We start from the raw sequence: 284131 nt of genomic DNA, 5'->3' as shown, positions 1-284131 counted from the left end.
CACTCTTTCCTCTTCTTTTTCCCTGTGGAAGACATTGTAATGGAATTCGTGTTATTTCCTCTTCAGATGTGCAGTAGAATTAGTAGTAGAACCATCTGAGCCTGGAGATTTATGTTTTGTAAGACTTTACAAATTGGATTTATTTCTTAGTTACACAACTAATCAGTTTATCTTTTTCATCTTTGAAGAGATTTGGTAGTTTGTGGTTTTTAAGGAAACATTTTTTCCTGCCTTTTGGGATATATGAACATTTTTTAGTCTTCCATTTTAATTTATTCTGATTTTGACTATATATCTTTGCATAGTTTTTTCATTGGTTGCTTTATGGATTACATTAAACATTCATAACTTTTTACAGCCTACTTAAAATCAATATTTTACTACCTCAACTGGAATGTAGAAACCTTAACACCTATAAGGTCACTTCTTTTCCTTTATGTCCTACTTTTCTTTTTTTTTTTTTTTTTTTTTTTTGAGAGAGAGAGAGAGCGAGCACATGCGCAGGCTGTGGGGGCTGGGGGCAGAGGAAGAGGGAGAGAATCTCAAGCAGACTCTGAGCCGAGCAGGGGGGAGCCTGACGGAGGGCTCGATCGCACCGCTCTGAGATCATGACCTGAGCTGAAACTAAGAGTCCGCCACTTAGCCAACTGGGCCACCCCGGCATCCCTGCTTGTCTTATTATATTACATCTGTATAACATTGAACACCCCATCAAACACTGCTAGAATTTTTACATTCAACCAAAAACCATATTTTAAAAAACTCAAGAGGGAGGAGAATAATTATATTTGCTCAGATATTTGCAGTTTTTTTGCTCTCCCTTCATTCGTGATGTTCCAAGTTTCCTTCTAGATTCTTTTCCCTTGAAGGACTTCCTTTAGTGGTTCTGTTAGAGTTGTCTACTAGAGACACATTCTTTTAGTTTTTCTTCATCGTTTTTATTCATCTGAGAATGTCTATTTCACCTTCATTCGTGGAGGGTGATTTTTGCTGAATATACATTGTTTTCTTTCACTGCTTAAAAAACGATGTACAACTCCCTTTTGATCTCCGTGGTGTCTGGTGAACACTCTGCAGCTATTTGAATCATCATTCCCCTGTTGATAATGTATTTTTCTCCGGCTGCTTTCAAGATTTTTTTTCTATCTTTAGTCTTCAGCAGTCTGATTATACATGACAGGCATGTATTTCTTTGGGTTTATCCTGTTTGGGGTTCACTGAACGTTTCTGAACGTTTAGGTGTATGTATTTAACCAAATTTAAGTAGTTGTCAGACACTATGTTTTCAAATACTTTTTTAGCACCATACTCGTAGTCCTCTCCTTCTGGGACTCCAGTGACACAAATCATAGAACTTCTGTTACTGTCTCACAAGTCCTTTAGACTTTATGCCTTTTTTTTTTTCCCCAACCTTTTTTCTCTTTGTTGTTCAGATTGGATTTTTTTTTTTTTTTCAGATTGGATAATTTCTGCTTGTCCACCTTCAATTTCACTGACTCTTTCCTCTGGTATTTGCATGCTGCTATTGAGTTTATTTCTGTGTTTTCAGTTATTTTTCACTTCCAAAATTTCCATTTTATTCTTCCTTATGCCTTCTGTTTCTTTGAGACTTTGTTTTTCAGTTTGTTTCAGGAACATTTATAATTGTTCATTGTAACAATTTGTATAATAGCTACTTTAAACTATCAGGTAATTTCAGCATTTATGTCATTTTAGTACTAGGTATCATCTGTTTGTTGTCTTTTCTCCTATGAATTGAGATTTTCCTGCAATTTTGTATGCTGAGGAATTTTGAGTTGCATCCTGGATATTTTGAATAGTATGTTACGAGACCCTGGGTCTTGTTTAAATCTTATGAGGAATGCTGATTTTTTTAATTTTTAAAATTTTTTTAGCAGGCAGTTGACCTGGTTAGGTTTGGGCTCTAAGTTCCAACCCACTTTCTGTAGGCTGTGGTTCTATTTTCAGTTCGGTTTTCAAATCCTATTGTGGTGCCGTTGGGATCCGTGGTGTGTGTATGCAACAGGCTGTGGTCAGTCTGCAGCCTGGGTAGTAAATAGTCTGTGAACCCAGTTCTCAGGGTCTTGCTACACTGACTAGGAGCAGATCTGTATATGCAAAGCCCGGGAGTGAGCCCTCGAGTTTATAAACAACTTTATTGTGTGGCTTTCTGAATCTCTCTCCCAAGTATTTTCTGGCTCCTTGAGGCTTTTCTTTCAATCTTCTGGCCCAAAGCTGGAGTTGTAGCTCCCCCATTCTGTCAGCACATCCCTGACCACGCCTGCGTCCCGGGCCAGCAGACCGCAGGATAACGCAAAAGGAAACAAGGGTTCACTGCATGGTCTTGGGACCAGAACGCCTCGAATCTAAAAATAAGCTTCTGCTGTGAGTGTGGGATCTTACCAGCGGCTGCTGTGCCCCTGCCAGCACAGCCCCGGGCTGCGTAGGAGCTCCCGTTCCCGCTCCTTGCGCCCGGAACGGGCTTCTCCGGGCGTGCGTGCTCGCTCTGTCGGTCTTCGTGCTTCGTTTACGGCTTCAGGCAGCGTTGCAGTCAGGCTAGAGGTTACCAGTGGGGACAAGATGGTGACTTGTGTCGTTCAGTGCCGCCCGCCGTGCGCCGGGTTTTACACGAGTTCTGTGGGTGAGACGGGGTAGAGTGAGCTGCTTGCCTGCCCTAGAACTAGAACCCCAGGGAAGGATTTGAAGCAGGGAATTACATGGTCTGAGTTGCTACTTACGTTTTTGTCTTTAAAGCATATTTTTCAATGTGTAATATCTTAAATGCAAAAGTATTACGTGCTTAGTGTAACAGATCACAGTCCAGAAGTGCGTCAAGTTCGAAGTGAAAGTCACTTACCAGTCGACACCACCCCCACCAAGCTGCCCAGAACGACGTCTTTTCCTCGCTTGGTGCGCACTGTTCTCTCTGTGTGCGTTTACACACGTACATGCGCACAGGCACCCCGTTTAGTTTTTACAAAAATAAAGTTACATCATTGTTCTACATTTTTTCCTGTCAGTACACATATATTGACCTCATTCTTTTTAATGGCTGCAGAGTATTCTGTACAGATGGACTATTTAATGCTGTATTGATACACACTTAAATTATAATTGTACTTAAATTAAAATCTTATTCTGTAACAGTATTTTATTGATACATAAATTCTTCAGTTTTGTTTCTCTTATTAGGAACAGTGTGATCTAAATACTCTTTTCTACTTTTTTTTTTCCTGGTAGAAACCCTTTCTCAAATTAAGACCATCTTCTTCTATTTACAGATAAGAGCTTTTTCGTTTCATTTTTAAAATCAGGAATGGATTTTAATTTTTTTTTACCATGCCTTTCAGGCCTCTCTCCAGACGAGCCTTGGTTTTTGTGATTTGCATTTCGGAAAGATTCTCCTGAGTCTGTGGGAGATTGGTGTGGGGGAGAGGGGAGGCCGGCGGCGGGAGCCTCTCCGATGTAGGGTCATGAACACTGTCACGAAGGCCGTGACCGGGGACATGTTTTGGAGACACAGTCAGCTAGACCTGGCGACTTATGTGATGTGAAAGGAAAGGGGGAGGGCGCGTGGAAGAGTTCAGCAGACATCTTTGGTTGATGGCCTAGAGTGTTTGTGAGGCCTTTGAAGTATCCTAGGCTGGGATTTCCTGGAAGATGGCAATGAAATAAGTTTAAGTGGGCTGTGGGCCCAGTCAGAAGTGGTCCCAGACCCAGGGGGAGTCATGGGGGTGCAATGGAGGAAGCCGTGAGCAGAAAGGTAGTGTCATAGGGGGCTGGGGAGAGGCCTTTACTTGCCAGCTTAAAGTCCCCCTCAGACCTGTGTCTGTTTCCAGCTTCAAGTTTGGATAGTCAGTCATTTGTGATGCTGCCCCCCAGTGATGAAGTGGTGACTAATCTGGAAACTCTGACGAGCAGATGCCTTCATGGGAAGAACTACTGCCGACAGGTCCTGTGTCTGTATGAACTTGCCAAGGTATGTGCCCAAGGGTGAGGCTCCCAGGGGAAGCTGGGGCAGGGCGCGGGAAGCAGGAAGTTGGAGGTAGATTTTGGATACTGCCAGGTTGGCCCTTCACATGATAATCATGATGTGGGAGCAGATCACTCACCAGGACGGTGGCCCCTGTAAATGCATCCCTAGGAATACTGGGGAGGGTGCCAGGCCAAGTGCCGGGCCTTTTGAGTCCTGGCTGTGGCCCAGCCAACCAGAAGCGAGGGCAGGACTTTCACACCTCTGGGTTCCTGGTTCTCTGTACATGACATAACCCTGAAGGTCCCTTCTGGCCCTAATATCTTAGTTAGCTTCAGGATTGTTGGGGGATTTCCATGGGGCAGAGCCCAAAGTAAGTTGTAAAATAAAATAAAATGGAATGTGATGACTGTAAAGACAGAAACCAGAGCAGCCAGGAATCATTTGTGACTTTGTGCTGATTGAGGGGCAAAAATAATAGACTCTAAGAAGCAGAGGAGCACAGGAGAAATCACGCCGAGCACTAAAGCCCTTTGGAAGGGCTTCTCTGGAGATGGAGGGTTTGCTACTGCCATGGCAACAGGAGAGGAGGGGCTCTCGCGTTTTTATTCAACTTTCTTACATTTCATAACATTTAAAAAGCTCAGTGTTCAACAAGATGTAAGTCACCTGATGGCTTCTGAAGACAAACCTTTCTCTTGCTTGGATTCAGCTCATTGGTGAAGTGAAAGAAAGGACTAGAAAGAGGTGCTTTCTGTTTCTAAGGTTCCTGCTCGGGGTGAGGGATCTTTCAGCTCAGCGAACAGTGGAGTCCGTGCACATGGGCTTTCAGAAAGGACTGCCTTTCCCTAGCTTTTTCCTGGCTCCTCCCAGGAGCTTTGACCAACTTCACCTTCCTCCCAGGAGTTGGGCTGTTCCTACACAGACGTGGCTGCTCAGGATGGTGAGGCCATGCTCCGGGCAATCTTGGCCTCTCAGCAGCCCGATCGATGCAAGCGCGCCCAGGCTTTCATCAGCACCCAGGGCCTCGAGCCAGACACGGTGGCTGAACTTGTGGCTGAAGAGGTGACCCGGGAGCTGCTGACCCCATCAGAGGGAACAGGTGCCGTACCCTGCAGGGGTCCCCAGCCTCTCAGACCACATTCTCAAGTTCCCAGCAGTAAGGATTGGGGTGTCATGCTCCTGTTGCATCCGGCATGCTGCCCTGTGGCGTTGCCAGGTTGCACTTGCCGGGAGAACACGTGGCATTTATGTTGTTACTGCGTTTCATTTATTCTACGATTATGCTTAGAGTAGCCATGCCTTTCTCTGAGCTGCTGACCAGTGAGATGACCACTAGGCCAAGGAATGTGAGCTTAGCAGAGCTGAGAGCTGCCCCGGGGGCTCCTTTGGCACCCCCTTCCGGTGCCCGGGCCTGGGCAAAGTGGGCCTCCTCGCCGGGGACTCTGACCTTGCTCTCAGCTCACAAGGGTAAAGCCTCACCCTTCTCCCATCTTTCTCTACATACAGGACAGAAGCAGATGTTCACCCCAGCAGAGGAAAGCCAGACATTTCTTCAGTTGACTACTCTGTGTCAAGACCGCACGTTGGTAGGCATGAAGTTGTTGGACAAGATTTCCTCCGTTCCCCACGGGGAACTGTCTTGCAGTAAGTTCTTGGCCATTTTCTTACGTGTTTTGGGCCCAAGGTCTCCAAGAACTCTCCTGGCCTTAGCCTTTCCCAAACTGTGTTTGGATCCTTGTTCCTGCCCTGGATCCCTACCCCTCCAGCATGGTTTATAAGTTCTTGGTAGAGAGCCATCAGTTCGTTCAAGAAAATGTAGAAAACATATATGGAAAAGCAGCCCCACCTGTAAAATCGTGCAAGAAGCCAACCTGGTAACATTTGTCAGGTAGCTTCCTCTTCCTCTTCCATTACCCCGCAAAGTGGAGATCACTGTCCCCATTTTAGAAGGAAACTGAAGCTCAGAGAAGTTGATTAACTTGGAGCCGTTATGTGGCGGAGGTGTTACTGGAACCCAGACGGTGTGACTTCAAAGCCTCTGGCTTCCCACAATACCTAGTTCATTTTAGGCATTCAGTAGTATGCGTCCCTCTCATCTTCTTCTGTGTAAGTCTGTAGTCTTCTGTTTTTCCAAAATGGCATTATCCTGTGTATACTGTTTATAATTACGTTACAAACATGCTGTCATTAACATCTTTCCATGGCAGTTTTCTTCTATATCGTTCTTACTGGGTGCACAGTATTTCTCACAGAATTAAAAATTTTTATACCCTAATTTGAGACCTTTAGATGGCTTCGTTTTCTGCTGTTTCAAACACTGTGACAGACATCCTTACAGGCAAGTTTATATGCTCATCCATGATTATTTCCCTAAGATAAATTCCTGACTCAAGAGTATACCCATTTTCAAAGTTTTATATGTATATTGCCAAATTCTACTCCAAGGCCGTTGAGGTCAAGGATCTCAGAGGACTGGTGGGGAGCCTTCTGCAGACAGGCTGGCTTGTATAGGCCTCTTCACCCTCCTGCCCGGGTTCACAGTCCTGTCTTACCACTGCCTCACCTACCCAGCCACGGAGCTGCTGATCCTGGCCCATCACTGCTTCACGCTGACATGCCACATGGAGGGCATCATCCGAGTCCTGCAAGCTGCCCGACTGCTCACGGACAAACACTTGGCCCCCAGTGAGGAGTACGGGCTGATGGTATGTAACCCCCTGATCCCCTACTCTCCATTCTGAGGAAAGTTTGGAGAGAACAGATAGGCTGGCAGCCAGTTCAGAGCCGAGGAGGTCTTCGGGAATTTGCCCATCTGGATACCACTCCCTACAGCTCAGCCCTCTGCTCCAGCTTATGACTGCTGTCGAAATCAGAGACTGCTCCAAAGGAGCAGACCTCAGGAGGACCCCTTCCTTGCTCCAGGGCTGGCCCACCTCCTTGCCAGGGCAGTTGGTTTTTCTGGAGGGCTAAGTCAGCTGTATTTCCCCCCAAACAAGGTTCAGTGTTATCTCTAAATTGAAATGAGCTGACGACTTGCCCCTGGTGGCTGAGCAAGCCACTGGGCAGTGGAATGAGGAGCGGTGGGAAGAGGAAGAGCGCCTGCCCACGATGGCACGTCGGCACTTAGTCACGTTTACACCCAGCAGAGGAGGCCACAGCCCCGGGGTCCCAGTGACCAGCCTTTCTGAATCCTCCGGATGATGCCCCCTGTTGGGTCCATGGGAGGGCGGGGGTCCATGGGGGAGAATGGCAGCCTGGCATTAGCCCTTCTGCCCCCTGGAGCTTGGCATCTGGAAGCCACCAGACAGAAGGGTGGTGGTGGGCTGGCTCAGGGAACTCCAGCTGACGCTGACGCGGGCGGCCCTTGCCCTTTCCAGGTGCGCCTCCTGACCGGCATCGGAAGGTACAACGAGATGACCTACATATTTGACTTGCTGCATAAGAAGCACTACTTTGAAGTGCTGATGAGGAAGAAGCTGGATCCGGTAGGTGTACGGCATCTCGAGCTCCAGGATGGCATATACTATTGACATTTAGGAGTCTCAGACTCTCAGGAATAATCCTCATCGGGGGGAGCCCTCGGATATGGAGGGAGGGAATTAAAGAACCCCCTAGAACGCGTAGCTTAAGGTTAGCTTCAGACCAGGTGGCGGTGATGCCAACAGATGTTAAATAACGAACAAAATGAGTTCGTGCACTTGCACCTCGGCCTGTGTCACCGGTCTGAATGCCGGCTCTGGCAGGGCAGGAACCCCTTCTGTGAGCTCGGTGGAAGTGAACTCAGCAGCTCAGAAGTGGAGAGGTTTCAGGGGACCACGAGAAAGCCTTAGGAAGTGAATGCCGCGGCCTGGGCCTGGAAGGCTGTGGAGTGATATACGGTGATGACCCGAAGGAGGCTTGAAGGCAAAGGCCGGACTTGCCCGGCTTTCAGGTTGGCTGTCTGTCCTCAGCATGCTATGTGACACCAGGCAGTCACTTACAGAGCCTCTGTTTCTGAGTCATTCATTTGCCTGATTCATTGCTTCAGCCTCTTGTACCTCTGAAGATTTAAAAACGAAGGCATTTTTGGCTTCTGGGAACTTGGGCTCAGCCCAGCAGGACTAAAAGGACAAAGCAGAAAAACTCTCCCCGGTGCTGGGCTAGTTTCAGGACCAGCCAGTCCCACTGTCAGGAGACGAGCAAGTTCTGGACCTAGGTACACCCTCAGGATACCCCAGAGGGTTCTTAAGATTGTTTTTGAGGCATTTTTGTTTCTGCACGTAAATATTCTTTTAATAACTTTTCTGATTACAAAAGTAATGCATATTCAGCATAAAGACACTTGGAAAACAGCACGCCACAGAAAAAAGCCCTCTGTTGTCGACTGTCTGGAGGCAGCCACTGCTAACAGTTTGGTATAGGCCCTTTCTCTGCACAGGTACCCACGTACATACATACATATTTACATAGTTTTAGCAAAACTTTTATCACATATGTAGATATGAAAGAGCCAGCTTTTCTCACTTAATAAGCATGTCATGAATATCTTCCAAATCAACACTGGTTTTAACGGCTACATGGTATTCTCTTAGCCCTTGTTTTGGACATCTGGATTCTTTTTGTTTGCTATTAAATATCTTTGTTTCATGCATCTCAGCACTTCTGCTTGCTTCTTAAGGGATCGAGTCCTGGACGTGGGATTGCTGGAGTAACGCACTTGTGCACATCTTTTAGGTTCTCCCTTCTGACTGGTTTTACCTTTCACATTCCCACCAAGCAGAGAGGATGTGCCTTTTTTCTTATACTCAGGGTAGCATCAACTTCTGTATTCATTTTTGGTTATCTTTTTTGGGCAAGTTTCTAAGGAACTTTCAGAACCAAGGGACTCAGCCTGTCACGCGTGCCTTGCAGTCACTGGTTGACCTCGGTACTGCCTTTTTTTCTTGGGCAGAGCGGCACCCTGAAGACGGCCCTCCTGGACTACATCAAACGCTGCCGCCCCGGGGACAGCGAGAAGCACAACATGATTGCTCTGTGCTTCAGCATGTGTCGGGAGATCGGGGAGAACCACGAGGCAGCTGCCTGCATCCAGCTGAAACTGATCGAGTCTCAGCCCTGGGGTGAGCACAAGTCCCAGCGGCGCCCCCGGACCGGGGCTGCCAGCCAGCAAAGGTTCTTAGGGCCAAGAAAGGCAAGAGCCCAAGAGGCCAGTATCCACAGCCACTCCGTGGGGCCCTAGCTGAGCAGACGGGAGCTGGAAGGCGATGTGGGAGGCATCTGCCCCGTTTGCGGTCCGTGCACCTGGGGTGTCATCCGTCGGGAAGCCGTGTGTATGCCGAGGCCGTGCAAGCCTGCCTTGATGTTTCTGAGAACTAGAGGTGGCCTACCAGTGTGTGCACCCTTTAGGCCCAGTAGCCTTTAACCGAGTGAGACGTACCTGCCTCCCTGTGTGAGCAGGGATGTTTCTAGTCCAGCCCACCATCACTGAGTGGGATGGGAGCAGCCTTGGAAAACACATCCAACAGGTTTCCTTTTCTCTCCTACAGAGGACAGTCTCAAGGACGGGCACCATCTGAAGCAGCTGCTGCTGAAAGCCCTGACTCTCATGCTGGATGCAGCGGAGAGTTATGCCAAGGTAACAGCAGAGCCTTGTTTCAGCCTGGCCATAGGGCTTAGTGTCAGCAGGATTTGATCTTGTCCCTGGGCTCTTCCAAGTGAAGGGGCCAACTGGGGGGCAAGAGGGAGGCGTTCAGTTGCTGGCAGGTTCACAGGGAAGATGGCAATAGTCTCCCTGTGCCTCCTCTCCCTTGTCCCTCAGGACTCGTGTGTGAGACAGGCCCTGCACTGTCACCGGCTCACCAAGTTGATAACACTGCAGATTCACTTTCTGAACACGGGCCAGAACACGATGATCATCAACCTGGGCCGCCACCGGCTCATGGACTGTCTCATCGCTCTACCTCGGTTCTACCAGGTAATCCAGGAAGGAAAATCTAGCCAGCATCTTCTCTCCTGCTGTCCCTCTCAAGGGGCCCATAGGTTGAGTGACTTGCTTGAGGTGTCAAGGCTAGTGACAGAATCAGGACAATTCTAAGCTTTTAACATTAGCTGTCTGATAAACCAAACTGCCTTTCCGTGGCAGTATTTAGTAGCATATTGTTTGGACAGAGGTTGGAGAATGGTGAGGCAGGTGCAGTCTCCTTGCCTCGTGCTGTGAGGCCAGCAGAGACACAACCTTGCCCCTTAGACAGCTGAGGTCTGGAGAAGACCTGCTGGTGGAGCGAGCATCTCCTAGCCCCAGTGTTTCTAGGATGGCGCACCCGGGTTAGCAGAGGGAGTCAGGGCTGGGGAGGCTGGCTTTTAGCCCTTGAACGAGAAATGGTAACCAGGGAATCAGCCCTTTCCCTATTCCTTACACAGTTGAGTTAGTGGGAAAATTTTGTATTTCAGCAGGTTTTATTAACGCATTGTGAAGATTAAAAACACTGCAAGACGTTTGGGGTTTAAGGGCAGAGGAATGTCAAACACCAAACTTTTCCCCAACCCTAATATATAGATACAGCCTTTCAACATAATTGGTGATGCTCACACTCGTTGTGAACGTACAGTATCAAGTCGTCTTCTAGAACAGCTTGCTTCAATTTTACACGAAATGGTGCCTAATGGTATCTTCCCCTCTATCCTTTTAAGGCTTCTATTGTGGCCGAGGCCTATGACTTTGTTCCTGATTGGGCGGAAATCCTCTACCAACAAGTGATTCTTAAAGGAGACTTTAATTACCTGGAAGAATTTAAGCAGCAAAGGTTATTAAGATCTAGTATATTTGAAGAGATTTCCAAAAAGTAAGTATTAAAATGCTTCTGCTTTGAGATAAGGCATGGGTAAGAATTCTATGGCTAAATACAACATGCCTGTAGCTACCTGTCTGCTTGAGATGGCAAACAGATGTCAAGAATCCCCAGAAGCAGGAGATCTTTTAACAAATTTATGCAAACAGATGAATGAGAACAGTGTCCTCACAGTGTTTTGTATTTAAAATGGGAGGACAGCTACTCAGCCTGCCTGAAAAAACCCTAAACCTCAGGGGCCCCCTTGGGAGTAGTGCGCTGACTACAAATAAGGCAAGCATTAAGGTAATATTTTTAATGAAATAATTTCAGTATTATCTAGTACCCCCTAATACTTGTTTTAGGTAATTTCTCAAATCCCAGGATCCTCTTCTAAGTAGCTGTGTCAGAGTGACCGTCCTCACTCCAGATACAGCACCTTAACCTGTACGTTATGTCTGTCTAGATATAAACAACACCAGCCGGCTGACACAGTTGTGAAAAACCTGAAGAAGTTACTCACATACTGTGAAGATGTCTACTTGTATTACAAGCTCGCGTATGAACACAAATTTTATGACATTGTAAACGTGCTGCTGAAGGACCCTCAGACTGGCTGCTGTCTGAAGGACATGCTAGCAGGTTAGGTGGATTCAAATGAGAGGAGGGTGGTTATTGCCGAGATGGCCTCGGTGCCTGTTTTCTTGTACTGAGACGAGGTGCTGACAGGTGTTTGTGATCAGAGTAATGCGTTGGGGATATTTGTTTTCGAGTCGTAAAACCCCATGACTGACCATAACCAGTCCTCTGTGAATAGTGGGTAAAGGAGGAGAGAATTTTCACAAGGGAAATTATTATTTAAAAGTGTTCATCTGTACCACTTTATATAGGTATTGGTATGAAGACAGAAAGCTCCATCTTCCTGAAGGCTGCTTCTAGTTAGAGATACAATATTGATTAAAGAATTATCTGTGCCTACAGATTCCAGTTTCAAAGGAATTTAATATTATTTACACAGTTAAGGAACAGATACATTTCCATTTGTTAGAAACTGATCTCTATAATAAAATAGATTTTAAATTCATTGTATGTCATTATTACTGCCAAGGAAATCTTAGCCCTTGTCTGCCTTAAACAATCTTTATTTGCTGTAATTATTGCTGTGTAGTCACTGCTTCTGTTAATTCCTCAAATCATTTAGGTGGTCCTGTCTTAGTAGTCTAACAGAACTCTGAGGTTCCTAATTCCTATTTAAGAGAAATTTAAAACATTTTTTGTTCTGTCCCTGCTTTTGATTCTCTGATGGTTTCAAAAAAGACTCCAGCCACAAATGTGGTTAAATTGCTGAAAAGAAAATAGATAAGAAAGATCACCCAATCTATGCTTACAGCCATAACCTGAGTAACAAGCTCAATTACTCCAAATAAATAAGCTCTTCTAGTTACTTAATTAGGCCTGAGTATCTAAACAAACAAATAATTTGCTCAAATAAATAAGAGGAGGGCAGCCCTATACCGTTGTTGCTCTGGGGTGATACTATTCAGGGCCTGGCACATCACTTTCGTCTTAAAGCTGTAACTGCTCGTCAGGCATTAATTAAGCTTTTTAAGTATACAGAGAACTCTAATCCCAAGAGCTGTGTTCTGTACGCTCCAAAAACATCTCTTGGGAGTTAACACAAAATTTAAGTCCTCACAATAGTGATTTTATTAAATTAGTTGCTTTATAAAACATTGCAGATGTCATAATTGTTAACATAACAATTTACCAAACTGTAGTCAACTGGTGCAGTTTGCTGAGCATGTTTTATAAAGGAAAGAAAATGCCAAAACCCTGTTAAAGTTGTTCCATTGCAGCCTAGGAGTACAAAGGAGAATTGTTTCTCACTTAAATCAGGGAAATAAAACAGGTGAGCTTCCCTCCCCCATCTGAAGCACTCCATCAGCAGAACAGTCTGATAAACAGAAACTAGACAGTCTATGCATTCGAGAGATTCCACAAGTTGTAATGCAATGCAGTAATGGAGAGGTTTACCTTCTTCAGCTTCAAAGTTGGAGGGTTTTGGTCATTTAACTTTTAAATATCAAGCTAGTGCTTTTCAGCCGTTGTATCTTCACTCTGAGATAAGCAGTCTTCTTCACAATGTATTTTTTTAATATCCTCACGCTCAATTTTAAGACAAAGCAATTTTAATACTAGGTGCACACCACATGCCCTTGCCGCAAACTGCTTTTCTTGACAAGTTATGAAGTAGTTCAAGGAGGTATGGTTAAGGCTGTATTACTGAATGGTGCTGGTAAATACTACACAATTTTTGTCATGTTGCAACCTTTGTTTCCAATTCAGTGACTGCTGCTATGGAATCAGCAACAATGACAACATTATTAGGTTTGTTTTTTTTTAAACTATGATTTAGTAGCAACTGAGGTTCCCAATTTTAACCCCTTGGCAACAAGATCCAAGTTCCCTCATTCGCACATTAGCACCTAAGTGTCAAGGGGTTAAATAACCAGCACAAAAGATACTGCACTTCTGATTGTAGCATTTGGCAGAACTGAAAGAAAAGGAAGTTGTGCTACATGTTGAAGGGATTGTGGGCAACAGAAAGAAGACACCAGGAGAAGAGAAAATGTCACATGAAGTCTTCATAGTCTTGTACGTATCCTCCGTCATAGCCACCATAATCTGCCAGATCGTCTTTCATGGTAGCCTTTAATCCCCCTCCAGGGACCACACCTTTCTTCTTCTTTTTGGCTTTGCTTTGCTAAAGATAAAAGAGAGTTAATTCATGAGACTACTATATTATGGGCACCTTTTCTGGTACAGAAACCCTCAGACGCCAAAGCCTCTGGTACCAAAAAAACCTTTAGTTCTCAAAAAGGGAAATCCCATACCCTAACCCTGGGCAATTTCTATTAATTCCAAAAAGAAAACTATGACCATGTCTGTAAACAAAAGGATGGTAACGGCACTCACACTCCTGCTCTGTTCCAATTTAAAGTTTTAGTTCAGGCTCTTACTACACCTGTTTAGAATATTATGCCTACACCCATGTCCTCATGTAATATGCATTTCCCCCACACGCTTGCTCTTACCTTTTCTTGCTTTTGTTTTTCACTGCAAAGCACAGTCAATGAATTGGTAATCTTTTTCAAGTCATCAATTTCCACTAAGGAAGAAAAAAAAAAAGGAATACCATATCTAATTTGACCATCATTAACTTCAGTAACTTTGAAAAGACTCTGAATTTGTCCTGTTAAACATAAGATGGTGAGGAATCATTCAGTCTGTGGTTAGGCTCACGAATCAGAACTATTTAAATTTCTTTATAATGAATGACCTGTAATAACCAAGACACCACTGTTTAACCAAAGAGAAACGAGAAGTAAGTATCTTCAGAGCTCACAGTGCTCCCTACCATACTTCCTTAATCCACACCCGTGAATGGGCGGTGGGGGGCGGGGGGCACGGAGGATAACCATGCCTTTCCACAACACATCCTCACTGACCAGTGAGGAGTGGCTGAATGAAGGTGGAACAACAATTCTTAAAACTACAAATGACAACTCTCCACACCTTGGGGTCTCCATTTTCTACCACAGGAACTAGAATAAAACTAGTAGTGTCTCAGAAATCTCAGTGTCCCATTGGAGACAAGCCTGTTTATGGGACAATACATCCTTCCATCCTTAAGAGAAATATCAAGCTGGAAACAGACACCAATTTACAGCTACCAGAAAAGTGTCTCAGTTCTGGTTAGAGTGCACCTTCAAACATGGGGAAAAAAGTATGTGCAAATAAAATACCAGCTATGGGTATATCACTAATCAAATTCAGAACCTCCAGCTTAGTAAAGATTTCTCAAGGAAAACCCAATTTAAAGTTGTGTAGAATTCCTTTTTCTTAATCTTAACAGCAAATACTAGCAAAAACAGTCCCTTCCACATTAGTCCACTCCACCCCTGGTTTTTAACTCCCACACACTCTGCCTCTGAAATGAATGACTCCTCTCAGGGCATGGCACCACACCCACGGACTCAGAGAATAGGGACCAGCTCTGTTGAGCGACTTAAACCGAATCACAGGCATCCTTGTTTGTAAAATGAACAGACACGTGCTGTGGTCTCAGGTCTAAAATTCCATATGCTCAGGGGTCATTTTCCCCAAAAAATACTTCCTAGTCTCTTTAAGATACAATTAGATGAAAGAATAAGCTAGTGTTTTATTAGCTGCTGGGTCAGCAAAGCCCAGATGTCCCTTTTGGGAAGCTATTTTAAAAACATTAAGAAGGCAGCCTCAAAAAACAAAACCACTCACACCATCTATTTGCAGAATATTCCCAAGGTAACTTCTAAAAAGCAAATTCTACATTTATTACAGAAAGCAAAAAAATAAACCTCTATCCTCCTGAGTATGATGTGCCCTTCCTAAAATCTACCCACCAAGATAGAAATTAGAATTACTTACATGAAATACACACATCTCGAACTAAGGCTTCCAAAAAACTGGCATAATATAGTGACTTTTCATATTGTGTAATTTTATCTTTTAGTAACTTTCCAAACTCTGTGAAGTCATCTCTTGAAGATGGGTTCATAGCATCTATTCCATAAACTGTATTATTAACACCTGCAGGAGAAGAGGGAGCACTAAAAATATCAAAGATTGTTTTCAAGTTTATAAACCAACTAGCTGAACAACCCTGTTATTTCATGCTAAAGCACAGGTTCTTAACCTGGTCCATTGGAGTCCTTGGACAGCATTCAAGAGAGCTGTGAAGTTGGATCAGAAAATTTACAGCTTTATTTTCACTAACCTCTAATGTTTCCTTTCATTTTGATTACAGGCAACATATCACAGTGATATTAGCAAAACCTGTTACCAGTAAAAGATCAGGTATTTTCATATCACATTAGTTGTAGTTGTCTTGAAATACTGTTTTCAAATTACATTACTTACTAGACCTGCCACTAGATCTTATTTAATGCATTAATAAAGAAGCACATTATTACTGTATCTCAAGTTAATATTTTGATACCTATTTCAATATAATAGGCTTCCTTACTAAGTAAAATCCTGTGTATTTTATACTTTTAAAAACACTGTATTAAGGGACCCATAGTCTTCAGCAGACCACCAAAAGTATGCTCTTAAAACACAGGTCTAAGAATAGCCCACAGCAAAGTGCAGAGAGAAGGAAAAAGCAAAAACAAAAACAAAAAACAAAACATGGTTCCTGTGAAAGTATCCAGCTAAGTGATTCCAGAGGCTAAGCAGGGGTAAACCATGTGTTAAATCCCAACAGAAAAATAAATCTGGCCTAAAAGGATTCTAAGCTAAGAAGACAGTACACTCTGTCTCATCCTCAATAGTAAAGTAAATTAGTTGTTAACAATATCACTGATTCAGTATTTTGGCATGAGAAACACATCATTAAAATCCTATTAACCAAATGATGCCTGTATGAATGCATGTTTTTGCCTTTGAATCTATAATTGTGGTCCCATATTAGAATTTATAGGTACCATGTAAACTCTTCTCTTTAATAAACACATGGGTGGCTTTTACCATCCTCTGGAGACACTGGATAATGGCTGCGTGCCTTCTGTGAATGCAAAGCCAAGCACACACCAGAACCCAGGAGCACCACAGCAACTCCTCTCAGACTGCTCGCAACTCCGGGACAGAGAAGATCAAACGTCCCGCAGAAAGGAGAATGATCGTTATAGCCTGCTTGATCCATTTTAAAAACGAGGAAGGATGGGGGTAAAAAGCAAGATAACTAGGATCCTTCTTAGCTCTAGGTTTCAAAGTTATTTAACTGCTTCAACATGATCTTCTACTCTGAAAAGTACTCAATAGGTAATGACAACAATGAGCTTAATTAAACAAAGTGAGAGCTTTTATCTATTTCTTTGGCCATGTTTCTTACTTTACCCTTTACCCCTGGAACACTCTGAACTCACCTACGTACAGGACCCTGAACATGTCTTTCATCTCATGTACCAACCAGAGCTGCAGGGATGGCACACGGCAAATGGAAGCCCTCCGAGGGCCAAGAAGGGTCACAGAAAGAAATGACCCTGAGCAAAGGCACAGCCTTATAGTCAGTTTAACATTTAAACCTCAAAGCTGTAGGCCTCACACATTTCATCCAAATTTCATCCACCTGATAAAGGTATTTAAAGCAGCAGTATACTTTATTTGGGTCCAATGGCTTATCTTAATATTTTACTGGATACTCAAGACAATTATTAAAAAACGTGAACATGTATCTCACTCCAACTTAAGCAATGAAATCTCAAATATAAACATTAAAAACTACTTTCTAATACCTAAGTTTCAGCCAGTATTATATTATTTCAAAAAAGAGGTTTTCTAAACTTTCATAACTAGTAACATTTCCACTGTATTCACCTGGAACGTCACTACTTCACTGCAATCACCACCACCAGCCCCTCCCCCCCCTTACCAAACGTTTCTTTTGCTAATTCAAGGTCTGATTCTTCCTGTAATTTCTTTAGCCGCAGTTTATCTGCTAATTGTTCTTCTGGTGTTAGCACTTTAGGTTCTTCAGGTTCTTCTAACTAAAATGAGACAGACAGGAAGTTTTAAAACAGCTGGCATTATGATGGACCGTACATTTTTGTGTCGTGTGAATTTTTTTTATAAACACATACGAAGTGTTTATTATATTTCAGGCATCTTTCTAAACACTAGGATTTATTTATTAGAGAGAGAGAGAATGAGCACGAGGGATAGAGGGAGAGAGAAATCTCAAGCAGACTCCACACTGAGCGAGTGCAGAGCCTGACATAGGGTTCACTCCCATGAACTGAGATCACGACCGGAGCTGAAACCAAGAGTCGGATGCTCAAGCAAATGTGCCACCCAGGCGCCCCAACACTTTAGATACTCTTATCCTGATTTTACGTTAAAAAAAAAGTCTGGGGGCACCTGGGTGGCACAGTGGTTGGGCGTCTGCCTTCGGCTCAGGGCGTGATCCCAGCGTTCTGGGATCGAGCCCCACATCAGGCTCCTCAGCTATGAGCCTGCTTCTTCTCCCACTCCCCCTGCTTGTGTTCCCTCTCTCGCTGGCTGTCTCTATCTCTGTCGAATAAATAAATAAAATCTTAAAAAAAAAAAAAAAGTCTGAGGTACAAAGAGGTTAAGCAACTGGCCCATGGTAACAGAAGGTTAACAGCTGGTAATGTGAGAGAACGGAGACTGGAACCCAGGAGACTGGGTTTATTTCCAAAACAGCCTTTTTAAAAAATATGGAATTGAGACTACAGAAAAGGGAAAGATTGCACTCTCATGTTCTGCTGCTAAAGACCGTATTTTGAAACAACCTTTCTAGGGCAACTTGGATATTTCCAAACCAAAAACTAAAGAAAATGGTTTCTTTATAGGGGGTGACAGGGAACAGGATGGAGAGGATAGAACAGGAATGGATGTCTGAGACTTTTCGGAGTGCACCATTTCTGTATAGTTTTGACTTCTGAAAACATTTCATGTTTAAAAAATAAAGTTAGATAAAGAAGAAAAGAAAATCTTAAAATGGAAACAAATGACTCTAAAATGTATATCAAAATACACAGGGAAAATAATACAAATGACTTCAGAACCCAGAACGTAATTCTACATCCTTAGTAGGATATAGTCTAAACCCAAAAGAACTGCAAGGAAATCCTAAACTTGATTCAGTAGCTTCACATTATTAGTATTACTACTATACATTATTAGTATTTCTCTTTTTTTTTTTTTAAAGATTTTATTTATATATTTGACAGGACAGAGACAGCCAGCGAGAGAGGGAACACAAGCAGGGGCAGTGGGAGAGGAAGAAGCAGGCTCATAGCAGAGGAGCCCGATGTGGGGCTCGATCCCATAACGCCGGGATCACGCCCTGAGCCGAAGGCAGACGCTTAACCGCTGTGCCACCCAGGCGCCCCACATTATTAGTATTTCTACTGTTATTGTAGAAAAGCTAATAAAAATTATGTTAACGTTATTAGAAACCAGAATTTTCAGAATAAGAGAAAACATCAATATGAACACAACACATATACTCATGTACATTTATTTATTTCCTAGCTTCACCCATAAAAAGGGTCTAGAAGGCAAGGCCACCTCAGTAACAGTGAGTACTACTAGCAACTAGATTTGGCCTCTAAATATCATTTCCAACTAAAAAAGAACCATAAAGTAGTAGCTGATTCCAGGCCTAAAGAAGAGAGTTTACCAGGTGAGCCCAACATTTCTTACCGTCAGAAATCAAGGAAGTTTTCAAAGATTCTGTCAAAAAGATGAAGACTGGAACTTAAGGGGTTTCCTACAGGCTAAACCTGGGACAATTTGAGCATCAAAAAAGTAATTACCGTATCTGAGTAAAACACAATAAATTTATAAAAACCTCTAAATCCACAAATATACTCAGAAAGAAACCCACAAAAATCTCTTTTTTCACCATTTGAAGTTATTATTACACTCCCTCCTTACTCTGAAAAATTGGTAATTAAAAGAAAACAATTAAGCTTTTCCTCTTCCAGCACAAACCATATCCAAAGTAACCAAACAGCAAAGTTTCTTACTTTTTTCTTACTTTTTCCTCCCTGGAAAAAAAAGCCAGCCAGTAACAAATGGAAGAGAAATCACAGGAGGAGAAAAATCACCAGTCTGCAATCCCTAATAAAACTAGGCAACAATCATCACTATACTTAAATGGGTGAGAGGCTAACGTCAAACTGGATTACTTGCAAGGATATGTAATTTTATAACAGAAGGATCAGGCTGTTACCACCTTAACTGAGTGATCAATTTTAGCATCACTAATAATAGGACAGACATTATGTGACTCCTGGTGTGATGTGATGCAATACAAGCACACAGCATGACCTCTCAAGGATTTCAATTAAAAATGTTTAATCTGAGGGGCGCCTGGGTGGCACAGCAGTTGGGCGTCTGCCTTCGGCTCAGGGCGTGATCCCGGCGTTATGGGATCGAGCCCCACATCGGGCTCCTCCACTATGAGCCTGCTTCTTCCTCTCCCACTCTCCCTGCTTATGTTTCCTCTCTCACTGGCTGTCTCTATCTCTGTCAAATAAATAAATAAAATCTTTAAAAAAAAAAAAATGTTTAATCTGAATCCAATCAAACGTTTAGACTTATCTGCCAAGTTACAGGAAATTGCAACTCCAAGCAATCAGACAAATCAAGAAGGTGGGATGTTTATAAAGACAACGGGGCCCCTCTCTTCAATAAGTCAATGTCATTTTAAAAAGAGACACTCCAGAGACTTAGGACATGTTAACAACCTAATGTAATACAAGTTCTTTGTCTGAACAAACCATACATAAAAGACAATTTGGGACAATCAGAAAAATGCATATAAACTGAATACTAGAGAATGTTAAGAAATTACAGTTCATTCTATTAGGTATGTGATCATGTGAGAAATAGTCTTGCTCTTTCAGAGATGCATACTCAAGTATTTAAAGATTAAATACATAATTCTGTTATGTACTTGATTATATTTTAACAATAACAAAAAAAGAGATGAAGCAGATATGGCAAAATATTAGCAACTGTTAAATTTAGGTGACATATATGATTATTCACTTTCTCTATTTTTATGTTTGAAATTTTTCTGAATGAAAAGTCAAGAAAAAAATTAAAAGCTATGATCTGATATGAAGATCTGATATGAAGAGATTAAATGATACATTAAAGGTGAAAACTATAAAAATTTTAAAAAGTTAAGAAAAGCAAGGAATAAGAATATATAGGAGTATCCAAATCCATAAAGATACCTCAGTGATGTAAGAAACTGATATTCTCTTAAGGGATAGAGGGAGAAAAACAGGATATATAAATGAAGAGTTGGGAGTTCTTCTTAATATTGATTTTTTAATCATGTAAATGTATTTTCTATTAAAAAAAATTAATACAGTATTCCTGATCTTCCTCTAAATAATCAGGAACAAAAACACCTATATAGTACATGGCAGAGAGGTGGATACTTTTTCTATTTCACTCAATATGTAACTGCAAATAAAGACTCATCACAACTAGAAAGAACTGCAGCCACTAGCAAAAATCACTGACTGTGGTACTGCACAATCATGACTGTTCCCAAATGTTTGTGGAAACTTAAAAGGCATTCTAATACATAAGCTTCTGAGTTAACTTTTTGAAAAAACCACAAATTCAGTTTGGGGATTCGCTTATTTGATAGTGTCCATTAACAGTCTTTACAAAGTCCTTCAGATTGCTAGGTAATACTTGCGGTATGTCAAGACACTGTACCACTACTGATGTGAGAATTCTGTATTGCAGGAAATGAATGGTACTTACCCTCTTTTTAATTTCTTCTTGCCTTTTCTTCTGTTGCCGTTCTTTCTCTTTTATTTTCTCTGCTATTTTTTTCTTTTCTGAAACTTTTACTTCTGAAAGAAATGTTTTAATCAGTTACCTTGAATATTTTGAAGTTTATGGATGAGACAGACACGTAACACTTGTATACTTCAAGAGACCAACTTCTCCCAGCTCCAGTTTCATATGGTGATTTATAGGCAAATAAGAATGGGAAAGTTCTGGGACTCTTCCTTTCTCCTCTCTGATCTGACCCCTAAGACCCAAACACCTCCCTCATATTTCCCAGCACTTTCAGCANGATTTAGAGCATTAAAATATGAGGCCACACCCTCTACTCTCTCCTAACACCAGCACCCAAACAGAAAGCAGCAGGCAGTATCCAATTTGATGATGATTTGAGGAGAAAAGATACGGGAGAAAAGAATAAAGGGAGAATAGAAGGATGTTTGGGTTTCTAAACACCAGAATTTTCAATTTTGTGAGCATTCTATCATGTGTCTTAACATCAGCACTACATGCTCACCAAAACAGAAAACCAAAAATGAAGGAACCCCAGTGGCTCACCTGGCTTTACTTCTGCTTCCTCTTTTTTTTCATCATCATCATCATCCCAGTTATCCTAAAGAAAAGGACCTCTATTAATAATTCTTGCATGTTTACTTTTCCATATGCACCTTATTATCAACTTTTCTAACTCCACAGATACAAGTTTATTAGAATTTTTTTGGTATTGCATTAAAATTATAAATTAATGTTGGGGGAACAGCAATCTAATTTATGATGTTGAGCTACCCTAGCCAAGGAAAAGGTCTTTCCATTTGTTGAAGTTTACTTTCATATTTTTCAAGGAGTGTTTTAAAGTTTCTTCTTAGGGGTGCCTGGGTGGCTCAGTCCATTGAATGTCTGCCTTCGGCTTTGGTCATAACCCCAGGGTTGAACCCCCAGTCAGGCTTCTCCCTCTCCCCACCCCCACTCCCACTTAAACTCTCTTATGAGTGCTCTCAAGTAAATAAAATCTTTTAAAAAAAATAAAGTTTCTCTCTTAGAAGTTTTGTGAATTTCTCTTTAGGTTCATTCCTAAGAATTTCTGTGTTCCTACTGTAAATAGGGTTTTTTTCCTGTTATGTCCTCTGACTGGTTATTATTTGTGTATATAATTGGCTTTTATGTTAATTTTATATCCTGCTACCTTGTTAAAGACGTTTGTTTATTTATTTATTCATTCATTCATTTATTTATTTAGAGAAAGAGCAGGGGGAATGGGGGAGAGAGAATCTCAAGCAGACTCCCCACTGAGCGCGGAGCCTGAAGCCGCAGATCCCATGACCCGGAGATCATGAACTGTAACCAAGAGTCTGACGCTCAACTGATTGGGACACCCAGGTGCCCTACTTCTGTACCAATTCTTATGCCTCCACAACTGATTTATCCAACTGCACTGCTAAACCTCTAGTACACTGTGAATGGTAGCAGCGGTAATGATCATTATCTTCTTCTCTCAATGGAAATGCCCCTGGTATTTCCCCATGAAGTAGATGCACCCCACCACATTTCTGCAGTAAAAGTTATCAGTCTTTTCTTCTCTTGCCTGTGGATTTCAAGTCAGCTTCTTCTAGAACATATACACTTTCATTGTTTTTTCATTTAGATCTCTGGTCCATGTGGAGTTTTTTCCCTTGTGTGGTATGGAGTATGGATCTAATTCTCTTTCCAAATGGTTATCCAGTTGTCATAGCATCAGTTATTAAAAAGTCCACCTGAGTCCAGTGATTTACCATATAATAAATTTTCACAGGTACTTGGTCTATTTCTGCTTTCTATTCTATCCCACTGTCTATTTTCTCTTCATGCACCAATACCACACTGCTTTCCTTACTTTTAGCATGTTTTTATATGGGCCAAGGCTAGTCCCTCCCTTATAGGTTTTTCAGGATTTTTAGTGCCTGGCCATTCTTGTATGTTTGTTTTTCCATATTAACTTTTATATCAACGTGTCTAATTCTGTAAAAAAGCCTCTCTGCTAACAAAATACAAGATAACCAAGCTAAAACTACTTCTCTTAGAGTAATTTGCAGCTGTTTTAAATAAAAAACTGAAAAGACTTTATACTTCTTACTTTCCCAAATGCAATGGCTCAATTATTTCAAGTAATATTCCATTCAACACAACCCTGATTAATGAATTAAATCCATATAATATTTAAACCCAGTATTTAAGAGCAGTCAGAGCTGATCAACAGCTGCTTGAATCCACTCCCTTACTTGGGTGGGGCACTTTAAGGTGGATCTATGCTCTTGTCTTCTCTATACCTAACAGTCACTAAATATAAACTGATTATCAAACAATTTCCCAAAGGCTCCACAGATTTAGAATGTTTGAGTTTAATAGGGACAGACACAGCCTTGTATTTAGATAGGGCTTTAATCTATAGGTAGCCTGGCCATTGTCTCAGCAACTACCAGGCACACTATCACATGCCATTTGAAGCTGAACCACAGAATTGCAGATGCAAAGCAGGAGGCCCTGATGCCACTGGAAGATGTAGAGGGTGACTAATGTGCCTAACGATGACATCAAGCTTCTGTTTTATAACAAGACAAGTCATAATCTGAATCAGTCTAGGTATTTAAACTAATCAAGCCTTGATTTTAATAAAAATCTCTAAGTCCACCAAAGAACTAAAAAATCCTGATTAAGGCTGCCATACAGTCTACAAGCAGAGTAGAAAGAAGTATGTATAAAAGTAAAATATTTTGGGGCACCTGGGTGGCCCAGTCGGGTAAGTGTCTGCCTTCGTCTCATGTCATGATCCCAGAGCCCTGGGATCGAGTCCTACATGGGGCTCCTTGCTCAGCGGGGAGCCTGCTTCTCCCCCTGCTTGTGTTCTCTCTCTCTGACAAATAAATAAATAAAATCTTAAAAAAAAAAAGGTAAAATATTTTTATAATCACCTTATTTTGGCAATTTAACTCACGTTTCAAGGTTAACAGACTAAAAGCAAACCTGCTGGTCACTGTTGGGACATCTAAGAAATTAGAGAGCAAATGTCTGTATAATCTCACTGGTTTGCTTAAGTGCTTGTTATCAATATACCGTAGTACAAAAGGAACTCTAGAGCTAAAAATAAAAATTAACCACCAGGAGTTTTTTGTTGTTGTTTTAATCTTTACAGAACACAAAAAGTTGGGTCTATGAGTGATATACTGCTTAGGCGGTGCTTCAGACAGGAAGACCATTTGCTTACTTCAAAGGGGTACATATTCACCACTCTCTACTAATAATAGTGATGATGATGATGATGATAAAGCATTTACCAAGTGCTTACTTTGCACCAGGCACTGTGCAAAGGGCCTTACGTGTAGTAACACAGTTAACCCTCACAAAAGGTCTGTAAGTAAGGTGGTTATCCCCATTTTACAGATGAGAACATTAAGGCCCTGAGACAGCCATCCCAAAACCTCAGTGAAATATAATGAAGGAACCAAAAAACAAAACAAAACAAAACAAAACCACCAACCAAAAAAAATGAAGGAACCAGTTCTAAATGGACCAAAATTCCTTTAAAGTGTCATAGTAAACATAACTTCTTACTTGAGCCCTGAAGTATACAATAACTATCTGAGAATTAGGTCTCTCCCCACCAAAATGTGTTCTTTCAATCAGTTCTGGAATGAGTTCCCCTGGAATTGCAGGAAAGCTCATCAAAGAGAAGGCTATGGCACATAGTATTATGCCAAGCTACAACTCTATCAGTTACCTACCTCAAATTGCCTGTCATCACAGGTTTTCTACTAATTTTACAAAACTACTCTAGCAGCCTCTGGTATTAGGAGGCCAAGAGAGGAGAAGTATGGCTAAAAATGAGCAGCTCCATCACAGTACATCCAAAATGGAGAAAGAGATACATCAGAGGAGCATTTCTCAGATCCCTTTCCCAGTAAAACATCAACCCCACTCATATCACTGCTCCCTCAGTATCTCATTTATACCAACTCTATGTACCACCCCTATCCCTATTCCTGGTTTCCCCATCAAAGCATAAACCTTATTCTCAAGTTAAACTGTCCCATCGGTGCAGACATAATGAGGCTACCTAGAATTCCACCGCAGAATGGATTTCAGAAGCAAAAGCAGTGGCTTCTGTCAACAAGTCCTGGGAACAGCTATGGCACCTGCTCCTGCGTTCATAAAAGAACCATGAAAGGCAAGCCTTGCCAGTCACCCTCACCCCTGAGTGCTCAAAACAAATCTGCCCTGGGGATGCCTAGGTGGGTCAGTTGGTTAAGCATCTGCCTTCGCCCAGGTCATGATCCCAGGGTCCGGGGATCGAGTCCCACATCGGGCTCCTTCCTCAGCGAGGAGCCTGTTTCTCCCTCTGCCTGCATCTGTTGCTCCCCCTGCTTGTGCTCTCTCTCTCTCTCACTCTCTCTGTCTCTCTGAAAAATAATATTTTTAAAAACAAAACAAAACAAAAAACCAAATCTGCCCTGAAGCTTCTACCACATCGGGGACAAGTCCCTAAAGAAGGGACCATATGATGTTAACAAAGAGACTAGTCACCCTTCCAAACAGACGTAACCCCAAAAGCAGGTAAGGTAGTTTTCCCCAAGAACTTAAAAGTTTTTGTTTCCTTAGTTATAAAATTTGCAAGTGCCTAAAAAGTACACGTAAGGTAGAATGTCGAAATCTGCCCAATTTTCTATAAACACTAGGACTTTGTAAATGTTGACAAAAACTTCAGATAAAATTCAAAAAAGGTTCTTCAAGAAACAACTAAAATTAACACATTTAAATAGTGAGTAAATCTGTAATTTAGTAAGCTCTAAATGGTTATTTGGTTTCAGACAATACCTATCAATAACCAAGTAAATTCCTTACCCAATTATTTTTGGTAGGTAATAAATCTGCCAACTATAACATTCAATTTATCTTCAAAAGAATCACCCGGGTTGCTCTTGTAAAATGGCTAGCTTCCTTAAAACAGAGGCAATTCATAAACTACTTGCTTACCTATACTCTTCTATGGATACACAACTCAACATCATTTGAGCCATTTCTCTGAAAGAGATGGCTGCTTTTCAAGTTTAAAACCTGCTTCGCGATTGAACATGACTGAGAAGTGAAAACAAAACAATTTTAAATCCTGCTTTTTAAAAATTTCTAATAACATAGTCAGTAGTTGGCTAATCTGTCATTTTTATCATGTACAACTACAGAATGTCACATGCAATAACAGAACACATTTAGGGCTGAAAATGCTTTCCAACTTAAGCAAGATATATTTATAGATCGTCAAATAGAAGTAGCTTCAAAGGAGGGTAAAATTCTTCTGCTCCATAGCAAGAGTCCATTAATTAACAGATACTCCTTTACTTTTCTTTAAGCAGTTTGGTTTAGATAAAGAATAACTTTTTGCAGGATAAGAGCCTTTTACTGATGTTCCATAAGCTGTACTGACCTGCTCTGAGAGGCCTCAGAACTCTGTAACAGGCTTCTGGGAAGGCTGAATTTCCCAGTAAAGTTCAGTCTTTTAGAAGAAGCCCAAATGTTCTTCCATCATCTCAGAACCGTGCTGTCTTCTGGAAGCCAAGGTACCTTCCTCAATAAATTCTACTTCATTTAATTCAATTCATTAAGTTTTTAGCATCCTACTATGTGTTACAGCTCAGCACTCAGTTGAATTCCATCTCAATGCCTACCTGTCTCATATGTGGTACTGTCATTAATCAATTCTATTTTAAATGCTTAGGCTAAAGCAAGATAGAGATACTGAACACTAAACAAATGGCTTATTTATTTTCAGTCATCCAGCATGACAAACACATTAGGTAAATATTTTTCAGTAACAAACATGCTTTCTAACTAAAAACTTACTAGTTTATAAAAACTATCAGGGAACTGAAATGATACAATTGAGACTTTCCTCAAAATAATCTGGTTAGGGGAGGAGAACGGTAAGTGGAGATACAGGAAAAAATAAGATTGTTCATGGGTTTATTAAACTTTACCTCTGTTTATATTTGGATTTTTCTTAAGTTACACACACACTTCAAAATACCCATTTCTTGGCAAAATGCCCACCTTATGAGTATTTCCCAATAATCTTCCATTTGTCTGAAGTAGAGATCCCCTTCTTCAGAAGTGCTATTTCCAATGTTTGAAAAATGTCCTTACTCTGGTAGATTTAAACTATTAAGCCGGATAGGAGCCTAACAGATGACTGGATGGGTAGGATGAGACAGGCAGTTTTCAACTAAGTTCATTCTCAGATCTTTTTAAAAAATTCTATAATCCAACATTACAGGAGCAAATGCCAGAGATGTTTGAACACAGCCAGGAGAAGTTTCCTCAAAACAATTCTACACACCTTGAATAAATCCAGCTTTTAATCTATTCTACACTGAAAGGCTAGGAGACTAGTAAAATGGAGGAAAAGTTGTATTGTCCCTGCTTGCAGGGGAGAGGTACTCACTGCCTTCTCAGTCAACACAACCTGCACATCACTCCAGCAACAGGCAAGGAGTCCAGTGATAATACGCTAAGTGAACAATTACTCCCACTACCTCTGCATAACATCAGGATAGCAAGAAAGGCAAAATAAAGCAAGTGTGACAGGAGAGTATGCTTCCTAGTTCTCATCATTTTTTTTTAAGGACTTTATTTTTAAGTAATCTCTACACCAAACATGGGGGTAAAGCTTACAACCCTGAGATAAAGAGTCCCATGTTCTGCCAACTAAGCCAGCCAGAGGCCCCTAGTTCTCATCTTTTTAACTGGGAAGAAGCATAGGCTTCTCTCCTCATGAATATTAACAATTCTATGGTTTCACCTAAGTCCATTTCTGTCACTACCAGACAGTTATTTGAAAAGTCAAGGACAGCAGAATGTTTTAATGTCTACTGAAAGACAGTAAACTACTGAAGCAAATTACTGTAACAAAGACCTCAGTTTTCATTTCTCAGGACATTACAAATAACATTAAATCTATATTCTTAATGGTTAAACACTAGATGATGACATAAACTGAAGAACTTATTCTGTTTCTGCAATATCTTACCTTTGAAGACTTTATTTTTTATTTATTTACTTTTTAAAGATTTTATTTATTTATTTGACAGAGAGAGAGACAGCCAGCGAGAGAGGGAACACAGGCAGGGGGAGTGGGAGAGGAAGAAGCAGGCTCCCAGTGGAGGAGCCTGCTGTGGGGCTCGATCCCAGGACTCTGGGATCACGCCCTGAGCCAAAGGCAGACGCTGAACCACTAAGCCACCCAGGCGCTCTGACCTTTGAAGACTTTTAAAAAATTCATATGTTGTACTATTTAAAAGTTATTATTTGATGTCATGAAAACTAAGCCTTGTTTTTGTATCCTTACTAAAGAATTAAGTACATAACATGAGAATTCAGAAATTCGGTATCACTCACTACCATCCAAAGTGACAAAATTCAACTAATTGGTAAACTCTGAGCGAGCCAAAACTTGCTTGATAACCAAGGTCATCCCGTTCAAAACACAAAATTCACAGTAAATTGCCACTGTGGAGAGAACTTACTCTGGAGCTCAGGAAATCAAAAAATGTGGCACAAAATAAACCCCAGATACTAGATCTAACCAGTATATTTTCCTTTAGCCAGAAAAATTTAGACTACATCTTGAAGTAATAGAGTATTAACATTTATTGAGTGCCTCCCAAGTGCTAGGTAACTCTGCTTAATGCTGGACATATTAAATAATTTAAGGTGCAAAACAGGGGCGCCTGAGTAACTGAGTTGGGGTTGGACTCGATTTCGGCTCAGGTCATGATCTCGGGCTCGTGAGATGAAGCCCCGCCTCGGGCTCCGCACTAGGCATGAAGCCCGCTTAAGATTTTCTCTCTCCCTTTCCCCTGACAATAAATAAATAAATAAATAAATAAATAAGTAAGTAAGTAAATAAGTAAAATGCAAAAGAACCCACTGAAGTTATCTCCTATAATGAAAATTTAGATTGGGAAACTAAAAGGAAAGATTAAAAAACTTGTTTATAACCACAAATAGAGAAAATGTCAAGGCAATAATACACACCCAGGTCTGTCTGATTCCAAAGCCCAGGAATCAAACTATTCCTTGAATACCATAACTTGGGAATCTTGAAGAAATTCAAAAGAAATAAACCAACATTTCAACTCAGAAACAAAACGGACAAGTTCAGTTTTTCTCCAAGATCAACTTCAATATTTATGTAAAAGAATTAAGATTTGCATAAAAGAAAGAATCTGCGCTGAAAGAGTGGACAAGATGACCTTTATGATCTCTTACAACCTGCAAATCTCTTAGATCCAAGTGCTCAGAATTATATTTATTAGGACTGACACCCTTTAGATCCAATAATCTCAGGAAGGCTACTTCACGGTATCACTTCAGACTACTCCATTTGGACTTCATTTTCTGGTACTTCTTTCCCGATTTCTCTAATCTTTTCTTCTCATTTGCTAAATTATTCCCAATTTTCAAAACTGATGTTCTAACAGCTGCATCCAGTAAGCACAGAAAAAGTGAAAGGACAAATCTGAACTGAAGGCTCAAAACAGAAAGTCCACTACAATGTAGGGAGGTAACTAAAGTCTCAATGAGACTGATATACAATCCATTCCCATCCCTTATAACATATAAATGGAGCATCTAAGTATCTTCACAAGAGTACTACTCATTTATTAATCCCAATGTGTGCAAAGCTCACATTATTCCTGAACCTCAAGCTGTTCCATAAATTGGTCATCCACATCATCCGACTCAGGAGAAAAAGGTAAAATCCAAAGAAAAGTAGTATTAAGTTCATAGTAATTATCCAGCTTAAATTTTCTCAACCCAAGCAGAGGACTTAATAGGGTTCCCAATATGTGTTGAAGGGTAGAAGTTAGGAAAGTAAAACATCCACTAAGCGAATCAAACCAAGAGAAACCATTTTCTCAATTTATACAAAACTTTATCTGCACAAATATAAAAAGATCTTGAGAGTTCTGTTAATAAGAATCTTAACATTCTGGGCTTGAAAGGTTTGTTAGCTACTTAAAACAAAAACAACAAAAAAATAACGCACTAGTCATACTGTCCTCTGAAGCCATTTGATGAGTCCCCAGGAGTCTTCAAAAACAAACGACAAAGGTACATCTGGTTCAGAGCAAGAAGGCATAGAAGAAAAACAATGGTCCCCTCGTCTATTCCAACCATTATTTCCCTAGGTGCTGTTCGTATGTAGATAAATAACTTACTCTGTCAACTGTCCGTTTTCCAGCTCCCTGTGTGGACTACCTGTTTCTGACCACTAGCCGCTGGCTATCTCAGTACTTGGTTCATCCTTTTACCACAGGGTGGGGGAGGGAAGCCTAAAGTTATTTTACTTTATTGTTTCTTTTAATCTTGTGTAAAAAAACAAAAACAAAAACAAAAAAACAAACAAAAAAAGACAAATTAAACCACAGTATTTCATTCATCTAACTGCTCGAACAAACTTTACAAATGGGCCTTCGGAGACATTTATAAATGAGTTACTGCCCCTAGGGAGACCTGAGCTCAAAAAGGCAGGTGGGCTGCAAGACCTTCCATATGGGAAAAACCATGGGGCTCAATCCCCAACTTCCCAGATCCTTCTGGCGAGCGTTTCCAGACCGCGAAGTTTGCACGTGGGCCGGGCCCTGCCGCTGCTGTCACCTCCCGTCGCCAGTTGGCGGGTGGGATCCAGGCCTGGGCTCAGACCCTTAAAGTAGGGTTGGGGTAGGGGCCGCCACCAACCTCGCCAAGAAAGTCTAAAAGGCCCCGCTGCTCGACTCCGGCCCATATGGCCAGCGAGCAGAGGAGAGAAGGGCACCGGGGAGCCCTACGCTCGCGTCTGGACCCACAGCCCGCAGGCCCGGGCGGCGCCCCTGGGCCCAGAGTCCACCCGCCCGCCCCTTGGCGGGCATCCTCACCCGCGACAGCGCCAGTACACTCCCGCGCTGCCGGGAGCCCCGGCCCGCACCCACCTTGACGTCCTCGTCCTCGTCCTCGCCTTCCCAGCGGTCCCCGCCGGCGGTGCCGCCGCCCCCCACCTTCCGCACCGGGTCTTCCACGGAGAACGTGTCCGCGTCTACGGAAGAGAGCGAGCCGCGTTAGTGCCTGCTTCGGCTTCAGGTTAGCGTCGGCCCAGGCCCTGCCCCCGTAACTTCTCCTCACCCCAGGAATCAGAGTCCCCCGCCGCCGCCGCCGCCGCCATCTCGAACCGGGTGTGAGCGTGTGTGAGGGGAGAGCTAGCGCGGAGTTAGCGCGGCGGAGGTGAGTCACTGGCTTTGCTCTCGTTGGCCGGCGCGGGGCAGGCTGGGACCGTGGCTGACTGTGCGCCGCGACCCAAGCCCCGCCCTCTCTGGCGGCGGCGGCAGGGCGACGCGCGCGCAGGCGAGAAGGGGGCGTGGAATGCGGCCGCCGGCGCGGTTGTGGGGCAGGAGGGTGAGACTGAGTGTAAAATACTACACGGTGTGGAGGTAGTGGTCTTGGAGGTAGTGGGCGGGAAGAGAGGAAGCTGCCGGGACACGGCTGCCCCAGTCTGGGCTCCGGGAGGAATCGTTACGTGCGAGGAATTTAGAAGGGCGGCCCCTTGCCTGGCGCTTGGCCCTCGCCTGTCCTCGCCAGCCCTCCCCAGCCAACCCAAGCCCCGCCCCGACGGGTCGGGTGCGCCCTCCCTCTGTTCATTTAGGTCGCCGCTCGGGGCTGTTGGCGGATACCAAGGAGACCCCCAAACTTTCCAAGCTGCGCTCTGAAGCGGGCTGTGAACGCCAGGCCCGCCAGTGGGGGCGGTGGGCCGGCGGCCCCGACCTTCGGACGGGGGCGTCGCGCGCTGGCCGCGGGGAGCTCTCTCTGGAAGCCAGCGTGGGCCCGGCGCCCGAGAAGGAGCGAGTGGACAGGGCCGCATTCTTGGCCGCCTTCCCAGCCAGGGTGCTCAAATTCAGCTCTTGGCACGTTTGCCTCGAGTTAGTCACGAAGGGATCGAAGAGAGCCCCAAAACTCGAGGATTTTCCCTTCCTGTGGGCCCCTTGAGGCTAGTACATGCTTCCTTCTCAGAATAATTTCGGAACTCAGGCTGCGGTAGGCCTAATGTCTAGCCTTGTCCTCAAGGAGCGCACAATCAAGTAGCAAAGATAGACATGTAAACAAAATTTGGACAGTGTGATGACCCCAACAAAAAGAAGCATTATGAGGTTAAATGTAAAAAGGCAACTTTAACGGCAGGGGGAGTGGGAGGATGCATGAAAGGCTTCCTGGGGTAAGTGCTGCGGTATCTGGAGTTTGAAAGACCACGTGAAATTTGCTCAAGTGCATTTCCGGTGGAAGGGATGCTTGTGGTGCCAGACCTGACTGGCACAATTAGAGATGAGCTGAATAGGTAAATTGATCATAATAATGCGTTTAAGATGGGCTAAACTGCACTCTGCCCTTGGGGCACTGGGTTCCATTGCAGGGTATTAAGAGGGGAGCAGTTTCAGATATTTTTACTTTGCTTTTGTTGTTAATTTATTTTCGAATATGTACTACACGTACTTGGTATAAAATCCAAGTTTTAAAAGAGTATATACAATGATCAGCCAGTCGATTCTTTCTACGAGCAACGGTTCTGTTCTTGTGTATCCTTTCTGGGAGTCTACAAATACACATTTTTTTTTTTAAGTTTATATTTACTTAAGCAATCTCTGCACCCAGGGTGGGGCTCGAACTCAGGACCCCGAAACTAAGAGTCGCAGGCTCTTCTGACTGAGCCAGCCCGGTGTTCCTACAAAAACACCTTTTATAATCATGGTCTTACAAGAGATTTTCTATAGCCCGGTTACTCATAGTTTATTCTTGACCTACAGCAGTACTTGGGGAGCTTGTTGGCAATATGGATTCTCAGGCCCCATCCCAGAACTACTGAATCAGAATCTGCCTTTTAACAAGATTCTCAGGTGACTCTGCACTTCAAAGTGTGAGAGGCAATGATATACAGTCATCCATTATAAAGATAGATTAGAAGTAGGCAAGCAGAAGGCAGGGAAAGGCTGGAAGCAAGTTCCCTAGTACACAATCTTTTATTCACATTTTTTTATCTCTGGCATTTGGCACAGTATCTAATACCATAAAGCAAATATTTTATGAATTAGAGGAGAACACAAGCCTAAAGTAAAGGAATGGTAACAGGAAAGAACTAATCTGAGAAATACTTAAGGGTCAAAACAATTCATTGACTGTGATGGTTAATTTTATGTGTCAACTTGGCTAGGCCATGATAACCAGTTTTTGGCCAAACGCTAGTTGTTGCTGTGAATATACTTGTTGTATGTGATCAACATTTAAATCAGTAAGCTCTGAGTAAAGCAGAGTAGTCTCCAAAATTTGGATGGGTCTTATCCAATCAGGTGAAGGCCTTAAGAAAACCACACTGAGGAAAAAGGAATTCTGCCTCCAGACTGCCTTTGAACTCTGCAGCAGCAGCAGCCCTTGCCTGGGTCTCCAGCCTGCTGGCCTGCTCTGCAGATTTCAGAATTGCCAGCTTCTACAATCTGTGAATTGATTCCTTAAAAGAAGTCTCTCTGTGTCTCTTTCTCTTTCTCCACACACACATGCTATTGGTTCTGTTTCTCTGGATAACCCCAACTAATAACAGTGACTGATTGGATGTGGAAGAGAAGGAGATGGCAGAAGCAGAGGGTAATGCTTTTGGAGATTGAATGAGTGGTGACACCAATATATGGGTGCTGAAATAAAAAATCTGAGAGCTATCCTTGCTTCCTCTCACCCCCTAAATTCAGTCACTAAGTTCTGTGATTTACTTTCACTATTAATCTTGAATCCATTTACCCGGTATCTCTTGTTACCACCTTCGTCCAAGCTTTCTCTAGGCTCTTCTATGATGACCTCCCGATTGGTTTTCCTTCTCCCCCACTTGCCCCACCACAATCCATTCACTACACACCAGGCAGTTTGCTTACATTTAAAAATGTAAATCAGAGGCCCCTGAATGGCTCAGTCGGTTGAGCGGTTGAGCATCTGCCTTTGGCTCAGGTTGTGATCCCATGGTCCTGGAATTGAGCCCAGGGAGCCCACTTCTTCCTCCCTCCTGCTCCTGCTCTCTTTCTCTCAAATAAAATCTTTAAAAAATAATAAATAAAAATGTAAATCAGATCGTGACACCCCTTTCTTCCAGTTGAAAACCATTTAGTGGCTTATTTTTAAATTCCAACTCCTTACTATGACGTACAAGGTCCTACATGGTCTGACTCCTACCTCCCATCAATCCCCTATGTCATTCCCGCTCATTAACTTCATTGCTACTAGCCCTCTAAGGCTACTAAGCCCTTTCCTATTTTTGGACTTTGTACTTGCTATTTTTTTGCCCACAATGTTCTTTCCACACCTCTTTCCATGGTTGTTTTTTCTTTCAAATCAAAGTTCAAATGTTACCTTTGCAGAAAGCTCTTCCCTGATCTACCTCCTACAAGAGGCCTCCCCCAGTTACTCTATCTCATCACTCTGTTTTTGTCATAACATTTTTCACAATCTTTAATGACCCTGTTTACATATTTATGTCTCTTTGGAGTACAGGGACTTTGTGTTCTTTACTACTGTACTCCCAGTGCCTGGCATATAGTAAATGGTCAATAAATGTTTTTGAAAATGACTGAATGGTGCCTCTCATCATAATAAGGAATAAGGATAAATTAACTTTTGGCCACACAGATCTTGACATTCTTGTGGGATATCCAAATAGAAATGTGTAGTACATATTTGGAACCAGAGAAGTCTGGGCTGTAGATAGAGGATTAGGAGTCATCTGATTACGGTGGTGGATGGAATCATGTGAAACTAGAGACTCTGATGATAGGACAGAAGGAGAAGAATCTTTGAAGCCATCAACATTTAAGGAGCATCCAGAGAAAAAAGGTATAGAAAGGATAGTAAGTTAAAAAAAAAAATCCTTCCAGTTCTATCAGGTTTTTTGTTCTTTCGTTTGTAAAAGATTTAATTTTAAATTTTTTTAAAGATTTTATTTTTATTTATTTGACAGAGAGACAGCCAGAGAGAGAGGGAGCACAAGCAGGGGGAGTAGGAGAGGAAGAAGCAGGCTCCCAGCGGAGGAGCCTGATGTGGGGCTCGATCCCATAACGCCGGGATCACGCCCTGAGCCGAAGGCAGACGCTTAACGACTGAGCCACCCAGGCGCCCTGTAAAAGATTTAATTTTAAAACACTGGAATATACTTGAAAATTCATTTTTGGAAGTCAGGAGACCTGGGTTTTAGTCATTCAGATACCAGATTATATTGAACTGAACACTGGACACTTCCAGTGAGGACTGGAAAAAGCTCACAATGATTCCTCCTTTTCTGGATATTGTCCTAGTACACAGAGTAGGTAGGCTTCCAAAAGCTGTGTTTGCTTTCTTACCATAGCTGGTTTGGGAAGGTCAAAAGCAAATTAACTGTGAAGCTAATGAAGCTTTAGCTTCAGGGCCCCTAGTTGCATGGATGGACCCCGTCCACTCTTCAAAGAAAGCCCTCCAAATTGTATATGCTTCAAACTCTATAAATCTGGAACTACCTCTAGGTGGGATGTAAGTAACCCAGTGGAACTATCAATTCTCTTTGTAGCTAGTCTCCAAAGATGGCCCTTCAATGAATAGTATTCAAGCCCTTATGCAGTCTATTCCCCTTGAGTCTGGGCTAGCCCTATGGTTAATTTTTAACCAGTAGGATAGGGCAGATGTGACATGGAATGCTAGGCCATAACAAGCCTTGTAGCTTCCACCTGCGCCTTTCGGAATGCTCACTCTGGTGGAAGCCAGCAGCCACGTAAGAAGTCTTACTACTCTAAGATCTCCGTGCTGTTTCAAGCTAACTATATGGAGAGGCTGTTTAGGGAAAGAGCCAGACATGGGAGAGAAGCCATCTAGGACATCCAGCCTAGTTGAGCCTTCAGGCGATTCCATCCCAAACATTTGAATGCAGCTGCAGAAGACCGAAAGCAAGAGTTGCTCAACTGAGCCCCATCAACCCACAGATGAGTGAGGGAGAAGTTATCTTAAGCCTTTTAACTTTTGAGGTGAATTGTATGCAGTGATAACAGAAAGATTCTTTCTCAAGACTTTATAATTTGGTGACTGATGACAGCACCCTGAAAGGAAGACCACAAACTCCTGATGAAGTGATGATTTTCCAGGCCACCTTACTTCCTTCTGTTACCCTTGAGGTCCAGTTGTCCAGCTCTTCTTTAAATGTCATGAGGTACCCCAGCATCTTTCCAGTACATTTCATTCTTGGCCTCAGCAGAAAGTTTAACAAATACATCCTAGTAATCTAATTAGAGATAACAAATCTTTAGAGGCTAAGCTCTGCTATAAAATCTGTTTTTGGCACATAGTAGGCACTTAGTAACTGTTGAATGACTGCGTGAATAAATTTCTATGCAGAACTGGGTTTTCTTTTAAGATTTTATTTATTTGAGAGAGAGAACGAGCAGAGAGGAGGTGCAGAGGGTGGGGGAGAGAGAGAGACGCAGACTCCCTGCTGAGCAGGAAGCCCACCATGGGGCTCAGTCTCAGGACCTGGAGATCATGACCAGAGCTGAAAGCAGATGCTAAACCGGCTGAGCCACCCAGGGGCCGCCAGAACTGGGTTTTCTTTACCAAGAAAAACCTACCCATTAGGTCATTGTTTGTCCTCATGAAAGGTGGTCTGAAAATTAAATTGGGTCCTAAAGACACTTTTTTATTATATTACTAGTACACCCATTGCATTATAGCAGTAACCTGAACTAGGAAATAGTAAATAAGTGGTTAAGGAGGTGCCAGATCCAATCAACTACCCCAAGGTGGAGTTACAGGAAAGCAAGACTGTATATTTCTCTAATGATAGTTGTAATTAATCATCTGTCGTTAGTAATGTAGTCATCTGTATTAACTTGCCTGAAGATGTTCTAAGACAATGTATCTTAAGATGAACAAAAAAATGTTAACAGAAAGAAGGTGAAACATAGGGAAGGTAATACCAAAAAACAAGATTTTGAGTCTCTAGAGAAAAGGGTAAGCTGAGGGGCACCTGGGGTGGGCAGCGGCTCAGTCGGTTAAGCGTCTGCCTTTGGCTCAGGTCATGATCTCAGGGTCCTGGGACTGAGCACCACATCACATTGGGCTCCCTGCTCAGCGGGAAGTCTGCTTCCTTCTCTTCCCTCTGCAGCTCCCCCTGCCTGTGCTCACTCTCTCAAATAAATAACATCTTAAAAAAAAAAAAAAAAAAGGTAAGCTGACCTACAGACTTTTGATAGATGGATACCTAGTAGAGATGAGAGGTGTCCTGTTGAATTGATATTACCCATTATGATTCATTTTCAGATTTTCTCTCTTGTTCCACCCGTACCAAGCAGACATCTGATTGTTATTTAGCTTCATAGGGAGAAAACTTGCTGCCAGTGAATGAAGGAAACTGAAATCTGGCTTAAAAACTAGTGTGTTGTGAGTTTAATTGGTATGAAGCAATTCCCCTGAATCTCATCAACTGGGTTGAACTGAATAAATCAATTTTCTGGACATAAATAGAAGTCCAAACTATGAAGTGTGAGCTCATTCATTGATTTATTCAACAAATAATTATTGAGTGCCTACCTTGTACCAAGTACTGTTCTAGGTTCTGAGGATATTAACTTGAAGGTATTAATCTATATGCAACTGAAAATGGGTTTTGGGGGTTGGAGATGCTATGGAAAAATACATGGGCTATATGTATGTAGCACTGAATTTAAAAATTTTAAAAATTTTTAAGCAGAAATTGAGAATTTATTCAGTGTTGTGCATGCTGCTTTTTGAAATGAGGAAGCAGGGAAATAATTGTCTAGAATTATGTGCTAGAAAATTCATTTAGTCCTTACAAAGAATCTGTGATTCACGTTAGTCTCAAGGGGAGCCCTGTAATCACACATAACAGTATTATTTTACAGATGACTAGAGTAATTGATCAATGTTGGTTTAACAAATTAATATTAAAACCTCTGTAAGAACTTCATCATTAAAACCATAAGGTAGTAAATGACAGCAGAAATGAAGCAGAGCTGCCAATGGCTTCTTTTTAAGTGAAGTCCCTTAAGTACCAGACTCAAAATCTCAGAGTTTAAATAAATTAAGACTGAAGAAGTTTTAATTGCAAATAGGACCAAGTTAAGACATTTATAAAGTACCAAAATCACTGAGTCAGTACATATTTAAAAAGATTGGATTTATATTTGATATAGAAACAACTAGGGGCGCCTGGGTGGCTCAGTCATTAAGCGTCTGCCTTCGGCTTGGGTCATGATCCCTGGGTCCTGGGATTGAGCCCCGCATTGGGCTCCCTGCCCAGCGGGAAGCCTGCTTCTCTCCCCCTATTTGTGCTCCCTCTCTTTCTGTGTCTCTGTCAAATAAATAAATAAATAAAATCTTAAAAAAACAAAACAAAGAAAACCCCAACTAATTGGTGGCACCTGGGTGGCTCAGTTGGTTAAGTGTCTGACTCTTGATCTCAGCTAAGGTCTTGATTTCAGGGTGGTGAGTTGAAGCCTCACACTGGGCTCCATGCTGGGCATGGAGCCTACATTAAAAACAACAACAAAAAAATGAACTAATTGAAAGACTTTTTCCTTTTAGCCTCCCACCCCTCCCAAAAAAGCCTACCCAAGAATTTTATAAGACATGAAATGACAGCATCTGTCTCTGTTCAACTATTATACATTTTCCCTTACTTACTTTTATATGGTACCATAAAATCCTGGAGTATCTTCCTGTCAGTAAACTGGACAAGCCATACTCTTCCTAGGACTTTACCAATCTCCTGGCCTCACATTGTCCATTACAAGTGTAGCACCCAATGCATTAACCATTTGTTGTCTTAGAGGAAGAGAATACACTGTGTGGTCAATTAGGTCAGCTTCTACGTAACTCTTAACTGGTTTTCCACCCACCCACCCACTCTATTCCCTATGTCAGCCAAAGTGATCTTTTCAAGACAAATCTGATCATATACTGCCTTGCTTGATTTTACGTCCCCTCCTCCCACAACCAAGCCTGGCTTTACATACATTCAATAAATGTTTTACACATCTCCACTTAATAAGCTTCTCAAAGCCATTCCATTGTCAGTCTTCCCTACTAGGCTGTAAGCTTGAGGGCAGTGTCAGGTTTGCTTTCTTCTGCCATTTGTAGAGCCTGAAATAGTGACTAACACATAGGCAGTGTTTTAAAATGACTTCCTGTCATTAGGAAGACTGCTTGTAATTACTTTCAACAAATATTACCTTATATTGAATATAACATTAAAGCTCATTATGTGGTAGCTACTAAAAGCTCTATCTAGTTTATTTGGTTCATCCACTAAGAAACTTCTAACTTGGCAAATCATTTATATCACCCCACTACCCCAACTACTTACCAGATCTCTCAAGCCATTCAGTACTGTTAACTCATCACCCACTTTTTCCTTAATACTCAGCATATTTCATCAAATGCGTTAACATAGGTGACCTCTCCATTATTCCTTCCAGTCTTCATTTGAACGTACCCTACTGCCCATGTTTTCCTTAGGGGGGAAAAAGAAAGACATGTGGTATTACAATACTGTGATTTTGCACTGCCCTTTCCTGCCGCTTCTAGCTTCAGACATCTCCCCAGTGTGCATATGTATGTCCTGCGTATCCTCGAGAAAATTAGCCACTTTAACATTTCCATTGTGGTAGTTATTTGTATATTGCCTTACAGTTTGTAACGTCTTGACATGTTTCATCTTTGTAATTATGAAAGGTAGATCTTGATGTACCTTTTGCACAGAGAACAGGCCAAGGCTCAGAAAACTTTGGTAAGTTAATGAGTACTTATGGACTTGGATTCAGGTCCTTTGACTCTGAATGACCCTTTCATTAACCAAACTCCCAAGTCAACTATTCACCTGAAGTCCAGTCATTTATTTCTAAAGGTGGTAGGGATACTGCAGTGACTCTCACACGTGTATGTGCATTAAACTCCATTGGAGGTTAGGGAAAATAGTTATCAAATATCCCATCACAGCCAGGGGCTGAGGAAAATGAAGAGATGCTGGTCAAAAGACATATATCCAGTTGTATGAGGATCTATGTTTTGGGGACCTGGTTTATAGCACAGTGACTGTAGTTAGCAGTGCGGTAAATGTGTACTTGAAAGTTGCTATCTGAGTAGACTTTAAATGTTCTCATCTCACCTTAACAAAAATGGTAATTAGGTGAAGGATGTGTCAACTAACTTTGTGGTAAACATCTCACAATGTATGTATCAAGTCATCACACTGTACACCTTAAACTTACACAATGTCCATTTTACTCAAGATGGAAAAAAAGTCTAACCACAGAGATTGGGGTGGAACCAGAGTGCTATTTTGTATTTATGTTGGTTCATGTTATTTTGCCCATTACATCAAGTATGAATTCCTCATCTTAGGCTCACCATAATCTGGTTCTTTGCCATTGTATCTCCTTTTCAGAATTCGCCCCTTTATTCAGATTTTATTCTACTTCCTCAAACAGTAGTTCCAGAAATTGTGATTCCTCCCATCTGAAACCTACTGTGTACCTTACCCATAAGTCCTGAAGATATTGAGGAAAGTAATGTGAAAAAAATCGTGTAATTGTTAACAAAAAAACCACTATACAGATATAAGCTGTTAGATACTGTTTCTAATGGCTGATAAAATATCATCAAAGAAAAGTGCTTCCATAAAAGTTTTATTTATCCCCACAACAACCCTGTGAGGTAGGGTGATCAGGGCATTTAAAGATGAGAAAACTAAGTCTACATTACTTGTTCACGGCTATACTGCATAGTAAATATGTAGAAATTAAACTGAGATTTTTAAATATCCATGACTTTTATATTGATTCACATGGAAAAAGGCAGAGAGAATATTAACTTCTCCCTACCTTAATGCCAAAAGGACACTGCCTTGAAAAATCCCATTTCAAAAGATGAAATTAGTATTTCATTGCTTATTTCTACAAAGATTTATAAAATAAAAAAATAGTGAAATATTTTACAGTTAATATATATAATGGTCTCATTCAGGGATGTCCTTCAGCTGTATATATGATCAACTATTCCAAGTGCTAGAAATGCAAACTCTTAAAAAGTATGAGACAAGAATGATAATGAGCAGTAGCCTGAATCTTCTTTATTATTCCTCCATGTATCTTGAATAAGTTCTGTGAAATCTGGTCCCAGTTTAAAAAAACAAACAAACCCAACAAAAAACTACCACAGAGACATCTGGTAAACTTTTATTTAGTTGCCTACTCTCAAACCACTGTCACATTATTTAAAACAGTGACTTCCCAAAGCTTGCTATTAGAATCACTTGGAGAGCTTTTAGAAAATTACAGAACGCTCAGGCCCCACTCTAGATCCATTGAGACAATTCTGTAGGGCCTAGGCCTTGGGAATCTATTTCATAAGCTCTTCAGAGTAATTCTAATGGTGAGGTTTGGGAACTGCTGATATATTTTAAAATACTAACTAATAGCAAGACCAAAAAGTAACTAAGTATAAACTTGCTGCTCTCTTATCCCCTTTCTAAAAATGTCTCAAAACACATTATATCCCCAGAACTCTTGCCTCTGGGCAAGTAATTTTAATTCAAGATAAAGAGAAACATTTTATAAAAATGTATCCTAGTTGAGTGAGACTTGGATTCCAATAAGAATTTAAGTGGCATTTAAATATAAGATACTGAGTTTTGTGGTTCTTAATCTGAAATTTTAAAATGTGTTTTATACAGGTTCCTAGCAGGCTTTCACCTTGGGAAGATATGAAAAGTAATGACATAATCAAGCATATCAGCACTGAAAAAATACTATACTCAAATATAGCTCATGAGAGGAATAAGAAAGTGAATGAATGACAACCTAAGGCCTTTTGGCCCATACATTTTTGTTCCCAGTCCACTCTTCCCCTATAAGGGGAAATAAAATAAACATTCTTTCCTAGTTGCTTGGCATAGTTATTCAGTGGGTAACTATTAACTAAGTTAATTTAGATACACAAGATTAAAAGAGATAACAAATAAATACCTAGGAAGACAAAGAGAAGTCAGTTCAGAAAACCTTAACTAGCTAAGGATGTGGTATATAACACCATCATGTTAGTACAATTAAATGAAGGCTTCAGTGTCCTTTACATTTCAGCTTTATGTGATTGACACAAGATGTGGAAGAGATCTGGTCCTTAATGAAGAATTCTGTGCTCGCTGTAACGATTTGTAGGAATAATGAAATGCTTTCTTCATTGATGAGATGAAATCTCTCTGTTTTTCAGGCAAGTTGACTGAACAAAACAATGAAAACGAACTTCTTTAAAAGGTTGAATGAAAGTAATATCTAGCTGAAAAAGTCATTGGCCAAAGATAACTTTTTTTAAACCATTCTATGTTTAACACTAAAAACAAAAACAAAAAAAACCAACAATAACAACAACCAAACAAACCAGAAAACCCAGAGAAATATAAAAAAACAATGTACACATCCATTTCACTGACAGGTACAAGAAAATAGCCATTTATAGAAGTTACAATGCTTTCAACAACCCCCCCTCCCAATTTTGGGAAACAAGATAAAGCCATCGGGTAAATAAATATACATACTAGCTAATATAAAACAATTATGGTTTCAAATCGTTATCAACTTTTAAGACTCAAAGAGAAATATGGTGATATAAATCTGATTAGGGCTACATATATTACACAGACTTAAAAAACACAACTGATTTAAACATCCTAACAATAATACAAATATTTAAAAGAATGTCTTAAAAGCCAGACATTTATCACTGGAAATATCACAATTATAATATGTACTTCAGATATGTAATGTGTATATAGGTCACTTTTGCTGTGTCTTATCAGGTATCCATCTCTCCTGCATTTCCTATAGTTAGTTTTTAAAGAGTTCATGTTTCCTGCGTGAACTAAAGCAGTTGGGCACATCTCAATTCACAAAATAGACACCTCCACTTAACTAAATGGAAGTGTTTAAGATAACATTTACCAACAGCTAAAGAAAAGAAGGGGTAATGAGAAGGTAAAACGTATTAAAGTGGAAGGAAACTGGCTAACTGTCTCTTCATACATTATTTTAAATTTTGTATTAACAACAAATTTGAAATGACTCAAATCAAGTAATGAAGAAAAATAAATTGGTCTCAAGAAATTTTCTCAGGCCATATAAAATTTCTCTTTATTTCTTTACAGAATCTTGTTATGCTAGATTCCTTTGTCAGCTGACTTAAAGAACTCTCTTAGCATGGAACTGAAAACAGCTTTACCATTAATAAAAGATGATTAAACGTTGTTTATTTTAAAGTGCCCACAGGCACAACAGTACAGGTGCTTACATTTCCCTTTCAGTTATGGGAAAGCCCTTTGAGACTGTGTTTACTTAATCAGAAAAGCTTTTAGCAATTATAATGCATGCTGAAAGCTCAGATCTTGTATAGGTTTTGGGTTTTACTGTTTGAGCATAAAAGGGGAGTAGGGAGAAATGTAACTAGGTTCAGAATTTTGAGCAAGAGCGTATGTAAAGGTAACGTATGTACATTTTATTTCAAGAAAGACAGAAGACAAACAGCGTAAAGATGCCCAGATGCCCTAAAGATAAATACATTTCAAAGATTCTCATTAAAATGAATCTGTGGAGTATTTTTTCCTGCAAGCAAAATACCTTTCTTTAAATTAAAACAAAAACAACCAAAACAAATAAAAAAAAAAAAACCAGTATTCTGAATTGCAAATGCTTTTGCTTTTTTTTTTTTTTGCAGAAAATCTGCCATGATTATTTTTTTAATGAATAAGGATTTTCCACAAAACAGGCTTGCTCTACATGCTAGATTTTTTAAACAGTTCAGTGACACAATATGCTAACTACATACACAACAGATAATATAGTAAGAAAACACTCAACCTGATGAAAAGTTAAAATCTTCATTAATACACTGAAAATTGACATAACTCATGCCTTTAAAATCAAAAATACAAAAATTAAATGTTTTCCTAAAAAGATTTCCTTATTTTAAGGATTCATTTGAAAATGAAGCTGCATGTAATTTGTACAATAAGTTGTACAAGTAAACAGGTAATATACATAAAAAATTAAGTGACATACTCCTCAATTATCAGTTGTCCACCTTTAATTTCCAATACTGTACTTTCTTAACAAGCATACAAAATATCAAACTTCTCTTTAGAAAAAGTGCCGTTCTTTGACATCCTTTACACAAAAACAGTCTGAGCCTGTGGCATGTTAATGCAGTCGAGAGGCAAAGCATACTAACTTTTACAAATTCTACCTTCCATAAAAAGCCTCCCGAAAAGGAGATTACACGCCACTATAAAAATATCAACCTCTTGTGGTAGCTGCATTAGAGAACCAAGGCTTGAAGACTATTTTCATATAGCATAGAAAACCACTATGAGAGCATATTAACTGCATTGGTGGCTTGGGAGTTTACTGTGCCACAGGATTATGCATAGCTACTGTAAGGTACCAAGACTGTTACACAGAGTTTTAAATTGATTGTAACCAAGAGCATAACAGAGGTACTACCAGCCCATGCAAAATAACTAAAAATACTGAGTCACTGTGCTGAATACTTCATTCCTGGAGAAAACCAAAGGCAGCAGTAACCAAATCAAGCCCAACAGGTGACCAAACTCATTCTCCTCAAAGATTGGTGAGCACAGTGAAGTCTGAGGTATACCTTTATCCATTAAATCTGTGTGCCATTGCAAGATATTACCATCTGGGAACACATGCCATCACAATGGTTTAAATCTTTTGAATATTAGTCATTCATATATTCTTATCTACCCAGTCCTCTGATTTTTTTTTAAAGATTTCACCTACAGTAGAATATTACAGAAACAAAATATAAATGCATGTCTTTCTAAATGAAACTTACATGGACTAAAAGTAGAGAATATTTTTAAACAAATATACAATATGCAGGCAGACAAAGCAGGAAAACGGCCATTCAAATGTATAATAAAAAACTAAAAATTGACTATTTCCAGAAAACTATGAAGCGCCTCAACTAAAAGGAATGCATAATGAAAATCTAATCTAATACAGGTCAAAAATGTAAAAAGGTTATAAACCTTAACAGGAAAAATAAAACAACTTTTACTGGCCATTCCTGTTGAAATGAGAATCTTAAAGTAACAGAAAAGTGGCTACAAACCCACTTAGAGCACCGAACAGAGAGAAAATAAAAGTCCATTTTCATCTCTGTTATTATCATAAAATCCTGTGTGACTACAGGTCAAACTGCTGGTGGCAGAAACAGAATTCTTTATAAACTGCAGATGTCCTGTACATAAAAAAATTTCACTGGAGTTGCACTAGTTCTAAAGACTCTTCTGTTTTAGCCTACCTACTGTATGTATTCAATCTGAGATAAAGTCTCTTTCTGTAACCCTTGATTATTATTGGGCACCAAAGATAAGAAAAGCAAGACGGGGTACAAAAATGCAAAATTTCAACAGTAATGGCAATGTTTTTGTCTTAGTCCAAAAGGGTCCTGCATTCTCTCCCCCTTCAGTGATTTGACAAGTCTTTGAACTTAATCTGGGGGCAGCAAATCATGCAAGCGAAATCTGTCTCTGATGTGAGGTCGAACATCTTCATTCTGTGTGGAGAAAAAGACATTTTAAAAGCCATGTAATTTCAAAAATATGATGCTCATAGTATGTGAACATTTTTCCTTTGCAGTGAAAATATACCACATGTATTTTACAACTTATATTGTTTGCCGAATATAAAGAAAGATACTATGCAGAAGCAGTTAACTAAGAGATAAATTTAGATTAAAACAACAACCACCACCACCTGTCATTCAAGTTTTAATTCTGTAAAGAACCATTATGCACTAAGAGGCAAGACCAAAAAACAGGCAGAAGTGTTAAGCCACTGAACTCTACTTTATATATTAGGAAAAAATAACCCCAGAATAAAGTTTCAGTAGCATAAGCATGAATTCTAGACCTGAACTATGAAAGCAAAGTGAAATCAACTTACTACTACTAGTTAGTAACTTGCAAGAAGAATCCCAGTGAAATAAAAACACCCAACTACAAATTTTTAAATACTGATAAGCATGTTTTTAATATAAGAAGATGCCTGTAATCCTTTTCAACTATTGCCCTAATTTCACACCAAGTTGACTTCAAATGTTAGTACACATCAAGCATTTAAAAAGGTTTATTTCAATAGAGTTGAGGCAACAAAAGCAAAACAGAAAAAGAAAATTAAGATATACTTACCAGTTCTACAAGCTTCTCCAGAAATGGAATCAATTTTAGAAGTTCATTGTCATTTTTATCCATAAACCAGCTTTCTATAGGGATTCCATTAGATAGCTAAAATGATAAATAAGTAATTAAATCCTCTTTTTATTTACATTTTACCTACTTTGTAAAAGCTTGAAAGAGAAATAACAGATACTTAAGAAACACTGATCTATATAAGTTCCTCTGAAAAGGAATGCCATCAGTTTATGCTTGTCATATTCCAACAACTCAACAGTGCAAGAGACAGATGTTAAGGAATACATCAAAGCCTAATTGGTTTTCTGCATAATGTCTTCCTAGTGTATATGAAACTAAACAAGAAAGATCCATTGAAACAAGTTTTGCATTAACATAACTAAAAATATTACTTGACTGATTCAAGAAATAGCTACTATTAGTCAATGCAAGGTACTGTGAATGAAGGGATACTGCCAATGTAAACAGAACACTACCAGAAAGTCTAAACTTTTACACACGGATTGTGTCACATTCATTGTTTTATTCCCAACAAGTATCAGGATAACCTGAAATAGCAGGAATGTAACAAACATACGCAATGGTATTTCACTGAAAAGGAGTCTAGAAACAAGAATGCAAACCATATTTGTTTTATAGTAAATCATCTCTAGGTTGTCTTTAACATTTATGCAGAATACTGTGTTTAAGATGGAGGACAACTGAAATGATTTTATGCAGGAACCAGTAGGAAATTCTTAAAAACACATTTCAAAATGTGAGCAATGACCTAAATTGAACATATTTCAATACACATGCAGCTTTTCCCCTTTCTCCCTTTTCATCTTTTTACTTTTTTACTTGTTCTAGCTACACCCAACCCAATTTCCACCATCCCTATTCTGCACAGATTTATTGTGAAGGAAATCTCAGAACTATCACACGAACATATTCATAATGTAAAACATGATCTTGCAAGGATGCCTCATTTCTAGTCCAAATTCTATTTCTTTTAAAGGCCTTTTTATTTTTTTAAAGACTTTACTTTATTTGACAGAGAGAGAGAGAGAGAGACAGACAGCACAAGCAGGGGGAGCATCAGGCTGAGGGAGAGGGAGAAGCAGGCTCCCCGCAGAGCAGGGAGCTGGATGGATGCAGGGCTCAATCCCAGGACCCTGAGATCATGACCTAAGCTGAAGGCAGATGCTTAACTGACTGAGCCACCCAGGTGCCCCCAAGTTATATTTCAAAGAAACACTGACACAGGGTATAAATATACTGACAGAATAGTCTAAGAAATTATTTCAGAATGTCAAAGCAAACATACCAGAATATGGTTAAGCTATTTATAATTCTCAAACATGTTTACAATTATTTAACAACTGCTAAGAATACTATTAACTGATGTATACTTTATAGTCCCTTCTTATTTAGACTTATTACCCAGATTTTTATCTGTTGTACTTCATTTAAAAGAAAAATTTCCACAAGGAATACAGCAGTTTGGCATTTCTAATTCTAACAGATAACACCAAACAGGGAAATTGCACCAGTGAAAATTCTGTTCTCCCGTCATTTTCTGTTTGGCAGCATTTGTTCTCATTATATATATTTTTTCCCAATCTGAATTTGTTTAGCAACCCTCCCTTCCTACCTGATATGCAAAGGCTTGTGGTGAGTTGTCAATTATTATAGTCTTTGAAAGATCTCTTCCAAGGATATTTAAGTCCTTTATATAGTTTCCTTGTACACAAACACAATGTTCACGGAAAAGCCGATGCCTAAACATAAAAATAAAAACAAATTAACTAAAAAAAAAACCAAAAAACAAAAAACACCTCTAAAAATTACAACATATACTGAAACACATACACATACCACAGGCTTTACAGTTTAAGCCTTATTATTTTCTCTCACAAAGGAAATTCAAATACAAATGTGAGCCTAAGCTTTGGGCTACAGTTTTACTTTTAAAAATGTTAGCAATTACTGAAACCTTACAACCAAATATTACCATGCCTTTAAGAACTTCGGCTTATCCCAAAATGTTATATTAAATTATAAAGAGGGATTAAAAACTCTGTAAATTGTTTTTGTAATTTATTTACCCAGGAAAGCTCAGTTCAGATGCAGCATCTGGTTGTCAGCGAGGTCCTGCTTTTTAACCAATTTTCCAGATGGTTGACTGAGGCACAAGGAGGTCAAGTGACTTGCCCAAGGTCACACAGTAAGTCAGTGGTTAGCCCCGCATTGGAACCCAGGATCCTCCTGGCTCCCAGTCCTTTGCTCTAACCAGAAGACCACACAGCCTCCCTATCCCTGTACATGCCAGAATAGAAAATATAAGAAGGAATGTTTCTGTGTTGGCATTTTAAAAAATGTTTTTAGTTTCCCTTATAGTTTTTGAGAAAAGGTGTGGAGGCCAAAACATTCCATCATTTCAACTTTTCCCAAACACCCATCTTTCTTTTAATTTAGTGTGAGTGTGTGTATGATCATTTGAAAAAACAAGGGTTGAATGAAATGATGAATTCAGAATTAAGTATTACAAATGTAAACTGATGTTTCACCAATGATACTTAACTGAACAATGCTGTTATCATTTTAAAAAGCTTTTTAAAGGCTTTATAATAATACTTATAAACTGTTATATCATCTCATTTAGCACTCAAAATGTTAGTCTCTGAATATTACTAATAATTAATACAAATCACCTTGAAATGCTCCATTTGCATACATTAATAATTTGGTAGTTTGGCTTCCTTGTGTCTTAATCCCACTAAACAATTTCTCAGCAGCTAGGGCCAACTCATACCTATATTTTTAATTATGGAATTTCAAGAAAGGGGCACTTTCTACCAACAAAATCTGCTACAGCTCTAACAACAAAAAAATTCAACCTTAAAAACACCAGTGCCAGTGATGAGTTTTCCAACCAGACAAAATGTAGTAAAAATAGTTCTCTTCCTCCCTTTTTATAAAGAATACTTTTAATTAAATGATCATCTACCTCATATGGTTTAAAGACCATCCTACTTTGAAAAGGTTAAGACCAGACAAAAGAATTTAAGTCCTGGTTGGGCCTATAAAAGATTCCATTTTTATCTGCATAAACATTTATGTTACGTATGAGGAAACTGGAGAGGCAGGTGCAGCACAAAATGCAAGTTACTACTACTGTTTCTTCCCCAATAGCAGCAAACTCATCCAAGACAGGAAACAAATGAATATGTATGTGGATACTAATGATTACTTCAATTAAATTACACTAAAACCCCTCAGGTTATTCAGGAGTCTGAGGGTCAGTTTTATTTGCAGTTTTAGAAAGAAACCACTTTTGCCAGTCATCAGATTTGCATTTGGACTCATGAGATTCAGAAATCATAGGAATTTCTGAGTCTACCTTGTCTTCCACATAATTCCCTTTAGCACTCTATAATGAATTCAATATACTGTTCAAAAAGTTCTTCCTGTTTTAAATTATTCAAATACCACTACATAAAACAAATTTAAACTCCCAAATGTGTAGATTGTATAAAACTGGTTTAAAAGAGGGGTGTTAATCTGTAACATCATAATTCTATGACTATGACTTGCCCCCCAGTAAAATGAAAGCTCTAAGAGGGAAAGGCTTGTATTGCTCACCACTGTTCCATGGAACACTGGAGGTGCTGAATAGAAATCTTCAGAATGAATGAAGTCATCAAAGCAAAATCATTTGTGTACTTTTGTTAAAGTTAGGTAAAATGAGCATGTATTATACTTTCATGAATAGAATACACACCATTTTCATTTTTGTGTCTGATGCTTATACGGAAGATAAAATGGAAAGTGAAAAGGACAAATTTGACCCTTTAGATAAAAAAAAAATCACAGCTCTATTTACAAGAAAGAAAATCTAAGTGTGGACATCAGAAAATGTCTTTTAGCATAGCTGCACCACTCAATAACAAAGGTACTATTAACAGCAGAAATTAGGATTTTCCACTAAAAAAATATGGAAGAAAGTATTCAAGAAAATGAATTCCCAGATATTAAAGCTTTTATGAGCCTTTTCTGGCATCTTTCACAGCTCTCGGTCAAAAAAATCAAAGATTAACTCTGGCATCTTAAAGGATGCAGTAAGACTGCTGACAGTCTTAATATCTCACTTCAGTTGACAAAAATAATGGAACTGATTTTCAAACTATTTTAAAATTACCCAAAGCACTTCCACCTAACCAGGAACACACTGCATCTGCTGGCTCAGGACATACACAAGGAACTGAGTCCAGATCAGGATAACTTGAGTGACTAAACCAACTGCAATTTCCCATTAGAGTCATGTAATGTTTTCTTTCCATGGAGAACAAATTTGCTCTTGAAAAAAGCAAGAGAGTTTAATTTATCCTTTCTGTTAAAAATAACCTTTATTTTTCTATGCCATTAAAAAGATGACATAACATGCATTATCTCAGAGACATAAGGAAGTGAAAATATCATGCACACAGTGAAAAATTCCATATACCCCCAATCTCCCCCAGTCCCAAAAGAAGTGAGGATACAGATGGAACCGTGAATGAATAAACACATTTGATCTTTGTATCCTGTAAAGAACGTCTGTCTGGAGTTATATCATTAGGAACTCTTAAAGAGTTTGGGGGCTTAAAAAAATTCATTTCACCATTCAACACAACCAATCTCTATATATGCAGCCACCTGAAAATGGCCATCGAAATTAAATAGAATCATAGTAATTTCATAGATCAGTGTGACAGACATTTCCACTATTTCTTAATTAAATTTACCTGACCAGTTGCTTTTTAGGGTCTAGTATGTTCAGTAACTTGTCTGCATACACCTTCTTAGAAGCAGTAAAAAGAATGATCTACAAATTCAGGGGAAAAGAAGTAATCATTATACATGATCTAAATATGGGTACTATATTGAATAAAATAAAAATACTTATGTAATTAGCTTAAGCATGTTTACCTCATACATCTGAGACATTCGTTCCAGGAATTCCCTGAAGAACGGTCTTAATCTCACGTAAACCTGAAGAAATAACAAAGACAGGCTTTAGTAAATAAACATATAGAATAGAAACAACTTATTTATGAAATGTTGTGTTCTAACTTTGAATATATTATAATTAAGAAGTTCATATTTTAAAGTAATAGAGAAGTACACTAAGTACCACTCAACCAAATATATTTCATAAACCAAAAATCACTTAAAACAATCTTTTGGTAGGGTATTAATAATCATTGGTGATGTCACTTTTAATATTTAAATGGCAGCATACGATATAATAGAACTTTGTGGAATATATTTTAGTAAACATTTAAACTAAAAATGGGAAGTTTCCCTTTGAGATTTTGATCCACCAACCAGCTCCATCTTCCAGCCAGGTAGCATCCATCCAATTATTAGGCAGGCTGTGTGTCCACCTCTAGCTGGCCTGTCTCAATGACCTTCCTCTAGACTCAGAATTTCTTCTCAACAATCACCTGCTAAGAATACCTTTATTTTAAATCTCTATTAAGATAAATAATGTTCAAGAAAGATATGTCTGGATTGGTGGGTTTTAATAACTGGAATTTTTCAGAATTCAATACTGATTCAGACGTGGCATCTAAATTAGCACTACTGGGCTACTTGAGATTGAAAATGTAACAAATACCAGTTATGAAAACCTACTGGCAATATCAGGAAAAACTACAGTACTCAAAAAACTGCCTTATCTACATTGTTTCCTTATTTCTGTGTGTCTTCTTGTCTACTTTTAATGTAGCTCTTGTAATACACTCTAGAATTCAAAAAGCACAGAATTATAAGCCATGAGCAACCACTAAAATAGATTTCCGAAAGATTTTAAATTATATTCGTTTTGTGACACAATTTTATAAAAGGAAAACTTTATACTTTGCACTCAATGGTGATTATTAACTTCGAACACCATGAACAACAAATATTTATAGAAGACCTATGCACCAGATTCACTGGATGCAGATAAAAAAAAAAAAAAAACCCTAATGACAACAAATTCAAAAATCTAGCCTTCATGAAATTCAATTCTGTCAGCAATACACATCCACACAAAAATGATAAAAATCCTGTTCTGGGAATGTTTTAGGGAAGAACAGGGAAATCATGCAAAGGATTCTAAGAAGTAGTGACCACTGTACTACCAATCTTTATAGTTTCCAGAGCCCTTTGGGCATAAGACAATGCCAAATATACAGTAAATACTTGATTTAAAAAAAAACAACTGTTGAGTAAATGAAATAGAATTACCCAAAGTTAAGCAATACAGACAAAACAGAGAAAGAGAAGCAAGCCTGTATGATTACACAAGGACAACTACTGAGTCTCCTTAAAAATGAATCATTTGTAGAAGACAAATTCTCAACAACTGTAAATACCCTAATAATATCACTATCCCTACCTCCAGGCTAGAATGATAAAGTATACTTGTTTTGAATCCTATTAGTCAGGCATTTTATTTCAATTTCTTGACTAATCAAAAACAAAGTAAAGCCCTAGAGCAAATAAAAATAACCAAATCCTCAGTATCCAATCACTATCATTTAGGATGAGGCACAAGAAATTTAACTAGAGCTGCTCTTCTAATTAATTTTAACATTTTTCATCCTAAAAACATTTGGTATACTTTGTGGCCAACCCAAGTAACTGACAGATTTCAGATATTTTACTGCCTTAACTGGAAATAACATTTTTTATTAACTATGGGTCTTTTCAAAAATAGATTTGTGATGATGAAGAAAAAAAAAAACCCATCAATTTAGTCAATACTTTTTTCCAATGACCTCATCTCAAGGATGATAAATTATGAACCATCAGAACCTTTTGTTTGTTCCTAAGAAAGGTTACCATTTACATGCATTTAATAACCAAAATACTTTATCTTTGCATTTGTATAAATTCTTTCATTTGTTCTCAGTATCTCTGTTATCACTTGCTCCATACTATAAACTAAGCTAAGTAAGGTCTCTGTAATTTGGGATATGTTTCCTCTGAACCCTAACATACTTCCATTTTAGAAAATACTTCTATGTAAAAATGTTATCCAAGCATAGGAAGTGGAACGCCATACAAAGGTAACATTTCCAACTTCTTATACATGACTTCCAGATTAAGTCAAAACTATAACTCATTATACATTCTACTACTTTGACCATTCTTAATACAAAAATACATCTTAAAATTTGACATTACTTTCAAAATGTACTTGTTTAGAGGGGATGAAAGGTGGCACTAAAGATGGGGGAATAATATATTGCTAGACTGTTCCCTTACCATGAGAATAGAATTAATTGTTAGCTACAGAAGTTCCTATCCTCAAAACAGATTCACCATTTGAACAGGAAGGTGTTTCAGTATTAAAATATATACACAGGAACGACGGTGGTTAATGAAAAAAAAAAATATAGAAAGGTACAAGGTAACAGTGAGCAGGGGTGGAAGTTTTGCTATGTGCTGCAAAGGCAAAATCTCAGAAAGAAAAATAGAAATTGAGACACAAGGCCAGCAGGGTCTAAGTCATTTGGATGGATATATGAAAGCAGAAATATATAAATGTCAAACACTAAGTACTGTCTAGTAGAAAACAGAAAACAACTGTAAGATATGTATAATACAAAGAGACAACAATCACTTATTTTGTGAGGTCACAGAGATACAGAAATATACAAATGCACAGAGGCATTCCAGAATGCTTCCAAATCTATTCCACAGTGCTCTTAACTACATTTATCTTCTAACTTTCTCATCACAAAGATTCCTGTCCTGAGCTGCCTATTTCCTATATTCCACATTCTTTCTCCACTTGCTATTTCACTAACCATCCTTCTTCAAAACTTGTAACTCTTTACAAAGTTTTTATCTTCCATCACTGAACATACCTTTTGAAAAAGCCAAAAGTTTAAAAGTAATACAGAATGCTATAAAGAAACAATTATATAAAAATACCATACCCAAAGATACATCTTAAATAGGACTGAGTACTATGCAAAGATAGGGATTTATGAAAATGTTCAAAATACAAAACTTTAAAAATAAAATCTACTAGAATAATAACTGCAAAATAGTGATAATGGAACTAATCTTGTATAATCTGTAGTGGACTGATTTTACTAAAATTTAAATTTTATATAGAAAAGTAATGAATATATGTAACAAAACATTACATTAACAGTACATCAACATCCCTTCATATGAACAATACCTGACAGCCTGTACGGTGGTATTAAGACAATAAGAACATCCTATAATTGTGTATATATATAGTCCAACCAGGCCATAAATGGTAAACAAAACTAGATTTAATAAAAATAGTCACCAAAATAACAATCTAGTTATAAACTGATTATAAATATTTCATGATAGTCTAAGTTCAAATTCATGACTAAGTATGCAATGTCAATTTATATAAACTGAATAATTTCTATTAGTTTACCAAACCTTATCTAATTTCATAGATAACTTTAACACCATGACCAAAAAAAGAAGAAAAAGGAGGAGGAGGCGAGGGAGAAGAAGAAGAAAACACCCAAAGCGGCCATCACTCTGTGGGCAAGTGAAGAAGAAAAAAAATTTCTTACATGTAAATCTTTTAAGGGAAAATCTGTCTTACTAAAAAAAAAATTTTTTTAAATTTTATTTTAAAGAGAGAACTTGAGCAAGAGAAGGAGCAGAGAGAGAGAGAGGGAGAGAATCTCAAGCAGACTCTGTGCTCAGCATGGAGCCTGATGCGTGGCTCCATCCCAGGACCCTGAGATCATGACCTGAGCCGAAACCAAGAGTTGGATGCTTAAGCAGACAGTTAACAACTGAGCCACCCAGGTGCAGGTGCCCTAAGGGAAAATCTTTCTAAATGGTTGTAAGCACAGATAATATAACTGTAACATATTCAAAAAGAAATGTCTTATTAAAAGTTTTTCCATGATATCCTTTGAATTTATTGCTATACTAATAAAGTTTTTTTAATTGTTTTAATTTTTAATTTTTTTAAAGTAATCTCTATGCCGAACATGGGACTCAAATTCATGACCCCAAGATCAAGAGTGGCATGCTCCACCAACTGAGCCAGCCAGGTGCCCCACACTTAGGTTTAAAACAAAACAAAAAACCAGTCAATTCAGTGGGACTCACCTACTTAAGAATATGGCACCTTTAAATAAAAAGATGATTGGTAAATGCTATTTATTTAATCAACAGAAAGACTTTAAAGCAGTAGAAAACCAACAAAGCTGGGGAATCTGAAGAATGAGATGCTACAAATAACTGAAAAATCTAACCATTAGTAGACACCATAGGTGTACAAGTGACTGCCAATTTGTTAACCCTTCTATATATCTCTGTCTCTTCGTTTATGTGTAAATAACAGTACCTACCTCATAGGGTTGTTGTGAGTATTAAATAAGTTAATACATGTAAAGCACCCTAGAAGAGTGCCTGGCACACTGAGACTGACAACAACTATTATTACTATCCACCTTATTATTTAAAAGTAATCAGTCTAAGGAGAACAGCTGGAATCAGTATGATTCTATGGGGCAGAACTGGGTAACCTCAACTCAAAGAGAAAGCTGTATAGAAGCAATCTATACTTTTAAATCATGACTTGCATCTGTTGACAGCTTAACTATTTAACTTAGTTAACATTTTCTTAGCATCAATACTAGAGCACAGAGATAGAATCTAAATCTTCTTCATAGAAGAGGGTTGCTCAGGTAGGCCCTGTAGAGACCTTAACTTCATAACCCACTGGGTGACATTATAGTCATCCTTTGCTTAACATAGTTCCAACAAGAAGTAGATGGCTGCTGGGGACAGTATTTGTAGGCAGATCAATCTGGAAATGAATAGGTAAACACCGAAACACCAAAATAAAAATAATAAAAACAAAAACCCCCAAACTAAAAGATTCTGCAAAACATTATACTAAATAGAAATAAATTCGAGGGGCGCCTGGGTGGCACAGTGGTTAAGCATCTGCCTTCGGCTCAGGGCGTGATCCCGGCGTTATGGGATCGAGCCCCACATCAGGCTCCTCCGCTAGGAGCCTGCTTCTTCCTCTCCCACTCCCCCTGCTTGTGTTCCCTCTCTCGCTGGCTGTCTCTATCTCTGTCAAATAAATAAATAAAATCTTTAAAAAAAAAAAAAAAAGAAATTTGAGAAGAGATTTATGGATAAGTTGGCAACGAAGCAAAGTTTTCAAGTAAAAACTGACCATTATATATATATTTATTTAAATATGTGTGCATATACACTTGTGTATATATAAATATAAATTACTGCTGTCTATATTTACATAAAATTTAGTCATTTTAAAAGCAAAAAAAGGTCATTTTAGTAAAACAAAAAATGCTGCCTTTAAAAACAAATTCTAAACTGTCTAAACAATTTAATATGCTTAGTAATCAACTGTCACCTCTCCAAAATTTGCAGAACGTTTTTAGCTGCTGAACAAGAATTTTCCATGCATTTTTAAAATGAACTGCCTCTAATTTTAAGATACATTTACAAAGAATAGAAAGAATTCCTCATGAAATAAATTTTATCATCTTTGAGAAGGAGGTAACTATAGGTTTCATCACTTTCTTTTTTTAACTTTAAAAATCAATAATGAATAATTACAATGAAAAAATTAGTACCAGTGACTGACTATACTTACTAATATGGATAGGAAAGTCCCTTTAAAATTACTTTTTAATATTAACCTAAAACTAATTATAAAAGTATTGTTCTCTACCAGTTAAAATGTTACTTTAATCCTCAAAACTAAGTGTCCACAATCCCAAATGTTTTATTTAAAGCACAATTATACATACTACTTTTGTACAACAAAAATTATGCTTTATGAGGTTCAAAACAAAATGCCTCTTGGTTAGTATCAATTTAAGTCAGAGCCTGAGAGAAGGAAAAACTTGATTAGATATTTACTATAAAACTCTTCCTTTACATGATTGCTTTTTCTTCATAAAGCAAAAATAATGCTGACTTTTCTAAGAAAGCCTATAGAGAGGAGAAAGAAGCCACTGACCCTCTATTCCTCTTGTTCTGTAGTACAAAAAATTTGCAATCCTTGTGAAAATTATCCTAGGCTATAAGGTTCCCAGAAAACAAACAAACTATAGTAATGGGGAAGAGGTGGAGCTTTGCTAAACATGGGATTTCCCACCCACCTCTCCCCCCAGCTTTTCCCATAAAAGCAACCTCTACTAATAAAACAAAGCATCCTTTAGCAAGTAGCTCCCTACGGAACCTATCTCTCCTTGAGTGCTTACCACAATCTGATTTCTGGACAGCTGACCCAAAGTTTGATGATTTTACTGATCTTCAGAAAGCCACTGACTGGCTAAAGTCTTATTGGTGAACAGAGTCAAAAATCAGATGCCCCTGCCATACTTTACAGAATGAGGAGTTGGACAGCACAGTTACGTTTGGCTGTACTGTGGTGAAACATATGAGGCATCTTCTTTTTGTCTTCAATTAGCCACGTTTGGGCTGAGTAGCTCTATTACATCTTCAAAAAACTGAGCTCCAGTTCTTGATGGAGATAGAGGAAGGTCATTGAGGAGGTGGTTCAGCTCAAGAGCTAAGTGAAAAATCTGTCTTTTGATTCAGTCCTGCTTGTGGATAGAAGTCATCTTCTGGATGGAAGAGGGAGTGAGATGACCTAGAGTCTTGAATTGGTGGATCTGCAGGAACAGAAACTAAATACAGTGGAGACCTCTTAACTGAGAAACACCACGAGATGGATTTCCTGACAATGTGTCAATATAAGCTAAATATAAAGATCAAATATGTGCATTGGAACTGATCATGCACTTGTTTTTCCAGATATCAAACGCATTTGCACCATTCTATGCATAAATAAGTTTTCCCAATAACTAATTGTAAAATAATTTATGGAAAAATAACCAATTTAAAGGGGAAAAAAAGACCCATTCAAACAAAAATCCATATACTTTTGTCTTTGTGAGTGCATACCCTCACTTCAAAAACTCAGTTCTTTCGAATGACTTTTTCTCTCCATCTACACAAACTACAATCTCTCTATCCATATAATGTCAGTAGTAACATGTATCAAATTTTTAATTTGAGTTGTATCTTTTAGGATTTCTTATCCCCCAGAGAAATGGAATTCAAATACACTCAATGTACTAAACTAAGGCTTGAATAATCAACCTGCTCAAAAATTCTGAGACCTGCATTAAATAAGTTGAGTCCTACTTATCAATCAAAAGGAGAGTATATACCATTAAGTCAGGCAATCTTTAAATATGAGTAGTGGTCACCTTAAATTTTCCTTAAACTTTCATCTGAAAAAACTAAGAAAGCCCACAACCAGATTATAGTGGATCTAGTTTTAAATTTCTCTACATATTAGTAAGAATTTTGATGAACATTTGATTACTTACTTCCACTTACAATTTGACTATGTAAATTTACTGTATATACTCTCATAGTTATTAGACCAAGGGTCAGCAAACTATGGCTTGTGGGCCAAATACAAACCGTCACTTATTTTTGTAAATAAAGTTTTACTGGGACACAGCCACGCTTATTTGATTATGTACTTCCTGTCTATGACTACTTTCATGCTACAATGGCAGAAAAAGTATTTGGAACAGAGACTACAGAACCTAAAACACTAAAAACTGGCCCGTTTCAGGAAAAAGTTTGCCATCCTCTAACACAGATGATTATTAAAACATACGTAAAACAATTTACACTTTAAATTGTTTTGAAAGAAAGAAAAATAACAAGTAGAATTAAAATTAGATATAGGTCAACCATAACAAACTTACCACAAAAAGAAATCAAAAGTAAAATAAGTCCCAAGAGGACACTTTATTTGGTGTTGATTCAGATGAAGAATTTGATCCTACCTTAACATTACCAGTTTATTTTTAAGAGTATATACTTGCTATGTAAATGCTATGGAACTGACATATTCAAGAGTATATAGATAAATGCCATGGAACTGTTCACTTAAAAATGGTTTATTTTATGTTGTGAATTTCACCTCAATAAATTATTTTTTAAGAGTATATACAGTATTTTACAGGTTTCTACCTTTAAGTGGGCCACATTATATTGCAGTGGTTAAATATGTAAGTTACATCTTACCTAATAATGTGGTTTCTCCAAAATCTCTTAGATCATCTCAGACCCTTGTGTATATTTCTTCTTTGCCAGTAGATGGAGACAACACCACTGAAAGTTTAAAAGACATCATTCCCTGTTTAAAGGGAGCTTGCTGGTCTGAAAACTAGGGGAACCCTAACCCAAGATTTCTTCAAGGTTATTTTTAAAAAAGCAGACAGAATGGCTATGCTGAAACCAGAAATCCAAGGGATTATACCCAATATTAACTATGGACATCCTCAAAAATTTACTGAAGGGGGACTAAACTGTACATGATGTAGTAACTAATAAATCATAATAATAAAATGCAATCATCTCTGTAACTTATAAGATTCAAACTTCCTGCTCACTGCTCCTAATTTAGGCTAGATCATTTATTTTTCAGTTTCAGAAAGTATAACTCAGAATATATAAGAAAAAGAGTTGTTTGAATTTCACAGAGATAGATGCAGTACATATATGGTTTTTATAAGTATTAGTTGTATGCACCGCTAGAAGACTTTTATTCAAAATAAGACAACTATCCAGATCCACATAAAAATAATAAGAACTTTATTTAAAAAAAGAGAGAATTAAGGTAGAAATGGTGGAAGCAGCAAGAAAAAATTCAATTTTATGGTCACAATAAAAAGAAATACTTATGAAAGGGAAGAATCAAACTCATCTACTTTCCAAGTTTCTTTCTTCACTATTAAAAATTACATAAACAAACCAAAACTATCTGCAAGAAATAAATTTCAAATCTGAAAGCTTAAGAAGTCATCCCCAAATAATCATTTAATACTTTTCAAATCACGACTTTCCTTTCCAAATTCAAAGCCTGAATGCAATTTTGAACAAAAAACAAGGTTATCAAGCTAAAAAGAAAGAACTAAGATATTGCTATACTATTTATATTTGCCACAAGACTCCGGTCCTTATGTGAACTAAACAAGAACGACCCATTTGGCAGAAAATGTCCTATTAAGAAAAAAGATTACCTTAAGCCAAATAATATCCAGTAAAAAGAAATACAAAAATCTTAAAATCCTTTATTTTTATGTATATTTTGCTCATTCTCTAATCAAAAGCCAGAACTAAAATAAGCTTCCATAGAAGAGAAATGAATATAGTACTCAAATATTAACATGCCTACAACGCCTACCTAGGCTAAACCAGAACTGACAATAATTGCTAAAATAAATTCTCTTACGACTCATTACAAGATAGAGTAGGTAAAGCAGATCCTGAACCACAAACTTCTATTTAACTCTGAAGTTTTATGATCATATCCCAAGAAAACTATACCCATATTCTAACTGCCTATTAAGAGCACAAACTACCATGAACACCTTTCCATCATTCACATAGTAAATGTTCTGTGGCTTTATTTAATCCTTGGGTTGGCTTTCTCTTGACAAAGAACAAACTTTTTGACCCTTTCCCAACCCTCCAACAACAGGTATGTATGAAGATAATGCTAATTATGTAACAACCACCACCATAGAAAGGCACTTTGCAATTTTCAAAGTGTATTCATATATATGAATTAACTGAAATTTTATGACAGGAAAATCTCAAACATAAAGAAAAAACTATGGCCAACACACAAAATTCACAGTGAAATGTAAATGATATTTGCATTTTGCATGGTTACCTGTCCATCAACACAGATGAGGGAGAAACGCTTTTACCCAGATTTTTAAAGCAGTAACTGGAAGAGTGTCCTGGAATTCTGTGGTTAATATAAAGTAGATATACCAAACTGCAATCTACAGACCATATTACTACAAAAGGAAATAAAAATGACCAACAAGGAATGAGTTTTCTTTATACTAACTGGATTTTTTTTGGGGAAAAAAAACACACAAAAACAAAACACCAGGTGTTAACCTGGCAAATTCTTCTTGGGGATCTATGATGTCAGTGCTCCTGCCTCCACCTGCTGGCAAACAGATTATGAAACTAGCAGAGATCACTGGGTTAAAAAAGTCGACATTTTTGGGTAACATTTAATGTTTTATGTAATTATTTAGCATGATGCTACTTTGTGTTAATAAATCAGTAATATATTGATGAAATCAATTAGAAAAAAATACATTAAACTTTACACACACAAATAAAATTACAAAAGATTTCTTGGTTCAGAACATTATCTAACAGGCCAAAAATCAAGTTAAAAATTGTTTTTAATTACCTGATAAATGACATCTTGGAAAAGGACTGGAAAAGTAAGTGCTGCATCTTCTAGCTCATTTAGACTACAGTGTACTAGTGTTTCATCCTTAAAATAAAAAGCACATACCGAATGAACCAAGATATTAAAAGAAATTTCAAATGATAATTTTATGTACCCATGACCACCAAAAACATTTATGAAAGCACTCATTCATATGTGGAATTTTATATTTATCATACATTCCTGTGTGTGGCATAGCAATTTGGGATAGAATTTTCTAAGACACTGGTTCTCGGTATGGTCCCTGGACCAGCAAGTAGTATCAGCATCATCTGGGTTAGAAATGCAAATAAGTAACTACTTAGAAATACAAAATTCTAACTAGTTAGAAATGCAAATTCTCCAGCTCCACTTGTGATAATTCAAAAACTCAGAAGGGGATAAAGAAAAGAGGGGCTCAGGAATTTGTATTTTAATAAGCCCTTTAGGTAATCCTGATGCATGCTCAAGTTTGAGAACCAGTGTTCTGAGTTCTGCAGTTGCCAAGTTTCTGGTAAGTAAAATAAATATATACTCCTTTTATTTAACAATTAGCAAATGGAAGTTTAGAATCTAACTATTTTTAAAAATACATGTATTCTATTTACACAGCTCCTTATCCTTTAACCTTTTATAAAGATTTTTATTTTATAAAATGGATGCCTTAGTATCTGTTGAATATGTTTCAGACATAAACATTATTTAACTAAATTAGCAGTCAATGAAGACTTGTCATTTTTGATTACCAAACCCTGTTTTCTATTAAAAGGATAAGAAGGTGAGCATCATTCCATCTAATATATGTGCAAATATTTATATTTCTTAAATACTGAATGATTAAAAAACAGTTCTATTTGTAGTGACAAAACACTTAAAAAAAAAAAAAAAGCTGCCAATGACTACCCCCCAATTTTTCCAATGTATTTACAATGAATTAAAATGAAACACAAATGTTCATACCTTGTGATTCCACATTTTATTAGCTGGAGTGTTTCTTTTAACCTAAAGTTAACTCTGGGGAGGCAAAGAGCAAAAAATACTCTAGATATGCCTCATTTTCTTTGAATAGCGTATCAGTCTACACATTTCAAGGTACTGTCTTAGCATCTTAAAAAAAGGTATCCTCTTTCCTTCAACTGAATCATAAGTAATTCAACTACTTCATCTATAGACTATCTAAATTTTGCTCATTCTTCATTTACTTCTATAAAATTACTCATTTATGCTCAGCCAAGACCTACCTTTTCTATCTGGATTAAAAATTATATGGTCAAGCTTGCTATCATGACCACATCAACTCCTAACACAAAAATCGAGAAAAATCTTTTTTCAGTTTCTCCACTAACTTGCACATCAAATCTACACTATTCATAATCATTTTCAAAATTTTTCTCTTGCTACTTATCCTCTAATAAATACCTAATACTTAGGACTTCTGGAGACCTCTCTTACATCTCTTTGGCTAGACAAAGGCTAAGGTGCTGAACTCTCAAAAAAGAACTATACTTGCTAGTTAAGATTTAAAATAATAAACTTTTCCTCAAGAAAAAAATTTTATGAGAAATAAACCACATTTCCAATTATAGGCTAAAGAATAAAATCCTCCAACAAAGGCTAAATAATAGAATGCTTTCCAATATTATATAATAGGTAGGCGGTGTTGAGTTCTTAAAGCTCTTCTGGTACCCTAAAACATAAATTTTTAACACACCAAGAGAGCATATTGAAGGTTTTATTAGCATTAAGAGATCATGTTTTTGGGAGTCTATTAATAAAGTTATTGGTATCAGATACTGCACAAAAATAAGAAGAGGAAAAGGGTTATAATCTTGCATGAGGTTAATTCATTGGGACCCAGATAATATTTGGTTCTTCAAGGAAACATAATCCTGACACCCCACTCCCAAAAGGTGAAATCTAAGCATGAAATGAAACAGAATTTATTAGGAAATGAAAAAAAAAAAATCACAAGGATCTCAGAAACATTGGGGGAAGAACTAATTTAAAACAAAAATGAAAGCCTAATTTATTTTCAAAGAGTACCTGATACCAACCAAACTGAGGACTTTAGCATTAGACTCTGCTTCAAATAAAAACACATGAGAACATCCAAGACATGTTTAGTAAATATGTGTAAGACTATTCACATTCACTTTTATCCTTTTAGGTATTTTGGGCTAGTGTTTTAAAAAAGAAATTTAATTCCTTTATTTTCTCTTATATATATAATATACATATAATATACATATAATATACTTACCAGATCTAAAACTAGGGAGAATTCTGGTGTGCTTCTTGTTTTCAAAGGAAGAGCAGGTTTCCTATTTAGTTGTTCTTCTGTCAGTGGTGGAACATGTTTGATGAAATAATACCTGTAAACCGAATTTTAAGAAAATCTCAACATTTGTACATTTTATAAGTATAAAATATATTACTAAATTCAGCTCAAATTTAAATATTTAATTAAATAATACACCTTTAATCTAGTAAACCAAACCTATGAAATGTAAATAAAACCAAAAATATATTAGTATTTCAGTAACTCCAATAAGAGTATTAATACCTACAAGTTATATGTTCTTTGCAATATATATTCAGCCACCCCTTCACACATGTCTTTCATTCTGCTCCAAGAGAGAAAGGAAAACAAAAAACAAAAAACAAAAAAACTCACGGGTCAAATACTTCCCAGTCTTCTTCATAGGTGGCCTCTGCGTGAGTCGATGAATAACCACTATCTGGAGTTACTGGTGCTATTTAATAAAATGAAAAACAAAATGTTACTTTTACTCACTATGAAGTATACATTTTTACTGTTTTTATATAAGATTTTCCTGAAGCTCTGTGTATTTAAGGTTCAAGAAATGACAGAAATAACTTACGAACAGCATTGCAAAGCAAATTTATTAACACAAAGACCTAACTTCAGATCCAAAGGAAAAAATTGCCATTACAGATAAAATGGCAAGCTAGATCATGGCTAGTGGAATTAAAATACCTCAACAGCAAAGAGAAAATTTACTACTCATCACCAGAAAAATACACTCCATGAAATTTCAATTTCTAACTGTATGATGTTACAGGTATAGCCATAAAAATTTCACGGGGCTCTTATAAGCAGTGACACGCTTTGCAAAGTACCTTGTACATACACAAAAGCAGTCAATATATATTTGTGCTGACGTTAGACCCAGAGGTAGTTTTTAACATGAGATCTATGAACACTCTTTAAGAGGTTCATGAAACCCCTTGAAGACTTATGAGAAAATGTTGTATGTACATTTTTTTTTAAAGATTTTATTTATTTGAAAAAGAGAGCAAGAGCACAAGCAGGGAGTGGGGCAGAAGGAGGGAAAAGCGCTCCCCCACTGAGCATGTACATTTTTACAGGAATCTCAAGGCTGTCTAAAATCTTTTAAAAAGTTAAAAAATGCTGCTCTATATAGAAACCATTGCTTTAGAAGAAGCTTTATTTTACTTCTAATTTACAAGCAACCTAAAAATAATCATGAAGTAATTCTATATTCCATGACAAATGGTCCATTCTACATTTAAGCTAAAATTCTATCAAATGATAGAGCATTAGAAATTATATTGGGAGGGGAGCCTGACTGGCTCAGTCAGAAGAGCATGTGACTCTGGATCTCAGTGTCAGGAGTTCAAGCCTCACAGTGGGTGCAGAGATTACTTAAATAAACAAAAAACTTAAAAAAAATTATGCCGGGAATTTTCTAAGACAATATACCTTAAATTCAGGGAGAGGACAAAAGATAGATTTAAAGTTAGAGGTTATGTCTCAGAGATAAAAGTTCAAGATGGATGCTAGAGACTGAATGTTTGTGTCCCCACGAAATGGTATTTGGAGGTGGAGACTTTAGTATGTCATGAGGTCATTAGGTCATGAGGGCCCTTATAAAAGAGACTCCAGAGAGTTCACATAGCTTCTGCCATGTAAGGATGCATGAGACGACAACTGTTTATGATCCAGAAAGCAAGCCCTCACCAAGTAATGAATCTGCTTGGTGCTTTGATCTTGGATTACCCAGCCTCCTAAATTGTGAGGAATAAGTTTCTGCTGTGTTTACGCCACCCAGTCTGTGGTAATTTGTTATTGCAGTCCAAAAGGACTAAGACAGTGGAACTCAATAAAAACTGCTATAATCTGTCTACAGGACTGGAATATTGATGGATAATAGAAGGACAAAAACAAATCTTTTTTGCTATTACCATGGATTAATCTTTTTTAATGATTTTATTTCTTTGAGAAAAAGAGAGAGAGAGAGACTGCATGCACGAGTGGGGGGAGAGGTAGAGGGGGAGGGAGAAGAAAAGGGAGAGAATCTCAAGCAGACTCCTCGATGAGTGTAGAGCCTGACAAGGGGCTCCATCTCAAGACCCTGAGATCATGACCTGAGCTGAAACCAAGAGTGGGACACTTAACTGACTGAGCCACACATGCGCCCCATTATGTATTAATTATTTGTTTATGTATTACCTTGTAACACAGTATGTCTGTTCAGTGAATGACAACAGACATAAAGCATAATTTTGTCTATCTGTAACAACTTTATGCCAATTAACAGTTCATTAGCACAAGGGGTAATGGAAAAATATATCTTCTAACCACTTCTGTTTCAAATTCCTATTAACTTCAGAGAAAGGGGGAAAGGAAGCAATATTTGAGCACCTTCATGCTAAGCATTTTTCTTATTTCATCCCATTTAGCTTTCAAAACCCTGATGTATTTCCCTTTTAAAGGTCAGAAAACTATCTCAGAGAGCTTAAGTAAGTTGTCTAAAGTCACAAAGCTAAGTAAATGACAGAGCCAGCTTCCTTCCTTCTTATTCTCTTCGGCTAGGTTCTTGAAGTTAAGGAAAATAACCTTTGTCACTCATGCTCATCTTTTAAGATCAGCAAAAATTTTACTTCTATCCTGTCATGATCCAGAGTAAATGCAATGTGCCACGTCATCATTTTGTGCATTTATTTCTACTGGCACTCAGCACACTGTACAGTAATTTTTGTGATTACCTAGCTCATCAATTAGATTATGTACTCTTCAGAGTCAAGGAGCATTTATCTTATTCATCTTTATAAATAACGCCCATCACAGAAAATAGGTGTTCAATAAATGTTAGGGGAATAAATGAATGAATGAGATAACTGGAGTAAATTTTACTCCCTTTCCCCCTCCACCCCTGGAACCTCTAATGTTATAGAAATCCCTTCTCCATCTTCACAGTTGTCAGAAAAAAATAAATACACAGGATTATGCAGCAGCACAAAAATACACAACAATCGAACAAGGGGCCTAAATCCTTGGACTTAGTCTGTATTCAGTCTATACGCCCAAATACTGGCAAAGGAATGAGCATAAAATGACAGGTGAACAGTAGTACGTTCCTTTGTAAATCTTATCCACCCAAGAATGACCTATGTACATAATCCATATTGATTTGATAGATTCAGTATTATTCTTAAAATATAACATTATAGGGAGCCTGGGTGGCTCAGCCGGTTAAGCCTCTGCCTTTGGCTCAGGTCATGATCCCAGGGTCCTGGGACTGAGTCCCTGCTCAGCGTGGAATCTGCTTCTCCCTCTGCCTGCTGCTCCCCCTGCTTGTGCTCTATCAAATAAATAAATAAAATCTTAAAAAATATATATAACATTACAACATTAGAATTTATCATTATAGATAGTAACATTATAGGTATTACATTTAACATTACAGAAATTAATCTTTTATTTGACCAATTTGAAATAAATCTTTCCTGTTATGTCACTCTTCTCTTCATATTGGTATTACTGGGTTGTGCTATATAGACGTTTCATAATTGTATGCATTTTTTCTTTAAATGTTTTCTGCTGCTCCGATTACATTTTTTCAAGTTTCCCCTTTATATTCAAGGGAAGAACATCATTCTACTTCCTTACACCAAACTACATTTCTGAACGAATACATATGTGCTGGGGTCTCTCAAATGCCTGGCAGTATAGGAGATAAAAAGACAAATCTAAAAGAAAAGCCTGAGATCTTGTCCCTCTGGGAAAAGATGACCATCCTCAATTTTACTTCTGCTTTTAAGCATGAAGGAACAGTTTCATCTTTTAGCTTTATACGTCTGTATACCACAACCCTCAGAGGTAATAAATTCTGATCTCATATGTTCTACATTTCCATGACAACTGGCTCAGGGACCCAACAATTATGTTAAGCCTTTATAAGGATCCAGAATTAGGCTGCAAAGTTTGGATGTAGGGAAAGATCTAGGAAAAGAAGCTCTTTTGGAGGGATGTCATCTATATATGCAACAAATCTGAAGGTATAAGGCTGCCTTTAGGTGGGAGCTTCAGACCGAAGGGTCTTAGACTGGTGCAATTATAATAAGTGTCTTCATAAACATGAGTATATGTTTTGCTATTTGTGCTAAATTTCTCTAAGTAGTAAGATTAGTACAAATAAACTCTAAAATGACAGGGGAGAGAGTTTTATTTCCAATTTTAATTGTTTTATGTTCAAGAAAGAAAAACATATGCATTTGCCTATTAAGGAAAAAAAGGAATACTTCATTTTTATATATTATTCATGACGATGCATTAAGAAAAGGAATTTTCTTCACCTGTAAGGGGTGGGATATCACGATTAACTGTTTCTTCTGCTTCTTCTAAACCATTATTTATTGATGGCCTCACTTGAACTGCTTGATTTGAGTAAGCTGCTCCATTTGTTGACGTAGTAGTACTGGTAGTGATCTCATCCACCTGTTCCATATCAAGTTGTTTTACTATCTCTTCAGCTTCCACAGCCTGTCCTGGGGAATCGGATCCTGATGTTCCTATAATCAAGATTCAGTATGCTCACAACCATCATTTAAAAACTCAAAAGGGGGTGGGGGGGGAGAGAGGCATAGATGTTTTTAAGGATACAAACTTATAGCAAGCAAACATAAGCCCTAGAGACCTAATGCACCATAGAGTGAATATGACAAATATTGTATTATAATCACCAAATTTGCTAAGATACTAGAACTTAATTGTTCTAACCACTAAAAAGAAAATTATGTAATGCTAATTACTGTTATATGGCAATCATATTATAATATATAAATGTATCAAATCAACTTGTTTACCCTTAAATTTACATAATGTTATATGTGAAATATATTTTAATAAAAGTGAAATTCAATAATGAAAAATAAACTCATAAATATTTGGAAAAACTAAATGCAACAGAAATAGAGCTGAGGATACCACTGTTCAGTGAGTCTTTTCTAGACATTTCAAATAATCAGGAATAAAGACTATTATAAGCTAGAGTGATATTGGTGAACAAAATTTTCTTAAGAGTGTTGAAATAGTTTAGAAACACCTACTTATAGTCAAACCACAGTCATAATTTAGAACATTTAAAAATTTCTGAGCTATAACTGACAATATAACCTTGTGTAAGTTTCAGGTATATGTGTTGATTTAATACATTTATATATTGCATTATGATTACCAACCTAGCATTAGGCTAACATCCCTATCCTGCAACTCTGAAATATACAATACAGTACTACTGACTATAGAACTTCTTTTCAATAAAGCAAATATCATTTATTAAATGCCTACTATGAGCTAGGCATTATATATATATATTTTTCCATTATCATTTCCATTATTTATTTTCATTAAACAGCTCCTGATCCTTCTAGTACCAAACATCCTAGCCACTGTAGGCAGCTGTAAATTTTAAACCAGAGGTATTTATGCAAGAAGGAGCTAACTATTCCCCTAATCATCAGAACATTTTTATTCAGAGACACAAGAACAATTTCCTAACAGGATTCCATCTCAGAACAATTTCCTAACAGGATTCCATCTCAGTAACAAAGACTAGTTTCCTAATCATACTCAGCCACCACCTAGATGACCCTGTTGCCCAGTTCTTCCTCCACTATGAGATAAACCCAACTCTATTTCTTTACGGAATCCTCCAAATGTCACTTTCAACAACAAAATCAACCTCCCATACTCTCAACTTTATCACAGAATGTTCCTTCTCCATCACAGCTTTAAATGTAACCCCTTTGCAAAAAACCCTTTTACTGACATCTTTCCCATAAAGCTCTTTATTCTTCCATATTCAACATACTAACTGAATCAGAATTCATTTATCTCCATTGCTGCTACCAGATCAATGGTTTTCCACTGAATGTGCAAAAAATGCCTGTTCTTTTGAGACTGATATCACCTAGCTATATAATTCTTCTCTTGTCCCCACTGCTGACATCTACCAACTGCTGCCAGCATCCTCTCTCAATCAGAGGAATTTAACATCTCACTATCAGTTTAAAGCTGTATTAAACACCTCCTAGTTGTTATTATAGGTGACGTCAATGACTCATCGTAAGACTAATCCTCAAAGGTCTTGCCCTCTTTAGCTCCTTCTTCATTCACACTGCTTTCTTAAGCAACTACCATGACCATAACCTGGATACTCACACTAAGAAAAGGTTCATCTCTGAAAGCTAAAGCTCAAATATATCAATCCCCTATCAAAACCTCCTAATCTTTTAATTATCTATCTTATATTCCTATTACATGTGATCTTCATGTTTGATAAAAGCCAGTCTCTTTCATTCTAAACAATCCCTCAACAGCTCCTTCCCCACCCTTCTCACCTAGTTAGATTTCATGGTATATCACTTAAACCACTCTCAAACCAGCAGCTTCAGGGTCCTTGCTCCCTTGTCTTTCCACTGTCATACATCACAGAAATCCCTCTTGAATCAGTGTAACTTACAAGCTTACTAGTGTGTGTGTGTTTCTTTTAATTGTAAGAGCAAACATTCTAAACCTTCACTGTTATCTTCAATCCCCTGCCACCAGGAATCTCAGCAAATGGCACCATCGCCTCCTTCAAAGAAAAAGTTGTAACTATCAAACATCAACTTCTTCTGTCCATTTATTCCCCCAAGATCTTAGTTCACTGAACCATATAGACCATTTACTCCACTAGTTTTAACTAATACCTATAAGCTAATACAATACACTAATGCTTAAACTCAGATTTCTAAGCTCCACACCACACCAGAAGGACAAATGGCTACCAGACATTTTATTTGGTTGTCTCATGGCATCTCAAAATCAGCATGGCCCAAGTTAAACTCAATTATCTATCTCCCGAAATGTAACTTCTTGCTCTTGAAAAAAAACCTTGTATCCTCTTAATCTCTTGTCTCTTTCATCTTCAATCTGTGCCCAAAATGTGTCCACACTGTATCTCTGATCCTTCTTTTCTCTATCATCACAATTAAGGTTGCATAAAGTTTCCCAAGGACTACATGTCTGTTTTCCTCACATCCAACCTTTTTAGAATGTAGCCAACACACTACTGCCAAAGAGCTTTTTAGAAAGCACAAATCTGTTCATATTACTCACCAGTTCAAAACCTTTCAATCATCCTCCACTAAGGATAACATTAAAATTCAAATATCTTACCATGTTAGCTTTAATTTGCCAACTTCATAACTCTATCTTAACCCATCCTATACACTCCTCAAATCCAATGCTCCATCTGTAACAAACTAATTTGTTTCTCAAACATTCTATGCCTTTGCTCATGCTGTTCATTCTACCTGGAATGCCCTTTATCATCTTTCAAGATACAGCTTTTCTATAAAAACTATTGTTAGATGCCACCAAGAACACAGAATCATTCCATTCTTTGCATACCCCACTGCCCCATACCTCTATCAATGCACTTATAAAAATTTATTATACCTATTTATAGATCTCTCTCCCTCTTGTAAAAAAGCAAGCTCCTTGAGGGCAGGACCATGTGTTAATCATCCTTGAATCTCCAGGGACTAGTACAATGGCTGGGACATGGCAATTATTGAACTGAATGAACTGAAATCTTCAAATCACCCCTGTCCCATACATAAGTATAATTATTCTCTCTCACAAGTTAAGAGGCTCAATTTAAAGAACTAGACCAAGATAACACGGTTAAAGAGTGGCAGAGCTGGAATTTTAAAACAAGTTTCTCTAATTCCAATGCCCATTCTTTTTCCACCACACCAGCTATTTCCCAAGATGTTCTAAGGGGCACTAGTTTTACAAGATGTTAATAGATGTTTCATAAAAAAGGGTTCTTGGGGTCAAATATATCTAGGAAGTACAGGGTTAAACAAAGTTAAAGGTAGTTTTTTGTTTTATTTCTACTATAGGACTTCACAAGTCCTTTCATGTGCCAATATGTATTATGTATATGTATATTTCCCCAAAGCATCTAGATTTTATAGTGCACCATTCTGTCTTTTAAAAATTGTATTATCATCCAGAAACATAATTCAAACTAGAATTTAAATAATCAGTCAACAAGCATTTAATGGCTATTTTCCATATGCAAGACATGATCTCTTGCCCTCACAAAATCTAGAGACTAAATTATCATTTATGAAGAATTAAACATCAAGAAAGATAAGACACTAGCTAAATCTTTAAAAAATATATATATGTTGGGTGGGACACCTGGGTAGCTTAGTCCATTAGGAATCCAACTCTTGCTTTTGGCTTGGGTCATGATCTCAGGGTTGTAGGACTGAGCCCCACACTGGGTTCCACGGTCTGCATGGAGTCTGCCTGGGATTCTCTCCCTTTCTCTTCCTCTCCTAGCACGCACGTGCGTACACGCTCTAATAAAAGGTCTTTAAAAAAAAATATGTTGGGAAACAATCCAAGTTTGATTCTTTCGCAAAGGCATGAAAACCTTCAATTCATTTACATTAGAGTAGTTTACTAATTATCCAAATTAAATATCCCTAGGGGGTCTTTGATGATAAATGATGAATGATAAATAAAAAGTATTACAAATGATATATAAAAATGTGTTACAAAAAATGACCTAGTTTCGACTCACTTATAATATTTAATAAGTTCTACCTTATTGATCTAGAATATTGAAAATGTTTCTGGATTCTCTCCTTGTACATACTAAGGATCACAGAAGTCATTCCAACATAAAAGAAATTACTTTCCCTCCTGCCCAAAGTTTATCATTTAGCTTTTCAGATAGTGAAAGTGGAGTTCATGTACTTCAACAGAATTAAACATGACCTAAATTTATTTCAGTCACCAAAAAAAAAAAAAAAAAGTCTTTTAGGAGCTGTGTATTTTTTTTCTTTTTTTTCTTCAGGAACTGTGTGTTTTCAATGAGGTTGAAAACAAACATAAGATGCTGACAAATTATGCCAGTAAAATCAAACAGATCTTTTAAAAAACTAGGAAAACTATTAACTTTTTAAACCCAAATTATGGGTAATAGTTTATACTTACCATTTTTATTTGCTGGTGAAAAAAAGTTGAAGACAGGAGAAAATATGGTCCCCAACAACGTAGTCCTTGGAGGACTGCCAGAGGAAGGATTATCTTCTAATTTTCCATTTTGTTTTACATGTTGATTTGTCATTTCATAACTACCAGCTTCTAAGAAAGAAACAAGAAAAAAGTTGCAATCTAGAAAACATGACTTTAAGAAACGTTTTAAACAATTCACTATGAAAAAAATTTTTTGCCTCAAAATACTTCATAAAAACGGATTAACATTTAATGTTAAGAAAGCTGATTACTTAAAAATATCCTGAAGTAAATAAATTGTAAATCAAATGATTTTTATAACAAGTTTATTTAAATGTTTTATAATTACTACAAAGCACATTTACATCTAGAAGTATACAGACTGAAAGGCTTCAAAATCCACAGTGTAAAAGAAAATGAAACAAACTCTTCATAAGTAAAGCAAGTTACAACATCAAAAACATAAATGCAAGATCCTGTCCTTATTTACATTTTGGGAGGCTGTCTACTTCACAAAACCTACCCTCCAATCTATCAGTAATGAATAACAGCTAAATAAATAGAGGCAACATAGATCTACTGAAGCAGAAGACTGTGTACAGCAGTGTCAATTACTTATGTATGCCCAGGCATCATTTCAGAGTGGTTAAGAAGAACGAACAGGTTTTTTTGTCATTTGTTTTTTTAGTTTCTTATGAATAAAAAAATGGGTTTTTGGAAAATATACAATAAAAACAAATTCAAACAAATGTGTTTTGATTAATCATCCTTAACCTTCCACAACTTTACTTGGTATCTATCACATTCTTTCATTCTTTGCAATAGGTCTTTTGTTTCTTTTTCCCTAATAGTCAATTCTAACAATAGAGATACAGCAATGAATTGAGGGGAAGGGGGCAAGGAATTATTCTTGCTGTCGTGTTTAAAACAGCAACGGTTTAAAAGCAGTAATCCACGCTCTAAAGTGTTGTTTTTTATAGCTTTCTCTGCTTGTCCTTCTTGTTCTTCTTTTTGACTTTGAGGAGCTTCCCACCAATATTATACTGACCTAGAACAAGGTTTATCAACAGCAGCACTATTGATTTGGGGGCTGGATAATTCTTTATTGAGGGAGGATATACTGTACATTGTAGGATGTTTAGCAGCAGCCCTAACCTCTACCTGTTAGATGCAAGTAGTAACCCCCCAACAGGCTGTGACCAAAAAAAAAAAGGTCTCCAGATATTAACAAATGTCCCCTGGGGACAAAACCGCCCCCTGGTTAAGAACCACTGTCCCATGGGGTGCCTGGGTGCCTCAGTTGTTAAGTGTCAGGCTTCAGCTCCGATCATAATCCCAGGGTCCTGGGATCAAGCCCCGCATTGGGCTCCCTGCTCAGCGGGAGGCCTCTTTCTTCCTCTCCCACTCCCCCTGCTTGTGTTCCCTCTCTCGCTGCCTCTCTCTCTGTCAAATAAATAAAATCTTTAAGGAAAAAAAAAAAAAAAGAACCACTGTCCCAAGTGATACAAGTGCCCTCTGAGCTCTGAAATTCCATGATCCAAAAATGAATTCTTTGTACATATTTCAATAAATTAAGTCACTGCTATTACTGCCTTAAGAACTGAGTTTATTAGAGGTTGAAAATGTTCCATATACATTTTTATGATAAATAGTATAAAGCTAGTTGCTCTGCCTTTACTTATTTTAACTCATCAAAGTAGATTTATATTAGATAAATTCTTATTTTATTTCATGCTAATACTTAATACAAAGAAGATTACAAAAATAAGGGGAAAACTGCACAGAGTCAATTTTCAAAAACAGAAAATAAACATGACAAGTAAGATCTCTGTTTACACCTAATAGAACAATATCTAAATATTAACAAACCTCCATTTACTTGACTTTTCCGTCTTACTCGAGATATCTGTTTGTTAGGCTTTTCTCCTGCTCTTGGTGTTGATGTGATCAAATTATTATCTATATCACGTTCAATCCTACTCCGTTTCGAAGGATTTTCTCTCTCTTCCTTAAGATATGAGGAAAAAAACATGCATTGAGCGTAGGCATTCTGCCTTATAGATTACACTTACAAAATATAGTATGTACCCCCATGTTCACTGCAGCATTATTTATACAACAGCCAACAGAAACAAGTGTTCATCTGTTGATGAACTGATAAAGAATATATGGGGTATGTATACACACACAGACACACACACAATGGAGTATTATTCGGCCGTTAAAAAAGAATGAAATCTTGTCACTTGTGACAACATGGATGCACAACACGGATGTGCTAAGTAAAGATAGTGAAAATACCATATGACCTCACTTTTATGTGGAATCTAAATAAATGAAAGAAAGACTCCGCTTGTAGATACAGAGAACAGACTGGTGGTTGCCAGACGTGGGGGAGGAGGGCTGGCAAAATGGGTGAAGTCAAAAGGTACATATTCCAGTTCTAAGATAAATAAGTCATGGAAATGACTTGGCAACCACAGTTAATACAATACTGCATATCTGAAAGTTGCTAAGAGTAAATTAGTTCTCACCACAAAAAAGTTCTAACTATGGTGATGGATGTTAGCTAGGCTTATTGTGACGATCATTTTACAACACATATATATAGATACCAAATCATTATGTTTACACTGAAACTTATACAATGCTATGTTATCAATTATACCTCAATTTTTAAAAATAGAAACAGTATGTGTAATATATTTTCCATTTTTCACATCCGGGAGAAACAAAATAGAATAACATAATATCCAACACTGCTAAAAAACAAAGAAAAAAATCTGACAATGTTGTAAGAGGTTTATTATTAATGCACTTATAATACACAAATATAACTACAGCATTCTCACAATTCAGATCCTATCCCCAGGGTCCATTAAACGGTCTGTGCTGGGCGCCTGGGTGGCTCAGTGGGTTAAGCATCTGCCTTCGCCTCAGGTCATAATCCCAAAGTCCCAGGATCATGTCCCACATCAGGCTCCCTGCTCAGTGGGGAGTTTGCTTCTCCCTCTGACCCTCCCCCCACTTGTGCTCTCTCTCAAATAAAAAATAAAATCTTTTTTTAAAATTTTTTTAAAAATAAACTGTGCTATTGAAATATTCAATTGTACAATATCCTCTGAGTTTTCAGCAATTTTCCCCTATTCTTAGACTTGTCCAAAAGAACAGTGGTTGTTTCCTTGAGCACTCAGGGTATGAGACGGAACCCCATTGGAATTTGCTGGCGTATCACATATTACCAAAAATAACAGGGCCTGCCAATACCACACCCCAATGCCAATCTCAATTCTTTAAATGCCCAAATTAACATCAAGGAGTCTACTCCCTAATAAAGCTCTATATTCCTTTCCTTTTTATGGGGCAAATCCACATCACCAGATTATACTGTTTTTGTAGTATTGACTAAAAGACTACACGCCAAGTACACTCTTGGAGTATACTGACTTTTCTTCATTAGTACATCTATTTTTCTCATTTGTAAAATTTTTCTAGAGTCATCTACCACATGAATGATTTTCTTACATTACTGTAATACTGGCATATAATTCCTTGGTTTTTTTGTTTGTTTTTTTAGTAATCACTACACCCAACATGGGACCCTAACTCACAACCCCAACATCAAGAATTGCATGCTCTACCAACTGAGGAATCCCGGTGCCCCAACTCCTTGCTGTTTTAATGAGACTACCTGGTATCTCCTGGTAAGGATTAGATTTTTAAATCTATATTAAACATAATCTATATGTATAATCACCATTCTTATTCAACAGGAATAACTTCTTTATTTGTACTGAATATTTGTATCCAATGCTTTTATACCAGAGCAAATAAGATGCTGCTGTGCATTTTTTTTTTTTTAAAGATTTTATTTATTTATTCGACAGAGATAGAGACAGCCAGCGAGAGAGGGAACACAAGCAGGGGGAGTGGGAGAGAAAGAAGCAGGCTCATAGCGGAAGAGCCTGATGTGGGGCTCGATCCCATAACGCCGGGATCACGCCCTGAGCCGAAGGCAGACGCTTAACCGCTGTGCCACCCAGGCGCCCCGTGCTGTGCATTTTCTAAAGGTTTAATACTATTTTGTTATTTCTAAAACAAACCTTGGTATTGTAAATGGCCACAATTACAATTCCCTATCTGGATCAATTCTACTCCTGAAACCAATACTACACTATATGTTAACTAACTTGAATTTAAATAAAGTCTTGGAAGAAAAAAAAAAGATATTTAAAGGTTATTAAGAAACTAAACTTTCCAGGGCGCCTGGGTGGCTTAGTCGTTAAGTGTCTGCCTTCGGCTCAGGGCGTGATCCTGGCATTATGGGATCGAGCCCCCCCACATCAGGCTCCTCTGCTGGGAGCCTGCTTCTTCCTCTCCCTCTCCCCCTGCTTGTGTTCCCTGTCTCTCTGGCTGTCTCTCTCTCTGTCAAATAAAAAAAAAAAAAAGAAAGAAAGAAACTAAACTTTCCTAAAAAATAATTCCCTATTTGGATTAAAACAAAGATGGTATCAAAATACATCATTCCATATCATACCACACAGAATTTTACTTTTACTCAGTAGTTTCTCTAATTTTAAATACCTCTGTTAAAACAATGTCATTATACCACAAAACAACGCTTCAGTGATCCAGAACAAAATTCTTCAAATGGTTACTATTTATCATTCCCCTGCATTTTAAAATGAATAGTAAGCCTCATATCCCAAACACTGATCTCCACTGCCAGCAAACAGGACTCTCTTTATAAAGTCCTTCAAGAACAGAAATGCCACAAAGCCAACAACATTAAGCTCCAGCATCTTCTTGAAGAAATCTCTTAGTACATCTGCTATAACACAAATACTTACATTCCTAAAAATCCAGCATTCTGCAACACTAAAAATAAAAGGCTTAAGGAAAAAATAATTGGTCCAGGATGGTAGAGAGGGGTACACAAGGCAGATCAGTCAATGCCCCGTTAACCCTGTAACCATAGCACTAACAAAAACAATGATTGGGACACCTCCAGAGATAACTTGGACACCCCAGTGAGGCAGCTAACAGCAGCTGAAATGCTACCTCAGGGCTTAATAAAAGGTAATAAAAACGGAGAAAGAGAAACAAGGGCTTATGGGAACTGAGAAGTGGAGCTGTAAGACAGTAGAGCTAAAAGATGGACACAAAAGGAAATGCAGACTGCCACATGAGAAAAGTCTCTGCTAGACCAGAGTGTACTTCTCTAGGAGGGAAACCCTCCCTCCCTGCCACTGCTAATTATCACTTCTAATTAAAACCTGTGTGTGTGCGTGTGCGTGGGGGGGGGGCTTTTGTTTCTGTAGCAGCTGAATTTAAAGTTTTTTACTTTCCTGATGAAATATAAAATTCAGCTCCCTGGGGCACCTGGATGACACAGTGGGTTAAATGTCTGATTCTTGGTTTCAGCTCAGATCGTGATCTCAGGGTCACTGAGACCGTGCTGAGCCCATTCAGCATGGAGTCTGCCTAAAAGACTCTCTCTCCCTCTGCACCCCCTTCCCTCTGTGCTTGTGCTATCTCTGCTCTCTCTCAAATAAATAAGTAAATCTTAAAAAAATAAATCAACTCCCTTTATTCAGGATCCCCTTGTTTAGTTTAGGAAAAAGTCATGTATAAAGCAATGCACTACTCATGTTATACTGACACTATTCCCCATTGCAGAAGTACCACATATTTATTGTAGCAGAACAGACTGTACTGTGGTCAATTAAAAATATGTATAATATTTGGGGCACCTGTGTGGCTCAGTCACTTAAGCCTTCAACTCTTGATTTCAGTTCAGGTCATGCATGATCTCAGGGTCCTAGGATTGAGCCCTGTGGTGTCAGGCTCCGCGCTCAGAGGGAGTCTGTTCGAGGAATCACTGTCTCTTTTTGTCTGCCCCTCCCCATGCTCATGCTCTCTTTTAAAAAATACATAGTATGTAAATACACACATAAAGTAAAAATATTTTAGCTTTCATCTCTAAGTAGGAAGAGGAAGCTATTAATATCAAGGTTAAAGGTCTGCAGTCATTGACAATAAAATCCTATTCTTCAGAATAATGTATTCAGATGTCTAATGATGCTCCAATTCTGAAAGACAATTCATCACCCAATCCTAGTCTTTCTTGAACATTCAACTATATAATTTGGAGACTTTATGAATGTGGCATGATTTTTAAAAGAACTAGGAAAAACAAGATTCCTATATTACTGTACAGGATGCTTTAATAAATTTACTAACCCTGCAATGTCTTCTCTGAAATTTATATTTTTCAAAATTGTCCCTAAAATAGGCCCTATGGGAAAATCTTGGGAAGGTAGTGTTCTTATGTCTCTGAATCCCAAGGAAAACACAGAGACCTAAAGAGGCAAAAAAAAAAGAAACAAAAACAAGAACAAAATAAAACAACCCAATGGCAAATTCGCAACAAAACCAGGAGACAAGGTTTTGTCTCCCCTAAATTCCAAGCAGATGAGGACAAACCAACAGCCACCACACCTGAGTGCTCACACGCAGAAGTGCAGAAGAAAGCAAAGGGATCAACAAGGTGTGTGATACACATGAGAACAAGAGAAGCCCGAAACAGCTTAAAAGGTAGGTACTCAACAGAAAGCATGGTGGACCAATTTTATGACAGGAGAGAAAGCTGCTGTCCAATGCAACAGCAAAGGGGTCCATGGTGAGAATGAAACAATAGCTCCTATGAACTTTTGAAAATGATCAACTATGGCTCTCTTTTAGAATAAGCCTACATACTAAGGGGAAACTGCTGGGAATGGAATCAAAACTGAGTAGCAAAGGCACAACAGAAAAGAAGGAAAGAGGGTGCCTAGGTAGCTCAGTTGGTTAAGCATCTGACTCTTAATTTTGGCTCAGTCTTGATCTCAAGGTGGTGAATTCAAGCCCCACACTGGACTCCACCACACTGGGTGTGGAGCTACTTAAAAATACAAAATGGGAAAAAAAAAAAGGAAAGGAAAGTGAAGTTTCAGATAAACATCAGGTAGTAATAGAGATAGGAAAAACTCAAGACGCAATGACTGTATTTCTTAACATTACACAAAAACAACAAAAACAGAAAAGATACCTTAAACCATACAACCTTCTAAAACTCAGAAAAACTAATCTCATACAAAAATGAGCAACAAGAAAGTATAGATGTTAAATCCACACAAAAATTATTTTAATAAAATATACAAGGAGTAAAATAACCTCTACAGATAAAGAATGCATGTTAGAAAAATATGCATATAGAATAGACAAAAATTATATTTCAAAACACAAAACTTAAGAAAATGATGAGACATACATCGAGTTAGAAAAATTCAAATCATAAAGACAGAACAAAATAATTAGAAATAACAAAAAAAGTCATATCAGAAATAAAGACTGAACAGAATGGACATAAAAGTGAGTAAACAATAGATTATGCCTTTTAAAAGAAATAGAAGATAAAACGGGGAAAATTTTTAAAAGACATCAAAATATTACAAATACTAAAGATACACAAAGATCCAACAGACAGAAAATAGTAGTCCCTGAAGAAGGAAACGAGATCAAAAGCATGGCAGAAAAATGAATATTAGAAAATTTTCCTCAAGGAAAGATTTTAGGGGCATCTGTGTGGCTTAATCAGTTGAGTGTTCAACTCTTGGTTTTGACTCAGGTCAGGATCTCATGGTTTTGAGACTAAGCCCTATATCAGGCTCTGTGCTCAGCATGGCGTCTGCTTCAGATTCTCTCTCCCTCTTCCCCCTGCTCACACTCTCTGTCTCTGTGCCTCTCTTTCAAATAAACAAATCTTTAAAAGATTTTAAATTACATATCGAAAGATATGTCTAACTAAAACTATCAACCCAGAAAACAAGATATATCCTAAACTTCATTGAATTTAAAGAAAAAAAATCCTTTGGAGATCAAGGAAAAATCATTTATATAAAGTAAAAAAACCCAACATTATCATCAAACTTCAACCACAATGCTTTTTATGTCAGAAGAAATGGAGTAATGGTTAAAAAAATCAAGAAGAGAAAAGCCCAGCCAAGTATTTTATAGGCAGCAAGACTGGATTTTCAACCTTAAAGAGCACTGTCATCAACGTGCAAGAATACTGTTCCCATGAGTGCTTTCTGTGGCATCTACTAGAAAATGAGTTTCAGACAACAAAAATGACTGCAGACAATGACATGAGGACTGAGGATAAACATTAAACACAATGAACACAGGTAGACCCTGTAAAACTAAGATAAATGAGGACTGATAGTGTCTAATGACTACAGGCTCAGTATGTATAGATATAAAACTGTAAGAAAATCATTAAGAGATATATCAAGTTTTTTTTTAATTGTTCACTTTATTTAATTTTTTTTAAAGATTTTATTTATTTATTTGACAGAGAGAGATAGCCAGTGAGAGAAAATACAAGCAGGAGGGGTGGGAGAGGAAGAAGCAGGCTCCCAGCAGAGGAGCCCGATGCGGGGCTCGATCCCAGAACGCCCGCATCACGCCCTGAGCCAAACGCAGACGCTTAACGACTGAGCCACCAAGGCGCCCCTCACTGTTCACTTTAAAGTCATTCTGAGACAGAAAATTTAACAGAATTCATTCCCAGCTGATCTACACAAGAAATACTAAATGAAGTTCTTTAGGCATAGAATAAATAATACCAGATGGGATCCTAAACCTGCAGTAAGGAATGAACACCACTAAGGCAAATATGAGGAAATATAAAAGATCTTGGGGCACCTGGGTGGCTCAGTCGTTAAGCGTCTGCCTTTGGCTCAGGGCGTGATCCCGGCGTTCTGGGATCGAGCCCCACATCAGGCGCCTCTGCTGGGAGCCTGCTTCTTCCTCTCCCACTCCCCCTGCTTGTGTTCCCTCTCTCACTGGCTGTCTCTATCTCTGTCAAATAAATAAATAAAATCTTAAAAAAAAAAAAGGAAATATAAAAGATCTTGGTGTTCAGTACTACTGTGCTCTTACCAGCTATCTCCAACAGTCATACTTGTTATAATCTCTGTAGCCTAATTATGATCCAGTAAATTATTATTTTGAAGTCTTAAAGTTGTTAATATATATATTTGTGGAAATATAAGAGTACTCTTAATGTTCTGCTTTGCAATAATATCAAATTCGGTTTTTAAAACTATGTCTCAACAGCTATTTTGAAATTCAGTACTATTTTAAGATAAAAGAAAATTTATAAGTTTATAATTAAGAATGGATCATTGGATTTAAAAAGGGAGATTAGGGATGCGTGGGTGGGTAGTCAGTTTAGTGTCCACCTTTGGCTCAGCTCATGATCCCAGGGTCCTGAGACAGAATTCCGCAACAGGTAGGGGGGAGGGTCCTTGCTCAGAGGGCAGCCTGATTCTCCCTCTGCCTGCTGCTCCCCCTGCTTGTGCTCTTTCTCTGACAAATAAATAAAATCTTTTAAAAATAATAAAAATAAAATAAAAAAGGGAGATCAGACAATTTGTGGTTTCAATCCATTATCACACTGAAGAAGAAACTGACATACCCAAATTCTCTGACTCACAAAAGGGGGTAAACTACTCCAAAGAATCTGAATCAATCTGCAAATTACAAATGAGAAGATGATAAAGCTGTTTTCCCTTTAGGCTGCATAAATACCACTAAGTTGTCTTCTCATGCCTTATCTAATAGAACACATTCAAATAAAGTTATGGTGCCAATCCAGGTGCACTATCATTTGAGAACACTCATTCGGTATTTAAAAAAGTGGAAATTTAAATGCACTTTAAATGTACACATGATGAGCTCTTTAAAAGCCAAAAATCATTACAGCTTTTCAAATTAAAAATAAAAAAGCCAATGAAATATCTTAAAGAGTAAGTTATCATACTGCATTGGTTGAAGAAGTGTACATAATATCTGAAAGACTTATGAACTCTTGCACAATAGATATTGCTGGAAGCCTGCTGGGTAAAGTCAATAAAATTTAAAATTTAAAAAAAAATTTAAAAAATTTAAAAAAACCAGGCTCTTCCACTTCCCTAAGAAAATAACTCACTGAATTGAAGACTTATCTGCAAATACAGGAAATGAGTTAATATCTGGTCTATAGAATTGTACTTCTGCCTTACGGATATGGACAACTTTCTGTTTTGACCATATCTGATACTAGCATCAACTAATCATCAAAGATCTTCTTTACTGTGAATGGTAACAAACACAGGTGGTGAATAATTTTTTTGCATCTCAGTTTATCCTGAAATAACTTGTGCTGAATATTAGTGCTGACTATACAAAAGCATAGACAGATATAACTACTGTCACTTAGCACAAATTAAGGCAATGACACCCAATAGTCACTGTATTATTTACTGCCATGCCCTAGCAGGGAGGAAAAAGCCAGTTTGACTTAAGAATGTTCCTGATGAGGCTGTAAAATTAATTAAATCTCAACTCTTAAATATGTCTTAACATTCTGTATGATGGGATGGTTAGTATAATAAAACACTACTGCTGCAAACTTGTGCTTTCACAATTGTCTTGAGAAAAAGCATCTGAGTTGGAGCACCTGTGTGGCTCAGTCCATTAAGCATCCAACTCTTAACCACAGCTCAGGTCATGATCTCAGGATCATGAGATCAAGCCCCGCTCAGGGCTTGTGCTGGGCCCAGAGCCTGCTTAAGAGTCTCTCTCCTTCTCCCTCTGCCCCTCACTCCCTAAGGAAAAAAAAAAAAAAAAGGAAAAATAAAATAAAAGAAAAGAAAAGAAAAGAAAAAGAAAAAGCATCTGAGTGATTGAGTTATTATAAGCTGACTTAGACCACTTTTGCAATGGAAAACTATTTCTACTTGAAGTAGATGTTTTCTGAAAAGTGAACAAAGCAAGTTATCACTCCAAGAAAAACTTTCTGTTGCCAACAATAAAATGTCAGCGCTTTCAAGCAAAAATCGTAATTTTAGAAAAGTCAGACCCAGGAGCGCCTGGGTGGCTCAGTCGGTTGGGCGGCTGCCTTGGGCTCAGGTCATGATCTCTGGGTTCTGGGATCAAGCCCCGCATTGGGCTCCCTGCTCAGTGGGGAGTATGCATCTCCCTCCTCCTCTGCCGCTCCCCTGCTTGTGCTCTCTCTGTCAAATAAACGAAATCAAAAAAAAAAAAGAAAAAGAAAAGAAAAGTTGGACCCAGCACCATGAGCTTGACAGCTTCCCAGTACTTAAAAACTATCCTGTTGCAGGGCACCTGGGTGCGTGAGTCGGTTGAGAGCCAGACTCTTGGTTTCAGCTCAGGTCATGATCTCAGGGTTGTGACATCAAACTCCGCATTGCGCTCTGCACGCAGCAATGAGATTCTTTCCCCTCCCCCTCCCTTCCCCTGCTCAGCTCCCTCACACACTCTATCAAATAAATAAATAAATAAATAAATAAATAAATAAATACAAACTATCCTACTGAGATCAATGGGGATGTTCACAAATGTGATTTTTAAATACTAAATGACAAAATATATCAGTATGTCGAAGATCTACATAATTCAGTGAACCAGTATCTTCTAAATAACCAGTGCATAGTGTTAGAAAACCACACATACTGCAACATTTATTCCAGGTGCAAGACAAACTAACAAAAACATCACTGCAGCACTTTCAAATTCCACCTTGGAATAAGAACCTAAGAAACTACATTTGTCAAGTTTCAGTATAGCATCAATAGACTACCACAATTATTTGAAAAGGATATTAAAATAATCCTCCCTTTAACAAATACATGTGAGTATGGTTTTCTTTAAATGCTTTCGTAATAACAAACTATGTATGAAGCCATCATTAAAGACATCTGCAAAATTATAAATAATGTCATGCTTCCTACTAATTTTCTTTTTGTTTTTAGGAAATAGTTAAAATGTTATCTGTATTGACAAATGGATTAAGAAGACGTGGTCCATATATACAATAGAATATTACTCAGCCATCAGAAAGAACGATTACCCAACATTTCCAGCAACATGGACGGGACTGGAGGAGATTACGCTAAGTGAAATAAGTCAAGCAGAGAAAAACAATTATCATATGGTTTCACTCATTTATGGAACATAAGAAATAGCAGGGAGGGGGCGCCTGGGTGGCACAGCGGTTAAGCGTCTGCCTTCGGCTCAGGGCATGATCCCGGTGTTATGGGATCGAGCCCCACATCAGGCTCCTCCGCTATGAGCCTGCTTCTTCCTCTCCCACTCCCCCTGCCTGTGTTCCCTCTCTCGCTGGCTGTCTCTATCTCTGTCGAATAAATAAATAAAATCTTTAAAAAAAAAAAAAAGAAATAGCAGGGAGATCAGTAGGAGAAGGAAGGGAAGAATGAAGAGGGGGTAAACAGAAGCGGGAATGAACCACGAGAGACTATGGACTCTGGGAAACAAACAGGGCTTCAGAGGGAGGCAGGTGGGGGACTGGGATAGGCCGGTGATGTGTATTAAGGAGGGCACATATTGCATGGAGCACTGGGTGTTATATGCAAACAATGAGTCATGGAACACTACATCAAAAACTAAGGATGTACCGTATGGTGACTAACATAACATAATAAAAAATTATTATTAAAAAATAAAAAATAAATAAAAAAATAAAATGTTATCTGTATCAACATTCAGTGAGTTTATAATTACAATTATAAATATTTTCAAAATTCCTCCATTTTAATATCTAATGAGATATATTTTGATAGATATAACCCACATAAACAAATGTTCTTTAGGGTTTCCAATCATGTGTAAGAAGGTAAAGGAACCTGAAATCAAAAAGTTTAAGAATCACTTGTTCAAGAGGGATTACTAATGAAATCACAAGAAAAAAGTTAAGAAGTCACCCCCCACAAATGAGGAAAATATCTGAACTGTCAGTTCACAAAAGAAAATCCCTGTATGGTCAATAAGCACTTGAGAGGATATTCAACCTCATCAATCATCAGGGAAATGCAAAATAAAAACACAATGAGATAACCACCCCACCCCTGTAGAAAGACTAAAATTAAAGACTGACAATACCAAATATTGCTGGGGATGTGGGCAACTGAACTGCCACACATTGCTGGATAGAATGTACAATGGTACAAATATTCTGAAAAACAACTAGGCAGTTTCTTAAAAGTTAAACAGTCTTTCAACAAATGGTGCTAGGACCAAAAGATATTATTAATATGTAAAAAATACAGCTGGACGCTTACCTCACACCACCTACAAACAGTCTTTCAACAAATGATGCTAGGATCAAAAGATATTATTAATATGTAAAAAAATACAGTGAGACGCTTACCTCACACCACCTACAAAAATTATTTCAAAATGGATGAAAGAGCTGAACATAAGAACTAAAACTGTAAAACTTATAAGAAAAAAACTTAGAAGCTTATAAGAAAAAAGTTCTAGAGAAAACTCAGGGCTAAAACTTTATCAAACCTTGATTTTGGCAACAGCTTCTTGGATATGACACCAAAAATATAAGCAACAACAACCAAAAATAAGCAAACAGAACTTGGTCAAAATTTAAAACTTTTGTGCTTCAAACGGGTCTGAAAGAATGGGAGAGAATATCTACAAATCATATATCAAATAAAGGACTTGTGTCGAAAAGAGAAGTCTTAGAATTCAATTACAAAAAGCCAAAACCCAATTTAAAATGGGCAAAGGATTTAAAAGACATTTCTCTGAAGAAGTTATAATGACCAACAAGTTCATGAAAAGGTGCTCAGTGTCACTGGTCATTAGGAAAATGTATTATCAGAACCACAGTAAGATACCATTTCACACTCACCAAGATGGCTAAAACTAAAAAGACAATAAACAAGTATTGTTGAGGATGTGGAGAAACTGGAACCCTCAACTTTGTTGGTGGGACTGTAATGTGCAGCCATTTTGGAAAACAATCTATAATTCCTTAAAAAGCAAAACACAGAATTATCATATCATCCTGTAACTCTCCTCAGTATATGCTCAAGAGAAATGAAAATAGATTTCCACAAAAAACCTTGTATGTGAATTTTCACACCAGTCATTTTCACAAGAGCCAAAATGTGGAAACAACCTACATGTCCATCAACTGTTAACATGGAGTATATCCATGCAATGGAATATTACTTCACAATAAGAAGGAATGATGAAATGATATATGCTACAACACAAATGCACACTGAAAACATGCTAAATGAAAGAAGCTAGACATAAAAGACTATATGTTGTAGAATTCCATTTATATGAAATGTTCAGAATAGGCAAATCTATAGACAGAAAGTCAACTACTGGTTGCTCAGAGTGAGGGAGGAAGGGACAGTTGATGGGTGAAAGCCACTGAAGATGATTTAAGTGGTGTAAAACTCATTGTGGTAACGGCTGCAGAACTCTGTGCATATATGAAAAGCTACTGGATTTTATACCGTAAAGGGGTGAGTTTTATGGTATGCTAATTATGTCTCAATAAAGCTACCACAAAAAAATAAACATACATTATATGACCCAGCAATACCAATCTTAGTGATTTATCCGACTTTAACTTATATATATGTCCACACATGGACTCAACACAAATGTTCATAGCACCTTTATTCACGATAGCCAAAAAACATATACTATCCAAACGGATAGACAGATTATGTTATGCAGTATACTCATACAATAGAATTCTGGGCAGGGGGTGAATAAATAAATACATGCAGTAACACAAGTGATTTTAAAAGCTTTATGCTAAGTGAAAAATGCAAGAAATGCTGTATGACTACAATCATATGAAACTCTAATTTACGTGATCTATAACAATAGATTGATGGTTGTCTAGGATGATGCTGTGAAATTGTCTGCAAAGACTGAAAGGATACTTTTTGGGCATGAGTATACAAATGTGTTAAAATTCGTGACAATATACACCTTAAATAGGTGTGTTTTGTTGTGTATAATTATAACTCAAGAAGTTAATTTTTAAAGTCAATATAGGAGATAGAATGAAATTCTAAAAGGTAATTAGTTTGCCAAAAAGAAGGCAGGATAAGAAAAACCTAACTAAACATGTCAATTTAAATATAAATACACGGGGTATATTTATACATGGGAGGGAAAGAACTATGATCATGAAAATGCTAGGAAAGTTATGCAGCTATATTACTATTAAGCAAAGTAAACCTCAACGCAAACATTACGAGCGATAATGACAGACATTTCACAGTGTTAACAAGAACAATTTATACTCATCACAAATGTGTATACACCTAACAAGAGAACTTCAAAATAAAGGAAAAAACTGGCAGAACTAAAAGGCAAAGTCACAATAGTTGGAGATTTTAACATCCCTCTCTTAGTAACTGATAAACAAGTTTAAGAGATAGAAGACTGAAATCTTATCAACCAACTTGATCTAATTAATAGTTATAGAACACTGCACTAAATCTAGAATATGCACATTTTCTTCAAATACACATGGGACACTCACCAAGATACACTATATGCTAGAAAATATCAAAAAATACCAAAGAAATGAAATCATACAGAGTATATTCCTAGATCACAATGATATTAAATTATAAAACAATTTTAATATCTAAAAAATGCCCAAATATCTGGAAATTAAATAACACATTTCTAAATAATCCATGAGTCAGAGAATAAATCATACACACCCACAAAAAAGGCAATAAAAACATATTCAGATAAGCACCAGGTGATGTATGTATGGAATTGGTGAATCACTATATTGTACACTTGAAACTAATATAACAGTGTACGTTAACTAACTGAAATTAAAATAAAAACTTAAAAAATATATATCAGAATGTGTGGGAAAACAGTACTTTGAAATTCACAGCTTTAGAACTTATACTGGGGGAGGGGGAAGTGTAATATCAATGATCTAAGCAAGGGGCTGGCAAACTACAGTCCAGAAGCCAACTCCAGCGAGCTGTTTTTGTATATCCAGCAAGCTAGGAATGGGTTTTTTTTTGTTTTTGTTTTCAAAGATTTTCCTTTTTTTAAGTAAGCTCTACACCCAACACAGGGCTCAAACTCATGAACCCAGGACCAAGAGTCATGTGCTCTACTGACTACTGAGCCAGGCAGGAGCTCCAGGAATGGTTTTATATATTTGTAAACGGGGATGGAGGGGAAGGGAAGGAGGATCAAAAGAACAATGTAATTTGATGATATATGAAAACTGTATGAAATTCAAATCAGTGTCCAAAGTTATGCTCACTCATTTATGTATTATCTGAAGAGTTGAGTAGTAGCTATAACACAATATAGTCCACAAAGCCTAAAATGTTTCTTATCTGAAACAGTTACAGAAAAAGTTTACTAGGGGCGCCTGGGTGGCTCAGTCATTAAGAGTCTGCCTTTGGCTCAGGGTGTGATGGGATCGAACCCCACATCGGGCTCCCTTCTCCGCTGGGAGCCTGCTTCTTCCTTTCCCACTCCCCCTGCTTGTGTTCCCTCTCTCGCTGGCTGTCTCTCTGTCAAATAAATAAATAAGATCTTTAAAAAAAAAAAAGGAAAAGAAAAACTTTACTAACCCCTGATCTAAGCTCTCCCTTCTAGAAACTAATAAAAAAAAAATAAAGTATAAGAAAATATTACAAATAACAAGTAAAAATCAAACAGAAAATGGAAAAAGAAAATTAAAGACAGATGTTGGTTCTTTGAAAGAGTAAAGAATTTGATGAAGCTCTAACAAGACAGATTAAAACAAAGATAAATCAAAAATATCCATATCAGAAATGAAAAGAGATACATCACTATAGATCCATTAGACATTGATATTTATGTAAATATCACAAGACTTTACACCAAATAATTGAACAATTTGGATGAATGGACCAATTCCTTGAAAAACACTATGACCAAAACTGAAATAAAAAATACAAAAGCAAAACAGCCCTGTATATATATATATTACAGAAATCAAATTTATAATAAAAGCTACCTCACAAAGACTTCTACTACTTATTTAAGGATAAAATAATACACCAATATAATAATAAGCCAATATAAGTTCTTTCAGAAGTAAGAAGCAGAGGGAACAATTCTTCACTTGCCTTATGATCCAAGCATAATCTTGGTCCCAAAATCTGAAAATATGACAAATCAAGGCAACTACAGACCAAAGCCCTCATGAACACAGATGTAAAAATCCCTTAAAAAAAAAAACACACAGTAAAGCAATTCCAGCAACACAAGTTTGGTTTTCCATTAAAAAATATTTCTGCACTACCCCACATTAAAAGAATAAAAGAAAATTTGAAGAACATCTCAAGGGATGGAGGAAAGTCTTTGACAAAACTCAACATGTTAAGAATTTTTGGCAAAAGTAGGACTAAAGGGGAACTTCCTCAAACAAGTAAAAGATAATTATGAAAAACATTTAGTTAACATCATATCTAATGGTAAACAAACTCTTTTCCTCTAAGATCAGCAACAAGAGAAGGTGTTTCCTCTCACCACTTCTATGGAACATTGTACTAGAGGCCCTAACTAATGCAGTAAGTAAAGAAAAATAAATAGAAGGCCTAGAGATCAGGAAAAAATAAGTAAATTGGCAGTTATCTGGTATACGTTATGATTATGTATGTACAACCATCCAATCTGAACTTCCAATTTTTTATGCCATAATAAATGATAAAGTACTTATTAATCTAATCGTTAAAGAACACATCTAGAGAGACTGACTTATACTAACTTTGGAATGAAGGAAGAAAATTCCCAATAAAACCATGAAGCCTGGTAGTAGTACAGAGGTTAGAGTTACAACAAAGTTTTCATCTAACCATGTTTTTCAAACCAAGGGGTACAACCCATCAGTCGATCGTGAGATTAATTAAAAGTATTAAAAATCACCTTTATCTTTTTTTAAAGATTTATTTATTTGAGAGAGAGAGTGAGCGAGCACACAGTGGGAGAGGAAGAAGCAAGCCCGACCCCGGGCTCAATCCCAGGACCCTGGGTTCATGACTTGAGCCAAAGGCAGACACTTAACCAACTGAGCCACCCAGGCACCCCTAAAATCACCTTTAAAAGGAGAATAAGAAACAACAGAAAAGAAAAATCAAACACATCAAATATATTAAGGGTGAGTTTTGTTTCACATGTATAAATATAGTAGAAGATATCTTTCTAAGGGTTATACTTAAAAGATCTTAAAACACTGATTTAATATAACAGGTACGGGGGCGCCTGGAGGGCTCAGCTGGTTAAGACTCTGCCTTTGCTCAGGTCATGATCTTAGGGTCCTAGGATCAAGCCCTGCATCCGGCTCCTCACTCAGTGGGGAGTTTGCTTCTCCCTCCACACCCCCATGCTCACTCCGCTCTCACTCACTCTCTCTCAAATAAATAACAGGTAGGATTTTATTATTTCATTAGAATTATAACCATATGTAAATTGACGACTCTCAACAACAAGAGCATAACAGTATTTAGAAAAGAACTAAGGAAAAGATCATTTTGTTATGGGAAAACTCTAGTAACCACCTATTTGGAAAGGTGTAGAGAGATTTTCTGATATAAAGCAAATATATTTTAACTGTGAGGCCTTCACTTCAAATATATATCAGAAATCTCATTATGCTAGGGCGCCTGGCTGGCATAGTCAGTTAAGTGTCTGCCTCTTGGTTTCACTCAGGTGGTGATCTCAGGGTCATGAGATCCAGCACTACCCCCCCAACCCCCGCTGGGCCCGGAGCTCAACAAAGAGTCTGCTCGAGTTTCTCTCTTCCTCTCCCTCTGTCCCACTCATTCTCTCTCTCTCAAATAAATAAATACATCTTTAAAAAAAAAACAACTCATTATGCTAAAAGCAGAAAGACTGTACGTCCACAATTCCTAAGTGCTCTTGCTGACAATTTCATAATTCTGAAATCAGAGAAGTGGTAAATGTTTGAATCATAAAATCTTGATTTAAAAGAGACCAGAGATTTTATTCACCCTGTTATGGGGTGAATTTGTGTCATAACCCCCCCATTCCCAAATTCTTACGTTGAAGCCCTAACCCACAGAATATAACCATATTTAGAATATGGTTTTTAAGCAGTAATTAAGTTCAAATGGGGTCATTAGGGTAGGCCTTAATCCAATTATGAGTGGTATCTTTTCAAGAAGAGATTACAACACAGACAACACAGAGGACTGACGGGCAACTACAGGAGGACACAGCAAGAAGGCAGCCATCCAAATCAAGGAGAGAGGCTTCAGAAAAAACCAACCTGCTGTCACCCTGATCTTGGACTTCTAGATTCTGTAAAAAAATTTGTTGTTTAAGCCACACAGTCTTTGGTATTTTCTTATGGCAGTCCTAGCAAACTAATACACATCCTTATATTCATAAATTAACAAACTATCTTTGGTTTACCTAAATACTTTCATGGCTAATTTATACAAAATTAAGACCAGAATACAGATTAAAACTTGTTAGCAGTATAAAAATATAAAAATGGGTCAGTGATGGTAAAATGGCAAGCACCAAGAGCCAATGATCCTAGAAATCATAACAGTAACAGAAGAGCAAAAAAGTAGGGTGATACGAGAAGAGCAAGTTTCAAAAGTCAGACTCCTGAAACAGGCATGAAAGCAATGTCAGATACCTTAGAAAGAACCATAGCTCAAAAGAGAGAGCAAGAAGGTTTGTCTAAAAAATTCAATTCTAGCCACATAACTTTAAAAGTCCAAAAGCAGACAAAAAGGAAGGGTACCAAAGAAACAAAAAAGGCAGCACAGGGAGTTGTCTAACTGACTTGGTTTTTAAAAGGACACTTGTAGAGATAAGAAATGTAGTTCATCATCCAGTCAGACTAAAGACGATGAAGATATATGCAAAAAGTACTAGGGGGGAAATCTTCCTATAAAAAGAATAAGCTTCAGGAAGTTTGGAAATGATGATAGAATATAAATATATGACAAAGTGGGAAGGCAGTATAAGAGATGCAACTCTTACTTGCTTTCATCAAGAAGAAATTTCAATCCTTACACGAGATAGGTGATGCTATTAAGACAGTATCTAGCTACTTTGAGACAAAATGGTATAGGAAAAAGAGCACAGGTATCAGAGTCAAATGTACCTGGGTTTAAATCTCAGCATTGTCACTTACTGTAGAGGCAAAAGTGCACAGTGGGTTAGAAGTGTAGGCTCTGAAGCCAGGGTATTTGGATTTCAATTGCAGCGCTGCCACTTAAAGCTAAGTAACCCTGCACAAGTTATTTAACCTTCCTGTGTCTTAGTTTCCTTATCTGTAATATAGAGATGACAGAACCAACCTCATATGGTTCGTACAGCTTAAAGAAGTTATTACACTTAAAGCACTGAGAACAGTGTAGGACACATACTAATTGCTCAATAATGGATAGTAATTACTGTTCAATTTGTTCTTTATTGTTTGTTTCTATCCTGGACATTTATTACAATTACTGTTGTTATTGACATGTGCAAGTTACCTAAATTCACTTAGCCTAAATTTTTCTCTTCTATTAACTATCAAAAGATAGTCATATGAATTAAGGAGATACAAAATACAAGGCACCTAATAAATATACTCAATAAACATTACCTGCCAACCCCTACCCAAATTTTGAAAAAGACAACACTGTACTTAAGATACTACACATAAGCAAGCATTGTACAGATTCTCAATAAAACTTTAGAATATATTATCAAAGAGATGATTTAATGACAAAGAGATAAGAAAGAAATAACAACCAGAAGCCAGTATAAGCTTGTAGGAATAATACATGACAAGCTGATCATTTAATTTACTTCTAACATAGGGTTAGTATGGTGGGGTAAAAAACAGTATACCTTGATTTTAGCAAGACGTTACAATACTAATTTTCATAATAACCTTATAGAATACAATAAAAAAAATCTGGATGATTAATAATACAATTAAATGAATCTGAAGCTGCAGGAAAACTCTCGTCCCCCAAAATTAGTGAATAAGACGTTAGTTTGCAAACAGGTTTTTAGTAGCCCTATCTTATTTAACATATTTAAGTAGACATTAATGAAAAATGCAAGATTCTGGTTTAAAAAAAAAAAAAAGGGGGCGCCTGGATGGCTCAGTCGGTTAAGCATCTGCCTTCAGCTTGGGTCGTGATCCCGGGGTCCTGGGATGGAGCCCTGTATCGGGCTCCCTGCTCCCTCTGAGCCTACTTCTCCCTCTCCCTCTGCTTCTCCCCCTGCTTGTGCTCTGTCTCTCTCTCAAACGAATAAATAAAATCTTTAAAAATATAAATAAGTAAATAAAAAAATAAAAAGAAAATAAAAAGAAAGAAACTTGACAGACATTTCTATAGGAAAACCCTGAATGTGTAGCTGACATGGGCAAAAATCTGCTAACCAACAAAGATACATCTTACTACTAAAGGAGAAAAAAATCATGATATGCTATGCGATGGTGCCACATTAACAGAAGAATGCCCAGATCAAAAGAATATGAACAGAAGTCAGAAGACATAGGAAAAACCCATCTATTAAGTTTCTTTTTTTTTAACCAAAATCTTGTATTTTTCATTAATGTCTACATTAAATATATACACTAAATGACAATAACACTATTTATAGAGTTACATTAAAATTTCTCAAACTGCTTGTTCTGTTTGCCATCTAGTGTAAAAACAACTCTGAGACAGATAAACCAGTTAGAATTAGTCCCATTTTATTGTCTTCTTGAGGTTCAGAGGGGTAACTGAGCTTCCTGAGATCAAGCTGGTCCAAAGTATAATGTGGAGCATGTGACTCCTAGTCAGTGTCTATTTTTTCTTTAATAACTTTTTTCCCTTTTGAATAAAGTAATATATTGTCATTGTAAAGTGTTAGGATTCAGAGAGAGAAATCATCTCCCTAATCAGACACTGTATTAATAATATTAACAAGAAAATTTAACTTTTCTTTGAAATGAAAAAAAATGGAAGTGAGAGAAACAGCTCACGTAAAATAAGGAAAAATTTCTTTTACTTTTCATAATACTATGCTGAAAAAAAAGAAGGCTAAATGGATCAGTTAAAAGTAGAATGTTTTCTGGGGCGCCTGGGTGGCACAGCGGTTAAGCGTCTGCCTTCGGCTCAGGGCGTGATCCCGGCGTTACGGGATCGAGCCCCACATCAGGCTCCTCTGCTGTGAGTCTGCTTCTTCCTTTCCCACTCCCCTGCTGTGTTCCCTCTCTCGCTGGCTATCTCTGTCTCTGTCAAATAAATAAATAAAATCTTAAAAAAAAAAAAAAAGTAGAATGTTTTCTTGAATGGCCATTAAGTATTTTTCATGTTATTACTCTTAAAATAATACCAAAATGTAGACATTTCCTTAATATACTAGCAATATTAGATTTCTCATCTTTGCATGCTTAAAGAAAACAACCTAAACTTTAATTTCAATGATCTAAGTACAAGGTAAAACCATTACCTTGGGTGTGCTTCCTTTAATGAATTTTTTAATTGAAGACAATAAGCCGGTTTCATTTTTCGTTGTTTTTTCTCCCCCTGAAGGCAGGCTATCATCAACCTCTGAATATTTCCTCTTTGCTCTAGCAGTGCGTTGTGTTTGGATTTGATTTGATTGCTGAGAAGCTTTCCGTGTTCTCAGCCTCATCTTTTATGAGTGCCACATATAAAACTATGAGAGAAAAATAACAAGGGTTATTACAATTAAACCTAGCATACCAAAATGTGCCCAGCTTATACAAGAAAAATCTCTTGGTCCAAGTCTCTAGGGGATTAAAATAAGAAACCAACATTTTAAGCGAAAGGTTGCTTTGACTTTTACACATTATCCCAAGTAATCTTCCCACCAACTTCTAAAATATCATACCCTACGATCTAATAAAAATATAAGTAACACCAGGGTGCCCGGGGTGACTCAGTTTAAAGGTTAAGTGTCCAACTCTTGATTCTGGTCCAGGTCATGATCACAGGGTCGTGAGATTGAGTCCCGTGTCAGGCTCCGTGCTGGGTGTGGAGTCCGCTTAAGATTCTCTCTCTCCATATCCAAAAAAAAAAAAAAAAGTAACACCAAGAGTGTGCATACTCTTTTCAAAACACTATGCTGCCTCCACCCATGCTGACATTATCATTCATTTAATCATTCATTCAACAAGTATTTATCGAGCACTTAACCACATTCAAGGCACTGGGCTAGGTTGAGCACCCAGTAAACACTAAACAACATATGGAAGGTTTTTGACTTCTGGAGCTCACAGTGTGGTGGAAAAACCCTCAATGAACGAATTAATTACATGAGCATGATTCTAATCATCGACAATCATACAAGTGTAAGAAGAGCAGTTGGATCATTCAGTTTAATTTATAAGATCATTCAATCTTACCACAGATAATGATACTTTAAAAACTGAATTCACATTAGAAAGAAAATATAAGGCAATCTACTTAGAACTCTCTCACTTTATGGATGAGAAAATTAATGGCTGGCGAAACTGTACCAAGACACAGAAGTGGTTAAGTACATACCATAAATTAGAATCTAAAGTAGAATATAAAAATTACCAAACTAAGAATTAAGAAATGTGAATTCTAATCCTATTTCAATCATAGCTAAACTATAGTCACTTGTTTTTTCACCTGTATAAAGAATACATTCATCTTACCATCCTGAGCCTCAAAATGAAAAAGGAATGAGAAAAGGCTATGAAGTGCAGGAACAATAACGCTACTCATAACAGTGAATGCATTCATAGAAAAGTTTAACTCCCTTTAAGCATTCCAAGCTCCTAAAGATGCAGAAATTCCTGGCAAAGGATAGGGTCTTCACTGACCAGTTAAGCTTAAGACACTGTGTCTTTACTAATTCAACGTTAACAGTCACAGAAAAAAAGTTAGAAACTTTTAGAAAGTATATATATATCTATATATAATATAGATATATAGAAAGTATATATCTATATTATATATATATACAATCTACTCCCAACAAAAAACCCCAAACTCAAAGGATTCACCAGAGGAGTCCCTAAATATCTTTACAACTATTTTTTTCCTAGCAGCAAATGGTGCTCAGTTTTAAGTTGCCATCCCAAAATAAAAAATACTGCCTTTCTCCTAAAGAGTCCATGTTAACTTCTAAAGTGATTTATCATTCAAGGCATGTATTATTTACTTTAAAACCCTATTTAGAGTGCATAAATGTTGCCTTAATTCCTTAGTTATTGAACAGCATACCTTAGAAAAGGAAAATTCCCATAGAGAAAATGCAAGGGGGAATTTCTCAGAACTATTTTTAATCACTTTCTGTAATTTTTAAAGTTTTTTAAAAAATACCCAAGAATGACTCTATCTTAAGCCCAGAATCATTAAATGGAAATTATAAAACCTTATGAAATAATACACTGATGTAAAGTGGGTCTTAAAAGACTAAAGGCATATAGGTAAATCCAGTCTTATTAAGTTTGGCTGATTAAAATTTAAATACTTATTGGTTACCTGCTACTGGAACGTTAAGGATGAAAACTAAAACTTCTGTCCATGAGAATCAAAAAGTCTGGCAGGTAAGTATACATATCATAATGTATATATAAAATGCTAGATCACTCCGCATGAAAAGAGTGAAGACGGTACTGGGAAAGCTTATGAGAAAGGTCCTTTGAACTCAAAAATAACCAGGGGGCATTTACTGGAAAGAAAGACAAAAGCATTTAAAGAAGGAGCTGAAAAGTAGGTTTTTGTCCATTCCAATAATGAATTGTAAAAAGTGTACTTGATAGGTCCAAAATAGCTCCGGGAGGCAAAATGGCAGCAACAGGGACAGCCCCAGAGGTGACGCAATGCCAGAGGTGACGCGATGCCAGAGCATACGCCTTTCCCGAGGTCCTCACGGGTGCGAACAAGTGAGTTCATAGCCCAATCCAACAAATGCGTGTTGGCTTTTCTCGCCATGGCCATGGGGACATAAGGCCTTTGCCCTGATAGGCAATTCCTGCATTCCACAGGCCTGACCTGGGGCTGCCAGAGGCACGAGGCCAGTTGCGCAGGTCCCTCGGTCCTGACCGGTGCAACACTGAGCACTCCATGCCTACAGGCGCAGCCTCCCAGGGCAGCCACCTCTGCTGGTTGCTCTGCGCTTTCACCTTGAAGGTCTGCCAAGCATAGGCCCTCGTGTGGCAGAGAAGCTGTCAGTGAGCACCGTGCTGACTGGTGGAAGAGTTTGTGGCGGCACAAGAAGTGCTCCGTGTTCTAATATCCAGGCTAAAACCACCCAAATGTGGTTCCACGGTATGTGAAGAAAATCGCATGCAGCTCATCTAAGAGGAATGAATTCAAAAGGGGCCGCTCAGCTCTGACGGAACACTTATTCTGGAACTCTGAAGAGGCTGTCATGGTGTGGCCTTGGTCTTTGCTTGCCTTGTTCATCAGCGACAGCTGGACAGAAAAGTTCTGGAAAAAGTCGGGGAGCAAAATCAGTCTATATAGCTACCTTCTACTCTTTGATAGTGCTCTTAGGGACTGTACCTCAGACAGAGACAGTAGAATGAATGGATTTGTGCCCCTCGTTCTTGGGCACTTGTAGTGGCATTTCCCCCTCCATCTCTTGTCTAGATCATTAACAAGCAAAATATAGAATAGTTCCCTTCGCTGCTATAATTTGGTTTACCACAGGAAGTCATGGTGGCAGAAACAGGATAGCAACTTTATGCTCCAGTTTACCAACTACCTATCTTCCCCTTCTTCTGCTACTTATTTAAAACTTTCAGGATGTAATTTCAGCAAAGAAGTTTATTTCTCAGCCAAAATCTGTTTCCCCTCAACCCTAATGCCAAAAAATAAAAAAAAATTTTTAAATTTTTAAAAATTGCGGATGTATAAAGAAAAAGGACTATAAGGGCTAGGGCAGTCAAGGTCTCATGAACTTTCAAAACAGACTACTCACACAAGAGATGAAGAAAACATATACTTTTCAATTTCTCATGGAATACTTACCAAGTATGCAGAGATGTAAAACAAGTCTAAATAAATTTAAAGACTAAAATCTTACAAAGTATGTTCTCTGACCACAATTACAGATCAAAAACAAAAAATCTTAAAAAGTACCAAGTATTTGAAAAATTTAAAATATATTTATAAATAAATCATAAGTCAAAGGAAGGAAGGAAGGAAAGAAGGAAGGAAGGAAGGAAGGGGAAAAAGAAAGAAAAGAAAGAATGAACCACAAGGGAAATATAAAATATTTTGGACTAAAAAATAACAAAAACACAGCAGCACATCAAAGTATGTGAGATGTAATAAGCAACAGAGGGAAATTATAAACATATATGCACCTCATACCAGAGTCTCAAAATATATGAAGTAAAAACTGTCGAACAAAAGTGAAAAACAGACAATTCAACAATAATAGCTAGATATTTCAATACCCTATTTTCAATAATGAAAAAAGACAAAAGATCAATAAGGAAATCAAAGTCATGAACAATTCTCTTGACCTAAGAGACACATACGGAACATTCCACTCAACAACAGCAGAATATATAACAATGTCCAGGAAAGACTACATGTTAGGACACAAAACAAGCCTCAATAAACTTAAAAGGACTGAAATCATGTAAGTATATGGTCTCCAACCACACTGGAATGAAATGAGAAATCACAAGGAAATTAACAAATATGCAGAAATTAAACAACAAACTCTTAAAATATGTAAGCACTGTGTCAAAGAAGAAATCACAAGGGGAATTAGAAAATATTTCAGGATGAAATGAAACAAAATCACAACATACAAAAACTTATGAGATGCTCCCAAAACAGTGCTCAGAGGGCAATTTATGTAAATGCTTATATTAGAAAAAGACCTCAACTCCATAACAAAACGTTTCACCATAAGAAACTACTATAAAGAGAAAAACAAACTAAATCTAAAGAAAGCAGAAGGAAGGAAATAAAGGATAAAGCAGAAATAAGTCAAATAGATGATTTAAAATGCAAAGCAAAAAGAAATTAATGAGGCCAAAAATTTGTTCTTTGAAAAGATCAACAAATTGGTACACCTTAAATCAGACTAGCCAAGAAAAAAAAAGCCTCAACCTATCAAAGTCAGGAGTGAAAAATGGGTCATTAATACCAACACTACAAAAATAAAAACAATTTTAAGGGAATATTATGAACAACTGTACACCAACAAATTAGATAACCTAGATGAGATGGATAAATTTCTATAAAGACACAAGTAAAATGGGCTCAAGAAAAAAAAAATCCAAAAGCCTCATAATAAGTAGAGACTGAATAATAAGTAGAGACTGATAATGATTTCTTTAAAAACTTCCTGGGGGCGCCTGGCTGGCATGCAACTCAATCTCTGGGTTGTGAGTTCAAGCCCCACTTTGGGTACAGAAAATACTCAAAAATAAAATCTTGGGGTGGGGGGACTTCCCACAAAGAAAAATCCAGGACCAAATGGCTTAACTGATGAATTTTACCAGTGTTTAAAGAATTAACACCAATCCTTCTCAAACTCTTCCCCAAAACTGAGGAACACCTCCCAACTCAATCTACGAGGTCAGTATTACTCTGCTACTAAAGCCAAACACAGACACTACAAGAAAAGTAAAATTACTAATCAATATCCTTTAGACATATGGACGCAAATATCCTCAACAAAATACTAACAAACCAAATCCAGCAGCTTTATAAGAGGAATATACATCATGACCAAAGTGGGATTTATCCCAGAGATGCAAGGCTGGTTTAAGATATGAAAAAAAAAAAATCAATCAATATAGTATACCCTATTAAAAAAATAAAGGAAAAATTCCATATGATCATCTCAAAAGACACGGGGGGGGGAAGCATTTGACCAAACCCAACACCTTTTCACAATAAAAATACTAAACACACACACACACACACACACACACACACACACACACAAATGACAATAGAACAGACCTTCTTAAATATAAGAAAAGGCATCTACAAAAACCCCACAGCTAACATCATACTGCATAATGAAAAACTACATGCTTTCCTCCTAAGGTCAAGAGTAAGACAAGTTTGTCTACTCTCACCACTTTTATTCAACATTTTACTGGAGGTTCATGCCATGGAATTAGAAAGACAAATAAAAAGAAATAAAAGAAATTCACATTAGGAAAAAGTAAAACTATAACCAGAGGAGAATATGATAGAGAATATGAAGAATAACCACAAAAGCAGAAACCATAAAAGCAAAAACTGGGTAACTAGACTTCATAAAAATTAAAAAGACCTGAGAAGACACTTCATAAAATGATTGGCCACATGCATATAAAATATAATTCAGCATCAGAAGTGCAAGTTAATCAAAATAGCATACTAATCCACATCTACCTGAAAGGCAAAAATTAAAAAGACTGACAATAATGTATAGTAGCAAAGATGTGAGCAATAAGCATTCTCATCTTCTGCTGGTGGGCATGTGAGGTTTTTGGTAAATTTTTTTTTTTTAAGATTTTATTTATTTATTTGACAGAGAGAGAGACAGCCAGTGAGAGAGAGAACACAAGCAGGGGGAGTGGGAGAGGAAGAAGCAGGCTCCCAGTGAAGCAGGGAGCCCGATGCGGGGCTCGATCCCAAGACCCTGGGATCACGCCCTGAGCTGAAGGCAGACGCTTAACGACTGAGCCACCCAGGCGCCCCATGGGACAGTGGTTCTTAAGCAGGGGGCGGTTTTGTCCCCAGGTATCTGGAGACCTTTTTTTTTGGTCACAACCTGGTGGCGGGTTACTACTTGGTAAATTTCATTCAGCAGCACCTCATCCCTTGATCCAATAATTTTTTCACTTCTAAGTTTTTATCTAAGAGAGATATAAACATGTCCACAGCATACTTTTACAAAAATGTTCCTGGCAGGCTTTATTTACTGTAGCCCCAAACTGGAAACAGGGATAGAAAAATGAATACTGTGGTGTTTTCACACAGTGGAATAATAATCAAAACCAGAAAACAGGGGCGCCTGGGTGGCACAGCGGTTAAGCATCTGCCTTCGGCTCAGGGCGTGATCCCGGCGTTATGGGATCGAGCCCCACATGAGGCTCCTCCGCTATGAGCCTGCTTCTTCCTCTCCCACTCCCCCTGCTTGTGTTCCCTCTCTCGCTGGCTGTCTCTATCTCTGTCGAATAAATAAATAAAATCTTAAAAAAAAAAACAAAAAAAAACACCAGAAAACAATTATTATCATCAACAACATGAAAGAATCTCTGACATTATGCTGAGCAATGGCAGACACAAATGAATACATATTTGATGACATCATTAAAGAGAAATTCTATCAGAGGCAAAAATGATCTAAGGAGAAACAAATCAGAATAGAAGCTGTCTTGGAGAAAAGAAATGACATATATATGATGGAGCGTGGATCTGTGAAAACTTATAGCTGAAGTCTATGTATTTCAAAGTATGTAAATTTTACCAAAATAAACACGTGCAAAAAGTTCTTATGAACAATACCAACCAGGTAGCAGGAAGTTGGAAGTGGGTGCGGATCTAGATCCAAAAGACAGACAAAATGTTAATAAGTACTCAAACCAAATGATGGTCATACGGGGCTTCATAATACCATTCTGTTTATTTTGTGCATATGTTTGATATTTTCCATTAAAAAACAGCAGCAACAACAAAAACCCTCACTACCAGAGCTACCAACAGGATTCAACACTGAGAAGAAACTGAATTAAGTCAAAACAGAGTAGGACAGGGGAGCCTGGGTGGCTCAGTCATTAAGTGTCTGCCTTCGGCTCAGGTCATGATCCCAGCATTCTGGGATAGAGCCGCATCAGGCTCCCTCCTCAGCGGGAAGCCTGCTTCTCCCTCTCCCACTCCCCCTGCTTGTGTTCCCTCTCTTGCTGCCTCTCTCTCTGTCAAATTAAATTTTTAAAAAATCTTAAAAAAAAAAAAAAAGAGTAGGACAGGATCAAATGAGAAAAGCAAAGAGAACATCTGGAATAAAGGGGGCAGAGGAAAATAAACTAAGCAATCTCAAGAGAGCAATCCTCCATATTTTGGAACACAGAAAGTAACAGAAAGCTGCATTTAAGTCAAAACCTCCTCCTAAAAGTTCAGGAAAACAAATTTCACATTAAAAAGTAACAGAAATTAGGGGCGCCTGGGTGGCACAGCGGTTAAGCACCTGCCTTCAGCTCAGGGCGTGATCCCAGCGTTATGGGATCGAGCCCCACATCAGGCTCCTCTGCTGGGAGCCTGCTCTTCCTCTCCCACTCCCCCTGCTTGTGTTCCCTCTCTCGCTGGCTGTCTCTATCTCTGTCAAATAAATAAATAAAATCTTAAAAAAAAAAAAAAAGTAACAGAAATTAGATCAGAGGGGCGCCTGGGTAGCGCAGTCGTTAAGCATCTGCCTTTGGCTCAGGGCATGATCCCAGCGTTCTGGGATCAAGCCCCGTATCAGGCTCCTCCACTGGGAGCCTGCTTCTTCCTCTCCCACTCCCCCTGCTTGTGTTCCCTCTCTCACTGGCTGTGTCTCTGTCAAGTAAATAAATAAAATCCTAAAAAAAAAAAAAAAAAAAAGAAATTAGATCAGAGCCCATACAGTCATAAGAAAAAAAAGAGAAGCAAAAAGGCGGGCGGGGGAGGGGGAGGGGGAGAGAGAGCGAGTGCGCACGCAGAATAAAACCCCTAACTTTTGGGGGTGCCTGGCTGGTTCAGTCAGTAGAGTATGTGACTCTTGATCCTGGGGTGATGAGTTCAAGCCCCACACTGGGTGTGGAGCCTACTTTAAAAAAATAAAACATTCAAAAAAATTTTTTTCAACCCCTAAGTTTCTACAGACAGTAAGACTACAAAAGACAAGTCCACAAAAACAGATCATAAGCTACACACTATTTCCAAGCAAGCTTAAAGACATTAATACTAAACGATTTAACCAGGATTTGAAGACAGGGAAATGAAGTGAAAGAACAAAGAAAAACATTAAAAAAAGAAAATCATTTCAGAAACAGACTAAAAAAGAAGGAACAAAGAATTAAATGAACAAAACAAAGAAGGAATATTTTCACACATTACAAAAGATTCAAGGGATGCCTGGCTGGCTCAGTCGGTGGAGCGTGCAACTCTTGATCTTAGGGTTGTGAGCTCAAACCCCATGTGGGTGAAGAGATTACTTAAAAATAAAAATCTTAAAAAAAAAAAATTCAAGAGAAACTGGTAAATACTGAAAATAGATCAGATACTCAAAAACAAGAGAACTTCCCAGAAATAGAAAAAGTTTGAAACCATGTATTGAAAGAAACAAGACCTGAGAATAGCAAATGTGAAGAAATAGTCATATGTGAATTACTAGAATTTTACTGAACTTTAAAGGGGGAAAAATCCTTTGGGCATCTAAGACAGATGTAGGCAGACTTTTTCTCATAAAACACAATAAATATTTTAGGCTTGCAGACCACAGGGTGAAAGTTAGATGAAATTCAAATATCAGTGTCTAGACCATGCTCATCGGTTTCAATACTGTCTATGGCACTGTATAGCAAAAGCATCCAAAAATACGTAAGTGAAGGAGCATGGCTGCGTACAATAAAACTGTGTTTACAAACACAGGCAGTCAGCCCATGTGCAGCAGTCTGCAGAACCCTGATGCAGACGTGCATTAAATGACTTCATAATGGAAAAAACATTAAACTACTCTAAATTTTTCAATAGCAACACTTTATGTCAGACAAAAATTGGAGTAACATATTTAAAATAATCAAGAAAAGAACATGTAAACCAAGGGTTTTATATCCAACAAAGATAACAAGAATAATGGCCACAAACTATTATCAATGAGCAAAAACTCTAGGAATACTGTGCCTATGGAGCCCTGGCTAAAAAATCAGAGGACTTGAGAAAACCAAACTGACTACAGATACTGCACAAGAACTAATGGTGAGTATCAAACACACAACATTAGTTACTCCTACAGCAAAAATAAAATGAAGGTTGAAAGGGAGAGAGTATAGTATGTATATTCTCTGACAATGTAAATATACTTAACTATTTAAAAAAAGTGAGGGATGAATAGGAAGAACACAGCAAAAAGAGTGTATATATGGCCTCAATAATCATATATATGGTAACGGCACTGGCACTGCTATCATGAGACTGTTATGAAATAAATCTAATTAATATTTAGAATTCTAATTCTAGGTCTGTCATCTACTGGGTCCTCAGGAACCTAGACACAGTATGGAACAAGAAGACAGAGACACAGAATAAGTTAAAATAAAATCCCTGGAATTCTGACTATGGTCAATAAATCTTCCCAAAAAGCAACCACTCAGTTGGACAAAATAATAAAAACCACCATTTCAGTACTCTAGAAATCAACCAAAGGCATATAACAATCTGAGAATGCTTATAAAACTGCTCAGCTTTGAGTAAGAACATTAGGAGTCTGTGTCATTCTTATCTGGGGCTGCTCTACTCCCATATACTCCACCTGCAAGCTCAGATGGTTTGTCAGGCTGAGAGGACTGCCAACTTTGAGGTCACCATAAAAAGAGCCTCACATGATTTAAAGCAGTTGGGCAATGACCACACTCAGTGGTCATCACTGTAAGTGACAATTTTGGTATAAGTAATCATTTCTATGGCAGGCAAACTAGGAGGGCCAACAGCTCTAATAGCCTGAAGTTGCAGGGGTGTTGGGACAATCACACTCCTGGCTAAGGCAGTACACATGCACAGCAGAGCTATCCACATACTGAATCTTGCACATCAGAATTTCTTTTTAAGATGTTTGCTAATTGAAAGTAAAAAATGACATTAAATTATCATAATGAATGGTTAAGTGTTTTAACTATATTTATAGGCTACCTCTAGTTCCCATTTCGTTAAATGCCTATGTATGCCCTGTCCTCAATTTTTCCCTAAGGATCAAAATACTAAAGTTGAAAAAGACTTTAGTTCAACTTCCCCAACGAAAGCAGTAATCTTTCAGGCAGTCTTCCTGTCTAAATGTAACCTAGAATGTGCTCAAATGTTTAAGGAGACACGAAGTTTACTACTTCCCAATGCAAATATTTTAAAATGTTAAATAAGTTCTAAACAAAAACCTTTTAAAGTGAACTGAATAAAACCTGCAATATACCATTAGTTCCCTTATTTAATAAAGAAGAATTTCTAGGGGCGCCCGGATGGCTCAGTCAGTCAAGTGTCTGACTCTTGATCTCAGCTCAGGTCTTGATTTTAGGGTCATGAGTTCAAGCCCCACGTAGGGCTCCACACTGGGCACAGAGCCTACTTAAAAAACAAATAAATAAAATAAAGAAGAATTTCTAAGAAGAATTTAGCAACTTTGTCAAGCATAATTTTCCTTGTTTTAAACCCAACACTTGAAAACTTTTTTCACTTTAATACTTAAAAACAAATCTTGTATAACTTTTTTAGTCTGCCAATTATGTCTTAATTTAGAGGAAGATATTTGCATTATTTGCCCCAACTCCTCAAAATAATGGAACTATAACACTTTAAAAATACTTTGTGTATCCAAGGATCTCAATAAATATTTGCTAATTTAATCTCTTGGCATTTCTTGCAAATAACGAAAATCCTAAAATAAAGGCTCAAATATCCATGCTTACCTGAATACTGCAACATAATCTAGACAAGCACAATACCAAAGCACTGTAAAAAGTATTGTGTTTGTTTTCTAGTAGTTTCCTGTCCACTACAGAAAACCAGCCCTTAACTTACCCTTTTCAAAAATAAAGTACTTTACCTGAACATGGAAAAAGTTAAAGTGATATATTAACCAAGAGCTGTCCTTTATTAACTACTAGGTGCAAAGCACTGTCCTATTTCACTTACTCTTTCAACAATATAAAATAGCATCCATTATTCCCAAACTTATGACAGAGGAAAATGAGGTGGAAAAAATGGCAGAAGTGTTATTTTAAGTTACAATTGCCAGGTAATTTCAATAAAAATAACAGGCAATGTAAAAATGGTATATTTATTACTAATAAGAAACTAATTAAAAAGGTACCAATAATTCTAATTTCCCATTAGCCTCTAAAGTTTGTTTTTACCTCTACTCTTTTCTAAATACATAGTCATTCACAAGTGATTTTCCTGCTCTACTCCTGTCTATACAAAGCCTTAAAATAGGGTTAACTTACAAACAGCTGTGTTTACAAATTGGCAGTTGGGAGCTCAAAATAAAACTTCTCATAGAAATAGTGTTACAAATGGGGATTACAGTTCCAGGGGAGCTTCTACAGCATATTTTTACCCATAATGTAACTGAACAGAAAAACCTAGGAGTGCCTGGGTGGCTCAGTTGTTCTCTGATTCTTGGTTTTGGCTCAAGTCATAATCTCTGGGTCCTGGGATCCGGCCCCAAATAAGGATCCGTGCTCAGTGGGGAGTCTACTTGAGATTCTCTCTCCCTCTCTGTCTCTTTCTCTACTCCCCCATCTACCCCTCCCCTGCTCTCTCTAAAATAAATAAATCTTGAAAAAAAAATCTAGAATCTAAACCATTACATCAACAATGTGGAAAACTATATTCCATATTTCTACACCAAGCCTATTGATAGTAAAACTATCGATCTCTAGTGCTGAGAAAACGGAGTATCTAAATGCAAAAAATGAAACTGGATCCTTACCTTACATTATATACAAAAATTAACTCAAAATGAATCAAAGACTTTAAGAGTTAAAACTATAAAACTCTTAGAAGACAACAGGGCACAAACTCATGACACTGAATTTGGCAATGATTTCTTAGATATGACACCAAAACACAGGAAAACAAAAGAAAAAAAAAAGATAAATTGGACTACATCAAAGTTAAAAACTTTCGTGCATCAAAGGACACTATCTATCCAGAATATATTTGAAAACTCCTACGACAACAACAAATCAAACAACCCAGTTCAAAAATGGGTAAAAGACTTGAACAGATATTTCTCCAAAGAAGATATACAAATAAGCACATCAAAAAATGCTCAACATCACTAATGATCGGGGAAATGCAAACCAAAACCACAATGAGATACCTCTTCACACCCACTAGGATGGCTACAATCAAAAAACAGAAAATAAGAGGTGTCCACAAGGATGTGGAGAGATTGGAACCCTTGTGCACTGCTGATAAGAATGCAAAATGGTTCAGTCACTGTGGAAAATACTATGGCAGTTCCTCAAAAAATTAAACATAGAATTACCATATGATCTAGCAATTCTACTTCTAGGTATATACTCTATAAAGAATTGAAAGTGAACGGATATTTGTATAGCCATATTCACAGCAGCATTATTCACAACAGCCCAAAGGTGGAAGCAAAAGTGTCTATCAACAGATAAGTGGAGGGGCACCTTGGTGGCTCAGTTGTTCGAGCCTCTGCCTTTGGTTTTGGTCATGATCCCAGGGTCCTGGGATCGAGTCCTGCATTTGGCTCCCTGCTCAGCGGGGAGCCTGTTTCTCCCTCTCCAGCTCCCCCTGCTTGTGCTCTATCTCTGTCAAATAAATAAATAAAATCTTTAAAAAACAGGTAAGTGGATAAACAAAACGTGATATGACTATACAATGGAGTATTATTCAGCCCTAAAGGGGAAGGAAATTCTGCAATATGCTACAACATGGATGAGACTTGATAACATTATGCTAAGGAAAATAAATCAGTCACAAAAGGACAATATTGTATGATTTCACTTACATGAGGTACCTATTCAAATTCAATAGAGATATAAAGTAAAATAGTGGTTGCCAGAGCCTGGAGGAAGGAAGGGAAAGAGGGCTATTATTTAATAGATACGGAGTTTCCCATTAGGAAGAAAGTTCTGGAGATGGATAGTGTAATGGCTGTAGAAGATGAATGTACTTAGTACCACTGAACTGTACATTTAAAAGTGGTTTAAAAGGTGATTTTTATTGTCTGTATATTTACAATTAAAAGGGGGGAAAAAACCTATGGATCTCCATCTAATCCCTTTTTATGAGTCATTAATGATAATGTAAGGTAAAGGTTTCCAAGAGGGTGAGAGATGGGGACTCTGTAATGGGAAAACAAAATCCCTTGTTTTTTAAAAATTTTAACAAACTACACTAAAAAGGGGAAGAACAGAAGTACAGAAAAGGGGGAAAAAGTACAGAAAGGGGACTAAGTAAAATCTGCCCTCGTATTCTGTTTATATATTTACTACTTTTAAGAACTGACAAAATAACCTGTAGACCAAAAAATGGTGGCCTGTCAGACATACAAAGTGCAGAAATACCTCATCTAAATTTGGGATCAAAAATTTTTAGTATTACATGGTTTTTCTGGGCCTTTCATAACAGGAAATGGAATGGAAGAATAAGTAGAGTTGGGAGAAAGACAGGTTTGGGGGATGGCTAACAAAAACTGTAAAGGAGGGCCGACCATAAGATAGTTTGGGGGTAACCACAATGTTTAGGGAAGAGGAAAAAATTTGCTCTTCCCGGCGTATGTACCATCCGGCACCTCCACCTTCCACCCTCGCTGGCTGTCGGTGTGATGGTCACAGTGTTCCACCATCAGGTGGTCTTTGCAGCACCTGACCCCAGTGTCAGGCCCCAACAGGGCCTTAACCATGGGAAGGGCAGAGGAAGTTTATCTCAAGCAACCTGAGCACACAGAATTCATGGAATTACAAACTACAGCTCTAGAACAGACAGGAAAGCTCCTCTAATTGTGCAGTTTTGCCTAAAGATCCATTTTTATACATTAATTGGGTTCTGCCTACACAATAGAAAGTTGGGGGGGGGGGAATGCTGCTACCAGCCTAACAACAATTAAAAAAAAAACTGGATAAACTACAAAATCAAACTTTTCTTGAACTTATCTGAGAACTGAGGACATAGAACAACCAAATAAATATTCAAGAAAAGACAAGCCCCTCCTAGGAAAGACAAGATGTGAGCACTGGCTGACCTGCAGCAGAGCAAAGGAAAAGACAGCGGTGACATAAAAGCAGGTAAAAAGAATTCATCTAAAATTGTTAATAAACTCCTTAAGGCAAAGTGGGCTGGCATAGAACATAGCACTCCTGGGAGCCCTAGACACAATGGGATACTATATTTGCAGTATCTTTGCCAGAGACCTCCACCAGGTGCTCACAATATGGAAACATGCGACTAGAAAGAATCTTCCTCTGTGGTGCAAGGCTTAAAAGAAGAGCAGCTTCTACCAGGGTAAAAGTACGAAAACCCTAACCAGGTCCTTCACCCCTAAGGAAAGAAAAATTTAAAGCTAGGGTAGGGGCAGCAAGTCCAGTCACCTTCAGGGCATAAGTGAAGACATCATTAAGGATGGAGGTAGAGTCAAAGAAAAACCCTTCTAGCATTACGAGGGGGGCAGGAAACAGTTTTGGGCCCAGGAGCTTAATACCACTGCCTTTAGAGAGCTCCTAACACTGAGGCAAGGCTTGGGAAATTCTTTTCTAAACAAGACCTGAAAAGATGCAAGGCCTAATTTTGCACAGAGGGGCAATCACTGACAGAGCCTCACCCCTGAGGTCCAGTATACACAGGGCCTACCCTATATTGAGATTGGACCAGGACAAGAGAGATATTCCTGACTCCACCACCAGGTGAACACGCACAGATTAACACAGCTGTAATCCACCACTGGAAGAGAATCAGTAGCATCTACAGTCCACATAGAGGCACAAGTGCATAAGGAAAGCCAAAAACTGAGAGTCAATCACGAAAACTGAGAAACACTTTCTCATGCCTTGATTTCTAGCTAAAGAACAAAGTAAAACTGGAGAGGTTTGAAATCAATGGTGCACTTAAAATATTCTTTGCAAAGAAAAAAAAATTACTTGCAACAACAAAACCAAAACTCAACTCATCCAGACCCCCTACACTATAAATCCCGGTATGTAATTTTCCAGGTATATATACTATCTACTCAGTCTCTACTGTCCTATTCATGATACCGAGCATTTGATAAAATATTGCAAGACACACAAAAAAGAAATATACAACCTACTGTCAAGAGACAAAGCATTCAACAGAACCAAAAATCAATGAGGACAAAAAAAGAAAACTCAATGAAACCAAAAGTTGATTTTTAGAAAAGATCAATGAACTGTTAACCTCTAGCAAGACTGAGGGGAAAAAAAAGACACAAATTACAAATACCAGGAATGGAAAGGTGAAAATCACTACACATCCCACAGACATTATAAGAACAAGAATGGAATAGTACAAATAACTTTATGCCCATATACTCAACAATACAGATGAAATGGTCAAATTCCTCAAAAAACATGAATCACCAAAGCTCACACAAGAATAGGTAACATGATCAGCCCTATATCTATTTTTAAAAATTGGAATTATAGGAAAAGTGTCCAACACAGGGTGCAGATGACTTCACTGGAGAATCCTACCAAACATTTAAAACAAAAACAAAAACACCAAATCTACACAAACTCTTTTTTTAAAAGGAAGGGAACACTTCCCAACTCATTTTATGAGGTCAGCATTACCCTAATAACAAAATTAAATGATACATATTAATTGGGCCAAGTACCAGTCAGAAATTACCTACACAACATCTGCAATAAGCTAATATTATTATTTAAACTTAAAATATGAAGGGAAGTGTTTTGAACGTGCACATACTGCTTCATCTTGGTAATTCTATTTATGTTAGAATTTAACATATCCTCTAGGTTTTCTGGAGCTCTGTTTACTAGATAAGTTCTTTTCTATTATCAGTAATATAGACTAAAACAAGATTGGAAAATGAGTATACTAGGGAAATAAATCTACTACTAATGAATGAAAACGGTACAATTTAGGTAGATTACATCATAAAACAAACATAGCAATGGGGGCAATGACATGTTAAACCTAAGAACTCATGACATTGTGGGGGGGGGTAGTATATAATGTAAAATGTTTCCACTTTTTCAACATTTAAACCAGATCTCATTACAGGAATAGAAAAAGTTGACTGCTCAACAATCTAAAACTGGGCAATGAAGTTTGCTTTCTATTTACCTTCAGGCCAACTAAAAGGCTTGGGAAAGGGGGGGGGGCGGGGGGGAAGCCTCTTCCAAATGTTCACTATCAATTACAAAATTAATTCTGGTAGTTTTTCTATCCCCTCTAAATTTCAGACTCACATCCAACAGCCTTCTCAACACTTCTCAACACACTTAATACAGGGCAGCTCAAATTCAACTTACCCAAAACTGAACTCACTTTCCCACCCACATTCCCATCCCACTCCAAACCTGCTCTTCCTACTGTATATTTCCTACTATATTCCTTTTTTTTTTTTTAACCTTTATTCAAGCAATTTCTACACCCAATGTGGGACTCAAACTTATGACTCCAAGATCAAGAGCCACATGCTCTACCAACTGAGCCAGCGAGGAGCCCCTCCTATATTCTTGATCACAAGTAATGCTATCGCCATCTACCTAATCAACCAAACCAGAAATCATCCTAAACATCCTACTCATTCTTCCTCTCTCTTATACCCTATAGTCAATCACCACATTCTGATGATTTTACATCTAAAACATTTCTGTCTTGTCGCCTTTAAATCCATCCTGTACACTCCACAATCTGCCTGTTCCTTCTCATTAACTACCTTCTAAATAAAGACTAAACTCTTGGCATTATATATAAAACCCTACACAATCTACCTCTCCAAGTCTTTTATCACTGCTATTTGCTGCCCCAATCTATGTGCTCCAATAATAATAGTTTCCTGTCTACACTGTGCTGTATCCTGCTTCTGCTTTTTTCTACCTCAAATATTCTTTCAACTAATTCTTAGCTTCATCACTGAAAGCTCAGCTCAAGTAGCACTCCAGTAAGTTAAGTAACCACCTCCACATCACTAAGCCTATGGTAAACCTATGACTATCTCTACCTAAGCGCTTAACAAATCCTATGGAAATTAAATATCTTTAGCTCTACTAGACTGTAAGAGTCTTGAAGGCAAAAATCGTATCTGTTAACTCCAGTAACCTGGCACAAGAGAAAACTCAATCTCTGTTGAACTGAACCATAATTTTTCTCATTTTCCTCAGAGACCAGAGAATGGGGGAAAAAACTATGTCACTAAAACATAAACAATCCTCACTCCAGCAATCAATTCCTGCTCACAAAAAGAGGCCTATAAATAAAACTAAAAATGTTCCTTCCTCATAAGATTTCCTTCCTCTTCACAAAATCCCTGATTCCAAGCAATATTTGAAGCAAACAATTACAGTTACAAATTACTTGTGTTTAACAAGATTATAATAATGCTACAAGCATAAACTCGATTAATAATTTGCTATTGAGGTCGAGTGCACAAATTTCTATCAAAACAACAAAAGAGCACACTGCATATATAAAGGATTCTTAACAAATTATCTAGGACTAAACTGATGTACAGCCTTTAAACAAGTATTTGCTGAATAAAGCAGAGAAAAGGGAAATGAAAGTAGGTAATAAATCTAAAGAAAACTATAAAAAGATCAGAAATCAAACTTTAAAGTCTGGGTTTTCCCATAAAATTAAGGTATATATAAATTATAAGTTACCTATATAAAAAATATATGCATGTAAGGTTATGGAGTAGCCTCTTCAGGGAGATACTGAAGGGGTAACAGGTAGGAGGTACCAGTCCGGAATCCATCATTAGCTAGCTGTGACACTGATCAGATCAGGCAATGATTAAGTCATGCAATCATTCTAGCATTTCATTTCCTCAACAGCAAAAGTTATTACTGGACATCAGATCTGTGCATTTCACTACATGTAAATTAAAAAAAAAAACAAACCTGCCAAAATGCGAAATGAGTCATTAATTAATTTGAGCTGTTTTCATCGTTCTATTACATACAACTCATCCCACAGCACCCTAATTAAGACAAACATTTACTACATATTAAAAAAATCTTCAAAATGGTTCGTCATTAATAAAACAAAGGCTTTACTGGACTAGATGACCCCTTTGGTCTCCTCCAGCTCTAGATTTCCATGGATTTGTTCCATTTATACTATTACAAATGATATCACCACTAAATTTATATTAAAATTTATACTATGAAAGAAAAAGCTAAACATCACTGCCTTCATTGATACCAAATAACATTTTTAAAAGTGTCAGCATCTGTTTTCATGGTCTATATATCTAACCTAACTAAAATGAAATCAACAGCTTCAGGTATTGCAACTGTCCACTTTAATCTCCACTACTTCCCTAAACCTTCATTAAATGACTTCAGAGAAAGATTTCTCTGTCCCTCCCACTTATCACCTAATAAAAGTGAAAAGTCAGGGGCGCCTGGGTAGCGCAGTCGTTAAGCATCTGCCTTCGGCTCAGGGCATGATCCCGGCATTCCGGGATCGAGTCCCATATCAGGCTCCTCCCCTGGGAGCCTGCTTCTTCCTCTCCCACTCCCCCTGCTTGTGTTCCCTCTCTCGCTGGCTGTCTATCTCTGTCAAATAAATAAATAAAAATTCTTTAAAAAAAAAGTGAAGAGTCAACTAGAGCAGAAGGAGTAAGTAGAGAGGTATTATATAAGCATCAACTCCAATAGGAGAGTTTTCATCAAATCTTTCCCCAAAAAGTGTGTGATAAAGATAGGTGGGCTTTTTGGGTTATTACTATTTTTGATATATGACTTTGTCTTTTTTTATTAGCTAACATCATAGGATTCTCCAGAAACTACTAAATATAATAAACTTATAGTCAAAAGCATTTGTCAAAATACAGAGAATATACAAAAAATAAGAGCTGCTGAGTTAGGTCAATAAAATTATGAGGGTTTTTTTTCCTCTCGAAGTTTTCTTTGATGAACAACAACAACAAAGAATGCTTTTTTTAAATCCATGATCAATTATTTTTCACTGGAGAAACAAAATATCTGGATTGTTAAATTAGTGATGACTAAAACACTATGAGAATAGAGGGCATTATTCAGTTTGTTAATCACTGAAAATACTTATTAAGGCACAGTCTTTCAGATATATGTTTTAAAACACTACTAGCAGTACCCCAATGTAAAACTTGTATGTCCTCAGCAGAAATACCCTTAGGGCAAAATCAGTATGTTATGGACAGCAGGAGGTCCTGCTGGGGACATTTTTTATTTCTTTAATCTAATCTTTAATAGAACAGTAATTTGGAGATTGTTTTAATTTTAACTACCTCCAATAAATATAGTTTAAACATCTTGTAGAAAGCGCATTCAACTACATGGTATGAAAGAAATTCCTATCAATAACACTTTATAACACAAAGTGTTAGCAAAAATACAATTTTTGAATTCTTAAGAAATGAGTACCATAATATTCATGAGAACCTTTTCTTTTTCCTCAAAAACCAATAGGAATTTTGTCACTCCAATCTACTATTTTTCACCATATTACTATCCTTTCTAGAACACATATATATATCAACATTTTTGTTTTTTAATTTGCTGGGTCACCTGTTTACATACATATTATAATGTACTTATTAGATACATTAACAAAGAAAATTTGAAAATAAAAAAAGTGAATTTAATTTAAGCAGAATTTTCCTAAGAGTGGTTTTTATTTAAGTAGTTCTCACCTAAACTGGGCAAGAGGAGAAATACAGCTACTTATTTTTCTCTTTGATTAAAACTTCTATTTAAAGAAAATTAATTTAATATTAAACCTACTTTCTGGCTAGTAGAAATCTGAAAACTGCAAAAAACCTTAATTTATAAAGAACCAATAAGATGTTGACAAAAAAGAAAAATAGTTATTAACTAAAAACCTTTAAAATTATGTAGTAAAACACCAAGGCTTTTGCCCAAAATACATTTACAGTATCTGAAATAATCCCTACTATTGTTACACTACCTTCCACGTAAAAACTAGTCATTTTGATGGAGATAAACTGAAGACAAGAGCTATGAAAGGTGAACTTTTTTTTTTTAAGTAAACTCTACCCCCAAAATGGGAATTGAACTCACAATCCCAATATCAAGAGTCACATGGTCTATGGGCTGAGCTAGCCAGGTACCCAGAGTGAATTTCCATTTAAATCACTAGTAGGGGCACCTGGCTGGCAGTCAGTAGAGCCTGCAAGTCTTTATCTTGGGGCCATGAGTTTTGAGTCCCACGTTGGGGGCACAGATTACTTAAACATAAAATCTTTAAAAATAAATAAATAACTAGTCAAAGACAAGGTATAATCATAATTCTCTAACAGAAATACTTTTTGTTTGCTATGACCAAAAAAATAAAATAAAAAGGTATACTCCCAATAAAGAAAAAATGCATGATTGTTTGAAAGGTGACTGTGAATATTTTTCAAATAATTTTTATCAGTACCTCAAAAAATTAAAGGATTGTATAATTATCTTATTTAACAAAATATTACTAAAGCAGGTACTCATAAGGTCAATGAGAGGTTAATCATTTTCAACGCAAAAGGATAATCATACATGTTTGGGGAATACCAGGAAGAAAGCAATTATCACTAAAACAAATAATCGTAGTTTTTTCTCAACTGAAAAGATACTTATGTGTTCTGGATATTTTTAACAGGTAATATACTCAGGGAACCTGGGTGGCTCAGTTGGTTAAGTGTCTGCCTTCGGCTCAGGTCACCGAGCCCCCATCTGCTTTTCCCTCTCCCTGTGCCCTCCCCCACACCCTGCTTATTCACACTCTCTCTCTCAAATAAATAAATAAAATCTTTTAAAAAAAAGTAATATACTCTTTTTTCAATAAGGCATAATTTAAATTCCTACTTAAAGATTACTTAAACTGGTCAACATGAGAAACTTAAGATATCAGGTTATGCTGCTAACAGGGTCTTAATCTTCCCCTTCTTATTTATTCTTAGCAACATCTCTGCTTTTTTAGTTCCCAAAGAATTTTTTTTTTTAAGATTCTATTTATTTATTTGAGAGAGAGAGAGAGCATGAATAGAGGGAGGGGCAGAGGAGGAAACAGACTCCCTGCTGAGCAGGGAGCAAGGACCCTAGGATCCTGACCTGAGCCGAAGGCAGACGCTTATGAGCCACCCAGGCACCATCACCCCCCGCCAAAGAATTTCTTGATATGGAAGTATTTAGTCCAAAGAAAAGAACATTCTTCCTAAACTATATAAGCAACTATTACTAAATATTAATCTCAATTATTTCTAAAGTATTCAAGTGCCTTCTAATAGCACAGCTTTATGTTTCTCTAAAGCAGTAAACACATTTCCTTGTACTAAAACTATTATAGCTATTATGAAAACCTGATTGCTAGGACCTCAAGTCAAAGTACTGCTGATGATTCATGTTTAATCTAAACATACTTCCTTTCCTACAATCTCTCTAAATTAATACAGGAGAGTTTATGAATACCATAAAATAGGGGATCCAAAATATACTCAACTGGCCTACTGTGACCTTATAATAATGTTAAAAGACCCATTATGTAAGAATTTTACAACACTATTTTTTTCAGTGGCATATCAGTGTTTCCCTTCACTCTTCTAAAAATACCATACTAACTGGGGGACCTGCAGACGAAGGAAACAAACAAAAGGGCTGGCCAACCTATAAGCCATATCTGCCCTTACAGTTCTACCATTCTTCTTAAGACCACACTTAGTCTCACCCCTCATTACTGTCAGATTCACAAGATTTCTAAAGGACCCTAAGAAACCCAAGCTTCTCACTACAACTCAACCCCCACCATGCCTTTCTCTCTGCTAGACCGTGTTCCTATATGCCACACCTCTCCTGATCAGTGAGTGCATAAAAGCTTACTTCTACATTCCACTGCCTCTGAACCCTCACCTGTTTGTGGTATCAGCAAGTTTATTTGATAAACTAATATGGGATAATATTGCCAATAAAAGATAATAAAGTTTCTCTTCCAGAAAATTTGTGATTTTAAACAGATCATTTTAAAAAGAATTCCATAACACACAGGACAGACACAAAGCTTGGCACTGGCAATTCTCAAATTATACTACACAGTCAACCACATAATCTATCTGTAATCTGTACATCCAGTTACAATTTAATACAGTTTAAGCTAAAAATTAATGTAGTCATATACAACCATTACTGAATATATGTCTGGCTTAGATATATGCCTCATGGCAAATGTCAAATAAGTGACAACTAAAACTACAACTGTATGGTTTTATCGTGTATCTGTTAAATCTTCCCATTTTCAAAGTAGAGCAAATAACCCTCTGTAGTTAATCCAGTTAAAATAGGTAATTTTTTTTTAATTTTTAAAAAATTTTAAGTAATCTCTATATACCTCGAACGTGGGGCTTGAACTCACATCCCCAAGATCAAGAGTCGCACGCTCTACCAACTGGGTCAAGCAGGCGCCCCTAAAATGGTCAGGTAACTTTTAAACCTACCCAGAATAACTACCTTAGCACACAGCATCTGAGGCCTTCTCAGAACATTTGGTATTTATGACTTACAGTGTCTTTTCTTCTATATGCTTTTCACAACAACTTGGTAAATTACAAATATAATTACAGACTGTTTACTTCAAATTCTAACAAACCACTTTATTCTTTACTGCATTAATCCAAAGTACAGTCTCCTATCACTGAGATAATTTAATACCATTTCATTCAATCTGCAATTAATTCCATAGTTACAAGTCTAAAGCTTAGTACCTCTGCTGAACAACAGGTCCAAGTTATTTTTTTAAAACCACAACAGTATGGATTTTGTTCTATAATAATCTTGTGAAGAAACCTCTAGACCAGAAATCTCAAACATGAGAATAGCTAGATAAATTTGGGAGAGAAAAAACTTCCCCAATTCTTAATTTCTTAACAGTGGAAAAAGAATACCATTACTAGCTCAAATGAAATGCCCGAGACATTATGTAGAATACTATAAAACATACCAATCCTATTCAGTTTTTTATACAATCCTATTTGGAATTTCTATACAGTTACAAGTCCACAGAGATTAAGGACTATACCACTTAGAGCTCTTACATCTTTTCAACCCATACTGAGAAAAGTATGAAAAGAGCACAGGTACTGAATGAATGCAGAATTAAAACAATTTGGGAGAATTCTTGAAGACAAAATCTACATACAACGCTTACTCAGCTATCTGTAAACCAAATTTTATTAAAAACAATGTTTTATAAACTACCCAAAAAGGTCATTAAAATTGAGATAAAACCTACACGAGTCCAATAATTTATTTTACATTCCTTTAAGTCATATATTTAGCCCTGTTCTTTAAACAAATAGGCTCAGCAAGTATCCAATTCGCCCTCACCTCCACTTCCCACTCCCTATTCTTTTGGTCCTAGAAGACAAGTATGAGGTTCAATTCAATCCTAAAAGACTGCTTCACCAAAGAGCTACTTTTGCCTTGACTTTCTTTATGACCTTGGGGGGAATCTACCAAATAACAACTATAATGATGTTGGTGTGTTCTTGTTTATCACTTAAATTTAATCCTAATATGCTAACATAAGTGAAGTCTTCTAAACTGAACCTAGAGAACTGAAAACCTCTGAGTTATAAACATCAGCTGATGTGTAACATAAACCATATTTTAAAAAACTGAATTTTACTAAAGGGAAAAAAAACTACCAAGGTCCCAAATTGAACAAGATGGAAAAAAATTCTGACAAACACCAACAGCCTCATTACTTCTCTTTATGGACAACTGGTCCCCAATGTTTAAAAAAAAAAAAAGGGGGCGGGGGAGTTAAACTAGCTTTAACTAGCTGTTTCCTTACTTTTATAAGGATTACAGTTGGACAACAAACGAAAATTTAAAACTTGGCAAAGAATGCGGAAACTGTATATAAAGAAATCTACAATCTGAAAATTACTAAGATAAATCTATCATTTAAGTCACTAATTTGTATACCCATATTGGGCAGTAATCATGGTACCGCTTTATTAGCACTAGAAAGAGAAATCCTTGCCTTGGAGGAACATTTACTAAGTACACTGCATTTCAGGATCTTAGGGCAGTTTACGAGCAGTATCTCTTTAGGCTTCCCTAAGGTACTCTAAAGTGCTTAACATCATTCACACATCCAGCCACCACTAGGGTGAGAAGTAAATAAACGCGATTTACTTATGCAATTATTTACCACAGAATTCTAGTCAAGAATGAAAAAGTAAACATCCATATACTCATTTAACACCCAAAGAAAGCGTCGAATACTATGGCCGATAAGATTCACCCTTAATTGACCACTACAGAAACCACAGGCCTTCCACATGGGCTGTCCTTTACTACCACTCTTGATTCGAAAAAGTAACAATGTCAACCCAACATTTTAACAGTATAGAAGATAAACAGAACTTGATGAAATCTCTTATTCCAGATCCTCAAAAGATGTTTATAAAAACTGAGAAAGAGCAACGCCCCCCTAAAAGCACCCTATTAGAAGGAATGAAATATCGAAAACATTAGGTGAGCCAAGGTTAGAAAAGCTGATCTAACCCAGTTACCCGGAGGGACCATAGGGTTTGGGACTGGGAACGTGAGATCGGGGTGGGGGTGGGTAGCAAAGTGAAATCTAACCCCAGAAATCACAACACAGGCCGCAGCCTGGGAGCTGAAGCTGGCGGGAAGTGAGCTCCCTTTCTGTTTCCAGGGGAAAGTCTAGAGAAGAGCGGCTCCACACGGCACACTTACAAGGCGCCAATAGTGCATGCCTACCAAGGCACCGGAGCCGCTGGAGAACCCGGTTAAGAAGGGGAGGAGACCCCGGCAGACGGCCCTGGAAGAGGAGGAGGACTAAGGTTGGAAGCAGCGGCAGTGTCTGGACGAGGGGGATTACCTAACTGTGACGACAGAGAAGTGTCCTCAGGCTCCGGCGATGGTCCCGACTGCGCAATGTGTGTGGTGTCTTTCCCGCTTAGCCCGCAGCAGCAACAGAACCAGCTCCTTCAGCCAGTCGCCATTTCCCGCCTACCGACCTGCTGCACCGCACGGACAGAGACCCGGATGGAAAGCGGCCTCTCCGCGCAGGCGCCTTGACTTCCTCCTACCCCTCCCGCCACAATTCCGCGAGGTGGGAGGGAAGGAATGCGGGAGGCCTCAGCGGCAAAAAACAAAAAAACAAAAAACAAAAAACAAACAACTTTCACTTCCGTAAAGAGTGTTGGAGTTCCTGCCGCCAGAAGAAGCTCACAAGCCCGATTCCTGACAAAAACTGAACGCAGGCCCTTAGGACCGAATGGAGGAACAAGGACAAAACCTATCAGGATACGCCAGGGCTTGGGTGATATTTGTACTTTAGGGGCCTCCGTAGCTGGCTGTGTAGTAATTGCAGGGGGAGTAGGGAGTCAAGCGTTGGGAGTGTAGAGGCGGGGACCCGAAGGACGGTTTTTCCTCCCGCTGCTAACGGAACTGCTTAGGCAGAGCTGGGAGGGGGAGCGCGCCCTCGCCCCGGAGGCGGGGCTTAGGAACGCTTCGCTCACCCTGGCGGCTAGGGTTTAGTAACCCGGGCGCGCCAGGTGGGTGGAGCCAAGTGGGACGGGGTGGGACTAACGCCTTGGCGCGCTGGAGGAGGTAGTGTGTAGAGAGCGCTGCCCGAGGCCGTGATGAGATGAATCCTTCCATCTTTCCAGGGATTCCGGTGGCTCTTGAAGGTCCTCTTTCCAGCTCTCTGCCTAGAGAGCATTGCAGTTGCTTGTGGATCTGTCATATAAACCCACGCCATTCGACTCCAGGTGATGTAGGCGTGGTTCTGCCGAGAAGTCAGATCATTCAGACAAATGGGTTCCTACCTGCATGCCTGGGTCTAAAGACGGTCAGCCTCACGGGGTGAAAATGTTTCAGTCCAAGCGTCCAGCCCTAGTGGAATATCAGAAAACCAAGCGTAGTGGTTGGAAGAGCATCATCTGTTTACTAAAACTCCGGGCCATTCACATTATTCAATCAAGAAATATTTATTGAAAAAACACAGCGTGTGAGGACCATACTAGATGCGAGGGATACAACAAGGCAGACACGGACCCTGCCTTCCCAGAGTTCACAGTCTATGGAAGAAGACAGACAAGTAAACAATTTAAATACAATGTGCTAGAACGACCACAAGAAGGAGTTCTTGACAGGCGTACAACTGGGTGTCTGGGAAGGCTTTCATGAGATGACATGAGGAGCTGATGTTACAAAGGAAGAGTGTCTAGGTAAGGGAAACAACAGATGGAAAAATCCAAAAATGATATTGCATTGAGCAGTTAGGGAAGTAGTTCTGTGCACCAGGGATACAGGAGTTGAGGGGAAGATAGTGGAGAGAGATGAAACTGAGGTAAGCAGAGAACCCTTGTGAATGGGGCTGTTTGTTTCGAAGTGTGGAGCAGGTGGGTTGTCTCCTGAAAGCCTTATGTACTGCAGATCCTGTCAGAGCTCAGAGTTCATTTGCACCTGGTTATCTTCCTAATACAAGAATGCTCTGAATGAGACATTGATTGACAGCCCGTGGTGTAACAGCGTGCAGAACTGGTATTAGTCCAGTTATTAGTCCAAAATAATAGACGTGTAGTAGTAGTAACTTCCCAGCGTTCTCCTCTAAAACTTAAATATGCCATTTACGAAATGCTTTTATATGCATTTTAATTTTCCCAACAACCCTACAAAATAAGTGGAATAGGTGATATTAGTCCCCCAACTCTTCAGCTGAAGACACTGAAATTTTTTGAAGGTGGGGAGAGGGGAGAGTAAAAGGAAAAATAGATGCCTTATCCAAAGACAGTCAATCCGCTAGTAAGAAATACAATCAGGACTCAAGCTCTCCTTCTGCTCATTACACCACATCTACTGTCTCCTGTGACAACGTTATCATTAGGTGTTAAGTTTAGAAAGGCTGCTGGTAGCAAGTCTAAATGCCTTTGCAATTTATTTAACATTTTAACACTATTTGTTCACAAGGGATAACTGTATTATGTTCTGATTTTCACCTTAATTTACATCTAATAGTCTCTACTAGACATTTTTCTGCAATATCTATCTAAGCGGATTGTTGTGAAGATCAAATGAGATTATTCACGGAAAACACTTAACAAGGTGTTTTCCTTGCTCCTTAAATGATGGTTGCTAATGTCATTAAGCTTCAGTAAAAATCCTGTCCAAGATTTTAGAATAAAATAAACGTTTAAAAATAAGAACTTAAAAAAAAATCTGAAGTATACTAAGATGCAAAGCAGTAGCCATAGGAAAAAAATTAATGCAAAAACCTAGTGACATCCATGCTTTCTAAACTATACATAACTATTGCTATATGAAAACATTAATGAAATAGGATGTTCACTAAGCAATGTGATAAAAGTATCTTGGAGAGTCACCAGAATCCTTCAAAAAGCCCCTTATTTCACAGTATATGAACTATATTTACCATTTATCTGATACATAAGGCATATGCACTTCACAATCCACTCCTATATTAATTCTCTATAAGATATATTTTTATCACTCTTACTACAAATCATTAAGGAAGTAATACTCATAACATTGAAATATCAGAACTGCCATTTTGCTCTAATATTGCAACAACTTGATGGCAATGAACACTGAAACATAACATGGTCAAAACTAAGCTCTTAATTTTCTTTCAAGCCTGCTTCTCTCTTAGTATTTTCCACCTTATAGAATACAGTTTCTGGGGCACCTGGGTGGCTCAGTCGTTAAGCATCTGCCTTCCGCTCAGGGCGTGATCCCAGCGTTCTGAGATCGAGCCCCACATCAGGCTCCTCTGCTGGAAGCCTGCTTCTTCCTCTCCCACTCCCCGTGCTTGTGTTCCCTCTCTCACTGGCTGTCTCTATCTCTGTCAAATAAATAAATAAATAAATAATATCTTTAAAAAAAAAAAATACATTTTCTTCTACATATTTCATCCAATCCATTGTAAGTGCGATAAACTAAACCTTGAAAATATATCTTGAATCCAAACACTTATCAATCACCCCAGCTATCTTCCTAGTTCAAGTACCATCATCTCTGACCTGGAATACTGTAAGTCTTCCTTCACCATTCTTGAACCTCCTTCAATCTTTCTAACACACAGCCAAAGTGATCATTTTAAACCTCTTTATAAATTTTCCATCACCCTTAAAATCTAAAATCTTTACTATGACATGCAAGGCCCTTCATTATCTCACTCTTGGCTACCTTACTGACTACATTTCCTACCTCTTGCTATTTGTATTCCCATCATACTGTCCAACTAACCATTCTTTGAAAAAGTATATTCCTGTATCAAGGACTTTATATTTATTGTTTCTTTGCCTCTAATTCTCTTCCCCTAGAACTGTGCTATTCAACAGCCTCTAGCCACAAGCCATGTGTGCGTACTGAGTGCTTGAAAGTGGCAGTATGACTGTGGAAATCAATTTTTAATTTTATTTCATTTTTATTAGCTTAAACTTTAAAATTAATACCTGTGTGCTTAATAGAGCTTTCATTTGGGGTAATGAAACAGTTCTAGAACTAGTTAATGGTAATGGTTGCACAATATTGTTAATGTACTTAATGCCAATGAATTGTGTATTTTACATGTAAAATGTACAATGGTAACTTTTACATTATGTTTATTTTACTACAATAAAAAAATTGCTTGTTGGTATTTCCCCAAAGAAGTTGAACTTATGTCCACACAAAAATCTACACGTCTATAGCAACTTTATTCATAACTGCCAAAACTTGGAGCACCCAAGATGTCCTTCAATAGGTGAATGGGTAAACTGTGATATATCCATACAATGGAATATTAATCAGCTAAAAAGAAATGAGCTATCAAGTCATGAGAAGACATAGGGAAATCTTAAATGCATACTACTCAGTGAAAAAAGCCAATCTGAAAAGGCTATATACTGTATGATTATGATCATATGATATTCTGAAAAAGATAAAACTATGGAGACAGTAAAAAGGTCAGTGGCTGCCAGGGTAAGGGGTAAGGAAGGAGGAATAAGTGGAACCCATGGGATTTTTAGGGCAGTGAAACTATTCTGCATACTATAATAGTAGATAAATGTCATTATACATTTGTCCAAACCCACAGAGAATTTACAATACAAAATGTGAATCTTAATGTAAACTGACTTTGGTCGATAATGTGTACAGTATTGGTTTATCAATTGTAACAGATACTTTTACATTGGTGCAGGAAGCTGTGTGTGTGTGTGTATGCACGTGTGTGTGCGCACGCGCGTGTATAGGAATGGGGTATCTGGGGATTCTCTTCTTTGTACTTAATTTAGCTGTGAACCTGAAACTGCCCTAAAAAGTAAAGTCTACAGGAAAAAAATTAATACTTAGTTCAGTTATTGGAAAACTTTTAAGTATGCTTGGAACATAAGTATTTGAACATACTTACTCAAATATAAATTTTATGAATGCTAAATACCAATCAAATATTTCCAATGACAATTTAGTGTCTAAATTGAGATGCACTGTAAATGTAAAATATACACTAGATTTCAGATTTAATACAAAAGAAAATACAAAATATCTCAGTAGTAGTATTGATTACCTATTAAAATGGTAATATTTTGGGTGTATTGGTTAAATATCAAAATTTCACCAGTTTTTTAAAATGTGGTTACTAGAAAACTTAAAATTACGTAGGTAGCTTGTATTATATTTCTATTGGATAGTGTGGCACAGGATATTCACATGGCTTGTTCTTTTAGCACCTCTTCAGAAAGGCCCTCCCTGATGATCCTAATCTAAACTAGCACTCCTCTAGGGGCACTTGAGTGGCTCAGTCGGTCAAGTGTCTGACTCTTGATTTCAGCTCAGGTCATGATCTCAGGGTTGTGGGATCAAGCCCCGCGTCAGGCTCTGCACTCAGCATGGCATCTGCTGGAGATTATCTCCCTCTGCTCCTCCCCCAGCTTGCGCTCCCTCTCCTTCTCTAAAATAAATAAAATCTTTTAAAATAGCACTCCTCCATCACTATTCCTTTATTCTGATTTATTTTTCTTATAGCATTTATCAATATGAATATAGAAAATAATGATCTGTCCCTCTGGCATATAAGTTCCGTGAAGGCATAGACTTTATCACTGTTGTATCCCCAGTACTCAAAACAATTCTCCATACATATTAGGTACTTGATAACTAATTGAAAGAATTATCATTGTTCTTTCATGACAGAATCTTAAGGCTTATGTGTTAGGGGGTGGGGTGGACAACATCTTGAACATTTCAAACATTGAATGAACCCCAAATCCACATTTCTGGGTCTCTCAACATTTCAACCCTCTATTTTCAAATACCTATGGTACAACTATGTTTGTATGTCTTCAAATTCATTCTACTACCATTGCAATTTGCAATTAAACCCATCCAGTGAATTTTTCATTTCAATTATTAAACTTTGCAATACTAGAATTTCCATTAGGTTTTTTTACAATTTTCATTTCTGTGCTGAGATCCTCTATATGTTCACTCATTTAAAACATTTTCATTTGATCTTTAAACATAACGTATAATACCTGCATTAACAAATAACAATGTAACAAATAACAATAGCCATCTAATTTTCTTAACTATGGATCACATGTCAAGTCTTTGTCTAGTAATTTTTTATTGAATACTGGACATTGTGTATATGTCATAGAGGTTCTGGATTCTGTTATTTTCTGAAAAGTGATGATTCTTGTTTTAGCAGATTCCTCAGTTACTGAGTGGTCACCTTAACCTATTATAGGCTTGGTTTTATACTTTGTTATTAGTTCATATCTATGAGAAGCCCAAGGAATTTCATTAAGTTCTAACTTGGCAGGACTCAATCTCCATACTCTATCTCCCCTTACAATCTTGTCAGAGCTTGCCTAGGCCTAGGGAGGTCTTACTTTAGGGCATGGTTTTTACTCCGAAGGTACAACCTTTCTAATGTTTCAGCTGGATGCCACAACTGTTAAAGATCTCCACATCAGAAGGCCCGGAAACTTGGTGCTCCCGACTACTGCTTTTAGGCCAACACTTCTTGACCTCTGGTATCTATACTCCATTCTCAACTCTAGCAAATGCTATCTGGTAAGCATCAGGTGATCTTATTCTGATTATGTACAGCCCACCCCTCTGCCGTGGACTTGTGGGCATCCCCAAGGACTTCTCAGGTTACCTCTCTGTATACTCCCTCTTGATGCTCACCTCATTGATTCCAACCGCTTCAGCTGCTCTGCACTATGATCTCTGTCTTCTCAGCTCAGCCTCTTTACACCACAAGAACCTGGGTGATTGTGGGGCTCGATTGCTTAAGTTTCCCTTATTTTAGAAGTTTCAGTTTTGTGCTATCCCAAAACAGTCACTTCATATATATTGTCCAGTTTCATAGTTGCTACTAATTCGGGAGGGCTAGTCAAATTACTCAGTTATAGCCAGAAACACAAGTCTCTCCTCCCTCAGATTTTTTGGAGTGGAATTAAGGAAAGAGGAACAGCTGCTCTCAGGTGACCAACTAAGAAAATATGACCTGCCAGAAGTCATGGTTAGAGGTTTGAGGGGAAAGCTGGTCTAAGTGAAAGAAAGTAGCAAGTAGAGAGAAGCAGAAATGGGAGTTGGCAAAACAAAGTGAGCAGAATTTAACTGTGCCAATTGTCCACAGGTCCAGGAGATTCCTGTCCTTAATGCAGTTTGCTTACATGGACCACTAAATTTCCCCCTTTCTCTGGGATAGTTGTTTGAATTTTCATTTGGAACCCTTAGTGAGGAGGGTCTTAAAAGGAATTGGGTATGCCCAATTAGAAGTGAATGTTGATGTGAAGACTCAATAACCTAGACATTGGAAATATGTTAATGTCACACGGTTTGATTATCTTATTGAAACCAAAGGGTCAGACATGTACGTAAGGGAATAGAAGTTTCCAAGGCTAGCCATTATGGGAAGTAACTAGTCCCCTCATAACTATGCAGTTTTTGTTTTATTTTATTTTCTTGCAGATTCTCTTTCCTCATATGCTAGCAAAAATGCCTATGTTATAGGCATATACAGGACAAGTCAACAAGGCACACAATCAAGATTTTTTAAAAATAAAGGTACATATTTTAGAATGATTTTGAAGTCATATTCACATTTTCCCTGGAATCATCCCTCCGTGTATATTTTATTTTACATTTTCTGGGTCAGTAGCAAGTGACCTGAACTTACAACGTTCTCCCTACCCTACCCCATATCTCTTCAGCCTCATTTCTCTCCCCTTGCTCATTCTAGCCTCACAATTATAATGTTTCAGTTAAGTGGAACCCTAATTATTTGGAAACTTAGAGGCCTTGAAACCTCAGAACTGTTTTATTTTTAATAGTTCTTATCATTATTTAAAATTAGCTGGTTCATGTGTTTACTTATATATCGTCTGACAGCTCCAACTTGAAAGCTCCATGAGAACAAAAACCTGGTCTATCTTATCCACTACAGTATTATTACATAAGACAATGCTGAGCACATAGGAAGCATTCAGTATTTGTTAAATAAACTAGCAGTACAATAAACAACCCTAACATAAATCTTCCTGCCATTCTAGTTTAGCTGAGCCTAAAATGTATTCTAAATTTGCTCAAATCTTAGTATTAAAATGTAGCTATTTGGGGCGCCTGGGTGGCACAGCGGTTAAGCGCCTGCCTTCGGCTCAGGGCGTGATCCCGGCGTTATGGGATCGAGCCCCACATCAGGCTCCTCTGCTGGGAGCCTGCTCTTCCTCTCCCACTCCCCCTGCTTGTGTTCCCTCTCTCGCTGGCTGTCTCTATCTCTGTCAAATAAATAAATAAAATCTTTTAAAAAAAAAAATGTAGCTATTTGCATCACATGAATGTGATATGTGTATATGTATCAGAATCAGCAAAATAGTAAAACAAGTTTAATTTTAATTTATTAGAACCCAGTAAATGATGATTTTAAAAGCAGAGTTTCCATCAAATTAACACTTAATTCCGGGCAAAAATACATGTAAAAAACCTAAATCTTAAGGCAGAAGTAAACTACTATAAAAACCAGCGTGTCTATTACAGACTGTAGAATGTCAGAATTTTAAGAGATTCACATAGTATTTTATAGCACTAAAATGTTAATACAGTCAGAAATATTATCAATTGGTCCAAGATTTTCAGTTTATAAAATGTCTAGACTAATTGAAGAAATTTTGCTATAGAAGTAAAAGCTACCATATAATTAAGTGATCGTTTTTATGACAAAGGCAGGAATTTCATGGTTTTCATTTGTAAAGATTTTACAGTATTAAATATAAAGTATTACTAGAAGTATGTTTTAGATTCATCTTCCCACCCTAATGCCCAAAAAGCATACATCAATTCCCTTTAACTCCACTTTTTAAAATTCTGTGAATTATCATACCTATTCATTATAGGCCTCACTATACTCAGCATAGGCATGAATTGCTTACTTTGATTTGGTAGAAACAACAATTTTAGTAACTCAGTATATCTTTTCCTGGTCGCTAAATAATTTCAAACTGAAGTCTAAGAATTTGTGCACCTCTAATAAGTGAACAGATTTTTTACCTCTTTAAGTTTGAATTTTTTACTAAAACCTGAGCACAATGGCGGGGGGGGGAAGCATTTCATGTTTATGTGCAATTAACAGTAGTCCTTATGAAAAACAGAGTTAACAACCTTAAATTTCTCCTTATCATCAAAACCTTTTATTTTGGGGTGGGGGATAAAATTTAAAAGATTTAAATCCAAAAGCAGAGATTAACTATAACTAGCTTATGCATTCTATGGAACAGTGTCAAAAAAATGCATTTAAAATAATTTTGTAAGTCTACCAAATATGAGGTTTATGGGTTCTTAACAACATATTAATTACAAAGATTCTTCATCTTTATTACAAACTTTTAAGCTATTTTAATAAAACGGCTGTAGACCTCACTGTACTTCTACTTATCTGTGCATTAATAAAAATCTGTTAAAACTCCTTATTTAGTACTTCTGAAAAATTCTAGTCAAGTAAGATCACTATAACTACAAGAGAAGCTTTGAAATACTGATTGCAGATTCGTTTCAAAGTTGATTTAGCTTCTTTCAGAATCTGGCATTTAAACCATGAATATTTTCACCAACTTGGACTCTGAAAATATAAAAATTTTAGCCAATGATGGTTAAAGTTAAATAGTACTAGTATGATGTGAGAAAATAAAAATTGAAAATATATTGTCAATCATGCATTTCACAATTTCATGAACTAAGTAAGGTATAACTCATAAATATTGTTATGTCTTTGCAGGTTACCTCAACTTCCATCAGGCATCAGCTGAAAGCTATCTGCCAAAACACATCAGCACTCATGTAAAATAAAAGAAGTAGGGAAATGATTTTGTACACATGCTGCCCAGTGTTTGGCTTTCAGGATTCAACCCCTCTTTTATGTAAATATTCTAGGTATAACTCCATGAAGAGCATGAGATGAGGGCTAGCAAGAATATATTAGTGTATAAAAAGTTTTTCAGCTGAGTAACTATTCTCACTGGGGTTATGCTATGTGCAACATATAAACTGTACAACCAATTTTTCCTATTTGTCCATTTGTGGAAAGAATTAGGCTCAATAAAATGTAAAATATACATTAGTTCATTTTAAATGCAAAGATTACAGTTCTGCTTACTTTGTTTTTGGCTCGACTGTAATATAACTGAAAAAATCTCCGCTTTAATAATACAATATGAAAAAGTTCACCTATGTACAGGGGTACATTTCTTCATTAAAATTTTTCCTTAAATCTATCTCAATGTATCTTTACAACTGATCTTTACAACAAAAGTCAAAAACAATGAAGTAGAAATGATTCCATTTTACAGCACTTTCGGTTTTCTGAAGTTTTCCTTTAGGGCTTAAAGAACATCATTGAAACGTTGCTTTCCATAGTCCGCAGGATCCATCTGAAGTTCTCGTTCTTCATCATCTGTAAGGGAAATAGTTATGTATCAAGAACATTATTTTTTAAATCACTTGCAGAAAACCTATTAAATACCTCAGTTTTTTCCTCAGCCTTAAGGTAGTTTCTGCTTATTTTACGCCTTCTAAAATAGTGTTCTATTTCTTAGTTGCTTGCCTAAACAGTGAAAACAGTATATTGGAAGATGACTTAATTTTAACAAATCTTTTGACAGTAGTTAGATAAGTAGATAGAAAGAAGTAGAGCTAGATATAATTAGCAAAACCTTAGGAACCCACAAACATTGAGGAGTTGATCCTTATATATAAAATACATTATTTCTACTAGATGAAGTAGTCCTTTAAAGTTTTGGTAGAAACCATTCTGTATACATTTTCATGCCCTTAAAAAAAAACAGCTTTTTTTCTAATTACAAAATGAATCCACACTCATCACATAAAAATTAGAAAATAAAAGATAGGAAAACAAAAATTACTCAGAATCCCAATATTTAACATTATAGTGGATTTCTTTGCTCCTCTGCAAATAGCTTACCAGCAACTTCTTAAATGAAATGTACTAACCAAACTTAACTTTTTCTTTACCAAGAAGAAAAAAATTATTACATAATATTGTTAGTAAAATCCTCAAAGTCACTTTGAGTAACTATATTAAAAAACTCCATATAATGCTTTGGAGTTTGACTTACTTAGCCACTGACAGGTTTTTCTGGGTCCTTCTTGGCTATCACCTGTCACTTCACATTACTGTTAGTTTATCTGCCAGTAGCAATCCTTTTCTAATTTTGTTATAAACTACAGGTTTTGAAATAAGACTGCTCAGAATACAAAAATTACATTAGAACAAGAATGAAAAGTAATTTAATCAAAGCAGAGAGGCTTCTTTTTTAGCACATGGCTTTAATGACATCTTTTGGCTCCTCCACAGCCTTAAAACATGATTTTTCATACTTTCTGGTTCACAGTTACAACTACCCAACAGCTTAGTTTTTGACAGACTGAGGTGTTACTATCATAATTGTCTGGAGATACAATTTTATATAATTTAAAGAGTTATATGTTAGAATTCAAATTTATGTGTATACTATAACTTTCTGAAATCTGTTCTTTTAGATTTGATAGGTTTCTCACTCTCAGCTTCTCTAATATATCCTATCGTAAAATTTTGTTCAAGAAAGACACCATATGGTGTATGTAGTATGTATTAACTTTACATAATGATGTTATTTTTTCTTTATTCATAAAAAATGACAAATAAACCAACTTTCTTTTTTCCTTTCAATAACTTTCCTGTTAAACTTATAGAAATTCTCATTTAGAATTGCAGACAACCATTTTGCATCATAAGATAACAAAATGATGTCATATCTTCAATAGCATAATCCACTAGGTATGATAACCTCAAACCTGTTACAGGTAAAGGCTGAAATTGTATCCATAATCACACCCATATTTTGAAAATATGCTAATCAATGTCTTATCATAGAGCTCTTTATACTTTAAAAATTATCTTTGTTTTTTTTTTTTTAAGATTTTATTTATTTGACACAGAGCACAAGCAGGGGGAGCAACAGGCAAAGGGAGAGGGAGAAGCAGGCCCCCGTGGAGCAAGGAGTCCAATGTGGGATGGGATCCCAGAACTTCAGGAATCATGACCTAAGCCCAAGCCAGACGCTTAACTGAGTGAGCCACCGTGGCGCCCCAAAATTTTCTTTGGTTTTAAAAGGAAAATACGGACACCTAGGTGGCTCAGGTGGTTAAGCGCCTGCCTTCAGCTCAGGTCATGCTCCCAGGGTCCTGAGATCCAGTCCCAACTCCAGCGCCTTGCTCCACGGGGAGGCTGCTTCTCCCTCTGCCCACCGCTCCCACTGCTTGTACTCTCTCTTGACAAAAAAAATTAATAAAATCTTTTAATAAAATAAAAGGAAAGGAAAATAATCACTGGCACCTCTCCAGAAAGCTATCCTTAGGATCCATGTTACAGGATATCACCTTATGTCTATAAACACATCTTTCAGGACTTTAGTAATTATATGCAGAATTAATCACCATGGAGTAGTGGGAAAGGCAGCTATACAAAAGAAAATGCCTAGAAATTTAACAGGAAAGTTACTAAAAGGAAAAAGTAGATACATCAGAAGATTTTTAAGTGAGTAATTTTAAAGAGAAAATAAGAGCAAAGCTCTGAGAATAGAAAAACTGAATTCTAGTCCTGACCCAGGTACATAACAAACCTGAGCTAGTTTCTAACCTCTTTAGACCCCTAATTACCTTCTCAGTAGAGTACAGATAGCAGTAACTGTTTTTCCTACCTCAAAATAAAATAATGCATATGAAGGCAGTCTTTACTTCCAAAGTCTTCTATAAATATAAGGAGTTTAAAATCATAAAAATATGATTTTAATCAAATTTTAATATGGTGCCTTCACATTATTTTTCAGATTCCACAGGACTTTTGGAATATTGCATTTTTCTTACATTGAACTATTATTTATATTAACTAGAGTCCGTTTTCAGTGTAGCTATTCTAACTAGAATTGAAATTTCTACTGACAACCTTTTTGCATATATTTGTAAAGTATGTTGAAATTACCTAATCAAATCTGATACAGAACCGAGAACCACTAAATATAATTATATTTTATTTCATTTTACAAAGCAGCAAAATCTGTAAATACCTCATTAACATAAAATGACTTTTAAAGGCAACAGAAAAACATTCATAATTTATTAAATAATTTCTAGATTCCCTCTGAAGTCAAGAAAGGACCACCTTCATAAAGCAAGCTCTACCAAGCAAGAACATCTTGGGGTAATAAGGCAGTGAGGCTCCACTAAAATGTACAAATTAATCCACAGGCCAAATGCAGTTATCCTCTAAAGCAGGCAATCCAAAGAAAAAAATTCTATGTTTGCTTTTATTTCTTAAAAATTATTATTCAACAAACACTTATGTAGTGCTTGCAGTGCGGAAGACTTGTTCTAAGTGCTGAACAAATATCTGAATCATATAATCCACATAACAACAGGTGACTATATCCCTATTTTACAGATAAGGATATTGAGGTATAGAGGTTGGGTAATTCACAAAGTCATACAGCTGGTAAGTGGTGGAGCTAGGATTCAAATCCAGGCAATCTGGCTCCAGAATCCAGGCACTTAAGCATTATGTTAAGCTTCCTTCCATAAATACACCCAGTTACATGCAGGTCATATTCTATTAAGCAAACTTGGAACTTCTATGGGATTAAAGATAAGGGTAAAGAGAATGTGTAAACATCCATCTCCTTATTACAATAAAGAATGAATTAAAAGACATATCCATCAGATGTATAGTGTTTCCAGGGTTAATCTATTCATTGGGTCACTTAAAAGAATGCAGGAAAAAGAATTTTTTATACCAATGCAAATAAAATAATATTTCTTTTAGAATGCTTCAGGAAACCAGCAATTAAAAATAAAAATAAACCAGGATTGTAAACACAGGAAAAATAGGCTTCACTTAATTCTACAAGAGAACACTCTATAGGTAGTGCTGTCCCAAATGATCAATACGTATGAACAGGCATCAGAGATAAAGCTGGAATCCCTTAGCTCTCTAATAGCAGAGATGATGCCCAAATCTCCATTTCATAATCAAGAATTTGGAGCACCAAAGCCAGAATGTCCTTAACTGAATCCAGAACCTCGGTACTGCAACTGGGATCTCTAATCCTAGGGACCCAACAGATCGAGAAAAAAATACTCCTAAGCAGAGAAGAGCCCCTAATACTAGAACCTTAGTAGTATTTCTGAAGTACGTTTGTTTTTTAATTGAAGTATAGTTGATACAATGTTCCATTAGTTTTAGGTGTACAGCATAGTGATTCCACAAGTCTATTCATTATTCTATGTTCACCACAGAGTGTAGCAGCCATCTATTACCAGCATGTTTCAATTTGTGATCTCTCTCTAGATGCAGAGTCTCAACTGTGGTAGTGAAGTATCTACTTCCTTTCGTGGGTTTGGGGGAAGATGTGTTTCAGGCATGCTCAAATCTGAAACACATTTTCCCATAATACCTGTGTTAAATATAGTGCTTCCACTGTGAATGTGACCACAGAATTTTAGAACTGAGAAGGACCATCTATTGTAGTTCAAACTTACATTACAGATGAAGAATTGTGGCCCAGAGAGTTTAAGTGACTTGAAGAGCAATACACAGCTGATCTCCTAACTCAGACTGTTTTTTCCCACTCTATTCTATTGCCTGCTTTGGCTACAAGTGCAAGCTGTCCTGGAAACCCAACCATTATTTCTACATTGAAACTATGAAGAAATGTTTTTTGTTTTTTTTTTTTTAAGATTTTATTTATTTATCCGACAGAGATAGAGACAGCCAGTGAGAGAGGGAACACAAGCAGGGGGAGTGGGAGAGGAAGAAGCAGGCTCTCAGCAGAGGAGCCTGACGTGGGGCTCGATCCCAGAACGCCGGGATCACGCCCTGAGCCGAAGGCAGACGCTTAACCGCTGTGCCACCCAGGCGCCCCTATGAAGAAATGTTTTTAAATTCTAAATATTCTAACTTAATAATAAACATTTAGAATCCAAATTGTTGATAAACAACAGAACACCTAAAACGGGCCCCTTCCCACTTTTTGGACAGTTAATACTACACCTAAAGAATCCCTGAAAACACGTTTAAAATTATTTGGGTCTACAATATTCTTTTTGAGTCAGTTCACTCAAACTTATCCCTCTTCATTTACTGCAGCTGATGGTCTTGAATCTTTGTTCCCTATAATAAAGGAGTCCTCTTCGTAGCTATCCTACCTATCCTTCTGCTGCTGTCATCTAATGAACCCCAAAATGGGATTAAAAAAAAAGTTAAGTGGTAACCCCCAGATCAAGTAAGCTTCACTTGCAAATGAGGAAACTCCTAAATTTAACAATCCCCTCCCTACTTCTTTGAAGGTATCATCTTAGGTCATTTCCCCATATTGCTTAAAAGTGATACATTTATTTCCTTGTGGAAGGAAAGGCAGAGCAGCATGAGGGTACTGAAGACCTAAAGTGGCAATGAGAACTGGGGGTGAGAGAGGGAGAAGTGTACAGGAGAGACAGAGAGAGAGAGAGAGAGAGGGAAGACACTGAAGATAAATGTACTTACTATGGATAAAAGCCATACAAAATAACTGAAATTTTGTGATAAAAGTCATTAACTTTAAGATAGCCTAAAACATAAGAAACGCTTTTCAATTACAGTTAAAATTATTTGCTCTAATAAGAACCTCAAAATTAACCAATGACATGACAGATAGCAGCTCTTATGAAAGAAAACTAGGCAATGTTTAAAGTGTAAACTAAGTTTATAAGACCAGAAGGTAAAAGGTTATTATTCTAGTCACAGTGGTAAGAGTAAAAACTCAATGAGAAAGCATAAAATTATCAGTTAACAACATTTACCCAGGGCCCTATATATGCTAAGTACTATGGTGGGGTGAGGAGATGGGTGAAGATGAAGGCAGAAAAGGATACAAACAAAATATAAGGAAAAATAAATGAAAATTCATGCCCTCCAAGAGCTTACAATCTAATTGGTGATATGATATATATCCATGAAAAAGCCTGAAAACAAATGTTATATATAACTGCAAAAAAATATAATCCAAACAAATCACAAAGCAAAGAGAAAAAATGGTAAAATTTATGAAAAATGGATGAGATTATAGAAAAGGTGGATGTAATTTATTCAATAGCTCCAGTGTTTGAGAAGTTATTAATATATCCTTAAATAACTCCTAGAATTATTATTCTTTCTATTCCCAACAACCATTCTTCCAAAACTAGAATGTACTATTGAAACAATGTGTGGAAGTCAGAGTCTCTAGTTTCCCTTTTTCTATTAACTATGTAGTATTCTAGGACAACTGTATTTTCTTTTGAGTTTTATAAAAACAACCCTTGTCATGAACCTAAATAAAATATGATTACTTTAAAAAGAGTTAAGGACGAAATCAAGACAGTTTACACTGGAAAATATTTCATGCATCACATTATAAAATCTAATACATCACACATTATGTTCATAATCAACTTTTACAGAAAAGAGAAAAAGTTCCACAAATACCACAAAATGATATTAGCAGGCAAAATAAACAAGCCTAAAAACTTGCAATAATGCAACATACTCTGATATGCATGCATGGATAGGGCTGCATGCACACAGGTAAATTCTGAACTTTTAATAACTTAAAAGCTCAGAAGTTACACAGTTAGCAAGGAAAATATGTTGAATCTGTGTATTAAACATAAAATGGACAAATCTTTGTAAACCATTAAATATAAATTTTCAACTTCTCAGAAAAAATTTCAGTATATGTGCTGCCGAAGCGAGCACGAGAAAAAATTTCAAAAACAGCCTTCCTATACTGAGTCAGTAGTGAAATAATCTTATCTTCTGTGTGGAGGAGACCATTCCTTTTGGGGCTTCCCTTATAAAAAAAAAGGCTGTCTGGTCAATATTTGTACCAAGAATAATGAAATGTTTTCAGACGAGAAATTGGAAAAGAATTATTTTCTGGGAGTATTTGCCTCAGGTAAACTCTAGAGCTATTTCGAGCAATTTAAATCTAAAATTTCTGAATATTCTTGAGTTTCAAATTATATCAGTAATACATGTAAGATAACAAAAAGGAAAATACTTAAAAAAATAATTAAGATCTACAAATATGACTACAATAAAATTGTTTTCAAAATAAAATTGAAAAACTACACAAGATCTCTTTGTATTAGGATTGTAATGCCACTAATAAGCGGGGGAAATTCTACACAAATTCAACCAAAAAATTTAGAGGTGGGTTTCATGGTCACAGCATGGAGGCCAGGCCCACGCTCACCTTGGACGTCTTCCTCTCCACCATCACCATCTTCTTCCTCATTGTAAGCCAGCTCAGCCTGCTTGTCTGCCTCGTACTCACCTACGTTACCATCATCCCCATTATAATCCGCCAGTTTAGAGCCATGCTGCGGATCAACAGGGGATTCATTCTCATCAAAGAATCGGCCTGTGAAGTAGGTAGAGGATTAATTCAAGAGTAAAGAGAGAAGAAAAGAAGGGGCCTACACTGGAGGCAGACCAGAAAGTAGACAAGTGAAACCTGGCAACTTTCAGGGTACTAGTTACAAAAAAGATACATTTTGTGAAGGTATACATTTTGTGAAGGTTATCCAAGACAAAAAAGAAATAAGAATGAAGATGGAAAACAACTTTTTAAAAAAGAATTTCTCTTTTGTGTTAATTTTAGTACTTGTTACTTAAGGTTTGAATATTTTCTTAAAGAAAAGGTTACCATTTTCAGGACCATTTTCCTAATAACCAACAGCTTCTCCAATATAAGTATTTGTCTAATTTACCACTTTAGGAGAACAACAAATAATTTTATTATTAGATACAATACATATGTGGAATCTGTAGTCATTTATTGCTTGTGAAATACCACTTTCTATAAATAATTTTGATAACTTTTTTTGTAAAAATCAACAAGTACTATGCAGGCTAGTTTCTTATTGGATGCTAAGACAAACTAACACAACTGAGAGCCATCTCATTCAGAGACAGTGACTCACGATAGCCTTGGATTTCCAAGGAGGGACGGCAGAAAGAATAAACCATCAGAATTCCTAGTGGTACATGTTTTGAAAAAACATCCCAAGTAATTCTGCTTTATTCTTTCCCATTTCCTAAGCAGGACTTTTAAAACTCAGTAGTAGAGGAAGCTTAAGAAAGTTGACCTACATGAGACTGTTACACTGCACACATTCATTAAAAAAAAAGAAATAAAAAAGAGCAATAGATATAGCATCTACTGTAGAAAGGTATTCAACAACTAAGTACCGAAAATAAAAATGTTAGGCACACTAAGATCTGACTCACAAACACAAGTTAAACTCTACTTTGACATTAAATTTAAGTAGCATAAAAGTAAATTTTATTCTAATCCCTAAAACATAAATAACAGTAACTTGCTGATGAAAGAATTTAAGACTTAAAAAAATTATAAAAACTTTCTATGATAAGTCTAAAATTTTTTGAATTTTATTTTTAAGAATGACATTGCAATGAGATATTCAGGAAAAAAATTAATGACTTCTTTGCTTGGAAAGGAAGGTTAAGTACAAATGGAAAGAATTATGGAGGTATTTGGTCAATTCTACAAATAGCTCACCACATCACTAGGCCAATATATTTTATTTGCTGGGTAGAGTTAATCAAGAAAATAGTTAAAGAACAAATCACACTTACATAGGCTTTCAAGGATGGGGCATGTTTACAACAGGAGACTTAAGTAATTGGGGCCAATAAAAAGAGCATAAAGTCATCCTACATCTATTCCAGAATAAGGTTGGATATGTACACTTAACAAAAAAATGGAAAAGTTGATAAAATAGTTAAAGAAATGGATATAAAAGAGTTAAAGAGGAAAAAAACAGAAAGAAGAATATATAAGCTAATTTGAGAGAAAGACACCTTGTCTCCTAATGATAGTAATACAAAACAAAACCTCTTGGTGGCTTTTGTTATTATTTCTTTCTCTAACAATAAAATAGATGACACCATTTGTAAGCAGAAAAAGGGAGATTTATAGAGATCTACATTTTCTTTTTTAAAATGCAATATTTATTATGGTCTAAATACCTGGAGCAGTTAAATCATCCTTATGCAATAAAAAACTGTTGTTTTATATGCAAACATTTTAATATGGTAGTTATAGTTACCAGTGAATTCTCAAGGTATACCATTTTCTCTAAGAAAAATTTTTCTATTTTTTATCAGTTATGAAATATAGAAGACTAAAAAATTAGTCCAAAAAAGTTATTGTAAAATATAGTTATTATCATAAGACATGGTACATTAACCAAAAAAATTGTCCACCTATACCTATTATAATATTCCAACAGAACAATTTACAGTTTCTTTTATTTTTTTAAAGATTTTATCTACTCATTAGACAGAGAGAAAGAGAGATAGCACACAAGCAGGAGGAACAGCAGAGGGAGAGGGAGAAGTAGGCTCCCCACTGAGCAAGGAGCCCGATGCAGGGCTCGATCCCAGGACCCTGGGATCATGACCTGAGCCAAAGGCAGATGCTTAACTGACTGAGCCACCCACGCACCCCTATGGTTTCTTTCTTTTATAGGTGTTTGATGATCTGACTAGCCTGAATTCAGTCCTAAAATTATACTACTACAATTAGTGACGCTAGACAGAGATAACCAGAAAATCAATAACAAGAATGGTTGAAAAATCAACCACAGGGGCGCCTGGCTGCCTCAGTCAGTGGAGTGTGAGGCTCTTGTTCTTGAGGTTGTAAGTTCGGGTGTAGAGATTTCTTAAAAAAAAAAAAAAAAAAAAAAAGAATGGATGACCACACCCCTGTCCTTTGCTAAGTAAGTAATTTATGCTATCATATATACAGAATTGTCATCTTTGGAGAAAGAGCTAACCCTTCATATAGGGTTGTTAACACTATGCTAGCCAAAACAAGGGAGAAAAAAAGAACCAGATACACGTTGCCAGTCAAGTTGGGACATCAAAATTCAAATTAAACAGTGAATGAATACGACAGTAAAAAGAAAAACGCCTAGCAATAATAAATATAACATGCTGCTAAATTATATAATTTTCAGGCAACATATTCACAAAAAGAGTTATATAAGGGAGAAATCTGTGTGGGTTAGAGCTAGAAGGGAAGGTTTCAAAAAAGAGGCAAATACATTGAACCATGACAGAGAGAAGGAAAGAAACATTCGATGAATAGGTTAAGAAGGTACATGGAGTATTCAGGAGACAGTAGAGAGATTAATTTGACTGGATTTATATTAGACGAAAAAGAGGGAGTTTAGACAAGAAAATTAGGAATAATTATGGAAAATCTTTACAGTTAGAGACTTTAAAGGGCCTCTTATATCTACTTCACAAGGTCAGTGTTAGAATGAATGATAAAGTATATGAAATTATCTACATTGCTTTTTGATCCAACAAAGACTCATTAATGTATGTGAAAGGTATTGCACTGGGCACTGTGATGCAAAAATAAACTTACTATCTCTATTTCTGGTAACTCATTGTAGTAAAGGGAAACAAACATGTAAACAAATATTTAGAAAGTGATGCTGTATGTGCTATACCCCAATGACCTAGAAAGTGACATCTGAACATGGAGACTAGTGCTACCACTGGTTTCTATTTGATAGAGGAAGTCTGGACTTTACGTAGGAGGCAACAGGCAGTTGTCATGATTTCTTTCAAGCTGAGAACAGGAATCTATCTGGCTTATGTACCACAGCAACTCCACTGTCTATTCAAGTAAGGAGCTATGAGGACTTAGACTAGAAAGATATAATAGGAATTTAGTTAGGAACAGATGAATCAAATACATTTAAAAATGACAAATTGAATGCATGGCACAATGGAATGGAAAGACTCAAAGAATGATTTTATAATCCTAGCCTGGAAACTAAAAATAAAGATACTTGTACCCAAAATGGAACAACTGAGAAGGTATGGGAAAGCAAATGCTTTAGGTGTACTGAACTTAGGGTTATAGTAAGATATCCAAATGAAAATATTTTATAGATGCATGGAAATATGGAACTAGATTCTAGGTACAACGTGAGGGCTAGATGTATAGATTTAAGATTCATAAATATAAAGATGATAGGTTAAATTATGGGAAGATACTTTCTATGAGGAAATGAATATTTACAGAAAACAGCTATAAATCAAAGAAGTGATCTTAGGTAATAACTGTATTTGAGAAGGGGAAAAGGAAGTAATGAGGGTAAAGTTATCACATGATGGTGTAAAACTGTGATGGGTTTCAACAAGAATTAAGTATTGTACTTTATCTCTGAAGCTTTTTACCTATTTAAAGATTTTTGATTGTTATTTTTTATAATAATTTTTTATTATGTTAGTCACCATACAGTACATCCCTGGTTTCTGATGTAAAGTTCCTATTCATTACTTGCGTATAACACCCAGTGCACCATGCAATACGTGCCCTCCTTAATACCCATCACCAGCCTATCCCACTCCCCCACCCTCCTCCCCTCTGAAGCCCTCAGTTTGTTTCCCAGAGTCCATAGTCTCTTGGTTCATTCCCCCTTCTGTTTACCCCCCCTTTCTTCTTTCCTTTCTTCTCCTACCAATCTTCCTACTTCTTATGCTCCATAAATGAGTGAAACCATAGGATAATTGTCTTTCTCTGCTTGACTTATTTCACTTAGCATTATCTCCTCCAGTCCCGTCCATGTTGCAGCAAATGTTGAGAAATTGTTCTTTTTGATGGCTGAGTAATATTCCATTGTATATATGGACCACATCTTCTTAATCCAGTCATCTGTTGAAGGGCATCTCGGCTCCTTTCACGATTTAGTTATTGTGGACAATGCTGCTATGAACATTGAGGAGCATATGGCCCTTCTCTTCACTACGTCTGTATCTTTGGGGTAAATACCCAGTAGTTCAATGGCTGGATCATAGGGTAGCTCAATTTTTAACTTTTTAAGGGACCTCCACACTGTTTTCCAAAGTGGCTGTACCAACTTGCATTCCCACCAACAATGGAAGAGGGATCCCCTTTCTCCACATCCTCTCCAACATATGTTGTTTCCTGCCTTGTCAATTTTTGCCATTCTAACTGGCGTAAGGTGGTATCTCAATGTGGTTTTGATTTGAATTTCCCTTATTTTTAAATCAGTTCTATCTCTCAGTAACTACAATGCTAAAACTGTGCCCAGCTAGGTGAGTAATATGGTAATTATATTCAGTTTGGATCTCCAAATTTCCTTACATTTTTCCAAAATTCAACTGTGTACTTGAATATCATTTTCATCCTGGTGGCTGCCTGAAGATGATTAACTAACTTACAGCCTATCAGTAACAAGATACCAGGTCCATCCCAACAGTTTAAACATGAGAATACGAAGAAAGAAGCAACATACACTCTAGCTACTGAAAGTCTTTGGATGGTATCAAGTTGTAAAAAAAAAATCCTAAGAGATTGTTGACACATGTTTCAGTTCACTTTAAACAATACAACAGAACTTCATACAGAATGATAGGTATTCTGTAAAACAGTTTAAACATCAGACTCCAAACTCTGAAAACCAGTAGAAAATGAAAAGATGACAACAAATAACTATAACATTTCTCAATCACAAAAAGGTATTTCAATCAAGAGAACTAGAATGTATGTTTTAAGCCCATACTGGAAATCAAACCAAGGTAAGTTACTTTTTTGCTTCATTAGCTCAAGTTTTGCTTATAGGTTTCAATTTCTCAACTATTGTACGAAAAACAGGTTTTATGTTTTTCTAGTCATTCTTTAAATATATTATCACTATTATAAAGAAAATGAATCGATCTGAGTTGGCCATAATAACTCCAGAGAGAAGAAAAGAGAGTAGCCTTCATCTTTTCCTGGTATCCACTCTGTACCATTCATTTGGAAATCAACATATTCAAATGACTCTTACATTATTCAATTTAACACCTACAGTTTTGACTACTTCAAGTATCCCTGAGGGTCCATGGCATGTGATAACTTATAATCTGTTGAGACATGAGTTAAAGAGTTTGAATGCTGGAAGGGTGAGGTGTGCAAATTGTGACGACAATGTTACTGCAGGCTTTCCCCGCCAAGCAATGTATAGGGAAAGCTACCGACTGGCTTTTGAACGGTTTACTTTGATTTTATTATGAAGCACATTATGGGGAAAAAAGACCATACTTATTTTACATCTCAAGGTACAGGACCTGAATGTAGTAGGCACAGGAAGGAATCTGTTAACTGACTGTGGACTTATGGAAGGTAAAGAGAACCGAGGGAAATGAAAGAAGCATGGTAGCTGGAAATTATGTCTAACAGCATCTGAACAACCTGACCATCATCATTCCCCAACCCACATTCCCAATGCAAAGAGGTTCAACTGCTCTTTCCCCTTCTTTACATTATCCACAGGCTACATTTTTGTTATTTTTTAAGACTAATTCTATGAGGGGGAGGGAGAAGAAGAGAACAGGAACACACAATTTGATTTCCATCAAGGTCAAATACTGTTCTCCTTTACCTTTTGTTTTTATCTTCCACCAAACCTACTGGACTAGTCTTAGAATCAGCATAAAATAAAGGGGCCTGAGGCAGGAAGTAATCTGCTAATTTTTGAGTAAGTAATACCGGGCACATATCACATATTTATGACAAGTACATCAATCTTATGTACATTAAATAGTTGGACACTCCATTTTCAACTTCAGTATTCAAATATTCTTAATAGTTTAAGATTTTAGTAATTTGAGACAGAAAGAAAGCACAAGCAGTGGGGAGGGGCAAAGGGAGAGGGAGCTCAGCAGCCTGATGTGGGACTCGATCCCAGGACTCTGGATCATGACCTGAGCCAAAGGCAGACGCTTATCCCACTGAGCCACCCAGGTACCTCGAAAAATTGTTTTTCTTTTTTTTTAAAGTAAGCTCTCCACCCAACATAGGGCTTGAACTCATGACTCAGAGATCAAGAGTCCCATGTTCTACCGACTAAGCCAGGCAGGCGCCCCTACAAAATTTTCTTTTTTTTGTTTTATTTTAAATTTTTCTTTATAAAATAGCACTATGATGCATACTTTACAAAAGTTTGACAGATTTTTCTATTTTTTTATTACTAAATATCTTCAGATATACAGAGAAGTGTGGAGAATATAACATCCATGTTTCCATCATCCAGAATTTCAAATTCTTTTGTCATGTTTGTTTTAGAACTTTTAATAAAGAAAACATTACAGATGCATAAAGTTCCCCAGGACCTCTCCCTAGCATTCTCATCCTACCCCAAAGATAACCTCTATCTTAAACTGGGTGTTAAACATCCCCATGAAACCTTATGTACTCATTAATAAATAGTATTGATTCACAAGCCTCTAAACTTTAAATACATGGCATCTGGGCAGGAAAGAGTTAACTTGGCATGCCTGGTTTGCTCAAACCTTGTACATTCCAAAGGAAGGTTTGTCTTCAGGACTGGTAGTTGGCTGGAAGGTGGAAGATAACTTCTGAGCCTAAGGAATGTTCTGCCTGATAAGTATTTTTGTATGCCTGAGGCTTTGGGCCATGCTATACCAGTATTATTAGATATGTTTACCCTAAAAAGCAATTTATGGTGTATATTTGTTTTTGCTAGGTGGAGGGTAGGAGGGCTAGGGTGTGAGGAACTGAGCTCAGTCATGAGGGCATCACATGACATGTGGGCACCACATGACTGACCCCCAAGGAACGAGTTTCCTGAGTTGGCAACACTTCACACATATTGTCACACATGTTCACTCGGAGGATTAAACAAATCTCCATGCAATTCCACTCAGAGGGGACACCCAGAGGCTTGCATCTGCTTTCTCCTGGATCTGGCCCCATGAGCCTTTTCCATTTGCTGGTTCTAATCTCTGTCCTTTCACTGTACTAAACCATAACTGTGAGTATAACTCTTCTGTGTCCTGTGAGCCCTTCTAGTGAATCATCAAACCTGAGGGTGATCTTGGGACTTCCAACATAGCATAATGTATCTGTTTTGCAACTTGCTTTATTCTCTCATTATGCTTTTGAGATTTATCCATGTTGATAAATGGGGCTTTGTTCATTCATATGAACTCCTATATATAATTCCATTTTATTTGTATGGCACATACACAATGATTTATCCATTCTCATACTGATGAACATTCATTTCCAATTTTCAATGTAATAAACAATGAATGCTCTTGTACAGGTCTTTTAATACATCTGAAAGTGTTTGTAAGTACATATTAGGTACTAAGTTGTAGGGTATGTGCATCTTTTCACTCTTAAGATTCACTTTCTGATTAACAAAATTTCTTAATTTTAATCAAGTCCAATGTATCATTTTTTAAATTCATGGTTAGCTTTTTTGGGGAGGAGAGATTAATCTGGTTTAAGAAATATTTGTCTACTCCATGTCATGAAGATACCATTTTGTTTTCTTCTAGAGGTTTTATTAGCTTTAAATTTTAAGTCTGGAATCTATCTTTTTTCTTTTTCTCATTAAACTTTTGTTTTAATGGGTCTCAAAATTCTATGACAGATTTTTGGTCAAGTTGTTTCCATTAAAAAGTACCGATTTTAAAAACTAATAACTTAAAACTGCCACACACACAAAAAAACAAATGGTCCACAAAGCATTCTCCTTTCCTTCTGAAGGTCTTACGATGCATTATCATTAGCCAGTCTTACTATTAAACTTAAATGGCCAATTGACACAAACCGTTCTGAGACCGTTCTTCCACCACTGATAAGACTGGGATGGCAGGTATTGGGGATAATATTCATTTAGCCTTCTGAGCTTTCTGGGCAGACTTGGTGACCTTGCCAGCTCCAGCTGCCTTCTTGTCCAGTGCTTTGATGACACCCACAGCAACCATCTGTCCCATGTCATGAACAGCAAAACGGCCCAGAGGAGGATAGTCAGAGCAGCTCTCAACACACATAGGCTTGCCCGGAACCATATCAACAATGGCAGCATCACCAGATTTCAAGAACTTGGGACGATCTTCAGCTTTTTTTCCAGAATGAAGATCTATCTTCTCCTTCAGGTCAGCAAACTTGCAAGCAATGTGGAACTGTGTGACAATCCAGCACAGATGCATATCCAGCACTGATTTTGCCTGGATGGTTCAGGATAATCACCTGCGTTGTGAAGCCAGCTGATTCCACTGATGGGTCATTTTTGCTGTCACCAGCCACACTGCCATGACAAACATCTCTGACAGATAGGTTCTTGACATTGAAGTCCACACTGTCCCCAGGAAAAGCCTAACTGAAGGCTTCATGGTACATTTCAACAGACTTTACTTCAGTTGTAACACTGGCTGGAGCAAAGGTGACCACCATGCCAGGTTTAAGAACACCAGTCTTCACTCGGCCCACAGGCACAGTACCAATACCACCAATTTTGTAGACATCCTGGAGAGGCAGATGCAAGGGTTTGTCAGTTGGACGAGTTGGTGGCAGAATGCAATCCAGAGCTTCAAACAGTGTGGTTCCACTGGCGTTCCCATCTTTATGGGTGACTTCCCATCCCTTGAACCAAGGCATGTTAGCACTTGGCTCCAGCACGTCCAACCAGAAATTGGCACAAATGCTACTGTGTCAGGGTTGTAGCCAATTTTCTTAATGTAGGTGCTGACTTCCTTAACGAATTCCTCGTGTCTCTTCTGGCTGTAGGGTGGCTCAGTGGGATCCATTTTGTTAACACCAACAGTAAGTTGTTTTACACCCAGCGTGTAAGCCAGAAGGGCATGCTCACGGGTCTACCCATTCTTGGAGATAACCTGCTTCAGATTCACCAACACAGCAGCAACAATCAGGACAGCACAGTCAGCCTGAGATGTGCCTGTAATCATGTTTTTGATAAAGTCTCTGTTTCCTGGGGCATCGATGATGGTCACATAATACTTGCTGGTCTTGAATTTCCACAGGCAGATATCAATTGTGGTACCATGTTCACATTCAGCTTTCAGTTTATCCAAGACCCAGGCATACTTGAAGGAGCCCTTTCCTATCTCGGCAGCCTCCTTTACAAATTTTTTGATAGTTGTTTTGTCGATCCCACCACACTTGTAGATCAGATGACCAGTAGTGGTAGACTTGCCTGAATCTACATGTCCAATGATGGCGATGTTCATGTGAGTCTTTTCCTTTCCCATTTTGGTTTAGGTTTAGCAGTGGTTTTCACGACACCTGTGTTCTGGCGGCAAACCCGTTGCGAAAAAGCTCTGCAATCTATCTTGAATTTAATTCTGTATGTTGTGGAGGTAGGAGAGCCAAGGTTAATATTTTCCCATTTGGCTATCCAACTGACCCAGTACTATTTATTGAAAAGACTATCCTTTCCCCCATTGCATTATATTTTTTAAAACTTTTTAAAAAGATTTCATTTATTTATTTTGACAGAGAGAGAGCACAAGCAGGGGGAGGGACAGAGACAGAGGGAGAAGCAGGCTCCCTGCTGAGCAAGGAGCCTGATACAGGACTCGATCCCAGGACCCTGGGATCATGACCTGAGCCCAAGGCAGACGCTTAACTGACTGAGCCACTTGGGCGCCCCCCCCATTGCATTATATTATCAATGTTGTCATAAATCAAGTGACTATATACGTGTGGTTAATTTCTTCATTCTTCAATCTGTTCCACTGGCCCATCTGTCTATTCTTGTGCCAATACCATATTGTCTTAATTACCTCATCAATAATAGTTTTATAAATCTTGATGTCTGATCATAGAAGTCACTAAGTTTTATTCTTCCTATAGATTACCTTGGCTAGTCTTAGTCTTTTGCATTACCATACATATTTCAGAACCACTTTATTTCCATCACATTTCACCAAATTCCACCCAATTTCCACCAAAAAGAAAAAAAATGCTGCTGGAATAATGAAGGGGAATTCTAGATCTAGCACCGGAATTCTAGATCAATCACAGAAGAATTGACATCTTTAAAACACTGGGTCTTCCAATCTATCAACATGGATTTACTTATATATCATCTAATTTCCGTCGATAACGTTTTGTAGTTTATAGAAGTTCTTGTGAATATTTTGTTAGATTTTTTTTCAAGAATCTGATGTATTTTATGTGATTAAAAATAGTTTTTTGGGGGTGCCTGGCTGTGAAGCATGCAACTCTTGATCTTGGAGTTTGTGCGTTTGGACCGCATGTTGTGTATAGAGATTACCTAAAACAAAAATCTTTAAAAAAAAATAGTTTCTTTTTAAAAATTTCACTTTATATGTTTTTTGCTGACATATACAATTAATTTCTTATAATAGCCTTCTAATAACTTTGCAAATGCTTATTTAATACTTATTTACTTTAATAGTTTGTAGATTGCTTTGACTTTTTCACATATAAAATTATACCTGCAAATAATACCAATTTTATCAGTTTTATTTCTTCCTTTTCAATCTCTATACTGTTTATTTTTTTCGCACTTTATATCATTGACTAGTACCTACAGTGAAAAGTTGAAAAGAAGTGATGATAGAGGTTATCTTAGTCTTCATGATTTCAAAGGGAAAATTTTTGATAGTTCACCGTTAAGTGATGTTTGTTATAAGGTTTTTGTAGATACTCTTCATCAGATTAAGGAAATTACTAACTAGTCCTAGTTTGCTTAGAGTTTGTTGTTTATCATGAATGCATGTTGAATTTCTTCAAATGCTTTGCATGTATTGAGATGCACCTACTTGATTTGTCTCATGTATTTTGTTAATGTGGCAAATTACATAGACTGCTTTTCAAATATTAAATAGCCTTGCATTTTGAGAATAAACCCAGTATGGTCATCATGTATATCATTTTTATCTATCCCTGGATCCGATATGCTAATATTTTATTCAGTATTTTTAGATGTACTATGTTGGCAGGAATTGTCCTGTAATTTTCCTTTTTCATAAAATACTTAGTTCTGCCATCCAACTTATGCTGGGCTCATAAAATGAGTTGGGAGGTGTGATCTCATTTTCAATTCTCTGAAAAAGTTCGTGTTAGATTGGTTTTATTTCTCACTTTAAAGGTTTGGAAGAATTCACCAATGAAACCATTTGGGCATGAAAATTTCATTAAGGGATGGTTTTAAATTACAGATTCAGTATCTATTTTTTTTTTAAAGATTTTATTTATTTATTTTAGTGAGAGAGTGTGAGTGTGCAAGAACAGGGTGGGGGGGGGCAAAAGGGAGGGAGGAGAACAAGCAGATTCCCACTGAGCACAGAGCCCAATGCAGGGCGTAGAGCCCCAGGTGGATCTCACGACCCCGAGTTCATGACCTGAGCCTGAAATCAAGAGTTGGACACTTAACCAAATGAACCACCCAGGCACCCCCCAGATTCAATATCTTAAATAAACATGGAACTATTCAGATTTTCCATATCATCTTGTGTCAGTTTTATACACAGGTGTTTTTCTGGGCTACTATCCACTTCTACATTTTCCAATGTTTTGGTAGTAATTCATAATATCTCATTAATATCCTCTAATGTTATTCATACGGCTGATATGGATGCTCTTTTTCATTTCTGATATTGATAATTTGTGCCATCTCTTTCTGTCTTGATCTGTGCTAAAGGTCCTATTTTCACTAGTCTTTTCAAAGAACCAATTTTCAATTTTATTAATTTCATTATTGATTTCATATAGTGATCCTGAATTTAGTTATCTAGCTAAACTCTCTTTTTAGTTGTATTAGTGTCTCTTTTGGGGTGTGGTGAAACTTGATTACCTATTCAATTTACTTCATTGTTATTGGTTTATTCAGGTTTTCAAATTGTCTTGAGCCAATTTTGGTAACTAATTTTCAAGAATATTACCGATTTGATCTAAGTTTTCAAATTTATTGTCAAAGTTTTAAATAAAATTTTCTTGTGATTTGAAGATTTAATGTACACCCTCTGGGTTGGGTTGTTTTTTTTTTTTTTTTAAGATTTTAAGTAATTTCTACACCCAACATGGGGCTTGAACTCGCAACCCTGAGATCAAGTTGCACACTCCTCTGACCTAGCCAGCCAGGTGCCCCTACCTTCTGTTGTTCTGAATATTACTCATTTTATCTTTTCTATTTTTTTCATTGGTATTACTAGAGGTTTACCTCGTTTATTTTTGGTTTTGCTCCTAGTATTCTAGAATATTTTCCACGTCACTTATGATTCCTCTTACCTATTTTTTTCCCTCTCTTCTGTATTCTTTCCATTTTCTCTGCTGTTTTTTTTTCTCCTTTCTGTGAGGTCAGATTTTTGGGGTTCTAACCCTGACTTAGCTATTTACTGGCTAAGTAATCTTGAAAGCATTATGAAACTTCTTTTTGTCTGTTTCCAGTCTATAAAATGGGAATAATATCTACACACTGATTTGTTATGAGTTTATATATACAAATACCTCTAGAACAAAAACGGGCACATACTAACCACTCCAATGTTAGCTATTATTATATTAGTATCATCATCATTAGTAGTAGTTATAGTACAACTACTTCAAACACTACCACTACTATTACTAATTTGAATTCGACTCATTGAATTTTTTTAAAAGATTTTATTTATTTATTTGAGAGAGAGAGAGAGAGAGAAAGAGTGAGAGGGAGAAGAAGAGAGAATCTGAAGCAGACTGCACTGAGCATAGAGCCGGACTCAGGCCTTGATCCCACAACGGTGAGATCATGACCTGAGCAGAAACTAAGATTCAGAGGCTTAACCAACTGAGCCACCCAGGCACGCCTCAACTCATTTAATTTTTAGGGGCTTTTTCTTCCTACTGCTTTCAAGACCATAAATTTAGCTGTAAATATTACTTCAAATGTATTTCTCACATTTTGATATGCGTGGTACTATATTATTGTTCAGTTCTGTGAATTTTTAAATGCTGATTATTAATTCTCCCCTCAAAAAAAAGTTCTTGATGACTGACATTTTTAAGTTTATAATGTAGGGGTTTTAAGATACTATTCATGATATAAATTGCCTAAAATTTATCAAGACTCTTTGTGACCTAGGATCTAGTCAATTTCTGTAATCGTTCCACGTATATTTTAAAAAGTCTCACTACTAAACATAGGGGTCTGAGGCACCTGGGTGGCTCAGTGGATTAAGCCTCTGACTCTTGGTTTCCATTCAGATCATAATCTTGGGGTCTTGGGATCAAGCCCTGAGTAGGGAATCTGCACTCAGCGGGGAGCCTGCTTGTTCCTCTCCCTCTGCTCGACTCCCCCACTCCCTCTCTCTCTCTCTAAAATAAATAAAATCTTTTCTAAAACAGGGGTGCCTGGGTGGCTCAGTTGGTTAATCGTCCACCTTTGGCTTAGGTCATGATCCCAGGGTCCTGGGATCAAGCCCAGAGCTGGGCTCCCTGTTCAGCAAGGAGTCTGCTTCTCCCTCTCCCTTAGCTCCTCCCCTCTTCCCCATTGTTAGTGCTCTTTCTCTCTCTCAAAATAAATAAACAAATCTTTACAGTTGTTCCTCTTGTCATTATGGAGTAATCTTTCCTTTTTCCTTAAAATCTGTTTTGTCATTTGTTAATACTTTACATCAACTTTCTTTAGTTTTCACTAAGGAATATCTTTATTTAAATTATGGTAAAACATACATAAAACTTATCATCTTAACCATTTTTAAGTGTACAGCTCAATGGCATTAAATACATTAACATCGCTGTGCAAAAACCACTACCATCCATGTCCAGAACTTTTTTCATCTTCCCCAACTGAAAACTTCATATTCATTAAAGAGTTATATACCCTCCCCGACCCAGAGCCTAGCACCTACCACTCTTTCTGTTTCTATATATTTGATTACTCTAGGTACCTCAAATAAGTAGAATAGTAACAGTATTTGTCCTTTTGTAACTGTCTTATCTTACCTAACATAATGTCTTCAAGGTTCATCCATGTTGTAGCATGTGTCAGAATGTCCTTCCTTTCTTAGGTTGAGTAGTATTCCTTTGTACCTATACACCACATTTGGTTTATCCATTCATTTGGCAATGAACACTTGGGTTGCTTCACCTTTTGGCTATTGTGAATAATGCTGTTATGAATATGGGTGTACAAATATCTGCTCAAGTTCCCTTTTTTCAGTTCTTTGGGGTATATACCAAGAAGTGAGAAATATCTTTTACAGTCCTTTTCTTTTCATATTTTCTGTGTGTATGCGTTTAAGATTTAGCTGTAAACCTTTTACAGCTGGATTCTGCTTTTGTATCCTTTTATGATCTCTTTTGATAAATTTAATCTGTTTATATTTATCATGGTTTTTGTAATATTTGACCTTATTTCTTTGATTCTATTGTTTAGATTCTCTTCTCTAAATTTTCTTCTTTCTTTCAAAATTACCTCCTTTTCCTCTTCTATCCACTTAAGTTATATGGAAGTGGTACATTGTATTTCTATTTTTTAAGTGATTACCATTAATTTTTAAGTTTTTATATTTTTAGTTATTTTTTAGGTAGGCTCCATGCCCAACCTGGGGCTCGAACACATGACCCTGAGATCAAGAGTCACATGCTTTACCAACCACGCCAGCCAGGTACCCCAATCCTTACTTTTTAAACACATAATTTATACGTTTTTTAAACAAAATTACTAAGTATTCAGTATTTCTATCCTCTTTCTGAACAGCACATGGACCTTTTCACTTTACTCTTGAATACCTTCTCTTTTATTATTACTTGCTGTTTTCTTAATACAAAAATAGTTTAAGTCAATAAATTAATCAATAGGTTTGATCAATTTGAGTTCCCATTTTTTGTAGCTATTACTAGCCCTCTTCAATTTTCTTTTTACTGAAAAATAACCTTTATCCTTTACTGAGTGTGTTTATGAAATGTAAACTCAGTCTTGTGTAACTGAGTATGTCCTCATTTTATCCTCATTGTCCTCATTAGCTGGTATAACATTCTACATTGGTAGTTATTTTCCACTCATCACACTGAAGATATTATTCCATTATCTTTTGTCATTTGATTTGCTTTATGAAGTCTACTGTCAATATCATTGTCATTCCTTGGAAATAATCTATATCTTCTGGTATCATTTAAGATTTTTTCCTTGATTTTTAGATACTCTGAAGTTTTCCTACTATGCCTAAAAGCAAAGATTTTCTTCATTATCCTACTTGACACTCAGCAGGCACATTTGAGCTGAGAACCCATGCATGTCCTTATTCAACTGCAGAAAATTCTGAGCTCTTCAAATTCTTCAAAATTGTTTTCAAGTATTGATTATCTACCATTTCCTCCATTCTCTACCTAAAACTCTTATTAGACATACATGTATCTTCTGTCTTAACATCTCTGTCATATATACATATGATATATATTTGTCTCTATATCTCTTTGCCACTCTGTGTTACACTCCTAGTAAATATCTCTCGGTACAACAGCTTCCAAATCACTTACTTAAGTCAATTATTTTCATGGTCTAGATCTCATAGACTGATTTTTATTTCAGTGATTATACTTTTAACATGCACCCCAATGTTCATAGCAGCATTGTCCACAACAGCTAAATTGTGGAAGGAGCCGAGATGCCCTTCAACAGATGACTGGATTAAGAAGATGTGGTCCATGTATACAATGGAATATTACTCAGCCATCAGAAAGAACGATTACCCAACATTTGCAGCAACATGGACGGGACTGGAGGAGATTATGCTAAGAGAAATAAGTCAAGCAGAGAAAGACAATTATATGGTTTCACTCATTTATGGAACATAAGAAATAGCAGGAAGATCAGTAGGAGAAGGAAGGGAAGAATGAAGGGGGGGTAAACAGAAAGGGGAATGAACCATGAGAGACTATGAACTCTGGGAAACAAACTGAGGGCTTTAGAGGGGAGGGAGTGGGGGATTGGGATAGGCCAGTGATGGGTATTAAGGAGGGCACATATTCCATGGAGCAGTGGGTGCTATACACAAATAATGAATCATGGAACACTACATCAAAAACTAAGGATGTACTGTATGGTGACTAACATAATATAATAAAAAATTATTAAAAAAAATTTTTTAAAACTCATAAAATTGGTTTTTATATTTATCTGTTTTTGCTTTATCTCTGCCTGTTTCTTAATTTCTTCTTTTTTTTTGAGCAAGTTAACTCTTCATTTACCTCTTTCAGCATCCTTAAACGTATTTAGTTTTTAGCAGACTGTTACATAAACTTGTTCTCACATTTCAATTGTTGATATGTTGGCTATGTCCCTTAGCATTAATATTTTTCATTTTGGAGTTTTGGTTTGCTGACTGATTTTCCATGTAGGTGGGGTATTTGTTTACGTTTTCTCTCTTTTTCCCTCTCTATGTCAACCCATATTATCTAGTAATGTTAAAGATGTTTTCATCCAGTTCCCCAGCCTAGAATGAGATTTATAATCACATTTGAGTTTCTATTCCACGATGTTACTGGGGATAGCACAAATTCAGTATAAAATCAATGGCAGTGTGGTATCACCAATGCAGCATGATTATAAGATTGCATCCCCAAGTTCGTATCTCCATAAGCCTTCAGGTTGCTCAACATTGTGGTCCTTGATAGCAGCCAGCGATAGCTTTATTTTCTGCTTCCTTTGCCAAGTGAGATGGGGCAATAACCAGGTCTTGGCTTTAAGCAGTAAGTGTGGCTCCTATCTTATTCTTGTTGCTTTTAAGAGCCAAATTCCTGGAAACCTACATTTCCAGACCTGAGCATCATAGGTCCAATCATTCAGTTCCTTTCATCATCTAGTGTTTTTGTTTCTTGACCACAGAAATGTTAGCATTATTTTAGATTATCAGTAAGTTACTCATAGTTCTCTTTTTTATATTTTTGTCTATCACCATATGTGTGAGCAGAGTGGATATGTCAAAGGTGAACTCACTAAACCATTTTGATCAGAGGCTGAAAATTACTTTTAAAAATCTCTCTCGGGGCGCCTGGATAGCACAGTCGTTAAGCGTCTGCCTTCGGCTCCGGGCGTGATCCCGGTGCTCTGGGATCGAGCCCCACATCAGGCTCCTCCGCTGGGAGCCTGCTTCTTCCTCTCCCACTCCCCCTGCTTGTGTTCCCTCTCTTGCTGGCTGTCTCTCTCTGTCAAATAAATAAATAAAATCTTAAAAAAAAAAAAGATAAAAAAATAAAAAAATAAAAATCTCTCTCTATATATAAATCATATACTCTCTGGTACTCTAGCTTGTCTCTCCAGTGTTGCTCAGGAAAATCATTAACCTTGGTTAAATGAATGAACTCCTGCGGCTACCTACCCTGAAGCAAGCTATACAGAAAAAAACCCATAGAAGAGGCAGCTTGATCATTGCCTACTGTTTTGAGTAACTGTGTTTGTGACTTTCAGGATGCTGACATTTGAAAAGAATGGTTTTCTTTATTCAAGGCATCTAAATATACAGGGTATGTCCCGCCTACTGGCAAACAGGTAGGTCTTACATGAATTTTCAGTTTCAACTACTTTGGAGGATGTCTGATTCCCTCCTTGAAGTATGCCTCCAGGATACTTTGGAATATCCCCTAAACTACATTTTATCGCCTACATTCTACATTTTAAATTAAACCAACCCAAATAGATCTTCCAAATACAATAAAACAGGCCAACAAATTATCTAGCCACTTTCACATGACGTGGCAATACAAAATTAAATTTATAAAAATATAGCAATAAAAATATGACATGCTAACCTAAAAGACAAAAAAATACTAAATTTAAAACTGCCAAAAAATTTGTGGTGATTACTGTATAAAATCTAAGACTGTTCCTCCCATATCTAGTCAGGAAAAATTATAGCTATAAATGTATAAGGTTCTGCCTAACAGGCATTCAACAAAAGTTAGTTTAAATGAATATATTAGTAAGAAAAAGAAATGTAAAGATTTAAGTATCTAAAACTAAAAATTAAAAAGTCTGAAAACCTAAAAACTTAAAAAAAATAATAAAGTGGCAAGTCACAAGCAGCAAAGAATAAAATAAGTATAAGACAGATTAGAAATTAAACAGTGGCAGGGACACCTGGGTGGCTCAGTCGGTTGAGCATCTGACTCTTAGTTTTGGCTCAGGTCATGGTATCAGGGTCATGGGACTGAGCCCTGCTTCGGAGCCCTACCTCTGCACTCTGTGGGGAGTCTGCTTAAGAGTCTCTCTCTCCCTCTTCCTCTGCCCCTCACCCCGTGCTCTTGCTCTCTTTCTCTCTCTAAAATAAATAAACAAATCTTTTTAAAAAATTAAACGGTGGCAAAATTAGCAGTCGGGTTTTTGAAAAATAGAAAAACTTAAACAATTGATAAACTACAATTTAAAAAAGAGTGACTACAAAAGTTTCAGGAATAAGAATTTTAGAATAAAGAAATTACAAGTATTGGACATTCTCACAACTATATGTTGATATAATTTATGACCAGGTTTTCAATTTGATTGTGTCACTATCTACAGAAATAAAAAATTTCAAAACTGACACAGTATGTTTAACAAGTATTTAACAATTGCTTACTATGTACCTGAAGTCTGAGAAAATAAAAAAGAGTAAGACACAGTTCCTGCCCTCAAGAAGTTACACTTTAGTACAGAAGGTGGGTAAATGAACAGTTACAGAATTCAGGACACACTATCCAACATTGCTGGTTTGTTTTTCAGATTTAAGGAAACGTTTTTCTCTTTTCTCTTAAGCAATCTATAACTTAAAGCAACTTGATAAAATATACCTTTGTGAATAAAGATGAAAGAATTTCTATTTCTCCCTACGTGATCCCTAGAGATTTCAGAAACTCTGAGTCACCTTATTTTCATGCAATATAGTTATTTGGGTAAGTTCAGTAAGAATCTGTTCTCCTGGTATTAGGACACATTTCGGAAACTTTAGTTATATTACCAAGGATCTGACTAAATGTCATACTTGAGAATGATGCATAAAATCCAGTATGACCAGCTTTACAAACCTAAGGTTGACTATAAGGAGTCAATATTTATTGGGTTTTCCCTGGCTTGGCTTCTAACCTCTAGAGGCCTTTAAAATTCGAATCTGAGATTCCTTATGAAAAGTTCCAGCAAACAAACTCAAAAGACCTATGTGGGCAATCACTATTCTTGCTGCACTTATATAATCAGACCAACTTTAATGAGACTAGCCTTATTCCGCAAACAGATTAGTCTTACTTTGATTATCTTTGATAGCAATAGTGGTAACTATAGAGAGAAAAATGATGCTTCAACAAAAAACTATAGCACACCCTCGTGGGTATTAAATTCTAGTCCTATTCATTGTCTTTAAGATTTTGTTACCTACTAGGGCACCTGGGTGGCTCAGTTGATTAAACGTCTGACTTTAGCTCCGGTAATGATCCCAGAGTCCTGGGATGGAGCCCTGCGATGGGTCCCCTGCTTGGCTGGGAATCCGCTTGTCCCTATCCCTCTGACCCACCCCCTGCTCGTGCTTGTTCACACTCTCTCTCTCAAATAAATAGAATCTTAAAAAAAAAAAAAAAAAAAAAAAGGATTTTGTTACCTACTTGTTAACCAGACTGCCTCTTGAATCCTTCTAGTTTCCCCCATTGTCTAGCTACAACTCTTCAAATTAAAGTTTCCAATTTTTTCCCACCCTTTGACTTTGAATTACTAAAAATTAAAACTGTCCTTTTCCCAAAGCCCTGCAAACTGAAGCTGGACAATTTGATGCAAACTTCAGAGAAATCACCACAACAGCTCATGTATAGACAAATTTTGTGCCTTTCTATGTGAGTCACTGAGAAAACACCAGATCGGGACACCTGGGTGGCTCAGTCAGTTAAGTGTCTGCCTTCAGCTCAAGTAATGATCCTGGGGTCCTGGGATCGAGTCCCACATCAGGCTCCTTGCTAAGCTCTTTTCTCCCTCTGCCTGCTACTCTCCCTGCTTATGCGCGCTCTCTCTCTCTCTCTCACTAATAAAAATCTTTAAAAAGAAAAAAAAAATTCAGCAGCTCACCAATGACATTGCCAGAGACATTCGAAGTGTAAACCAGGAAAATCTGTCATAGTTCCAGCGCCTTGTCCTTATTTCATCTGAAGATGCTTCAAGTCCAACATCTAGACAATCTTACCTGACTGCCTTCTGGGCTAAAAACTGGTCCCAACCATTAACTGTTGTTTTTCTTTTGTTTCCCTAGAAATACTCAGGACAGAGACAGGTTCAATGGGTTATGGGACAGTCTACCAACTCAGTTTCTGGAATGATATTTCTTGAAGTTTCAGATGGGAGAATGACACGGTTCGAGACATGTTACTCCCAAATACAATACCTTGGCATATTAAATATTTTAAGCTGAAGGAATCTGAGAAATGGTATGTGGAGGAAGGACTTTCTGACCTTCGCCTAAAACAGGTGATAAAACCCTCATGTGAAAGGTACCTCCTTGTACCTAGAGGGAAGGAACATCTTTATATCCAAGACAGACCAACAACATGAAGAATCTGAACATATAGCCCTTGCTACATTTCCCCCAGCTTACTACACTTACCTCATACCCTTTGTCTTATCACATCTTTCCACAACTTTCCACTTTTTATCTGACCTAGCATAAAAACACTCAGGTTTAATCATTTCTCAGGGCTTCATTTTCTTATGAAGTGTCCTGAATCATTGAAATTTACATTAAATAAATTTGTATGCTTTCCTCCTGTTAATCTGTCTTTGTCAGTTTAAGTTTTCAAACCTGGCCAGAGACCCTAAGGTCAAGGAAAACTTTTCCTCACCTACAACAGTTTACTACAGAATAGTGTGGCATATACACTAACAAAAGTATATTCAACAGATTGAAAAAGTATGAGAAAGGAGTAACTGATACGGTCAAGATTAGTAATGATATGAAGAAGGACTTTACCAAACAGGTGACAGCAGAGCATGGTTTTAAACTATGATTAGGAACTTCTTAGAAACAGAACGAAAGGGGCGCCTGGGTGGCTCAGTCGTTAAGTGTCTGCCTTCGGCTCAGGGCGTGATCCCAAGGTTCTGGGATTGAGCCCCGCATCAGGCTCCCTGCTCCACTGGGAGCCTACTTCTTCCTCTTCCACTCTCCCTGCTTGTGTTCCCTCTCTTGCTGGCTGTCTCTCTGCCAAATAAATAAATAAAATCTTAAAAAAAAAATAGAACGAGAAAAGAAAATATTAAATTCCAAAACTTCAGAAGTGGAGGAGGTGGTGTGATACAGTGGAAAAGCAGTGAACCTGAAGATAAGGGACCTAGATGATAGTCCTGGTTGTTCCCCTAGTTACCTTAAGCAAATTAAACTTTCTGGACCTAATTTTTCTTTTCTGTGAAGTGAGGGATTCACATTAGAGAAGAGTCTCAAACTTTAATGTAAATATAAATAAGGTCTAGGGTAGGGCCTGAAATCCTAACAATCACAGGTGATATGGATGCTGCTCGTCCACTGGCCTGTACTCTGTACAGTAGGGCACTAGGTCATCTCTACAGGTTCCTTGTATCTTAAAAGTTTATTTCAAATAATTCTTCTATTATTTTGAAACTTCTTAGGCAAATATGATTTTGAGAAGAATAAAATCAAACAAGAAAGTTATAAGGTTTAAAAAAAAAAAGAAGAAGAAGAAAGAAAGAAAATATAAGGCAAAACTACGCTTAAAAAATTACTTCCCTTTATGTTAAATAGTGTTTACTCTCTGAAAAAGAAATATTTAATAAAATCACTTTCACAATTAACATGATAATGTATCTTTCAAAATCCTTACAGGAAGAATTTATTGGACATATGAATGAGCAATTTAAAGGTACAAGAAATGAGAAATACCAAAAAGTAAATTATAACCTACATAATAGTGATGTACAACTTGAAAATACAATGAAAAACAGTCACATTTTTAAATAATGAGAAAAAAACAGTTAAATATTTGGATATCAATTTAACTTGGGAAGTCAGATGTTTATTCAAAGAAAAGCTTAAGATTACAATGAAGCATGAATAAATGGAGCCTTAGATGTAAAGACTAAAGATAGTAAATAATATAATACTACCCAACTTAATCTGTAGATTTAAGTCAATATAGACTATGGTTTCTTTTTTCTTTCTTTCTTTCTTTCTTTCTTTCTTTCTTTCTTTCTTTCTTTCTTTCTTTCTTTTCAGAGAGGGAGAGGGGTGGGAGAGGCAGAGGGAGAGGGAGAGAGAAAATCCCAAGCAGACTCCATGCCCAGCACGGAGCCCCTACCTGGGGGTAGATTTCACAACCCAGAGATCATGACCTGAGCCAAAATCAAGGGTCGGATGCTTAACTGACCAAGCCACCTGTGAACCCCTACGGTAAGGTTACTGAGGACTATGTAAAGAACTTGATAAACTAATAGTGGTATTATTCTGGAAGAACAGAGAAAAATTAGATTTTTAAAAATTTCTAAGTTCAAATTAGTATAAAGCAGTTTTCAAACCCATATGTGATATTCTGATTTATGATAAAAAATATATATTTGGTCTTCATCCCTTTTCTGGCAGAGAGCTCCTAAAACATTTGGAATTTCCAAAGTGAGGAGAGCCAAACTCCACACTGTCTCCTCATACTTCCAATACATCTCTTCTGTCTGGCTACTCCAGAGTTCTATCCTTTCATAATAAGCCAGTAATCTAGAAAATAAAATATTTCTCTGAGTTCTGCGAGCCACTTTGGCAAATTAATCAAGTTCAAGGAAGGGGTCATTGGAACCTCAGATCTACCATCAGTTGGTCAGAAGCACAGACAACAATCTGGACTGAGAGAGCAAATTTATGCCCAGATAAAGAACAGATGATTAAAAGAAATGAAGGTTCTCATAAGAGTCAAGATGGATAGGAGTTAAGATGGCGGAGGAGTAGGAGACACCGTTTTCAGCCGGTCCCCTGAGTCGAGCTGGATGGGTACCAGACCAGCCTAAACAACCACGGAATCAGCCTGAGACACAAGAAGATACATCTGGATCTCTACAAATGAACATCTCCAGCACTGAGTATTGAGGTACGAAGCGGGGAGCCATGAAACCGCGCACAGATATCAGAAGATAAACGGAAGGGGTAGGGAGCTGCCGCGTTCGGGTGCCAGGAAGCGGTAGCCACTTGCACGGGGGAGCGGGCGGGCTCACGGTCAGCACCCGCAAAACAGCAGACTGAGACCGTGAGCGGGTGCGCGCACCACCAGGCATCTCGCGGAACACCGGAATCCCGGTGTGCTCACTGGATCCAGACTGAGACCGGGAGCTTCCGGAGCGCGCGCGGGGCAGCTGGCGGCGTTAGAAACACAAAGGACAGAGACGCGCCGGCCCTGGAAGTGAGGGCTGGGACGCCGGGTGTGGGGCGCACATCCCGGGACGCTGCAGGGTTGAGCAGCACCAACAGTAACAGAGTTAAAGTGGCCAGAACATTAGTAGAGAACGGGCCGCAATCCCTCTGTTCTGTGACAGAGGCTGAAATTTGGCCGCTGCTGCTCTGACTCTCAGAAGAGGCACAGCAAACCGCCAGGGAAAGCCGCCAGAGAACAAAAGCCTGGAAATACTGGCTCAGAGAGTGCCCATCCCCATCCCCCCTCGCAGGGGACACGGAGACTCTACCCAAACAGGGTTGCCTGAGTATCGGCGCGGCAGGCCCCTCCCCCAGAACACAGAAGGCAGGCTGAAAAATCAAGAAGCCCACAACCCGGGCGCCTGGGTGGCGCAGTCATTGAGCGCCTGTCTTCGGCTTAGGGCGTGATCCCGGCGTTCCGGAAAGGAGTCCCTCATCGGGCTCCTCCGCTGGGAGCCTGCTTCTTCCTCTCCCACTCCCCTGCTTCTGTTCCCTCTCTCGCTGGTTGGCTGCCACATAAATAAATAAATAAATAAATAAAATCTTTAAAGAAGAAGCCCACATCCCTAAGATCCCTATAAAACAAGGGGCACGGCCTGGGACCCAGTAAATAATTTGGGCTCTGGAAACCCCGCAACCTCTCCTCATCAGAATGACAAGAAGGAGAAGCCCCCCCCAGCAAAGAAAAGACAGTGAGACTGTGGCCTCTGCCACAGAAATAATGGATATGGATGTAACCAAATTATCAGAAATGGAATTCAGAGTAACGATGGTCAAAATGATGAGTAGAATTGAAAAAACTATTAACGAAAAGGTTACTGAGAATATAGAATCCCTAAGGACAGAAATGAGAGCGAATCTGACAGAAATTAAAAATTCTATGAGCCAAATGCAGGCAAAACTAGAGGCTCTGACGGCCAGGGTCGCAGAAGCAGAGGAACGGGTTAGTGAATTGGAGGATGGGTTAATAGAGGAAAAAATGAAAATAGAAGATGGTCTTAAAAAAATCCACGCCCACGAATGTAGGTTACGGGAGATTACTGACTCAATGAAACGATCCAATGTTAGAATCATCGGCATCCCCGAGGGGGTGGAGAAAAACAGAGGTCTAGAAGAGATATTTGAACAAATTGTAGCTGAAAACTTCCCTAATCTAGCAAGGGAAACAAACATTCGTGTCCAAGAGGCAGAGAGGACCCCTCCCAAGCTCAACCACGACAAACCTACGCCACGTCACGTCATAGTGCAATTCGCAAATATTAGATGCAAGGATACAGTATTGAAAGCGGCCAGGGCAAAGAAATTTCTCACGTACCAAGGCAAAAGCATCAGAATTACGTCAGACCTGTCTACACAGACCTGGAATGAGAGAAAGGGTTGGGGGAGCATATTTAAAGCTCTTTCAGAGAAAAACATGCAGCCAAGGATCCTTTATCCAGCAAGGCTGTCATTCAGAATTGATGGAGAAATAAAGACATTTCAGAATCGCCAGTCACTAACCAATTTTGTAACCACGAAACCAGCCCTACAGGAGATATTACGGGGGGTTCTATAAAAGTAAAAAGGCCCCAAGAGTGATACAGAACAGAAAGTCACAGCCAATACAAACAAAGACTTTACTGGCAACATGGCAACATTAAAATCATATCTCTCAGTAATCAGTCTTAATGTAAATGGTTTGAACCATCCCATAAAACGCCACAGGGTTGCAGATTGGATAAAAAGAAATGACCCATCCATTTGCTGTCTACAAGAGACTCATTTCGAACCCAAAGATGCATTCAGACTGAGAGTAAGGGGATGGAGTACCATCTTTCACGCAAATGGACCTCAAAAGAAAGCTGGGGTAGCAATTCTCATATCAGATAAATTGGATTTTAAACTACAGACTATAGTTAGAGATGCAGAAGGGCACTATATTATTCTTAAGGGAAGTATTCAACAAGTGGATATGACAATTATAAATATATATGCCCCCAACAGGGGAGCAGCAAGATACACAAGCCAACTCTTAACCAGAATAAAGAGACATATAAATAAAAATACATTAATAGTAGGGGACCTCAACACTCCACTCTCAGAAATAGACAGAACACCCTGGCAAAAACTAAGCAAAGAATCAAAGGCTTTGAATGCCATACTCGACGAGTTGGACCTCATAGATATATATAGAACACTACACCCCAGAACCAAAGAATACTCATTCTATTCTAATGCCCATGGAACATTCTCAAGAATAGACCATGTTCTGGGACACAAAACAGGTCTCAACCGATACCAAAAGATTGAAATTATCCCCTGCATATTCTCAGACCACAACGCTCTGAAATTGGAACTCAACCACAAGGAAAAATTTGGAAGAAACTCAAACACTTGGAGACTAAGAACCATCCTGCTCAGGAATGACTCGATAAACCAGGAAATCAAAAATCAAATTAAACAATTTATGGAGACCAATGAGAATGAAAATACAACAGTCCAAAACCTATGGGATACTGCAAAGGCAGTCCTAAGGGGGAAATACATAGCCATCCAAGCCTCACTCAAAAGAATAGAAAAATCTAAAATGCAGTTTTTATATTCTCACCTCAAGAAGCTGGAACAGCAACAGAGGGACAGGCCTAATCCACGCACGAGGAAGCAGTTGACCAAAATTAGAGCTGAAATCAATCAAGCAGAAACCAGAAGTACAGTAGAGCAGATCAACAGGACTAGAAGCTGGTTCTTTGAGAGAATCAATAAAATTGACAGACCACTGGCAAGACTTATCCAAAAGAAAAGAGAAAGGACCCAGATTATTAAAATTATGAATGAAAAAGGAGAGGTCACGACGAACACCATTGAAATTGGAAGGATTATTAGAAATTTTTATCAACAGCTATATGCCAATAAACTAAGCAATCTGGAAGAGATGGAATCCTTCCTGGAAACCTATAAACTACCAAGATTGAAACCGGAAGAAATTGATTCCTTAAACAGGCCAATTAATTATGAAGAAATTGAGTCAGTGATAAACAACCTTCCAAATAACAAAACTCCAGGCCCGGACGGTTTTCCTGGGGAATTCTACCAAACATTCAAAGAAGAAATAATACCTATTCTCCTAAAGCTATTTCAAAAAATAGAAACAGAAGGAAAGCTACCAAACTCATTCTATGAGGCCAATATTACCTTGATCCCCAAACCAGGCAAAGACCCCCTCAAAAAGGAGAATTACAGACCGATTTCCCTAATGAATATGGACGCCAAAATCCTCAACAAGATACTTGCTAATAGAATCCAACAGTACATTAAAAGGATTATCCATCACGATCAAGTGGGATTCATACCTGGGATGCAAGCGTGGTTCAATATTCGCAAATCAATCAGCGTGATACATCATATCAACAAGAAAAGACTCAGGAACCATATGATCCTCTCAATCGATGCCGAAAAAGCATTTGACAAAATACAGCATCCTTTCCTGATTAAAACCCTTCAGAGTGTAGGAATAGAAGGTACATTTCTCAATCTCATAAAAGCCATCTATGAAAAGCCTACTGCAAATATTATTCTCAATGGGGAAAAGCTGGAAGCCTTTCCCTTAAGATCAGGAACTCGACAAGGATGCCCACTCTCGCCACTATTATTCAACATAGTACTAGAAGTCCTTGCAACAGCAATCAGACGACAAAAAGGGATCAAAGGTATTCAAATTGGCAAAGAAGAAGTCAAAATGTCTCTCTTTGCAGATGACATGATACTCTATATGGAAAACCCAAAAGAAGCCACTCCCAAACTATTAGAAGTTATAGAGCAATTCAGTAACGTGGCGGGATACAAAATCAATGCTCAGAAATCAGTTGCATTTCTATACACGAATAACGAGACCGAAGAAAGAGAAATTAGGGAATCCATCCCATTTACAATAGCACCAAAAACCATACGTTACCTTGGAATTAACTTAACCAGAGAGGTAAAGGACCTATATTCTAGAAACTATAAATCACTCTTGAAAGACATTGAGGAAGACATAAAAAGATGGAAAGATATTCCATGCTCATGGATTGGAAGAATTAACATAGTTAAAATGTCCATGCTACCCAGAGCAATCTACACTTTCAATGCTATCCCGATCAAAATACCGAGGACATTTTTCAAAGAACTGGAACAAATAGTCCTTAAATTTGTATGGAAACAGAAAAGGCCCCGAATCTCCAAGGAACTGTTGAAAAGGAAAAACAAAGCTGGGGGCATCACAATGCCGGATTTCGAGCTGTACTACAAAGCTGTGATCACAAAGACAGCATGGTACTGGCACAAAAACAGACACATAGACCAATGGAACAGAATAGAGAGCCCAGAAATGGACCCTCGGCTCTTTGGGCAACTAATATTTGATAAAGCAGGAAAAAACATCTGGTGGAAAAAAGACAGTCTCTTCAATAAATGGTGCTGGGGAAATTGGACAGCTACATGCAAAAGAATGAAACTTGACCAATCTCTCACACCATACACAAAAATAAACTCCAAATGGATGAAAGACCTCGATGTGAGACAGGAATCCATCAAAATTCTAGAGGAGAACATAGGCAACAACCTCTACGACATCGGCCAAAACAACCTTTTTCATGACACATCCCCAAAGGCAAGAGAAACAAAAGATAAAATGAATTTATGGGACTTCATCAAGATTAAAAGTTTCTGCACAGCCAAGGAAACAGTCAGAAAAACTAAGAGGCAGCCCACGGAATGGGAGAATATATTTGCAAATGACACTACAGATAAAGGACTGGTATCCAAGATCTACAAAGAACTTCTCAAACTCAATACACGAGAAACAAATAAACAAATCAAAAAATGGGCAGAAGATATGAACAGGCACTTTTCCAATGAAGACATACAAATGGCTAACAGACACTTGAAAAAATGTTCAAAATCATTAGCCATCAAGGAAATTCAAATCAAAACCACACTGAGATACCACCTTACGCCAGTTAGAATGGCAAAAATAGACAAGGCAAGAAACAACAATTGTTGGAGAGGATGTGGAGAAAGGGGATCCCTCCTACATTGTTGGTGGGAATGCAAGTTGGTACAGCCACTCCGGAAAACAGTGTGGAGGTCCCTTAAAAAGTTAAAAATTGAGCTACCCTATGATCCAGCCATTGCACTACTGGGTATTTACCCCAAAGATACAGACGTAGTGAAGAGAAGGGCCATATGCACCCCAATGTTCATAGCAGCAATGTCCACAATAGCTAAATCGTGGAAGGAGCCGAGATGCCCTGCAACAGATGACTGGATTAAGAAGTTGTGGTCCATATATACAATGGAATATTACTCAGCTATCAGAATGAACGAGTTCTCAACATTTGCTACAACATGGATGGCACTGGAGGAGATAATGCTAAGTGAAATAAGTCAAGCAGAGAAAGACAACTATCATATGATTTCTCTCATCTATGGAACATAAGAACTAGGATGATCGGTACGGGAAGAAAGGGATAAAGAAATAGGGGGTAATCAGAAGGGGGAATGAAACATGAAAGACTATGGACTATGAGAAACAAACTGAGGACTTCAGAGGGGAGGGGGGTGGGGGAATGGGATAGGCCGGTGATGGGTAGTAAGGAGGGCACGTATTGTATGGTGCACTGGGTGTTATACACAACTAATGAATCATCGAGCCTTACATCGGAAACCGGGGATGTACTGTATGGTGACTAACATAATATAATAAAAAATCATTTAAAAAAAAAGAAAAAAAAAAGAGTCAAGATGGATATACCTGAATATATACAAATAAAAACCTAATGGATCAAATTCAGCTAAGTTGCAGGATATAAAATCAACAAACAAAAATCAGCCATAACTGGAGAAATGTGGAGAAAGGGGATCCTTTGTGCACTGTTGGTAGAAATGTAAATTGGTACAGCCACCATGGAAAACAATATGAAAGTTCCTCAAAAAATTAAAACTAGAACTATCATACGATCCAGCAATTTCACTTTGGGTATTTATCTAACGAAAACAAAAACACTAATTTAAAAAGATATATGCACCCCCATGTTCACTACAGCATTATTTACAATACTCGAGATGGAGGGGTGCCTGGGTGGCTCAGTGCGTTAGTGTCCAACTCTTGATTTCAGCTTAGGTCATGATCTCAGGGTTGTGAGATTGAGCCCCATGTTGGGCTCCATGCTCAGTGCGGAATCTGCTTGTCCCTCTGCTCCTCCCCCACCACCCACTAACGCGCATGCACACCTTCTCTCTCAAATAAATAAAATCTTTTTTAGAAAGCGAGAGAGATGGAAACAATCTAAGTGCCCATCAATGGATAAATGGATAAATAAGTTGTGTAATGTATACATATCCTATGAATATTATTCAGCCATAAAAAAGAAGGAAAGCTTGCTATTTGGGATGATATGAATGGATCCTGAGGGCACTACGTTAAGTGAAATAAGTCAGACAGAGAAAGACAAATACCATATGATTTCTCTCGTACATTTTTTAAAAAGAAAAAGCCCAAACTTATAGATACAGTGGGCATATTGGTAGTGGCCAGAGGTGGAGGTAGGGATGGGAAAAATGGGTAAAGGAGGTCAAAATGTTAAAAAAAAAAAATGCAGTTGATGTAAAATAGGCACAGAAATTTTGAATCATATTCAACGTATTGAATTTGTATACACACACACGCACACACACACACACGTTTATATATGCTGATGTATAAGACATAGATACATTACATATAATATGTATAAAAACACTGATCCATAGCTATTATTGCTACAATAATGAAACATAACACATTCTAAATTTTTAAGATGAAACCAAATATTACATATTTTTAGATTTGCATAAAAACTAAAACCTCAAAAGCCAAGAAAAAAAGTCATATTTCTGTGCATTAGCAACAAACGATTTGAAAAAGGAAATTGAGAATTAAATTTACAATAACATCAAAAAGAATAAAAATACTTAAAAATAAATTTAACCAAGGAAGCACAAGACTTGTACACTGAAAACTATAAAAACATTGCTGAAAGAAATTAAAGACACTCTGAATAAATGGAAAGACACCCATTTTGATGTACTGGAAACTTACTATTGTTCAGATGACAATATTCCTCAATGTAATCCACAGATTTAACAACTGCCTTGGGGCACCTGGCTGGCTCAGTCAGTAGAGCATGTGACTCTTGATCTAGGGTCATGAGTTCAAGTCCCACATTGGGTAGAGAACTTAATTTAAAAAAAAATGCCAACTGCCTTTTTAGTAGTAGAGGAGCAGCTCCTGAGAGTCATATGGAATTGTGACAGATCCCAAATCATCAAAATAATTTTATAAAGAACAAAGTTGGAGGACTCATACTTCCTGATTTCAAAACCTACCACGAAGTTATAAAAGTGTGGTAGTGGCATCTGGGGAACAGAACCGAGAGTCCAGAATAAACTCATACAATTAATTTTCAACAAGAATGCTACAACTGTTCAATGGAGAAAGAAGAGTCTCTTCAGCAAATAGTAAGGGACAACTAATACCTGCATATAGAAGAATGAAGCTGGATTCTTACCTCATATCATATATAAAACTTAGATAAAAATAATATAAGAAATAGATCAAAACTTGCATATAAGGGGCAAAATTATAAAGCTTTGGAAGAAAATATGGGGAAATCTTCATAAGCTTTGATTAGGCAAAGGTTTCTTAGATATGACACCAAAAGCATGAACAACAAAACAAGGGATAAATTGGACTTCATCAAAATTAAAAACTTCGTGCATCAAAAGACACTATTAAAGAGTGAAAAGACCATCCATTGAATGGGCAAAAATAATTGTAAATCATATATTTGATGAGGGTCTAATACCCAGAATAGATAAAAGAATGTTCAAAACTCAACAACAAAGACAAACAAACCGAATTTAAAAATGGGCAAAGGACTTGAATAGACATTTCTCCAAAGAGAATTATACAAATGACCAATGAGTACATGAAAAGATGCTCAATGTCCTTAGTCATTAGGATATGCAAATGAAAGTCACAGTGGAGCCTCAGACTTTTGATCTCAGTGTTGTTAAGTTTGAGCCCCATGCTGGATGTAGAGATTACTTAAAAATAAAATCTTTTTTTTTTAAGATTTTATTTATTCATTTGACAGACAGAGAGACAGTGAGGAAGGGAACACAAGCAGAGGGAGTGGGAGAGGGAGAAGCAGGCTTCCTGCTGAGCAGGGAGCCCCATGCAGGGCTTGATCCCACGACCCTGGGATCATGACTTGAGCCGAAGGCAGACACTTAACAACTGAGCCACCCAGGTGCCCCAAAAATAAAATCTTTGAATGAATGAATGAATGAATGAATAAACGAAAATCACAACAAGATACCACTCCACACCCACTAGGATGGCAACAGTGAAAAATTAAACAAAAAACGCCAGAAAGTACTTAGTGTTGACAAGGATGTGGAGAAATAACTGTCATACACTGCTGGGAGGACTGTAAAATGGTACAACCACTGTGTAGTTTGGCAGTTCCTTTATAAAGCTAAAATTGGATTACCATATAGCCCAGCAATTCCATATCTAGGTATATACTTGAAAGAATCGAAAACAAGTGTTCAACAAAAACTTGCAAATGAATGTTCATACAGCACTATTCATAACAGCCAAAAAGTGGAAACAATTCAAATTCAGATAAATGGATAAACAAAATGTATTCATACAACTGAATATAACTTAGCCATAAAAAATAAAGTACTCATACATGCTGTAACAGGCTGAACCTCAAAAGCATCATGCTAAGTAAAAGTAGCCAGACACAGAAGGTCACATATTGTGATTCCATCAAGTCAAAAAGCAGATTACTCTTTGCCAGGAACTGTGGGTAGGAGAGAACTGGGAGTGACTGCTTAATGGATACAGGGTTTTCTTTTGGGGTGATGAAAATGTTCTGGAACTAGACAGTTGTGATGATTGCCCAACATCATGAATGTACTAAATTCCACAAATTGTACACTTAGGCGAATTTCATGTGCATTTTTGCCACAGTTTAAAAATTATTTTTAATTTTAAAAATTCTTAAGTCTCATATTAGGAAAGGCAATGAAGAGTAAAACTGTGGTAAAGGTAATTTATAAAAGGTTACTATCTGAATTATTTATAAAGATTTGACACAAAGATATAGGATCAATATCCAAAGTTATCAGGCTAAGTGGTCAAAACTGATGCACAGATTATATACCAAGAAATAATTACAGTAAAATTCCTCACATAAAAATGGAGAGGCTACCAGAAAGTAAAGGCTTATTAAAACATCTTTAAGGAATCATTACATTCTAAATGCCTTATAAAAGAGTTAAAGAGCAAATTGTGGCCAGGCCATAGGGAAATAAGTTTAAAATATCCAGTGACATTGTGAAACTTTTCTAGAGAACAATCTGACAATATGCAACTGGAACTATAAAGCTTGTCAGGTACTTTGATCTAGAAATTTCAGTTTGGGGACGACTTTTAAAGGAACACACTCAAAGTAGGAGAAGCAGGAAATAATTTGAAAATAAGATATTCATAACCATGACAACTAACATAAGAAAATATGAAATAATTTAAATAATCAATAAAAGAGTTGAGCTAAATGAACTTTTATTATTGCTTAAGCACAATGGAATATATGCATGTGTCAATATATGTGTGTATATGTATATATCTATTTAATATAACAACTGTATAACTATTTGATAGGTTAAAATGTACGTAAAGATAATGCTAATGTAAATCGCAAAACAGTGCTCCCATTGATTTCAACTCTATATATACAGTGAAAAGAATTTGGAGTAAGAGTTTAAAACTCAACAGGCTCTTTTAAATAAGTTGTAGAGAATAATAATTTCCTGGCAATTATTTTCCAATCACATTCTTTACCCAAAGATCAGTAAAAAAAAAAAAAAAAATACAGATATGGCAACAATAAAAAGTTTTTCAGGATAAACTACAATTTTAGAAGAAAGTCTTAAATAAATTAAGATACTGAATTAAGATATTTTGTTTTGCCCTTACTACCTCTTTCTGTTGAGATAAAAGTTTTCAGGCCATTCCTCAACAAGACTTAGAGAAACATTTTTTCACTATATTTTTTTTAAAGATTTATTTATTTCAGAGGGAGAAGGTGAGAAGCAGACACCCGCTGGGCTGCCTCAATCCCATGACCCTGAAACCATGACCCGAGCGGAAATCAATACTCAGACACTTAACTGAGCCACCCAGGTGCCCCTCATTGTATTTAAACATTAGGGGCACCTGGCTGGCTCAGTCAGAAAAGCATGCAACTCTTGATTTTGGGGTTCTGAGTTTGAGCCCTACACTGGGTGTAGAGATCACTTACAAAAAAATTAGCCACATTTGTTTAATAAAAATGCTTTTCAGGGCGCCTGGGTGGCTCAGTCAGTTAAGCATCAGCCTTTGGCTCAGGTCATGATCCCAGGGTCTTGGGATGGAGTCCTGCATTGGGCTCCCTGCTCAGCAGGGATTCTGCTTCTTCCTCTGCCCCTCCCCCTGCACATTCTCTCTACCCGCCCCCGCCATGTGTGGAAAAATAATATAAATGAATAAATTTTTAAAAAAATGTTTTTCAGATGATACTTCAGTCAACATACATGAATACACTTTAAAATATCAAGGAAGGAAAGTTATTTAAATGTATGCAAAGTATACATTCATATAGATGAAGAAATATGAACTGTCAAAAGACCAATAAAAATACGCTGAATAGATTTAAAAACGTCACATTGTGCAGTCCTCACTGTACAAGGAACCTGTGCACCAAGAACTGCCTAAACACTGCTCTGAACAGCTGTTGCCATAGAAGCCATCATAAAAAGCAAACAAAGGCAAACTGCAGCTTTTAGACATTCTGTCTGTTCAGAAGTTGAAGGGAAAAAGCCTTGTAAAGCAGAAGTAGTGAAAAGTATCGTTTAAGGGAACTGACCTAAGAAATATGTCCTGTCCAAATTCTACTACCAGAATCTTTTCTTATACTTCCTAAGAACCTGCCAATTAAAGAGTTATGCAGATTAACAGTTATTGTCCACTTATCAAAATTGATACCTCTGAAACAATTAAGCAGTGATACTTTATTTGTTCAATTTCTTTCCCTTCTCCCCTAACACCTAAATGAAGCAAATTGCACCTGGAGGAAATAGAAAAGGAAGTAGCATTGAGCCTTCTACTATGGCAGTCTCTTCAAGTCTGTATATCAGCCAGAATCCATTTTTCAAAACTATTTATCTTCTCTTCCTAAGCAAAGTTTTCATTCATTAGCCTAACAAAACATACCTTTTCTCACTTCTCCAAAAAATTTATAGTTGTAAGAACTAACAGCATTTTTTAAAAAATCAACTCACCTGAAGTTTATTATTTAATAATGGAAAACATGAGCTTTTTAAAGTCTTCTTTAAAGTATCTCTATCCATTTAAAACTTGCTTTCCTTTTAATTTTACCACCATCATACTTTCTACATCATATAACTTCATATTCATTAGAAATTATGATAATGAAGACCTTAATTGAGCCTTGTAAACATATTATATTTAAATCTTTTCAGCATAACTATTCACAACTGATTCTTACTTTGCTTCAACTTATGGAAATCACCGACTCTATCCTTGGTGGCCTGCTTTAGTATATCTGCTTGAATTCTGGGCACAATCTCCAAGTTCGAGCCTGGAATTAAACGCTGAAGAGGATTGGAAGGGTTCTGTTTTGAAGTTCCAGGGTTTCCATTGTGATGTCCATGAGAATCTATAGCATAAAAACATCAAACTAAAGTCGTATTTCGCAGAGAAATTCCTAAGACCTGCTTTAGAAAAGGTAAGACACACTGTTGTTTGATATTGAGTAGTCAGATAGCTTTTTTTTTTTTTTTGGCTTTATTCTAATTTCTTTAATCAAATCTTATAGCCAATGTGATTTTAGCTCTGTAAAGTTTACTAATCCTTTCTAGGTAAGTATCTCTAGTACTGATTATAAACCTATCCAACAAAGAGATATATAGTAGAAACCCAAAGATTTAAATGGCATTAAGACCTGTATCTTTCTGTCCCTTCAAACTCTGTATTGCTCTCAGAAATCTCTAGTGTCGAAGTCATTTTTTTTAAAGCTTTTATTCATTGGGGGGGGGGGGCGAGCAGTGTGCACAAGCAGGGGGAGGGGGAGAAGCAGGTTCCCTGCTGAGCAAGGAGCCCAATGTGGGACTTTATCCCAGGATCCTGGGATCATGACTTGAGCTGAAGGCAGATGCTTAACCAACTGAGCCAGCCAGGCACCCCACATTAACTCTTGATTCTTTCTTACTGGTAACTCCTGGATATAACTTTTCTTTCCCCCACTCCCCTTTCTTCCTCATCAAAGCCTTGATTTAGATCCTTACTATAATTAATTTCAATCATATCAATTCCCATTTTAGGGGAACATTTCTATAAAATCAAATACATATTCAGTAGAAAACAAACATATATTTATAAGTATGGAGTAGGGACTTGAATACAGATGGATATAGTAGTTAATAGAAGGACTCTGTGAGATAAATTTAAACACATTTTGAAAAGGGTAAATACATACAGACTGGCAGAGATGAAAGGGAATATAGTCCAGAGTGGCAGAACAAATAATTCTTTTGCTCTTAATAACACTTTAGACAAAGTGCATTTTTAAATGATTATTTCTCCCTCACCTTTGATCAATCATTGGGAAACATATAACATTAACTAGAAGAATGAATGCTACTTCACCATGCTACTAAATGTTTTATTCACTATATAACAACACTTGACCAGTAAATTAGTTTTCAAATGGAATTTTAAGAATAAGACTTCATACCTGGAACCATATTTGGGGAGAGAGGTTGTCCAGTTGGAATATGGGAGATTGCTTGATGACTTTCATACTGAGAAACAGAAATAGAGGGTTTCCTTAGAGCTAAAAGAAAAAAGAGATCCATATTATTCCTGTCAATATTATGATTTCTAAAAACCAACCATTATGAATCTATTTGTACTGCACTAATCCTATGATGCTTATTTTAATTTTGTAAATTTTATAGCTGATATATTAATTAATTAACTTATGGTTACTAAGTGATACATACATTGTACTATCCATCAGAGATTTTGGTGACCAATAAATCTGATCAGGATATAAAACAGATGGAACTCCAGGTTTTATACACCACTATATCCCCAACACTTAGCATAAATGGCACATAACAAAAGCTGAGCTAAGATTTGATGAATGAATAAAGGAATCTCTTCGGATACAGCAAGATCTTTTTCTATTGATAGTATAAATAAAAACTGACAGTTACAGTTAGGTGAAACAATGAGAATATGCTACCCAAGTTGCTCAGATTTTAAAACTAAAGATGACTGATGAAACAAGTTGCATTTTATTTTTGAAGAGGGAAAATTTATATTTTGTACAAAGAGCTTCATTAAGAAAGATGTACGCATTTCTAGTGGGGACTTTATTCTCCCTTAAGAAATGAAGGCAACACGGAAAGATCATTTTCCACTCACTACCACTAACTTTACTGTTTCCTTGGGCAGCTTAACAAGATGGAAAGGCAGAGAACAAAGAAGGAAACTGGAAAAAAGGGAAACAAGAAGAAAAAAATAGAGAGCCCATCTGTAAAACTTTGGTGGCAGAGACAATGTGTGTTCCTATTTCATCGGACTCTTCCTGGGCACAGAAGAAGATCAGCCTTCCTTACAGTTAGGGGCCATAAGACTAGGTTCTGACTCTGAGGACTTAAGTGAAACTGAATGTGCCACTTCCAGGTATGGCGATAAAATCTGTGCAAATCACCTACAATCTCTCTTCTGTCTCTGCCGCAACTTAGGATCCTACATGTGAAGACAAATGATATCAAATAACGAGAAAGACACTGCTTGGAGGAGAGCTACAAGAGAATCATCAACTGCATCAGACTGTAAAATGAACAATAAATAAATCTTTCCTGTTTTAAGCCACTGCAGTTGGGGGTGTCTGTTAATACAACACAACCAGATCAATTCTTTCTTTCTCTCTTTTTGAGGGAGGGGGAGGGACAGGGGGAGAGGGAGAGAAACACTCTTAAGCAGGCTCCATGCTCAGCAAGGAGCTGGACGAGGGGCTTGATCTCATGACCCTGAGATCATGACCTGAGCCAAAATCAAGAATCAGACGCTTAACAGACTGAGCCACCCAGGTGCCCCAAAGCCTAATAAATTCTAACTAATACACCTGGGTTATTTTTATAATCTTGAAAGTTTATTTCAATGACTGTATTTCATTTATTATTACATAGATTTCTAAACTTAAAGACCCAAGGAATTTAAAATTCATGCTAAGGAAGCAACCTACTCAAATTTACAGGAAGTTGAGGTCTTCTATATCTCACTATATTCCCATTATCCTGTTCCTATTTCTAGCTTCAATGTCCAACACCTACTTCTCCACACAAGATAGCTAAATAAAGATCAGCTAACATCTTAAAAGAGCAATAGTTTGCTGGGCTTAATTAATACAATTTTGATTTGCTAACAGACTCTGAGGACACCAAGCATCTGGTCGATATATTTGGAAAGAGAAGTCAGTCACAATCCACAAATGTGTTAATCACTCTTGGACCACAGCTAGCTCTGGCACTACTCAAACCAGAAGACACGAGAGAGCATCTCCACTGCTAAACAACAAGTAATGATAAATGTCCTTAGCTTTATAGAATAATGCCTCCTGCTCAAGAACAAGGTGACTATCTGGAGGCAAAGCTATGATTTAGATAGGTGAAAAAAAATGCTGGATTAAAAAGAGCCTCTGTAAAACACCCAGAGAGGTTTAGAACTGATACAGTATAAACAGAGTATTAATATGGAGCCCTTAAAATTTTGATATGAATAATACAGATTCCTAGAGAAAATTTAGAAAAAGCAAAAAGCATGAAGAAATTTAAAACTAAGTATAATTCCACCATGTACAGGTAACCACTGTTATCATTTCAAGACTATCTCTCTAATGTTTGGTGGAGGTTTTTTCCTGTACATTGTACTATACGCCTTAAACAAAAGTAGGATCCTATCATACATACTATCTTATAATCTGATTTTTATTTAATATTTTATACCTATTTTTCTTTGTCATCCCATTTTCTTCTACAACATTCCCAAATGGTAATGCAGAATCAAAACTTCCAATTTAATCTTAATTATATTTCAACTAAACAAATAATTAAAAAACACAAACAAAAAATTTCCAATTTAATAGTCTTGGCTACAAAGATCTGGGTAAAGAATTCCCACAGGAATCTTAAAGCCCCACAAACTGCATCACCTAAGGTAAACAGACTTCTACTACTTAGGAAAAAGAAATGTGTGTTCTGTAAACATTTTGGTTTCTATGCTTTTATGTTGACTTTTTGTTTACTTTCCTTTTTTGTTTCTTTGAAAAGTTCCTTTTTAAAAAACTCCAGCCTTGGGGCGCCTAGGTGGCTCAGTTGGTTAAGTATCTGCCTTCAGCTCAGGTCATGATCCCAGGGTCCTAGGATGGAGCCCTGCCTCGGGCTCCCTGCTCAACAGAGAGCCTGCTTCTCCCTCTCCCTCTGCCCACCAGCCGCCCCCCGCCAGCTTGTATTCTAATAAATAAATAAAGTCTTTAAAAAAAAAAAAAAAAGCAAAAACTCCAGCCTTGTTTTTGTTGAACTAAGAGGAAAGATAATTTACCTATACCTGGGATAAGACAGAGGCTTCCCCAGGGGCCAAAATGAATAGTTACAGTTGCAGAACAAACGAAGACCCAGAAAACTACTAGTGGGCTTGAAGATAAGTAAGAGTGCTAATCTCACTCTCCAACTTCAGACTTTTTTTCTTTTTCTTTTTTTTTTAAAGATTTTATTTATTTAGTTGACAGAGAGAGAGACAGCCAGCAGGAGACGGAACACAAGCAGAGGGAGTGGGAGAGGAAGAAGCAGGCTCATAGCCGAAGAGCCTGATGTGGGGCTCGATCCCATAACGCCGGGATCACGCCCTGAGCCGAAGGAAGACGCTTAACCGCTGTGCCACCCAGGCGCCCCAGACTTTTTTTGTATACACATATACACATGTAAGTATCTAATGTTTACTCCACAAAAGTGAGATATTATACTTGCTTTCTTATAACCTGATTTTTTCATTTAAAAAAATAAGTATATTTGTATGTTAATAAATACAGCTCAACATTATCATTTTGAACAACTACATATCACACTTTATGGATATAACAAATTTAAGGAATTAATCTTCTCCTTAACACTTATGTAACTTCCAGTTTGTCATTATAAACAATTTTGTGTTACACATTTTTACACCTACATGATAGAGTAAATTCTCAGGGAAGTACTAAGCAGTAGGGCAAGAGCCATATGTACTTCTTAAATTAAGAGAAACTAAATAATAAATGTGAGCTTGAAGTCAATAAAAGTGCAGGGGGAAAAAAATCAGACACTAAAGACTGCAAACAATAATTTATATTAAAGCATTTCTAACTTTCTATATATTTTAGCCTGGGCCTCTCTATTGAGAGCCATGGGAAAGTATACAAATCGACCAAGAACAGCATGCTGCTATCAGATAATATTAATAAGTAGGCTACTAAAATACATATCATTGATAAAGTCATCATTAAAGAAAAGTACCAAAGATAAAATGACAAAGCCTAGTTATGATAAAGACAAAACACAGGACACAAAATCACTTAGCTTTTATCCTATGACTCAGGTTCTGGGTTTTATATTTTTTATAATGGAGAGCTATCAGTATGGAAATTCAATCATTCAACAATATTTATCAATGTCTATTATATGCTAGGCACTGTTATAAAAAGCTGGAGATTCAACAGTGAACAAAACAAACCAAGTTATTGCCCCCATGAAGCTTACATTCTTGTTGGGTAGATAATAAGTAAATAAGAGTATGTACAAAATATAAATGTCAGAGTGAAAAGTACTATGTATAAAGTAAAACAGGGAGATATGATACAGAGTGGTGGAAGATTCTACTTTAGTGTGGTCAGGAAAGTCATTTTCTTTTTTTTTTTTTAATACAGATTTTATTTATTTATTTGACAGAGAGAGACAGCCAGCAAGAGAGGAAACACAAGCAGGGGGAGTGGGAGAGGAAGAAGCAGGCTCCCAGCGGAGGAGCCTGATGTGGGGCTCGATCCCAGGACTCCGGGATCACGCCCTGAGCCGAAGGCAGACGCTTAACGACTGAGCCCCCCAGGTGCCCCAGGAGAGTCATTTTCAAAGAAGAGCCATTTTGAGCAGAGTGAAAGAAACACAGAGGAAAAACATTCGGGCAAAGACCATCAATTACACACAAAGACCTTGAGACAGGAGCATGCATAACATATCTGAGGAACTACACAGAAAGGAGTTAGGGGAAAGTGTTAGAAATGAGGTCAGAGAAGAAAGAAGGATCTATATTAGAGACACAACAGTTAAAACGTTAGGAATAATTGGTTAGGGGGCTGGGAGGCTGGGGGGCTGATGGCTGGGACTACATTTGACAATTCCAAAGGGGGCAATAATGTACTAATTATAGTAACAATAGCTCCCATTTTCTGATTGCTTAGTATAAACCAGGCACTAATCTCATGTCACCCTCAAATCTATGTGAGATAAATATGCCTTTCACAGATAAGGAACCTGAAACTCATGACAGAAGAGATGAGATATACAATTCACTTGACTTAAAAATTCAAAGTAGTCATTGCTGGAGAAACTGGCTGAGATGCTTATAAAAGGTGATAGAAGGTTTAGTGTTAATTCTCCTTCACTTCTCTATTAGCCCTCAGTTGCAGTCCCTACTCTGAGAGCCAAAAAAGAACTGTCTGCATTTCCTTTTTCCAAAGATAGGGCTACAACCTTAAAAACGTTCACACCTTACAGTTTCTATCTTACAGGGCATCACAATCCAGTGATTATGACTATGGAGAAGTAATATGGCACTAATAAGCAATGGTCCTCAACTCTAGGAGCACTGCATTATTCCAGATACCACCCTGGACATACTGAATAAGGAGGTGGTACCTATGCCGGGATCACGCCCTGAGCCGAAGGCAGATGCTTAACGACTGCGCCATGCAGGCGCACCCTAGGGATCTATATTTATTAAAAGCTCCAAGTGGTTCTGCTGCATAGCCAAAAGAATAAAAGACAGAATAAAAAACATGAGCTTTGGAGCCAGACAGACCAGGACTTACATCATGACTCTGTAACTTATTAACTGTATCATTTTGGGTTAGTGACTAATTTCTCAAAGCCCTAGTCTTCATCTGAAAAACAGGCATAATGCCATTTACCCTGCATGATCGATTTGGACGCTAGTGAGAATATTAGCAAATGAATTATGATAGAAGCCTAGAAAATAATAGGTGTTCAATATATACTGAAGTTGTCAAAGTTAAGTATTAATCCTTAGAATGAAAAAAGAATCCAAAATTCATGTTGAAAAAACAAAAACATTTAAATGTAAAACTACTGGCTCTAACCAATGTATTGAGCTTCCTGATTACCTAGTTTGCTCACACTCAAGAGGAGTCCTGATGAATGCTGACTTATAGTAATGTTTCGGGAAGTTATGAAACTCTAATTGGTAAGTGCTCATAAAAATATTAATCATCCTGGAGCATGACCATTACATACAAAACAATGATGTAACATTTTTATGTTACTTTGTTCTGCATATATGAACAAATATAACATGCTTGTAAATTGCTCAAATATGAGCTAGTGGAACCATCTCTGCCCTCTAAGCAATACAGGTACATGCCTAAAGAGACTATTAAAATGATGTTCTCATATGGCTTCTAAGACCTGGCCTGTGAACTTCAGCTCCTTCATATTTGGAGATCCATTTATATAATTTTAAAAGAACAACACAAATTTCCACTGCTAGCCATGACATAGAAACCAGCATTGGACTTACCCTCTCACACAACAAACTTCTTTTAATATAGACAAAACTATATAAGACAACTGTTTTCAGGCACTGGACAACCAGCAGCACAAGACTTACTCTTGAAAGAAGGGGTATACATGACATGGGCAATCTCAGTGAGCAGAGGAGGCAGAGATCATCAGAGTTTGGACTGCTCAGGTGGTTGGAATTTGTAAGACAGAATACTACAGAGAAAGAAGCTGTGTGGGGTGAAATGGAGGAGAGAGATTGGCATGGATATTCCTCTTGGGTCTCTGGATGAGGCCTTAGCTATATATCCACAGGGTAAGACTCTAGGGGGGCTAACCGAAAGCACTTGCTCTTGCAGGGCTGAGAGCTGAACAAAAACAGGTCATATAGCACATGAAAACAATGCACCTTTGGCCCAGCCACAATAGAGAATCTTCACTGAGCATCCTGGGCATTCAGATGAGATGCTACAAGTCCTACTTTAAAAGTAGGGAATCACACCCTACAGTTAAGGATCATGCCTTCAGATGAAGAACAAAATCAAAACTGAGCCATCCTGACAAAGCATAACATCAAGTCTGACAGAACCAGGAGCATTCACCAATAATTTAACTGTCTGCCAGAATAAAATTCAGCACCCTTCAAAAGACCACAAAACCCATACTTCTATTCTATAGCATTCATACAGCACACAGTAAAATTACTAGACATAAAAAGAAGCAGGAAATATGACCCATAATCAAGGAAAAAAGCAATCAACAGAAACAGACCCAAAGATGACTCACTTGCTGAAACTACAGACAAGGACCTGTAAAAACAATTGTTTTACACACACACACACACACACACACACACACACACACACACAGAGATTTAAAGGAAAAGATGGAGACACCAAGTAGAGAAATGGAAACTAAAAAAAGAACCAAACAGAAATTCTAGAACTCAAAACACATCTGAAATGAAAAATAACACTGGATGGGCTTTGAACAGCAGACTAAACACCATAGAAAAAGGGGTCAATGAACTTGAAGACAGATCAAAGACATTAAACAAACTGACAGAGAAAAAATATTGCAAAAAAACTGAATAGAACTTCAGTGACCTCTGGGATAATACAAAGCAGTCTGAAATGCATGTATCTTGAGTTCCAGAAAGAGAAAAAAGAGAATAGAGAAAAGATATTTTGAATATCTGAATTTGAATGAAGGCTGAAAATTCCCCAAATTTGGTGAAGAACATCAACTCACATATTGAAGGACCTCAGGGAATCTCAAGCACGACAAATACAAAGAAAACCAGGAGACCATTTCAAGGTATATCTTAGTAAAACTCATGAAAATCAAAGCTATAGAGAAAATCTTAAAAGCAGTTACAAAAAAAAAAAAAAAAAGAATACTACCAGTACCTGGCTGGCTCAGTTAGAAGACCACAAAATGCTTGATCTCAGGGTGTGAGTTCAAGCTCCACAATGGGCATAGAGCTTAATTAAAAAAAAAACAAAACACACACTAATACAAGGGCACAACAAAAAGAATGACAGCTAGCTTAGAATCAATGGAGTCTATAAGACAGTGGAATTGCATTTTAAAGTGATAAAAAAATCAATCTGAATTTCTTTTTTTTAAAAGATTTTATTTATTTATTTGTCAGAGAGAGAGAGAGAGAAGCAAGGGGAGGTGCAGGCAGAAGGAGAAGCAGGCTCCCTGCTGAGATGTGGGACTTGATCCCAGGACTCTGGGATCATGACCTGAGCCGTTAACCAAATGAGCCACCCAGTTGTCCCTTGAATTTCTATAGTCGGTAAAAATATACCTCAAAAATGAATATGAAATAAAAATGTTTTCGGATAAACAAAAGTTGAAAAAAATGTGTTGTTAGAAGAACTGCATTTCAAGAAATGTTAAAGGAAGTTAAAGGAAGTTCCCCTGGCTGAAGGGAAAATAATAATCAACATAGAATCAGAGTCCAGGGGTGCCTCAGATTCTTTCCTTCTCCTTCTACCCCTCCCCCTGTTCTTTCTCTCTCTCTCTCTAAAATAAATAAGTAAATAAATCTTCAAAAAAAGATTCTCTCTCTCCCTTTCCCTCTGCCCCCCAACTCACACTCTCTCTAAAAAAAAAAAGAAGAAGAAGAAGAAGGAGGAGGAGGAGGAGGAGGAGGAGGAGAAGAAGAGGAGGAGAAACTAGAATCTGCAGGAAGGAATGAAGAGAATTGGAAAAGGTAAATATATGGTAAATGCAAGAGACCATAATATTTTTTTTCTCTTATTTTCTTAAAAGGATTTTAAAAGTAAAATAATACTAAAAATATTAGGACTTATACAGAAGTAACATACACAATAAAGGATGAGGCAAGGCTCATGGCATCACATCTTTGTAAAGCTCTACATTTCACATGAAGGACTACGATATTATTTCTAAGTAGACCATGATACAGAAAGGATGCATATAGTAATCCCTGGAACAACCACTAAAACACAGTACTTGAGAAGTATAGTTTTTAAAAAGGGAGAGAAATAGGCACCAATTAAACCCTCAAACCCACTGGGTGCTAACTATCCTATTCTCCCTAGGTATTTTCTAATTCAAGACCCTATTTTGATTCTTTTTTTCTTAACTGTGGCAAATAAAAATTGTGGCCCCATAAATTATGACAATGAAAGAAATTATAAACCAATGTACCATTAGAAGCTTATGTAACTTTAGTAGCAATTTTCAGTAATACAATTTGATATTATGTTAATTTAAGTATTTTTTCCTACCCTCAAAAACCATGCCCAATTTTACATAATTTGTTTCTTTGAAAACTTTTTCTAAAAGGGTCAGTTAGTGAATATTTTAGGCTTGGAGGCCTTGCTCAACTCTGCTGTTCTGGCACAAAAGCAGTCACAGACAAAACATAAATAAATGAGCGAGTTAAGGTTTCAATAAACTGGTTTATTAAAACAGGCAACAAAGCTATAGTTTCCAATTACTGTCTTACAGGATGCCTAAGAGAAAAATTTAGTTAAGTACATCTACGCTGATTTAATTTGATAAAACTTTTAATGTATTTTTATAAATTTGGCTATTTCCTCTAAAAGCTCTAATCATTAGAGAATCTTAACCAAAATAATAATAACTACATTGCTTCTTTTTTTGTTTCTTTATTTTTATTTACTTATTTATTTTTAGAGAGGGAAGGGGGAGGGGCAGAGGGAGAGAGAATCTCAAGCAGGCTCCATGCTCAGTGCAGAGCCTGATGTGGGACTGGATCTCAAGACCCTGAGATCATGACCTGAGCCAAAATCAAGAGTTGGACACCTAACCAACTGAGTCACCCAGGCTCCGCTACATTGCTTCTTTAAACATTATCTTTTCTTGGGCGCCTGGGTGGCTCAGTCAGTTGGGCATCTACCTTCAGCTCAGGTCATGGTCCCAGGGTCCTGGGATTGAGCTCCACTCAGGCTCTTCACTTGGCAGGGAGCCTGTTTCTCCCTCTCCTTCTCCCTGCCACTCCCTCTGCTTGTGCTCTCTCTCTGTGTTAAATGAATAAATTAAATCTTCAAAAAATAAAATCACCTTTTCTTTTTTTCTCCTCTCAAACATCACTATAATTACCTCTCTTTAATTTTTAAAAAATTATTTATTTTTAATAATTTATGAAATTACCTTATGAAATTTTGAAACCAAAATCCAAAAAGTTCAAAAGATTGTATGATGAAAATAAGTCACCTTATCTCTGTCCTCAGTCTTCTTTCCCAAGGGTAATCACTATTACCATCTAGAGTAGCACTGTTCAACAGAATTTTCTGCAATGATGAAAATGTTCTATACTTGCGCTGTCCAGTGTAGTAGCCACTAGCCACAGGCAACCATTAAGCACTTGAAGTGTCTCTAGTTTGACTAAGGAACTGATTTTTTAGTTCTATTTAAGTTTAACGAAATTAAATAAATACATGTGACCAGTGGCTACTGTATTAGATAGCGTAGATCTAGAAAATTCCTCCAAGAGAAGTGGCTTTCAACCTTAGTTACATAATACAATCACTTAAGGTACACTTACACATTCAGCGCACAAGCTGCATCTCAGACCAAACATATCAAAATCTCTGAAGTGGGACCCAGGCATAATTTTATTTTAACTCCCCAGTGGTTCCAATATACAGCCAAGGTCAAAAGCCTCTATTCCAGGAAATTAATTATCTTATAAATAGAGTAGCTCTATCTAATATGCATTTATAAACCAAAAGAAGTAACTTTTTCTTTCTAAGTTATTAATTAGAAAAGAACTTCCAATTGTTCAGGTACATAAAAATCTTTGTATCAGGATTTTCCCCAAAGTAATTCATTAGAGGCAATTTTTACTATGAGATTAACTGGATCTTAAAACTAGAAAAAAGTTTCCAAGTAAGAAATAAGATTTTTCTCTCTGTTGATATGCATGACATGGAGAAGATATTTGTTTTACATACTCCTAAAGAACTCTTAAAGATCAATAAGGAAAATACCAGCAACAGAAAATTGGGCAAAAATGATTACAAAAAAAAAAAAATCATAGAAGGTGGCAACCAAAATGGCTAATATACAAAGGGATGCATAATCCCACTAGTACCACAGCACATTCAAGTTGAAATAAGATAGCATTTCCTAACTGTCAAATTGGCAAAAAATTAAAGTACAGCAAACTCAAATGTTAGTGAAGATGTGGATAAACAGCAATGGTCATATAATACCAGCAGGAATGTAAACTGATACTACTGAAGTTGAAGACATTCTGTGATGCAGGAATAAGTTTATACCCTCGTACACAGTTTTGCAACCATTGTGCTGAGAATTGTTTATGGGTTACCAGTGTGCTGAGCTATTGATCCCCTCAACTCTCAGTGACTGAGGAGGGCCTGGGACAGGTAGATCCCTAGTTTTCTAGGCAGTAGCCGGCTCACCTTTGTAACTCAATGTACTACTCAAATATTAATATCTAGAAACTCTCATGTGCATAAGAAGACATAAACAAGAACATCCACTGTGGTATTGTTTGAAGTAACAAAAAACTAAAGGCAGTCTTAATGTTTATTATATGTGAATAATAAATCATGGTATATTTATACAATTATATAATTATAACTGTTAAAAAGCCACAGGTATGACATGGGTAAGTTGCAAAAGCGTAAAACTGAGGGGGAAAAAAACAAGCTATAGAATAATATACACAATAAGACACCATTTATTTAAAGTTTAAGGCAGCAAACAAAACAATACTTTATAGATTTATAGATGCTTACAAATGCAGTAAAAGTCTAAAAACATGTACAGAAACTGATATACACCAATCTCAGCATAGTAGTTACCTCTGGGGAAGAAGAGACAGGAATAGGATCTGGAGGGTACACAAGGAGGCTTCAACTTATCAGTAATGTTTTATTTCTTTAATAATAACATCAATAACAGAAATATCTGAAACAAATGTGGCAAAATGTTATGTTATTCTTGTGGTTTTCTTTTGGAGGGATGTAGGTACTTGGCTATTCGTTATATTATTCTCTGTTTTTCTGTTATGTTTGGAGTGTTTTTTTAATCTAAAAAATGTTTAAAAACTAGTGATATAAATATGTAACTGTCTAACATAACAGGTGCCTAAAACAGCACAAAGGTAAATATTCAGGTAAGGGTTTAGTAATGGGTTAAACTATAAGACTCCTATAAAATCTTGGTGAGTAACTCAAATCAACATTAGAAACAAACAAAACCCGCTGAGGTTTAGCTCTAAGGTTCAGGGAGCTCAGAAGCTGAAGCGTCATGTTAGTCATAGGCACATGCTATATACCCCTTGACTGTTTCAGAGCTACGTTTTAAGACAGTTCGGCCCTGCTCTGTTATAGCTTCTAGTATAGCCTTGGCTATCATAAATAAAACAGTCATTAACACATAAAAATCTATTTTAAAATGACAAGGATGTGTTCTTTTCTCTACTTCTTCTGTGGGGTTACTACCCCTACAGCCATTAGGGACTCCACATATACACCAGAACTTGCACAGGCATTAAGAATTTTGGCATAGACTGCTTCAGAGAGAAGAAGACAACACTGAGTAAAAGGAATGACAAGAAGATAACAAATATCTTTCTAATGATATGCAATAATAATAACAATAGTAACTAAGATTTATATAGCAGTGGCTATGAGCCAGGCCTTGTCCTACGTGCTTTACATTCAAATCTCACATTCATGCTATGAGGTTGGAACGGTAGTTACCCTATTTCACAGATAAGGATAAGAGCAAATAATGGTCATGACACACCTATTAAGAGATAGGAGCCAAGGATTTGAACCCTGGCACTTCGGTTCCAGATATCACTGCCCCACCACTAAGGATATTCTGGTAATTCAGGCATACACATTTAGTGGGACCCTGTGATGTGTAAGGCATCATGCTAGGAGCTCAAAGTACAGAAATATGACATGGCTTTCCTTTCTGTTTGCATCTGACTGACTACACAGCTCAAAGTTTCTTTTCATCAGTTACTATATCAAAATAATCTTTATACTCAAGATACATATCTAAATAATTAAGGGTAACTGTTATGAACAATGATTTTCAAAGCAAAGCACCAACAGTTTAATGAGGCTCAAAAATTAATCCAGAGGACTTCTGGTTTCTGGTTCCACATGTAAGGAGCTTAGGAATTGCCACACTATCCTAACAAGTAAAAAGCTAAACAGGCTGAAAAATCAACAACTCTTCTTAGATAATAGAGAAGAGGACACAGGGCAGACCACTATTCCTAAGAATGGAAAGATAGAAAGGTGAATACAGGAAGTCACAGCTTACAAAACAGACTCACGAGCAGAAATTGCCACAGGGACCAGTGCCAGGGTAGGAAAACCTGAACTGTAATTGATGTTCAGTGTGGACGACTCACTGGGGGCTCAGTGTGGATAACTCAAAGAGTTAAAAATTCCAGGGGGACCCAGTCATAGGGAGACTCCCCACAATATTGTGAGATTTACCTCCAGGAGCTCAACTACATTCCCATAGTAAAGAGTGGGGGGAATAATCCCCTCAGGCAGGAGGAAGGGAAAAGGAACCATTTTGAAATACACCAAAGCACTTTGTTCTTCTTAACAAGGCCTGCCCTCAGGAGAAACTAGGTAAACAGAGCCTAATTTGCTAGGGTATTATCAGAGCCTAAGTGACCCGAATTAGAAAAATACCCAACTTCAGCCCACTCTAGCCATCCTGTCCCACCTAAGGGGAAGGAAAAAAACTGAGAAAAACTTGTGAAGTTCACAGAGCAGAAACACAGACTCGCTCTGAAAGAACAGAAATCACAGCACTAAAGAACACTTCACAGTCTTCGCTACCTCACACCTCACTACCATGTTACTAAAGGCCTACTTACAGCAGTAACTATCACCTCATACATCACGTCTTACTATCAAGAAAAAATTACAAGTCCTATCAAAAGGCAAAAAAGCACAATTTGAAGAGACAGAGCTAGCATCAGAGAAGGAATTACATGAGACCAGGAATTTAAAACAACTATGGTTAATGTGCTAAAGACTCTAATGGATAAAATACACAGCATGCAAGAACAAATAGGCAATGTAAGCAGAGAGATGGAAATCCTAGAAAGAACCAAAAAGAAATGCTAGAGGTAAGAAAACACTGTAACAGCAAGGAACAGTGCTCATTAGTACACTGGACACAGCTGAGGAAAGAAGCTCTGAGCTAAAGGATCACCAGAATCCTCAAAAACTGAAAAACAGAGAATAATGGGGAAAAAAATAACAATACCTAAGACAACTACAAAAAGTATAACATATGCATAATGGGAATACTAGAAGGAGAACAGAGAAAAGAACAGAAGAGAAATACTTGAAACAATAATGACGGAGAATTTCCCCAAATTAATGTCAGACACTAAACTGCAGGTCCAGGAAGCTCAGAGAACACCAAGCATAGTAAGTGCCCCCAAAAACAACATCAGAGCATATCGTTTTCAAATTATAGAAAATCAAATATAAAGAAAAATTAATCCAGAAGAAGGCCTCTAATAGGCCACAACAGTGTAGACAGCATCTACATATACAGATATTTTTGGCATTAATGCTAAATTTACACAAAACGTATACATTTTTTTGTGTGTTCTTCCCAGTTCTAAGCTATAGTGCTGCAACCATTATATGAACCAATATGGCAAATTCATACTGTAGAAATCAGACATGAATTTGTTGGCATCTCATCAAAAGGATCATTATTCATCCCTATTTATTCCAATGAAATGGTTGTGTGCTTTTTTTTTATCAAGCAGAAGCAGGAAGATAGGATTTTTGCCCTACTAAAGTGGTTCATGTATGAAAGACATCTGAAAACCACTGTCTGATAAGCACAATACACCTAAAAATGGTCAAGATAAGATCTTTAAGACCTCTTGCATTTCCATTTCATTTAACTCTAACTCTGGAATTCCTTGGTGGCCAGGTGATAAATTATGATAGTGGACGAATGAGAAAATAAATTGAGACATTATGCATTTAGAGTAGCAATGATAAAATTTTAACTTGAAAACTATGCACAAAAAAAAAACTATGCACAAAAGAGGTTAAAAATTATGAATTTCAATGCAAATATATTTATATATATATATATGACATCAAAAATAAATGCATGCAAGCATGTAAACAACCCTATTCATATATCTGAATAGGGTGCTTCTAAATACTAAAAACCTGCAGTTTATCCTTGGCAAAACTTTAGGTGAAACTTAAAAAACAAACAAGGGCTATGTAAAAGAGATTAATCAAGGTAAAGCTCAGTAAGTCTACGACTGGAGTAAGTGCTGCAAAATTCAGAATAATACATGGTCCTTGCTCTCAACATTAAATTAGAGTTAGTGATTTTAAGACTTTAGCATAGATCAGATTCACCTGGAAAGCTTATTAAAACACAGATTACTGGGGTCCATCCCAAGAACTTCTCACTTAGTAACTCTGAAATGGAACCTAAGAATTTGCATTTACAACAAGTTCCTAGGTTATGCTGATACTGTTGGTCCAAGGACCACACTTTAAGAATCACTGGATAACTTCACCGCTTCACAAACAAATCATGCTCATTCTAACTCTGTATTTTTAAATTCCTATTATTGCTCTTGTCCTTACCTTTATTTTAGGGGCATATACTGTGAATTGGAAATCCAAAAGAATAGACACAAAACAATCTGAGAAGATAACAAAACTATATATACAAATGAAAGGACTAACATTCATTCATTTGGACCTAGGACACTCAGCAATTTCAGCCACATACAATGAGTTATAACCACAGAAGTGATCCCTAAGATTGAAAAGGAATAAAAATAGCCAAGAAGAATCAAAGACATGCTGTTACTTCCATTTTTTCACCACAATAAATTGGGAGTCAGCAGGGAGGGGTACTTAAGACAACCAAGAAACATAGAAATGGCAAGAAAAACAAAGAGACATGGGGAAAAAAAAAACCCACTGAACAGGACTAGAATGCCAGCAGTGACTTCAAGTGGAAATGGTAAGAAGCAGACACATTAGTGAAGAAAGAAACAGACACTGAAGAGCAATGGCCATTCAAGAAGAAAAAGAAAAATAGGGAATAAACTATTTAAAGTGTGGGGTAATTAACTGAAAGGACAAGCCAAGTCTTAAAAACCTATATAAGGGTATTACCATGCCGTATTAAAGCACACCAACAACACAGCAATCTGGGACCATTTCGTCTCAAAGATCTGAGCCATATATACTTTAAGTAAACACAAATGACTCTAACATAGTGTAACTGTCATGAGCAGTAACTCTGAGTCAAGAAAATGTTCAAATATAGTTGACTCTTACCAACACAGAAACAAGTACTTTAACAAAATTTTAGCAAATTTTTTCAAAACAACTGTATCCTAAACAAGTCCTGGCAATTAATGGGTAGTTAATAAACAGCAAATATAAATCTTCCAGAGATCTATGACTTTTCTCAAGTGACTACGACATTTACTCAAAAAGAGAGTAGGGTAAATACTCAGATAATTTTTACTTACCAGTAGGAAGATCTTCAACTTTTGCAAGGTCATTCTCTTCTATTTTGATTTGTTCTGCCCAAGTAACAAATGATAAAATTCTTTTCTTAAAAAAGATTTACTTATTTTAGAGAGACAGAGAGAGAGAGAAGCCAGGAGAAGGGGCAGGGGAAGAGGGAGAGAATCTCAAGCAGACTCCATGCTGAGGGCAGAGCTCAAAAGGGGGCTTTGATCCCATGACCCTGAGATCATGACCTGAGCCAAAAACCAGAGTTGGCTACTTAATCAACTGAGCCACTGAGGCACCCCAATAATTCTTTTTTTTCCCTTACATAAATTGAAAGTGTTTTGAAGGAATGTAGGAATCAGTTACTAAAGCAATAGGCTACATTGCCTACATATCTCTGTATCTTGCTTTGGACATAGTTGTAACTCTAAAACAATTTACTCTTTTTTCTTCTCTATCAAAGGATCCAAATTTGAAACAACACTGCCACCTAACTGAACTAAAATCAAGCAATATTCTTTATGACTGAAAATGTTCACTTCAAAGTGAGTAGAGAAAGTCAATATCCTATTAACACAAAACAAAATAGCAATACCTTTCCCACGTGGAATATGATTGCTTGAGGGTTCTTCGTTCTTATCTGCAGCATTCTCAGCTACTTTGGGAATGTTTTTAGGTACTGCATGATTGTTTATACCCAATTCATTTTCATCTTTTGATTCAAACTTGTGTGACTCTTGCTGTTAAATAAAGATTTGGTAATAGTAAATATTTTTCAGTTCAAAAGATTAAACAAATGACACAACTACCAACTAAATGTTCTGAAACAGTTCACTTTTTAAAACATATATTATGGGTGCAAATTTTTAAAAACATATACTATGGGTGCAAATTCCAAACTCTTGGAGATGTGGTATATAATACTATTTTCTGTTCAGTTTTTAATATCTAATATGAAATAAAAGAATAACACTTTTTAAAGTCTCTAATTATAGTAAATGGTCTAAAATGTTAGGCAGAGGTGATTCTCTTTGGCTATGCTAAGGGAGTGATGCTGCAAGAAGATAGTCTTGCTGAGCACCGTAGGTTGCTACGGAGGCCTACAGTTGGGCATTGTCCTAGGTGCTACGGGCAGGGTGGGTTCTCTGTAGGCCAATGTAATCGAGCAGGATGGTGGACTACAGGAGACTGGCACATGGGTGCCCCCTCAAGTGTAATAGATGGCTAGTGGCATTGCCAGGCTTTTCCAGAAACAGCAAGGGTGGAAAACAGGCAAACTTCTTCCTAGGTGCATTGGCCACCCAAGCATAGGAAGTAATGGCAGAATGATACCCAGGTCAGTATTCCTTCCAACATGCTTCTAATCCAATCATCTCCTTGGAAACTTATCTTCATATACCTTGTTAGGCCTGACTCAATTCTATCGATGGGCCAGTTTTGTCTTTTATATTGGTTGAGTGGCTTCAGTGGAAAATTGAGAGAGGTAAGGAGTTAAATACACATACTTGTGTTGCCACATAGGTCCTTCTACTTAATATTTAATGCATATATAAAAGCTTTCTCAACTCTAAAGCACTATGCAGTGTAATCATTAGTAATGTTATACAAAACAATAGTACTAAAAATCTAAAGGAAATCTAGAAAAATGAGGCAAATTGTAGGAATTTGTCACAAAAAGAAGAAAAGGTGTCTTGACAATCAGGTAGAGGTATTCCAGTGTGCCTGGCAGATAAAATTAACAATAAAAGCATTTGCACTGTCCTTCATAGTTTACAAACTGCTTTCAAATCTATCCTCCAAGAGAATGAACAGTTTTGGGAATAATGAAGTCAAACTGAGGCTTAAAGAAGTTTAGTAGTTTATCCAAGATATCCAAGATACCTCTACCAAGATAGAGAATTGTGAAGGATTCAAACCACATTCATCTTCACTCCCACATTTCCTGGGAGCCAATTCTGAGCTTAAAATTTGATAAGTGAAATGATAACACTGAAATTTTTGAACATGTCAATAGGAAGGCCAAGGGTAAGAAAATCCATGAGGTACCACCTGAACAGCCAGCCTGCATCTCTGTGCATTTCACTATAATGCTTTATCATAAGGCTATTTCTATAGTACTCTTTGTAGATGTGGATAAAACAAGCAATATTAAACAAAACTTTAAGTCAACAAATTACTGTTCAAAAACACTTTTCCATTTAAAATAGTTAACAAAGATGTTGTCCCTTTGAGATGCATTATTAAAGACAGTACCTTTATGTGAATGGACAATAGCAAATATTCTTAATAAAATTAGATGGCTTTCTAAATGCAATGCTGGTGTTTTGGTAAGGGGGCCACCTAAATTTTTTTTTTTAATTTTTTTATTTTTTAAATTTATTTAACAGAGATAGAGACAGTCAGCGAGAGAGGAAACACAAGCAGGGGGAGTGGGAGAGGAAGAAGCAGACTCCCAGAGGAGGAGCCTGATGCGGGGCTTGATTCCAGAATGCCGGGATCACGCCCTGAGCCGAAGGCAGACGTTTAACGATGAGCCACCCAGGCGCCCCTAAATGTTTTTAAATAAAACTTTTTATTCTGAAATAATTTTAGACTTACAGAAAAGTCATTACCCCTCACCCAATTTCCCTTAATGTTAACATCTTACAGCATGGTCCATTTGCAAAACTATGAAACCAGCATTAGTACATTATTAACTGAACTCCAGACTCTATTCAGATTTTACTACTTTTTCCATTATGCCTTTTTCTGTTTCAGGATCCAATCCAGGATCCTATATTTCATTTAAGCTCTCAGGTCTCCCTAGTCTTCTCTGGTCTACAATTTCTCCTCCTTTGTAGCATGACAGCAGTGAACAAATCAGTATGGCTGTGCTCCAATAAAACGGTATTTACAGAAACTAAAATATGAATTTCTTATAATTTTCCAATGTCATAAAATATTGTTTTTTTTTCAACCATTTTTAAATATAATAACCATATTTTGCTTATGGGTAGTATGGAAACAGGCAGCAGGTTGGATTTAGTTTGCTGACCTCTTCATCAGAGTAATTTCTAAGATAGGCATGTGCTTGGTTAAAAAAAAAATCCCTGGGGCGCCTGGGTGGTGCAGTTGTTAAGCGTCTGCCTTCGGCTCAGGGAGTGATCCCGGCGTTATGGGATCCAGGCCCACATCAGGCTCCTCCGCTGGGAGCCTGCTTCTTCCTCTCCCACTCCCCCTGCTTGTGTTCCCTCTCTTTCTGGCTGTCTCTCTCTCTGTCAAATAAATAAATAAAATCTTTAAAAAAAAAATCCCTGAATACAACTTATGCTTGTTTCATATAGCTTCCATTAGATTTGTTCCAATGAAAAAAACAACTCAAATTTCACAGAATCAACTTATTAAGGTAGTAGAATAGGGAATAGGATTAGGCAGCTGGCCTGAAGGGTAAGGGCTGGTGCGCTACCTTAAAAAGGAGAAGTTCTCTAAGCCTCTCCATTCCTCCCCACTTCCCACTTCATTCCGTTTAGGGCAAAGTAAGGGTAAAGATGAACTGGAGAGGTCATTAGTTAATTAATAATATAAAAATAGCCTAGTACACACTTGTCTGGAAAAAAGGAAAAGCTCTCACCTGTGCTTCTTGGGAGAACAGAAGAGAGTAAATTTACCCCCTTTTTTATATATTGGGCTTGTAATAATGCAATTACGACAGCAAACCTCTCTCTCTTCCTTTTGTGTTCTACTATGCTCTAGCTCACTCGGGCCTGTCATCTCCCAGCAGCCTACGCTCACACCTCTTCAAGGTAGACTGCAGATGGGCAGCAGCTATTCCACTTTGTAGATTAAAAAAACCAAACAGAGAAAGAACAACGCCCTTGGTATCATGCTATAAAATAGTGAGTTAGCTAAGAACAAAAATCTGGTTTCCTTAATTTCTAATCCTATAGGTAAGATGTTACCACTTTTTAAATCACAAGACTTTTTACAAACTGTGGTTAGATAAGATTACAAGGTGCAAAAAAATGAATGTCCTAATGACGAGTACTTTTCAAATTCCCTCCATTTCTGGCAGGGCCTTCATAATATATATCAAATGAAAATGGAAAAATTAGTAAAATAATTTGCCACCACCAAAAATATGAATCAAAATAATGGCTAGTGTCTCATTTCTGTGTTTTAAGAAAGGAATTCAGAGTAACAGAGATTGATACTTAAGGAAAATGTGTCTCAAGTTTTTTCTTCTCAAATGCATAAAATAAGAAGTAACTGATTTGTCAGTAAGGTTATCTCCACTTTACAATCTGAGAAATCTATTAATAGCAAAACTTACTTTAAAAATTCAGATAAAAAATATTTAACTCAAAATTAGTTTTAAGAGTTGAGGTTATATTTTTGCAAATGTTTTAACTTAGAAATAAAAACACTCAAGTCATTTTTAGAAACTGGCAAGCTAGAATACTTAAAAATATACAATGTTTTATGACAATAGTACATATTTTAATTTCTAAATTAAAAGATTTATAACAAGAACATATTCTGACTTAAGTATTTTTTAAATTTACCTTTTGTTCCTGCAAAAACTGGTCAGCTAACTTTTTAATATTTTCTTCATGCTGCACTCTTAACTCCTTGATCTGTTGTCCACACTGAAAACTAAATTACAAAGTCATTCTTTTAGGCTATATTGTCTTGGATTGACTTCTGAAAGTTGTCTAGAAGTTGAAAACATACATTTATAAAGATAAAGCATTCAGTTAGCAAGAGAGTGGGCACAGAAGGACATAAAAATAGCTCACAGTCAAAATTCTGAGAATATATGAATCATTAATAGAGGATAGAGAATACTGATAAAGCTAATTAAAATAACAGAAATAAGATGGATGAAAATGATTTTTATAAATGGCATTTATAAAGAAACAATTATCACAGCCAACTTCAAACATAGAAGAGAAAAACATTATAGAAGAGAAAACCATGAGACCAATATATAGTAACAGATGAAAAAACCTAGAATTATGAGAGTTAATAAGGAGTGGCAGCAGATGATTCATCCAAGAGATAGCATTTGCAACACAACAGTAAGAGTCTAAACCATAAGAAGAACAAGAATGGAAGAAACCAATAAATAAGATAGAATGGAGCCATCGAGAAAAAGTGTGAAGGAACACAACAGATAAAGATTGGGAATTTCCACTGGACAAGAGGTCACAGAACACAAATACATCACTCATGCAAAAAGAAACAAATAATTATAATATATACAGAAAAATGTTAATTTTTACCATAAAAATGCAATTAAACTTCCTATATGTATATATGGTAGTACTCTATTCTTAGACTAGCAAAATTAAGTCCAAATTATAAAAGCCAAGGTTGGTAGGGTGTGGGAAAATATTTACATTATAAATTAGTACAACCATTTCAGAAAGCATTCTTTCATATATGTGATAAAAGCAACAAAACCAATTAAACACTCTGTCTCAGGAATACAACATTTGAGAATATACACCAGTGAAATAACATAAGAGGGAGAAATCCTTTCTGCATAAAGATTTTTATAGCTGGTATTCATAATAGTAAGATAAGGAAAACTCCAACAACAGTCCAGCAATTGGGATAGATTAAACAAAGTTTGATACATTAACACGCTGGAATAGTATATGACCTTTGAATACATTAACTCTATAATTCTACAGATATATTGAAAACTACTGAATACTATTAGGTTAAAAGACATATGTGTTAGTAGATGCATATTGATAACCTACAAGAGTAAGAAGTCAGAAATGGACACACGTGGTTTAAAATATGGTTCATCTTTCTAATTTTTGGTATGCAGACCTAAAAAATACCTTTTATTATAAAACTGATTAAAGATATAACAAAGGTTTTTAAAGAATGATTGCTAGAAAGAGGTTCCCTGACCTCCTCACCAACTGAGTGTAGAGGTGTATGCAAGAGGACTGAAATGCAGAGCAGAAGCAGCAGCTGGCACTCAGTCCCTCAGCTATTCTGGGGACACCTCCCAGTGTCGGCTTCGTCTTCTGGATGCCCCTCAAAGAGAACCACAGATTCTCCTGTCAGTCGTTGCACATCTAATGCAATGAGACTCAGGCCTTGCAAGATTTTCTGGCTCACAATGAACTCTTCTATATGGGCAGACTAAGCATATTTTGCAAAGGATATTTTCAAGGTGTTTAACATATCAAAATAAAAGAGTGTGGATTTCAAAGAGGCACAGAAAGACAACAGAAAAGGAATTTAAAAGACCTAAGGAAATGAAAAAAGAAAAGAAAAATGGAAACCAGAAAGTAAGAAATAAATTGTCCAAAGTTGGACAAATATTCCAGATTCATAACTATTTGTTGGACTTAGCATCTCACCTCTCATATTCTAACCTCTTCACAAGGTAAGTAGTGTTCTTCCTATAGTCCTGAAGCTGGTCTTCTTGTCGAAGAAACTCCTGACGAAGTTCAGCAAGTTGCTCTATCCACACAAGGTAAGAATCAAAGGAATAAAGTTTACTCGCTCTAATGCTTCTTATTAAGAAGTTATAGGATTTTTAAAATTTATGTACACTTCTCATTTCTTTACTCAAACTCTCAGGCAGTTAAATTATGTAATTAGTACCACATTTAATTGCCTTTTATAACACAAGCACAGGCAATAAAAAACTTTTTAAAAGATTTATTTATTTATTTGAGGTAGGGGAGAGAGAGTGAGCAGGGGGAGGGGTAGAGGGAGAAGGAGAGAATCTCAGGCAGACTCTGCACTGAGCAGGAGCCCAATGGGGGGCTCCATCTCCTGACCCTGATATCATGACCTGAGCCGAAACCAAGAGTTGGATGCTTAACAGACTGAGCCACCCAGGCATCCCAGCAATAAAATTTATTTTAAAAACAAGATAGCTTTGGGGTGCCTGAGTGACTCAGTCTGTTGGGCTTCCAACTCTTGGTTTCAGCTCAGATCATGACCTCATGGGTTGTGGGATCAAGCCCCACATTGGGTTCGGCATTCAGCGGGAGTCTGCTTGGGATTCTTTCTCTCCCTCTGCCCCTCCCCCAGCTTGCATGCACATGTTTTCTCTCTCTCTCAAAAAAAAAAAAAAGATAGCCTCAGTGGCTTTCACATCAACCAGAAATATTTAAAAAGTATACATTTTTTTATATTATATAGATATATACTAACTGTGGAAACGGTACCAAAAAAGGACATAAGACAAAAACCAAAAAACCCTAACTCTTTAAACCTATCTGCTTTATAAAAGGGGTGTGGGGAATCATATTTTTTAGATGTATTAGCTATGGATACAGAATTCAAGGTTTCTTTTTCATTATGAATCACATTTGACTCCCAAGTTAAATGCCCATCACTTTGGATCTCATTTCTCGTTCTGCTACTAATGCTAGGTCCACATATACTGTAATTATATTTTCAAAGCTCATAATTTCTGGACAGGAGCTCAAAGTTTTAGTTGTAATGAATAACATGAAATTCCAAGCTGAAGAGTAGACTAAAAGTAGGGCCAGGAGTGGGGAAGGGCAGAGGGAAAGGGAAAGAGAATCTTAAGTAGGCTCCAGGCCCAATGCAAAGAAGGAGCCAGTGTCGGGGCTTGATCTCAAGACGATAAGATCGTGACCCAAGCCAAAATCAAGAGTCGGAAGCTTAACCGACTGAGCCACACAGGCGCCCCAGATGCTCTTTTGTTTACATTTAATCCATGATTACCCGCCCCACATTTTCTAGATTGCTTCCTCTTCACGTGACCCTACAAATAAAAGAAATTCAGCCAGAGAAGAGAAATGTCAGTTTCTTAGAGGATTAAAAAAATTAGCTAGCAGCCTTAGCAGTAAGCAAAAGTAGTAGTTAAGAAAGTCTTAATTTTTATAAATGGCAACAGAAGTCTTTTCTGTATAAGTAACATCTCTTAAGACTAAATATATCTAACCATAATGTACCAATATTATAACATCTACTTTTCATGGAAGGCTTCTAAAATTAGTCTTATTACTTTAAAGGCACTCCAAAAATGCTTGGGATATAAGTTTTCAAAAAGCAGAGATAAAATATATTTATAATGTAATTATATACATGTAAAGAACTGGACTAGAATAAAAATATATCAAAGTGCTACCAGTGATTATGTTTAGTGGTGGGATTCTGAGCATATTTTTTTCACTACTTTATAAATTTTATTGTGGAATCATAACTGTGACAATGACAACAAATAAAAACTTTAAAGTCAGATGAACATTTGCTGAAGTATATAAATAAAACACCTAACAATATGCATATTAATAGTTATTGTATAGTATAATAATCAGGTGTGAAAAGTTAATGAATCACATAAAATGTTTGTAGTTAATAATTATGTTTATATATTCAAGCCACATTTTTTTATTTAAAAAAATTTTTTGAGATAGAATATTGTATAAGTTTAAGATGTACAACATGTTGATTAAATTCACTTATGTACTGTGAATGATTACCACTGAAGCATTAGCTAACACCTCCATCATCTCACATAATCACCATTTCTTTTTGTGGTAAGAACATTTAAGATATACTCTCTTAGCAACTGTCAAGTACATAAAACAGTATTGCTAACTATAATCATCACGTTGTTTATTAAATCCCCAAAACTTATTCATCTTATAACTGAGAGATTGTACACTTTGACCAACATCTCCTCATTTTCCCCACTCCACCTCCAACCCCTGGCAACCACCATTCCATTCTGTTTCTGAAGTTTAGTCAAGCAACATTTAAAATTTTTTTACTCTATTAATTCTCTAATATGTAAACATGGTTGATCTCCACAGTTTTTCATCTATTACATCCAACTCAGATAAAAATAGCAAATCTGACACTAAGTATCCCTGAATAACACATTCTGCTTATTACTTGGATCCCTGGCCCCATCTCCTAAGATACAGAGGACTAGAGGTAGCAGAAACTCTGGCCTCAGCTATTCATGTTGATTCTACAGAGACAACGAGATCTCAGCAAGAGACAGCGACAAAAAGCCTTGTAGCTTACAGAGTTAACCAGCTCAGTGAGCCTGTATTCAGGCAGGAAAGGTTCTAGAACTGAAAGTCACCGCAATTTAAAGAAATGAGCACCACCAAGCAGCTACTAGAGAATGTACCTCAACTGGTGGTCTTTAGGCTTCTTTGTCACCCACAGTAAAATAACTGAAGTAGCTAAGTTTATCTTCAGAATGAACCTGAGGCTTAGGATGATTTCAGGATTTGGGATGGCTTCTCCTCCTCCCCACAAAGTTTTTCACTAACAACATTTGAAATTCCTTTATCAGGACGTAAAGTTTTATTTCTAAATGGAGATAAAAGGCTTAAAATACAATTGACAAAGAAAAATAAAACATCAGTATGAGTGAGTTCCAGTCCTTGTAAAATATCAGATTCTTTCCTGTTTGATTACAGGGAAAGGATTATAAAGCAGGGAGCTAATTGGTGCTTTGAGTGAGTCAACACGAAGACCTGAAAAGGGGAAAAGTAAATAGATCAGAGAGCAAAACTAAAGACAAAATTTTCCTATATCATAATTTTACTTTCAACTGATGGCCATGCCATTTTCTTTATTTCCTTTTTTAAATGTCTTTATTCTACCTTCTTTCTTGCAGTATATTTTATTTTACTTTTTAAACAGGCTCCACACCCAACATGGGGCTCAAGCTCATGACCCCAAGATCGAGAGTTGTGTGCTCTACCCAACTGAGCCAGCCAGGCAGCCCGTGTTTTCTTTATTTTAAACCCAAAGATACTCTGCGTCTACTGTGGCTGCTCCAGGTCACCACAGCAGGATTCTCAGAGTAACTTAACATGAGATCAGGTCCACAGCTGATTGTGCAGAATGTTCTACTTCTGACAGTAACACCAGGGTATATTACAGAAAGGCATGGCCATGCTCCTTCAATTTAACTTCAAAGGTTAGGGATGTAGTTAAGAAATGGGTTGCCTAGGAACAACACTTAAAGCAAAAAAAAAAAAAAAAATTTTTACTTCTAGAAAATTTTTATTTCAAATTTCCTTTCAGTAACTATAAGTATAAAAATAAGGTGAGCTATTCAAGATAAATTGGTGTAAACCATAATGTTACTTTGTTATCTCAGGGATTAAAAACCAACTCTCGTTCCTTTCATTTCCAAAAAAATGTTAACTATCGTACGGTTTTTTAAAGAGTCTTAGTGTGTATTAATTCCATTATATCCAGTATTAATTTCAATGAAAACAGTCCAATTTGGATTTTATAGTTGATTTGAAGTTTGTTTCAGTAGAAATAGTTCCTAAAGAGAAAAGTCCATTTAAAAGGATATTCAGGGGGCGCCTGGGTGGCACAGCGGTTAAGCGTCTGCCTTCAGCTCAGGGCGTGATCCCGGCGTTATGGGATCAAGCCCCACATCAGGCTTCTCCGCTATGAGCCTGCTTCTTCCTCTCCCACTCCCCCTGCTTGTGTTCCCTCTCTCGCTGGCTGTCTCTATCTCTGTCAGATAAATAAATAAAATCTTTAAAAAAAAAAAAAAAGGATATTCAATCTTAAAAGTCCAACCTTCAGTAACTACACTAAAACCAAAATTTATTCAGTTATGAGTTCAAATCAAAGCCTTTTTTGCTGCTGAAGATTATCATAAAAAATTTCCAAACATCTCAAGATCTACTTCAATGCACACAACACAATAAAGATTTTTACTCAGTAACTAACATAGGCTGTCATTTTCTTTGGCACAGACCAGCAAAAGCCACTGGATTTCTTATTCAACTGATCTATGATTATTTAATAGAAGTATACTTTGATGACAAGCAGAATCATTCGTAAAAATAGCAAGCAGGAAACAGCACTGACAGAGTGGCATCTTCTGTGTCATCCTAATGTACTCCTGTGAGTCAAAAAGAGAACATGGACACAAAAGCATCAAAAACAGATGTGGCCACTCAGGAAGTAAATTTTTAAGAGAAAGTCAAAGCTATTCTAAATCATAGATAGTAAAAAATTAATAATTTCTATTGTCAAATTACAACACACACACAAAAAATAATGGTTTTACTAGGTGAAGAGCAAAACTTTCAATAAATTACAAAGCCAGCTCAGGCTGGCTTCTTCAAGAGGATAATAAAAATGTATCATCTAATTCTACCTAAAGAAGGTTAAAATGGTTATGGAATAAAGATATATTTATGAAATCACAAAGCATTTATTACCCTCATATAAAAACTTAGAGTCACTGTTGCAAAGTTTTAAAATAATACAGTGTTGTAACTAAAGGGTAGGAGGGAGAAGGGGCGTGGCTCCTCAGACCCCAAATTCCAAAGGCCAGTGATTGTGTAAAGTAATGTAAGGAAAGTATAGAGTTTATTCTCCTTAACTATTATTATTTTTTATAAAAGCTTTAGTCATCTATTACCTCACCTAAGGGGGGGAATATCCAGGTTTCTTTCTGGCTTCTTTCCAAGTTTTCTTTCTGTTCTAGGTTTCTTTCTGTTTCCAGTGTATCTAAAACATTAAGCATGGAGGACCTGTCCAGAGTTTCCCTAGACCTGAATGGATTATTTTAGCAGTTAGACACAGTACAGAGGGATTATCCCTTACCTTTTCCCTAGAAATTTGATAGCTTCTGAAGCTACAGATCAATTTTCTTTGATGCTTCTTTTAACAACATTTCATTGCATGAAATCAGTCTACCACACAAGATTTAAATGCAAATTTTAACTTGCATTTATTATATATAAAGCAACATTACAATTTTTTATTCTATGTTAAGACAAAAGGATAAATGTCTTGCCATGAGAGGAGCTTTGTTCAAAAAATTTTATTTCATTTAGCTGTCTATTTAATTCTTGAGGATTTTAGACATTTAGTGACCTTTATTAATCTTAAATCTGTAATTAAGTTTCTTACCCTTTAAATGATGTATATCTGCCATCTGATATGATATGTTGCTCTGTAGTTTAACCTGAAAAAAAATTAAGTTTCATTTTACTACATATGCAGTTTTGCTCATATTTCCTCTTTTTTTGCTCACATTCACTTTGAGCTTGATAATACATGCAAAAGAAAAATCCTTAACTTATACAAACCTGCCCCTTTCCAAAAAGAATTAGAGATTAATTCCGATTTTGTAATACTCATTTTAAATTTGCAAAAGAATATTCATTTTACTTAATATATACTCTAATAACTTTCAAACATTTAAAAGTTTGAGTTGAATATTGCTTAATGAGATCTTTTTTCAAAATCTTACCAGCAGAGACCTCTTACTAAATATATCTATATTAAGAAAAGAATTAATTGTTTGAATCAGCTAATGGCAAACCAAAAGTAACTGATACTTATTAAGCTCCCATAGGATGACAGATACTACACAGGACCTGTTGTTGTGTTCACTGCCCTTCAAGAGCCAGTATATAAGAACAACAGGAACTTAAAAGTATACCAAAATTGACTCAAATTAAGGCTTAGCACTTAATTTAAATCTTTTTTTAAAAGTAATCTCTACACCCTTATGGGGCTCCAACTCACAATTGTGAGATCAAGAGTCACAAACTCTACTGACTGAGCCAGCCAGGCCCCCCAGGCTTACCACTTCATTTAAAAATTAAAACAAGGTCTCGGAGAGCTAGATTCATCCACAAAGAACTACTGTACCAGTTCTTGCTTAAAAAGGTTTCACCCAATTGTTAAATGCAACTAAAATATTGCTACAAACAGGTTCTATTGTCAACCTCAAGAGTAACTTTACTTTGAAAGCATAGACAGATTAATACTGATCAGAAGCAGCACCATGAGGAGGTATGATAAATACCTCCTCAATCTCTGAAGAGAAAGTTCTAAAATTCTTAGTTTGAAATAATTATAGATTTGTAAGAAATTGCAAAGCTAGCAGAGAAGTCCCATGTACCCTTCACACAATTCCCCACTGGGTACATTCTATATAACTATGGAATAATATCTAAACCAGGAATCTGACATTGGTATAATGTGTAAGTATTCTATGTCACTTTGTCATATGTACAGATTTATGTAACCACCACCAAAACCAAGATACAGAATACTCTATCATCACAAAGATGTCCCTCATACTGTCCTTTATAGTCAAATCTATCCTCCTTCCTCACACTATTTCTAATTCCTCATAACTACTAATTTGTCTTCCAGCTCTGCAACTTCAAGCATGTTATATAAACAGAATCATATAACATGTGACCTTTTAGGATTATTTTACTTAGCATAACACGTAGTTGTTACATATATCAATAGTTCATTCCTTTTTATAGCTGAGTAGCATTCCATGATATGAATGTACTACTGTTTGTTTAAAGCATCCAACTATTGCATAACATTTTTGTGGTTTCTACTCTTTAGCTTTTACAAATACAGGTGCTATGAAAAATCATGTACAGATTTTTACATGAACATTAGTTTTCATTTCTCTGAGATAAATGTCCAGGAATGAGGTTGCTCCTTTTCTAAAGTGGCCATGCAACTTTTATTTACATTTAAAAAAATTATGATGCCAAGGTACTGGATGGGAAAATATAAAACAACTGGAAAACACGAGAGCAGTCTCAAGGAATCAGCAGGCAAGGAAGCACCTAAAGCAGTATAATTACTGTAGAAATTCAGAGATGATTCTTAGCTGATGTGATCAGGGAAAACATCATGGAAGGGATTTTAACTGAATTAGGCATTGAAGGCTAGGTGAAATTGTAAATTGGTAGAAAAGAACATTTTAGATAGAGGGGATGGTTTAAGAAAAGTTATAGAGGCAAGAAAGCATGAGGTACATATGAAGACATGATCAATATACCGTTTGGTTATAGCACATAATACAGGGGAAAAAACAGTGGGAAAGAAGGTTTGAGAAAAAGTCCATAGAGTGCCCTTCAGCCCTAAGAAGAGTCTACTCTTCAAACAGAGAGCCAGTGACTGTCACATTTCAAATGAAAGTTTATCTATAACAAATAACTAATGAAAGCATACCTGTTCTATTTGAAGCAATAGTGGGGATCTTGGGGTCCCTCTTTCTTTTCCCCTAGAGTCCTGGTGGCTTTGAAGAATGAAGTTTAAAATATGATGTTGATACTCAGTCATAAAAGGAATGAAGTACTGGTACATGCTACAGTATGGATGAGCCTTGAAAAACATTATATATACTAAGTAACAGAAGCCAGTCACAAAAGGACATAGGGTTTCTTTTTGTAGTGACGAAAACATTCTGGAATTAGTGGTGATGGCTGCATAGTACTGTGAATATACTAAAAACCAAACTGAACTGAAAAAAAAACTGAACTGTACACTTTAAAAGGTTAAGTTTTATGATTTATGAATTATATCTCAAAATTTTAATGAAAAAAAAAAAGAAATGAAAATGACAAGGGTATTACAGGGACCAGATATGAAATTGGGGATAAAATAATTGACAAACTCCAGGCACTCAAGGAGTTTATTATTTAGAAGAGGCAGTCAAGTAACTAACTAGTCAATTATAATACAGTAAAATAAATGCTATTATTAAGTCCTACAGACATGACAGGAGAACTTAATAGAAGCACTTAAATCCTTAGAGGATGAAATGCCTTAGGGGAGGGGAGGCTTCTGGAGATGATAGCTAAAATACGTCCAGTAGGAAGAGTAGTGTTTGACAGGTGGAAGTAGGCAGAGGGTAAGGAGGAAAGATATTCAAGGCATGTGTCAAAACTTAGAAGTGAAAACTACTACACATTACAAAAATTTCAAGCAGTTCTAAGCAGCAACAAATATGGCTAGAAAGGTAAGCAACGTCCACATTATGAAGGGTCTTGCCAAAAAAATGTGGATACATTCCAATGTCTATGGTCAAATTTTACAGGACTTCAAGCAAGGTAAAGAGTTCCAATTTGCAACCTGGCTTCAGTCTGATGAGTGGACCAGAGGGACAAGAAGAGAGAGAGGGTGACCGAGTAGGAGAGTAGGAGACTGAGGTTGCGTTTCAGATGAGAAAATGATGGTCTAAGCCAGGGGTGGGCACACTATGGTCTGTGAGCCAAATCTGGCCTGCTTCCTGTTTTGGTAGGGATGACAAGTTAAGGATGTTTTGTACATTTTTAAATGGTTGGGAAATCAAAAGAATAATAATACTTTGTGAATTAAATGAAATGCACAGGGGCGCCTGGGTGGCACAGCGGTTAAGTGCCTGCCTTCGGCTCAGGGCGTGATCCTGGCATTCCGGGATCGAGCCCCACATCAGGCTCCTCCGCTATGAGCCTGCTTCTTCCTCTCCCACTCCCCCTGCTTGTGTTCCCTCTCTCGCTGGCTGTCTCTATCTCTGTCAAATAAATAAATAAAATCTTTAAAAAATAAATAAATAAAATAAATGAAATGCACATTTCAGTGTCTATAAATAAAGTTTTATGGGAAACAGCCACACCCATTTATTTACATATTGTCTCTGGCTGTTCTGGAGCTGCAGTACTTGGGACAAAGACCATACGGCCTGCGAAGCCTAATGTATTTACAATATGGCCCTTTATAGAAAAAGTTTGCCAACCTCTAGTCTAAACTAACAGAATGAGACAGAGAAAAATACATGTGGGAAATATGAAAGAGAAAGAATGAATAATCTTGCTGACTGATTAGACACAGGGGTAAAAGAAGAAACATCAGGGATGATGTTTAGATTTCTAAAGTAGGAAACTAGATGAGTAAGGTTGCAGTCCTCCCCAATAGGGAAGCAGGAAAAATAGACTTGGGGTGGGAGGGAGAAGTAGGGGGATGACTTTTTCAGATTTGAACCTGTTGAATATGAGGCACTTGTGACACACCCGAGAAGAGATCTGGAAAAGGTCTGGAGCTTGGGCACTAATGAATTGATATTCATTAGCATATGAATGGCTATTAAAGCCAAGGGAATGAGATCACTGATGGAAAGTTGCAGAGGCAGCAGGAGAAACTGACACCAACTGCTCTGAGATCAGTTGATCACTCAGAACTGCTCTCCATTTATTAGCCTATGTTTATTCTTTCCCACTTCCTTTATTTTCATGATCCAATTTTTCTTTTGCATTTTTTGCCCCTCCAAAGAACATAACCATCTTTTTTTCTTGTTTTCAACAAGTTAGCATTACTTTTTTACCCATTTTTATGATGTTATTCCAACTTCTCTACAGTCTATTTTAAACTTGCTTTTTAAATTGCTAGAGAGATGCTGTTCTCGAATGCTAGGCTAGGAGTGGCTTCAGCTTCCCTGAACTGTCTCTTTATATCCTTATATTCTTAAAAAAATTTTTAATGGAGGAAGGGAAATTTAATCTACAGACCACAAAAATAGTACAGGATTATATGAGCAGTACTGCTTTATTCTTATCACTTTAATTTTCTCTTCAATCTTCTTTATTAAGAATGGAGATGCTGATCCCAATGGCTCATATATAAAGTCCTCACATTTCAAAAGCTGCTCTGGAACAATATATTTTACATGATATTAAAGAGAAAAATCGGGGCGCCTGGGTGGCGCAGTCGTTAAGCATCCGCCTTCGGCTCGGGGCGTGATCCCGGAATCCGGGGATCGAGCCCCACGTCAGGCTCCTCTCCTGGGAGCCTGCTTCTTCCTCTCCCACTCCCCCTGCTTGTGTTCCCTCTCTCGCTGGCTGTCTCTCTCTGTCAAACAAATAAATAAAATCTTTAAAAAAAAAAAAAAAGAAAAATCATAGCTTGTCTAAATAAAAGCCTTTTCTTAATCCAAGCATACTGGATTTATTTCCCACCCCATTCCTTTGCCATGTAAGAATTTTTCAGTTAGCTTCTCAGACCTCCCACCCCCATGGCATATTGTTCCCTTGGTATCTCGTGTTCTCTATTATTCTTGTCAATCCTTCCAGCAGGAGTCTCACAATAATCGTACATTTAGAGTTTGGTATTACCAGAAGTACCAGTTCCCGATTTCTCTCACTTCCTATTAATACTGGTTTCATTGTGCAAGTTATCTCACCTTCCATATGCCTTTGAACAGAGGTGCCAAGGATTTGCTCAAAGATCTCACAGAGCCCAGCTGGTAGATCATTAAACCCAGAAGTTCTCTTCCCTCTACAGAAATTTTACTATATTGCTCAACTTCAGAATCTAGACGTCTGCTACTAAATTATCTGTTCATCTTTTTGACATTGCAATATCACAGGCATCTGATCTCTCATCCCTCCATATATACACCTTACACCCCTGCTCCAATTCTTATCTAGCTCCTAAAATGGTTTCATAAAGAATCCTTCTAACATTCAATGTTATCCTTTCAAGGAAATCTGAATGTGTTTTTAGCTACCATGACACCCCTTTGTACTCTTGCAAAATCTAAGAATATAAAGCAATAACTTGATTTTGGCTTTAATCTTATGTTTTCTACCATCTTGAGTCTGTTTGTGAAGACTTTTCCCATTTGGTTTCTGATTTTTTTTATTTGCACTAATTTCTTTACTTCGTTTTCCTTTCCTTTTAAGCTTTTCATTAATCATTTCTGCAAAAAGACAGGTCTCTTCAGTTCTTAAACTCTTTTGGCTTTAACCCTTCCTGTGAGAGCCTTCGCTTTTTTTTTTTTTAATACTTCCACCATCTCATCACCTTCAAAAAGAAGATTGGCTTCCCTTCTGATTATTCCTCCTCACAGTTTTAATTTTCTTGTGTTCTAACATGAATTTGCTTATCTTCTAAATGACTCCACCAAAACTTCCCAGTTATTTAGAAACTAATTTCAGTTCTCACTATTACATGACTGGAAAAAAGGTATTTCATTTTACCACAAAAACTGTCTTGGAACTGGCAATGCTATAGGAATACTTCCTCTTTTTTTTTTTCCTAAATATATTCCAGACAGGTAATAGTACCTAAACTCTAAGAAGTATTATTTAATCCTTATTTTATGAAAGGATTCTCATTGTTTGGCTTTACAGGGCCCTTTTGGTTACTTTCAGACTTTTGCCAAAATACCTTTTTTACAGTATGCAAGAAAGATATCAAATACTTTCTCTTCCAAATTTCTTTGGGGATGAGAGGTATATGTTAGACAGATAGACATGCACACACAGAGACGCACATCTGCACAAAAACACAGCCCCATCCCCTTGCCTCATTTTTATCCATGGTCAGAAAGATTCCAACCCGGATTCCAACATATCCTTCAAAAACCCACAAGCTCAAAATGCCTTGCCTAACTCAAGACTACTTGAGGGAAGAGCCTCATATTCAATCCTGTCAAAAACAAAACATTCTTTTATCACACACAGTCCTATTTCCAGCAAGAACGTCACCTTGTTTCTCTTCTACTCCCAAGGTTTACCAGAAATGAAAATTCCACGAGAACAGGCACTGTGTCTCTCACTCATCCCTGTGTATCCACCTCAGTAAATGCTTGCTGAATGACTCCCTAGATTTTCATGCTCCATACTCTTTGTACTACATATTTTTCTACCTTAAATTGCATTTTATTCATATATGTATAATTCTAATTATCCTTCAAGACTTCTTCATTTATTTCCCCATTATTATCAACTTCATTGCCTTAGGCTTTACTTTCCCTCTCCCCTTCTGCAATGCTTGTTTCTCTGGGATTTGGAGTCCATCTATAATTGGCTGATTATTCATGCTGTCTTTAGCCTTTTCCAAGTTAATCTCTTAAAATGTGTTTACTATAATTCCTGAGACCTTTTTTCTCTCTTCCAAGACATACGTTCTTTATCTCTTTCTTCAGTAACAAATATCTTCTCCTGATATTTTGCTAAAGCGCTTCTCGCTCATCCCCAGCTATTTCATCTATTTTCCTCTAATCTTTCTTCCTCCAATATCTAGAACTTAATCTTTATATTTTTACCACCTCTTTCTGAAGCTCTTTTAATGGTTTCCCCATCCCACATGGCTACTTTGAATTAATTTTGGCAGCTGTTACCGGCTCAGTTGCTCTGCTTCTCTTTTCACTCTGGGACCTTGAAAATGGCTCAGCTGTGCATGCTTCACTTTCATTAGGACCTGTTCTTGGGCATCAGCACAACTTTGACCATTGATCCCAAAGGTTATATATAATTGGCTTTTTACAGATGTCATTTCTGGCCCCTTCTTCTCCACACCAGAAACATTTTTCCTCATTATAGCTCATACTCAGATGATTTCCAGAGACAATTCTATCTTTTGTAACATAACTGCTAAACCTCGATCATGCTCAGAATCACCTAGGGAGCTGTAAGAAATACATATTCTTGCCTCCTCCGCCCCACTCCAGGGTGATTTAGTAGGCTGGGGATGGACCCAGAAATCCTTTTTTAAAAGCTCAAGTGATTCTGATAAGCAGCCAGGTTTAGTGATTACTCATCTATAGTATATCTTTGGCTGGCACCTATACTAGCTGTACCAAGACGGGATTTTTTTTTTTTTTATGTTTAATTCAAGGTCTTATTTATCTTTTTTTAATTATAATAATATTTTTTATTATATTATGTTGGTCACCATACAGTACATCCCTGGTTTTTGATGTAAAGTTCGATGATTCATTAGTTGAGTATAACACCCAGTGCACCATGCAATACGTGCCCTCCTTACTACCCATCACCAGCCTATCCCATTCCCCCACCCCCCTCCCCTCACGATGGGATATTAATACTAACTGATGGGTATTAAATTTTTTTAATGTTTCTTTTGTGTTAGGTCTTGTGCTAAGTGTTTTACAAGTATCACTGCATTTAATTCTCACAACCATCTTATGAGGTGGGCTTTACATTTTACAGATGAGGAAACTGTACCCTACTTCATATGCCTACAGTAGATTCTGGATATTCTCCCAAGCAGTCCCACACAAGAGTCTGTGCTCATGACACTGTGCATATACGAGGTCAGGTAGGTAATTAAACTTCAGGGGCACCTGGGTGGCTTAGTCAGTTAAGCATCTGCCTTAGGTTCAAGTCATGATTCCAGGGTCCCGGGATCAAGCCCCACATCAGGCTCCTTGTTCAGCAAGGGAGACTGCTTCTCCGTCTTCCTCTGGCCCTGCTCATGTGCTCTGTCTCTCTCAAATAGATAAAATCTTTAAAAAAAAAAAAAAAAGGAAACTATGAACTATAATGCTTAATGATGAATAGAGGCAAAGCCAGCAAAGATGACTAAGAAGAACTGAGAGAAGAAAAACAAAGAGAGTCTGGTGTCATGGAAGCCAAGAGCACAGACAGCTAGGTGAAAAGATGCTGAGACATCAGGAGTAGGACGAGAAAATCCAAATGTGAACAAAGACAATTCTCTTTTCAAGAAATGTAACTGGGAAATCAAGAAAAGATGCAAGCATTTTTTAAGTGCTGAGGAGCAAGTAGAGACAGAGAGGTTGAATATAAGAGAGAAACTGGATTAATAATAGTATAAGGTCTTGGAAGAGGGAGAGGAAATTAGATCCAGAAAACAGGTACAGAGGCTGGTCCTCGAGCCAGCCAGGTGCCCTAAGTCAGTGATAAATTTTAAGCCACATAAGAGGGTACAGATGGAGGACTATGAAAGAGGAGAGCATGGGAGGTCAGTAGGGAAAGAAAGGCAGACTTCGAAAATATGAGCGTAAGAGTCTCCTCCCCCATATGCCATTTCCAGTTCATAAAGCATTTCCACTTACACATCTCACTAATCCTCAAAACTTGAAATGTAAAAAATCAAAAGTTTCTCCACAAATTAGCAGCCCTTCTCAGCTTCCCCACTACCTTCATTCCTTTGGTTCTCCTGCCTCTTCCCTCTCTTCATCTTATTAACCAGCCCATTAGTGCCTAGAACTGCATGCATTCGCACTCCACACAAGCTTTCACCAAGTCCAGCCAATTCTTTCGCAATTTCTCTCAGATCTGACCCTTAACTCTGTGTTCATGGCAACCACCTTGATCTACAGCTGCACTAGAATAGAAGCTCTGTAAAAGCAGAGATCTTATTCATATGGTCACCCCTCATCCCTTTGCACAATGCAGGCACTCAACATTATGACTGAATAAGTAAATGAAGAAATCTAATCTATCACTAGTCTTTTCACACTTTTATCTATTTCCAAATGGTAGTGACAAACATCTTGGCAAAAACTTGTTTCCCATAAAAATCTTTCTTCTAGTCAAAATCCAATAATAGAATACTATTATACATAGTGTGGAATCTAAAACTCTTCTACCAAGCATTTAATGCCTTCCATAACATGGGAACCACTTTATTCAGTTATCAGAAATGGTCTCCTTGACATAGTCAGGCTAGTTTTAACCATCTCTAATTTAAACTACTTTTTCCTATGTCCATGGCTCATCAGAATGTCCTTTCCTTTCCTTTTTACTACTATAAAATAAAAACCTTTAAAATAAAAACCAAGACTTAAGTTGACTCTACGATATTATGACATTAATTTGTATAGCTAAAAATTTCATTGTATTCACTATCCCTCATCCTTCCAACACATACCCAATTTTTTATGCTATTAGGTCCTAGTCACATCTTCCACTTCTAGGTCCCCTCTAATTTAGTCATGTCCAAGCCACCTCCTACCAAAACTACCCAGCACTGTTGTCAATTCCCTTTTTAAGTCTTAAGCATGCATTTAATTTCTTCCTATGTTAATTTAGTCAGCATATATTTGAGTAGCTATTTCATGAAAGTCACTGTTCTAAGCACTGGGGATATAGCAAATGACAAAAACAGACAAAAATCCCTGCTCTTTCTAGGGGATTACAATATTTAATACATAATATTTGTTACAATAAACAAAAACAGTCATATAATAGGATAGAAAGAGGTAAATGCTGTGCAGAAAATACATCAGAGATGGAAGAGGGGAAGACCTTAACAAAAAGGTGTCATTTAAACAAAAACTTTTGAGTGAGAGTTACCATGCAGCTATCTGGGGAAAGCAGGTCCTAGGCAGAGGGTATAGCCAGTGTAAAAGCATCATCACAGGAGAATGACTGATACCTCAAGGAACTGATGGAAACACCCAGTGTGGTGTGAATGAAGTGAGCAAAAAGAGGGGTAATAAGAGATGAGATAGAGAACTGTGAGGGAAGCAGATGGTCTGGGGCCTATGGACCACTGGAAAGACTTGGACTTTTTCTGCAATTGAGATGGAAGCCATTGGAACATCTTAGGCAAATAAGGAATATAACCTAATTGACATTTTAACATAGTGCTGTGTTGAAAACAGACTGAAGCAGGAGCGAGGACAGAAGAAAGGAATCTAGTCAAGCTATCACCGATAATTTAGGCAAGAGATGATGATAATTTAGACCAGAGTGGTAGTAAAGGAGGTAGAGAGAAGTGTCTCCATCCTGGATTTATTTGAAGCTAAGCCAACAAGATTTGCTGATAAATTGGATGTGGGGCTGAGAAAGAAAGTGTCAAGAATGACTCCAAAGCTTCTGGCCTGAGAAGTTGCCATTAACTGAGCTAGGAAAGACTGTGAATAGAAGTTTTGGGGTAGAATACCTGGGTAGCTCAGTTGGTTAAGTGTCTGCCTTCAGTTCAGGTTACGGTCCCAGAGTCCAGGGATCGAGTCCCACATCGGGCTCCCAGCTCAGTGAGGAGTCTGCTTCTCCCTCTGCCCTTCACCTCACCTGTGTGTGCACGCTCTCTCTCAAATAAATATATAAAATCTTAAAAAAAAAAAAAGTTTTGGGGTAAAGGAAAGATCAGGGATTTGGCTCTGGACTGGTTAAGTCCAAAACCATATCTGCCATCCAAGAGGAGATGATGAGTAGAGTTAAATATCAAGGCTAGAATTTAAGAGAACAGTCTGGGTAAAGAGATAAATTTGGAAATCAAGATGGTATTTAAAGAGGTGGCAGGGTGAGCTCTCTAAGGGACTGCGTGTAGATAAAGAAGAGGTTCAAGGACTAAGCCTTAAGTATTCTATTTGAGGAGGAACCAGAAAAACAGAATGAGAAGGAATGACTAGTGAGGTGGAAAGAAACCAGTATTTCCTGTAAGTCAAAATGAAGAACACGTTTCAAGGAAGAAGAGGAAGTAATCGACTGTATCAAATGCTGCTAATAAGTGAAGTAAGATGATGACTAAGAATTGACAACTGGATTTTAGCCAACACTCAAATACTGAACAACAGTTGGTATGGTGAGGGCAAAAGCCTGATTAGAGTGAATTTAAGGGCATGTGTTTAAGCTGTTTTCAAAATAAGCTACTAGACTTACTTCCAACAATAATCCTTCTACCTAGCAAAAAGCCAGAACTGGGTTTCAGCCTCACTTTCTGTGAAAGTTATCTCAACAAATGATCATACTCATTACTTTCAAATAAAAAATTGATGGTAGAGTCAGCCCTTCGTTTTCTGATACTAATTCCCCAGAAGTAATTGTACTAGAAAGCTCACTTTTGTTCTCAGCACCTTGAGTGAGTATATGTTCTAGATTTAAAGGTTCCAATTTAATATAATTTTCTTCTGTTAATAAAGGGGATCCCTTACACATGCAAGTAAACATTTAATTTCATGCCACTATAATAGTTTTTATATTAATTTTTTTTCCTCAAATCAAGAAAATTCTCTTTCACCCAGGGACTGGGGAAGGGAAAAAGGAGAGCTTTGTTCACTGGGTATAGAGTTTCAATTTTGCAAGATGAAAAGGTTCTACAAATCTATTGCACAACAATATACATATAGCTAACATTACTGTACACTTAACAATCGTTAAGATGGTCAATTTTATGTTACATGGTTTTTCACCACAGTTTTTTTAAAAAATTCTTTTTCAGACATGATGTCCTGATTTTCAATTTGGACAATATGGACACTGTGCTTTTAATTCAAAACTCTAACTGAAGGCATTCCAGACACCGTTAACAACATTTGAGGAGTAAATGTTTGTTTTGGGAGAGAAGTACCATTTAAAGAAGTAAAACTTGTTAAGAAACTCTTCCTGTGGGATTCGTGGGTGGCTCAGTCGGTTAAGCATCTGCCTTTGGCTCAGGTCATGATCCCAGGGTCTTGGGATCAAGTCCCACATTGGGTTCCCTGCTCAGTGGGGAGCCTGCTTCTCCCTCTGCCTGCCACTCCCCCTGCTTGTGCTCTCTCTCTCTGACAAATAAAAAAATCTTAAAAAAAAAAGAAAGAAAGAAAGAAAAGAAAGAAAGAAACTTTACCCACTAAGCTTTAAAATAGTTTCCTCCTTTCTTCCAGTTAAGGTTAAAGACACCATATGGCATTAGGCGAGCAGCATAAGCTATCAGAATAGATCATTAATAAGTAGAATGTGTAAAATAAGCACAAAACCACCTTGCAGAATTTGGTATGGAAAGTTTACATCCACATTTTTAGTCAGATGCTTTTTCAGGTCTTTTTAGATGGTTCTCTAGTAACTGCCCTTTCATTCCTTGATTTCAATTGTATCTTTATTAAACTTCCTCATGTAATCAATACTGAACAAAGTGTTGCACATAAGGAAAGACTTTGATTATGTAGAACCCAATAACATAGCGCTTAAAAGAACGGCACTAAGGTTAAGCCTGGATCCGAAGTCTGAATTCATAACTTATTATTACCTTGGCCATACTACCTGTGCTTCTGTTTGCTCATCTGTAAAATGAGAATATTATCTGCCTCACAGGGTTGAAATAAACAAATAATGTTTACAACACTGCCTAGCACATAGTAAGTGTATAATAAATGTTAGCTAGCAGAATATTTTCTTTACTGTTCCCAGTACCTAACATGGCGATCCCTCAAATTTAGCCTTTTTGGCCAAAATGATACACTGGGAATTTCACAGAATTTCCTAGCATACTACTTTATTCCTGATTCCTTTTTTGCTGGCTTGGAGATACTTACCCTACAAATAAGTACATTTTGGATTTTTTTTCCTCCTAAATGGTTCCACTGAGGCTTCAACTTTTTTCCCAACTCACAGTTAATGATCTTTCTGTTAATGACCCTTCCCCTTTAAGAGTGCCACCTGTACACTGTGAACTTTTTCTAAGTCTTTAAAAATGGTAAATATGACCAGTCCGAAAACTAATCTCATTTCCCACTGCTTATTATAATTCCCTCCATCTGAGAAAGTAACCATGGTACATTAAAAAAACTACTGCATTAGGAATCAGAAGGCCTAAGGTTTTAGATCCAACATCAGGTACTTGAGACCAGAGACAAGTAACTTTTAAAAACTTTGGTTTTTGGGCCGCCTGGGTGACCCAGTGGTTAAGCATCTGCCTTTGGCTCAGGTCATGATCCGAGGATCCTAGGGCTGAGCTCCGCATTGGGCTCCTTGCTCAGCAGGGAGTCTGCTTTTTCCTCTCTCTCTGCCCCTCCATCTACTCGTGTGAGTGCGCGCTCTCTCTCTCTCTCCAATAAATAAATAACATCTTTAAAAAAAAAAGAGAGCTTTCGTTTTCTCATCTGTAAAATGGAATTATAAGTCCTACCTACTTTGGAGTCTAGCTATCAATATCAAATGTACCAGTCTTTCAACTCCATTATTCTCTATTCTTGCTGCCATTGCTTTAAATATAGACCCACAGTTCTTGCCTAAACTTCTGCAACAATGTTTTCCTAACTGATCCTGATTTCATTTTCTTTTCTCTACAATTATCCTCTATACTATACCCATAACTATCTTTTCAAAATACAAATTTGATTATATTGTTCTCTCTCTCCTAGAAGGTGAAATCAAAACTCCTTAGTATGGCATTCAAGACTTTTAAGAGTCTGGGCCCAGAGAGCCCAGAAATAAACCCCACATATATGTTAACTGATTTTTCAATAAGGATGCTAAGACCATTCAATGGGGAGAAAAAGAATCTCTTCAACAAATGGTGCTGGGACAATTAGATAACCACATGCAAAAGAATGAAGTTAGACTCTTAACTTGTGCTATACAGGAAAATTAACTCAAATGGATCAGAAACTTAAGAGCTAAAACTAGAAAACTCTTAGAAGAAAATATACGGGAAAATCTTCATGACCTTTGATTTGGGAATGGTTTCTTATCTATGACACCAAAAGCAAAGGCAAGGAAAGAAAAAATAGGTAAAACTGGATTCCATCAAAATTAAAAACTTTTGTGCATCAAACGATACTATCAACAGAGTGAAAAAACAACACATTGAATAGACAAGGCAAGAAACAACAATTGTTGGAGAGGATGTGGAGAAAGGGGATCCCTCCTACATTGTTGGTGGGAATGCAAGTTGGTACAGCCACTCTGGAAAACAGTGTGGAGGTCCCTTAAAAAGTTAAAAATTGAGGGGCGCCTGGGTGGCACAGCGGTTGATCGTCTGCCTTCGGCTCAGGGCGTGATCCCAGCATTACGGGATCGTGTCCCACATCAGGCTCTTCCGCTGTGAGCCTGCTTCTTCCTCTCCCACTCGCCCTGCTTGTGTTCCCTCTCTCGCTGGCTGTCTTTCTCTGTCGAATAAATAAATAAAATCTTTAAAAAAAAAAAAAAAGTTAAAAATTGAGCTACCCTATGANTGGAATATTACTCAGCTATCAGAAAAAACGAATTCTCAACATTTGCTGCAACATGGACAGCACTGGAGGAGACAATGCTAAGTGAAATAAGTCAAGCAGAGAAAGACAATTATCATATGATTTCTCTCATCTATGGAACATAAGAACTAGGATGATCGGTAGGGGAAGAAAGGGATAAAGAAAGGGGGGTAATCAGAAGGGGGAATGAAACATGAGAGACTATGGACTATGAGAAACAAACTGAGGGCCTCAGAGGGGAGGGGGGTGGGGGAATGGGATAGACCGGTGATGGGTAGTAAGGAGGGCATGTATTGCATGGTGCACTGGTGTTATACGCAACTAATGAATCATCGAACTTTACATCGGAAACCAGGGATGTACTGTATGGTGACTAACATAATATAATAAAAAATCATTAAAAAAAAAAAACCAACACACTGAAGGGAGAAAATATCTGCAAATCATGTATTTGAAAGGGTTTTAAGATTTGATTTTATTTATTTGCCAGAGAGAGAGGGAGCACAGCAGGAGGAGCAGCAGGCAGAGGGAGAAGAAGGCTCCCTGCTGAGCAAGAAGCCTGATACGGGACTTGATCCCAGGACCCTGGGATCATGACCTGAGCTGAAGGCAGACGCTTTATCAACTGGGCCACCCAGGTGTCCCTGAAAAGGGTTTAATATCTAGAGTACATAAAGAACTCCTACAACTCAACAAAAAACAAACAATCCAATTAAAAATGGGCCAAGGACTTGACAGATCTTTCTCCAAAGATAAAAATGACCAAGAAGCACATAAAAAAATATTCAACATCATTAGTCATTCATTAGACAAATGCAAATCAAAACCACAGTGGAGTATCACTTCATACCCAGTACGATGGCTATTATTAAAAACAAAACAAACAAACATGTTGATGAGGATAAAAAGAAACCAGAACCCTTGTGCATTGCTGTTAAGAATGCAGAATTGTGCAGCCATGCAAAAAGCACTTTGGTGCTTTCTCAAAACGTTAAACATAGAATTACCATATAATCCAGCAATTCCACTCCTAGGTAAACACCCAAAAGAACAAAAAACAGAGATTCAAACAGATACTTCTACATCAATGTTCAAAGTAGTAGTATTATTCACAATAGCCAAAAGGTGGAAACAACTCAAGTGTGCATCAACAGATAAATGTATAAACAGAATGATAGAGAGAGAGAGAGAAATAGTAATACTATTCAGCCATAAAGAGGAATGAAGTTCTGATACATGCTACAAGATGGATAAACCCTGAAAACATCATGCTAAGTGAAATAAGCCAGACAGAAATGGACAAATATGGTATGATTCCAGATGTAAGAAGAATCTGTAATAAACAAATTCATAGAAACAAAAAGTAGAGCAGAGGTTCCCAGGGGCTGATATATGGGAGCAGTTATTGCCTAATGGGTACAGAGTTTTTGTTTGGGATGGTAAAAAAAGTTCTAGAAATAGGTAGTGGTAATGGTTACACATCATCATTATGTACTTAATGCCATTAAATTGTAAACTTAAAACTAGTTAAAATAGCAAATTCTTTTTAAAGAGGGAGGAGGGGAGGGGCAGAGGGAGAGAGAGAATCTTAAGCAGGCTCCACACCCAGCATGAAGCCCAATGTGGGGCTCAAAGTCACAACCCTGAGATCATGACCTCAGCCAAAATCAAGAGCTGGATGCCTAGGGCACCTGAGTGGCCCAGCTGGTTAAGTGTCTGCCTTCAGCTCAGGTCATGAACCCAGGGTGCTGGGATTGAGCCCTTCGTCAGGTTCCCTGCAGAGACCTGCTTCTCCTTCTCCCTCTGCCTGCCACTCCCCCTGCTTGTTCTCTCTCTCTGTCAAATAAATAAAATAAAATCTAGAAAGAAAGAAAGAAAGAAAGAAAGAAAGAAAGAAAGAAAGAAAGGAAGGAAGGAAGGAAGAAAGAGAGAGAGTTGGGACGCTTAAACAACTGGGCCACTCAAACACCCCTAAAATAATAAATTTTATGTTAGTATATTTTACCACAACAATAAAAAAATAATGATAATAAAGAGTCTGACCCTAAATAGCTTTATCTCCAGCCACAAATTGCCTTCCTCTCACCACTTTACATGCTACTCTCCTATTGAACTGCCTGACCCGTGAGGGTACAACAAACTTTCAGTCTTTCCTGGTTTCATTTATGTTTCTTTGACTTTACCCCTTTGTAAGTTTGGTGAACTACTCTTCATCCATTAGGATCCACCCTCAGTGAATCCCTTCTTTCTTGACTTCCTGAAGCAGTTAATCAACTATTCCTTTGTACTCTCAAATCCCTTTGTAAATAGTTCTACTGTGCATTTAATCATGCATTACAGATTATTTCTCAATGTGTATCTCTTCCATTACACTGAGTTCCTTAAGAACAAGTACTGAATCTTACCATTTTTCTACGCCTAGCACCTAGCACATGGTAGATACTCAACTTTCCCAAATAAATAACTTAGGCATATAACATGCTTTGAAAAAAATCAGAAAGCACTGTCAGGAAAAGGACTTATTTCATTTTATTCTTTGTAAATTTATTTCAAGTTAGCTTCCAGTTTACAAAACAAGTCCGTGAAGATATGCAATATATAACAATTTTTTTCATTATACTCCCACTAAATTAATCCCAAGGTTTTCTTCTCTTCATTTAGATGCTAAAATTGAACCAGAAAAATATTTCTGGGTTTTTACATGAATAATATACTAATCTAAATGTAGTAGCATACATTTCAAAGAAAAGAGACATTCTATCTAGAAAGAAAATAAGAGTGAGTAGTTTTACATCAAAATATTTTGATCATGCCTTCCAGAAAAGTTGTGTAATCAGGTATATGGATATCTATGGTAGCCCTAGCACATATTTATGCACACTTTGGTTAAAAGCCAGTGCAAACTACTGAATCAAATAACAAATATTTACTTATATAAGTATTATACACATAGGGTACAATACCAAATATGTACATGTTTACATGCTTTAGACTAGATTTTTATAGTCAAGAAATTCACAATATAAAGTAGGAAGACACCAAAAAAAGATGCAAAAACAGACATGCAATATAAACGTGCAGATATGGTCATTCATTTAACAATTATTTATTAACTGGGTACAAGCCAGATACTCTAAACATAGCAGATAAAGAGAAATGGACCCTGCCATCAAGAATCTTAAACATTTATTAAGTAATGTTATGCCAGGAACTGTGCAAATACAAAGATGAATAGAACATACAGCCACACCTGGCTTCCGATCTAGATATGAAGAGGCAATTATAAATAAATAAATATGGCAATTAACACTGACAACTTTTTCTCAAAACTCTTTTCCCTTGGCCTCCATGACCCCACAGTATCTGGGGCTTCTTCTTCCTTTCTGTCTGGCTACTCTTTCTCAATCACTTAAACCTGCTACTAAACCCCCATCTGCTGCAAAGCTCTGTACTACATATGCACGTCCCTCTACAACCTACCATTCCTATGACTTCAATAACCACAACAGATTTAAATCTGTCCCTTTCTACTGAGTTCCAGAAGTGTATTTCCAATACCTACTTGATATTTCATGGATTCCTCAAACTCAACTTACCTAAATTTGTACTTTCCTCGAACTAACTTCTAATCTAAGGTTCCTACCTCAGGTCATAGCACCACCATCAGCTGGGCTCCACAAACCAATATCAAGGGATTCATCTTTGAATCCCCATCACACATCAAATGTATTATAAAATCTCTGTTTCTGTGTCTATGCCTTAATGACCCAGTTGTTTCTCCATTAAGTTGCTACTGGCATTTGAAGCAGGACAGTTCCTCATTGTTGGGATTCTCTCCTGCAATACAGAATATCTACCATTCATTCATACCGCCATGTCATTAATGCTCTCGTCATTAATACTAACAAAAATGCTCCCTGAGGCTAGTATTGACCAGGTTAAGAACTGCACTATGCTTAGCTGAAGACTCTATTATCTCTTACCTGTACTACTAAAAAAAAAATTTAAATAAAAACCTTATAATTATTTTCCTTACATCTATTTTTTTCTTCCCTCCAATCAATTCTCTATTCTGCAGCCAGAATAAATGTTTTAAGCTTAATTTGATCAAATAATTCCTCTACTCAAAACCCTCAATGTTTCTGGTCTTAGGAGAAAGCATTTAATATTTTGCCATTAAATATGTTAACTGTTGGGCTTTGATAGGTATCCCTTATGAATTTGAGGAAGTTTCCTTCCATTCCTATTTTGCTTAGAGCTTCTATCATAAATGGGTATTAAATTTTGTCAAATGCATTTTCTCCCAGGATATCCAATCTCACCAATTCTAACACTGTAATGGAGGTCCTAGTCATTGCAATAAGGCAAGGAAATATAAAATAAAAAACAGGCAACTGGAAAGGGGGAGGGGCACCTGGGTGGCTCAGTTGGTTAAGCATCCATCTCTTGATTTAGGCTCAGGTCATGATCTCAGGGTTGTGAGATCAAGCCCCGTGTTGGGCTCCACACTAGGTGTGGAACCTGCTTAAGATTCTCTCTCTCTCTCCCTCTCCCTCTGTCCCTCCCCTTCCCCCTCTCTAAAAAAAAAAAAGAAAAGAAAAGAAAAAAGAAAGAAAGGGGGGGAAAGCTGACTTTATTTGCAGATGACATGATCATGATCATACACATAAAGAATTCTAAGCAGTCTACAAAAAAACCTACTACTAATGAGTATTGTGGCTTTTTTTTTGGTAGATTCCTTAGAATTCCTTTGATTCCATTAATACTAGAACTAATGGGCTCTAGTGCAGGGAAATATTCAATATACATAAATTAATAAAATTTCTATGCAAAGAATAAGTAGAAAACTGAATAAAAGATATAATTTCATTTTTGATAGCATCAAGTACACAAAATAGTTAGAAATAAATATAGTAAAATATGAGGAGTCTAAATACTGAAAATTGTAAAATGTTGCTGCAAAAATTTAAAGATGGCTAAAAAATAGAGAAACACCACATACATGGATTGAAATATTCAATACTGTTAAGATTCAATTCATTCCAAATTGATTTCTAAATTTACTATACGTTGAATTGTGTCCTCAAAAAGATATGTTGAAGTCCTAACCCCCCAGTATCTATGAATGACCCTTACTTGGAAACAGAGTCGTTGCAGATGTAATCAAGTTAAAATGGAGTCATACTGGATTAGGGCAGGGTTTAATCCAATATGACCAGTATCTTTATAAGAAGAGAAAACAGAATTAGGGAAGAAAATACCATGTGAAGAAACAAAGACACATAGACATATTGGGAAGACAGCCATAGAAGATGGAGGCAGAGACCAGAGTTCTGCTGCCATAAGCCAAGGAACACCTAATGTTATCAGAAGAATCTTACCCCTAGAGGCTCCATTGGGAACATGACGCTGACACCACCTTAATTTTGGACTTCCATTCTCCAAAACTGTAAGATACAAGTTTTGGGAGGTTTTTTTGGGGTTTTTTTTTTTTCACGTTTCTGTTTTTTTACTTATTTTTTTAAACGATTTATTTATTTATTTTAGAGAGACAAAGAAAAAGAGAGAGACAGAGAGAGTGGGGTAGCGGCAGAGGGAGAGAATCTTCAAGCAGACTCCCCACTGAGCATAGAGTCCCATGTGGGGCTTGATCCCACGACCTATGAGATCATTAACTGAGTCCAAATTAAGAGTCAGAGGCTTAACTGACTGAGGCACCCAGGTGCCCCAAGTTTCTGTTGTTTCAGGCCATTCAGTTTGTGGTGCTTTGTTACAGCCCTAGGCAACTAATACACACAGGGAACACTCTAAAGTTATTTAATTTGTTGGTGGGATAACTGCTCTTATATAATATCACATAATTTATTTTATATGTATAATTTTATATATTTTTGTCTTTTTAAAAAAGATTTATCTATCTATTTATTTACTTATTTGGGGGGAGTGGGCATGCACACGAAAGAGAGAGGGCAGGGGCAGAGGAAGAGAATCTTTAAGCAGACTCCCCACTGAGCACAGAGCCCAATGAGGGATTCAATCTCATGACCCATGAGATCATGACCTGAGCCAAAACCAAGAGTCAGTGGCTTAACCAACAAGCCACCCAGGCGCCCCTAATTTTATATATTTTTAAACATATATATAAAATACTGTATGGCAACAGTTTGTTGCAGTCAAAGACCTGAGTTTAGAATTCTGCCTTACCTCTTAAGACTGTTTCTTTATTCATAAAATGAGAAGATTGATGAAATAAAATATGTAAACACCTGTCCAGTACATTGTTTGACATTATTATGATGTTAGTTCCCTTCTTTCCTGGGTATATTGGTATAGTTAGTCTTGATTGTTCTCTTTAAGCCTGAATATATTAATTAAACTGACAAAAATATATTGAGCACTCACTCTGTACTAAAAAGATCTCTGAAACCTGTCCCCACTTTTCTTTTTCATCTCCCTTTATTTTCATATTTCTCCACTGTCTTTTACTCCCATGTTAAGGGACAGAGTGATCCCAGGAGGTTCCATGGAGATCATAAAACAAATTGATCCTTGAAAAATGATGGCTACGTGGGGTGCCTGCATGGCCCAGTCAGTTAAGCCTCTGCCTTGGCTCAGGTCATGATCCCAGGCTCTCTGCTCAGTGGGGAGTCTGCTTTCTCCCTCTCCTTCTGCCCCTCCCCCTAAATTGTGCACACGTGCACACTCTCTCTCAAATAAATAAAATCTTAAAAAAAAAAAAGAAAAAAGAAAACTGATGGCTATGATTTAGTTATGCAGAGAAAAAGTAAAAGGACATTCAAGGAGCTTCCTTCTACCTGCTTGATAGAGGAAGAGAAACAGTCCTCTATAGTGCCGTATGTGGTATCTGTCCTCTGAATGGTAAGAAGAACTTTGTAAGCTGTGACTTCATTAGGCAAGCTAATTTTTTGTGGCTTACAACCTAAGGTTTTTCCATTTTAGGTTCTTCCTTGGAAGAAAATTAACATTTCCTTTTGACTGAAAGTCCAAGGTTCCCTCTAGGCACAGGCTAGGTATGCAGTAATTTCAGTTTCCCCCACTGCTTTAAGGTTCTCTTTCTGATTCCTAAATAACTTTATCTAACTTTCTTGCCCTATTTCTTCCTGGCTGGGTAGCTCCTCCTTTAACAGTGTTGCCTGTTACCTTCCACGTCTGATTATTTCTCTCTGGCAAACTAGGTCCTTTCCCTAAGGATGAATTCAAACCTTCTACAGGAAGGCTTTTCTATTTAACATAAAATGATATATTTGCACCTTATAATTTCAATCCTGTATATCTAATTTAAATTCACCTTGGGGCAAAATTTTTTTTCATTAGATAATTAACAAAGGCCTCATCAACTAACATTTTTCATTCTTAAATTTGACTCTCTTTAGCATTTTGTACTGATCTGATCTGTCCTTCCTTCTTGAAACTTTTATCCCTTGGCTTTAATAACACCTATCCCTCTCTCTCTCATCATACCCCTCTCCTATTCAATGTTTATTTATCCTGTGTTTCCATCTTCAATCCTAATTTCATTACTTAATTCATCAAATATGTTTGAGTTTCTATTTTGGGGCAGTACCTATGCTACATACTGTGGATGCCAGCAGTGAATGAGAGAATGAGAGCAGATACAGTGTACATGATTATAGAGCTTACAATTGAGCAGGGAATACGAGGGGAAGACCTAACCGAATTTAAGGGTTTTGGGGAAGACATTATTGAGAGAGAGAGAGCTTTAGCTGAGTCCTAAAAAAAGATGAGGCTTTAGTGAGGTAAAGAAAGAGAGAGAGGTCTGGAGGAATACGAAGCTTGGAAAAGATGAGAAGAGAGCTCCGAATAGAGGACACTGCATGTTTCAAAGCACAGAAGAGGAAAAACCATGGAGTGTTAGAGGATGTGAAAGCTCAGTATGCACAGAGGAAGGAAGAAAAGGGAGAATAATAGTATTTGATGCTGGACTGCAAGGCTGGAGTTGGACTGTGAAAAGATTTGTAAGCTGTGCTAAGGGCAATAGGAAGGCACTGCCTAGCTTCCTCATCTCCTTTCATGACAAGCTTAATTTTTATTTTTAAACAACTTCATTGATGTATACTTTACATACAACAGACTGCATCTATTTAAAGCATACAATTTGATGACTTTTGATCGCTTTATACATCTGTGTAACCACCACTACAATCAAGATAGAGAACATTTTTACCACCCCCTCAAAGTTTTCTTTCATCCCTTTGTCATCCCTTCCTCTACCTCTGGCCTCAGGTGACAATGATTCTGTTTTCTATTACTACAGATTAGTTTCCTCTTTCTAGAAAACTACATAAATGGAATCCTAACTAGGTACTGTTTTATGTTGGGCTTCTTTCACTCAGCACAATGGTCTGGGATTCATCTATGTTGCTGGGTATATCAGTAATTCATTCTTTTTTATTGTTGCATAATATGCTACTCTACAGATTTAGCACATTTTGTTATCCATCTGCCTGCTGACAGACATTTGGGTTTTTCCAGTTTGGGGCTTTTGTGAATATAGCTACTATGGATGTTTGTGTATAAATTTTTTGTTGTGTTCGTATGTTTTTATTTCTCTTGGGTAAAAACCTAGGAGTGGAACGGCTGGGTCAAATGGTAGATATATATTTAACTTTGTAAGAAACTGCTAAGCAGTTTTCCAAAATGGTTATACCACTTTATACTCCCACCAGTAGCACATGAGAACTGTAGTTGCTCTACATCCACACTTAGTATTATGTCTTTTTAATGATAGTAATTTTAATGGGTCTGCAGTAGTACCCCATTGTGGCTTTAATTTGCATTTTCTTGATGACTAAATGATATTGAGCATCTCCTCATGTGCTTATTTGCCATTTATCAGTCTTCTTTGATAAAGTGTCTTTTCAAGTCTTTTGCTCATTTTTAAAATATGATAGTCTTATTTATTTATTTTTCACTGAAGTATAGTTGACACACAATGTCACATTAGTTTCAGGTGTACAACATAATGATGGGACAACTCTATACGTTATGCTATGCTCATCACAGGTATAGCTACCATCTGTCACCAAACAATGCTGTGACTTATTCATTCCACAACTGGAAGCCTGTACCTCCTAATCCTCTTTATCCATTTTCCCCATGGAATTTATCTTATTATTGAGTTTTGGAAGCTCTTTATTCTGATACAATTTTTCTGTCAGTTAAATCTACCATGAATGTTTCTTCCAATCTGTGTCTTGCTTTTTCTTTTAAAAAGTAGTGCTTTTTGAGTTTTTCATTTTGAAAGTCCAATTTATCAATATTTTTCTTTATGATTCATGCTTTTTATGTCCTCAGAATTCCATTTCTATCCTAAGTTGCAAATATTTTCTCTTGTGCCATCTTCCAGAAGATTCAGTTTCACCTTTTACATTTAGGTTTGTGATTCATTTCAAGTTAATTTTGGGGTTTTTTTTGTTGTTTTTAAGATTTTATGTATTTATTTAACAGAAAGAGTGAGAGAGCACAAACAGGGGGAGCAGCAGAGACAGAGGGAGAAGCAGACCCCCAACTGAGCAGGGAGCCCGACAAGGGGCTTGATCCCAGGACCTGAGCTGAAGGCAGATGCTTAACTGACTGAGCCACCCAGGCGTCCCAAGTTAATTTTGTACATGCTGTAAGGTAGCAGTTCTTTTTTTTTTTTTCTTTCTTTTTTCCCCCATAAAAATATCTAATTGTTTCAATATCTTTTGCTGAAAAGACTTTTTTCTTTCTTTTCCCCATTCCAACTTTGTTTTCTTTGTTTGTTTTTTTGTAAACTGCTTTGGCTATTCTGGGTTATTTGCATTTCCAGGTACATTTAGAATCAGCTTGTCTGTTTCAATAAAAACAAAAAAGTCTGCTGGAGTTTTTACTGAATCTTGTATTAGTTTTTTCCTAGGGCTGTTGTAACAAAGTGCCACAAACTCAGTGGCACCTAAAACTTAAATAAAATTTATTCTCTCACAATTCTGGAGGCTAGAAGTCTAAAATTAGGAGGGCCACACTCTCTCTTTGAAGGCTCTAGGGAAGGATCCTTCCTTGCTTCTTTCTTAGCTTTTAGTTGTTGCTAGCAATCCTTGTCATTACCTGGCTTAGAGATGCACTCCAGTCAAGGCCTCCATCGTCTCATGCTCTTCTTTCCTGTGTGTCTTTGTGTAACCATGTCCAAATGTCCTCTTATAAGGATACAAGACATTGGATCAGGGTCCACACTAATCCAGTAACCCATAACACTTTGTATCAGTACTAAGGGCTATCAAGAACTCACAGGAAAAAATTTTAAATATGGTCCTTCCTCAAGGAACTTAAGTTTTTATTGAGAAGACAACATTAACATATAAGAACTACTAAAAATGAAAAACGAAAAACAAAATAAATTAGTGTACCTCAAACAGTAAGTGTAAATAGTATATAAGGAAAGAAAAGCATGCTCTGGGACAGAATTTCCAGACATAGATTAAAAAAAAAAAAAATGGGTAAAAGGGGCGGCTAGGTGACTCAGTCAGTTAAGCATCTGCCTTCGGCTCAGGTCATGATCCCAGGGTCCTGGGATCAAGCCCCACATGCAGGGCTCCCTGTTCTGTCAAATAAAATCTTAAAAAAAAAAAAAAAAAAAAAAAAAAGCCAGGTAAAAGATAGACTATATACACAGAAAAGAGGTAAAAGACTAAGAGTCAAACAACAGGAACAAAAGTACAAAAACAGGAATTAACATGACACAGAGTGGCAGGTGGGAAGGCAAAAGTAAACAAAATAACAAGTGTGGATCACAGTTTGAGTCAGGAGATAGTGGGAGCCAAAGGTACTTGAAGCCACTCCACTGAAGACCTTAAAGGTTAGACATCAGAATTAATGCAGTGACACAGCCACTCTGAAAGTAAGGTTTGAGGGAGATACAATTTGCTTGAGGAGGAGGAACTGACTGAAAGAAATAGAGACCTGGGCAAGGAGACTAGTTAGAAAGCTACTGCTGTTTCCTTTCCAACTAATTCTCTATTCTGCAACCAAAATGTGTTTTAACTCAATTTGATCAAGAAACTTCTCTGCATGTTGAATCACTGAATATCAGATGCTAGGAATCAAAGATGGTACCAAAATTTCTAACCTCAGTCTTAATAATAGTTGCATGGCCAAGAAAATATGAAAGCAATACAGTTTGGAGAGGAGGTATGAATTTTGTATGGTTTTATGAACAATTTGAGGTAGCAATTAAATGACAGCTAGAACTTGGCCAGACTATGACTGATGAGGCAGAGGCAAAGGCAGGAATTACCATGTGCAGCATGTTAGAAGAACTGTTGAAGGCTGATCCTCAAATCAGAGGAACTGGCAGGTTCCAGGGAGTTAGCTAAGAAAATAATGGGAGGAGTCAACTAAGCCTAACTAAAAATGGACCAGGAAATGCGGGAGGAAAAAAGTCAAACAACCAGGGGCAAAGGGTGAGGCAGGTAGGCTGGAGGTAGGACCGGATCTAGGCAGAAACTCTCCACATCCTGGAAAGAAGACAGGATGTAGCCGTGGAATAATAGCTAATACAACACTTACTGAACCAACTTTTCTTTTTTCTTCTTTTCCTTCTCTTCTCTTTTTTCTTTTCTTTCTTTCTTTTTTAGTATATGGTATGCATTATTAATAAATTTATTCATTTAAACTTTACAAGAATGAGAGGTAACTATTATTGAACTCATTTAAATGAGGAAAGTGAGGCACAGAGAAGTTAAGTCATTTGTCCGAGGCTACAAACATACTAAACAGGATTTGAGTCCACAGTAATAAACACCCACTATGTGCCAAGGTTCTACACACACACACACACACACACACACACTCAGAGAATATTTTTTGGGGGAAAAAAGGTAATATGTTTCCCATCCTTCTTTCTGGCACATAATCTTTTCCCTATTTAACCAAAGGTATATACTGCTTCAGGGAAGATTGTGGTTGTTAAAAGCAAAAGAGATTATTTGTTGTTCGGCTCCAAACCCCAAAAAGGACTTTTTTTTTTCTTTTCTTTTCTTCTTCTTCTTCTTCTTTTTTTTTTTTTTTGCATTTGTAATAATGCAAAAGTTTGGGGGGAGGACTGTTTCTACATTCTAACAGCTCCTTTTAATTATCAAGAACTTGACTTGGCTCATATGGATCACACAGCTTTAATATAAGATATACTAGGAAGAATTCAAGGTCAGATAAGAGAAATGCCCTACACACAAGAAACAGAAGGAAGGTCCCTTCTGATAGAAAGAGGAAAGAAAGGCATTGTGTGTATCATAGATTCCCCCTCCTTATGGGCTGAACTGTGTTCCCCAAAAATCCATATATTTAAGTCTCAAACCCCAGTACCTCAGAATGTAACCTATTTGGAAATAAGGTCTTTAAAGAGGTGATTAAATTAAAATGAAGTCATTAGGGTGGGGCCCTAATCCATTATGACTGGTGTCCTTATAAGAGGAGGAAGAGATGCTAAGGATTTGTGTGCAAAGCAGGTGGGGGGGAGGGAAGGAGGACAACCATGTGATAACAGTAGCAAGAGGGCAGCCATCTGCAAGCCAAAGAGAGAGGCTCCAGAAGAAACCAATCTGCTGCACTTCAACCTTGGATTTCCAGACTCCAGAACTCTGAGAACATAAATTTCTGTTGTTTTCAGCCATCCAGTCTGTAGTATTTTTCTATGGGAGTCCTAGCAAACTAATATAACACTCTGGGGGAACTCCTTTAGAAGGATGGAAAAAAATAAGATAAATATAGGGGAAACCGACAGAAGTGGGGCTTGCTTCTTACTTCCCCAGACAACGTAAGCTTCCTTATGTTTTTTTTTTTTAAGATTTTATTTATTTATTCGACAGAGACACAGACAGCCAGCGAGAGAGGGAACACAAGCAGGGGGAGTGGGAGAGAAAGAAGCAGGCTCATAGCAGAAGAGCCTGATGTGGGGCTCGATCCCATAACGCCCAGGATCACGCCCCGAGCCAAAGGCAGACGCCCAACCGCTGTGCCACTCAGGCGCCCCAGCTTCCTTATTTCTGTGTTCTAACAGCCCAGGAAACAGAGGTAACGACTGAAAATGACAGGACAGTATAATAAATTGGAAGAAGTCCAGTATCACCTTTCTGACTGCTTTTGGAGCTGGGATTCCTAGACTTCCAAAGCTAGCCTGACAGTAGCACACCTAGTACCTAGACCTTAGTCTCTAACATCATTTTCCAATAAAAGGAACCAAGTCTTTTTGGAGAAATTGCTGATTCCAGGACTGGGGCAGGAAATACACAAGATAAGCATCTTGTGTTGCCAGAAAGTAAGGAAGGGCCATGTCACAGCAATGGGTGTTGTCAAAGGGATGCAGGAGGCAATCCAAAGAGCTCCCAATGGTCAAAGTTGGAACAATTTGAGCAAAAAAATAAAGTGACATTGGATTATAACGTGAAGTATAAAATAAATATCCATGAGTCCATACTAATATAAATAAAAGACTAAATAAATTAATGATGGTAAAACCATGCAGAAGAATTTCAAATAATTTATACAGATACTCTGACCTTAAGGAGTTAAGAGTATAACTCCCATTTATTAAGTGTGGACTGCATATAGTAACTTCCTTCCAAAGAGTACAGCATGGAAAAAGAGGAAATAAGAGTAACTTTATGGTAGAGAAACATGACAAACACTACCTCAAGCCAGGTGGTCAAGGTTAACATCAAGAGTGATAAGTCATTTTGAGAGATGTACCACTAACATGGTCTTCTTCCCAAAAACCGTAAGAACCACAATCCCAATCTAATCCTGAGAAGAGCATCAGACAAATCCCAATTGAGGGATATCTGATCAGTAATCCTCAAAATTGTCAAGGTCATCAAAAATAAAGCCTGAAAAACTATCATAACCAGAAGGAGCCTATGGAGACATGAGGCTAAATGTAATGTGGTACTCGGGATGGGATGCTGGAACAGAAAAAGGACATTAGGGAAAAAATGAGAAAACTGGAATAAAGTATGGACTTTAGTTGATAATAATGTATCAACAGGGGCTCATTAATTATGACAGATGTACCATACTAATGTAAGATGTTAATAACAGGAGAAATTAGGTGTGGGGTATACGGAAACTCTCCGTACTATCTTTGCAGTAATTTCATATATCTAAAATTGTTGTAAAATAAAAGTTTATTTAATTTTTTTAAAGATTTATTTATTCCAGAGAGAGAGACAGAGAGCCATGGCCGAGCAGGGAGAGGGGCAGAAGAAGAGGGGAAGAAGACTCCCCACTCAGCGTGAAGCCTGAGGAGGGGCTCCGTCCCAATACCCTGAGAGGCCCAGAGATCATGACCCCAGCTAAAACCAAGTAGTAGGCTGCTCAACCGACTGAACCACCCAGGTGCCCCTAAAAGTTCATTTAAAAAAAGAAAAGAAAAAGACAGCCTGAGCAAGGACTGCCTTGCCAACACCTCTTACACACACATCCTAACTAAAAGAGCTCAGCAGGGCAAAAGGATTTTTGGTGTGAAACATCTATTGGAAGGAGGCTGGTATACAGGGGGTGATGCCTCCATAGGATCATGGTTTCCAAAAGGCTGTAAAAGAAGTACCTAGTCAGGCATCCAAACACCACTGTTGATGCTTAACATAAAGACTCTTGAAGACCCCCAAAATCACATGCAGAGCTGAGGTCACTGCCCACATTGTCTTGGGAACATATAAAATTTAACCTACACCTCAGACTACCATGACAATGAGAATGTTAATAGGACACCTTAGGATGCAGTTAAGGAAATCTCAATTTGACTGACTTAAACAATAAGGAAAATTTTTAGCTCACATAACAAGTGTCAATGTTCTACTCTATAATCTTCAGTGCCTCAGCCATTCCTTAGCTAACTCTCCTGGCACTCTTGCACTCTCCATTTCAGGTATCACATGCAGAAGGAAAAACATCTGACAGAAGAGACATTATTCTTCTCAGAAGAATGAGATTCTTTTTTTTTTTGTTTTTTGTTTTTTGGCTTGTCTTTTTTTTTTTAAGATTTTATTTATTTATTTATTTATTTTAAAGAGAGAGAGAGAGCACAAGGGGGGTGAGGGGCAGAGGGAGAAGCAGGCTCCCCACTGAGCAGGGAGCCTGAAGCAGGGCTCCATCCCAGGACCCCAGGACCATGACCTAACCCGAAGGCAGATGCTCAACCTAGCCACCCAGGCACCCAAGTGAGACTCTTTTGAAGAGCACTTGTCAGGCGTTTTGCAGAATGTCACTCAGTATGAATTTGTCTGATGCTTTCTCATGATTAGACTGGGGATTTTTAGATTTGGGTAAGAATACTATAGAGATCCAAGTGCCATTCTTTTAAGGAACAAGGAAAACTTCCCCTCACAACTCACCAGTCACATCATAAGCCCCTTCCTAAATTAATCACCAGGAAGAAAAATGAAACTATCATAATCAGTTTAGACCAACCAGGACTTAGCCCTGAGCCACAAAGGGAAGGATATATACCAGACAAAATAGGGCTGGTCTACAAAAACGAACGGGGTATGAATGGACACTGAGCAAGCCACCACCAGTGTCTATGGTTAAAAACCCTAAAAGGCACGGCCTCTACTTAAGAGAATACATTAAAGGAACAAGTCTGTTTTAAAATGAACGAGACACTTTTCATTGTCTAATTTACTTCTCCTTCCTCCAACACTATCACCACCCAGAGGGATTTTTACACCAGTTTTAGAAAATAATAAAGCCTTAGGCTTTGTTTTTTCTGCAATCTGATTTGTAATATGTCAAGTTTGACATTTCCATATATGTGATCTCAGATCTGAACAAAACCTTGGTAGGTACCATTTTACAGATGAGAAAATAAACGAAAAGTAGTTAAATAACTTGCCCAACATCACATAGCTAGAAACTGAGTTAGAATTCTAAGCTGTGGGGCGCCTGGGTGGCACAACGGTTGCGCGTCAGCCTTCGGCTCAGGGTGTGATCCCGGTGTTATGGGATCGAGCCCCACATCAGGCTCCTCCGCTATGAGTCTGCTTCTTCCTCTCCCACTCCCCCTGCTTGTGTTTCCTCTCTCGCTGGCTGTCTCTATCTCTGCCAAATAAATAAATAAAATTAAAAAAAAAAAAAAAAGAATTCTAAGCTGTACTGCAGGCTTCGAAGCTTGAAATGTTTTTTAAGCCACCATATACTTTCCCAGATATCAAGGGAGTAGCAGCAATAAAGGAAACACCTCTAAAAGAGACCTTTCATCTATAGCTCCTCTACACCAAAACTACCCTTTCTATTAGCAGCTCAAAGCCCCCTCCTTAACCCCAAGAACAAACATGCACAAGCACTCCAACAAAGATGCTGTAGCTAGCTCAAAATATGGAACTGACATATAAGTAAGAGATTTAGATTTGTGAGCCAGTTGCATGAATTATCCAAACAAAAGTAGTTAAGACACCTACAGCAACATTTCCCAAACTAGTGTGCTTTGCTGGATTCTTCTACCATGATAACAAGTAGGCCATGAAAACAGTAATCTGTGATCAAATTAATTAAAATTAAACAGGTTTATTTATCAATAGAGCCTTTATATGCTAGCAGGCATTATGAACTCCAAGACGACTATATTCCACTTATAATGTTTAACATTTACCTCCAAAAAAAAAAAGGTTTTCCTTTTTAATCCTGACCACTTATAAACAATTCCTAAGAGAGTATTCTGTTTAACACCATTTTAAGAAATACTATTCTACAGGAGAAGCAAAGGCCCAAGGATAGAGTCCATTATTAGGGGGCTGGAGGCAAACAAATAAGTCCAATAAAGAGTATAGTAAAGAAGGTAGGAAGCAATCTGAAGAGTTCAACATTATAGAAGCAAGAAAGGAGATGGTTTCTAAAAAAGAGACAATCAAGGGGCGCCTGGGTGGCACAGCAGTTAAGCGTCTGCCTTTGGCTCAGGGCGTGATCCCGGCATTATGGGATCGAGCCCCACGTCAGGCTCCTCTGCTAGGAGCCTGCTTCTTCCTCTCCCACTCCCCCTGCTTGTGTTCCCTCTCTCGCTGGCTGTCTCTATCTCTGTCGAATAAATAAATAAAATCTTAAAAAAAAAAAAAAAAAAGAGACAATCAAGAGAACAAAACTATTGAGAGATTAAATAAATTCATAATAAAAAAAATTTTGGATTGGACTAGGAAAACTGTCACTTGTGACCTTTAAGAGAACAACTTCAGAAGAGGGCAGGGAAAGAAGGATGGAAAGCATAATAAAAAAAGATTAGGATGGAAATGATAAAAGAAGTGGATGAAACATTTCTAGACTACCCATAATTGTAGTTTAGCAGTGAAATTAAAAGAAAGAAATTGGTGGGGCGCCTGGGTAGCTCAGTCCATTAAGCGTCTTTCTTCGGCTCGGCTGTGATCCTGGGGTCCTGGGATTGAGCCCGGCGGAGGTGCAGGAAGCCTGCTTCTCCCTCTCCCTCTGCTGCTCCCCCTGCTTGTGCTCTCTCTCTGCGTCAAATGAATGTATAAAATCTTAAACAAACAAAAAAGACATCCTTAAGTGAAAATGACTCTTAAAAAAAAAAAAAAAGAAGAAAAGAAATTGGTTGGGAAAAGGCAGTATTTAGAGGAATGAAAAAAATTTAGAATGGGGGACACCTGTACCTGGTTGAATGAAGGTAAAAGTGAAAACATACTGAAAGAAACATAATTACAGACCAGCAGATGGAAGAAATGGAAGCCAGAGTATAAATGACTAGAGAAAACTTATCTTTCCTCTTAGATTGGAGAGAATTTGAATAGCAATGCCTAGCCAAATCTAAAGACCTTATTTTAACACTCCAAAATTTCATACTACTCCACCCAAGAGAATTTTTCAGTCTTTCGAATTAATGTGTATAAATTTGCTGATGTGTTGCTCCTCTCAGAGGATGTCTATGTTTTGGGCGAAAGGAGAGGATTACAGAGCAACAATTACCTGAGGGCCCCAATCCACATGAAGTAAATCAGGTGGAGGAAGATGACAATAAGGAAGCTGGAGCTCATGGAGATTTTAATCTATAATGACTTAGTACAAATGATTTTGATATACAAAATAAAAACTTACAATTACAACAGGAACACACAAAAAGTGTGAAGACTACCATAGAAGGGTCCAGAAGAAAGGCATCTATTTAGCCCACCCAGAAATTTTCACAACTCTGCTATGCCACCAGAAGTTGCATAAGTCATAAATTAATAATGTAGTTCCAATATACTGGTGAGTGAGAAAAAAAGACTATTCAGTAGTGGGTCTAGTTACAATCTAGCTTTCAACTTTTTAAATTTAAACTTTGTATGGCTTTCCATTTACATAAAACACCAACCCTGAGAGCTACTTGAGCATGAAAATTTTCATTTTTATTTCTCTCAAGAACAAGGACACTGACATGAAATTCTGTTGCTTAGAACATAATTATAGAGTCTATCTTTTTGGCTAACTTCATTAACAATTCCAATTGAGTACATAATTTTGTATTAACTATGTCCAAGTCACAAGCGTGGCTCATATATGGCTCCAGAGCCCATTTATCATCACATTTTGATCACAAAAAAGGTAGTAACATCTGATTCTTCAACTACTTAACATATCAACCTACAGAGTTTAAGAAAAGTCATACAGCTTAAAAAATACGTAAGTACGGGAGTTAGAGGTGGCCCCATTCTTTAATTAAAGAAATTAATATTGATCAGTAGGCACGGAATATGGATAAGGTAACAATACCAACACCAAATCTGGCAGTCTCCAGATTTGTGTATCTGTAAACCTAAGGCTGCCACATAGGCCAGATGACTACTACTGCCAGCTCAGCAGCTGAGCTTGGAGAAAAGGCGGCATCCCCACACAGGCCACTCTGCAGAACCAGAACTTACGGCCAGTTTCGTCTGGCAGGGACTGGAGAACGTGGCAGTGATAAACCGGGAAAAGTCTGACAGAAACAGGGTTGTTGGCGGTAACGGGAGCCTCCAGGGCTGCAATTCTGGAAGGCATAAAAGCAGCCGCGGAGGGCTAACCCCCCCCACACCCCGGGGTTGAAAGAAACTATGGGGGTTGAGAAGAGAGGGCTCGTCCTTACCTTGTCATCCTCGCATCTTTTCCCCAGGCCCTCCCTGGCCTGCAGCCTGCTACTGAGGCGGCCGTAGTCGGCCTCCTTCTGGTCGATCTGTTTCTTGTGCGAGTCCACCAAGAGCAGGAGGTCTGAATTGCGCTTCTCCAGGCGCCCGCGGGCCACCTCGGTGCGTTGGACCTGGCCCTGCAGCTCCGCCACCTCCTCCTGAAGCAGGACGTGGCGGGAGGAGATACTCCAGTAGTTGAAAGCGAGGACCGCGATCACCACCAGTAGCACCACCAACACGAAGGAAGGCAGGCGGCCGGCCCGCCGGTTAGCTCCAAAACCCACCATGGGGTCGAAGTAGGTTGTGCCCTGGGGCCTCGTCGCCAGCACCTGCGGGCAGAAGCTCAGGCCTCAGAAGCTGAGTTGCCTGGGGGACGCGGCCCCAGGGCCGGCCGAAGGAGGAGGCGGGCCAATCTGCCTGCCGGCTAGCCGGAGAAGGGGGCGGGGCCGCAAGCCGCAGGCCCCTCCCCGCCCCCCCTCCTCAAATCCGGCCAAAGCGCGTTCCCAACGCTTTGAAAATGACCCTGCACCAGCCGGGTGGAACCAGGAGAACCCAGCTGCCCGCACCCCGGGCCCAACACCTCAGGGTTGGGGGGCGGGGAAAGGTGCCGGAAGGGGGCGGATTTAAATCTGGCCCCGCCCATTGGCTGGGTCCGGGTCGCTTAGGGGGCCATTGCCTAGTTTCCGCCGACGCCCCCTCTTCTCGCGAGAAAGTGAGTTCCTCTCGCCCTTTGCATTCTTATCTCGCGAGTGTTATCGCTGTTCGGCAGAGTGTTGTGTTAATTTTGGCGCTTTGTGTTAGCTCTGGTACCTGAGTTGCAGTCCCTTCAGTTTTCACCCTCTCGGTTCCCTGGACCCGGGGTTTAGGGAGTGCCCGTCCTAACCCAGTTCTCGTGAGAGTTTTTGTCTTTGAGGACATCTGCGGCTGTGGCCGTTTTCTAGGGAAAACAGTAGGTGAGCTGCGGGCAGAAGGGCGACTAGAAAGGTTTTGTACTTGATTCCGTAAAAAGATTTTCTCGTTTGTGCTAATGATATGGAGAGGAAACAAAAAAGACCATAATATAGCGGTGCCCCAAACATTACAGAGAAAAATCAAGAGAAACTAAGCTTTATGACTGAAGGGGGTGGTGCCAGCCTGGTTTCCAAGGTTACTGCTTTCACGAAAGAGAAGAACTTTGGAATGTGTGAGTTCTGTTCTTAAACTCACTGCTGCTTTTGCCTTGAGCCGGGCTTCCAAATAGAAAGAAAATCCAGAAGCTGCCCTCAGTGAATGGTAACTAATGCTGTTACTGACAGCTAGCACACTGGGTTAGAAATAACCTCTTTTACAAATTATTTTTGCATGCCTAATCTCATGTTATCCTCTCAACACAGTTTTACACATGAGGAACCCAAGACACAAAGGTGTTCCAGAAACTTTCTCAAAGTCCCATATCTTGTTTAAGACAGAGTTGGGCTTGGATCCAGATCACTGTTCTCTAACTTCATTCCTTTTTGCATTATACCAGGCTAACCACTGCTGTATGTTCAGCATTAATCACAATGATGCAGAAAAAGCTCCTACCTCTTTTGTTTTTTTCTGCAGATTTCCTTTGTCCTGACATAAAAATTTTTGGAAGTTACTGGCTCTGTCCTGTTTAAGGAGATGGAGTTGCTTTATTTTTCAAACTTCAGGTTCGAGAACTTCCATGAGCATAAAATCCCAAGAACAAAAAAGCTTTGGTATTTTCATTCAAATCAGAGTGGTATGGTTTTGAGGCAGGAAGACTTGTCATCTTTGAATAATTATTCTATGCTTCCTGTCCATTTCAAAAATGAAGTTATTTGTCCAATGGTCCCACAGTAGCCTGGAAGAATTATTGCACCTTCAAGAAGTGATGATTTCTCTCTCATAGATACAGAAAAACAAGTAACACCAAAATTACTCATCTTCAGTTCACATCAAACTTGAGCCTTTTGCTCTGGATTCATAATATCAAAGAAATTGGGGCACCTGGGTGGCTTAAGTCATGATTCCAGGGTCCTGGGATCAAGCCCCACATCACGCTCCCTGCTCAGCAGGGAGTCTTCTTCTCCCTCTGTCCCCCCCTCTGCTCATGCTGTTATGTGCTCTCTCTCTCAAATAAACAAATAAAATATTTTTTAAAAAAAATAATGAGATCAGGGGCGCCTGGGTGGCTCAGTCATTAAGCGTCTGCCTTCGGCTCCTAGGCTATGAGCCTGCTTCTTCCTCTCCCACTCCCCCTGCTTGTGTTCCCTCTCTCGCTGGCTGTCTCTCTCTGTCAAATAAATAAATAAGGGGTGCCTGGGTGGCACAGCGGTTAAGCGTCTAAATAAAATCTTAAAATAAATAAATAAATAAATAAATAAATAAATAAATAAATAAAATCTTAAAAAATAAAAAATAATGAGATCAAAGAAATCTCCTCCAGTCTCAAATGGCAAGCAGACTTTGGCAAGAGGGAACAAAGCAAAAATGGGAAATTGTTGACTATAATGAGCCTTCCCATGTATCCTCTCCTCAACTTCATTTTGGCCCTACTCTATGTAGCCAGCAGTTGAAAATTAACTATAGTGTTAACTGCTTAAGATGTCACTCTTTCAAAAATGTTTTCATTTTTATGTGGGACATGTAAAAATTTAATATTGTATAAAACACATTCACATACATTTTTTTCAGCAGGTGCTTAAAAGAACTATTTGGTACTTATTATTCCATTATTCCATTTTACAGATGCAGAAGTAACTTGCCCAAAGTTCCATGTCTAGCAGGTGGCAGGGCTGAATCTTGAAAGCCAATCCTCTTTCCACTCTTACCCAGGGAAAAAGTTTTTATTACATTTTGATGGTTACCTCTTCAAGCTATTCTCCCTACTAAAGGAGTCCAATCCACATATCATCAAGACACTGTATAAGTGCTCTCCTAAAGATGGTTAGGCATTAAACAAATGGAAGTAAAAGTCAATTCCTTAAGCCAGGTGATCAACTTTAATAACAACATTGATAAATCATGTTATTAGTATATCCTTGATATGATGTGATGAGAGTAGCACTCTGTGGTTTTCCTCCCCAAAACTCATAAGTTTAGTCTAATTTGTGAGAAAATACATCACACAAATTCCAGTTGAGGCACATTCTACAAAATGCCTGACAAGTAATCCTACAAACTGTCAAGGTCATCAAAGGAAAGTCTGAGAAACTTTCACAGGCAAAAGAAACATAAGCAGCCATGACTACTAAATGTAATGTGGTATTCTGGATAGGATCCTAGAACACAAAAAAGAACATTAAGGGAAAAGGAAGGAAATCTGAATAAAATATGGACTTCAGTTAATAAAATATATTAACTGATTGTCACAAATGTACCATGCTCATATAGGGTATTGATAATGGAGAGATTGGATGTGGAGTATGTGGGAATTCTGTACAATTTTCACTATTTTTCTGTATTTCTAAAACTGCTCTAAAATAAAAGTATTTTTAAATCATCAGTTTCTATCTTTTGGGGTATCTTTTAGGTTATGATGTATAGACATAAGTATGTTCACATAGCTGGAAAGGCAGTATAATCACAGAGAAATAATGTTTTAAGATTTATTTGAGGGGTAGCGGCGCCTGGGTAGGTCGGTCGTTTGGGCGTTGGACTCTTGGTTTTGGGTCAGGTCATGGTCTCAGGGTCATAGGATGGAGCCCCACCTTAGGTTCCACACTTAGTACGGAGTCTGCTTGAGAGAGTCTTTCCCTCCCTCTCCCTCCACCTCTGCTCCTTCCCCTGCACATGCGCACTCTTTCTCAAATAAACAAAATCTTTTAAATAGACAAAAAAGATTTATTTGAGGGGTAAGCATCTATTATAAAGGGGCAAGCAAGTTTGAATAACAGAATTTTGTGTTTAAATGGAGTTTTCTTTCATTTCTCTTGTGCAATCCAGACCCTTTTTTGAACTCAGAACACTATTTGGCATATGTCTTCAGTTTATGTTGACTCAAAAAATTTTATGTGCTGGGGTGCCTGGTCCGGGTTTTGGTTTCAGCTCAGGTCATGATCTCATGGGTTGTGGGATGGAGCCCCACAATGGGTTTTGCGCTCAGAGATAGCCTGCTTAAGGATTCTCTCCCTCTTCCCCTCCCCCCACTCACTCACTTTCTCTCAGGAGCACTCTCTAAATAAATAAATAAATAAATCTTAAAAAAAAAAAAACTTTATGTGTTGCAGTTGAGCCGAGGAGTGGATTATTTTGTAGCTTATTCCTCAACATTTATTTTTTTAAAAGATTTTGTTTATTTATTTATTTGAGAGAGAAAGAGAAAAAACAGGGAGGGGCAGGAATGGGGGCACAGGAGAGGTTGGGGAAAAAATCTTTGGCAGACCCTGTGCAGAGCACGGAGCCTGAGGTGGTGCTCAATTTCATAACCCTGAGATCACAACCCAAGCCAAAACCAAGAGTTAGACACTTAACCAACTGAGCTACCCAGATGTCCCAATATTTTTTTTAACAGTTTATTTTTAAGCAATCTCGATACCCAAGGTAGGGCTTGACCTCAAAACCCTGAGGTCAAGAGCTGCATACTCAACCGACTGAGCCAACCAGTTGCCCCATTATTCCTCAATATTAATGACATTGGGTAGGACTAGGTTAGATAGAGAAGGTGTCAGCTCATAGAAATACAAAATACACAAATGTGTTAGGCAAGTTCTTTCCATCGCAAGTGGAAAAAAAAAACAGCCAAAACTGCATTAAGCAAAAAATTATATTTATCTTAGAAGCATGCTAAGATAGTTCACAGTAATATTGGAAAAGGAACAGAAACTGGGGTATCTACAGGGGACTCAATGCTTCCAGGATTCAGTCTTTCTATTTCTCCCCTCTGCTTGACTTTATTCCTTCTTTCTTCAGATGGTGCTTTTCTTTGCAGATAAGAAACATGACCCCAGCATTCCGAGGGTCACGTCCTGCTAGCTCCTTGATCTGAGAAGAAGGGAATTCTGGCTTTCAGTACAAAATTCACCAGGGAAAGATTCTGGTTGTCCAGCCTGATCATTGCACACCACTTATATCCATCACTGTGGCCAGGGAGGTAAGGTATTATGATTGGCACAGCATAAGACACTCCCCTATGGCCAGTGGTCAGTCTAATATCAAAAAACAGAAAGAATTTTGGGAAGACCAAAACAAATAATGTTAGCTACAACTGAGTTTTCTAATTCTTGGGAATGTATCTTCCTTCCAATTAAGAACAGTTAATAAGTGAATAAAGACATTATATTGCAGGTTGTGTTCCCCAGGAAACAAGCTCTGAGATGGAGATTCATAATAAGAGGAAAACAGTAGTGGCAGAGGGAGAGTTGGAATGCTATGCAGTCTCAGCAAAAGCCTCAGCCAGTTCTACCTAGAGTCTGAAGCTGGGGAGGCCCTTCAGCGTTGTCCTGAGTCAGAGGGGTCCAGGCATTTATATCCCCACATCAGGTTTTGGAGAGCTAAGGGAAAAGGGCTAGTACACTGTGTGTTAACTCCAGTCCATTAGTAACAATTCCTGAATTACTGTATTAAAAAAATGTGAGAAATTGTATCTGGGCTAAGTGAGGAAGAATGCTATGATCAATTAGTAATTTGTCCACAGGCACAGGAGGGGGTATGATGTCATGCATGGGAGGTGGATGCTATCATGCACAACCCAGATCCCCTTTCAGGCATAAAGGACTTATTCCCCAGCTGCTGGAGTGCTGCCAACAGAGAGCCTTCAATTATCAGCCCTCTTCAGAAATGCCTCAGTTGAAGAGGACTACCTTGTGAATGGAATGTCCTGTTCCTATGGCAACTGACAACTAGTACTAGTGAAGAGAACACACTTTTGTTATTTCCCTATGTCAAACCCATTTCCTATGGAATGTACTATAGAGGTAATGTGGGCTCTGGAGTAAGAAAGCGTGAGTTAAAATCTCTGCCTCTTATTACTTTCGTAACATAAGGCAAGATACTTAACTTCAGTATCCCAGGTGTCCCATTTCCAAAGTGGCATATCAATTAGGATTAAATTTGGCTCCATATCAGGTGGAAAAATAACTTGAACAAGATAGGCTTTTTTTTCTCTCTCACATAAAATATATCCAGACACAATCAATCCAGGACTGGTATGGCAGGCTCCTTCAAGCTCATTGTTGTCATCCCTACAGTATAAACCTCATCTTCACTTCCAGACTTGACTTTCTTGATCCAGGAAGCAGAAAAGAAGAAGGACACCAACCTACCTACCTTCAGCTTTTAAGAAGACTTCTCCAAACGTGTATTTCCACTTACTTCTCATTGATCTGAACATAGTCACATGGTCACCCCCAGAGACTAGGGAGGCAAGGAAATATAGTCTTACACCAACAATGTCTTCAGTTGAAAATTACAGTTTCTTAGTACAAAAAAGGAGGGGAAGGGGCTCCTGGGTGGCACAGCGGTTGATCGTCTGCCTTCGGCTCAGGGCGTGATCCCGGTGTTACGGGATCGAGTCCCACATCAGGCTCTTCCGCTATAAGCCTGCTTCTTCCTCTCCCACTCTCCCTGCTTGTGTTCCCTCTCTCACTGGCTGTCTCTCTCTGTCGAATAAATAAATAAAATCTTTAAAAAAAAAAAAAGGAGGGGAAAAGTATAGGGAAACAAGAACAAACTTTGTCACAAATGGGGATAATAATAATGCCTATCTTATAAAGCTGTTGTAGGAACTAAGCGAGTTAATATATGTACCATGCTGAGAAGAAGCTAAGATGGTGGAGTAGTACGAGGACCCTAGGCTTGCCTGGTCCCTTAAAATCAATCTGAGCACGGGCAGAACAAACTGCATAACTAGAGGGAGAGAAGAGGCCATATTGTGGAAAGTAGAAGATGTGGAGATGTGTCTTGGGGGAGAAGCTGATCATGGGTTCCATGGATGGGAGGAGCCCTGGTCTCAGAGGGAGGTCAGAAAGAGAGAGAGACAGACAGAGAGGAAAGCACAGGGGATTGCACATGGCAAAACACTTCCCCAAAGCCATTGACTGGAAAAATGAGAGGCGCTGATTTTTGTGAGTTCTTACAACCACAGGGCTCAAAGACTGGAGTTTTAGAGGTCCACAGTTTGGCAGGTGTAGAATCAGCAGGCAATGCAGTGCTCCTATGGAGAAGGAGGGCACATATCGTCTGGGCAGATCAGACGATCCTCTGGGATACACTGAGAGTGACTGTTTCCCTTTCTTAGAGCGAATCTGAAAGAGGTGGCATTGCTGTCCAGGTACAAAGGAGCCCATGGGCACCATTTCTCTCCCCAACCCCTCAGCATAAGCTAACATCATTAAGCAGCACAGTACCAACATTGGAGGCAAAAACCACTTAACACCAACCCCATCCCCCTGCACTCTGCAGATGCTGCTTTTCTCTAGCATGCTTGCCTGAGAACCAAAGCAGCAGGTCCCTCCCCCAGAATGCCAGCACAACATTCCCCCTCCCCCACCACACACACACACACACACCACATCTATTGACCTTAGAGTTCTGCAAATCTTCAGCTCTAGTGGAAATAGTATCAGGTCTCTTTTAACAAACAGACCAGAGCACACCTAGTTAAAACTCACTACATTCTGGACAAGGTCAAAACACTCCCTACTGAAGGCAAGGAGAAACTTTGCAGAAGACTTATCTGAGGGAAAGAGCAGCCAAAACACAGCAGCAGAGTGCATACAGCATACACCAGAGAACCTGCCTAAAGTGCCAGACCCTGGATTGTATATGACCTCTTCTTTATAAAGTCATTACTCTCAGGAGCAGGAAACATAACAGGCTTTCCTAACACAGAGAAGAAGACAGAAACCTAGACAAAAAGCCAAGATGGAGGAATTCAGCCCAAAAGAAAGAACAAGAAAAGGTCACAGCCAGGGACCTAACCACAGCAGTTATAAGTAATACACTTGACCCAGAGTTTAAAGTAACAATCATAAGGATACTAGCTAGGCTTGAGAAGGGCATAGGAGACACCAAGGAATTCCTTACCACAGAGATAAAAGACCTAAAAACTAATTCAGTCAAAATTAAAAGTGCTGTAACTGAGATATGAAACCAACTGGATGAAATGTCCACAGGATGGAAGAATCAGAGGAACAAATAAATGATACAAAAGATAAAATTATGGAAAAAAATGAAGTTGAAGAGAAGAGGGAAAGAAAAATATTGGATCATGATTGTAGACTTAAGGAACTCAGTGACTCCATAAAGCATAATAACATTCATATGATAGGAGTCCCAGAAGAAGAAGAGAGGGGAGAAAGGGGCAGAAGTCTTATTTGAGCAAATTACAGCTGAAAATTTCCCTAATCTGGGGAAGGAAACAGACATCCAAATACAGGAGGCACAGAGACCTTCCATCAAAATAAAAAAAAGCAGGCCAACACCAAGACATATGCTAGTTAAATTTGCAAAAAAATAGAAATAAAGAAAAAATACTAAAAGCAGCAAGACAAAAGAAATCCCTAACTTACAAGGGAAGACAAATAAAGTTAGCAGCAGATCTCTCCATAGAAAGTTGGCAGGCCAGAAGAGAGTGGCATGATATATTCAACATGCTGAATGGGAGAAATATGCAGCCAAGAATATTCTATCCAGCAAGGCTGTCATTCAGCATAGAAGGAGAGATAAAGAGTTTCCCAGGCAAACAAAAGCTAAAAGAGTTTGTGATCACTAAACCAGCTCTGCAAGAAATATTAAAAGGGACTCTTTGAGTGGGAGAGAATGACCAAAAGTGACAAAGTCTAGAAAGGAACAAAGAAAATTTCCAAAAACAATAACTTAGCAGGTAACACAATGATACTAAGCTCATCTCTCAATAATCATTCTGAATGTAATTGGATTCAATGCTGCAATCAAAGGCATAGGGTATCAGAATGGATAAAAAAACAAGACCCATCTATATGCTGTCTACAAAAGACTCATTTTAGATCTAAAGAAACCTGCAGATTGAATGTGAGGGGATAGAGAACCATTTATCTTGCTAATGGACATCAAGAGAAAGCCAGAGTAGCCATACCTACATTGGACAAACTAGATTTTATTTTATTTTTTTTTAAGATTTTATTTATTTATTTGAGAGAGGAGAGAGAGCACACAGTGGGGAGGGGCAGAGGGAGAGGGAGAGAGAGAATCTCAAGCAGACTCCCTGAGGAGCGCGGGGCCCACAGTGGGGCTCAATCTCACAACCTGAGCTGAAATCAAGAGTTGGGGACACTCAATCAACTGAGCCACCTAGGCAACCCCAGACAAACTAGATTCTATTTTTTTTAAGATTTTATTTATTTATTTATTTAAGAGAAAGAGAGAGAGGGGGTGCCTGGGTGGCACAGCGGTTAAGCCTCTGCCTTTGGCTCAGGGCGTGATCCCGGCGTTATGGGATCGAGCCCCACATCAGGCTCCTCCGCTATGAGCCTGCTTCTTCCTCTTCCACTCCCCCTGCTTGTGTTCCCTCTCTCGCTGGCTGTCTCTATCCTGTCAAATAAATAAATAAAATCTTTAAAAAAAAAGAGAGAGAAAGAGAGAGAGTGAGAGAGCAGAAGCAGGGAGAAGGGAAGAGGGGAAGGGAGAAGCAGGCTCCCCACTGAGCAGGGAGCCCAATGTAAGGCTCAGTCTGAGGCCCTTGGGACCATAGATGTCTAACCAACTGAGCCACCCAGGTGCCCCAACAAACTAGATTTAAACCAAAGACTAACAAGAGGTGAAGAGGGATGTTATATCATAATAAAGGGATCTATCCAACAAGAAGATCAAATGATTATGAATATTTAGGCCAGCAACTTGGGAGCACCCAAATATATAAAACAATAACAAACATAAAGGAACTCATTGATAATAATATAATAAGAGTAGGGGACTTTAACACCCACTCACATCAATGGACAGATCGACTCAGCAGAAAATCAACAAGGAAACAATGGCTTGAATGACACACTGGACCAGATGGACTTAAAAGATATATTCAGAACATTTTATTCTAAAGCAGCAAAATACATATTATTTTCAAGCACATGTGGGACATTCTCCAGAATAGATCCCATACTGGGTCACAAATCGTGCCTCAACGAGTACAAAAAGATTGAGATCATAGCATGCATATTTTCCAACCACAACGCTATGAAACTTGAAGTCAACCACAAGAAAAAATTTGGAAAGACTACAAATACATGGAGGTTAAAGAATATCCTACTAAATAGGGGCGCCTGGGTGGCACAGTGGTTAAGCGCCTGCCTTCAGCTCAGGGCGTGATCCCGGCGTTATGGGATCGAGCCCCACATCAGGCTCTTCCGCTATGAGCCTGCTTCTTCCTCTCCCGCTCCCCCTGCTTGTGTTCCCTCTCTCGCTGGCTGTCTCTATCTCTGTCAAATAAATAAATAAAATCTTTAAAAAAAAAAAAAAAGAATATCCTACTAAAGAATGAATGGGTCAACCAGGAAATTAAAGAAGAAATTAAAAACCCAAGTATTTGGAAACAGATATGAAAAACAAAATAATGAAAACACAACAGTCTGAAACCTGTGGGATGCAGCTAAAGTGGTCATAAAATGGAGGTATATAGCAATACTGGCCTTTCTCAAGAAGCAAGAAATTTTCAAATATGCAACCTAACCTTACACCTGGAGGATCTAGAAAAAGAACAAATGAAGCCTAAAGCCAGCAGAAGAAGGGAAATAATAAAGATTAGATGAGAAATAAATTACATAGAAACAAAAACCAAACCAAAACAGTAGAACAGATAAATGAAACCAGGAGCCGGTTCTTTTAAAGAACTAATAAAATTGATAAGCCCCTAGCTAGACTTATCAAAAAAAAAAAATGAAAGGAACTAAATAAATAAAATTATGAATGAGAGAGGAGAGATCACAACCAACACTACAGAAATACAAACAATTATAAGAGAATATTATGAAAAATTATATGCCAAAAAATTGGGCAACCTGGAAGAAATGGATAAATTCCTAGAAACATATAAACTACCAAAACTGAAACAGGGAGAGATAGAAAACCTGAAAAGACTGATAACCAGCAAAGTAATTGAATCAGTAATCAAAAATCTCCCAAGAAAAGTCCAGGGCCAGATGGCTTTCCAGAGGAATTCTACCAAACATTCAAAGAAGAGTTTATACCTACTCTTCTCAAACTGTTCCAAAAAATAGAAATGGAAGGAAAACTTCCAAACTCCTTGTACTAGGCCAGCATTATCTTAATTCCAAAACCAGACAAAGACCTCAATAAAAGATATTACAGGCCGATATCCCTGATGAGCATAGATGCAGAAATTCTCAACAAAATACTAGCAAATCAAATCCAACAGTACATTAAAAGAATAATTCACAACAGTCAAGTGGGATTTATTCCTGGGCTGCAAGGGTAGTTTCATATTCACAAATCAATCAACATGATACGCCACATTGATAAAAGAAAGGATAAGAAACATATGATTCTCTCAATAGATGCAGAAAAAGTATAGCATCCATTCTTGATAAAAATCCTCAATTAAGTAGGGATAGCGGGGACATATCTCAACATTGTAAAGGCCATATATGGAAGACCCCATAGCTAATATATTCCCTAATGGGGAAAAACTGAGACTTCTTCCTCTACAGTCAGGAATAAGACACGGATGTCCACTCTCACTGTTGTTTAACACATAGTACTAGAAGTCCTACCCTCAGCAATAAGACAACAAAAAGAAATAAAAGGCATTTTAATTGGTAAGGAAGAAGTCAAACTTTCACTCTTCTCAAACTACATGATACTCTGTGTAGAAAACTAGAAAGACTCCACCAAAATATTGCTAGAATTCATACATAAATTCAGTAAACTCGCAGGGTACAAAATCAACACACAGAAATCTGTGGCATTTCTATACACCAATAATAAAGCAGCAGAAAGAGAAATTGAAGAATTGATCCCATTTACCATTGCACCAAAATCCATAAGATATCTAGGAATAAACCTAACCAAAGAGGTAAAAGATCTGTACTCTGTAAAGTATAGAATGCTTATGAGAGAAATTGAAGATGACACAAAGAAATGGAAAAATATCCCGTGCTCATGGGTTGGAAGAACAAAATACTGTTAAAATATCTATACTACCTGAAGCAATCTACACATTTAATGCAATCCCTATTGAAATACCACCAGCATTTTTCACAGAACTAGAACTAACAATCCTAAAATTTGTGTGGAACCACAAAAGACCTTGAATAGCCAAAGCAATCTTGAAAAAGAAAAGCAAAGCTGGAGACATCACAATTCCGGACTTGAAGTTATATTACACAGCCATAGTAAACAAGATACTATGGTATTGGCACAAAAACAGACACATAGATCAATGGAACAGAATAGAAAACCCAGAAATGGACCCACAACTATATGGTCAACTAATCTTCAACAAAGCAGGAAAGAATATCCAATGGAAAAAAGATAATCATTTTAGCAAATGGGGTTGGGAAAACTGGAAGGCAACATCAGAAGAATGAAACTGGACCATTTTCTTTTTTTTTTTTTAAATATTTTATTTATTCATTCGACAGAGATAGAGACAGCCAGAGAGAGAGGGAACACAAGCAGGGGGAGTGGGAGAGGAAGAAGCAGGCTCATAGTGGAGGAGCCTGATGTGGGGCTCGATCTCAGGACTCCGGGATCACGCCCTGAGCCGAAGGCAGACGCTTAACTGCTGTGCCACCCAGGCGCACCGAAACTGGACCATTTTCTTACACCATACGCAAAAATAAATTCAAAATGTATGAAAGACCTAAATGTGAGACAGGAAAGCATCAAAATCCTGGAGGAGAACACAGGCAGCAACCTCTTCGCATTGGCTGAAGAAACTTCTTACTAGGTATGTCTTTGGAGGCAAGGGAAACAAAAGCAAAAATGAAATACTAGGACTACATCAACATAAAAAGTTTCTGCACAGTGAAGGAAACAATCAATGAAACTAAGAGGCACCCTATGGAATGGGAAAATATATTTGCAAATGACATATCAGATAAAGGGTTTGTATCCAAAATCTATAAAGAACTTACCAAATGCAACACCCAAAATCCAAATAATCCACTTAAAAATAGGCAGAAGACATGAATAGACATGTTTCTAAAGAAGACATACTGATAGCTAATAGGCACAGGGAAAGATGCTCAACATCACTCATCATCAGGGAACTACAAATGGAAACTACAATGAGATACCACCTCACACCTGTCAGAATGGCTAAAATTAACAGCACAGGAAACAAGTGTTGGCAAGGATGAGGAGAAAGGGGAACCCTCTTACACTGTTGGTGGGAATGCAAACTGGTGCAGCCACTCTGGAATATGGAGTGTCCTCAAAAAGTTAAAAATAGAGCTACCCTATGATCCAGCAATTGCACTACTAGGTATTTACCCAAATGTTACAAAAATACTAATTTGAAGGGACACATGCACCCTGATGTTTATAGCAGTGTTATCAACAATAGCCAAATTATAGAAAGAGCCCAAGTGTCCATCAACTGATGAATGGATAAAGAAGATGTGGTATATATACACAATGGGATATTACTCAACCATCAAAAAGAGTGAAATCTTGCTATTTGTAACAACATGGATGAAGCTAGAGTGTATTACGCTAAATGAAACAAGTCAGTCAGAGAAAGACAAAAACCATGTGATTTCACTCCTATGTGGAATTTAAGAAACGAACCAGATGAGGGGCGCGTGGGTGGCACAGTTAGTTAAGCGTCTGACTCTTGGTTTCAGCTCAGGTTCTGATGTCAGGGTTATGAGATTAAGCCCTGAGTAGGGCTCTATGCTCAGCATGCGGTCTGTTTAAGTTTCTCTCTCCCTCTGCCTCTGTCCCTCCCTCCCCACCATGTGCTTTCTCTCTCTCTCTCAAGTAAATAAATTAATTAATTTAAAAAAAAAAAGAAATGAAACAGAAGAACATGGGGGAAAAAAGAGACAGGCAAACTATAAAATAGACTCCTAACTATAGAGAACAAGCAAAGTGTTGCTGGAGGGGAGGTGGACGAGGGTATTAAGGAGGGGACTTTCTTTGATGAGCACTGGGTGTTGTATGTAATTGATGAATCACAGACTTCTATACCTGAAACTAATATTACACTGTATGTTAACTAACTGGAATTTAAATAAAAACTTTAAAAAATGTATGTACCATGCTTAGAATAGGCACTTAGCAAGTATTCAATAGATGCTGCTACTATTACTATTAGTATCACTATAGCATGATTCTCAGTTTGTGGGGAGGGCATGAACAAACCTATATGTTCATTAACCTTTGTCTGTATATTGAATAAATAATTTTACAAAATCTCATTACTTTTTTAAAAGTTCTGAGATGTTATTGTGATGAATGAAATTAAAACTTATTTAAAATTACTAGTAATTTCATTATAAGCTTCATTATATATTTTCCTAATGGACACTGAAAGTATAATTACTGTCATATAGTCATCTGTACAGTTTATGACATTAAAAAAGAAGTTCTTACAGTCAAAAGATTGGTAATCTTGGGCCCAGACCCCCATATTTTTGGTAGACTGTAACCTAGCCTTTATCTGACTCTCCAGACTTATTTTTCCCTTCTATCCCCTATGCCCTAGCTCAAAGGATATCCTGCTTCCCAGGCTATATTACGTATCTGACACTTTTTTGGCTATTTCATATTGGAACACTTCCCCAAGTTCCTTCCTTTTTTCACTACCATTTATTCATGAATGTATTTATCATTAATAACAATCATTAATAACAACAATACAAATTTCTCAGGTACTCACATAATCGCAATTATATTGTTAACATAATTGTTAATTGAGAAAAGACTTAATTGAAAAGGTTATTATGAAGTGAATAATGCTTTTAAATGAAAATTTAAAAAACTCATCATGGCATTGAGCTTTGGAAACCTGCTTTATTCAAGCCTTTATATCATGAGTGTGCATTAATTAATTGACTAATTAATTAATCAAATATTCATTGAGTGTCTGCTATGTGCCAGATAGTGTAGGTAGGAGGAGGTGCAGAGCATACAGAAGAGGCAGAGAGTTCTTCTGAAGCTTCTAGTCTCTTCCTCCTTTACCAGTGCCCAACGAGGGAAATAGTCCACCCCCTTTAAAACTCTTTTGACACCTCCCACTCCCTGCTGCTCTCAAGTAGAACTGATCACTATTTTAGTGTGCTTCCATGATATTTTCTAGATTTCTATCATAACAGTTTATTTTGCTGTGACACATCAGCCTTTTACTAGACTTTTAATAGATGTCCTTCTGTAGAACTATGTCAACAGATAGTATGGAGTAGGCTGTGATTTTGTTTTGATCCCATACCATTAGGCTCTCCTCCCCTTCTCCGATGACTGCTCACTTCTTTCTTCCCAGTTTCTTTGGATTTGTCTGAAACACTTTCTGAATGCTCTCTTAAGCATTTCACCCTTATGCTTTTTTCTTATATTCTTGAATTGTGAAATTTTAGAACAGAAAGCAAATTTAGAGATTGCCTAATCTTAAACTTTGATTTTACAGATGAGAAATGAAAATGCATAGAAGTAATGTGACTTGCTCAAGATTATTCTGTTCTACCAGTTAATGGCAGACATGAGATCAGAATGCAAACTTTCTTCAAGATCCAGCATAAATCTGTCCTCTCTGAGACCTTCTTCCAAGTTCCCGGTCAGCTCATATTTTGCCCTTCTGAATCATGAACGTATTGTCTACAAACTGCACCATTTTGGCAATGGTCATAGAGCATAATACTGCTTCACATCATTACTCAATTCCTTCGCATTAGTATATCCTAACTGGCCAGTTAGTTGTAAACATCAGTAAACACAGATTTTGTCACTTTTTTTTTTTAAGATTTTATTTATTTATTTGACAGAGAGACAGACAGCCAGCGAGAGGGAACACAAAAAGGGGGAGTGGGAGAGGAAGAAGCAGGCTCCTAGCGGATGAGCCTGATGTGGGGCTCGATCCCAGAATGCTGGGATCACGCCCTGAGCCGAAGGCAGACGCTTAACCACTGCGCAACCCAGGAGCCCCAGATTTTGTCACTTTTATTTTCTCTTTTTAGCAGGTAGCACAGATGGGTATATCCATTATCTTACATAGTAGGGATTTAAAAAATATTTTTCACTGATTAACCACCACTTCTCACATATCCTCTTGAAATATAATTATTCTTGGGGCACCCAGGTGGCACAGTGAGTTAACCGTCCATCTTTTGGTTTTGGGTGTGCATGGAGCCCCACTTCCATGCTCAGTGCGAAGTCGGCTTAAGACGCTCTCTCCCATAATGCTAAGTGAAATAAGTCAAGCAGAGAAAGACAATTATCATATGATTTCTCTCATCTATGGAACATAAGAACTAGAATGATCGGTAAGGGGAAGAAAGGGATAAAGAAAACGGGGGTGGGGGCGCCTGGGTGGCACAGCGGTTAAGCGTCTGCCTTCGGCTCAGGGCGTGATCCCGGCATTATGGGATCGAGCCCCACATCAGGCTCCTCTGCTATGAGCCTGCTTCTTCCTCTCCCACTCCCCCTGCTTGTGTTCCCTCTCTCACTGGCTGTCTCTATCTCTGTTGAATAAATAAATAAAATCTTTAAAAATAAACAAATAAATAAATAATGATAATATGATACTATACACCAAAAAATGTTATAAAAATCCATGAGTCCACACTGATATAAATAGATGATTGAATAAGGAAACAAATGGAGAAGGGACCATTGTTTCTTACAGAAGAATTCCAATTAATGACATAGAAAAATAAAACAAATAAAATCTTAAAAAAAAAAAAAGAAAAGGGGGGTGATCAGAAGGGGGAATGAAGCATGAGAGACTATGGACTGTGAGAAACAAACTGAGGGCCTCAGAGGGGAGGGGGGTGGGGGAATGGGATAGACCGGTGATGGGTAGTAAGAAGGGCACGTACTGCATGGTGCACTGGGTGTTGTACACAACTAATGAATCATCGAACTTTACATCGGAAACCAGGGATGTACTGTATGGTGACTAACATAATATAATAAAAAATCATTAAAAAAAAAAAAGACTCTCTCTCCCTCTTTCTCTGCCCCTCCCCCCACTAAAATAAGTAAATAAATCTTTTTAAAAATAAATAAAACATAATTGTTCTTGTTCCTTAATGTTTGGGTTGTAATTCCTTTTGTAATTTTTTAAAAACCAGACTTAGATTCTTGGCAATCAATGAAAAGATGGTTATGCCTCTGCACAGTCTGCTGCAATGTATTTTTTTTTTGAGACTTGGCAGAAAACCCAAGGTTTCTGCCCTATTTTTTGTTTTCAGCACTGCAGTTCATCTCATCTTCTAGCTCTTGGTGCCTTTCTCTTCTACACATTGTTCTATAGAGTGACCCAATTAAACGTGGCCCCATTAAATGTAGTGGGATTTATGTGAGGCTGGTTTCAAATGATCATCCTGGAACTTTCCAAACCTTTATTTTATTTGTTTATTTTGGTTCCCTGGTACAGTGGACTTGCTGCTGATGTTGGGGTGATACCACAGTAAATCCTCCCTTGCTGATGTTCAGGGGGAAGACACACTATGAGCAGAGCTCGTCATGTGTCATATATTTGCCCTTTAGGCAGTTCCTCGTTTATCCATTGTCTGAGCTTTAAGTAGAAGTTAAAAGCCTTTTTTTTAACCTACACAGTTTTTCACTAAATCTGTTAGTTTCAGCATGTTGTTTGTGTTGTTTTCAGCAGTGTGATCCCTGATCTATATCAAGTAAACATGATGATGGATTGAACTCACTTCACTGCTCCCACTCAGGTGCTCTGTTTTGATTTGTCAGTATCTTAGAGAAGCAGCACATTGCATGCCAAGACAGAACAGAAGCCAGGGTTTACAAAAGACCATATCTTCCCCCATGGAAGACCATTTTTTAAAATCAGGGTAGTGTAGTAAATTTGAAATATTAATATGTTTTGAAATATGTCTGTGACAACCTTATTACATTATTCTTACAATATTCTTTCTTTTGGCATCTGGGCATTGCTGGGATTATTTAAAATCCATATTAAAAATTATTGGGGGGCAGCTGGGTGGCTTAGTTGGTTAAGCACCTGACTTCAGCTCAGGTCATGATCTCAGGGTCCTGGGATTAAACCCTGCATGGGGGGGCGCCTGGGTGGCACAGCGGTTGGGCGTCTGCCTTCGGCTCAGGGCGTGATCCCGGCGTTGTGGGATCGAGCCCCACGTCAGGCTCCTCTGCTATGAGCCTGCTTCTTCCTCTCCCACTCCCCCTGCTTGTGTTCCCTCTCTCGCTGGCTGTCTCTATCTCTGTCAAATAAATAAATAAAATCTTTAAAAAATAAAAATAAAAATAAACCCTGCATGGGGCTCCCCACTCAGCAGGGAGCCTGCTTGTCCTTCTCCTTCTGCCCCTCCCCCTGCTTTTGCTCTCTCTCTCTCTCAAATGGATAAAATCTTAAAAAAATGATTGGGACTTTTGGGGTGCCTGGCTGGCTTTGTAGCTAGAGCATGTGACTGTTGGATCTTGGGGTGGTGAGTTCAAACTCCACATGTGGAATACAGTTTACTTAAAAAAATTATTGGAACTTTAAAGAAAATCTATTAATTTCTGAAGCCAAGTAACTTTTTTCAAGTGGCAACTAGGTCATGCTCTATACACACTGTGCTATTTCATGCCTCCTTGCCTTGGTACATTCTATTCCTCTTTCCTTGAATGCACTCCCTTCTTGTTCTCTAAGTCCTTTATGATCTTATTTGAATGTCTTTTCCCGAACTGTTTCCTCTTTGTGCCTCTACTACACCTAACTTACTTGTCTGATATTACACTTGTTATACGTATATTATAGCTATTAGTCTACATATTGATCACCCTATTGGACTGTGAAATCCTTAAGGATGAGAACTTTGTCCTATTTATCTTCTCATCATGTAATGCTGTGGCTGGTATATATTATGTTTGATGAATGAATGAAAAATATCTATTCCCTCTGGATGTAGTCAACTCATCCTTAGTCTCTCTACCACATATAAGAAAAATCCTAAAAGTCTGAATGTTTCCTTTTTTCTTTTTTCTAGAAATGAAAATAATTTAATAGTTTACTTTCAAGCTTATGAAAGTAATGCACGCTCAGAACAGCAACAACAAAGCAATCAGATAATCAAAAAGGAAAAAACAAAAGTGAAAATTGCTCATAATTCCACCCATCCGAGTATAACTACTGCTAACATTTTAGTATAGATTTTTCCAGACTTTTTTCTATCTACATACATACATACACAAGATATAAAACTAAATATTATACATACACATAGTGACCTACTTTTTCATTTAATATCTTGTAAGCAACTTTCTGTGTTGATAAATTTTAACACTACATATTCAGTTTGGGTAAATGCATAGAAAGACGTATTGAAACAATCCCTGTAGGTGCACACTATGTATTTTAGGTAGATTATTGTGGTTGCATGAAACAAAGACACTCCTCCCACACCCAGGACACTTAAAAAATATAAATAAGACCCATTCAAAGTGTCTCAAGGAAAAGGAGGTTGTCTTGTAAGACATACATAGATTGGAACTGGAACTGGAAATCCATCTATCAGGAATCAAGCTCTAGGAACCAGTTATTCTTTCTGCTGCTCTCTCTCCTCTTTCTCCATGTCTCCCTAATACTCCCTTCCTAGAGTGTTTGTTTCTTCTAACCTTCCATTTGCACATACTTTCGACTTGGCTGACTGCAGACTCTTAATTTATGACATTCTTTCTGTTTCTGTTCCTACTTCTCAGTCTATAGAAGTTCAGCTATTTTCATCCCACACCCAGAAGATGACCTTGCACACTCTACTTTGTATCCCCTGGGTGTAGAAACGTGAGAAGAAGTGGCAAAAGATGAGGAAGAAGAGATCAGTGAAGGTTAGATCATGGAAAAGCCCCTACCAAAGGGCCTGAATTTTTAGTCAAGAGTAAGAGAAAGCCATCAAGGTTTTAAGAGAGAGTGACACAGTTAGACTTATGACTTAGTAACACTTCACTAGCTAAGTGTGATTGTGCTTACAAGTCTATAGAAGACAGGAAAGCAAGTTAGGACACTGTTGCAATAATTCAGGTAAGAAATACTAGGGGCAGGGAAACAGTTTTTAATTTGAACAGCCAGATCTATACTGAGCCCATTCACTGAAATGGGAAATCCTGGAGAACTGATCAGAAGTTTCTTTGCAAATGAATTTATAGTTGCTTCTCTTTTTTAAAATATTTATTTATCTGACAGAGAGAGAGCATAAGCAGGGGGAGCAGCAGAGGGAAAGAGAGAAGCAGGCTTCCCACTGAGCAGGGAGTCCGACGTGGGGCTCGATCCCAGGACTCTGGGATCATGACCTGAGCTGAAGGCAGATGCTTAACCAACTGAGCCACCCAGGCTCCCCTGTAGTTGCTTCTATAACTACAGAAGATTTTCCAGTTGTAGAGAAAAATTGCACATCACTTCACTCAGTCCCTGAAGATCTTTATCTGACAACCTCAGATCTTTCTACTCTCTCAAATGTAAGCAAGAGCTGTGCGGGGATGTAGTTGTCTTGAGTCTTAAGCCATGCAGCTAACTTATTCCTCTGGCTTTATCCTCTATATAATGAAATCAATTTTCTTGACTAAATACCATGTCATGCCTTTCACTTTTCTCCTGCCAATGTGTAAAAAATATGTAAGAAAAAATAAAAAGATATCTTTTGATAACCTGTTGGTAAAGTGTCATTTATCTCTATGGCCCTTTTTTCCTTTTTTTTCCCCCCTCTGGGAAATTGTTTTGGAGGAAACATCCATCTAGACTGTTTTTCACTTCTAGAAAATATTAGGATGGCTGATTGATGCTTTGGAAAATGAATTCCTTGGGAAAAGGAAACAAGATTCCTGGTTTGGTCAGCTAGCTTTGTGATAAGACACAGACCACTCCCTTGGTCTGAGGGTGGAATAGTAGGTAAGGCCTGGGAGGTTTCATCATGCTGGTGCTCTTCGCACTTGCCTTTTATTCCCCAAGAAGGACCTATCCAAGCAAGACAGATGTCCAACTTCCCTGAGCGTGCTTGGAGTAGGAGACCTTTCTCCAGTACCTTTCTTGCTTTTCCACTGGGGGATAATTTTTGGGTGGGAGCAAGTCTAAGAACTTGCTAACTTGAAACATTGCTTTTAGGATACATGTCTTAGCTATAGTACTATTTATCTATAACTTTGGCTAAAGTAGCAGGACTTGAGCCATCTCGCCTAAATCCATTGGACTATTTCCAAGGACTATTTCCTAAACCAAGGATTAACAAGGATTTATCTCTTTTTTTTTTTAATGATTTTTTATTATATTATGTTAGTCACCATACAGTACATCCCGGTTTCCGATGTAACACTCGATGATTCATTAGTTGTGTATAACACCCAGTGCACCATGCAATACGTGCCCTCTTTACTACCCATCACCGGTCTATCCCATTCCCCCACTCCCCTCCCCTCTGAAGTCCTCAGTTTGTTTCTCATAGTCCATAGTCTCTCATGTTTCATTCCGCCTTCTGATTACCCCCCCTTTCTTTATCCCTTTCTTCCCCTACCGATCATCCTAGTTCTTATGTTCCATAGATGAGAGAAATCATATGATAGTTGTCTTTCTCTGCTTGACTTATTTCACTTAGCATTATCTCCTCCAGTGCTGTCCATGTTGTAGCAAATGTTGAGAACTCGTTCTTTCTGATAGCTGAGTAATATTCCATCGTATATATGGACCACAACTTCTTAATCCAGTCATCTGTTGAAGGGCATCTCGGCTCCTTCCACAATTTAGCTATTGTGGACATTGCTGCTATGAACATTGGGGTGCATATGGCCCTTCTCTTCACCACGTCTGTCAAGGATTTATCTCTTGCTTGGAATTAAAGATTTTTTATACATCCTAGATGAGAGTTCTTCTAAATGGCTACACAGATGGGATGCTCATAAAATAGACGGGGAGGTGGTCCATGGAGCAAATCATTTTGGGAAGCACTTCATTCTCCACTTTTTACTTGAAGATTCACAAATTACATTAAGATATTAAAAGCTATATGAGACGTTCTATAATAAACTTATTGATTTTTTGATAGTTTTTTTGAAATATAATTTATATGCCATAAAGTTTATAATTTAAAGTGTATAACTCAATGATTTTGTGTGTATTTACAGAGTTTTGCAACCATAGCACTTTCTAATTCCATTTCTTTTTCATTTTCCCAAAAAGGAACCCATAAGCGGTCACTCCCCATTCTCTCTCACCCCTCCTTTTTTTCCCTGTAGATTCGCCAATTCTGGATATTTTACATAAATGGATTCATATAATATGTGGTCTTTTGTGATTGTCTTCTTTCACTCAGTATAAAGGGTTTGAGGTTCATCCATGTTTGTAGCATGTATCAGTGCTTCAGTACTTTTTATTACCAAATAATATTCCAATGTACAGATATGCCACATTTTATTTATGTTTATGATGGACATTTAGTTTGTTTCCATTTTTTAGCTAGTATGACTAACACTTCTGTGAGCATTCATGTACGAGAACACATGTAAACCTTGCATGTGTTGAATAGCAGGCTGAGGCTATGGACACATCCCTGTAAGTACGTGGACTTTACCAACTGTCACTCGGAGAGCCAAGTTTCACTAGAAATATATTGTATTCGCTTATCCTTACGTTGTCCTTCTTCCTCAAAATAATGCATATAAATTATATCAAAAGAAAGGAAAGAACATATCAGCTGTTACAAAAACGTTTGCATGCTTTATACTACTTTACTTTCTACTACTTTATAACATTTCTAAGTAGAGAGGAAAGGAAACCTACCTTTTAGTGCACCAAATGTCTTAGATGTCTTCTACTGACAATCTTGATTAAAAGAGAAGGCTAGTTACCTGGGAGGCAAGTAGCAGTAACCAGGTCATGTCCTACGGGCAGGGGGGCATCAGTCTCCAGTTGTGCTTGAAATTTGGACAAAATTCCAGGAACAAAATCACCAGGAGTAGATGACTGATAAACCAGTTCAGGTAAAATCTGATACTTAATGTTATCGTGAGTAAAATACAAGAAACATTTTAACTGATGCCTGTCTCTTAGAGAGCTGACATTTTAACTCATTCAACCTATTAATTAATTTGGGCCTCTGTTTTAAATGCCCCCCTCCTTTTGCAATAATACTTGTTAACTTTCTTGGAATTAGTCCCATGAAGCATACCTTGGGAAATGCTGTTTTAGTTACTTCAGTTCTTAACTTCATTCCATGAGCAAATTATTTTCTCTTTAGGTCAAAAGTTGTGATCTTCTCCTAACAGCAATCATTTGAGACTTCATAAAACATCACATACAGAAGCTAACAACCTGGCCTTCTTTTCATATTTGTGTCTTGGAGACAGTTCAACTAATTTCTAATACAGACCTAGGTCGAAATGATTTGTGCTTTTTAAATGAGTAGTCAAAGTCCTGAAATTTATTGGTTTTTTTATTTTAATTTAATTTAATTTAAATTTAATTTAAATTCCAGCTAGTTAACATATAGGTCAAAATCCCAAAATTTAAAAACTGATGTAACACATGGAGAAGAATTGCACTGAACCATTTTCCTACACCACACACAAAAACAGACTCAAAATCAATGAAAGACCTAAATGTGAGACAGGAATCCATCAAAATCCTACAGGAGAATAGAGACAGCAACCTCTTCAACCTTGGCCACAGCAACTTCTTGCTAGACACATCTCCAAAGGCAAGGGAAACAAAGGCAAAAATGAACTATTGGGACTTCATCAAGATAAAAAGCTTTTACACAGCAAAGGAAACAGTCAACAAAACCAAAAGACAGCCGACAGAATGGGAGAAGATACTTGCAAATGACATATGAGATAAAGGGCTAGTGACCAAAATCTATGAAGAACTTATTAAACTCAACACCCAAAGAATAAATAGAATCCAGAAATGGGCAGAAGACACAAAGAGACATTTCTCCATAAAAGACATACAAATGGCCAACAGAAACATGAAAAAATGCTCAACATCACTCGGCATCAGGGAAATATAAATCAAAATCACAATGAGATACCACCTCACAACAGTCAGAATGGCTAAAATTAACAACACAGGAAACGAAAAATGTTGGCAAAGATGTGGAGAAAGGGGAACCCTCTTACACTGCTGGTGGAAATGCAAGATGGTGCAGCCACTTTGGAAAACAGTATGGAGGTTTCTCAAAAAGTTGAAAATAGAGCTACCCTATGACCCAGCAATTGCACTGCCGGATATTTAATGCAAAGATACAAATGTAGTGATCTGAAGGGGTACCTGCACACCAATGTTTATACCAGCAATGTCCACAATTGCCAAACTACGGAAAGAGCCCAGATGTCCATAGGCAGATGAATGGTTAAAGACTTGGCATATATGTGTGTGTGTGTGTGTGTGTGTGTGTGTGTGTATAATGGAATACTACTCAGCCATCAAAAAATGAAATCTTGCCATTTGCAATGATGTGGATGGAGCTAGAGGGTAGTATGCTAAGCGAAATAAGTCAGTCAGAGAAAGACAATTATCATATGATCTCACTGGTATGTGGAATTTAAGAAACGAAACAGAGGATCATAGGGAAAGAGAAGAAAAAATAAAACAAGACAAAACCAGAGAGGGAGACAAACCATAAAAGACTCTTAATCATAGGAAACAAACTGAGGGCTGCTGGAGGGGGGGAAGTGGGAGGATGGGGTAACTGGGTGATAGACACTAAGGAGGGCCTGTAGTGTAATGAGCACTGCGTATTATATAAGACTGATGAATCACTGAACTCTACCTCTGAAACTGATAATACATTACATGTTAATTGAATTGAAATTTTTAAAATTAAAAAATTAAAAAACAAATAATAAACTGTGTAACACAGTGAGAGGCAAAACAAAAAACAGACTCTTAATTAAGGAGAACAAACGGATGGTTAGCAGAGGGGAAGTGGGTGGGGAGATAGGTTAAATAGGTGATAGATGTTAAGAAGTGCGCTTGTGATGAGCATGGGGTGTTGTATGTAAGTGTTGAATCACTAACTTGTACACCTGAAACTAATATTACACTGTATGTGTTAACTCACTGGAATTTAAATAAAAACTTTAAAAAAATAAAAAAAAAATTTTAAGGATTTATTTGCGAGAGAGAAAGCGTGCATGTGTGCTCACATGCAAGACTGGAGGTGGGAGGGGCAGAGGGAGAGGGAGTCTCAAGCAGACTCCATGCTGAGCATAGGGCTAGACACGGGGCTTGAATCTCACAACACTGAGATTGATGAGGTTGTGGAATATACGTGACGTTCAGTGGGGTGGAGTCCGGAGCTGACAACCAAGAAAGAATTCTTAAGATGTCTTTGGTGCAAAATGGTGGTTTAGTAAAGCAGGGGACAGGACCTGTGGGCAGAAAGAGCTGCTGCCCTGGGTTGTGAAGGTGGCTGATTATATACCATGGGGTTGGGGGAGGTAAGGAAAAAGTGAGGTTGAGAAAATAGTTTCATATGTTAAAGAAGACTCACAAGATACCAGAGGCCTTGCCATTGTCAAGTTAAAGTTGTTTTTTCCTCTAGCAAGGCATTAACATTAACATGGTTGGAAACTTCCTGGAGGCTGCAGATTATAAGGACATTTAATTATATCTACATTCCCTTCCAGAAGCTAGGTTATTGATAGAAATGCTTTGTTCTTGTAGACTGCTAAGACATTTGTAAACTGAGGAAGACTTAAGTCTTGCAGGATTGTGGTATCTATAGGTTAACTATTTCTTTGTCCTTTAGGGCAGCCAGGAGTGCCTGAGGAATGTCACGTACATCCCACGGTGGGGGTTGTGGTGTGTCAGTTTCTGCTTTGTCCTCAGCTTGCCTTCTGTTCCCTCATCAAGATCATGACCTGAATCAAAACCAAGAGTCAGATGCTTAATCGACTGGGCCACCCAGGTGCCCCCCCAATTTTTTTAAAATTTCTAATTAAAAATTAACAAGTAAAAACTGATCTAACAGATAGATCTTACATGGAAATGTAGACAAACTGAACTGATGGATTACATGGTGCCCGAAGTAAAGCTCCAAACTCCAAAGGTTAGATTGCTTTAAATCTAATATATCTAGTAATATATCTAGTGATATGAATTCTAAAAACAGGTCTTTTAAAACTATTGAAAGTTGATCACTATGCATATCCTTTACAGTAGCAGATTTACCTTTCTAATTATGTTTCATTTAAGATACTGCTATATTTTCTAATAAGTCAATGGTTCTCAGCCCTTTTTGTCTTATGACACATGAAAAATGATGATCACTGATGTGATGCTCTTCTAGGGTTATCTAGAATTCACAGCACAAGCTGCAGTTCTACTTCTTTATTTCCCACTCATAAAAACATATTAGAATGCAAATAAGTGCGAATTAGGTCATAAAAGGAATTACGGCTTCCTTTTTCCGGTAGGGAGCCCGGCTGGACTTAACTGATGAGGTCACGGAATACTGGTGAGGTTCAGTGGGGTGGAGTCCGGAGCCAACGACCAAGAAAGAATTCTTGAGGCATCTTTGGTGCAAAATTGGTGGTTTATTGAAGCACGGGGACAGGACCCGTGGGCAGAAAGAGCTGCTGCACCGGGTTGTGAGGGGTGGCTTATTATATACCATGGGGTTGGGGGAGGTAAGAAAAAAGGGAGGTTGAGGAAATACTTTCATATGTTAAAGAAGACTCACAAGATAGTTGGGCACTTCCTGGAGGCTGCAGATTACAAGGGCATTTAATTGTATCTACACTCCCTCCCGGAAGCTAGGTTATTGATAGAAATGCTTCGTTCTTGTAAACTGCTAAAGACATTTGCAAAACTGAGGGAGACTCAAGTCTTGCAGGATTGTGGTATCTATAGGTTAACTATTTCTTTGTCCTTTATGGCAGCCAGGAGTGCCTGAGGAATGTCACACACATCCCACTGCGGGGGGGGGGGGTGTTTGTGGGGTGTCAGTTTCTGCTTTGTCCTCAACTTGCCTTCTGTTCCCTCATCATTAACCAAGCTTTATTTCTCTTGGAAAAAGATCTCAAACAAGCCACGATCAGAACTAGATATATTAGTGGTAAATTGGGGGTGGGATGGGAGTAATGAAGGTGCAAGAGAAGCCAAGTTTCAAAGAGAGATAGCCTCTTGGAAACTCCTCACAAGGAAAGATGCAATTAAACACTGCCTTTCTCAGTTTAGATCTCTTGCCTTTTGGACCAGCCTTCTTAATATTATAACTTGTACCACTGATAAACCCTGTGCTGGAGGAAGAGTTATAAAATGACCACTACCACAGAATTAGAGAGCAGAACAGTGGGGGGATCACCAGGAGGAAAGGGAATGTTCACAGTTCATCCTTATTTCATTTCTACTCTTTTATCTGCCCAAGCCTTGCTGTGTTTAACTAGGTTTCAGAACTTTCCTGATCTTGCTGTTACCATGCGTCTCCAATGCTGAGACGAGAAACGTTGAGTCCCATATTGATTCTGAAAGAGTAAGGATTTTTTCTTTTTAAATGGGATATAATTGACATATAACATTATCTTAGTTCCAGGTGTACCACAAAATCATTTGATATTTGCATATTTTGTGAAATGATCACCATAATAAGTGTAGTTAACATCCTTTATCACGTAGTTAAAATTTATTTTTCTTGTGATGAAAACTTTTAAGATCTGCTCTCTTAGCAACTTTCAATAATATTATTAAGTCACCATACTGTGCATTATATCCCCCTGATCTATTTATTTTATAACTGGAAGTTTATACCTTTTGATCACCTTTGCCCGTTTCACCCACCCCCACCCTTAGTTCTGGCAACCACCAATCTGTTCTCTATATCTATGAGTTTGGGTTTTTTTGGGGGGAGGAGGAGCTTGGGGGGATGGCTCCATATATGTGGAATCATATGGTATTTGTCCTTCTCCATCTGACTTATTACACTTCCCCAAATGCTCTTAAAGTCCATCTATTTTGTTGCAAATGGCAAGATTTCATTCATTGCTTTTTATGGTGAGATAAGGATTCTTAAAAGCAACACTAGTGACATTTTGGGCAGGTTAATTTTTTGTTGGGGGGGCTATCCTGTGCATTGTAGGATGTTTAGCAGTATTCCAAGCTTGTACCCACTGGATGTCAAAACATCCCACCTCTCAGTTGTGACAACCAAAAATGCCTCCAGGCATTGCCAAATGCCCGCTGAGGGAGAAAAGGGCCACTAAATTGAGAAAAAGCCCTCTTTTTTTTAATTCAGCCGACAGAAGGAGAAAATATACCTAAAATAATATTTTCTAAGAAAAGTAGGGGAACAAAAGCAAGATACAAGAGCAGAGCATTAATAAATAGCCATGATGGTTGTACAACATTGTGAATGTACAGAATGCCACTGAACTGTTCACTTAAAAATGGTCAAGAAGATAAACTTCATGTTATGTGTATTTCACTGCAATTTTCTAAAAGACTACAGCATTAATCAAGTATATAGTTTTCCGAATCTAATTTGATTAAATTTTATATGACAGATTAACATTACTAGTATAAGTTATCAAGTACCCAAAGTAAGGTTCTTCCTAAGGCTTTTGCACTGTCTAGGGAACTCTACCCAAAAGCCCCTTTCTTTGAAAGTAAATATTTTAATTTCTGTTTTGCATCAGGCATCTGAGGCAAAGCTCAGGCAGACAGGACATTAGCCTGCTAAATAGCTCACAGTTCACTATTCGAAAGGACTGTTATAACGGAAGGGATCTTGGAGATCCTGTTTCACAGATAAAAAGGTTGAGGTCAAGGGGCGCCTGGGTGGCACAGCGGTTGAGCGTCTGCCTTCGGCTCAGGGCGTGATCCCGGCGTTATGGGATCGAGCCCCACATCAGGCTCCTCCGCTATGAGCCTGCTTCTTCCTCTCCCACTCCCCCTGCTTGTGTTCCCTCTCTCGCTGGCTGTCTCTATCTCTGTCAAATAAATAAAATCTTTAAAAAAAAAAAAAAAGGTTGAGGTCAAAATAAGTTGAGTGACTTACACAGGTTCATGGTGCTCTTTGAAGGTCAGGCCAGGACCAGGACCCAGATATCCTGCTTAGACTTCAGTGTTCGCACTGCTGAATCGCACGAAAGCCCATCCATGGGGATATATTTTTATCAGAGACTGCCAGCACCTTTTGTGAATTACAGTAATTCTTATAAAGGGGGAAATGTGTAATGGGAAGAAAATGAATGCAGATTAACAGAAGTGCGATCATCTAAATAAATATGTCATTGAGAAGTGACCGAGGAGCAACAGGAACGGAGATACACTAGTTTTACTCAGTGAGATGGATATACATTTGCATTCTTTAAAAAGGTTTTGAAAACTGGCTTTCAAAAACACCTGTGTCAACCATGACAATTTAATTTCTGTTCTTTGGACTTTCACAGCAGTGTTTCCTGTCTTTGTTCACACTGCATCGTAACCTGGAGGTGCCTCCCCCCACTTATACCCCTGCAGACCCTCCTCTTCGCTCAAAATTCAGATCAAATGTGAAACCTTTCCCTAGCTTCAATTTCCCTGGCACCTCCAAGAAGGAATTAAACATTTCTCTCTCTCTGTTTCCATAGCAACTTACATGTATAGGCATTTTACCTACAGTAGGGTTTCATATTGTGAACTGGATATAATTAAATGCACAGGGAAAGTGACTCGCAGTGCCTAGACTGGCTGCAGATTTCTGTGACACAGCCATGATATGGAATTGGGGCTACTTGTTATGTAGGGACAGAGGGGGAATGAATGGCTGGCAGCTTAGTTGGCCTCTTGTTTGTGAACTGGGCTGGAATTTGTTTTGCATCACATTTCACTCCCGTGTCATATCTGTCAAAACAATGAGTAATAAACGTAGTAATAGCATGTGTAAGAAGTGCTGGGTTAATGATAATATTGTGTAGAGCTAGGAAAATAAAGCCTATGACTTATGCAAAAGTCAAGGGTAATACATTTTCTGAAAAGACACGCAGTATCATCAGAACTGTTGGATTTCATATCATTAAAGTCAATGTTAATAAGATTTTTAAAATTATTTTTCTGGAACATGGATGCTTGGAAAACTTCAGGGCAAGGATGATAACAGAAATGGAGTAGCTCCAGAGTGTGAAGTTAAAGGGCCATGAGAAGGATTCAGGCTTGTTTTTGTCTGGTTGGGTCAACCAATCTGTTATTTTTAGACCACGGTAACAAAAATAATTGTTTTAAAGATTTTTAAATTTATTTTATTTTAGAGAGAGAGAGATAGAGGGTGTGTGCATGAGCAGGGGAAGGGGCAGAAGGAGAGGGAGAAGGATATTCCCTGCTGAGCGTGGCACCTGCCACATGACCTGAGCTGAAACCAAGAGACTAATTGACTGAGCCCCCCCAGGCACCCCTAACAAAAAAAAATATTTTTAAAAGATTGATTGATTGATTTGAGAGAGAGAGAGAGAAAGACAGAGAGAGAGAGAGCACGGGCAGGAAGGAGAGGGAGAAGCAGGATTCCGACCGAGCAGGGAGCCTAATGCAGGGATCCCAGACTCTTGTGATCATGACCCGAGCTGAAGGCAGATGCTTAACTGACTGAGAATAAAATAAAATAAAATAAAATAAAATAAAATAAAATAAAATAAAATAAAAATATTTTTATTGCTGAGATTACTGAAGAGATATCTCAGTTCCCTCCATTGAGACAACCACTTCTATAATGCAATTTTAGATAATGTAATGTTTTGTAGGAACCCAACTGGTGCAAATAACAGAACAGTATCTTTGTTGATAATTAAATTCTACCGTGTAATACTTTATGTATTTCTCGTTCCCACAAGACTGTAAGCTTCTTGAAGCCAACAATCATGGCATTTATCTTGGTTCCCATTCTACTCTTCACTTTAGAAAGGAGCGCCAAGCCTACTGCATAAGCATTCAATACTTTTTTCCCCCTGTGGAATTGAATGGCGATAAAAAGATTCTGGTATTTTCTTTTTTTTTTTTTTTTAAGGCTTTTTGTTGTTGTTGTTGTGAAATATAACTCAATCAGAAATATATATTACTAATCATAAATTATTACTAAGCAAACACCTGTGTCACCCCTACTCAGCTCAAGGAAAATAACATTACCAGAACCTTCTCACAATCACTATCTCTGTTCTCTCAAAGCTAGCCATTTTCCTGATTTTTCTAAGCATGCACTCTCAAACACTGTAGTTTAGTCTGTTTTTTTCAAAATTTCTACAAGTGGAAATATACATTATGTATTCTTTTGTATCTAGCTTCTTGCACTCGACATTATGTTTGTGCGATTCATCCATAACTTTGTGTGTAGATGCAGTCTGTTCATTTTCATTGCTGTATATCATTTTCTTGTATGAGTGTATCACATTACATATTTATCCATTCTGCTGTTAATGTCATACTTGGGTTGTTTCCAGTTTGAAGAGATTACAAACAATATGTCCTGAACATTTATGTACATGTCTCTTCGGTTTATTATGTGCATGCATTTTTTTTTTTTAAGATTTTATTCATCCATTTGACAGAGAGACGCCAGGGAGAGAGGGAACACAAGCAGGGGGAGTGGGAGAGGAAGAAGCAGGCTCCCAGCGGAGGAGCCCGATGTGGGGCTCAGTCCCAGGACGCCGGGATCACGTCCTGTGCCAAAGGCAGACACTTAAGACTGCGCCCCCCAGGCGCCCCTGTGCATGCATTTCTGTTGTGAACCTGAGTGTTGAATCGCTGGGACATAGGGTGTGTGCATCTTTAACTTTGGTAGAGAAAGTCAAAGCGGGGAGCACCTGGGTGGCTCAGTCAGTTAAGCATCTGCTTTCCGCTCACGTAATGATCCTGGGGCCCTGGGATCAAGCCAAGCTTCTGGCTACTTGCTCAGTGGGGAGTCTGCTTCTCCCTCTGCCTCCCCCCCTCCTCCTGCTGCGCATGCCCCTTTGTGTTCTCCCTCTCTCTCAAATAAACAAAATCTTAAAAAAAAAAAAAAGTTAAACTGGTTGTATCGCTTCTACCAGCAGAGTATGAGAGTTTCCACTGCTTCCCATCCTTGCCAACAATTGTTATGGTCAGTCTATTTAATTTTAATATTCTAATGAATGTGCAATATCATACAGTTGTGGTTTTAATTTGCGTCTCCCTGATTACTAATGAGGTTGGGCAATTTTCGTATGTTTATTGGTTATTTAATGCCTCTTTTGAGAAATACCTATTCAAATCTCTTGCCTATTTTTCAATTGGATTGTTTATCTTTTTTCTTATTTCTAGCAGTTCTTTAAGCACTTTGGATACAAGCACTTTGTTAGTTTTATATGTTGTAAATTTATTTTCTTTTTTTATTGAAGTATAGTTGACATACAATGTTACATTAGTTTCAGGTGTTTGACATAGTGATTCGTCAACTCTATACATTAAATTTTCTTTTTCTGACTTGTCTTTTTATTGTCTAAATAATGTCTTTTGATGAATGGAAGTTCTTAATTTTAACAGTTGAATTTATCGACTATTTAACTTACATGGTCTGTTTTAGAATGCTTTCCTTCTACCAAAATCACGAAGATTCCTATTCTTCGGTAGGGAATGTAATATTTTGCCTTTCAAATTTAGACCTACAATCCACCTTGAATTGATTTTTATGTATAGTATGAGTTAAGGGTTGGGTTTTTTTTTTTTCCTCCCCAAGATTCTTTTTTTTTTTTTTAAGATTTTATTTATTTATTTGACAGAAAGAGAGAGAGCACACAAGCAGGGGAAGTGGGAGAAGGAGAAGAAGGCTCCTTGCTGAGCAGGAAGCCCAACACAGTGTTCAATCCGAGGACCCTGGGATCACGCCCTGAGCCGAAGGCAGACGCTTACCCGACTGAGCCACCCAGGCGCCCCTCTCCCCGAGATTCCTATTCAAACCTCCTAGCATTATTTAGTGAAAAGACTGTTCTTTCTTCACTGCTCTGCAGTACACTTTTGTTAAGAACCCACCCATCGTGAACTATTTCATTCTATTTGTTCTTCTTTGCACCAACACCACTGTCTTAATTCCTATAGTTTTCTGTGTGTTTATATTCAGGAGAACAAGTCCTCTTTTTCAGTTTTTCAAAAGGGTCTTGGCTATTTTTGCTACTTTGCACTTCCATGGAACTTTTAGAACAAGCCTGTCAAGTGGCACTTTCATTTTCTCTCCGAAGGCTGACTTTCACCTAAGTTCCTCTGGGATGATGTTTACGTTAGAACTTTAATGGCCCTACCATCTTGAAAGGATGTGATACAATGGAAAAAACTTGGGCTGTGGAGTCAGACTGGAGTTGGAGTGTACCCCTGCCTCCATCTATTAGTTGAGCCATTAAAAGTGTTCAGGCTTGGTTTTTGTTTGTTTGTTTTTGTTTTTGTTTTTGTTTTTGTTTTTGTTTTAGAGAGGGAGAGAGAGTGGGAGGTGGAAGGGCAAGAGGGAGAGGGAGAGAGAGAATCCCAAGCAGACCCCTGCTGAGCACACAGAGTCTGACGTGGGGCTTGATCTTACGACACCGAGATCATGACCTGAGTGGAAACCAGGAGTTGGATGCTTAAATGCCTGAGCCTCCCAGGAGCCTCTCAGGCATGTTTTCGTCTCCCTTGATTATCTATCTATCTATCTATCTATCTATCTATCTATCTATCTATCTATTTATTTATTTTAGTTCACAATAACAAAAACATCTTTATTACTAAAATTACTGTTACAATTCGGCACTGCACAGGTATATTGGCAACGTGATAAATATTTCTTAGTCTAACTTAAGGCTGAGTCAAAACTATCCCAACAATGCTGCAGACCTTGTATCTGGCAGCCGTAAGCAACATTGCATACGTATCATCGTAACTGTAGCCTGTGTCTCGCCTTTTTAACTTTAAACATTTGTAGTTGCCTACAAACTAATTAAAAAGTTGTTTTTATTATTATCTTCTTACCATACCCCCAGAGCATATATTTTAACTCATGCACACCAAAAGCATATATAGAAATTGTAAAGTGGTAATAAATACCCATGAATCGCACATTTGAAATCCAAACCACGTACTCCTCCTCTATTCATTCTAACTGCCTCCTTCTTTCAGCATCTTTGAGAATTTGGCCTCTCTAATTTATATTATTAGCTTAATATTCACTTAAAATAGTCTCAAACTCAGTATAGATAGCTGCATCTGGCTTCAGTATGTGGTTATTTTGCAGCTCATTAATGCTCTGAAATCTGTGAACATATTTATTTAGAAGAATTGGCAGGCAGAAAATTTTGTCTCCAGTTCGATCTACACCTCTCAGTGTGTGTAACTGTGACTGCATATGGCCTCTTACACACATTCAGAAATGAATTCCAGCCCCCCCTCCATTCTCTGAATCTCTTCTCTCTCTCTCTCTCTCACACACACGCACATACACATATTCAGACACACATAAAGAAAAGGATCTAGAAAAAGAAAAGATAAAAACAGCTCCCATATGATCCATCCACCATCTGTCCTTTCCTATCTGTCACTGCAAAATGGGGCAAAAAGCTCACTCTTATATTCATTTCTCTCTTTTCATCCTTATTCTCTTACTCATGCTGGGTTGAAGACAAAGTGGGTGTGCAAAAGGCGGTCCATTATTTCCCTTTTCAGTGACTCCAGGGAAGCTGTCAGCTCCCAGGAGCCATCAAGAGATGCTCTTTTATGGTTACATGGGGAACTCTGAACACTTGGTGGGAGGTGTCTCACAGGAGAAAAGTCGAGAGTCTGTCAGCCACGGCTAGTACTGCCATCCTGTCACCAGGTGGCAAAGGCAAATGTGTTCTGCCAAATAGCCTAAAAGCTTATCAGAGAGGAAAGACTGATGGATTTGCTTATACAACATGCTCATTTAATTCCTGGGATGTTTTATTTTTGTATTTGGCTCTTCAATTTTAGGAACACATGTCTTTATGGCTATTATCTTTTGTTCCCCCTTCACCTCTTTGTGTGTGTGTGTGTGTGTGCGTGTGCGTGTGTGTGCGTGTGTGTGTGTGTGTGAATATGTGCATATATGTTACACGTCTATATAGCATAGGTCAGTTCAATAGGCATTTATTAAGGCATCCAGGGATCCAGGACACAGTGATGAATAAGATGTGGTCCCTGCTGTCAAGGAGTTTATGCTCTAATGGTATTTGTCATTCTGAAGAGAAGATTTTATACATAGGAACCACGTTTGTTATGTTATACCAGTGGCTACTGCTGGAATAAATTTGTCAACAAAATAAATAATGATTCTATTATATTGTAACCCAAATAATATAATAAATATCCATGATCCACACTGATATAAATAATTAATTGAATAAATAAATGAGGGAGAAGGGACACATATTACATAGAGTATTAAAACCTAATAGGGGCGCCTGGGTGGCTCAGTCGGTTGAGGGCCCAACTCATGATTTTGGCTCAGGTCATGATCTCAGGGTCATGAGATTGAGCCCCGCCCCCGGCTCTGTGCTCAGTGGGGAGTTGGCTTGAGATTCTCTGTCTCTCTCTGCCCCACCCCTTGCTCATGTGCTCTCTCTCAAATAAATAAATAAATAAATAATAAACAAATCTTTTAAAAAAGTAAAACCTAATAGGACTTTCCAGAAAGTACAGTTCAGTCATAGGAAGCAGAAGAGAACCAATTTGTGTATCATTTAAATATAATTTTTATATTTTTAATTAAAATTTTCTAAATTTTGAAATAATTTTAGACAGAAGAGTTGCAAAGATAGTACAAATCTATATTCCAATATAAAGTTCCTATGTACCCTTCACCTAAGTTCCCGTAATACTAACATGTAGCCATGGTGTGTTTATCAAAACTAGGAAATTAACATTGGTACTATGCTATTGGTTAAAACACAGATTTTATTTAGCGATCACCAGTTTTTCAACAATACCCTTCTTCTGTTCCAGGCTCCTATATTGAATTTACTTACCACATCTCCTAAGTCTCTGCCAGTCTCTGACAGTTCCTCAACCTTTCCTTGTCTTTCATGATCTTGACACTTCTGAATAGAGAATTTTTGTAGAATGTCCCCCATTTTGGGTTTGCCTGATGTTTTCTCATTCTTAGATTGGGGTTAAATAGATTTTTGAGAAAAATCTCCCAGGGGCCATGTGCCCTTCATAGCACATCCCATCAGGGTTATGTGATATTGACATGTCTAATTACTGGTGATATTAACCTTGATCATTTGGTTACCATAATATCTGCCAGGTTTCTCCACTGTAAGTTTAGTATTTTTTCCCTTTGTAGTTAATAAATATTTTGTGAAAAATATTTTAGGGCTACATCAACATCCTATTTTTCCTTACACCATCACCCACTAAATTTTGTATGTCTGAAATAAACTTTATTTTTTTAATTAAAATAAATTTTATTTTAGAATAGTTATAGAGGGGTGCCTGGGTGGCTCAGTTGGTTAAGCATTTGCTTTGGCTCAGGTGGTGATATTGGGGTCCTGGGATCAAGCCCCACATCAGTCTCCCTGCTCAGTGGGGAGTCTGCTTCTCCTTCTGCCCCTCTCCCCCACCTCCCCACTTGTGCTCTTTCTCTCTCTGCTCTCTCTCATGCTCTCTCTCAAATAAATAAATAAAATCTTTTTTTATTTTTAAAAAATAAATACAAATTAAAAAAAGAATAGTTTTAGAGCGACAGAAAGGTTGCAAAGACAGTATGTAGGGTTCCCATTTCCCCTTCACTCATTTTGCCTATTGTTAATATCTTACATATCAATTTATCACAAGTACTGAACAAATATTGCTACATTACTGTTAACTAAACTCCACAGTTTATTTAGATTTCACTACTTCACCCAATGATTCTGATATTCAATTGATCTTACCCTTAACAATTATTACTGTGGGGTTCTAATGGTGATTTTTTATTTCCATTTCCCTCATTTTTTCTATGTCATTAATTGGAATTCTTCTGTAAGGAACAATGGTCCCTTCTCCATTTGTTTCCTTATTCAATCATCTATTTATATCAGTGTGGACTCATGGATTTTTATAGTATCTTTTGGTGTGTAGTATCATATTATCATTATTTATTTATTTATTTATTTATTTTTAAAGATTTTATTTATTTATTCAACAGAGATAGAGACAGCCAGTGAGAGAGGGAACACAAGCAGGGGGAGTGGGAGAGGAAGAAGCAGGCTCATAGCAGAGGAGCCTGATGTGGGGCTCGATCCCAGAACGCCGGGATCACGCCCTGAGCCGAAGGCAGACGCTTAACCGCTGTGCCACCCAGGCGCCCCTATCATTATTTATTTTGTTGATCAAATTATTCCAGGTCTAGCCATTGGGAGCTCTTTCAAGTTAGCTTCCATGCCTTTTAAACATGCTCCTATCTCTTCTTTTCCTTTTTAAGGTTTTGGGGGACACTTCCTTACTTTCTGGTTTTGTACCTGTAATTTTTTATGTAAACCTAATAGACACTCTTATCCAAGAGACTATCTTTTAATTTAATGTTTATTATTTTCTTCCTCAGTTGACATTTTAACTTTTTTTCTTACATATTCTTATCATCCAAACATTATGATTATCCCAAATTACTCCGAAAGGTCAAGGTGTGAGAAAGGAAAGAGGATGAGACGGAGGTGGACAAGGCTTGCTTTCCCATTCCTTCCTTTATTTATGGTCATTGGCAAGTTACCCAACCTCTGTAAGTCTCAGGTAATTCATCTGCAAAATGGTGATAATACTAATAATATTTACCTTGTGGAGCCATAAAGATTAGATGAGTTAAGTGTCATAAGACGGGAAAGTACCTTCTTTATAAAGTTTATATAAAGGTTATGGAGTTATCTCTATATCATAGCACAAGGGCACTGTCTCCAATCCTTTTAATTCTTTAGTAATGGTTGTTAAGAAAATGTTTTTATGATTACACAGAGAGGCCCATTCAAGGGAGAACAATGAACAACTGAAATTGTACTAGCCAAAAAACTGAGCCTGGAACCGGATTAATGTATTTACTCAGATGCAATCTCATTTCTATAACTCTATTCATTCAGAAAACCCGAGGATTATCCTGGTAATAAGCATGACCCCTCTGTCTTTCAAACATAAAATGAAGGCTTTGTCCCCGTTAAAATATAAATATGTCCGGATCAAATTATTTTTCCTCCAAAGTCATGCATATGTTTCCTAAACCAACATAAACTGTCATGTGGAAGCAATTCAAGTTGTAGAGTCTGATTGTTTGACCGGACTGGTCACCCACCTTGTTCATCAGTCAGAGAGATCAATGGAGTTCCCATTACATACAGAGAATACGTGCTGTGGGCACCACCCTGAGAGTCACGGGCTTAGCACGTGTCCTTGCACAGAAAGAAACCTACCCTTGTGTTTCCAGGACCTGAAGCTCAAGAAGAAATCATTTTTATGACTTTCTGAAATCAAACTGGAATCTAAAGTTTAAGTAAATACAATGTGACTACAGAGAAATGTAGGCAGGAGCCAGGACAGTGAACTGAAAACCAAGATCAACGGACAAGAGCTTTGCACTCTCTCTTTTTTAATGGACTGTTTTGTTATTTCCCTCTTTTTGTCCAGTGTCTCATTGTCTTCTTCAAACTCTTTTTTTTTTTTTTAAGAATTTATTTGCGAGAGAGAGAGTGAGCAGGAGAACACAAGGTAGGTGAAGGGGAGAAGTAGAAGCAGACTTCCTACAGAGCAGGGAGACTGACACGGGGTTCGATCATGACCTGAGCCGAAGGCAGACGCTTAACCGACTGAGCCACCCAGACACCCCTGTCTTCTTCAAACTTTACTGTTTGACTTGACCTAATTCTTTATGGATACAGAATAACACTGGAGACCAAATAAGTGTTTTATGCTGCAATATTTGAAAGAGGTTCGACATAATGCATCGTTATTCCTGTAAAAAATTTTATTAGAAGCACACGGCACTCCTTCTACAGCAAATCTAAAATAACCCAGTAATTGGCTATGAAAAATTTTGCATATAGTAAACTCAAAATTTGGAATAATACAATGAAGCTCCTGAAAACGTCCTGTTTCTGATTCTAGCCCAACGCTAGGCCCTTTCCCCCTCCTCCATGAAGGCTTAGCAATGGCATTCAGACTACTGATTTTAACAGGATCTGCAACATTATCTAGAAAGCATAGAATACAGACCAGGAACCTGGTTACCTATAGTAGCCAGAGACTCTCCTCTCTCTTGATTCCATCTTTGGCCTCCTATTTCTTGCCTCCGGATTTTATTATTTTCAGCACCAACATGGAAGGATTTGAACTTCAACTTCTAAGATTGAATATGGTAGCCACACAACAGTCTTAAACAGAAAAATGGCCTATATTTCACTCCTTCCTTGATTTTTATAATTGTGGAACTGTAACCAGGCTGCACTATGGCATTTCAGCACTAAGTGGAGCCAGTCACCCAACTGCCTTTAAACTTACAAATCAGCAAAGAGCACAGCCCACTAACCTGAAAACCTGACTTGGTCTACGGGTTTGCAAATGGACAGAGCTGAAATTTAAGAGTGAATCATCTACTTAATGCATTTGAATGCTCAAGCCTCCAGACAGATACCAGGTGAACAATTCTTTTGGCTCATCTCACATGGATTAAAGAAAATGGATCAAATAAACTCAAGCAAACAAAATTATTTGTACAATCTGATTGTCAATCCCACTTTGTTGCAAACTTCTACAAGTCAGGGACCTACACATTGGTGTTTCAATTTCTGATCTGCAGAATGAGAATGGGCCCGTTTGGGGATGAGCACGGGCTAACAGGATAATTTGTAATAATGTTTGAGTGATGCTTTTGTAAGAAACTATGTATTTGTATAGGGACAGGTTTGCTGAAGGTAGAATATTGGGTCATGGGAGTCAGTTATGGGGTGTAGGAGACCAATGGAGAGGTAATAAAAAGAGTCACAAAACCAGTTTTGTCTAGAAACTCTGCACAGACAGAGCAAACCATCCAATTTTTTGAAAGAAACTGAGATCCTAAGTGTAAAAGATGAACCCTTAAATTTACTTCACTACGTTCTGCCTTAGTTTCCTTACCTGTGAAAAGAAATAAGAATGCTTACTTTCGCTTCATTTTCAGAGACAGGATGAAAGGGGGTTACAAGGCTTAAAAAAATTCTCTATTTCAGTTTCTGGAGACTATGGAGACTTTATCTTATGGGTGAGGAACTTGGTGCGGTATGCCTCTTCAAAGTCAAGTGCCTGTCTGAAGTCTGGCGCTGTGCTTGCCCTATGGGATGCCCGATGGAGTGAATAGACAAACGTGGTACTGCTTGATGCTTTCCAATCTTCCTTCCCTTTATCCACTCCTTTGCTCAAGAGACATTTACAGGTGCCTACTCTGTGTCAGGCATTGTGTTAGGCATGGGGAAGCCAGCAATGAAAACTTCTCTCTTCTTGCAAGAGTGCATTGTGTATGTGAGGAAACCAAAGAAAATGGAACAGTTATAGTAGAACGCAGTAGGTGCTGTAGAGGGTGGGGACAGACTTCTGTGGGGACATGGAACAGAGGCTCTTACTCAGACTGGGGTGAGAGAAGGCTTCAAAAAGACTGTGGCATTTGGGCTGAACCTTGGAGATCAGTGGAAAAGCTCAGAGCGCTGAAACAGCCTACCCACAGCAATATCTAATAATAAGCTACAACTAGAAACAATGTATGAAGAAGGGCTAGATTGAGCAATACAGAACAGACTTGCCCTGAAAGGGATCACAGGAACTCAGAATGAGGTCTTGCTTGTCCGTTTACTAATGCATCATTTCCATTTGACTTACTATTAAGAGAGGGACTTCTCTGGGTCTTCTTTTCTAACTTAATGGTTGTAAGGAGTGGAGTATCGTTCTGTGGCCAAGTCTCCAAAGGCGGTGAGAGAACTGAGCTTGCTGACACGGTGAGCTCATGTCCTTTCTCTCCTCTCTCTGTCAATCTCCCCACATCTTTAGTTCATATTCACGGCCCCTGCTTCCTTCTCTCCCATTTTCTTACTAACTCCTTGAGTTTTGACTTCCATCCCTGAATGCTTTCTGTAAGACAAACCAGTATTCTTTTTTTCAGTCAGTTTTATTTAGTTCATATTCTCTTCTCAGCAACCTTCATTCTACGGACCATACTCTCTGACGGATGCCTTTCTTTAGTATCTTTTGATGGTCCATCACTCCTTTGCTTTGTCAGCATTTCTTCCCTTTCTTGTCTTCAATTGTGTGTGCCCCTAAAGTTGTGTCCTTGGCCTGGCTTTATACTCATTTTCATGCTCATTTTTTGTGCCCTCCCATTCCTTTATACCTACTCCATTCCAGATTCTAAGACTTAACTTTTAACCTGTGCTTTTTTTCAGAAGACATGATAGTATGCTGGTCGAAAGTAAGGTTTCTGGCATCAGAATGTTTGAGTTCAAGGGGGTGGGGTAATGGGATAGGCTGGTGATAGGTAGTAAGGAGGGCACGTATTGCATGGTGTACTGGGTGTTATACGTAACTAATGAATCATGGAACTTTACATCAAAAACCAGGGATGTACTGTATGGCGACTAACATAATATAATTAAAAAATATTACTATGAAAAAAAAAAAAGAATGTCTGAGTTCAAATCCTGACTCCGCCACTTACTAGCACTGTCATCTAACTTCCTTATCCTTCAAGTGGAAAAAATAAAACTTATTTCATTGGATTACTAGAAGATTAAAATGTGCAGAATACAGTAATACAGAAGAGTGCCTGTTACATAATAACTACCCTGTAAGTATTAACGCATTATCCTCATGCTCAGATCAAAATTTAAAATCTGCTCTTAGGACATCTCCATCTGCATATCATTTGAATTCAGTCCTTACTTTCAATTCCTACAGCTTTTCCCTTCTTGTAGATAAGTGATTAAGTGGTCTTTTGGGGCATTTGGGTGGCTCTGTCGGTAAAGCGGCCAACTCTTGATTTCAGCTTAGATCATGAGCTCAGGGTTGTGAGATCCAGCCCTGTGTCAGGCTCTGCGCGGAGTCTCCTTGTTCCTCTCCCTGCCCTCCCCGCGCTCTCTCTCTCACTCTCTCTCTCTCTTTGTCAAATAAATTAAAAAAAAAAAAGAGTATGGTCTTTTGAGTCAAACCTGGATTAATATTTCAATTCTACTTCTTACCAGCTATACGACCTTATAGAACATACTCCATCTCTCCAAGCCCTCAGTCTCCTCATCTGTATCTATAGCATGGAATTGGTGTGAGGGTTAAATTTGGTAATACATGTGGATGAGAGGATACAAGTATAGGGTAAACAGTTAACAAATAGCAGTTATTCCATTGCTATTACTGCCTGATCTCCTATATTCTGCACAAACGCTACATCTTCCGCAGACTGCTCCACCCACAATGCTACTTCCTTCTTCTGACCTTCTGCAGCATTTGTTATCTGGACCCCTATTCGACAGCATACATCACTGTGTATTGCCATTTACCATTTTGCTAATATTTCTTCTCTCCCTGGTTTAAGCCTAAGCTTTTTGAAGTTTGGGATCTTGTCTTACACCTGCTTGTAGCTTTAGCATCTAGCCCGGTGTTTGGCAAATAAATGGTGATAGACAACCCTATTCTCACATTTCAAATGTCCAAATTGGAGTGATTATCTTTCTTTACAAAATCTGCTGCTCTTCTCAATTCCTTTGACTCTGTCTCTGTTAAGACCCCACCTTTATTCCTAATCTAGTCTAGAAATCTTTGACACTTCTCATGGATTTCTTATGTAAAAAAATCTCACAGTTCTGCATGTTCCTGGCTCAATGCCTATCACACAGCACTTGTTCAATGAATGTCGAATGATGAATGACTCAAAATATAAATTTGTATGTATTTATGTATATGTATATACATATGTATATATGTTATATCTATATGTGTGTATATACACACATATATACACACATATATACACACATATATACATATATACACACATATATACACACACATATATACATATATGTACACATATATATATATATATCTTACTAGATTTTTTAGATTTTTGTTTTGAAATGTTTCAGATTTGCCTCTTTTCTTTATCCCTAATGACACCACCCTGGTACAGATCCTCAAGGACTCAAGTCTAGAATATTGAAATAGCTTTTTGTCTGGCTCCCTAATTTTCTTCTTTCATTTTAATCTATCTTGTGTATGAGTCCTAGACAAATATTATTAAAACGCCATTACTAATCATAAATATTACCGCATTTAATCCTCACAACCAGACTTTGAGGATGGTTTCTCTACAGCTTATGAAATCAGCTAATCCTCTGAGGCTAGTTTTCAAGGTTTTCCACAGCTTGGAGTCACTCTACTTATCTCACATTTTCACCCATCAATATCCATCACAAACTCCATGTTCAGCCCAAGCTGGTACCACTAGACTTCCACATTTTCCTTCATATCTACTCCTGGTGTCATGTCAAATCCTGCTTTAACCAAGGTATCAATCATGAAGTACCCTTATCTTCCTTTTATCACTTCAAAATTTACCCATTTTTAAAAAAGAAAACAGAGTCACTACATGACACTTTCTTGTACTGTTGTAATTTTCAGTTGTTTAACTCTTTTTCATATAACTCTCTTGTAAACTTACTAAACTCCCATATAAAATCATTATTCTACCTGCCTTGTAATTATTTGCTCCAACTTTTTACTGTCTAATTATTCTATGTGGTTAGTAAGTATATTCTTCCTAGTAGTATCATAAATCTATTAAAAGAGTTACAATTCTTTGTACGTTCTTCAGTGTCTGTGAGCTGAGTACAAAGTAGAAGCTCAAAAATACTTAATTGACCAATATTGTGGAAGTTAGTATGATAAAGTTAGTGTTTGGGGAAGCATCTTTCTCAAATTTTGATCCAAGATACGATCTATGATGTTCCCAAATAATTGGATTCAATGCCAGATTATGTTGTCTGTTCTATATTGACTAGTAGGTAAAATGTTATCATATCACTTATTTTAATAAAAACAAAGTTTGCCATTGATGAAAGGTCTCTCCAGATTTATTTTTTAAATCTAAATGGGATGCCTAAAAATGTTCCATAAAAAGGAATAAAAAAATTACAGAAATCAAACACCATTTGAAGTTTCTATTTCTGAATGCCAGCTGGACAAGCAAACTCAAGGATATTCATTTCAATCCTTCCAACACTAATACCATGGACAGCTCATGGCTGCTCTCCCTCATAACGAGTCCAGGTTCTGGACATGCCAAGACTTTAGAATTTAGAGGAATCTGCTGAGTCCAACTGCAGGGCTGGTTGGTGGTTGTTGTTGGATGCTAAGAAGGGGATTGTGCCATGAGAAGAAGACAGACACTCTAAAGTGTTTTCTTTTTAAATCTTGTTAGAAATGTGCGATTCTGTGGTGACATGGTGTGCTACAGGATTTCATTCAGTGCTGCATTAGGGAAATAGATGCATGTTTGTGTGGGGGTAGAAGGAGCTGTAGATACCATCCTCTTCCAGCCCTCCATGAGTTTGTGGAAAGTTCCCTGGACCAGCTCAGGTCATGATCCCAGGGTCCTGGGATCGAGCCCTGTGTTGGGTTCCTTGCTAAACAGGGAAGCCTGCTTTTCCCTCTCCCTCTGCCTGCTGCTCCCCCTGCTTGTGCTCTCTCTCTCTGTAATAAATAAAAAATCTAAAAAAAAAAAGACATATTAACATTAAAATGAAACTTTCGGGGGCACCTGGGTGGCTCAGTGGGTTAAGCGTCTACCTTTGGCTCAGGTCATGATACTGGGGTCCTGGGGTGGAGCCCTGGGTTGGGCTCCCTGCTCAGTGGGGAGTCTGCTTCTCCATCTCCCCCACCCCTCTCCCTGCTCTCGCTCTCTCTCTCAAATAAATAAATAAAATCTTAAAAAATAAATAAATAAAACGAGACTCTCCTCTTGTCAATATCAGTGTTATTAAAAGCCATTTGATTGTGTTAATTACTCCCCTCAACTTTCTTTTTCTTTTTCCCACTGCTAGATGTTCCCCTAAGAGATTGGTTTCATTTTCCGTGGTTTTGATTTATAATGAATATAATCTTCTATGAGCTGCTTCTTTCACTTACCATTTTGTTCTTGAGATTTATCAATGTTAAATTTGTTTCAGCTGTGGTTCATTTATTTTTTACTGCCTCACAGTATTTAGGTGTATCATATACCCTGGTTAATCTATTCTTTCTGTGGTAGTTTTGGTTTCTCAGTTTTTGCTGTGATCAACGGTGCTGTTTTGAGCATTCGTAGACTTATCCCCTGACTTACATGTGCCCGAACGTTGAATGACTTAAGAGCGGAATTGCTGAGTCATAGCGGGTTCACAAGTTATTCCCTACGCCTATTTTCCCCCCGACACCTATTTTTAAGTGCAAATTACATTACCATCATGTATGGATGAATGTCCCATGGCTGCACATCATTGCTCACCCCTGATTATGTCAAAGTTTTAAAAACTTACCACATATCAGATAGGAAAAAACTGTTTCATTGTTGCTTCCCTTTGCCTTTACAAGGCAACTAATAAAGTGCAAGTTTTTTCATAGAGAGAGAGAATTGAAAGAAAACAATTTTCTTATTGCTTTAAGTTAGTTAATGTCATCTTTGCATATCACCTAAAATTATTTCCTGTGTACTCCACCTTGGCACTAGGAGAAAATTTAAATTGAATCACTTTATGTTTCTTTCTTTCTTTTTTTTTAACTTTTTTATATAAGTTCTATGCCCTACGTGGGGCTTGAACTCAAGACCCTAAAGGCAAGAGTCACATGCACTAATGACTGAGCCAGCCAGTTGTTCTTAAATTGAGTCACTTAAAAAAAACAAACAAACTGAAGGAGAATCCCCAAAAGGAAGTATCCCTATGCCATCAAAGTCTGTTGTACGCTTGGGTTTTCAAATCTGTAAAGCATAATTCCGTTAGTTTTCATATTATTCTAGGATCTTTCATTACAAAGGCTCAGGGCTAATAGAAGGAGACCTTTCAATGCACCTACATCACCTCCTCTGAAAACTCAAAGTTCGTGGAGGTCATCTGCTTATTTAGTGGTTAACAAATACAATAGATATTAAGCTATGTACCCAAAACCTTGGCTTGGAAGTCCACAACAAGCTGAAGGGAAACAAGTCAGCAGAATTACAGGGAGAAACATTGTAGGTCTTTAGGAGTGCAGTTGGGGTAACCTCGGAAGGAGAGAACACGTGTATTAGGAAATCTGGGTAGATTCAAGTAAATTTTCTATTATTTTTAAGAGAAGTTTTCATTTATTTGAAAGAGAGTGAGCAAGGGGAGGGAGAGAAGAAGACTCCACTGCTGAGCAGGGAGACTGACAAGGGGCTTAATCCCAGGACTCGGTCCCAGGACCCTGGGATCCTGACCTGAGGTGAAGGTAGTTGCTTAGCTGACTGAGCCCCCCAGGTGCCCCCTAACTGACTGAGCCACCCAGGCATCCCGTAAAAGTTTTCAAAGTAGGATGATCAACTGTCCTTGTTTTCCTGAGACTGAGGGATTTCTTGGGACATAGAATTTTTTAAATCAGGAAAATCTTCTCCAACTGAAAGGAAATTGGTCATCCTATTTTAAATGCTTCCTTCATGCATCCTTAACAAGCAGCACAGAAGTAGAGGCTGTCCTCCTGTGGGTGTAAGAGGGTGTATGAGATTATGCCTACAGAGCATCTAATAGACTTAGTCATTCCCAGAGTTCAGAAATCACTTTGAGGATATTATGAAGTATCAGGGTTTTTCCCTAAAAACGTGATTCAATTTTACTGAATAATTACCTGAAATTGAATGAAAGGGACAAGTGTCTTCTTGCAACACCCTTTCCCTCAATTTGCTATTAATCACCTAAGGGCAGGATGCCACTCACATAGTAATCTTTCCAGGGATTCGGGGACATTATTTGCATACTTTTGAAGATATTAAGTAACTAAAGGTGTCTGAATAGGAACACCCTCTTATTTGGCAGTTCAGCATGCCAGTGTTTTTTCACAAATCAGCTACTTGTCTCTTGAACTCCAAAGACATGATTTGTACAATCGATGTATACAAGACAATGTACTTTATACAAACAATGTGATTTTCATACAAGAAAATGTAATTACATTTTGTTTAATGTAATTACATTCAATAATCAGTCACTGAAATGCCTTCTCTGTACATGACACTTTGCTAGTTTAATTCTAAGCTCCTCTTATAAACTATATATAAAACTGAATTATACATTTTTTTAATTAAAAATCAAGATTTGGGGTTTTTCCAAATGTGCCCCTTGAAGATACCAATTCTCTGCAGGGAAACCGTTATCACGAAATGTGTAATTGTACAGTTTCCAAGCACCTCTCATTTAAAGCTCTGACAGAATTTTCTAGGTGGAAAATACAATACAGTATTCATACTCCATAATTCACTATTTTCATCATTTCTTCTTAATGGCATTCTTCTCATTCATTTATTGCATTATTTAAAAAATAATTGTCTAGGGGCGCCTGCATGGCTCAGTCAGTTAAGTGTCCGACTCTTGATTTCAGCTCAGGTCATGATCCCTGGGTCATGAGATCAAGCCCCATGTCAGGCTCTGCCCTGGGTATGGAGTCTGCTTAAGATTCTCTCTCTCTCTCCTGCTGCCCCT

General features: G+C 37.7%; 4 protein-coding genes and 1 pseudogene across 7 annotated transcripts in view; 1 reads left to right on the top strand and 4 right to left on the bottom strand.

Moving 5' to 3' along the window:
- The window catches only part of SPG11 (SPG11 vesicle trafficking associated, spatacsin), a 79508-nt gene extending 67642 nt beyond the window's left edge, over positions 1-11866 (top strand). Inside the window, exons 31-40 of the mRNA XM_008702139.2 lie at positions 3840-3979; positions 4877-5075; positions 5483-5620; positions 6548-6681; positions 7354-7461; positions 8907-9075; positions 9502-9590; positions 9774-9929; positions 10646-10797; positions 11249-11866. Coding sequence (XP_008700361.2) covers positions 3840-3979; positions 4877-5075; positions 5483-5620; positions 6548-6681; positions 7354-7461; positions 8907-9075; positions 9502-9590; positions 9774-9929; positions 10646-10797; positions 11249-11429 — 1466 coding nt within the window. The 3' untranslated portion in view covers positions 11430-11866. The remainder of the gene's footprint in view (positions 1-3839; positions 3980-4876; positions 5076-5482; positions 5621-6547; positions 6682-7353; positions 7462-8906; positions 9076-9501; positions 9591-9773; positions 9930-10645; positions 10798-11248) is intronic.
- A 605-nt stretch (positions 11867-12471) lies between these two features.
- On the bottom strand, positions 12472-31502 carry EIF3J (eukaryotic translation initiation factor 3 subunit J). Its single transcript, XM_040620532.1, has 8 exons — positions 31351-31502; positions 31161-31264; positions 21724-21778; positions 21139-21230; positions 17255-17369; positions 15250-15411; positions 13878-13951; positions 12472-13546 (listed from the first exon to the last, which is right to left on the bottom strand). Exons 1-8 carry the CDS (start codon positions 31388-31390, stop codon positions 13415-13417), a joined length of 774 nt encoding a protein of 257 aa, XP_040476466.1. The 5' UTR covers positions 31391-31502; the 3' UTR covers positions 12472-13414.
- A 9947-nt stretch (positions 31503-41449) lies between these two features.
- Positions 41450-123769, bottom strand: CTDSPL2 (CTD small phosphatase like 2). Of its 3 annotated transcripts, none has more exons than XM_008702141.2 (13): positions 120876-123769; positions 95563-95772; positions 75049-75187; positions 73159-73308; positions 68454-68669; positions 64507-64585; positions 64093-64204; positions 61812-61898; positions 51449-51511; positions 51265-51344; positions 48132-48258; positions 46496-46591; positions 41450-45861 (listed from the first exon to the last, which is right to left on the bottom strand). In XM_008702141.2, exons 2-13 carry the CDS (start codon positions 95746-95748, stop codon positions 45796-45798), a joined length of 1401 nt encoding a protein of 466 aa, XP_008700363.1. In that variant the 5' UTR covers positions 95749-95772; positions 120876-123769; the 3' UTR covers positions 41450-45795. The 3 variants fall into 3 exon arrangements, with proteins under 3 accessions (XP_008700363.1, XP_040476465.1, XP_008700364.1); XM_040620531.1 differs by having other exon boundaries at positions 73159-73305; XM_008702142.2 differs by having other exon boundaries at positions 120881-123769.
- Positions 123770-128896: 5127 nt separating this feature from the next.
- GOLM2 (golgi membrane protein 2) lies at positions 128897-237005 on the bottom strand. Of its 2 annotated transcripts, XM_008702143.2 has the most exons (10): positions 236377-237005; positions 202721-202775; positions 197188-197290; positions 195367-195457; positions 191421-191565; positions 190840-190893; positions 174692-174790; positions 173444-173614; positions 137833-138000; positions 128897-130961 (listed from the first exon to the last, which is right to left on the bottom strand). In XM_008702143.2, exons 1-10 carry the CDS (start codon positions 236701-236703, stop codon positions 130891-130893), a joined length of 1284 nt encoding a protein of 427 aa, XP_008700365.2. In that variant the 5' UTR covers positions 236704-237005; the 3' UTR covers positions 128897-130890. The 2 variants fall into 2 exon arrangements, with proteins under 2 accessions (XP_008700365.2, XP_040476463.1); XM_040620529.1 differs by lacking the exon at positions 137833-138000 and having other exon boundaries at positions 236377-237003.
- Positions 146061-147758, bottom strand: LOC121100207 (annotated as a pseudogene).
- Positions 237006-284131: the final 47126 nt, after the last annotated feature.

Source organism: Ursus maritimus, unplaced genomic scaffold (genome assembly GCF_017311325.1).
Source record: "Ursus maritimus isolate PB19 unplaced genomic scaffold, ASM1731132v1 scaffold_35, whole genome shotgun sequence".
Taxonomy (NCBI): Eukaryota; Metazoa; Chordata; class Mammalia; order Carnivora; family Ursidae; genus Ursus; species Ursus maritimus.
Note: the sequence above shows the minus strand (reverse complement) of the source record. Positions and strands in the feature narration are given on the sequence as shown.

Excerpts from the sequence above, each read along its gene's own strand:
- GOLM2 (XM_008702143.2), bottom strand. The coding sequence starts at position 236,703 with ATGGTGGGTTTTGGAGCTAACCGGCGGGCCGGCCGCCTGCCTTCCTTC. Across the intron at positions 202,776-236,376 it reads AAAGATGCGAGGATGACAAG|GTTAAACTACAGAGCAACAT; the intron begins GTAAGGACGAGC and ends ATTTTTTTTCAG. Across the intron at positions 174,791-190,839 it reads AGTTGAAGATCTTCCTACTG|CTCTAAGGAAACCCTCTATT; the intron begins GTAAGTAAAAAT and ends TTTTTCTTTTAG.
- CTDSPL2 (XM_008702141.2), bottom strand. The coding sequence starts at position 95,748 with ATGAGGCTGAGAACACGGAAAGCTTCTCAGCAATCAAATCAAATCCAA. Across the intron at positions 73,309-75,048 it reads GAAAAGTCAAGTAAATGGAG|AAGCTGGTAGTTATGAAATG; the intron begins GTTTGTTAATAT and ends TTTCTTTCTTAG. Across the intron at positions 64,205-64,506 it reads GACTGGGAAGTATTTGACCC|GTATTATTTCATCAAACATG; the intron begins GTGAGTTTTTTT and ends TTCGGTTTACAG.
- EIF3J (XM_040620532.1), bottom strand. The coding sequence starts at position 31,390 with ATGGCGGCGGCGGCGGCGGCGGGGGACTCTGATTCCTGGG. Across the intron at positions 31,265-31,350 it reads GGGGGACTCTGATTCCTGGG|ACGCGGACACGTTCTCCGTG; the intron begins GTGAGGAGAAGT and ends TCTCTTCCGTAG. Across the intron at positions 21,779-31,160 it reads ACGAGGACGAGGACGTCAAG|GATAACTGGGATGATGATGA; the intron begins GTGGGTGCGGGC and ends CCTTTTCTTTAG.